The 265104-nt window shown below is 46.7% G+C and overlaps 4 protein-coding genes, 1 long non-coding RNA gene and 1 pseudogene across 18 annotated transcripts; 2 read left to right on the top strand and 4 right to left on the bottom strand.

Annotated features, from left to right (window-relative positions):
- Positions 1 to 13162: 13162 nt before the first annotated feature.
- Positions 13163 to 16675, top strand: LOC129488825 (HIG1 domain family member 2A-like). The gene is made up of 2 exons (XM_063645420.1): positions 13163 to 13243; positions 16244 to 16675. The coding sequence occupies exons 1-2, from the start codon at positions 13163 to 13165 to the stop codon at positions 16610 to 16612; spliced, it is 450 nt and encodes a 149-aa protein (XP_063501490.1). The 3' UTR covers positions 16613 to 16675.
- Positions 16676 to 19317: 2642 nt separating this feature from the next.
- Positions 19318 to 20860, top strand: LOC129488572 (protein archease-like). Its single transcript, XM_055290965.2, has 2 exons — positions 19318 to 19647; positions 20278 to 20860. The coding sequence occupies exons 1-2, from the start codon at positions 19318 to 19320 to the stop codon at positions 20383 to 20385; spliced, it is 438 nt and encodes a 145-aa protein (XP_055146940.1). The 3' UTR covers positions 20386 to 20860.
- Positions 20861 to 37074: 16214 nt separating this feature from the next.
- Positions 37075 to 43249, bottom strand: LOC134737415 (uncharacterized). The gene is made up of 2 exons (XR_010122317.1): positions 42186 to 43249; positions 37075 to 37140 (listed from the first exon to the last, which is right to left on the bottom strand). It is a non-coding gene; the product is annotated as an uncharacterized lncRNA (long non-coding RNA).
- Positions 43250 to 47570: 4321 nt separating this feature from the next.
- On the bottom strand, positions 47571 to 50127 carry LOC129488571 (endogenous retrovirus group 3 member 1 Env polyprotein-like; annotated as a pseudogene).
- Positions 50128 to 55555: 5428 nt separating this feature from the next.
- B3GNT7 (UDP-GlcNAc:betaGal beta-1,3-N-acetylglucosaminyltransferase 7) lies at positions 55556 to 61059 on the bottom strand. The gene is made up of 2 exons (XM_055290962.2): positions 60877 to 61059; positions 55556 to 58971 (listed from the first exon to the last, which is right to left on the bottom strand). The coding sequence occupies exons 1-2, from the start codon at positions 60885 to 60887 to the stop codon at positions 57777 to 57779; spliced, it is 1206 nt and encodes a 401-aa protein (XP_055146937.1). The 5' UTR covers positions 60888 to 61059; the 3' UTR covers positions 55556 to 57776.
- On the bottom strand, positions 60876 to 264334 carry ARMC9 (armadillo repeat containing 9). 14 transcript variants are annotated; one of them, XM_063645291.1, is made up of 26 exons: positions 264223 to 264334; positions 256525 to 256616; positions 254550 to 254675; positions 247780 to 247950; positions 245995 to 246150; positions 238850 to 238942; positions 234911 to 234932; positions 226317 to 226474; positions 221344 to 221442; positions 205236 to 205270; positions 202763 to 202874; positions 199475 to 199567; positions 187424 to 187514; positions 185441 to 185564; positions 181755 to 181894; positions 180082 to 180158; positions 176482 to 176556; positions 167258 to 167348; positions 162447 to 162502; positions 126732 to 126836; positions 113367 to 113482; positions 101674 to 101810; positions 96769 to 96898; positions 86867 to 87039; positions 65564 to 65738; positions 60876 to 61913 (listed from the first exon to the last, which is right to left on the bottom strand). In XM_063645291.1, the coding sequence occupies exons 2-26, from the start codon at positions 256573 to 256575 to the stop codon at positions 61856 to 61858; spliced, it is 2664 nt and encodes an 887-aa protein (XP_063501361.1). In that variant the 5' UTR covers positions 256576 to 256616; positions 264223 to 264334; the 3' UTR covers positions 60876 to 61855. The 14 variants fall into 14 exon arrangements, 12 of the variants coding, with proteins under 12 accessions (XP_063501361.1, XP_063501362.1, XP_063501360.1 ...); XM_063645290.1 differs by lacking the exon at positions 60876 to 61913 and adding an exon at positions 64459 to 64610 and having other exon boundaries at positions 96769 to 96895; XM_063645289.1 differs by lacking the exon at positions 60876 to 61913 and adding an exon at positions 64460 to 64610 and having other exon boundaries at positions 256525 to 256614; positions 264223 to 264285.
- Between the last annotated feature and the right edge of the window lie 770 nt (positions 264335 to 265104).

The raw sequence follows: 265104 nt of genomic DNA, 5'->3' as shown, positions 1-265104 counted from the left end.
CCTGATTCTTTTTCTTTTCCATTCTTTAAGAGAAGGAAAGCAGAGATGGTCCAGTCCTGTGATTTCTCAGTGCTTGTTCTAATCATATGTGCTGATTTCCTGTTGAATGAAGATAAGGGCTGGGCGCGGTGGCTCAGGCCTGTAAGCCCAGCACTTTGGGAGGCCAAGGCAGGCAGATCACCTGAGGTCAAGAGTTCGAGACCAGCCTGGCCAACATGGTGAAACCCACCCCCCCTACTAAAAATACAAAAATTAGCTGGGCATGGTAAGCGGGCGCCTGTAATCCCAGCTACTTGAGGGGCTGAGGCAGGAGAATTGCTTGAACCTGGGAGGCAGAGGCTGCAGTGAGCAGAGATCACGCCATTGCACTACAGCCTGGGCGACAAGGACGACAACAGTGTCTCAAAAAAAAAAAAAAAAAGATGAGGATGGAAGGTGGGTTACCCTGCAGGGCCAGAAAGAGACACTGGGGCTTGCAATTAGGGACTGAAGTCAAATTCACAGTCTTCCCTAGTGCCTGTCTCTAGTTTCTGATTTGGTGGCGTTTGGAGCCATTTTAGAAAAGTGATAGTTTTCTTCTGCAAATGGTTGTCGCCACATTTGTCATGCTTCCAGCAGGTGGCAGCATAAGTCCACAAGGATCTGGAAACTCCTGCTGGAGGGAGGCCTGGTGATGAGCTGATTGCAGGCCTTCTAACTCCAAACTCACCCTCAGATTCGAGACCAGCGGATAGGCCCAGGGAGTCTCTCACCTTGAGTGATGCTGCACAACCCCTGCAAAAGGGGTTTCCAATTGGATCCTACAGCTAAGATTATTTGGAAGCATGTCCTGTGCCCTTTCTCTGAGAGTTACCCCGTTATCTTTGTGTGTCTGTCTCCCCTCAGCCTAAAAAAAAAATACCAAAGCTTTTCTCACCCCAAAAGACTCCCCGACCCTGCCACCTCACACCTCAAAGTGTGGCTTCTGTCCCCTTTCCCCCATTGTGTTCATTAAGGTGCCAAAGCCAGGGGTCAGTCTTCCCTAGGTTCACCTACTTCCCTGTAGCATCTGACAGACTATCCCTCCTTCCTGCTGAAACTCTTCCTCCACCGCTAATAATTTAGGCAGTAGGGCCAGGCACAGTGGCTCAGACCTGTAATCTCAGCACTTTGGGAGGCCAAGGCGGGTGGGTGACCTGAAGTCTGGAGTTCGAGACCAGCCTGACCAACATGGCAAAACCCTGTCTCTACTAAAAATACAAAAATTAGCCGGGTGTGGTGGCAGGCACCAATAATCCCAGCTACTCCAGAGGCTGAGGCATGAGAATCACTTGAACCTAGGAGGTGGAGGTTGAAGTGAGCCGAGATTGTGCCACTGCACTCCAGCCTGGGCAACAGAGCGAGACTCTGTCTCAAACAAACAAAAAAAAGGTGCCGGGTGCGGTGGCTCACGCCTGTAATCCCAGCACTTTGGGAGTCCGAGGTGGGAGGATAACGAGGTCAGGAGATGGAGACCATCCTGGCTAACACGGTGAAACCCCATCTCTACTAAAAATTAAAAAAATTAGCCGGGCGTGGTGGTGGGCGCCTGTAGTCCCAGCTGCTTGGGAGGCTGAGGCAGGAGAATGGTGTGAATCCAGGAGGCGGGGCTTGCAGTGAGCTGAGATCGTGCCACTGCACTCTAGCCTGGACGACAGAGCGAGACTCCGTCTCAAAAAAAAAAAAAAAAAGGGAATTTACGCAGTGACCTAGCACTGTGGGAGGCTGAGGTGGGAAGACAGGATGAGCTCAGGAGTTAGAGACCAGTCTGAGCAACATAGCGGGACACATGTCTCTACCAAAAAAAGAAAAAAAGAACTTAGACACACTAAGGGTTGAAGTGGAGAGGAAGGAAAAGAACAAATCCTCAAGGATTGCAGCCATTCAAAAGCCCAATTCCATCCAATTCATAGATGGGAGCCAATGGCTGTCCCCACTGATCAGGTCACCAAGCCAGTAATGGGGGGAGTAAGAGGCCAGGAGGGTTACCCTATTTCTGATCCCTGTACATGGAAACATGAAAAGAAATGCATGCTCCCTCTGACAGGGGGGACTTGGTTTTGTTCACTTTGCTGTTCTGAGCCTAGAAGAGAGGCTAACACATAGTAGGTGCTCAGCAAGTTTCCCAGGGGAAACACCTTCCCCCCAACTTACCGTAGGGTCAGGTAGCAACAGGAAGGGATCATTAGGCCAGGAGTTTTATTTTTAAAGATACTTTTGTTCTTAAAATTTTTTATTTTTTTACACATAAGGTCTCACTCTGTGGCCCAGGCTGGAGTGCAGTGGCACAATCATGGCTCACTACAGCCTTGGCCTCCCGAGCTCAATCAATCCTCCTACCTCAGTCTCTCGAGTAGCTTAGTGGTGGGGATTACACGTGTGCACCACCACGCCTGGCTAATTAAAAAAAAAAAAAAAAAAAAGTTTTTATAGAGACAGTGTCTCACTGCATTGCCCAGGCTGGTCTCAAACTCCTGGGCTCAAGCAGTCCTCCCGTCTTGGCCTCCCCAAGTGTTAGGATTACAGGTGTGAGCCACTGCACCTGGCCAACATATTTTCAAAGTTATTTTTACTTTAGTTTATTATTTTTTAAAATGAGATGAGGTCTCACTTTGTTGCCCAGGCTAGAGTACAAACGTGTTATCATAGCACAGTACGGCTTTGAACTCCTGGGCTCAAGTGATCCTACTTTAGCCTCCCCAGTAGCTGACTACAGGCACATACCACTGCGTCCAGTTTAAATTCTTAATGTTTTTGTACCAAGGATTCTTTTGGGAGTCTGGTGAAGCCTTTGAACCCTTTTCAGAATGTTTTCTTTTTTTTTTTTTTTTTTTTTTTTTTGAGACGGAGTCTCGCTCTGTTGCCCAGGCTGGAGTGCAGTGGCGCAATCTCGGCTCACTGCAAGCTCCGCCTCCCGGGTTCACGCCATTCTCCTGCCTCAGCCTCTCCGAGTAGCTGGGACTACAGGCGCCCGCCACCATGCCCGGCTAATTTTTTGTATTTTTAGTAGAGACGAGGTTTCACCGTGGTCTCGATCTCCTGACCTCGTGATCCACCCGCCTCGGCCTCCCAAAGTGCTGGGATTACAAGCGTGAGCCACCGCGCCCGGCCCAGAATGTTTTCTAAATCACTTTAAAATATAAAAGGAATATAAGAGAGACCAATTATATTGAAATTAGTTATTAAAATATTTGAGCACAACTTATGTGATAGAATTATAGACATGTTCATTAATGGATTAGGTAAGATTTATTAACATTGAAAACACAGGTAGTTTGGTTCTGGTAGTGATGAAGTGGCTTATAACAGACTAATCCTTCTGTTTATGGCAATTATAAACTCTGGTTAGGCCAGAGAGGTGGCTCACACCTGTAATCCTAGCACTTTGGGAGGCCAAGATCTGTGGATTGCTTGAGCCCCCGAGTTTGATACCAGCCTAGGTAACATGGTGAAACTCTGTCTCTACAAAAAATACAAAAATTAGCCAGGCGGGCCTGGTGCAGTGGCTCACACCTGTAATCCCAGCACTTTGGGAGGCCAAGGTGGGCGGATTACCTGAGGTCAGGAGTTCAAGACGAACCTGGTCAACATGGTGAAACCTCGTCTCTACTAAAAATACAAAAATTAACCGGGCGTGGTGGCGTATGCTTGTAGGCCCAGTTACTCGGGAGGCGGAGGCAGGAGAATCGCTGGAACCTGGGAGGCAGAGGTTGCAGTGAGCCTAGATTGCACCACTGTACTCCAGCCTGGGCAACAGAGCAAGACCTTATATCAAAAAAAAAAAAAAAAAAAAAAAATTAGCCAGGCATGGTGTCACGCGCTTGTAGTCCTAGCTACTAGGGAGACTGAGGTGGAAGGATCAACTGAGCCACTGGGGAGGTTGAGGCTGCAGTGAGCTGTGATTGCACCACTATGCTCCAGCCTGGGCAATAGAGGGAGGCCTATTTCAAAAACAAAACAAAACAAAAAAACTCTGGGTAAACTAGTTATTTATTTTATTTTTAGTTTTTAATTTTTTAATTTTTATTTTTGAAGATGGAGTCTCTCTCTGTCACTCAGGTTGAAGTGCAGTGGCACAATCTCAGCTCACAGCAACCTCTACCGCCCAGGTTCAAGCAATTCTCCTGCCTCAGGCTCCTGAGTAGCTGGGACTACAGGCATGTGCCACCACGCCCGGCTAATTTTTTGTACTTTTAGTAGAGACAGGGTCTCATCATGTTGGCGAGTCTGTCTCAACTCCTGACCTCAGATGATTCGCCTGCCTCAGCCTCCCAAAATGCTGGGATTACAGGCATGAGCCATCGCAGCAGGCCCTGGGCAAAATATTTAAAGATCAACTTCTAAAGTTGATTTGTCTTCCAATAATACCAGATAGAAAACTGGAGCAACCCAGGGAAGATGGTATCGATCCTGGAAAGAAGGGAAGCACACTGGATGAGACCCATGTTTAACCAGCTTTTCCCCTGAGAGCATCACCCAACTTGCATGACTCCAGGGGAATAGAGGAGAAAGTGGATGTCTTACTGTGCTGAGGAATCAGGTTGGAGTGTGAGTCTGGAAATTTTGGGAAATAATGAAAATGAGGGAGACACAGAGGAGGAAACTATAAAATCTGCATAGAAATTGCCTTCAAATTCCTTTTTTCTTTTAATTTTTTCTTTAATAGAGACAGGGTCTTGCTATGTTGCCCAGGCTGGTCTCCAATGCCTGGGCTCAAATGATCTCCCGCCTCAGCCTCCCAAAGTGCTGGGATTATAGGTGTGAGCCACCACACCTGGCCAGAGCAACCTTTCTTTTTGAGACAGAGTCTCGCTCTGTCACCCAGGCTGGAGTGCAGTGGCTCACTGCAACCTCCATCTCCCAGGTTCAAGTGATTCTCCTGTCTCAGCCTCCTGAGTAGCTGGGACTACAGGTGCCTGCCACCACACCCAGTTAATTTTTTGTATTTTTAGTACAGACGGGTTTTCACCATGTTAGCCAGGATGGTCTCAATCTCCTGACTTCGTGATCCGCCTGCCTCGGCTTCCCAAAGTGCTAGGATTACAAGCGTGAGCTACTGCGCCCAGCCCAGACCAACATTTCATAATGAAAAAAAGGTAAATTTACTAGAAAGACATAGCAATCTTAAATGTGCATGCAAACAATACCAAAGTTTTATAACCTGTGAAGCAAAAATCGATAAAGAGAGAAATGGACAAATTTTCAATCACAGTTGGAGATTTTAACACCCCTCGTTTAGTAAGAGATAACGTAAATAGACAAACATCAATAATGACATAGAGAATTGAAAACTGTTGGTCATTTAGGCCTAGCTACTGAAAAACACATCTTCTTTTCAAGTGCACATAAAACATTCACCAAAATATTCTAGGCTCCAAAACAAATCTCAAGAAATTTCAAAGGATTGGAAAATATACAATCTGACATAATAGAAATAAATTAGAAATGAATAACAGTAAGATACCTAGAATACTCCTAAACATTTGTATATTAAGTACATTTCTGAAAAACACTTCTGAATGGATCAAAGTAGAAATCACAAGAGAAATTAGATACTATTTCAAAACGAATGACAATATGCCAGGCGTGGTGGCTCACGCCTGTAATCCCAGCACTTTGGGAGGCTGAGGCAGGCGGATCACGAGGTCAGGAGATCGAGACCATCCTGGCTAACACAATGAAACCCCGTCTCTATTAAAAAATACAAAAAATTAGCCGGGTGAGGTGGCGGGTGCCTGTAGTCCCAGCTACGCGGGAGGCTGAGGCAGGAGAATGGGGTGAGCCCCCGGGGGGCGGAGCCTGCAGTGAGCCGAGATCGCGCCACTGCACTCCAGCCTGGGTGAAAGAGCGAGACTCCGTCTCACACACACAAAAAACAAACAAACAAACAAAAAATGAATGACAATAAAAACACATTTTGGGATGCAGCTAAAGCAGTTCTTAGATGGAAATTTATAACTTAAAATACTTTAGAAAAGAAAAAGAATTTTAAAGTTAACTGTTTCCAGCTTAAGCATGTAAAAAAGAAAGAAGAAATACATAGGAAAAGGAAATAATAAAAATAAGAATAACAATTAATGATGTAGAAAAATCAAGACAAAAATTGGTTCACTGAAAGGATAAATAAGATAAAATTGATAGTCCTCTAGCAAGACTGATCAAGAAAATAAGAAGACAAAACACAAATAGCCATTATTGGGAATGAAAGAAGGGGTATCATCACATTACAGATTGTACAGATTATTATTATTTTTTTTTTTTTTTTAAGAGACAGGGTCTTGCTCTGTTGCCCATTGCCCAGGCTGGAGTGCAGTGGCACGACTATAGCTGGCTGCAGCCTGGAACTCCAGGGCTCAAGCGATCCTCCTGCCTCAGCCTCTCAAGTGGCTGAAACCACAGGTGCATGCCACCATGCCTGGCTAATTAAGAAAAAAAAAAATTTTATTTTTGTAGAAATGGAGCCTTGTTACGTTGCCAGGCTGGTCTTGAACTTCTAGCCTCAAGTAATCCTCCCTCCTTATCCTCTCAAAGTACTGGGATTACAGGTGTGAGCCACCATACCCCATCCAGATATTCAATATAATGAAGGAATATTGTGAATAGCTTTACTTCACAAAATTTAACAACTTAGATAAAATGAGCAAATTCTTTGAAAACATAAGTTTCCAAAACGTACACAAGAAGAAATGGAAAATATGAATAATCCTACATGTACTGATGAAATTGAATTAATCATTTAAACTTTCCACAGAGAAAACTCCAGGCCCAGATGGCTTTATGAGTAAATTCTATAAAATATTTAAAGAAGAAATAATACCAATCTTACACAAACTATATTTCAGAAAGTAGAAGAAAAGAAAACTTTTTCCAATTTGTTTTATGAGTGCTGATACCAAAATATGACAAGGATATTACAAAAAAAGACCAATATTCCTCATGAAACATAAACATAAAAATTTAAAAAATATATTAGCAAGCTGGGGCTGGGCGCAGTGGCTCATGCCTGTAATCCCAGTAGTTTGGGAGGCCGAGGTGGGCAGATCATGAAGCTAGGACTTCGAGACCAGCCTGACCAATATGGTGAAACCACATCTCTACTAAATATACAAAAATTAGCCGGGTACGGTGGTACACACCTGTAATTCCAGCTACTCAGGAGGCTGAGGCAGGAGAATCGCTTGAACCCGGGAGGCAGAGGTTGCAGTGAGCCAAGATCGTGTCACTGCCCTCCAGCCTGGGCCACAGAGCAAGACTCCATCTCAAAAAGTAAATAAAATAAAATATTAGCAGGTTGGGCATGGTGGCAATAAATAAAATAAAATATTAACAGGCTAGGCATGGTGGCTCATGCCTGTAATCCTAGCACTTTAGGAGGCCGAAGCAGGAGGATTGCTTAAGTCTAGCAGTTTGAGACCAGCGTTGGCAACATAGCAAGACCCCCGTCTCCACAAAAGAAATTTTAAAAAATTAGCCAGATGTGGTCGGGTGCAGTGACTCATGTCTGTAATCCCAGCACTTTGGGAGGCTGAGGTAAGCAGATCACCTGAGGTCAGGAGTTCGAGGCCAGCCTGGCCAACATGGTGAAACCTCATCTCTACTTAAAATACAAAAATTAGCCAGGTGTGGTGGCGGGTGCCTGTAATCCCAGCTACTTGGGAGGCTGAGGCAGAAGAATCATTTGAACCCAGGAGGTGGAGGTTGCAGTGAGCCGAGATTGCACCATTGCACTCCAGCCTGGGGGACAAGAGTGAGACGTCTCAAAAAAAAAAAAAAAAAAAAAAAGAAAAAAAATTAGCCAGATGTGGTGATGCACCTGTAGTCCCGGCTACTCTGGAGGCTGAGGTGGGAGGATTGTTTTTTTTTTTTTTTTTTTTGAGACGGAGTCTCGCTCTTTCACCCAGGCTGGAGTGCAGTGGTGCTATCTCGGCTCACTGCAGGCTCCGCCCCCCGGGGTTCACGCCATTCTCCTGCCTCAGCCTCCCGAGTAACTGGGACTACAGGCGCCCACCACCTCGCCCGGCTAATTTTTTGTATTTTTAGTAGAGACGGGGTTTCACTGTGTTAGCCAGGATGGTCTCAATCTCCTGACCTCGTGATCCGCCCGCCTCGGCCTCCCAAAGTGCTGGGATTACAGGCGTGAGCCACCGCGCCCGGCCGGGAGGATTGTTTGAGCCTCGCAGGTTGAGGCTGCAGTAAGTGATGATCGTGTCACTGCACTGCAGCCTGGGCAACAGAGCAAAACCCCATCTCTAAAAAAAAAAAAATTACCAGCCGGGTACAGTGGCTCGTGCCTGTAATCCCAGCACTTTGGGAGGCTGAGGTGGGCAGGTCGCCTAAGGTCAGGAGTTCAAGACCAGCCTGGCCAACATGGTGAAACTCCATCTCTACTAAAAATACAAAAATTAGCCGGGCGTGGTGGCAGGTGCCCGTTAATCCCAGCTACTCAGGAGGCTGAGGCAACAGAATTGCTTGAACCTGGGAGGCGGAGGTTGCAGTGAGCAGAGACTGAGCCATTACACTCCAGACTGGGCGACAAGAGCAAGACTTTGTCTCAAAAAAAAAAAAAAAAAAAAAAAAAAAAAAAAAAAAAAAATTAAACTGAATCAAGACATATATAAAAATGATGATCATCCTGATCAAGTAGGGTATAGTCTCAAGTTTGGTTAACATTTGAAAAATCAATGTATTATGTAATTGCAGTTTTTGCAGTTTTTCATTGGCAAAACAGCAATTGCTTTTGCACCAACCTAATAATTCACCATATTATAGAATTAAAGGACAAAAATAATACAATTGTCCAAATAAAAGTAGAGAAAGCATTTGTCAAACTTCAACAATTAACAGTTGTGATAAACAAAACTCAACAAAATTTTAACAGACTGATAAAGAACACCTATGAAAAACCTAAGGCTAATATCACACTTAATAGTAAAATATGGAACAGTCTCCCCCTAAGATCATGAACAAGGCAGGGGTGAACAAGGCAGGGGTGTCTGTTTTCACTATTTCCACGTAACACTCTATTGAAAGTCCAGTACAATAAGGCAAGGAAAAGAAATAAAAAGTGTAAAGATTGGGAAGAAAGAACTAAAACAGTCATTATTCATAGAAAACATGATTACATATTTAGAAAAATCATTGAGAATCTACAAAAAACTGTCATAATAAGCAAAAGTACCAAGGTTTCAAGGACATAAAATCAATATGTAAAAATCGGTTTCACATATATACCAAACAGCAAAGGACTGGAAAATAGAAAATTTTTAAATTATTATAATTTCACTAAGAAAAACAAAATACTGAGGAATAGATTTAATACAAGGTGAGCAGGGCATTGTCGAGGGAAATTGACTAAATAACTGGAGAGATACACCATGTTTGTAAATTAAAAGACTTAATATTGTTAACGTGTCAGTTCTCTCCAAGCTTATTTACAGATTCAACCCAATCATCATAATCTCAGAAAAGTTTTGAATAGAAATTGACAAGATGGGCCGGGCACGGTGGCTCACACCTGTAATCCCAGCACTTTCAGAGGCCAAGGTGGGTGGATCACAAGGTCTGGAGTTCGAGACCAGCTTGGCCAATATGGTGAAACCCCGTCTTTACTAAAAATACAAAAATTAGCCGGGCATGGTGGTGGGTGCCTGTAGTCCCAGCTACTCGGGAGCTGAGGCAGGAGAATCGCTTGAACCCAGGAGGGAGAGGTTGCAGTGAGCCAAGATCCTGCCACTGCACTCCAGCCTAGGCGATAGAGTAAGACTCCGTCTCAAAAAAACAAAAACAAAAAGAACTTGACAAGATGATTTGAAAACTTATATGGAAATGCAAAACACTAGAATAGCCAAAACAATCTTTTTTGTTTTGAGACAGGGCCTTGCTTGGTTACCCAGGCTGGAGTACAGTGGCATGATCTTGGCTCACTGCAACCTCGACCTCTTTAGACTCAAGTGATCCTCCTGCCTCAGCCTCCCAAGTTGCTGGGAATGCAGGCACACACCACCACACCTGGCTAATTTTTGTATTTTTTTGTAGAGACAGGGTTTTGCCAAGGTGCCCCGGCTGGTCTCAAACTCCTGGGCTCAAGTGATCTGCTCACCTCGGCCTCCCAAAATGCTGGGATTACAGGTGTGAGCCACTGTGCCTGGCTCAAAACAATCTTAAAAAGTAAAAGAAACAAAGTTGGAGGACTTATACTAAATGATTTTAAGGTTTAATATAAAGTTACAGTAATAAAAAATAGTGTGGTATTGTTATAGGGAAAATATACATCAGTGACACAGACTAGAAAGTCCGTAAACCATTCCTCATATATATAGTTAATTTATTTTTGATTAAGGTGCTCAGGTCCTCAATGGGAAAAGAGTCTTTTCATCAAATGTTTTGAAAACTGGATATTCATATGGGCTGAGTGCGGTGGCTCCTACCTATAATCCTGTCACTTTGTTAGGCTTGAGCCCAGGAGTTTGAGACCAGCCTGGGCAACATAGGGAGACTCCATCTCTACAAAAACTAAAATTAGTAGGGCATAGTGGCATACACCTAAAGTCCTAGCTACTCAGGAAGCTGAGGCAGGAGGACTGCTTGAACCCAAGAAGTCGAGGCTGCAGTGAGCTAGGATCACACCACTGCACTCCAGCCTGGGTGACAGAGACTGAAAAAAAAAAAAAAAAAAAAAAGATATTCTTGGCCGGCCACAGTGGCTCACACCTGTAATCCCAGCACTTTAGAAGGCCGAGGCAGGTGGATCACTTGAGGTCAGGAGTTCGAGACCAATCTGGCCAATATGGTGAAACCTTATCTCTACTAAAAATACAAAAATTAGCTGGGCATGGTGGGGCATGCCTGTAATCCAAGCTACTCAGGAGGCTGAGGCAGGAGAATTGCTTGAACCTGGGAGGCAGAGGTTGCAGTGAGCAGAGATCGAGCCATTGCACTCCAGCCTGGGTGACAGAGTGAGACTCTATCTCAAAAAAAATAAAAAAAAAAAGAAAAAAAAGAACTTTGTCTTTCACTTCATATTATATACAAAAATTAATTTGAGACAGGTTATAGATATAAATACAAAGCCTAAAATCATAAAGCTTTTAGAAGCAAAGAAGAATATCTTTATGATTAAGGGTAGGGAAAGATGTCTTAGAGAGGATACAAAAGGCATTAACCATAAATGGGACAAAAAAGATAAATTGGACTCATCAGAACTAAAATGTCTGCTCATTAGAAGACACTGTCAAGAAAATAAAGAGACAAGCCACAGGTTGGGAGAAAATCTACAATGCAATGCAATACTTTTTTTTTTTTTTCTTTTGAGACAGAGTCTCTTTCTCTCAGGATAGAGTGCAGTGGCACGATCTCACTACAACCTCTGCCTCCTGGGTTCAAGCGATTCTCCTGCCTCAGCCTCCCCAATAGCTGGGATTACAGCCCACGCCCGGCTAATTTTTTTTGTATTTTTAGTAGAGAGGGGGTTTTACTGTGTTGGCCAGGCTGGTCTCAAACTCCTGACCTCAAGTGATCTGCCTGCCTCAGCCTCCCAAAGTGCTGGGATTACAGGCATGAGCCACCTCGGCCGGCCCAATACCTATTTTTGACAAAGCATTTGTATCATAATATATAAAGAATTACTAACCCATAATAAAAAGACAATTGATAACAAAATGGACTAAAGGCTTGAACAGATACTTTATAAAAGAAGATATCTGGACAGCAAAAAAAAGCACAGAAGGCCAGGTACAGTGGCCCACGCCTGTAATCCCAGCACTTGGGGAGGAGGCTGAGGCAGGACGATTGCTTGAGCCCAGGAGTTCAAGACCAGCTTGGACAACAGAGCAAGACCTCATCTCTTTTTAAAAAATTAATTAATCAATTAAAAAAGAGGCCAGGTGCGGTGGCTCACACCTGTAATCCCAGCAGTTTGGGAGGCCAAGGCAGATGGAACACAAGGTCAGGAGTTTGAGACCAGCCTGGCCAACATAGTGAAACCCCATCTCTACTAAAAATACAAAAATTAGACCGGGCACGGTGGCTCATGCCTGTAATCCCAGCACTTTGGGAGCCGAGGTGGGCAGATCACCTGAGGTTGGGAGTTCGAGATCAGCCTGATCAACACGGTAAAATCCCATCTCTACTAAAAATACAAAATAAGCCGGGTATGGTGGTGCATGCCTGTAATCCCAGCTACTCGGGAGGCTGAGGCAGGAGAATTGCTTGAACCTGGGGGGTGGAGGTTGCGGTGAGCTGAGATCACACCATTGCACTCCAGCCTGGGCAACAAGAGTGAAACTCCATCTCAATAAATAAATAAATAAATAAATAAACAAGAGTGAAACTCCATCTCAATAAATAAATAAATAAATAAATAAATAAATAAAATAAAAAATAAAAATACAAGCTGGGTGTGGTAGCTCACGTCTGTAATCCCAGCACTTTGGGAGGCCAGGCAGGCAGATCACCTAAGGTTAGGAGCTCGACACCAGCCTGGCCAACATGGTGAAACCCCATCTCTACTAAAAATACAAAAATTAGCTGGGCATGGTGGTGCACACCTGTAATCTCAGCTACTTGGGAGGCTGAGGCAGGAGAATCACTTGAACCTGGAAGGTGGAGGTTGTGGTGAGCTGAGATCACGCCACTTCACTCCAGTCTGGGCAACAGAGTGAGACTCCATCAAAAAAAAAAAAAGAGAGAAATAAAAGAAACAAAAGAAAAGAAAAAAGAAAAGAGCACATGAAAAGGCATTCAACGACCAGGTGTGGTGGCTCATGCCTGTAATCCCAGCACTTTGGGAGGCTGAGGTGGGCAGATTGCCTGAGGTCAGGAGTTTGAGACTAGCCTGGCTAACATGGTGAAACCCTGTCTGTACTAAAAATACAAAAAAATTAGTCTGGCGTGGTGGCGTGTGCCTGTAATCCCAGCTACCTGGGAGGCTGAGGCAGGGGAATTGCTTGAACCAGGGAGGTGGAGGTTGCAAGGAGCCAAGATGGCGCCACTGCACTCCAGCCTCGGTGACAGAGTGAGACTTTGTCTCAAAAAAGAAAAAAAGAAAAGGCATTCAACATCATTAGTCACCAGAGAAATACAAATTAAAGCCACAATGAGATACCAACATGCACCCACCAAATAGTTCAAATTAACAACACTGACAATGCCGAATGTTGACAAGGGTGTAAACAACGAGAACGCTCATATATTGCTGTTAGAATATGAAATGGCACTGTTAGTGGTGGTAGTTACCTGTATGAGTCTGCGGCAACCTCCATTCTTGCCTTCTCAGAAGAAAGAATTCGACTGAGGGCCGTAAGACATAAGGAGAGAGATCAAGGCAAGTTTTAGAACAGGAGTGAGTTATTAAAAAGCTTTAGAGCAGTAAGGAAAGGAAGGAAAGTACACTTGGAAGAGGGCCAAGTGGGCGACTCGAGAGACCCTAGTGCACAGCTCGACGTCTTGACTTGGGGTTTTGCACGTTGGCCTACTTCCGGGGCCTTGAGTTATATCTCCCCATTCCTTGGATCTTAATGGAAAGCTGCCGCTCACCAATTTCAGGTGTTTTCCATCTATTAAGAGACGGCCTTTCCCTGCACTGGCTGTGATCAATTATTACTTTAGAGAGACAGTTAACAACCACCTGACCATCACCTGATGGTTGCCCAACACTCCTAGTGTGTGTGTGGGGAGCCTTCCCCTGGCCTGCTCATACCTGACTAGCTACCTACTGTAGCGGCACAGCCATTTTGGAAAAGTGACCATTTGTTATAAAGTTAAACACACACCAACTATGACAGTTTATAAGAGTATAAAGTTAAATGTATACCTACTCTTATGACTCAATTCCACTCCTAAATATTTTCTCAAGAGAAATGAAAACATATGTCCACAAAAAGACTTGTATAACGATGTTTGCAGCAGCTTTATTCATGATAGCCCAAAACTGGAAAGAACTCAAATGTCCGTCAGGAGGAGAATGGATAAACAAGCTGTAGTATATTAAGGCAATGGAATATCACTTAGCACATTTTTTTTTTTTTTGAGACAGGGTCTCCCTCTGTTGCCAAGGCTGGAGTGCAGTGGTGCGATATCAGCTCACTGCAGCATCTACCTCCTGGGCTCAAGCAATCCTCCCACCTCAGCCTCCCAAGTAGCCAGGAACACAGGTGCACGCCACCACACCCAGCTAATTTTTAAATTTTTTTAGAGATGGAGTCTCCCTATGCTGCCCGGGCTGGTTTCAAACTCCTGGTGCTCAAGCGATCCTCCTGCTTTGGCCTTCCAAAGTGCTGGAATTACAGGCATGAGCCCCTGCACCCAGCCTACTTAACAATTTTTAAAAGCCTACTTATTCACTCAACAATGTGGATGACTCAAAAATCTTATATAGAGTGACAAAAGCTAGAACTAACAAGCAACACTAATCACTGGTCATAGAAATCAGAAAAGTGGCTGTCAGAGTAAACAGACAACCTACAGAATGGGAGAAAATATTTGCAAACCATGCACTCGACAAAGATCTAATATCCGGAATCTATAAGGAATTTAAAGAATTCAACAAACAAAAAACAAATAACTCCATTTAAAAGTGGACAAATACACAAACAGACACTTCTCAAAATAAGACAAGAGTGGCCAGGCGCAGTGGCTCATGCCTGTAATCCCAGCACTTTGGGAGGCTGAGGCGGGTGGATCACCTGAGGTTGGGAGTTCGAGACCAGCCTGAACAACATGGAGAAACCCGTCTCTACTAAAAATACAAAAATTAGCCAGGTGTGGTGGCACATGCCTGTAATCCCAGCTACTTGGGAGGCTGAGGCAGGAGAATCGCTTGAATCCGGGAGGTGGAGGTTTCGGTGAGCCAAGATCACGCCATTGTACTCCAGCCTAAGCAACAAGAACATAACTCCCTCTCAATAAATAAATAAATAAATAAATAAATAAATAAATAAATAAGACAACAGTGGCCAAAAAACATGAAGAAATGCTCAACATCACCAATCATCAGAGAAATGCAAATCAAAACCACAATCAGGGGCTGGGCCAGGTGCAGTGGGTCACACCTGTAATCCCAGCACTTTGGGAGGCCGAGGTGGGTGGATCACTTGAGGTCAGGAGTTTGAGACCAGCCTGGCCAACATGGCACAATGCCATCTCTACTAAAAATACAAAATTAGCCAGGTGTGGTGTCTCATACCTGTAATCCCAGCTACATGGGAGGCTGAGGCATGAGAATCACTTGAACCCGGGAGGCGGAGGTTGCAGTGAGCTGAGATGGCACCACTGCACTCCAGCCTGGACAACAAAGCGAGACCCTCAAAACAAAAACAAAAACAAACCACAATGAGATACCATCTCCCACCAGTCAAAATGGCTATTCCTAAAAAGTCAAAAAACAACAGATGCTGTCAAGGCTGCGGAGAAAAGAAAACACTTGGCCGGGCGCGGTGGCTCAAGCCTGTAATCCCAGCACTTTGGGAGGCCGAGGCGGGCGGATCACGAGGTCAGGAGATCGAGACCATCCTGGCTAACACGGTGAAACCCTGTCTCTACTAAAAATACAAAAAATTAGCCGGGCGTGTTGGCGGGCGCCTGTAGTCCCAGCTCCTCGGGAGGCTGAGGCAGGAGAATGGCCTGAACCCGGGAGGCGGAGCTTGCAGTGAGCCGAGATCGCGCCACTGCACTCCAGCCTGGGTGACATAGCAAGACTCCGTCTAAAAAAAAAAAAAAAAAAGAAAACACTTATATACTGTTGGTGGGAATGTAAACTAGTCCAGCCACTGTGGAAAGCAGTTTGGAGATTTCTTTTTTTTTTTTTTTTGAGATGGAGTTTCACTCTTGTTGCCCAGGCTGGAGTGCAGTGGCTTGATCTCGGCTCACTGCAGCCTCTGCCTCCTGGGTTCAGGCAATTCTCCTGCCTCAGCCTCCCGAGTAGCTGGGATTACAGGTGCACACCACCACGTCCGGCTAATTTTTAGTAGAGATGCGGTTTTGCAATGTTGCCCAGGCTGGTCTCGAACTCCTGACCTCATGTGATCCCCCTGCCTCAGCCTCCCAAAGTGTTGGGTTTACAGGCATGAGCCACTGTGCCAGGCCGGTTTGGAGATTTCTGAAAGTGCTTAAAACAGAACTACCATTCGATCCAGCAATCCATTCCTGGGTATATATATTATTGAAAGAAATATATATTATATATACATATATATATATAATATATTTTTCTTTTTCTGACCTTCACCAGGAGGTGGAGCTTGGAGTCCCGATTTTCTCCTGTAGCTGTGGCCTGGACATAGCGGCTCCTGGCCCTGTGACTCCAGAGGTCCCCTTTGAACCATGGAAGCCCCCAGTCATTGAGGGGTTTAGCCCCACTGTTTACAGCAATCCAGAGGGTTTCAAGGAAAAGTTCCTTCACAAGACCCGTGAGAACCACATGGCACCCATAGGTTGCCTGGGCACGGTGACTGCCCTCACCTATGGCCTCTACTGCTTCCACCAGGGCCACCGCCCTCGCTCTCAGCTCATGATGAGCACCCGGATGGCTGCCCAGGGCTTCATGGTCGCAGCCATCTTGCTGGGTCTAGTCGCAGCTGCTATGAAGTCTCAATCCTGAGCCCACGGTCTGGCCTTGAAAGCTCTGCAGAGATCATTCCAAAACCCAGGAGCCACCACTGGCCCTACCGTGGGACTTATTCTTTCCTCCCCTTTGAGAGGCCCCAGTGTCGTCGGGGGTGGAAGTGATCCTTTGTGTAACCGTAATTAAAATAGTTTTTCAAAAATCCCAGATTCTGTTGTTTGAATGTTACATACCTTTATTTGTGCCACATCTCTTCCACTCCCCTGCTTAATAAACTCGATTCCACTTATAAAATATATATAAAGTTATTATTTTTGAGACAGAGTCACTCTGTCACCCAGGCTGGAGTGCAGTGGTGTGATCTCAGCTCACTGCAACCTCCACCTCCCGGGTTCAAGCTATTTTCACGCCTCAGCCTCCCAAGTAGCTGGGATTATAGGTGGCCCCCACCACGCCCAGCTAATTTTTTGTATTTTTAGTAGATATGGGGTTTCACCATATCTGGTTTGGCCAGGCTGGTCTGGAACTGCTGATCTCAAGTGATCCACCTGCCTTGGCCTCCCAAAGCACTGGGATGACAGGAATAAGCCACCTTGTCTGGCCTATATAAATATACATATATATAATATATTAAATTATTATTATTTGAAATGGAGTCTCGCTCTGTCACCCAGGCTGTAGTGCAATGGCACGATCTTGGCTCACTGCAACCTCTGCCTTCCAGGTTCAAGCGATTCTCCTGCTTCAGCCTCCCAAGTACCTGGGATTACAGGCCACCATGTCTGGATCATTTTTTTTTGTATTTTTAGTAGAGACAGGGTTTCACCATGTTGGCCAGGCTGGTCTTGAACTCTTGGCCTCAAGTGATCTGCCCTCCTCGGCCTCTCAAAGTGCTGGGATAACAGGCATGAGCCACTGTGCCCGGTCATGTTAAATTGTGTGTGTGTGTGTGTGTGTGTATATATTTTTTTCGAGATGGAGTTTTGCTCTTGTTGCCCAGGCTGGAGTGCAATGGTGCCATCTCGGCTCACCGCAACCTCCACCTCCCGAATTCTAGTGATTCTCCTACCTCAGCCTCCCGAGTAGCTGAGATTACAGGCATGTGCCACCACGCCCGGCTAATTTTTTGTATTTTTAGTAGAGACAGGGTTTCTCCATGTTGATTAGGCTGGTCTCGAACTCCCGACCTCAGGTGATCCACCTGCCTCGGCCTCCCAAAGTGTTAGGATTACAGGCGTGAGCCACCGTAAATTATATATTAAGTATATAATATATTACACATATTAAAATAAAATAAATCATTCTACCAAAAAGACACATACACTTGTATGTTTATCATACCACTATTTACAATAGCAAAGACATGGAATCAACCTCAGTGTCCATCAGTGGTGGACTGGATAAAGAAAATGTGGTACATATACACCACGAAATACCATATAGCCATAAAAAAAAAAAAAATGAAATCATGTCCTTTACAGCAACATGGATGCAGCTGGAGGCATTATTCTAAGCAAAGTAACTCAGGAACAGAAAACCAAATACCGCATGTTCTTACTTATAAGTGGGAACTAAACATTGGGTACTCAGGGACATAAAGACAGCAACAATAGACACTGGGGACTACTAGGTGGGGAGGGAAGGAGGAAAAGGGTTGAAAAACCAACTATTGGCGGGGCACAGTGGCTCATGCTTGTAATCCCAGCACTTTGGGAGGCCAAGGCAGGCAGATCACAAGGTCAGGAGTTCCAGACCAGCCTGGCCAACATGGTGAAACCTCATCTCTACTAAAAATACAAAAACTAGCCGGGTGTGGTGGCGGGCGCCTGCAATCCCAGCTACTTGGGAGGCTGAGGCAGGAGAATTGCTTGAACTCGGGAGGCAGAGGTTGCAGTGAGTCAAGATTGCAGCACTGCACTACAGCCTGGGTGACAGAGCAAGACTCCGTCTTGGAAAAAAAAAAAAAAGAAAAACCAACTATTGGGTATTATGCTCACTATCTGGGTAATGGCATCAATTGTACCCCAAACCTCAGCATCACACAACGTATCCATGTAACAAACCTGCACATATACCCCCTGAATATAAAATAAAAGTTGAATTAAAAAAAATTTCTATTTATTTATTTTGAGATGGCGTCTCACCCTGTTGCCCAGGCTGGAGTGCAATGGGACAATCTCGGCTCACTGCAACCTCTGCCTCTCGGGTTCAAGTGATTCTCCTGATTCAGCCTCCCGAGTAGCTGGGATTACAGGTGGGCGCCACCACACCCAGCTAATTTTTTGTATCTTTAGTAGAGACAGGGTTTCGCCATGTTGGCCAGGCTGGTCTCGAACTCCCGACCTCATGGTCTGCACACCTCGGCCTCCCAAAGTGCTGGGATTACAGGTGTCAGCCACTGTGCCCGGCCACTAAATTTTTTTTTTTTTTTTTGAGATGGAGTCTGCTCTGTTGCCCAGGCCGGAGTGCAGTGGCTCAATCTCGGCTCACTGCAACCCCTGCCTCCTGGGTTCAAGCAATTCTCCTGCTCAGCCTCCTCAGTAGCTGGGGTTACAGGCGCCCATGACCACGCCTGGCTAATTTTTATATTTTTGGTAGAGACAGGGTTTCGCCATGTTGGCCAGGCTACTCTGGAGCTCCTGATCTCAGGTGATCTGCCTGCCTCAGCCTCCCAAAGTGCTGGGTTTACAGGTATGAGCCACCACAGCCGGCCTAAAAATGGAAATTATTAATAAAGAGTCATGGCGCAGGAAGAGGACGATGTTAGAGATTACAATTTGACTGAGGAACAGAAGGCAATCAAGGCCAAGTATCTGCCAGTCAATAGGAAGTGCGAGTATTTGGATCATACAGCGGATGTCCAGTTACACGCATGGGGAGATACTCTGGAGGAAGCATTCGAGCAATGTGCAATGGCCATGTTTGGTTACACGACAGATACTGGGACAGTGGAGCCCCTCCAAACAGTAGAAGTAGAAACCCAAGGAGATGACTTAAAGTTTCTTCTGTTTCACTTTTTGGATGAATGGCTTTATAAGTTCAGTGCTGATGAATTCTTCATACCCCGGGAAGTGAAAGTACTTAGTATTTTTTTTTTTTTTTTGAGACGGAGTCTCGCTCTGTCGCCCAGGCTGGAGTGCAGTGGCGCAATCTCGGCTCACTGCAACTCCGCCTCCCGGGTTCACGCCATTCTCCTGCCTCAGCATCTCCGAGTAGCTGGGACTACAGGCGCCCGCCACCACGCCCGGCTAATTTTTTGTATTTTTAGTAGAGACGGGGTTTCACCGTGGTCTCGATCTCCTGACCTCGTGATCCGCCCGCCTCGGCCTCCCAAAGTGCTGGGATTACAAGCGTGAGCCACCGCGCCCAGCCCCCTTTTTTTTTTTTTTTTTTTGAGATGGAGTCTTGCTCTGTAGCCCAGGCTGGAGTGCAGTGGCGCAATCTCGGCTCACTGCAAGCTCTGCCTCCCGGGTTCAGGCCATTCTCCTGCCTCAGCCTCCCGAGTAGCTGGGACTACAGGCGCCCGCCACCACGCCCGGCTCATTTTTTTTTTGTACTTTTAGTAGAAACGGGGTTTCACCGTGTTAGCCAGGATGGTCTCGATCTCCTGACCTCATGATCCGCCCGCCTCGGCCTCTGAAAGTGCTAGGATTACAGGCGTGAGCCACCGCGCCCGGCCACGTACTTAGTATTGATCAAAGAAATTTCAAATTACGATCAATTGGGTGGGGAGAAGAATTTTCACTGTCCAAGCACCCTCAGGGAACAGAAGTCAAAGCAACAACATATTCAGCAATGCAGGTCTATAATGAAGAGAAGCCAGAAGTTTTTGTGATCATTGACATTTAAGACACCAAAAAGGAAAAGACTCCTATGAAGAACTGCTTTTTTTTTCCCTCTTCCTTTTGAGAAGACACTATGAATTAAATTCTACAGCATCTTTTGATACATGGAAATTTGTAGAACAGAAATGCTTTAGTTAAAGTGTGACTTTCAGAAAGGGAAAATCAGGGCACAGCCTTGGTCTGTGTTCCCCAAATATTCAGACTTTAAAGAATTCTTCAACCCCCAAGAGACAGTTATGGTCCTTTGATTCTCTGCTATGGCAGTAGGTGCCTCATGCCCTTCCAGTGCAATGCAAGCCCTCCAGCCTCGCCCCGGAGAGGAGCACTGATGTCAGCAGCAGCCTGAGGCTGAATCCAGGTTGAAAAAAGAATAACTTGAAAACATATATTTCCATACACAGAATTTTATTTTTCTTCCAAGTTGGTTAAGACATATATTTTCTGTCTTTTTTTTTTTTTTTTTGAGACGGAGTGTCGCTCTGTAGCCCAGGCTGAAGCACAGTGGCGGGAGCTCGACTTACCGCAAGCTCCCCAGGTTCACGCCATTCTCCTGCCTCAGCCTCCTGAGTAGCTGGGACTATAGGCACCCATCACCACGCCCGGCTAATTTTTGTATTTTTAGTAGAGACGGGGTTTCACCATGTTAGCTAGGATGGTCTTGATCTCCTGACCTTGTGATCCGCCCGCCTTGGCCTCCCAAAGTACTGGGATTACAGGCATGAGCCACCACGCCCGGCCGCAAGACATATATTTTCTATATGTACATCAAGGGAGGTTGTGTTTTAGGTTGCTGTAGGACAGAGCTATCCTGTATTCCAGTTGGTTTTCGTAGAGAAACAATTAGACTTCTCTAGATAGAGCCCTGATTTTTCTCTCATGCTTTCACTTTTTTAAAAGCACTGATGATATTTCCTGTTTTCTCATAAGAAAAAGTCAGTCCTACACCTTACAAAGAGACCTTTCCTTCTAATATAGAATTGTATTTGAAAGTGAGTATGTGTGTATAACTAGAGAATAAAAGAATTTTTGAAAAATTAAAAAAAAGAAATGATTAATAAATAAATAATAATGAGAAAAAAATTTTGGAAGTGAAAAAAGAGAAAAGTGGGTGTCTCCAGGGGTAGGGTAGAGATTGAATGGAAAGGCACCCAGGGAATTTTCTGGGATATTGAAAATATTCTATATCTTGAAAGGGGTGGTGATTACACAAGATGTACACAATTGTCAAAACTAATCAAACTGTATGCTTAGGATTTGTGCATTTTATTGGATGTAAATTATACATTAATTTAAAAAAAAGTAGGCTGGGCATGGTGGCTCATGCCTGTAATCCCAGCACTTTGGGAGGCCGAAGTGGGCAGATCATTTGAGCTCAGGAGTTCAAGACCAGCCTGGGCAACATGGCAAAACCCCATTTCTACAAAAAATACAAAAAATGGCCCAATGTGGTGGTGCATGCCTATAGTCCCAGCTATTAGGGAGGCTGAGGTGGGAGGACTGCTTGAGCCCAGGAGGCAGAGGCTGCAGTGAGCTGAGATCACGCCACTGCACTCCAGCCTGGGCGACAAGACAACTTGACCTTACTGTTTTAGGCTGGCCCTCATGTCTGCATGCGGCGGCTGCCGCCACTCTAATACTTTTATAAAGGGCTTCAAAATCACAAACTATGCTCAACTCAATCTCTACAGTTCTCATAACTTTCAAAATCTATTTTCTTCCTCACACCTGACACATATACTTTCTGTCCCCCAGCTGCTTCAGCTATACTCACTCTTTGTTAAGTCCCACAATTACCATTGTTCCTGGCCCAGACTTCAATCCAGCCTCCCACATTATTCCTGATACCACACCTGACCCCCATGACTGTATCTCTCTGATCCACCTGACATTCACTTCATTTCCCCATATTTCCTTCTTTCCTGTTCCTCACCCTGATCACACTTGGTTTATTGATGGCTGTTCCACCAGGCCTAATCGCCACTCACCAGCAAAGGCAGGCTATGCTATAGTATCTTCCACATCTATCATTGAGGCTACCGCGCTGCCCCCCTCCACTACCTCTCAGCAAGCTGAACTCATTGCCTTAAATGGGACCCTCACTCTTGCAAAGGGACTGTGTGTCAATATTTATACTGACTCTAAATATGCCTTCCATATCCTGGACCAACATGCTGTTATATGGGCAGAAAGAGGTTTCCTCACTACACAAGGGTCCTCCATTATTAATGCCTCTTTAATAAAGACTCTTCTTAAGGCCGCTTTACTTCCAAAAGAAGCTGGAGTCATTCACTGCAAAGGCCATCAAAGGGCCTCAGACCCCATTGCTCAAGGCAACAATTATGCTGATAAGACAGCTAAACGAGCAGCCTGTATTCCTATTTCTGTCCCTCGCAGTCAGTTTTTCTCCTTCTCATCAGTCACTCCTACTTACTCTCCCACTGAAGTTTCCACCTATCAATCCCTCCCCACTCAAGACAAATGGTTCTTAGACCCAGGAAAATATCTCCTTCCAGCCTCACAGGATTAGGTCTCTTCTTCCTTACTCTACTCTTTACAACAAGGCTTTACGCAGTCACCCCCTCTTTCTTGGCGTCACCCCCTCCTTCTTGGACTGCACCTCACAAACTTTCTCATCCCTGCTATTTTCCTCTTCACCATTCTCACCTACTCATAAATGCCCTGCTCTTGTTTACACTGACAGTTTACACCTTTTCTCCAAACCATCACAGCTGGTATCTCCTGGTGCTCTTCCCCAAACCGCCACTCTTGACTCCCTTTTGGAGTGGATAGAAGATCTTTGCTGGCAGGGCACACTCCAATACTTTCACCCTGATGAAGTCCTATTCTTTACTTTTATACTCACTTTCAACCTCATTCCCGTTCTTATGCTGCCCTCTACCCTTAAATTTTCTTTAAGGTGTCCACACAGTCCTGGTCACACTTGAAGCAGTCCTGGAAACATCACCCCTATGCCAATAATCCCCAGAAGAAACTTACTTTTTCTTTATCTTTTCTTATAACTGTATATTTTATAAATAAAAAGACAGGAATGTCAGGCCTCTGAGCCAAAGCTCAGTGTCACGCGTGTCCATGTGAAAAGAGTCCACCAACAGGCTTTGTGTGAGCAACGAGGCTGTTTATTTCACCTGGGTGCAGGCGGGCTGAGTCCAAAAAAGGAGTCAGCAAAGAGTGGTGGGATTATCATTAGTTCTTATAGGTTTGGGATAGGCGGTGGAGTTAGGAGCAATTTTTTGTGGGCAGGAGGTGGCTTTCACAAAGTACCTTCTCAAGGGCAGGGAAAATATCACAAAGTACCTTCTTAGAGGTGGAGGAGGATATTACAAAGTACATGATCGCAAGGGCGGGGAGGGTGTATTAGCATAAGGTCAACTGATCAGTTAGGGTGGGGCAGGAACAGATCACAATGGTGGAATGTCATCTTTTGTGGTTCTTCAGTTGCTTCAGGCCATCTGGATGTACACGTGCAGGTCACAGGGGATATGATGGCTTAGCTTGGGCTCAGAGGCCTGACACTCAGCCATTATAACCCCTGTGACCTGCACATATAAGTCCAGATGGCCTGCAGGAGCCAAGAAGTCTGGAGCGGATAAAAATTAAGAAGAAGTGAAACAGCCAGTTCCTGCCTTAACTAATTAATCCACCTTATGACATTCTACCATTATGACTTGTTCCTGTCCTGCCCCAGCTGATCAATCAACCCTGTGACATTCTTCTCCTGGACAATGAGTCCCATGATCTCTCCACCATGCACCTTGGGACCCCCTCCCCTGCTAACAATAGATAACCACCTTTAACTGTAACTTTCCACTGCCTACCCAAACCTTATAAAGCTGCCCCTCTCTTATCTCCCTTCACTGACTGCTTTTTCGGACTCAGTCCGCCTGCACCCAGGTGATTAAAAAGCTTTATTGCTCACACAAAGTCTGCTTGCTGGTCTCTTCACACGGACGTGCTTGACAAAAATCAAGTGCTCCAGCTGTCTCTCTTTTTTTTAAAGAGATAGGGTCTTGCTATGTTGCCCAGGTAGGTCTCGAACTCCTGGCCTCGAGCTATCCTCCCACCTTGGCACTCCAAAACACACACAAAAAAACCCCCTGCATCTTTAAATGCATTTTCAGAAGGGATCCTTTTTGTTTTGCTGGTTTCATTCTTCCATTCACAAGAATTTTTCAGCATAAAAAACATGGTGGCTTTTGTGGACTGTCATGTTCATTGCCAAAAGTGAAACTGGATAATACGTATTTATCATATGTCTCTTTCTTCAATACTACAACTGTAATGTGGTATGATAGTGTTGTAGGAGTTATTAAGAAATTATTTTAGGCAGATAAGAGAGGAAAAGGGGTCCCTGGGAAGTTTTCGTTTTTAAAGCAGCTCTTAGAGCCAGGCTGGCAAGCTTTGATATGCAAATGAAGGCCATTAGAAACTGGGTCCACCCAAACATGGCGATTTCTGCGACCTTCTTGCCCTTGCCCCACATGTTCCTGGCAACATGGCCACCCCCACCTATCCCCATGTGTGTAGAACATCATGGCACCCTGCGTTTGCATATTAAAAGGCTAGGGTGGGAGGGTCAGCTTTTTCACGGGCTTCGTGAATGACATGCCTGGTCAAACCAATCCCGAGCCCTGTGCAAATCAAACACTGCTTCCTCCAGCCTCTACATATATCTGGCCGGTATCCACCACACTTGGGGTTCCCTCTTTGGACTTTGGAGCCCCCCTCCTTCTGTCTCTGTATGGGGGAGCTTCTTCTGTCTTCTTCCTTTCTTCTTGCCTATTAAACTCTCTGCTCCTTAAAACTACTCCATATGTGTCCATGTCATTCTTTTTTTTTTTTTTTTTTTTTTGAGATGGAGTCTCACTCTTTTGCTCAGGCTGGAGTGCAATGGCACCATCGCAACTCACTGCAACCTTTGCCTCCCTGGCTCAAGCAATTCTCCTGCCTCAGCCTCACGAGTAGCTGGGATTACAGGCATGAGCCACCACGCCCAACTAACTTTTGTATTTTTAGTAGAGACAGAGTTTGACCATCTTGGCCAGGCTGGTCTGGAACTCCTGTGATCCACCTGCCTCAAAGTGCTGGGATTATAGGCATGAACCACTGGGCCCAGCCGAGCCTGCCTTCTTGTTTCAGCTCTCACACTGTAAACACGTGTCCTTTTGGTGGTCTATTTAGTGCCACTTTTTTTTTTTTTTTTTTTTGAGACAGAGTCTTGCTCCGTCACCCAGGCTAGAATGCAGTGGCGTGATCTTGGCTCACTGCAATCTCTGCCTCCCAGGTTCAAACAATTCTTCTGCCTCAGCCTCCCAAGTAGCTGAGATTACAGGTGCGTGTCACCACACCAGGCTAATTTTTGTATTTTTAGTAGAGATGGGGTTTCACCATGTTGGCCAGGTTGGTCTTGAACTCCTGACCTTGTGATCTGCCCGCCTCGGCCTCCCAAAGGGCAGGGATTACAGGCGTGAGCCACCACGCCCAGCCAGTGCCACTTTTTTTGTATTTTGTGCTTTTTGTTGCTGGTTTTCTTGTTTCGTGTGGTCCCCAAGTGAACTGCTGATGAGCTTGTGGTGCTCCTAAGAGCAAGAAGGATGTGATGTGCTATAGGGAGAAAATCTGTGCGTTGGAGAAGCTTCATTCAGGTGTGAGTTATGGTGTGGTGAGTCCAATATTAATGAATCAGGCTAGCTGTGGTGGCTTACGCCTATAATTCTGGCTCTTTAGGAGGCCGAGGCAGGAGGATCACCTGAGGTCAGGAGTTAGACCAGCCTGGCCAACATGGTGAAACCCCATCTCTACTAAAAACTACAAAAAATTAGCTGGGCGTGGTGGTGCATGCCTGTAATCCCAGCTATTCGGGAGGCTGAGGCAGGAGAATGGCTTGAACCTGGGAGGCGGAGGTTGTAGTGAGCCGAGATCATGTCATTGTATTCCAACCTGGGCAACAAGAGTAAAACTGCGTCTAAAAAAAAAAAAATTAATGAATCAACTGTATATTAAGTTACGTGTCTTTTAACAGAAACAAACATAAAAAAGGTTATGTGTTGGTCAACTGATGAAAATATTGTGACTAGGCTGGGCACGGTGACTCAAGCTTATAATTCCAGCACTTTGGGAGGCTGAGGTGAGAGGATCACTTGAGGTCAGGAGTTTGAGACCAGCCTGGTCAACATGGTGAAACCCCATCTCTACTAAAAATAAAAAAAATTAGCCAGGCGTGGCAGCACACATCTGTAATCTCAGCTACTTGGGAGGCTGAGGCACGAGAATCACTTGAATCCAGGCAGTGGAGGTTGCAATGAGCTGAGAATGCACCATGCACTACTGCACTCCAGCCTGGGCAATAGAGTGAGACTCGGTCTCAAAAAAAAAAAAAAAAAGAAAAAGAAAAATAGAAAATATTGCCAGGCGTGGTGGCTCACGCTTGTAATCCCAGCACTTTGGGAGGCCGAGGCGGGCGGATCACGAGGTCAGGAGATCGAGACTACGGTGAAACCCCGTCTCTACTAAAAATACAAAAAATTAGCCAGGCGTGGTGGTGGGCACCTGTAGTCCCAGCTACTTGGAGAGGCTGAGGCAGGAGAATGGTGTGAACCCGGGAGGCGGAGCTTGCAGTGAGCTGAGATTGCGCCACTGCAATCCAGCCTGGGTGACAGAGCGAGACTCCGTCTCAAAAAAAAAAAAAAAAAATAGAAAATATTGTGACCAGACCCTCACAGGAACCTAACCCTGTATTTCTCCTAGGAGCAAAGCTTCACTATTCACTAATCCAGTGTTAGTGGTGATTTTATAGAACACAACCACCACAAATCAGGAATGTGGGCCATACCTCCTGCTGGTTGTGTTTCTCTGGTGGCACTCTGATACAGTGACAAAGTCACAGAACTGCTAATACTATTGTGGTTTTTTGCCTACCTTAACAAATTTTGAAGAAAAGTTAAGGGTTGTTGAAAGCAAAGATGTCGATTTATTCCCATCCATGCATATGAGTCCCCTGAATGCTCTCTGTGGACCCTGGGGGCATTCGTGGACCCCAGGTTAAGATCACCTGCAGGTTAACAGAGGATAATGCAAAGGCCCACACCAGTCATGATGAAGGGTGGAGGTAGCAATGTTCCCACAGGTTCTGAGGAAGCAGTGAAGCTGGAAGGCCCAGCCAGGGAACTGGAGGCTGGGGGCTCAGCAGGCCTGTGGGCTCTGCTCCCCAGCTGAAGACACGGTACCCCTAGTTCTTCCTCAAGCTGTGGTTGCCCCAAGCTAGATCCATCCAAAAAAACCATGGCTGCCTACAGGTGTTGAGGAAGCGTTGTTTGCAAGGGCTGGGGTTTGGCCCCACTGGCTCTGAGGCTTCTCCCTCTCCTTGCACTAAACTCAGACAATTCTGTTTTCTCCTATTATTCTACCTGTGATTTTAAGTGCTCCTCATGTCTGCACAAACTTACCCCCATCTCTTTTTATTTAAAAAGCAAACTGAACCCCTGATTGTTTGGGTCTGGGATGATACTTTGGCTGTCTATCTGTGCCCTCCACCCACTACACCCTCCCAGAAAATGAAATTAATCTACTTAGGTTCATCACAAAGGTGGGCTTGTCGTCCCAGTGGCAGAATCTACCGTCCCGCCCATGTCACCATACCAAGCGCCCTTCTGCTTCAGGTCCTGGGAGGTCAGGACTTCCTGGTGTCATCCTCAGACAGCGGGACAAGGCTGGGGCTGGATTCTTCCTGTCTGGGTTCACCTCCAATTGCTGGTACTTCCTTAAGCACAGCACTGATGCCCCTATGTTTATGATCGGGAAAGGATTCTAATTAGAACCAGCCAAAGGAAGAGACACAGGGCAGAGTCCAGGGAGGGTCCTGATGAGGAGCTGGCGGCCACGTGTGTGGCATCACCTCCTTCTTGCTGTGATGTGTGACAATTCGCAGAGTACCGCCAACCACGGAAGCTTCCCTGGGCTTTGATGTCAGAATTTGTATTGCAGTTTCCCTCTGTGGGCAGGGTCGATGGAATCATTGCCTGTGAGGTTGAACTGGGTCTCTAGCTTGTTTCTTCGCCCCGGGGGTTGCTCTGACAGCTCTTGCCCTAAGGGGCCCATCACGAGTCACCTCATTAGGGTTACAGTAAACCATCAGGTGTGGTCTTCCAGGAGCCAGGACAAAGGGACAAAGGCCAGATCTCTCTGGGGAGAGGGAGGTGTGAATTGCTTAGTACACAGCTCCCGACTTTAGCCTCCTGCCCCCAAGCTGGTGTTTCCCCAGCTCTGACTGCACATTCTGCTTTGTGAATGATCTTACAAGTCTCACTCGGCCTGGAACTGGCAATGGGGAAATTGCTGAGGCAGGTGGCTGGCTCCAGGGCCTGGCTTGAAGATGGGCAGGAAGGCACTTACGCTGCCCTCTCATGAGCCCCCCGGTACCTCTTTACAGCCCCAGACCGCAGTGATGTTCAGGCTTTTGGAGCAAGCCTTGTTGCTTTCTGCAACATCTGTGGGTGGACTCGGACTCCTGACTGGTCACTTGCGGAAGAGAAGACCAGCGGCTCCTCTCACTCCCTCTCGCAGGAGACTGAAGGCTGCCACCTCTGAGACCTCCTACCCTTTGGCTCCCCTTCTGGGAATCATGTGAAAGTGGCTGTCATGAGCCACATCCTGTCCAGCTGAAGTCCTGCTTGATGTTGGCAGAGGATGTGGTCGTTCAGAGCTGGGAGGACAGACCAGACACCAAGCAAGACCAAGAGCTCTCCACTCCTTCTGCCTCTGGATGAGTGGGGTGTAGGGTCTTGAGGAGTGACTGGGGAACGGGACTGCAGAGACTGCAGAGACTACAATTCCCTCAGGGAATGTGGCTGTGGGATGACAGTAGGGACACAGCTGAAGAGGTTCGTGGGGTTGAAGGAGTTTCTTGTTTTTGTTTGTTTTCAACATGTAAAAGACTTAAGCCCATTTAAAGGGCCATGGAGCTAGGTGCCGTGGCTCAGGCCTGCAATCCCAGCACTTTGGGGGGCTGAGGTGGGCGGATCACATAAGGTCAGGAGTTCGAAACCAGCCTGGCCAGCATGGTGAAACCCCGTCTCCACTAAAAATACAAAAACTAGCCGGGCGTGTTGGCGGGCGCCTGTAATCACAGCTACTTGGGAGGCTGAGGTATGAGAATCACTTGAACCTGGGAGGCGAAGGTTGCAGTGAGCTGAGATGACACCACTGCACTCCATCCTGGGCAACAGAGACCCCGTCTCAAAAAAGAAAAAGAAAGGAAGGAAGGAAGGAAGGAAAGGAAGGAAGGAAAGGAAAGAAGGAAGGAAGGAAGGAAGGAAGGAAGGAAGGAAAGAAAGAAAGAAAGAAAGAAAGAAAGAAAGAAAGAAAGAAAGAAAGAAAGAAAGGGCTATGGAGAAGGATTAATGGAGCAATGGATGTTGACCACAGAAGAGAGACAGTGGTCCTAAGGGCTTGGGAAAGGTGGGCTCTGAGACTCAGGTGGAGGCAAGCAGGGGATGGGTCTTTTGTTTTTAAACTGGAGGTGTTCTTCCCGCGAGTCCTTCCACGTGCTCTTTGAATTAAAAGGCAAGGTCAGCTGAGAAACAGAGGGGAGATGTCAGAGTCCGAGGTGTGAGAAGTGCAGAGGTCTCAAATGTGCCCAGGAAACATGGAATTAGACCCAAGTCCACACGAGAATTCAGTACGTAAAAAATTTGGCACTTCCACTTGGTGTTGGCGCAACTGGATTACCATCTGCCTAGAGGAAAAATTATATTAATATCTTTTTTTTCTTTGAGACAGGGTCTCACTCTGTCACCCAGGCTGGAGTGCAGTGGTGTGATCATGGCTCACTGCTCCCAGGTTCAGGTGATACTCCTGTCAGTCTCTGAGTAGCTAGGACCACAGGCACACACCACCATGCCTGGCTAATATTTTTAGATTATTATTTGTAGAAATGGGGTCTCACTATGTTGCTCAGGCTGATCTTGTGCTCCTGGAATCAAGTGATCATCCTGCCTTGGCCTCCAAAAGTGCTGAGATTACAGGCATGAGCCACCACACCCAGCAATACCTCATGTCTTATATTAAAATAAATTTCAGGTGGAGCAAATATGTTAGTGTAAAAAGTGAAATATGAGAGAGTACTAGAAGAAAATATGGAAAATTTATTTTATAACTCAAAGTTGGAAAGAGCTTTTTTAATTTAATTTTTATTTATTTATTTTTTTTTCTGAGGCAGAGTCTTGCTCTGTCACCCAGAGCTGGAGTGCAATGGCGTGATCTCGGCTCACTGCAACCTCTGCCTCCCAGGATCAAGCAATTCTCCTGCCTCAGCCTCCCTAGTAGCTGAGATTACAGGCACACATCACCAGGCCCGGCTAATTTTTGTATTTTTAGTAGAGAGGGGGTTTCACCATGTTGGCCAGGCTGAACTCAAACTCCTGACCTCGTGACCCACCCGCCTCGGCCTCGGCCTCGGCCTCCCAAAGTGCTGGGATTACAGGTGTGAGCCACCACATCCAGTCTTATTTTTAATTTTTAAATTTTCAGTGCTTTTTGGGTAGGAGAGAACTTTCTAAGAATAACGACATAGTACCTAGAAGCCATTAAGGAAAAGATGGAAAATTTACATTAAAATATCACTGTATCATAGATAAATTATGAACAAAGTCAAAAGATAGATGACAAATGGAAAAACATTTTCAATGCATATCAGATAAATGTCTTTAATGAACCCCTTCTACAAATCAATAAGTAAAAGTCAATCCCATTTTAGTAGGTGTAGCAATGGAAAAAAAGACAAAAGACTAAGACAAATAAGCCAATAGAAAAATAGACAAAGGATATGAACCAACCTTGAAGCAGGCTCACCGTGCGCTGCTTACCAACTTGTCGGCATCCGGTGAGATGGAACACACTCACGTGCACCTAGTTACACGATGAGGATTTATTACAGATTGGCAGCAAACGGCAATAGAGGCCTAGGATTCATTCAGAGCCAGTTCCCCAGGCTCAGGCCAGCTGCCCAGGGCTGATGGAATCTTGACTTCATGCGTCCCACCTGCACCATGGCTGAAGAACCCTGAAAAGCAGCCTTCCCTGAGCTGTATGCTCTGTGAGTGGCTGAGCTGCAGTGTTGAAGGACACCCTGTTTCTTTTCTTTTCTTTTTTTTTTTTTTTTTTTTGAGACAGAGTCTCGCTCTTGTTGCCCAGGCTGGAGTGCAGTGGTGCGATCTTGGGTCACTACAACCTCCGCCTCCTGGGTTTAAGCGATTCTTCTGCCTCAGCCTCCTGAGTAGTTGGGATTACAGGCACCTGCCACCATGCCTGGCTAATTTTTTGTATTTTTGGTAGAGATGGGGTTTCACCATGTTGGCTAGACTAGTCTTAAACTCCTGACCTCAGGTGATCTGCCTGCCTTGGCCTCCCAAAGTGCTGGGATTACAGGCATGAGCCACTGCGTCTGGCCAGGACACCCTATTTCTAAGGGGGAACTGGAACAGAGCCTGAGCAGTTCTGGCCAGCTCCCCCTTATCTCAAAATGTTGCATTTCTAGCACATTCTACAGTTATTTTTCAGAACTACAAGCAAGAAAGATGGGAGAACCGGGTTGGTTTAAGGTCACCTGGAGAATCGTCCTGTACAAATCTTTCTCAGGAAAGGAAATATGAATTATTCAAACACATGAAAAGATGTTAATGTCACTCAGAGTAGGAGAAATGCAAATTAAAACAACACTATGTGCATTTTCTTACCTGTTAGATTGATGATGATCACTAGGTTTGCTGACACGTTTCATATACCTGCTGTTTGGGACAATTTCTAGGGAGGGTGAGTTGGAAATAGCTAGTTTATCTGTTATGTACTGAGTTGCGTTCCCTCAAAATTCACATGCTGAAGTCCTAACCTCCAGTACCTCAGAATGTGACTGTATTTGGAGACAAGGTCTTTAAAGAGGGAATTAAGTTAAAATGAGATTGTTAGGGTGGGGCCCTAATCCAATATGACAGATGTCTTTGTAAGAAGAGGAAATTTGGACACATACAGGCATAGAGTGAAACCAACTCTGCCAACATCTTAATCTCAGACTTCAGCCTCAGACTGTGAGGAAATACATTTTCTGTTGTTTAAGCCACCCAGTCTGTGGTTCTCTGTTATGGCAGCCCTAGCAAACTAATACACCATCAACCTTGAAACTGACCTGGAAATTTGACTTCTAGTAACTTATACTACAGATAGACTGGCATGTGTTCCTGGCATGTGCAGGATATGCAAGGGTATTGTTTGTAGCAGTCAGGGTTCAATTAAGAAAACAGAAGCCACTCTAGGTATTTGGAGTAGAAAGAGAATCACTGGAAGGGCTGGGAGAGGAAAGGCCAGGAAGGTTCTAGAAGTTAGGAGATGGCAGGGAAGTCATCACCAGTGATCCTCAGTGCTCGCAGGGCCAAAGCACACAACGCCCAGGGGGACACCTGGAGCTGCTGGAAGCTGTCACCAAGGATCTCAGGCTGGTCTCGAACTCCTGACCTCAAGTGATCTGCCAGCCTCGGCCTCCCAAAGTGCTGGGATTATAGGTGTGAGCCACTGTGCCTGGCCGGATCTCAGCTGCTTATAGCACTGTAGTGGGGGTCATGCAGGGTGATGCCTGGAAGCCGAGGAAAGGAGTCTGCCATGAGTTTTGCTGCCTACCCATAGCAGCTGCTGGAGACCAATGGCTTCTGCTTCCTTCATGGGCAGAATTCAGCCTAGGACATACTGGAAAGGGGCTCTGGAAAGGCAGGGAGATGTAGAAGGTGACAGGAGTGATGTTACATTAACAAGGATTGATCTGGCACTGTCCATCCACAGGAGCTGGTGAAATACACCATGGTTGGTTCAGACGGAACACCAAGCAGCTTCAAGGGGAATGCAGAAGCTCCATGTGTGCGGGTGCAGAAGGATCTTTCAGAGTCACTTTTAAGTGAAAAAGCAAAATGCAGCAAGCCTGGCATGCTTCATTTTGTGTAAAATATAAAAAGAGGGCCACGGCTCCATCTGTGCTCACATGCCCACGGACCAGCCTGTGGAGCATCCAGAAAGACAGGTGGCAGCAGATGGCACTGTGGTGGCTGGTGGGGCAGGGAGTTGGGGGAAAGAAAAACTTGCCTTCACTATGTTCTCTTTTGTAATTTCATACGACGTGTGTATTACTCTGTTTTCACACTGCTGATAAAGACATACCTGAGACTGGGCAATTTATAAAAGAGAGAGGTTTAATGGACTTACAGTTCCACGTGGCTGGGGAGGCCTCACAATCATGGTGGAAGGTGAAGGGCACATCTCACATGGTGGCAGACAAGAGAGCTTGTGCAGGGAAACTCCCCTTTATAAAACCATCAGATTACGTGAGACTTATTCACTATCACGAGAACAGAATGGGAAAGACCCATCCCCACGATTCAATTACCTCCCATTAAGTCTCTCCCACAACACGTGGGAATTGTGGGAGCTACAATTCAAGATGAGATTTGGGTAGGGGCACAGACAAACTATATTAATGTGCATGTACACATTCAAAAAGTTAAGTAAAATAGTTAAAAAGCAAAGACCAAAAAAAAAAAAAAAAAAAAAAACAAATGAACCTAACCAAAGAGGTAGCGTGGAAACTGGAGGGCACCTCTGTGCACAGAAAAGGGTTTCTGGGCAGGAGGGGGCGCAGCTTGGCTGGAGCCCAGGGATTTCATGGTGACCCCTTCTACAGGGTGTGAATTTTGCTACCTATCCATAGTAGCTGCTGGAGACCAATGGCTTCTGCTTCCTTCATGGGCAGAATTCAGCCTAGGACATACTGGAAAGGGGCTCTGGAAATGCAGGCAGATGTAGAAGGGGATGGGAATGACGTTACATTAACAAGGATTGATCTAGCACTGTCCATTCACAGGGGCTGGTTAAATACACCATGGTTTGTTCAGATGGAACACCAAACAGCTTCAAATGGAATACAGAAGCTCTGCGTTTTCTGCCCGGTGACTCTCAGCAGTGTGGGTGGCCAAATGGGTGGCCCACAGACTCTGAGAAGTTGTGAGGACAGAGCCCTGACCGAGGGACAAAGCAGTCCCTGTCAACCTGGATAACAGCATCCGCCCTCCTAGTTCCCAGAGTGAGAGGAGTGGGGCCAAGAAACAAGCACTTTCAGCAACACCAAGGGCTTCAAAAGTTCTGTCTGGAGCAAGAACAAGAGCCAGCCTGGGACTGGGGTCTCTGTAGGCCACTGCTTTTCCTCCAGCGCCAGTGAGGTGAGGCTGGCACTCAGGCTGGTCAAGGAATGCAGAGGAGGACAAGTCCCCCATTCATCCCCTGAAAAGGGGGCTGTACCTCGCACAGGAGCGTGTCCAGGCTGCTGGGTTGCTGGGGCCCTGTCCTTTCCTTCACCCCCAGATTTCAGTCCAGACGACCCCTTATGAGCTCATGCTCTTTGTCTGCTACCTTTTTTTTTTTTTTTTTTTTTTTTGAGACAAGGTCTTGCTCTATTGCTCAGGCTGGAGTGCAGTGGCACGATTATAGCTCACTATAACTTTGAACTCCTGGGCTCAAGTGATCCTTCCACCTCAACTTGCTGAGTAGCTAGGGCTACAGGGGTGCACCACCGCGCTGGCTAATTTTTGAATTTTCTGTAGAGATGGGGTCTCACGATGTTGCCCAGGCTTGTCTGGAACTCCTGGGCTCAAGGCAGCCTCCCAAAGTGCTGGGATTACAGGGTGAGCCACCGCACCCAACTGCCTGCGACTTCTTGTTTTATGGAGGTCCTTTTGGTTTTTCTTTTTTCCTTTTTGAGACAGGGTCTTGCTCTGTCGTCCAGGCTGGAGTGCAGTGGTGCAAACATGGCTCACTGCAGCCTCCACATCCTGGGCTCAAGCAATCCTCCTGCCTCAGCTTCCCTGATAGCTGGAACCACAGGTGTGCACCACCACGCAGGGCTAATCTTTTAAATTTTTTGTAAAGACGGGTCTCCCAAGCTGGTCTTGAACTCCCAGGTCCAAACAATCCTCCCACCTGGGCCTCCCAAAGTGTTGGGATTACAGGTGTGAGCCATTGTGCCCAGCTACTTCTTGTTTTTTAATTTTAAAACACATAGGTGGAAATTGTTTTGTTTGTGTGTGACTTTAGACACACATTGTTCAATCTAGTACACCTACCATTCTGAGTTACCTGGCTCCTCCTGGCTTTTCTGTTTAAGTTGGCTTATCTTTTCCTGGCTATCTCATTCCTTTATTATTTCACTTCTGTATCTTTTTTTTTTTTTTTTTTTTTTTTTTTGAGACGGAGTCTCTCTCTGTCGCCGAGGCTGGAGTGCAGTGGCGCGATCTTGGCACACTGCAAGCTCTGCCTCCCGGGTTCACGCCATTCTCCTGCCTCAGTCTCCCGAGTAGCTGGGACTACAGGCGCCCAGACCACGCCTAGCTAATTTTTTTTGTATTTTTTTAGTAGAGACGTGGTTTCACCATGTTAGCCAAGACGGTCTCGATCTCCTGACTCATGATCCACCCGCCTCGGCCTCCCAAAGTGCTGGGATTACAGGTGTGAGCCACCGCGCCCGGCCCACTTTCGTATCTTTTTTTTCCTTGAATTTTGCAGGTCCTTTGGCAATTTCAACCCTTGGGTATTTGAGCTGAGTTATGGTTTATCCTTTTAATTTTTGTGCATCTGGTCTCCTCTGTGCCAAATTACTTACTTCGGTGGAGGATCCTGGGGTGGAGGGAACATGAAGCTTCTCCCTCTGACTCTGCTGCAAGGTTCCCAACCCCAACATCAGAGGGAAGGGCCTGACCCCACAGGTCTTGGGCAGCAGCCACAGTTAGCCCTACCACGCAGCAGGTGCCCTAAGGGAGCCTTCTGGTCCACGGTTGGTCAGCAATGCCCCTGAGCTACTCGGGGGAACCCAGGTGGTCCTAGAAGGGTCAGAGGCACCGGTGGTGGGTGAGCAACAGTAACCTGTGTGCAGAGTCAATGACACTGACGAGAAGGTAGTGGGTGAGGCTCAGCCGTGGAGGGAATCACCCAGGAGACAAACCCCATGGATATTATCACCCAGGATAATTTGAGAAGAGAAGGCCGGATCTGCCCCTGACAGGGAGACCACTGATCAATAGTGAAGCAGGATAGTTCCTTGACCCCTTCTCAGGACTTTGGACAGGGGTGCCTCGTTTACTCAGCCCACTGCTCTCAACTCCTCGTGGGAGGGAGCACACAGCAAACGAGGCGGGAACTGGAGTGCAGGAGTGCTGGAACCAGCCAGCTGTTTCAGTGCGGGCGGGATTCAGACTCCAGTCTCTCAGATCCACCTCATTCCTCCCCTCGTGAATCGGAGCACACAGGTGAGCGGGTGCAGGGGCTGGAGCGAGCGCTTTTGGGCGCCGACAGCAGTGAACTTCGTTCAGGTCCCACGACAGTGTCCAGGCAGGGTGCCTGCGACTCCCGGGGCCCCAGAGGCCATGTTAGAGTGCTCTTTAGCTCTGCTGTCCATGGACGGCTTAAGTGTTAACATCTCTCAGTGGGCCCATGGCTGCCCTCTGCTAGTGAGGGCAAAGGGCCAGTGTGACAGCCTTTTGTTTCCACACTTGTGGCTCCCAAGCTCTTGTCTGTCATCCAGGAAAAATGAGGTCACACGAACGAATTGAAGGAGAGCAAATGTGGGAGATTTTATTGTCAATGAAAATGGCTTGGTTGGGGCACCGTGGCTCACACCTGTGGAAAAAAAAAAGAAACCCCATCTCCACTAAAAATACAAAAATTAGCTGGGTGTGGTGGCGTGTGCCTGTAGTCCTAGCTACTCGGGAGGCTGAGGCAGGAGAATTGCTTAAACCCGGGAGACAGAGGTTGCAGTGAGCCAAAAATACAAAAATTAGCTGGGCCTGGAGGGCATGTGTCACTGCACCCCAGCCTGGGCGACAGAGTGAAATTCTGTCTCAAAAAAAAAAAAAGGCTTTCAGCGGGAAGGAGAGCTGTTAAGGGGATGGAAGGTAGATAATCTTCCCCTGAAGTCCAGCCATCTTTGGCAGATTCTTTCTTTTTTTTTTTTTTTTTTTTTTTTTCCTGCCTCATGTCCCTATCAGTAGGATTTAGGAACAAATGAGGAGCCAAGTACCTGAAAGCTATGAAACCAGGATAGCAAGGCGGCTTCTGGCTACAATGCAGTTTGTGGGAATCAGGGGTAATTTAGCTGTGCTCTATTTGCTGGGTTTGGGATTAGTGTTATATTAATTTCATACAATGAATTGGAGAGCTTGTCATTTTTTGCCATGGCAAAAATGGGCTCATAGGCTAGAACTAGTTGTTTCTTGGGAGTGTGAAAGAACTTACTGCCTGAAAGAACTTACTGCCCAAATGGTCTCTAGAGACGCTGGGAAGGTGATTGATAACTCTTTCCAATTGTTCCTGGATTATGGGAGCATATGGGTTTTCTTTATTTTTAAAGACAGGGTCTGGCTCTGTTGCACAGGCTGGAGTGCAGTGGGACGGTCACAGCTTACTGCAGCTTTGAATGCCTGGGCTCCAGTGAGCCTCCTACCTTAGCCTCCCTAATAGATGGGAGTACACCATGTGCCACACCTGGCTTCCTTTCTTTTTGACTCTATTCCTTTTGTTTATTTGAACCATACTTTTCCTTTTTTTTGAGACAGAGTCTCACTATGTCACCCAGGCTGGAGTACAGTGGCACAATCTCGGCTCACTGCAACCTCCACCTCCTGGGTTTAAGCAATTCTCCTGCCTCAGCCTCCCAGGTAGCTGAGACTACAGGTGCATCCTACAATGCCTGGCTAATATTTGTATTTTTAGTAGAGATGGGGTTTTTCCATGTTGCCCAGGCTGCATACTTTTCAATAAGATTTAAAATCTACTCATGGCAAGGTGTGGTATCACATGCCTGTAGTCCTAGCTTCTCAGGAGGCTGAGGCAAGAGGATTGCTTGAGCCCAGGAGGTCAAGGCTACAGTGTGCTATGATCGCTCCTCTGCCCTCCAGCCTGGTTGACAGAGCAGGACTCTGTCTGTAAAAGAAAAATTAATTTAAAAAATAAAAAATTAAAAATCTATTCATATATGAATTATAATTCTTATACTTTTACACTTTAAATTGCATTTAATTAACTTGTTAATTACATTTGTCTTTCATTAAATTTGGCATAGGTTTAGCTATTTTAATGCTTTTTTAAAAAAATAATCGAGGCCGAGCGTGGTAGCTCACGCCTGTAATCCCAGCACTTTGGGAGGCCGAGGTGGGCGGATCACGAGGTCAGGAGATCAAGACCATCCTAGCTAACACGGTGAAACCCCATCTCTACTAAAAATACAAAAAAAATTAGCCGGGTGCGGTGGCGGGTGCCTGTAGTCCCAGCTACTCAGGAGGCTGAGGGAGGAGATAGGCATGAACCCGGGAGGTGGAGCTTGCAGTGAGCCGAGATAGCACCATTGCACTCCAGCCTGGGCGACAGAGCAAGACTCCGCCTCAAAAAAAACCAAAAAAACAAAAAAAAAAACAAAAAACAAAACAAAAAAAACAAAAAAAACAAAAAAAACCAAAAAAATAATCGACTTGGATTTATTTATCTACTCCTTTCAAATTCATTAAGTTAGACTCACATCTCTCTTATGTCTTTATTTCTTTTCCGGGCTGGGTGCGGTGGCTCACACCTGTAATCCTAGCACTTTGGGAGGCTGAGGTGGGCAGATCACCTGAGGTCAGGAGTACAAGACCAGCCTGGCCAACACGGCAAAACCTCGTCTCTACTAAAAATACAAAAATTGGCTGAGTGTGTTGGCAGGTGCCTGTAATCCCAGCTACTCAGGAGGCTGAGACAGGGGAATCACTTGAACCCAGGAGGTGGAGGACGTTGCAGTGAGCCAAGATCACACCACTGCACTCCAGCTTGGGCGACAGAGCAAGACTCTGTCTCAAAATAAATAAATAAATAAAGTTCTTTTCTGGCCCAGCATGCTGGCTCGTATCTGTAGTCTCAGCACTTTGGGAGGCTGAGGTGGAAGGATGCATTGAGCCCAGGAGATTGAGACCAGCCTGGGCAACATCGCGAAACCCTATCTCTACCAACAATACAAAAATTAGCTGGGCCTGGAGGGCATGCCTATAGTCCCAGCTACTTGGGAGGCTGAGGTGGGAGGATCACTTGAGCCTGGAAGGCAGAGGCTGCAGTGAGCCAAGATGGAGCCACTGCACTCCAGCCTGGGCAACAGAGCAAGACCCTGTTTCAAAAAAATAAATAAATAAAAATAAAATTCTTTTCATGCAATGTTGAGTTGAAACATTATTTCACTTGTTTTTACTTTTTTTTTTTTTTTTTTTACAATAATGAATGCATTTATAGTTGTTAAGTTGGGCAATGTTCAGTAGCTACAGCCTTAAGCCCAAGGCCTGACAAGTAACACCCTTTGAAGTCAAAATGAGATAAACTGACATTATTCCCTTAAATATAATTATGTGGTATTCCCAATTTCAAAACAATGAACCATTATAGTTTTTACTTTCTCTTTGACTCAACAGTTATTTAAGAAACAGGCTAGGATTTTTGTCATTGTTCTCGTTTGGTTTACTTTTGTGGGTAATTTCTGATTTACCATATATTATGGACATAGAGTTTGGCCTGTTTAATTTCTGCCTTGGGGGATACTTGATGTTGTCTTTCCTTCTAATACACATATATGGTAAAGGTTTCATATGCAAAAAGAAGATACAAGCTGTGTGTGGTACAGAATTTGATACAGATCTTTGATTCAAACTACTCATGGTATTGTTTGGGTCTTTGGTGTCTTTGATTTATTTTCATTTTTATTTATTTTTTTTTTTTGAGGGAGTCTTGCTCTGTTGTCCAGGCCAGGCTGGAGTGCAGTGGTGGAATCTTGGCTCACTGCAAACTCTGCCTCCCGGGTTCGAGAGATTCTTCTGCCTTAGCCTCCCAAGGAGCTGGGATTACAGGCGCATGCCACCACACCCGGATAACTTTTGTATTTTCAGTAGAGATGGGGTTTCACCATGTTGGTCAGGTTTGTCTTGAACTCCTGGCCTTAAGTGATCCACCCACTTGGCTTCCCAAAGTACTGGAATTACAGGCGTGAGTCACCCTGCCTGGCCTGATGTCTCTGATTTTGGTAAATTAAATCTCTTCTAGGGCGCGGTGGCTCATGCTTGTAATCCCAGCACTTTGGGAGGCCGAGGCGGGTGGATCACGAGGTCAGGAGATCGAGACCACGGTGAAACCCCGTCTCTACTAAAAATACAAAAAATTAGCCGGGCGTGGTGGCGGGCGCCTGTAGTCCCAGCTACTCGGAGAGGCTGAGGCAGGAGAATGGCATGAACCCGGGAGGCGGAGCTTGCAGTGAGCCGAGATTGCGCCACTGCACTCTAGCCTGGGTGACAGAGCAAGACTCCGTCTCAAAAAAAAAAAAAAAAAAAAAAAAAAAAATCTGTTCTAGGTTGTTAAATAGTATGTTAAAGACTCACTATATTTGTGTTTCTGGCAATATCTCTTTGTACTGCCAACATTTTTCTTTTTTTCTGAATGTTTAGGTGTTTTTCTTTTTAACACAACATCCATTTATTTTGCCATAGTCCCATAGGTCAGGAGACCAGTACTGCATGGCTACGTTCTCTGTCCAAGCTGAAATCAGGGTGTTGGCCGGCTGCATCCCTCCCCTGGAATTTAGGGTCCTCTTCTAAGCTCATTTCTATTACTGGCAGAATTCAGTATGAAGTTCCCATTTCCTTGCTGGCTGCCAGCCAGGGGCTGCTGTTAGCTTCTAGAATTTGCTATGATTCCTTATCACCTTGTCCCTCCATCTTCAGGTCAGCAATGGCATGTGAATTCTGCTTCTAGTCTGACTTCTTCTGCCGCCAGTGGGAGAAAGCTCTCTGCTTTTAAGGTCTCATGGGATTAGATGTGGCTCACCCAGAATATCTCCCTATTTTAAGGCTAATTGTGCCATGTAACCTAAGCTAATTACAGAGGTGACATCTCATCGTGTGCACAGACGGGTTCCAGGGAGCTGGGCAGGACATCTCTGGGGTGCTGGATTTACTGTGCTGCACACTACAGAAGGTACATTTTATCAGACACCCTCTCTTTTCTTTTTCTTTTCTTTTTTTTTTGAGACGGAGTCTCACTCTGTGGCCCAGGCTGGAGTGCAGTGGTGTGATCTCGGCTCACTGCAACCTCCACCTCCCATATTCAAGCAATTCTCATACCTCAGCCTCCCGAGTAACTGGGATTACAGGGATGTGCCACCATGCTGGGCTCATTTTTTCTATTTTTAGTAGAGACAGGGTTTCACCAAGTTGGCCAGATTGGTCTTGAATTCCTGACCTCAAGTGGTCCACCCGCCTCGGCCTCCCAAAATGCTGGGATTACAGGCGTGAGCCACCGCGCCCAGACCCACCTCTATTTTCTAAGTGCTAAACAATATGGCTCCAGAGCATAACTAAAAAGCAGGTTAGTTGCTCATCGCATGCAGAGTCCAACGAACAAGCGCGAGGTCTGGTGTAAGAAAAGTGAATGTATTCCAAAGGTAGCTTGGGGAAGGGACACAACGTGTCCTGCCTTTAAATGTGCTGCTTCACCTTTGGAGCAGAACATGGACACTTTTATAAGGTGGGGGGTGAGGAAGTATGCAAGGCAGGGGTCCCCCTGTTGCCCTGTGTCTTATCTACTGGATAATTGAGTTGGTGCCTTCCCAGGCAGAAATAAATTGTAAAAGTGGCCAAGCGGGAATGCTTTCGACATACCCTCCTGGAGGATGAAGGTCACTTCCAGCTTGCAGAGCAGAAGTTCCAAGGCCACCCCATGGAGGTAAAAGTTCCGTGGCAGGTACGCTTCGGTCTGCAAATCAACTGTCAGCAAATCGACTGTCAGCTCTCAAGGAAAGCTCTGTCTTGGAGCCGTTGAAGAAATTGCCCTGAAGGGAATGTCTAGGGGGAGATGAACGGTTACATTTGCATTTCTGAAGGGCTGAGTAGGAAACAGGAAGGAGGGAAAGGGGAGAGAATAGAAAATGATAATAAAAAAAAGTAATTCATTCCGTTTTTCTTAGAAAAAATGGGAGCATTTGGTTACAAAAGTACATAAAACAAAATCTAGCAAGAAACATTCGACTAGGTCTGCAGGAGCTGAGCTCTCTGAGCTGAGCCTGGCCTCCCTATCAGCGCTTAGCAAATTGCAGGTGGTCTTAGCAAATTGCAGGCAGTCATGGTGGACAGGCAGCTGTTTCCAGATTTGCCTCCGTCCTCTAGACCCTAGCACGTGTTCTGAGTGGTGGCTAATATGCAGCTTTTGCCTTCAGGCCACCTGAGAGCAATCTCAACCTGCCCCTTTCCAGCTAGGCAGCTCCAGTATGGGGAGTGGCTGTTCTATGTTTCTGTCCTGCATCAGCCCCGAGGCAGGCATCCCTGTACTTTCACTTCTGTGAGCCCACAAATCTCCTTGCTGGTTGCAATCAGTTCGAGCAGACCTTCTTTTTTCCTTTTCTTTCTTTTCTTTTTTTTTTTTTTTTTTGAGACAGGGTCTCATTCTGTCACCCAGGCTGGAGTGCATGGGCACTGCAACCTCAACCTCCCAGGATCCTCCCATCTCAGCTCCCCCTGCAACCCTCAGTAGGTGGGACTACAGGTGCTCATGCCACTATGCCTGGCTAATTTTTGTACTTTTTTGTAGAGATGGGGTTTCACCATGTTGCCAGGCTGGTCTCAAACTCCTGAGCTCAAGCGATCCGCCCATCTAGGCCTCTTAAAGTGCTGGGGTTACAGGTGTGAGCCACCAAGCCCAACTAAGCAGAATCTCATGTCACTTGAAACCAAACATATCCTTGCCATCGTTGGCTTTATATATTAAGATTTTATGAAAAATCGGTTATTGTATCATTTGTCTATGAGATCAGATACTAAACAATTAGAACAGCAAACTGTATCCTGCTATCCAAGGCCTTAGTTCTGACCTCACCAGGCCTCTGAGGATGGGCCCCCCGTAGGGATTTCTGAGGTCCTGAAGGGGCTGCACTCACCTCCCTGGCCGGTGAAACAAGACCATTTCTCCTTCCCTGGTAGAGGCCCCTAAGGTGGCCCTGAGGGTCTCGAAGCCCCCTCACTCCCTCCGAGGCTGTCGGGATCTCGCACATTCCTCCTAAGCCTCAGGCCTGAGCTTGGTGGAAAGGCTCGCGGAGGAAAGTCTTCCTTACACAGATGAGCCAGAGAAAGGAACGAGCAGCCCCTGGAATCTCAGTGCCAGGAAGCAATTCCTGTTAACAGCTTGGTGTGGCGCTTTCCAGCATAAATCCGCATAAAAAAGATGCCTTGGGGTACAAGTAATGGAGTTCCAGATTTCACACAACCTGCTCAAATCGTGCAGTCTCCCATCCACCTCAGCGTCACGATGCCCACGGCGGTCAGTTGGGGGCGCTCCCTGCCCTCTCCTGGGATTGCCAGGGCCGGGACTCACCCAGCCCTCCAGCCCGGCCCGCCCCTTGCTCCTCGCGGGGCCCCGCCCCGACCCGCGGCCCTGCAGCCGGCACTGGGGGGTCTACGCCGCCTTACCCCACGCTTCGCCCAGCCCCGCCGGCTGGTCCCGAGGGGAGATGCCCTCGCTCGGGGCGCGCACCGGGTGGCGCCGAGATCCCCACCTCCTCCGCAGGCCCCCGGGATCCAACGATGCCACCCCCACCACACACACAGGGCTCACCCACCCTCGACGGCCGAACGCGTTGTCCCCTGCACAGCCCAGGCGGGTTCCGCGAGGGGCTCTGGGTCTCACTGCGCCCTGGGACGCCCGCGCCCATCCGGCAGCTCCTGGCTGCCCGGCGACGAGGAGCCGCGGGGGGCAGGCGGAGCCCGAGGGGGGCAGCTTCGCCATGGGTGAGGGTAGGGATTCCGTGCATTCCTGTGGGATTCGGCCACCCCGAGGAAAAACAAAGCCAAGGTGATTTGTGATAGGTCACAGGCTGTACGGCAGGGTCAGTCAATCCCAGCCCGGGCCGGTAGTTCCCAACCCGGGTGCTCGCCGGAGTCACCTGGGAGAGATAAAAAATGCCTGGGCTCGCGCCGCACCCACTCACTCATTCGGTTTCATTCTGTCTGGTTGCGATCTGGACTAGATATTTTCTCAAATTCCCGGGGGGCAAAAGCCTCTAAAAGGATTGAGCTCTAAGCTTTGGCTCACTTTGGAAGGGTCTATAGTGAGTATACAATGTATTCCAAGATTCAAGTTTTGTTTTAGAAATATAAGCAAAAATTACATTCTGTTCGATAATGTACCTGTGTTCATTTTCACATAAAGGCAATTGGTAAAAGACAATTTTCAGAAAAAGGTAAATTCATGCCCCTTGTTCAGAAATAAAAAATGAGCATGTGTTAAAGATTTATTTTACTCCTAAGAAGGACAAGGTAGATGTTATATCTGGTTCAAAGGAGACATCAAAAAGCACAAATTTATACGGAGTGAAGGAATTGAATTGCAAACAGCGGCAAACTGGTTTTTCCACCGTGGGGGTGTTGGTGGGGGTGGAAGAGAAGTCAATGGAAGCTTCACCTGACAAGACAGTTTGCAAAGCCCTCAGTACTTGCAACTTAAAAAGAGGTGCAAAATAGCTCAAAGACCATGAATGGGGCTGGAAGCAGACAGGTCTGGCTGTGCTTTAGATAATGTATAGTGTTTCATTGGAACAGAAAAGTTTTTCTTCACAATAGCTTAAATAACCATCTGGAAACATTTATTTCTTACAGCCCTAATAACGCTGGGCTCCCCCAAACACAATTTCAATCGCTCATTGGACATAACATTTTCCTCCTTTTAGACAGAAACAACAAACACAGATTTATGACTAAGTTACTAAGGAAAAAGGATGGGAGGCTGGAGGCTCTTGGGAGACAGTAGGGTATGGGGGTTAGGTGTGCAGGGCACAGAGTTCAAATCGTGCCTGTCACACAATAGCAGTGGGATCCTTCTCTTAAAGCCTTCCATTTCTTACTTTGGACATGGTGTATAACAGGATTCCAGAAGCTTCCCCCTGCTCCTTCCCAGTTTAGGTGCACAGAATAAGTCACCTAGGAACAGGCTTTCTTTGTTAAGAGTAGGATTCTTTGAGTGGTCTCCTTTAGTTATGTAAATGTGACTGACTAGGCACCCATTACCCTGGGGGAAGAGTGGAACTGGACTTTTTGAGGCCTGACAAAGGCTACCCCTTTTCAAGGCCCCTTGGAATGCAGAGCCGGTTGCTGGGGAGGAGGGAACCATTTGCAAAGCCAGGGCCTTTGAGGAGGAAAGAGTTAAGACCCTGGGACTAACTAAAATCTACCGTCTAAAAAGTTGCTTCACCAGGCCAGAGAGAACCTGAGTATGTCTGTGGGATTCCCCCACAGACTGTGTAGCTGACTGGGGGCCATAGGACCCAGCACCCCTGGCATGCTGCTGCTCTTTGGAGAAAGGTCGTTGAGCTTGTGAGGGTGACTGAGAGAAGGGTAACTTTGTTTTGGAAGCATAGGCCCCACCGCAGCCTGTGCAGTGAAGGTAGCCAAGCCTCAGAAGCCACAGGACTGTGCTGGCCCGCTGTTCCACAGCGCCCCTGTGTGGAGAGAGAGGGAATAACTGGAGATGACTGCTCAGACTTTCCAGAGAACCCTCTCTTTGGAGGAGGGAAACCCCTGAGGTTCTTGGACAATTTGAGAGTGGGTTCCAAGTGGTTGATATTGGATTTTTCTGCCGGTAATGGTACATGAGTGATTTGAGCAATCAATGAGAAAAATTAAAAAGTAACCATATTTGTACCCTGAGTTAAAGTCATACTGACTACACGTTAAATGTTTACCAGGGTGCCAGGCATATGAAATGTGCTCCATAAAATGTCAGTTGTTATCATTACCAGGAAGCAAAACTAAATGCCTGATTTTTCCAGAGTGGGGCCCCACTGGAGATGACCAGAATGGGCCAGAGTGCGCCAGAGAGAGGGGCGGAGGTGCCTCAAAACTGCCCTCTGCTCCCTCAGGCTGCCGTGAACCTTTGCTCCTTGTCCCTCTGTGCTCAGGATAAAGTACTCCAGAATCTAGAAGACCTGAGAACCTGCCCTGCCTGCCTCCCAGCCTCCTACCCCTTCTCTCACCCCAGGTCCAGCCCTGAGAGGAGCTCCTTTCCGCTTCAGAATGCATCCATCCCGCTCCCAGCAGCCCTTGGTATATGTGGTTCCCTCTACCTGATCCTTCAGGGAAAGCTGAACCTATAACTGCCTCTGGGCCTCCACCTGGGGCTGGGTCCTGTGGCCCGTCCACCTCCATTTTCTGGGTGTCCCTGGGCTACCCTCTCCCATGCTGAACTGTGAGCCCCAATCCCCTCTCTGCAGCCCAGAGCAGGACCTGGCTTCTGAGGGTGAGGAGGGACAAACAGGGCTGGCATCACAGTCGCAGGCCTCCCTCAGAAGCTCCCGGCACTTGGTTTAATGCTCAATGCTCTGCTGTGGCAATCTTAAATTCTTTTTTTTTTTTTTTTTTGAGACAGTGTCTCGCTCTGTCACCCAGGCTGGAGTGCAGTGATGCGATCACAGCTCACTGTAGCCTCGACCTCCTGGGCTCAAGGGATCCTCCCACCTCAGCCTCCCGAGGCAATCTCTGGCAACCTTGGCCTCAGACAGGTGCATGCCACCACTCTGAGGTAATTTTAAAATTTTTTGTACAAAAAAATTAGCCAGGTGTGGTGGCGGGCACCTGTAGTCCCGGCTACTTGGGAGGCTGAGGCAGGAGAATGACGTGAACCTGGGAGGCAGAGCTTGCAGTGAGCTGAGATTGCACCACTGCACTCCAGCCTGGGCGACAGAGCAAGACTCCATCTCAAAAAAAAAAAAATTTTTTTTTGTAGAGACAGGGGTCTATGGTGCCCAGGCTGGTCCCAAATTCCTGGGCTCAAGCCATCCTCCCACCTCAGCCTCCCAAAGTGTTGGGATTACAGGCGTGAGCCCGGCCTGTAACATTCTTAATACCTTTTTAGAACCAGGGTCCTGTAATTTCATTTTGCACCTGGCTCTGCAAATTATGCAGCCAGCTAGCCAAGACAGAACTGTAGGAAGACCTGTGCTGAGGAGGGAGAAACAGCAGTGTAGCAGGATGAGTCACAGACAAAACTCCTCAGACACTGGATTAAAGAAGGAAGAGGTTTTTATTCAGCTGGGAGCGTCAGCAGGCTCACGTCTTAAGAGCCGAGCTCCCCGAAAAAGAAATTCCTAGCCCTTTTAAGGGCTTACAACTCTAAGGGGTCCACGTGAAAGGGTCATAATAGATCAAGTAAGCGTGAGGAACGTGACTGGGGGCTACACACATCAGCAAACAGAACAAAAAGTTTTACAGTGCTTTCTCATCCAATGTCTGCAATTTACAGATAACACCAGTAGTTTTAGTCAGGGGTTAATATTATTATTATTATTTTAACCACCAGGGCCAGGTGGTGGCGCCAAGGTTGTCTAGCTATTTATCTTACTTCTGTTTCTTTCCAACTTTTTGCTTTCTCCCTTTTCTCCTGTCTTATAAACTAGAGAAAAGGGGAGGTTGGGAGAAGCTGGGAAGGACAACAGGAGAAGTGGTGGTCTCATTCCATATTTCCCCCCTTTGAGAATTTTCAGTTTTTAGTGGGAGTTCTCACTCTTAGCCTCACTTTTTGAGTCTCTTTGTGAGATAGAGTGATAGTGATTCATATAATACACGTGTGCTGAAGTTTTCTGATGAACAAAAGTAGCAACAAAACCTTTTATCCTTTGAAAAAGCAAGGGTAATACACAGGGGAGCAGCAAGCAAGTTCTTATTACTAGTGATACACCTACAGTGAGGGTTTTAAATCCTCCTATAGCTGGAAACCATTTTCCAAATAAAGACTCAGGATCAAACTTGTGCCAAACCTGTACAGGCGTATGTGCCAACTTTGTCATGTCCCCGACTATGTTTTCAACCATCTGTCCTTGATCATCTATTTGTAGGCAGCAATTGGTTAAGTTAAATTTTCCACAAACTCCTCCTTCAGCTGCCAGCAAGTAGTCCAAGGCCAGTCTATTCTGATAGACAGCATTCCTCATTTGGGTTTCCTGCTGAGCTAAAACAGTCAAAGCTCTGTCAGTTTCATTAGTAATTATTTCTAAGACGGCCTGCAACCGTATGATCTGATTGAGCATGTAGATGGGGGTTCGGCATCCCCATGAGCCGTCTTGTGCCCATGTGGCAGGCCCATAATACTGTATGATCCTTTCAGGGGGCCACTCATTGTCTTTCCAGTTTCCTATAACTATGCCTCTCTTTTCTCGAGAGGCGTAGACAGGGAAACCTAGGAGCTCACCCGTTTTTATGGGTAATAAGAAAAAAGATGGCTTAATAGTGCCGATAACACAACTGCCTGCCCATTGATTAGGTAACCGAATGTAGGCTCTGTGCCCACATATTCAGTATAGTCCGGCAGGAGCCGTCCAGTCCTGATGAGATTCTGGATGAGCCCAGCCAGTTTTTAATTTAGAAAATTTACTAAATGGGTTCTTTTCAGTGTGGTTTAGGCCCCACCAAGTAATTGTGTTTGTTGTGCTGTTGTATAACTTCTGTCCTATACACTTAAGCTTTTCTACAGGGATGATAAAGTCTTTCCCTTCTCTAGCTATACAGTATTGTCCAATAATTGAGGTTTTAGGACCCAGAAGTTGCTAGCTTGGGCCTTCTGAACTGGAATTATATCAGGAGCTGGGTCAGTAGGCGCTGACTCTCGGGCTTCCCAAGGCCATCGGTCTCCGATAGCGGTTCCCCCGCATACATAACAAGAAGTAACATAAAGGGAATGAGCTACATTTTCTGCTAATTGGAGAAACAAATTTTTTGTCTTTTTCGTAAGTTCTGGTGCTGGCAGATTCAGCTCCTCATAAAAGGTTTGAAACACCGGTTTGGGAGAGCGCTTGTGGACCTCCCCTCTAACTAAAATGGCAACTTGGGGGTTTAACCCTGTCCCATCGATCCCCAGGGTTACACATTCTCCCTTTTTCCAATGGGGATCTAGGGGATTGGTAATTATTAGTTCTAGTGAGTTACAGTGACCGGCAGCACAGGAGGGGTTGGCTTCCCCCCTCTGAAGATGAACCAGTCCTTTTTGTTCTTTTTCCAAGTAGCCCAAATACATAACACATGGCCAAAAGACACAATTTTCACAAACCCCTGACTCATGACAAACATATTTATTTTCTACTCTGTAGCCCCTTTCCCAGTTAAGAGAACCATATTCTGTTCCTGGCTTGTTACTATTAATGGCTGCACAAGCATCAAATCTTAAAGTTACTTGTTTGGGGGTTCCTTTTTCTTTTGTTCTAGTTATTATTTTACTTGTATCACCTAGGAAAAGGCCAGTTCTAAATCTTATTTCAAAAACAGTGGTTACAGGGGGCTCAGATGGGTTATAACACACATCAGGTTGGTCATTTCCCGGGCTACGTACCTTGTACTGAGTGGCATTATACAATCAAGTTTCTTTTAATGTTCCCATACATTCATAATAACTATAGAACAGAAAGATTGTTTTAATTTGCTGTCTTACCTCAGTGACCTGGTGAATACACTGGGAACAGTCCCCAGTTTGAGTCAGGTCAGTTGAAGCCCTTACTGTATAAGTCCAAAATTTAAGCAAAATGAATCCCACGATGAGCTTCCTCATGCTTTGGCCGTGCGTGAACCAGTCAGCTTCCGGGTGTGACTGGAGCAGGGCTTGTCATCTTCTTTAGGGTCACTCTGCAGGGGTTGTCCGGGCTTGGTCTTGCCTCCCAGGTTTCAGGCGCTGCAGGTTTTACATGGCTGTGGTGGATCCAGGCTGGGATTCCCTCAACCTTCACAGAGGTGGGAGTGGTCAGGATGACAGTCTGGGGTCCTTTCCACCGTGGGCACAAAGAGGCTACATTCCAGTTCTTGATCCTCACCCAATCACCTGGGGAGAAAGGGTGAACTGGGGAGAATAAGCTAACACGGCATCTCTCATTTACCCAGGCTAAGATTGTTTGTGTAATTTTTCCTAAAGCCTGTAGCTGTCGCTGTAACTCAATTTCACCTAACTCTCGGGGAGTGCCTGGAAGTCCCCGCAATATGGGAGGGGGCCTATGATATAATATTTCATAAGGGGACTATCCTGTTCGTTTAGGAGGGGTACATCTAATTTTAAATAATACCATAGGGAGAGCCTCTATCCATTTTAATCCTGTTTCCTGACATACTTTCTCTTAACTATTTTTGATAGTCCGATTCATCCGCTCTACCTTTCCAGAACTCTGAGTCAGCACGGGAATTCCCCAAACCCACCAAGGTGGAAGCTCGCTGGTGTCCTCTGCAATGCATAACTGCCACCTTGTGGGGTTTCCATACTGCTTCTAATAATTGCAAGATTTCTTGTTGATATTTTATGTCCTTTCCCCCAGAGTTCAATAGGCCCTTTTCTTTATATGATGCTTCATGCACTTGAAGGGTTAAAAAGGCATACCGAAAGTCAGTGTAAATGTTTACAGTCTTACCTTCACCGAGTTCTAAGGCCCAAATTAAAGCAATGAGTTCAGCTTTCTGGGCTGAAGTGCCCTGGGGCAACGATCTGGCTTCAACTACAGTGTCCAGGGTTACCGCTGCATACCCTGCACATCTCTCTCCTTGTGGGTTGATGAAGCTGCTCCCGTCCACGTATAGTTCCCAGTCTACTGATGCCCAAGGCTGGTCCCGGAGGTCAGGTCTGCTAGAGTAAACTGAGTCCAACACTTCTACACAGTCATCCTCGACAGGGCTCTCTGATACCGGGAGCAAGGTAGCGGGGTTCAGGGTGTTACAAACTTCAATGGTTATACGGGGATTTTCACAGAGCAAACTTTGGTACTTGATGAGTCTAGCATTTGTTAGCCAATGATGTCCTTTAGTATTTATTAAAGTCACCACAGCATGGGGGGCCTTTATGTTCAGGTTTTGCCCAAGAGTCAGCTTATCTGCTTCTTGTACTAGCAGGGCAGTTGCTGCCAAGGCCCTCAAACACGGGGGCCATCCTTTAGAAACCCCGTCTAGTTGTTTAGAGAGGTAGGCCACCGGCCTTGGCCAGGGCCCCACAGTTTGGGTTAAAACTCTAACTGCCATCTTTTCTCTCTCTGACACATACAATGTAAAAGGCTTCGTCAGATCGGGTAGCCCCAGGGCTGGGGCTGACATAAGTTTTTCCTTTAACTCATGAAAGGCTTGCTGTTGTTGGGATCCCCATTCAAAAGGTTCCCGGTCCCCCCACTTTGTGACCTCATACAAACGCTTGGCTAATACTGCAAAGTTTGGGATCCGCAGTCTGCAAAACCCCACAGCTCCTAAGAATTTTCTCACCTGCCTTCCGGTCTTAGGCTCCGGTAGATTGCAAATGACCTGCTTTTTTCCTGATCCCAGGCTGCACTCCCCGTGTCGGATAGTAAATCCCAAGTAACGTACCTGCCGTCCGCAGATCCGAGCTTTTTTCTTGGACACCTTATATCCACAGTCCTCCAGGTGCTGGAGTAGAGCATCTGTTCCCTTGGCGCACCCCACTGCCGTGGGCTGTCCCAGCAAAATGTCATCAACATACTGGAGCAACACGCAGCCTAGGTCCGTGGTGGGAAACTTCTGGCGGTCTCGAGCCAACGCCTCCCCGAAGATGGTGGGGGAGTTCTTGAACCCCTGGGGAAGCCGGGTCCAAGTGTACTGAGTAGTGACACCTGACTCCGGATCTTCCCACTGAAAGGCAAACAGCTTCTGGCTCTCAGGGGCTAATCTGATGCTAAAGAAAGCATCTTTCAGGTCCAAGCAGGTGAACCAGCTGTCCTCAGCTGGCAGCAACCCCAACAATGTGGACAGGTTAGGTACTGTTGGATGTAAAGTCACTGTAGCCTGATTAACCAAGCGCAAATCCTGTATCGGCCTGTAGTCCTTGGTCCCTGGCTTGGGAACAGGCAGGAGGGGAGTGTTCCATGGAGACTGACAAGGAACTATCATTCCAAAGGTTCTTAGGCACCTGAGATGGACCTGGATACCTTCAAGAGCTTCTCTGGGGACCGGGTACTGTTTTTGCCTAACTGGCTGGGCCCCAGGCTTAACTTCTATAAGTACGGGGGCTTGGTTGACTGCCAACCCTGGAGGGTTGTCTTCCACCCACACTCTTGGCCACCGCTTAGCCAGAGCTGGTCTTATCTCTTGGCCCGACTCAGTTAAGAAAAGTCTCCATTCCTCCTCTCAGGGGACCGTAAGGGTCATAATGACTCCCGTTCCAGGTAACTTTAGCAGCAAAGAGCCATGCTCTGTAAAAGAGATAGTGGCTCTCAGCTTGCTAAGCAAGTCCCTTCCCAACAAGGGCAAGGGACAGCCAGGCATATACAAAAACTGATGAATCACTTTATGTCCTCCTACATTACAAGTCCGGGGCAAGCAGAAAGCTTGTTTTGCTGAAACTCCCGTGGCTCCGATTATGTCAATAGTCTTTTCGGATAAGGGGGCGACCGGGGCAGTTACTACCGAATGTTCAGCACCAGTATCTACAAGAAAATCAATGTCTTTATCCCTGACTGTCATCCTGACCATAGGCTCTTTGTGGGCCCTTGAGCCCGGTCCCCCTCAGTCCAGTAACTCTTTTTTTTTTTTTTTTTTGAGATGGAGTCTCTCGCCGTGTCCCCCAGGTTGGAGTGCAGTGGCGCGATCTCAGCTCACTGCAAGCTCCGCCTCCTGGGTTCACGCCATTCTCCTGCCTCAGCCTCCCGAGTAGCTGGGACTACAGGCGCCCGCCAACATGCCCGGCTAATTTTTTGTATTTTTAGTAGAAATAGGGTTTCACCGTGTTAGCCAAGATGGTCTCGATCTCCTGACCTCGTGATCCGCCCGTCTCGGCCTCTCAAAGTGCTGGGATTACAGGCGTGAGCCACCGCGCCCGGCCCCAATAACTCTTCTGCCAGGTTGAGCAGGGCCCCTTCCTCCTTGTCGGGAGCCTCCTGCTCTGAGTCACCTTGTTTTCCTTTTAGCTGGGGGCATTTGTTCTTCCAATGTCCTATTTCTTTACAATAAGCACACTGGTTACACTGCAAGCTCTGACAGCCAGGCTGAGTTTCTTTCCCGGGGCCCCCCTTCCCTTGCCTCTTTGAGGGGACCCCTCTGATTGCTGCAGCTAACAGGTCAGCTTTTCGCCGGCCCTGACGTTCATTCTCTCTGCAGTTTTCCTTACGACTTACTGCATCCCTGTTTACAAACACCTGGTTAGCTATTTCTAATAACTGTGATGTGTTCATCCCTGCAAACCCAGCCTGTTTCTGCAGTTTTCTTCTAATGTCTTCTGTGCTTTGACTAACTAAAGCCATGGTAATCATGCACTGATTTTCAGGGCTATCGGGATCAAAGGGAGTGTACATACGATGGGCCTCACGGTCTCTCGCAGAATTGTGCTGGACTTTCTTCTTTTCCCTGACTGACCTCAGAGACCTTGTTAACGTTTGTGGCCTTCTGGGCTCCCCTCTTTAATCCTTCCAAGTGAGCTTCCCTGTTATCGGTTTAGCCTTTGCATATCCTCTCCTTCATTTGGGTCCCACTGGGGATCGGTTCCTGGTAACTGGGTCCTTCTATACTCTTGGGGGTTTTGGTAATCAGCCGGTGCATGTTCCTCTAGCCACTTAGTTGCTGCTTGGAGCACTCTCCGCCTTTCATCTGTGTTAAAGAGGAACATGAGCAACTGGTGGCAATCAGCCCAAGTGGGGTTATGGGTCTGGATAATAGTTTGGAGCAAATCAATTAGAGCTTGTGGTTTTTCAGTATAGGATGGGGTATTGTTTTTCCAGTTGAGAAGGTCGGCAGAGGTGAAGGGCTGGTACACAAAAACACGCCTCTCTACCATTGGCCATCTTCATCTATCCCAGTATACCGCTGCTGTCTCAGGGGCATTTGTATCCCCGTTGTGGGTCTTAAACGAGCTGCCAAGGGAGGGGTTTCTCCCGAGGCTTCACCTCCTCTCTCGTCTACTCTGGGTGGCCTAGGGATATGTTTGTCTTATGGAGGCACAAGCACTGTGGGGTCAAGAGTGGGGAGCCTCTCTCCCTGGTAAGGGGAGGGCACCACTGGGATCACTGGTGCCATCTCCTGCAATGGATCTTCTGATGTTGGGTCGAACAGAACTTCAGGAGTTGATTTCCCTCGGCGGGTGGAGGGGGATCCTTCCTTGGCTATCTGTCCCTTTGCTACTAGCACTGCTGCTGCCTGCCCTCTTAGCCACTGTGGGGGGTCTAGCACCAGCTGTAACCAAGTGTCTATGTATGGGAACTGGTCCGAGTGTCCTGACTTACCAGTTACCTTGTGCCATACCTTAGAAACAAGGGACCTGTCCAGGCTTCCTTCTGATGGCCAATCCACTTCTAATGTTGGCCAATCTATTTCACACAAAGTTCTAAGTTTCCCTGGTATCATAGTAACCCCACAGTCTCCATTAAATCCCTTCTTAAAATTTTTCAACACAGTTCCTAGCGGAGTAGGCTTACTTTGTGTCTGACCCATGGTTCCTTGAGACAAAACACCAAGCTCACACCACACGCACACCACAGAACAAAGAACAGGTAAAAAGGGCACACACATACTTTTTCAGTTTACACCAAACCAGAGTGAAAACCAAACTCAGAGTATCCAGAAATCCAAGACAGGTCAAAACCAAAACCAAAACCAAAGTATCAAGCAATTCAAGTCAAGTCAAAAACAAAAACCAAAGTGCCGGTACAGGCACACGGTGGGTGATCAGGCCACGCTTCCACTCAAATGGAGTGGGTAAGTTCCAAAGACCAGTCTTACCAAGTTTCAGATGTCTGGACTCCAAGTGCCTGTTCCTTCCCGGTGTTCAGCCACTGCGCTGATCCTCCACGGGGGCCTGCCACGCACTGCTCTGACGAGGCATTCCACCTGTGAGAGCATCGCCTACCCGGGAGCGCTCTGAGGATCCGCGTCGCTCAAGCTGGCCGCAGTCCCCCACGGGGATGCTCCACAGAGCAGGCCTAAGCCGCCTAAGGGGCCGCCTCGACCTTCCGTCAATTACCTCGCTTCCCAGTCAGGGAACCAAGAAATGTAGCAGGATGAGTCGCAGACAAAACTCCTCAGACACTGGATTAAAGAAGGAAGAGGTTTTTATTCAGCTGGGAGCGTCAGCAGGCTCACGTCTTAAGAGCCGAGCTCCCCGAAAAAGAAATTCCTAGCCCTTTTAAGGGCTTACAACTCTAAGGGGTCCACGTGAAAGGGTCATAATAGATCAAGTAAGCGTGAGGAACGTGACTGGGGGCTACACACATCAGCAAACAGAACAAAAAGTTTTACAGTGCTTTCTCATCCAATGTCTGCAATTTACAGATAACACCAGTAGTTTTGGTCAGGAGTTAATATTATTATTATTATTTTAACCACCAGGGCCAGGTGGTGGCGCCAAGGTCATCTAGCCATTTATCTTACTTCTGCTTCTTTCTAACTTTTTGCTTTCTCCCTTTTCTCCTGTCTTATAAACTAGGGAAAAGGGGAGGTTTGGGAGAAGCTGGGAAGGACAACAGGAGAAGTGGTGGTCTGATTCCATAGCAGCAGCGCTGTCCCCTTTTCCTTCCTGGGCATCTGACCCCCCTGGGATTGCCCTGAGCTGGGGGCAGGCAGCGAGCTGCTGGCTGCCTTGCTCATACCGCTGCCTGAGTGACTCTTTTCTTGGGGGCAGCTCCCTCCCCACCCTGGAGGTCAGCAGCTTGGGCCAAGGTCCCTGGCACAGGGCCATAAGCTATTTAAGTGCTTTCAGGTTGCCTGGAAGGGACCTCAGGGAGCCCACTAGCCTCTGTACCCGACCTAATCCCACCCACTGAAACATTAGCCTCGGGGCCAACTCTGGCCTCACCCTTGGCAGGGACAGGAAGGCACTGGCTCACGCTTGAGCCACAGCTCGGCTGTCCACCAGCGCACGGTCAAGGGCCGGGTGCATTGCTAGCTCCCAGTTTTTCTGTTGCCGTACTCCCATCCCCACTTTAATCCTACCACTCAGCCCCATCTAAATCCCTTCCAGAAGTCCTTGTGCGCCCACCAGCCAAGAACAAGGAACAAGCTGTGTCTTCAGAAATCTCTGGCAACCTTGGCCCCAGACGGGCTCTCTGATGGAGCTGGGAACAGGAAGTTTCACACCAAAAAAAAAAAGTCCCATTTTATTGAGAAAATAGTGTCAATCCCTCCATCTTTCCTAGGTGACCCCCGCTGAGGTAGGAGGTGGCAACCTTCTGCACCCACCCCCACGGCTGATCCATCCCTTCACCAGGGCAGATGCTGGTCTGCTAGGCCCTGGAAAAGCAGGGTGCGGTGGGGCAGGGGTCTGGAGGGGGCTGGGCTGTGAGGGGCCTGGGGGTGCTGAGGGCAGGCAGCTGGAATGAGCGAAGGGAAGGGAGGAGGGCCAGGGAGGACACCACCCCCTCCTGAAGCCTGGAGCCTTCTCCCTCCAAATTCTTCATAAATAAAACTTCACAGTAATAGAGGAATGTCCACTTCTAGGGCCAAACCGGCTGCTTTACAGCCAAGGAGCCAGGCCTGGGGGTGTGGGGGCTGCGGGAGGGACTTGCCTTGGGCGGGGGTCAGCAGCTCTGGGACTTTGGGGGGCCAGGAGCGCTGCTCTTCTGCCCTGTGTCGGGGTGGGGTAGGGCTGCAGCCCCAGGGAGATTCTGAGGGGCGCTGAGGTAGTCAGAGTGGTCGCCCTTCCAGACCTTACAGGACACAGCCAGGAGCGAAGGCCCTGTTGCAGAGGTGGCCTGTCTCCAGGCAGGCCTGGGGCTGCGGACAGCCTGCTGGGCCCTCTCTCCCAGGAGACCAGGGCGTGGACTAGGGGTTGCCTGTGAGCCTGCACAGGGTTGAGTTTCTCCTGCCAGGGCCGCCTGGCCTCTGGGGAGACTGAGGCATTTCACAGAAGACTCTTCCCTGTGAAGACAGGGGGCGGCCACAGACCCATCAGGCCAGGCCTAGCCCAGGTACCTGAGCACAGCGTTCCTCCAACGGTCACCAGGACCTCCCACCACATCTGAGGGGGCCAGCAACGGACCCAGGTCAGGAGGGCTGCCAGGGCCTGGCGCCTCGCTCCTCAGAGAGGGCCTCCAGACTGGACAGCTCGAACCGTTCCTGGGCCTCAGTTTCCTAGAATTATCCACATAGGGAGGTCCCTTTCTGGCTACCTGCACCCCACCACACCCAGTGGCACGTAGGCCTCAACCCTCCACCCCTTGGGGACCAATGGCTAGGCCTGGGCACTGTGGCTCCAGCCCCAATACCATGGGGGCTCAGGAGCACGTGCCCTGGCCTGTCCTAGTGGCCCGGCCAGGGTCAGAGCACCTGGAGCTTGCGGGAGCAGGTGAGATTGCTGTGCACCAGGCCCCACATGGCCAGCAGCTCAGGGGGCAGCAGCTTGTGCACCACGAGCATGGCGCGGAAAAAGCACGGCTCCTTGTTCATGCGGCTGTTGCGGTTCCGGGAGATGCCGAAAGTCTTGAAGCCCTCGTGGGCCATGGGCTGCACGCCCAGCACCTCCAGGCACATGCCCAGAAAGACGTCGTCGATTGGGTAGAGCTCCAGGGTGTCGCAGGCATGGTGCAGGCGCCGGGCCAGGCTGCCGGCCATAAGGAAGCCACCGCCGCCTGCATAAGGCGGATAGCTGGCCTTGCTGTATAGGGCCCCTGGGATGTAGTATTTGTTGTCTTTCCTGCGAATGGGCCGAGCATGCTGCAGGACATCGCCCACGAACAGGTTTTCCTGTGGCTGTCGGTCAGCAAGAAATTCTAGCAGGTTGGTGGGGTTGACGAAGACGTCATCATCGCCTTTGAAAATGAAGGGGACGTGGGGACAGTAAATGTCCAGCCACTTGAGGAAGTGGATCTCCTTGAGGGTCAGGTTGAAGAAGGTGTCGAGAAAGTCCCACTGCAGGATGTCGCCATAGAGGCGGTCTTCGTAGGCCAGCAGCTGCTGGTAGTGCGTGCGCTCCTCCTGCTTGGAGGCTGTGCCCAGCAGGAAGAGGGTGCGCACGGCGCCTCGGCCCCCACCTGCGGACTGCCGCTCGCGGCCCCAGGTCTGGCGGATGGCCTCGCGGCGGTCGTGCTGCGTGATGACCGACTTGACAACCACCAGCAGGTAGACATCGCCCCTGCACTTCTCCGGGTGGTTCAGCAGCATGGGGAAGTAGCGGCAGTGGCGGTAGAAGAGAAACTGCCGGAACTGCGGCTCCAGGCCCTGGAACCAGGGCTGGTGGGTCAAGTTGATATTGGCTGAGCAGTTAGTGGTGGTCACATCCCAGGCCTGGGGCCCCTGAGAGGCCATGGGCCTGGGCGCAGCCACATCTTTCAGGTTCTTCCAGAAGTTGTTGGGGTTCACCAGCTGTCCATTTGGCTTCTGGGCCTTCTGTGGTTCCAGGGTGGGTGGCGGAGGCTCCTGTAGAAACTGACCAGGGGTGAGACTGCGCTGGAACACCGTCACCGCCACGAGCAGGGCCAGGGCCAGGCACAGACTCCGGTAGACGGTTTTCTTCCTGTGGGAGAGAGCGGACCGTACAGAGGAGAGAGAAAAGATGAGCCCAGGACTCTCGTGGCACCCCCTTTGGGAGGCTGGGTGGTCCCAGATGGGCAAGTGGACCTGGGCACAGGCTGAGTCCCGGAGTCCCTAAGCGGTCAGGGTAGGGTCCCGCTTCCTCTCCCACCCTGCCCTCTTTCTCCCACTCTGCCCTCTCCTCAAGGAGCACTGTGGAATCAGGCCCCGACGCTTACAAGCTGAGTGAGTGGTTTTCAACCTCTCTGAGCCACGATTTCTTTTTCCCCCAAATGGGGCTAAAACACAGGATTGGAGTGCTATATAAAGTACCAGGCAGCGGGTGCACAGTTGGGGGAATGCTGTCACCTTATCAGGAGGGCCTCAGGTGGAAACCTCTGCCCTGTTCCCCACCCCGGAACCCCAGTGACTTTCATTTCCCTGTGCAACCCCCACAGCAGTAGGTATCGGTATCATTAGGTAACTCAGAGCCAGAGTCATTGCGAGGGCACCCTCTGACCCTCTGTGCCGCCCGGGAGCTCCATCACATGTGGGGCACACTGGAAAGCGGCTGGAGCTTGGGACCTGAGGAAGACTGGCCCTCTTCCCCCTTCTCCAGTCTGTCTCACCCCACAAAGAGCAGCCCTCATGGTTGATGGAGGCCCAAGGATGCAGTGAGCACCTCTAGCATGGCACTGCCCCCACCCCTACCTTAACATCCCCAGCTCATAACACCCCATTAGAAGTCATGAGGCTCCAGCTCTACTCCCTGGGAGGGGGCACATTCGCAGCCCCAGCCCTTGAAGGACCCTTCTTGCCTAGAGACGCCCCCCCGCCCCCCGTCCCGGTCACACCCATTTCAGAAGCAGAAATTAGAGCTCTCTGCCAGGAGTGCAGGTCGTCCCAAGCCCCGGGGCCTGAGTCCCTGCCCTGAAGGACCTTCTCTCTTCATCTCACCCTTCAGGGGCTGCCAGGACACCTGCCCGACCCTCCCCAGTGGAGACCTGGGGGCTGAGAGCTCTGGGGACAGCAGAGTGGCCTTCCAGGGCTAGCCTAGCAGAGAGATGCTGCTGACCTCGAAGGGGGAGGAGCAGGGTGCCAGGAGAAACAGGGAGCCCGTGGAGACGCCTGGGTTGCCCTGAGGGCTGGTCCGGTTGCAAGTCCAGGCACCAGGGTGAATGCAGGCTGAGCCCCATAGAGCGACATTTTCCCCATAGGGTCCCCAGGTTGCTGGGGCATGTGGTTGGAGGAAGACAGGGGCACCTTAGGTGCAGGCTGGGGGGTGTGACCCAAGGTCCAGCTCTCCGGGGAGGAAACGGAGGGCTCCAGTCCTGCCCTGCCAGCCCTAGGGGTTCCAGGGAAGCCGCCCACCGAGGCCGGGATGGGGGAGGTCGGGGGGTGCACCGGGAAGGCGGCGAGGCCCTGGGCTGCGGGCGCTCCACCTGCCGGGTCCGCTCCATTCGTAGGGAAAGCCTGGGAGGGGAGGAGAGGGGCCGGGCGGGCGGCGGTCCGAGGTCCCGCGGAAGGAAGCCCCCAGAGGAGGAGAGTGGCCCGGGCGCAGGGGGCCCTCGGGGGTCTGGAAGGGCGAGGGGACCCAGCTGCCGGCAAGACCTGGGGTCCCAGCCGCCGGGGTCCTGGAGCGGTGTCCAGGGCCGCGGGGCCGGGGAGCTGAGCGCGGCGCCCGGAGACCCCCCGCCGACCCCCACGGGTCCGGGGACGCGTACCGCGAACATCTCCCGCCGCCGCCGGCGCGCCCGCCCATCCGCCCCGGGGAAACTGAGGCCGGCGCGGCGCGCGCGGGGGCATCTCCCATCTCGGGAGTCCTGGCGCCCGTCTGTGGCCACGGAGGAGGGGGAGCCCTGGGCCCGCGCCACCGCCCAGGCCCCCGACGGTCCCCCGCCCCACTCACCACAACGACATGGCGGCCCGGGCCGGAGCGGCGGAGGGGCGAGCGGCTCGCAAGCTCTGGGCGCCGCGGCTCGGGCCGGCGGGACGGCAGGCGCGGGAGGGGACGGAGGCCGGGCCGCGCCCCCGCCGCGACTTTCCTCTTCCCGGCCGCGGGAGGAGGGGCCGGCAGGGGCGGTGGCCCAGGTGCCTTAACCCCTTCGGCGCCCCGGGCCCGCCCCGCCGCCGCCTGGCGGGGACCACCCCATTTCTCCGAGACGGCCCCTAGGCTCCCCAAGAGCGCCTAGCAGACAGTGCATGGCCGAGGCGGGGCTTCGGAGCCTACGGGGGGTCACCTCCAATCCCAGGGACGCCTGTCCCTGGCGGACCCTCCCGGGGCGGGGTTAGGGGGGGTCGCCGGCCCCTCCTGAACTTGTGCGAAACCTGAACACCCGGTCCCCTCCAAGACCCTGGGGCACCCCAAGGCTCAGCCATTTCCCTCTGGCCCCATTCGGACTTGTCTTTGGGGCTAGAGGCAGACAGGGTGTCCTTTTCTCCCTCTGCTACCTTCTGCCCCTGCACCTTTCCCCTGCCCAGGCAGACCCCTTGCCCAGCTGTTGGGCTACCTAAGGCCAGGAGCAAAGCCAACCACTAGGGAAAGAGGCCGTATGAGGCTGGGCTCCATGTCAGGATTCGCCCAGGCTGTGGCTCTGGAAGCCTTTTTTGTGCCCCCACCATGTCCCTCTCTTCGCCTCTGGGGTTCCTCCCATCTCTGAGGGCTCCCACCAACAAGGGAAGGTCTGTTGGCCCAGCCCTATCTCCTTTCTTTTTTCACCTATCACTCAAAACCCTTTTTGTCCTCAAGCCTTTATTAGTCTGCTTGTGCACATCAGGCCTAGCTGCTCTGGGGAGTGGGCTCACAGAGAACACGAAAGGGGCTTGGTCGAGCCAGGTGACTTCCGGAATCCTCCAGCAGGGAGAGCCATCGCTGGTCCTGCTGTTGTTCAGGTTGTTCTGGTCTTGTTCCGGGTTGAGGTTTCGGTGCTTAGCATCCAGCAGGACCTCCAAAATGCCCGTAGAATTGAAACGGAAGCACGTTGTGGTCCAATCATAACAGCTAACGCACTGAGCAGCTACAATATGCCAAACCTGGTTCTCAGCCCATGCGTGACTGGTTCACTTAATCCTAGAGGCACGCACTATTATTCCCACCTTACAGGGGAGGAAACTGGGGTGCAGAGGGGAACTCCCAGCCAGCTCACAGAGCAGCTAGCCCAGAGTTAGTAAGCACATCCAGGAGGCCTGCCTGGTCTGAAGGCTGGCTCTGAACCCTTCCTGCCTGGTCTGAAGGCTGGCTCTGAGCCGTTCTTCAACCTTTTTTCCTTTCCCAGGGACAGCAGTGACAAGGAGCTACTTTCCTGCCCAGCACACAGGGAGGCTGGGGTCCCCAGCTGGATCCTAAGCCCTCGAGGCCAGGGTGAGGAGCCCCTTCTGCCCTATCCTTAAGGTTCAAGGGCCCCTTGGAGGGGGAGGAGAAACTTAAGGTACCATAGAATGTTCTTGAATGTTGTAAGTGCCAATTAGGGAATGTGAAGGGCCTTTCAGGCAGAATTCCAGAGGAGTATCTTGGGGCTGATGCCCTTTGTAATGGCCCTCCAAAAGTTCCAGAGCAGGGGAGGGGCTGACGGGCAGCCCAAAGCCCCTGTTGGCCTGGCTGCCTGCCACTGAGGGCCACCCACAGTTCCTGCAGCTCCACGGCTGCCTTCATCCCAGTGTCACCTTGGCCACTCATTCCCGCAGGGCACCAAGCATTTTGCTCCACTGCACAGCCTTCCGGGTTCCCCACTTCACCCTGCAAGTGTGGCCCTGGCTTCCCTGGCTCCACACAGGTGCCCTGCTGAGAACTGCCTCCCTGGCTTCAGCACTGACCTCTCACCCGGTGCTGTGGGGTCTCCTCCTCCTGCTGAGGGGTGGACACAGCCATCCCGGGGAAGGGGTTTTGAGCCCATGTTTGGGGATGTCAGGCATGGGGGTTGGGTCAGAGTCTTGCACTTCCTGGTTGTCACTGGGGGCAGGTGGCTTTTCCCCTTGAGACCTCAATTTCCTGCTAGCTCAGGGCCTTGTGAGATGACGCCAATGAAGCACAGACATAGGCGTCACCTATGTAAAGAGCTTGGTGGCAGGCCGGCTACTGTTAGTGTTATCATTGATGTCCAGCCTACTCCACAAAGTCCCGGAAGCACAAGGGCCCGAGGAGATGGGAGCAGAGGGAGCTGCCCAAGGTCAGCGTAGTGTTTGCCACTGGAATCTGGTCAGTTGAGACAGGCAGTTTGTCATCATGGAATCATTTGATCTGTGCCTAGTTTGAACTCAGAGAGGGGAAATGAATGACAATTAAATGCGAGTCCCTGATATTGGGGTGGGGGTGGGGAGCGTGGAGCCGGGCCAGGCTCGGGTCAGCCTCCCCTGTTACTCCGATGTTCTCCCCTGTGGGGCAGCTGGGCCAGTCCCCATGGCAAGCACAGTGGTCCCCCCACCGCCAATCTGGCCAGTCCCACCTGCCCCAGCAGATTCCTGTGGATTTAAGCGAGGCCCTGAGGAAGGCAGGCCTGTCTGCGATGGGATCTGTCTTCCTGCTGTCCCCAACCCTGGCTGAAGGCAAAGCCCAGAGATAGAGGGAAGTTCCAGAGTGGTGGATCCCAGGAGAAGAGGGTGGGTGACGGATGAGCTGGCTGCATAGGCTGCAGGAGTCCCAAGCCAAGGTTGAGGTGGGTTCTGTGTCCTTGTCACAAGGCCACTCTGTGCACCTCAGGTTGCTCTCTTGGAGGGGGAAGCTCATGAGCTGGGACGTTGGAGGACCCCAAGAAATGCCCCCTTCCCCAGTACATCTTTTGGCCCCTCAGCCCATCCCCACCTCCACCTCCACTTTCTTTTATATCCCACCCCTTCGACCTTCCAGAATAGGTTGGAATCTGACCCTGCCGGTGACCCCAGCACAGGCCTTTGCTCAGAGGCGAGGGCTACAGAGACCCAAGGGTGGGAGTATCTGGCTGGCCAGAAAACACACTGAGTCAGTGGCTTGACTGGACAAGGTGGGGGCCAACTTGGGTCAGAGGGACCCCCAAAGCCAAAGGTGAGGAGTCTTGCATGCCTTGCAAAGAGGTGGCCATCGTGGGGCAGAGCGCAGAGCCCAGCAGGGGCCACGGGCAGGCAGCTATGCGGGGGCTGTAATCACCTCAGTGCTGCTGTGATTTTGTGAGCGTGTGAGTTAATCTTAGTTGGTGTTTTTGAAAGACGCTGAGCAGCAGTCTACACTCCAGGGGCAGCCACAGCCAGCACTTCAAATGTGGTTGTCTACTGTCACAGCAGAGGGTCTGTACATTAACAGGGGAGGGTCGGAAATCATTGTTCTGTAGTAAAAAAAGTGTTGCTGAAGATGTGTGCCTGGGAAGAGGCACCACAAGTCCCCTCTGCCTGTGCCTGGACGAGCCCAGCCACCAGCAGGGCAGTGCCCCGGGTCTAGAACTTTCTCTGAGTGGTTCTGGGCCCCCACAGGTGGTGCTCTGACTGGAGATTAGCTAGTCATTGGTGAGTGTGCCCTTGAATTCGCCCTGACAAAAGCTGTTGTGACAGGACAGGGTGCGACTTCCCTGAGCTCGTGGGCAGAGGCAGGGTATCTGTTTCTGTGCTTCGTGCTAACAGATGTTTCCAGTAGGGTAGCCGTTGGGTCTGAATGTTGATTTCATTGTAACATGCCACCTGATGGGGAAGGGTGGGGTGAGACCTACACTTTCTCAACTACCTCTGGTCCTTGAAGGCCACCAATATCCGCTGCAGAGAACCAGATCCATCCTGCAGGGCAGTGCAGGAGGGATCTCAAGGCTGCTGAGTCAAGGGGGTCATTGCCCAGACAAGCACTGGGGGAGTGCCCCCAGGTAAACTGGTGTCTCCCAGAAATGGCTCCCCTGTGAAGCCAAGGCAGTGTGTGGATCTAGGGTGGGAAGGGAAGTAGGGATGGAAAATGAAAAGGGAGAACACATTTTCCTGGGGGACAGGTCTTCCTTTGAAGGGGTGGGAGGAGGAGGAGGCCAGGATGAGACAAGCACAGAGGTAGGAGGAGATGACTATGTCTTCAAGGCATGGGTGGTCTGGAGTCTGGGAAGTCCCCTTGCCCAAGGGAAGACTGGGCCAGAAAGAAGCCCAGATCACAAGGCGTTGAACTGTAAGAGGAAGAAGTTTAAAGAGGCTGCATGTGGCCGGGCGTGGTGGCTCAGGCCTGTAATCCCAGCACTTTGGGAGGCCGAGGCGGGTAGATCACTTGAGGTCAGGAGTTCGAGACGAGCCTGACCAACATGGTGAAACTCCATTTCTACTAAAATACAAAAATTAGCTGGGCGTGGTGGTGGGCGCCTGTAATCCCAGCTACTTGGGAGGCTGAGGCAGGAGAATCACTTGAACCCGGGAGGCGGAGGTTGCAGTAAGCCGAAATTGTGCCACTGCACTCCAGCCTGGGCAGCAGAGTAAGACTCCATCTTAAAGAAAAGAAAAGAAAAGAAAAAGGCTGCAAGCAGGGCCCTCATAGAAACAGCATGCCAGGCAGCATCATGCTGTGGGGAACCCTGAGGTGTCCTTCCATGGCCCAGTCCTGCCCAATAAAGCCAAGCCCAACAACCAGGAAGCCACCTTGCACTCCCAGAGGAGCTGCTTCTTACCAATTCCAGAGCCTGCACGCAGAGATGCTGCCTAGGAGACTGTCATTCCCCAGAGATTCCCGGTGAGTCTCAAACTGTAGGCAGGTTTGGGAACCACCGGTTTTGAGCCCTCCAATCCCTGCTGTCTTGGTTGGCCTTGAGCCAGGGCCAGAGGAGGGCCACTGCTTCATTGAACCTGGGCAGGAGGAGGACAGAATGGGGAAGCCGCAATGGAAGAAATTGGGGCCAGAAAGGAACGAGTTAAGGAAGTTAAACTTTCCCACTGAAATAGGTGGCAGCTGAGGAAGCAGAAGTGGGTTTAGGAGCTTGAGGAGTGGAAGAGGGTGTCCACAGCCTCTGTGCAGGATCTGAGAAGGCCAGGGAGGAACGATGAGGCATGTCGAGGGCCAGGCAAAGGTGCTCCCTGGAAACCCAGCTGTGTGGTTCCAGGCAGGGATCGCCCAGGGCCCCTCTGGTTGTGAGAGACAGCAGCCCGACCCAAGGTAGCTCCAGCCAGAGGGATTTGTTGGCTCATATAACAGGATCCCCTCTCCCTCCGCAGCCTCTCTCTCTGGACAGTTGCCCAGCCCCTAGCTCTTCCTTAAGGTCCGCAGGCTTCTTCATGAAGAGCAGGAGAAACACAGGCTCGCAGATGGGCTGAGGCATTTGTCACCTCATTTCAGGGACCTCAGAGAAAAGAGAGGTTTTTCCCTGTCTCGGCCTCTGTATACGGATGTCCAGGGAAGGACTCTCACTAGTCTCGCTTCAGTCATGTCCCCAACCTAGGTCAATGATCACGTCGGGGGGGCGGGGGTATGACAGTTGGCCAGGCCTGGGTTATGCATTCCCTTCTGTGGTTGGGACAAGTCCTAAGATTTGCAGCCCCATGAGAACAGCCTGGAGTGGGCAGCTCCGTCAAAGGAAGCTGCTGTTATCAAGAAAACTTGGTTCCAGAGGCTCACTCAGCAGCCGCAGAGATGCCCAGCCCCGGTCTCCCACTCATGCCAAGCCCCTGGGACTCTCAGGTCATCCAAAACAAAGCCCTAGACGAGAGTCCCAGAAGGCTGGAGAACCAGGTGGGAGGTGCTGGGAAATGCCTGCACACGTGCTCCTGATCAGCCCTGCTTTCTTGGGTGGGGAGGAGCCGCAGGCTGGCCAGTGGAGGGAGGACGCAGCTCCTTCTGGGGCTGGGCAGCTCTCTGGACCCTTTCCTGTGCCCAGGCACCCATTGGCTGCTCTGGGCTTTTTGAGTGTGGGATCCAGGCAAGTCAGGGTGGAGCTGGGCAGCCAGAGAGAGAAGCTGGAGTTCAAAGATGGCGAGGAACTGGAAGCCCAGCAAAGAGGGCTCAGAAGGCAAAGAAGGAGTGGAGCAGCGTGCCCCGGACACAGGGCGGCGGGGCTGCACCTAGGCTGCTATCAGCAGGGGCGTTGGTGGGCACACATAGACACACACTCTCACAAACACACACACAGAAACACGCAGGCATATGTGTGAACCCAGACGCATGAACACACACACCCAGGGACATGCATACACACACAGACACACATGCATATTTGGAGAGACACAAACCATGCCTATACACATACAGGTCAGATACACAGGCGTGCACGTAACCCTCACATGTACACACTCACACACCTGAGATACATGCACACTTGGTAAACACACACACACACCCATCCACACACACATAGGCAGAGGCGTACACACACACACACCATGCCCATGGCCTTTCCCAGGTGGAAGAGGCCTCCCCGAGCCAGCTCTTCTGCTACCAGTGAGACTCTGCCTGGTAGGCCCTTGGGAAGGGGCTCAGGACCAGGCAGGGCCCTGTTACTTCCGTGAGCAGCCCTTGTGATCCTTGCCCAAGTTCTCAAGTCTGTGCCTCCCATGACCTTCAGGGCCCTCTGGGCACTGTCCACAAACCCTTACCACCACCCGCATCTGCCCCCAATCTCAATCCAGCAACCCTGGTCTCCGTTCACTCAGATCCCAGCCTTCCTTCTGCTCAAATGTGCTCTCCCCACCTGTCTTTTAGAATCCAGTGAGTTCCTGCTCATCTTTCAAAACCCACCTCAAATGCCCCCTCCCTTGGAGCAGGCGCTCCCTCCTTGGCTGGCGTTCCCTTGCACGAGCCTCGTCTGTCTGTCCCTCCTCCACTTGTCCCACCACACAGGGCACCACTAAGAGCAGGGACCGACCGGCCTTTCCGTTTTCCTGGTGGGCAGCACGCAGGAGGGCGGGACTGATGCCCACTGGCTGAGCAACTGCAGGACCACATCGCCAGTGTGGCCGCCTGGAGGAGACCCGGGCAGGGAGGAGGGGCAGCCATATTCAGAGGGCAATGGGGTGTGCCCACCCCAGGGAGCCTGGGGCGGCCTGGGCAGATGTGCAGAGCCTCAGCCCCACCCCCAGCACACACTGCCACACATTCACCCACGGTGGGCATTGTGCCCCTTGCCCTGGACAGCTGAGCCCAGGCAGCACCCTCCCCCAGGCCACCATGACTCACATCCCGCCCGCCCGGGCGGCCCGCCTGGGTACACACAGCCTCCTTTCAGCCCCTCGGCCCCAAACACTAGCTTAGTCTTCCCTCTCGGGCGCCTCCCCTCCCGAGCTGGCAGCTCTGCCCCACGCTGAGGCCACGCGGAGGCCTGCTTCCTCTCTGGAGCACAGGGCTCCCTGTCTCTCGTCACCCGGCCGCCATCCAAGCTGGCCCTGAATGGCTGCCTTTTCATGGAGCAGAGCCTGGCCAGGTGCAGGCTAGGCAGCCCTGTTCCCACTAGGCCCGCCAGATCTCTCTGCCCGTGGCTCTGCTGCCCTGGGAGAGAGGTGGGCTGGACAGCTGGAGGGCTCCAGAAGTCCTTCCCAGGCTCTGGCTAAAGGCCTCCTCACACACACGAAGGCTCCTCGTCACACACACCCTCCTCTCTGCTTCCCCAGCAGCCCTACAGCCTGGCCAGGCACAGATTCTTATTAGTCCCATTTTACAAAGCAGGAAACTCAGGCGGGTGGGTGGTGGGGCTGGGACTTGGTGCCATTAGAGTAGCGTTAATAATGCAACCCGGCTAGGCGTGGTGGCCCACGCCTGTAATCCCAGCACTTTGGGAGACTTGAGGCAGGAGGATCGCTTGAACTCAGGAGCTCAAGACCAGCCTGGGCAACACAGTGAGAGCCCCATCTCTACAAAAATTTAAAAATTGGCAGGGCGCGGTGGCTCAAGCCTGTAATCCTAGCACTTTGGGAGGCCGAGGTGGGCGGATCACGAGGTCAGGAGTTCAAGACCACCCTGGCCAACATCATGAAACCCTGTCTCTACTAAAAATACAAAAAAATTAGCAGGGCGTGGTGGCAGGCGCCTGTAGTCCCAGCTACTCGGGAGGCTGAGGCAGGAGAATGGCGTGAACCTGGGAGGCAGAGCTTGCAGTGAGCCGAGATGGTGCCACTGCACTCCAGCCTGGGGGACAGAGCCAGACTCTGTCTCAAAAAAAAAAAAAAAAAAATTTTTTTTAAATTAGCAGGGTGTGGTGGTGTGTGCCTGTGGTTTCAGGAGGCTGAGGTGAGAGGAGGCTGAGGCTGAGGTGAGCTTGGGAAATTGAGGCTGCAGTGAGCCATGACTGCACCACTGCTTTCCAGCATAAATGACAATAAATAATATTATTATTATATATTTTCTCAAAAAAAAATAATAGTGTGACCTCACCGGGTTGCAGTGAAGCACTAAGGCAGCAGCCTCCCGGAGCCCCTCTAGCAGGGTCCACAGGTGGCCCCCTATGATGATAATCACAACATCATTTCTGGGTTTGTAGCTGGCACCTCTCTCCATCTTTTAGTAGAGACCTCACTCCTCTAGCCTCAGGGATGGCCTCTTGGCCAGGTTGGACCAGTCATGGTACCTTATATCCCTTGCACCCCAACAGTGCGCTTGGTCCAAGGGATGGGCCTGTGACCTGAGCTGGGTCAATCAAGGCCCTTCCCTGGGGATTTTCAAAGGGCACTGGTCTCTGATCATCAGGGATTTTAGGGTGTGACTCTGAATATATTGGGGAAATATTGTGCTGTGCACCCCAGGCCCCTTCACTGCAGGGAAAAGACTAAAACAACACGCAAAGCAAAACAGAGAAATCAGAGTCTGAACAGGGCTGGAATCCTGGTTTTGAGGCCCTGCAGTGGGCAAATGAATGCTCTTTCCCCAAAGATGTCCATACCCTTGTCCCTGGAACCTGGGACTATGTTAGGTCACAGGGAAAAAAGGGCCTTTGCAGATGTAATTAAGGTCATGGACCTTAAAATAGAAAAATTATCTTGGGCCGGGCGCGGTGGCTCAAGCCTGTAATCCCAGCACTTTGGGAGGCCGAGGCGGGCGGATCACGAGGTCAGGAGATCGAGACCATCCTGGCTAATACAGTGAAACCCCATCTCTACTAAAAATACAAAAAATTAGCCGGACGTGTTGGCAGGCGCCTGTAGTCCCAGCTACTCGGGAGGCTGAGGCAGGAGAATGGCGTGAACCCGGGAGGCGGAGCTTGCAGTGAGCCGAGATCGCGCCATTGCACTCCCGCCTGGGAGACAGAGCAAGACTCCGTCTCAAAAAAAAAAAAAAAAAAAAAAAAAAAAAAAAAAAAAAAAGAAAAATTATCTTGGATTATCTGGGGTGGTCCAATCTAATCACACAAGTCCTTAAAAGCAAGGAACTTCTGCTGGCTGGAAGCAGAGGTGATGCAGCAGAAGAGAAAGTTAGAGATTCTGGGCATGAGAAGGCTTTGGCCTCCTTTACTGGACCCATATTATGTCCAGAGACTCCAGAGGGGTCCTTGAGGAGCCAAGGGTGGCCCTGGCTGACACCTGCCAGGAAACAGGAACCTCAGTCCCACACCCTTGAGGAACTGGATTCTGCCCATGCTCTGATGAGCCTAGACCCAAGATCTTCCTGAGCCTCCCAGTAAAGCCCCGGTGACTGACAGACACCTTGATTCCAACCTTATAAAATCCTGAGCTGAGAACTAACTGAGCCGGCCTGGACTTCTGACCTGCAGAAACTGTGAGATGGTCAATGTGAGCTGTTTTAAGCCACTATGTTTGTGTGGCAGTTTAGGTGCCACCCTGCCTCCCCTGGTTTGGTTACAGGAGCCAATAATTTTTCATTTGTGGTTTTGGTCACTCATGACTAAAGATTCCAGACTGATGCTGTTATTGTGATCTGTCTCCCACAAACGGCTTGCCCTAGCAGATGGGGAGGAGACAGGGGCACCAGAACATGGGGAAACTTCTGGTGGGGGCAGCAAAGGCTGTGAGAATGACAAGTCTTCTTGAGCATCAGAGCTTGCTTTCTTTTTTTTTCTTTTTGAGACATGGTCTCACTCTGTTGCCCAGGCTGGAGTGCAGTGGCACAATCTTGGCTTACTGCAGCCTTGACCTCCTAGGCTCAAGTGATCCACCCACCTCAGCCTCCCAAGTAGCTTGTACTACAGGCATGTGCCACCACACCTGGCTACAGAGCTTTCAAAGGTTCTTCTAGAAGACCCAGATCTACCTCTTCCTCACCTAAATAGATGGACCCCTCCCTCCACCTCAGCAGGTCTGGGGTCACTGGGGAGAGACAGCACACCTGGGAGCCCGAGAGAAGTGACTTGTCTGAGAATGTTCTATGGTGGTTCGGTCAAAGCCTGCAAAGGTTGGCAGGGTCAAAAGACAGAAAATCATGATTCTGAGGAAGATTGGGAGCAATAGGAAAGAAAAGGTTGGTGCCTTTACTACATGCAGAGGTCCCCTACATGGATAGACAAGAAGACCCCAGGAGAGAGATAGGGCAAAGAGTTCACGAAAGAGATGTAAAGCCAGCTCACAAACAAGCAAGCAAGAAATAAAAAGGTAGAAATAAAGAAAGAAGCAAGGACAGGAGGAGAGAAGGCAGAGAAAGGAAAGGAGAGAGATGCCATTTGCCACCATTGGCAGGAGAACACAGCATCCAAGCTCCCAAGTTCCACCTCCCTGCCCCAGTCCTCCCTCCCCAGCTGCAGCCTGCCCTGCTCACCTCCTGGGACATCTCAAGGTACCACCAGTGTTTCTTCAGCCCTCTGGAGCCATGTCTCCTAGCACCTCTAGTGTTCCTTCATCTATAGCCACAGTCCCCTGGCCAGCCTGCCTCAACCTTTGCTCTGCTGGACACAAGCACTGATTGAGCAACAAGGGCATACACGCCTAGCGCCAGGCGCTGAAATGGAAACCAACATTTCTTAGATACAACACCAAAAGCATGATTCATAAAAGAAAAAAATTGATAAATTGGACTTCATCAAAATTAAGAACTTCTGCTCTTTGAAAGACATTTGGAAAACCATGAAAAGACAAACCATAGACTGGGTGAAACTGTTTGCAAAGCACATGTCTGATAAAGGGCTTGTATCAAGAATATGTAAAGAACTCTCAAATGTGATAAATAAGAAATAAACAACCCAATCAAAACATTAGCAAAAGATTTGAACAGACGCCTCACCAAAGAAGACATTTGGATGACAAATATTCCCATGAAAAGTTGCTCAACATCATTAGTCATTAGGGAGACATGAATTAAAACCACAATGAGAAAGCACTACACACCCATTAGAATGTTTGAATTAGAAAGACTGACCATACCAAGTGTTGGTGAGGATGTGGAGCAACTGGAAGGAACTCTCATACACTTCTGGTGGGAATATAAATTGGTATAGCTTTGGAAAACAGTTAGATGGTTTCTTTCTTTCTCTTTTCTTTTTTTGTAGAGACAGGGTGTCAGTATGTTGCCCAGGCTGGTCTCAAACTTCTGGCCTCAAATGATCCTCCCATCTTGGCCTCTCAAAGTGTTGGAATTATAGGCATGAGCAACTGCACCCTGCCAAGATGGCTTCTTAATAAGTTAAACGTATACTTTTATACGTTTCGAAGAGAAACAAAATGTGTGTCCATACCAAGATGTGTACATGAACGTTCACAGCAACTTTATTTGTAGTAGGCACATATACCAATTGCGACATATCTGTACAATGGACTACTACTAATAATAAAAAGGTCTAGGCCAGGCGCGGTGGTTCACGCCTGTAATTCCAGCACTTTGGGAGGCCGAGACGGGTGGGTCACAAGGTCAGGAGATCAAGACCATCCTGGCTAACATGGTGAAACCCCGTCTCTACTAAAAATACAAAAAAATTAGACGGGCGAGGTGGCGGGCGCCTGTAGTCCCAGCTACTCGGGAGGCTGAGGCAGGAGAATGGCGTGAATCCAGGAGGCAGAGCTGGCAGTGAGCTGAGATTGCGCCATTGCACTCCAGCCTGGGTGACAGAGCGAGACTCTGTCTCAAAAAAAAATAAATAAAAATAATAAAAAATAAATAAATAAAAAGGACTAAATTATTGGTCCACACCACAACAGGGATGAATCTCAAAATAATTATTCTGAATGAAAGAATCCAGTCAAAAAAAGAATGTATCTTGTGTGATGAGGTGTCCTCGCTGTGGATGAGGGCAGAGAGGCAGGGGCACGGCCAGGGCAGGGTGATGCAGGGTCTTGGGTCTGGAGACAGGGCTGCCAGGCCAGAGCCCCCTGGGTGGGGTATGAACCTCAGCCAAGGCTTTGCAGCTCCTGCCTGTCCCCACCCACCTATCTTGCCTTACCTTGTATGTATAAAATTCTAGAAAGTGCAAACTAATCTATCATGACAAGCAATGTCAGTTGCCTAAACATGGGGTGAGGTGGGAGGAATTACAGGGGGCCCAGAGGAAACTGTTGGGAGTGACGTTTACTGTGTTGATCTTGATTGTGGCAATGATTTTATGGTTGTTTACATACGTCAAAATTCACCACATTGTATACTTTAAACACATAGAGTTGATTGTTGTCAATTATACCTCAATAAAGCTGTTAGAAAGACGTCTGTGACACATGTGCTGCCCTGGGGAGTTTGTGGTTTTTGGAGGAGGCAGAATCGAGGCCCAGCGGTAGCCACAGCCCGGAGTGAACCCAGCGTGTGGTGAGCTCAGGAAGGGAGCCCCTGCATTGCGACCAGAAGCTGAGCAACATCGACAGCACCTGGGCTCCTTAGAGTGCAAGCTCCCAGGCCTGCGAGGCACTGCCTGGGTGACCCATATGCACATTCAAGTTTGAGCTTGTGCCTGGCCCTGACAGGACACCGTGGGAACAGTCCCAGGCCCTCCCTGCCCTCTCAAAGCAAGGAGCTCACATTGTGTTCAGTGACAGGGAGGGGAAAAGTCTGAGAGCTGGAGGCGGAGAGGGGCAGGAAGCTGAGGAGCTGAGGTCCCAGCAGAGCCCGAAGGTGGCATGCGGTGGCATTGGGAGGAGCAGGCAGGGACCAAGGCATGCAGGGGCCGTGGGCCAGGGGGAACAGAGGCAGGAGCCAGAGCTAGGAAAACCCAACTCCACATCCCATGGGGTCAAGACCTCCCAGAGGGTCCCTCACACACTTCAGCTTAGCACCTACCTCCAGGGCCCTCCCTGGCCCTAGTCCAATGCCCCTCTCGGCTCCCACAGCCCCCACTCCCAGCCCGCTGCCTGGCCCTGGTCTTCCTTCCCCGCCTCTGTGCTGAGTTAGGGGAGAGTCTTGGCTTTGCTGCCACTGCGTCCGGAGCCCTTGGCCCCGGCACAGGGCAGGCACTCAGAAATGAAGATCATCTGCCGAGGAAAGTGATAATGCCATTTTGGCCCAATCACGGACTAAAATTCGGAACAGCAGTTTGGTCTTGCCTCTGAAATCATATTGGTTTAATGCCAGCTTTAGGCCTATGGCGCCATCTTGCTTCTGGGAATTTATGGAGCCAGAGGCACCAGAACAAGGGGAGGAGCAGAGGCTGGGCCCCTCCTCTCATCTCTGCTTAGACCCTCTTGTCACTGGGTGGAACTCCTGTGCCCTGTTCTTCTTGGGCTGTCATCCCGCAGGAGTCAGGGCTGGAAGGTTAACAGGAGCCCTGGGTATATGAGGGAGCGGCTGGCAGGAAGAGGGTCATTGATGGGCTGACATGAGGGTGGGAGAGATTCAGGGCATTTTCAGAGCCAGAGGACCCAAGATTCTGGAGAGTGGAACTAGGATCTGTCCTTAACATGGGAGGGTGACATCAGGAGCAGGGGTGGCTACTGAAGGTAGACATTGGAGAACCAACAGAGGAGAAGAGAAAAGCTCAGTGCTGGGTTTGCTGCTGTAAGAGCAGAAGGCTGCTGTAACAGGGACTCAGGGCTTTTGGTGACAGGCCTCAGTGACAGAACTGGAGCCTGATTCACAGGTGACAGGCATCAGCTTTTGCTGTGTCTCCATCACTTTGCAAGGCTATGAGGTTTGATGCCACGTCTGTCTGGCTTAGGGGACCTGCTTTGCTGTCTGACCCCTGAGACCAGCCAGAGAGTGGGTGAGGGCAGAGGGGCAGGGCCAGTGCAGCGTGCTGCAGGGTCCTGGGCCTGGAGACAGTGCTGCGAGGCCAGAGCCCCTAGGTGGGGCATGAAGCCCAGTCAAGGCATTGCAGTGTCTGCCTGTCCCCACCCACGACCACTGGTCATGGAGCCTCATAGTCCAGCAGTAAACTTTTCATTAGCCAAACCACTGTGTGGGAAAAACTGTGGTGTATTTCACCCCTGGGCCAGATTGAGTTTCTGAGTTTTATTTAACTACAATTATGACCTTGAACTTTTCAGTCCAGTTTGCTGGGCCCACTGCTGCCTGTGCCTGATGGAGACCTTAAAATCCTCAGCACGAACCTTGGGCCTCAAGGACGAGGCTGTGGCCCAGGTCTCATCCACCAAAAGAGCCCAGAGCTGAGTCTGGACCTCAAGCCAGGCACTGCCACTGTCACCGTCTGTCCCACCTTTAATCCCTGTGCTGAATTCCTTAATCACAGGCCACATCATCCCCTCTTTTGTCCCTTCATCATCTTGCATTTATACACGACACCAAGAGAACCCTCACGATTTTGAAATAAAAGTGAAGGTGGAAACTTGTTTTCCTGAGTGGAGCAGAGAGTGGAAGATGGAGTGGAGAAGAGTGGAGGAGACAGTGAAGGCAGGAGTGGAGGATGGAGTGGAGGAGAGAGTGGAGGAGGGAGTGGAGGAGGGAGTGGAGGATAGAGTGGAGGATGGAGTGGAGGATGGAGTGGAGGATGGAGTTCAGGATGGAGTGGAGGATGGAGTGGAGGAGGGAGTGGAGGATGGAGTGGAGGATAGAGTGGAGGATGGAGTGGAGGATGGAGTGGAGGATAGAGTGGAGGATGGAGTGGAGGATGGAGTGGAGGAGGGAGTGGAGGAGGGAGTGGAGGAGGGAGTGGAGGATAGAGTGGAGGATGGAGTGGAGGATGGAGTGGAGGATAGAGTGGAGGATGGAGTGGAGGATGGAGTGGAGGAGGGAGTGGAGGATGGAGTGGAGGATGGAGTGGAGGATGGAGTGGAGGATGGAGTGGAGGAGGGAGTGGAGGATGGAGTGGAGGAGGGAGTGGAGGATGGAGTGGAGGATGGAGTGGAGGATGGAGTGGAGGAGGGAGTGGAGGATGGAGTGGAGGAGGGAGTGGAGGATGGAGTGGAGGAGGGAGTGGAGGGAGTGGAGGATGGAGTTCAGGATGGAGTGGACAAGAGTGGAGGATGGAGTGGAGCCTGAAGTGGTTTTGAACTCAAAGAAAGAGGTGTTTGCTCCTAAGCAAACCGAAGGGGCCCAGCCAAATGCTGATTTCCCTGGAAGGACTGGAGCCCTGGGCATCCATCGCCGCCTCCCGATGGAAGGGTAAAGGGCCTGTGGAGCGTTGGAGGTGGTTTCACAGCTAAAAACTTAAGGACCGGAGTGACACCGGGCTCGAAGGTGGGTTTTGAAGGAAGATGGGAGCAATGTGGCACACAAAACTCAAGCAGCAATCCCAAGTCTGAGTGACCAAGGTCAGTGTTTTGGTTATAAACCTTTAGATTGCTAGCGACACCCAACCTGAAGTCTCTTTTTTATTTTAAAGGCAGGGATTTATTGGCTCAGATAAGCTGAGCAGGGCCGGGTATTGCTGGAAACAACCAGATTCCACCGGGCGATCCGCCCCTCTGCCTCTTCCTGAATAGCGGCTCTGTCTCTCCTCCTGTACCATGGCTTCCTCCAGAGAATGGAGGCCCAGCCACCGGCAGCTATCTCAGCTTTGTCTTTGAAAGGGAAAGTGGAGGGTCCCATCTGCTCCCGACCAGGGCAGTTGGGCAGTTCCCATGTGGACCACATGGCGAGAGTGGGGAGGGGAGGCCTCCGCCTGGAGGGAGGCCCGCTCACCCCTCACCCTGGCCCAGCAGCACCGCAGCTGCTGATGGCTCTGGGATCCCAGGCCACACCAGAGGACCCCCAAGGATGAGTTCAGCAGAGCACCAGGACGCCCTGAAGCCCGACTTGCAGGGGTTGTGTGATGCCACTCTCCACCCATCCTCTCCACATCACGGCCTCAGCCTCGCTGGCCTCTGGAAGCGCCATTGTTGATTGTGGCCCCCTCTTACTGGCTCTAGTCGGCCTGACTCATGAACTGATTCTCCTTGAGATCTTTGTATTGACAATGGCCACTCCCTCCATTCTTCCTCTCAGCCATGGGAACAACAAATATCCAGTTGCCTGGGCCTTGGCCTCACCCCAGAGGATGGCCTCGCCCTGCCTGACTCTGCTTCGTTTCCTAGGATGGGGGCATTGGTCCTGGGGTCTCCTAGTACCCCAGCAACCTTGCCCACTCATGAGCACTCATGCGGCACAGCAATAGCAGTGAGTCAGAGAGCGAGGTCTCCTCCCTATCACTATTTCCAGGGTCCCCGGGGGAGGGGGGTTTCACAAAATCTGAAACTTCTCTCCTCTTTGGCCTGGTTTTTGCATTTTTCCACCTGACCACTATTTCATGCCCTTTGTGGAGTCTTGGCTGCTGCTGGGGTCTCCCAGGGATGCTGATTCCCCGTCCCTGCCTCCCTCCCCCTTCCCCAGCCTCCCTGTCTCTACGGCAGCCTCCTGGGCCTTGTCCAGGGCGCTCAGCACACAGCAGCCACCTCCTTGCTGGTTTGCCACACAGCCCCAGGGCAGTCATCCCAACAGGGCCCAGGTGGGATGCCTGAGGCCAGGCAGGGCCATGGGCCTATCCTCAGACCCTGGGGCCAAGGGCCTCCCTGGAGGCTGTGCACACGTTCTTTTTTCTGTCGCCTGGGCTGGTGTGCAGCGGCACAATCTCGGCTCACTGCAACCTCCACTTCCTGGGTTCAAGCAATTCTCCTGCCTGAAGCCTCCTGAGTAGCTGGGGTTGCAGGTGTACGCCACCATGCCCGGCTAATTTTTGTATTTTTGATAGAGACAGGGCTTCACCATGTTGGCCAGGCTGGTCTCGAATTCCTGACCTCGTGATCCGCCCACCTCGGCCTCCCAAAGTGCTGGGATTACAGGCGTGAGCCGCCGCGCCCGGCCAGCTGTGCACACATTCTAATCATGCTGTTCCCCTTTGAGGCCCTGAAAGACTGGCCTCCGGCTGGGCTTGGTGGCACGTGCCTTTAATTCCAGCACTTTGGGAAGCCTCACAGGAAGATCAATTAAGGATAGCCTGGGCAACATAGCAAGACTGTCTCAAAAAAAAAAAAAAGACTGGCGTTTGGCTGGGAATGGCAATGGTAATGGCGTCCCGACTCCAGGCCCCAGCCCTTCAGCCCCACTCTTCTTGCCTTTGGCTGAGGTACTTTATCCAGCCTCTACCCCACCTTCCCTCAGTAAACCTGGGGTCCCTGGTCCTGCCCCTCAGGGCCTATAAGCCACTGGGACCCTCTGCCTGGCTTCTCCCTTGAAGACAGTGCTGCCTGAGCTGAGGTCTGGCTTGGCATAACGTGGAAACTTGCTGGTCAGAGGGCGGCACCCTGTACCCCCCTCCCTTCCAGCCTGGTCAGTGCTCCCCACTCTGGGCTGTTTGAGACCCAGGCCACACTATCAGGTATCCAGTGAACTCTTCACTCCCAGGAACTGGTGACTCATCACTAAGACTCCTGACAAAGAGCAGCTCCACAGCTGTGCACACTTGGGGCAGGTGTGTTTCCAGAGGCCCAGAGGGACAGCAAAAGTGTGAGCAGCAACACTGTGCCAAGCAGGAAGGTGTCTAAGTGACACCCAGGGCAACTGGAAGAAGCCCTCGGTGATCACAGAAATGGGGAGAGGCTCTGAGCCAGGTGCTGGAAGGTGAGCTGACACAAGTGCTTTGGGCCAGTGTGATCCCTGAGGACCTGTAGAAAGAGATTTGGGCAGAGTCAGCCACTACCTCTCCATCGCGCATGCCACACCCTTGGCTTTGCCATTTCAGGGACGCACACTGCCTTGCTTCCTCTAACTCTCCCTGACATAGTTCCTGGTCCACCCAACATCCTGCCTCTGAGGCTGCACCGTCTTGCACTGCTTCTGCCAGTGGTGTGCTGGTAAACATTTAATAACCGGCTCTTGGGGGTGGGGGTAAAGCTCTGGTTTGTGGTGCTTGCCAATTTCTGTGGTATAAATACCCCCACCATGGCCAGTTTCAAGCTACCAAAATGATGTCACTGAACACAGAGTTGGGAAGAGATGTCTAGCAGCCTTTGTTAATTCTGTCATATTTCCACCATACAGATGCAACAGATGTGAATAACCTCCAGGACTGAGGACAGTGGATGCAGGAAAATCCTTAGGAAAGGATGTTTTGAGTATTTATTCCCTTTGTTTTTAATGGAATTTATTTTACTGTAAGTTTATATAACTTAAGTTTTGGCAATGGCTACGTTTAAAAGCAGCTCATAGAATTCCCCCAAACTGGGCCGGGCACGGTGGCTAATGCCTGTAATCCCAGCACTTTGGAAGGCCAAGGTGGGCGGATTACCTGAGGTCAGGAGTTCGAGACCAGCCTGACCAACATGGTGAAACTGCGTCTCTACTAAAAATCCAAAAATTAGCCAGGCATGGTGGCACGTGCCTGTAATCCCAGCTACTTGGGAGCCTGAGGCAGGAGAATTGCTTGAACCCGGGAGGCGGAGCTTGCAGTGAGCCGAGATCGCACCATTGCACTCCAGCCTGGGCAACAGAGCGATACTCCGTCTAAAAAAAAAAAAAAAAAAAAAGAATTCCCCCCAAACTTAGTAATCAGCTCTGTGAGCTGTCCCAAACTGGCCACACACCACTGCCTCCTGCCCAGGGGCCAGAGGAGGGCTTGGTGGACTCCTTGTTCTTCAGCACCCCTCAAGATCACAGCTTTGAGGCCTTTGCTCCAGCCTCCCTTCTTAGAGCTCATGCCATCCACTTCCCCGTCTTCTCTGGGTCTCCCCTCTGACCTCAATGCCTTTGGCATCCAGCTCACTGCCTCGACGGGTACTGGTGCAGGCTGACCTCTGGCCAGTGCTCTAAGGAAACTGCTCTCAAGCTGGCCTCAGCCTGTTACCTTCTTCCCCACCTTCTCTACAGCTCGACCATGGCGACCACCCTCCATCCCCTGCCTTCCTCCCTGGGTTCCAGAGCTTGCATCCTTGGTCCTCCCCCTGCACTCCCAGTCCTCCTTTCTGCATCCCTAGTCCTCCTCCTCCTCCTTCCTTGAAACTCCTGCACCTGCCTATCAGGGAACCTGCCCCAATAATCACGTAGGTTCTTTTCTATTTTTCCTAAGCGTTGGCCGGCTTGAGAAATAAAGGGACAGAGTACAAAAGAGAGAAATTTTAAAGCTGGGCATCCGGGGGAGACATCACACGTTGGTAGGATCCCTGACGCCCCACAAGCCACAAAACCCAGCAAGTTTTTATTAGGGATTTTCAAAAAGGGAGGGAGTGTGCGAATAGGTGTGGGTGACAGACATCAAGTACTTAACAGGGTAATAGACTATCACAAGGCAAGTGGAGGCAGGGCGAGATCACAGGACCACAGGACGGAGGCGAAATTAAAATTGCTAATGAAGTTTCAGGCACCATTGTCATTGATAACATCTTATCAGGAGACAGGGTTTTGAGATCAACTGGTCTGACCAAAATTTATTAGGCAGGAATTTCCTCTTCCTAATAAGCCTGGGAGCGCTATGGGAGACTGGAGTTTATTTAATCTCTGCAGCCTCGACCATAAGAGACGACCACACCCCTGGGGGGGCCAGTTCAGAGACCCACCCCCAGGTGCGCATTCTCTTTCTCAGGGACGTTCCATGCTGAGAAAAAGAATTCAGTGATATTTCTCCCATTTGCTTTTGAAAGAAGAGAAATATGGCTCTGTTCCGCCCGGCTCACCAGCGGTCAGAGTTTAAGGTTATCTCCCCTATTCCCTGAACAATTGCTGTTATCCTGTTCTTTTTTCAAGGTGCCCACATTTCATATTGCTCAAACACACATGCTGTACAATTTGTGCAGTTAATGCAATTATTACAGGGTCCTGAGGCGACATACATCCTCCTCGGCTAACAGGATTGAGAGATTAAAGACAGGCATAGGAAATCACAAGGGTATTGATTGGGGAGGTGATAAGTGTCCATGAAATCTTCACAACTTAGTTTAGAGATTGCAGTAAAGACAGGCATAAGAAATTACAAAAGTATTAATTTGGGAACTAATAAATGTCCATAAAATCATCACAATCCACGTTCTTCTGTCATGGCTTCAGCCGGTCCCTCTGTTTGGGGTCCCTGACTTCCCGCAACACCTGCCCTCTTCTTTCTCACCCCCTGATTCTATCCCCAGTTTCCTATTTCTGTAGTCCCCCTTCTGAGATCCCATCCACCCCCAGGCTTTAGTAGACACCTTAAGGAGATGACTCTGGATAGAGCTCTGTAGGCCTGACTTTTTGCTAATTTTGTAACCATTTCCTAGAAACCTGCCTGACGCTTCAACCTGGGGCTGGTGCTCCGGCCTGGACTGTGGCCATCCGAAAAGGCCAGAAATTCTCCCTAGAAGATGGATGGCAACTTGAAAGCCAGTGGGACTGTGTCTCCACATCTGACACACTGCAGCCCCAAAGAATATATTTGTTCAACTGAATCTAAATGGAGAGGGTATACCACAATGGAAAAACAGCCCTAAAAGATTTGGTTCTGCAAAGTTCTGAACAGCATCTATGTGGTAGCTTGCAGCAGTATTGCCCCTGCTTCATTCATGGTCCCTGTATCCATGTCCTTTCACAGACACTTGGGCCTTGGCCATGCAGTCTGCTTTGGACAATGGGAGAATAGTGAACGTGACATGAGACTTGGGCTTGATCTCTGCCATGGGAGCCCCGAGGCCACCATGGGAACAAGCCTAAGCCGGAGAAGAACCAAGGGCTCAGCCAACAGCCAACTACCAGACATGAGTGAAGCCCCTGACTGCCCTCTGACCACAAGACACAGTTGAGTTCAGCCAAGCCCAGCAGAAGAATCGCCTGTCTGTGCCCAGCCCCCAACACTGATCCACATCATTATAAAGCTAATAAATCTGTTGGTTTAAGCTACTAAGTTTCAGAGGTAGTTTGTTAATATGCAAAAGCTAACCTAATCACTTCTTAGAACAGCACACCCCAAACAATATGTGGAGAGAGAAATATAGGCAAACAGGCACACCACCAGCCACAGGCTGTGCTATCAGGCACTGTGGGAGGGTCAGGGGCATCCCCCAGATTCTAGGCCAGGAGAGAGGGGGGAGGTATTCACCTTGCATACAAAATTTAAAGGGCTACCCCAAAACTCAGTAATGAAGACACATGATGTAATATTTTAATGTAATATTTTAAAAAAATCAAATTGGTATCTCTGGTCCACGTCTCAGCTGCCTATTTTGTAAATACAGTTTTATTAAAACTGGGGCTGGGATTAGGGTTAGACCAGCCAGGTGGGGTCATCCAAGTACAGGGCCAGACTTGTTTTTACTAAAAAGTTTGATATTTTATCACGGCTTTCTTTTCTTTTTCTTTCTTTCTTTTTTTTTTTCATGAACCTTATTTGTTCATCTATTTTTTTATTTTTATTTTATTATTATTTTTTAGCTCTTTTGATTTGGGCCAAATCTTTCCTCACCTATTGACTAATCTCTGGCATCTAACTGGATCTCAAACCTCCACCTGCCTATTAAAGTCCCTACCACAGGTCCTAATTTAAGCTCTTGCCAGACAGTTGCACCTTGCTGTGAATGCAGAAATGAGATCAAGTCCCACTCAGAAGAAACCAGAAGATGTGAGGTAACCAGAGGGGCGACTTAGCCTCCAGGGCAGAGGAGTCATAATCTACCTGGGGCCTTACCATTTTCCAGAAGGTCCAAAGATCCCTCTCTGTGGCTTCCCTTGGTGGTTTTCATGGGCAAATCTTAGGAGCCATCTGTTTGGATCTCCATCTGGAGATCTGACTTTTAAACAGGTTTACTTGTGTTTTAGATTTTTTCCCCTTACACTGGGGTCATACCATCCTCAGCAAGCTCATTGGAGCCGGTAGATAGTTGGAATATTTGTGAATAAGTTGTTGGTATTTTACAAAGTATATTTCTAGCTGTCAGCCTTGGAATGCAGAGGCGTGAGCCCAGGAGTGTACTCTCCCAGGGTGTGGTGCAGAGGCCTGGATGATATTTTCAGCACTTTCCTGGAAGAACCACACATACCTCACCTGGTAATCTCAATGTATTTTTTTTTGACAGAGTCTCTGTCGCCCAGGCTGGAGGGCAGGGGCGTGATCTTGGCTCACTGCATCCTCCATCTCCCGGGTTCAAGCGATTCTTGTGCCTCAGCCTCCTTGAGTAGCTGGGATTACAGGCACCCACTACCACGTCCAGCTAATTTTTTGTATTTTAGTAGAGACCGGGTTTCGCCATGTTGGCCAGGCTGGTCTCGAACTCCTGGAGGCCTCAAGTGATCTGCCCCCCTCGGCCTCCCAAAGTGCTGGGATTACAGGTGTGAGCCACTGTGCCTGGCCTAATCTCAGTGTATTTTGACCCTAAGTTGGATACTCCCCACTTCTCTAAAAGACTATCTTTTCTTCTCCTCAAACCATCAGACATCTACAGATCAGACTTTAGCTCTTTGATAGGCTTGAGGGAAAAGTAGTGGTTGACTTCATATGAGGGAGACACTGACCTGACCCCGATGATTCTCCCACCCCCCTGGATTTCTGCTGCTCCCACACCAAGGGCGAGAAAGGCTGTGCCAGCCAGTGGCATCTGAGGAATCCGTAGGGGAGTGGACTTCTTGTGGGGAGCGAGAGAGATTTTTCCATTCCACTCCTTTGCTGTTTGTCTGCAACCACTCTACACCTTTTCAAAGTCTCACCACAGAGGACTTGCATTCTGCGGACCCTCTACTTTTCCTCTGTCTGCACCACTGACACCAGGGGCGAGCTTTGTGTTTGTTCCCGATGCCTCCAGGTCAAGCGAGGAGTTCAGAGATGGCCTGGTGGCTGACAGGTCAGGACGGCAGCCTTCTTCCCTGAGCACAGAGTGGACACATTTCTAGAGAACCAAGAGGTGGCCACCAGGCCAGTCAAATGACAGCATCTAATGTGCCCAGCCTGGAGCCACTGCCAAGAATTCACGAGATTAACCAGGGTCCCGGCCCTGGATGAGCTTCTGGTTATCTCATGGGTAACCTGGCCTCCTGTTTACCTCCTCTGCCTGAGCTCCTGAGGAGTCAGGGGGCCGTGGAAAAATCCAGTGCTTAGCCTTTATTTATGACCATTGGGACCACAGAGATGTCCCCATTGAAGGGTCTGTGGGCAGATCAGGTGCCTGGCGGAGGGCATGCGACTTTTATCTGCTTTCCATTTCCCTTCACACACACACACACACACACACACACAGCAGTAAATACTAATGGGTTTTATTTGATTTTTGAGCTTGGGTAACATCCAGGACACCTGTGACTTGCTGGTCTTGAAGGCAAACATCCTTCCTCTGTCCTACGACTGGATTCTGATGACAGCCCTGGTGAGGGGCGCGCACAGGCCTCCCCTTCGGGACGGGTCACTTTGCTGATAGAGCTGTTTATGGTCCCAGTGCAGGGAGGGAGGCAGAGGGTGCTCCCTGGTCATACTGGTGGCCTTTTTAAGGCCTTCAAAAAACGTGTGCAGAAGAGCAGAGCTTTGAAGAGGCTGGAACACACCATATTCTTTCTCAGAATTTTTTTTTTGGGACGGAGTCTCGCTCTGTCGCCCAGGCTGGAGTGCAGTGGCACCATCTCGGCTCACTGCAAGCTCCACCTCCTGGGTTCACGCCATTCTCCTGCCTCAGCCTCCCGAGTAGCTGGGACTACAGGCACCCGCCACCACGACCGGCTAATTTTTTTGTATTTTTTTAATAGAGATGGGGTTTCACCATGTTAGCCAGGACGGTCTCGATCTCCTGACCTCGTGATCTGCCCGCCTTGGCCTTCCAAAGTGCTTGAATTACAGGCGTAAGCCACCGCACCTGGCCTTCTTTCTCATCTTTTAACAGAGGAAGAAAACACCAAGTTTGCTGCTGAGATGCAGGCTTGAGAATAAAATGAGCTTCACCCTAAGTTCCTTCTGGGTCCTGGTAGTCAGTCCAAGTGAGGAGAGCTGGCTTCAGCAGCCTTGGAAAAGCCCTGCTCCAGGCTGGCCCCACACTGTCGCCCTGCTGGGGCCTGGAGGGCCAGGGCTGCAAATCCAGCACCTGCTGTTTCTGGGGCCAGAAGGTCTCCTGCGGGCAAAAGCCACCCCTCTCCTCTGTGTGTGAAGGGTGAGCAGGAAATTCCCCTCTCCAGGAGGGCAGTGCCAGGCTCTCCCCAGCCCTCCTTGGTGGCTCTGCCCCGGGAGAAAGTGACCCGGCCGGCAGGGCTGCGATGGCCTTGCTCTGGTGCTGCCTGGAGAGCCGACCTCCCCTCAGCTCCCAGAGTCTTGTGGACAACTGTCCCTTCACATCCATCACCAGCAGCTGCTGCCAGCTGAGAGCGGGAAGCTGGCTGGTCCTCCGGCAGTGATGGGGACACCCGGGGACATCCTTACTTCCTGTGAGACTGGCTGCCTGGAGAGAAAAGCCAGAGCAAGATGCCAGCGCTGTGCGGTCTCCGCACAGAAGCCCCTCTGTCCCACTCAGTCCCTCTTTCAGCCGGCTCAGAAGCGAGGGAACCTTCCCTGTCCCAGGTCACCTGTTCTGTGGCCTGGGCTCGACTGGCGGGCTGGCTCTTTCCTCACAGGAAGCAGGCTGCTTGGTGCAGGTCACTCAGCCAGCTTTGCTGGCAACAGCTCATGTGTTTGTTGAGCCCACAGGACACACAACACCCATGGCTGGCTGAGCCGTCCACACCGCAGCCATGCTATGCTGCTAGATGTGGGGCCAGGGCAGCCACCAGCTGCTGGTGTCACTGTTGCTATGAACTGGGGATCCCTGCCCCAGTGGCGACTTCCTCCTGGCCGAGCCTCCCGTGGATTGGCTGCACTTCCTCTGCGCCTGACCTGGGCTGCGACTGGCTGGGCTGGGGTTTTGGGTGTGTTTCCCAGTGGGAAGTGGGAGGGGTCCCAACCTGGCTCCCCAGCCATGGCCATTACCCCCACTTCCAACCCAGCGTGTCCCTAGCTGACCAGAGCACCCAGGGCCCAGCCAGGAAGGTAGTTGGGTGGGGCGGGCTGGGGGCCGCCACAGAAATGCGCATATCCTAAGCGGGACTCCTTTCGTCCTGCCTGACCTTCTTTTGTTCTGTCCTTTTGTTTTCCCTGAGTTTTGGTGAAGCCCTCTAGAAAGGTTCAGCTCGGCTGGGGCATGGAGGTGGAGGGGCTGTCAACTGGCAGAGGCTGGAAGGGGACAGAGAAACACAGAGAAGTGGTCCTTACAGTGAGCCTCAGGTGAGAGGGTGAGAGGGAGGCCCCAGGGAGAGAGTGGGGGCCCTTGGGCCCATCCCATCTTCAGGCCCTTCTGGTGGCCCGTCCATCCAGCCTGCGAGCAGACACCCGCTTCTGTTTGACCTGGGGGTGGCCTGACTGAGGCTGGGCCAGGCAGGGACACAGCGGCTGAACCAGGGGCTGGACCACCTCCCACCAGGGCAGGTCCGAGTTCCAGGGCCAACCCCGGGCAGCAGGGCCAGCTCAGGGCCAACTCTGTGAGCTCCACAGAGGGAAGTGGGGCGGGGCTTCTCTTTCAGTGACCTGCCTGGAGGTCTCACTGCTCAGCTTGAGTTTGAGTCACTGAGGCCAAAGGGAATTTAATAGGAAGGAAGATTCATGCAGAACCAGTCCCTGGAGGAAAGAAGCCACCTGCTGGGGCCTGGTTGTGTGGGGAAGGGAAGCAGGCCTTCTCCCCTCTGGCCTGGCCTGGCACACACAGGAGCACGGGGCCAAATATAGCAGCAAAATGCCCTTCCCTCCAGGTTGGCGGGTGGCGAGGCTCCCACGCCAGTGGGGCCCAGGCTGACTTACTTGGCAGGCGCCTTGTGGAGGACGCTGTGGAGCCGGGGCGGCTGGCCTGCTGGGGGCCACACGGAGAGAACAGAGGGGCCAGAACTGATGCCTTTGCCTTGAGTGGGTTCCAGTCCAGCATCTCTGGAGTGCAGGGGGCCTGGGGCTTGTAGGTGAAGGCTGATGCACATTCCCTAGAACAAAACGTGCAACCTGGAGTCCCAGCTACTACAGCCTTAGAAACCACAGGAGGGGCCGGGTGTGGTGGCTCCCACCTGTAATCCCAGCACTCTGGGAGGCCAAGGCGGACAAATCACCTGAGGTCAGGAGTTCGAGACCAGCCTGGCCAACATGGTGAAACCCCGTCATTACTAAAAATACAAAAATTAGCTGGGCAGGGTGGCGGCGCCTGTAATTCCAGCTCCTCAGGAGGCTGAGGCAGGAGAACTGCTTGAACCTGGCAGGAGGTTGCAGTGAGCCAAGACTGCACCGTTGCACTCCAGCCTGGGTGACAAGAGCAAAATTCTGCCTCAAAAAAAAAAAAAAAAAAAGAAAAGAAAAAAAGAAACTGGTCAAGCACGGTGGCTCACACCTGTAATCGAACATTTTGGGAGGCCGAGGCAGGCAGATCACCTGAGGTCAGGGGTTCGAGACCAGCCTGACCAATATGGTGAGATCCTCGTCTCTACTAAAAATACAAAAATTACCCGGGCATGGTGGCGGACGCCTGTAGTCCCAGCTAGTCAGGAGGCTGAGACAGGAGAATTGCTTGAACCTGGGAGGCGGAGGCTGCAGTGGGCCAAGATCATGCCACTGCACTCCAGCCTGGGCAACAGAGTGAAACTCCGTCTCAAAAAAATAAATAAAAATAAAAATAAGAAACCACAGGAGGAAGGAGACGATGGGCATAAGGTGGGGAAATGCAGGCACCAATGGGCAAGAATCCCTGTGCCATGGAGCCTTGGGTCCAGCCCCACCGCTCTCCAGATGGTGACTGCACGGGAGTTCCCGGACACCTTCAGAGCCTCAGCTTCCCTGCCCGTAAAATGTCTAAGGAACAGCTGTGAGAATTCAGTGAGGTCATATCCTGGGCCCAGTTGTTAGCACCCCTTAGATGGAAGTATAGTTCTGGGGAGTAGGACTTGGGAGGAGATTGTGGGATTCTTTTGGTTTGATTTGTTTCTATATGCCTTTTTTTTTACATTGATAATATATCACTTTAATAATTAGAAAAATAGGCCGGGCACAGTGGCTCACGCCTGTAATCCCAGCAATTTGGGAGGCCGAGGCGGGCAGATCACAAGGTCAGGAGCTCGAGACCAGCCTGGCCAGCATGGTGAAACCCCATCTCTACTAAAAATACAAAAAATTAGCCGGGCATGCTGGTGCACACTTGTAGTCCCAGCTACTCGGGAGGCTGAGGCAGGAGAATCACTTGAACCCGGGAGGTGGAGGTTACAGTGAGCTGAGATTGCGCCACTGCACTACAGTCTGGGTGATAGAGTGAGACTCTGCCTCAAAAAAAAAAAAAGTGTATATATATACATATATATACATATATACACATATATACACATATACACATATATATACGTATATACATATATATACATATATACATATATATACATATATACACATATATATACACACACATATATAATAATTAGAAAAATAATACTTACATCTGAAAAGTCTCCAAATTCAAATTAGGAAAACAATGGTATACAAACTGCTCATACTTTAGGTAAGAAGTCTTCAAACTAGGTTCAAAAGGAGAGCAAGGATTTAGCCCTACTATTATCCTTTTTTTTTTTAATTGCAACATGGCCAGGTAATGGTGGCTCATGCGTGTAATCCCGGCACTTTAGGAGGCTGAGACAGGTGGATCACTTGAGCTCAGGTTGTTGGAGACTAGACTGGGCAACATGGCGAAATCCCATCTCTACAAAAAAAGTACAAAAATTAGCTGGGCATGGTGGCACGTGCCTGTAGTCCCAGCTACTTGGGAGGCTGAGGCAGGAAGATCACTTGTGCCTGGGAGGTCAAGGCTGCAGTGAGCTTTGTTCATGCCAGGGCCCTCCAGCCTGGGCAACAAAGTGTGACCCTGTCTCAAAAAATAAAATTTTTCTATCACTCATAACACTATTCCCCCAAATATTTTCCACATTCTACCTTTTGCCTATGTGACATTGTTGCTTACTTGTAGGTACAGTTACAGGCTCCTGTTACCACTCTGCTTTTATGAGTCTCACCCCACCCTCTCCACACGTCCATGCAGCCTGTCGTTAGCATTTACAAGAGTTAGGTATTATTTCTTCTGATTGATATACTCGGATTTATTTAATAAATGGATGTTCTGCTTTTCTTTCATTCACTGATCGAGCTCATGCGTGCTGAGAATTCTGCTAGGGGCTAGGGATCAGAGATCAGGATGCATTTCCTGATGGGATGAGTTCACAGATGCGCGGGGCTATCTGACCAGGGAACTGGGTTGTAAAATCATTACATGAAAGCTTTGCTGATGCTTTTTTTACACATACAAAGGAGCTTTGTACATGGTCTAGTGAGGTGGTTTCTTTCTTTTTTAAACTGATACATAATTGTACATATTTATGGGATACAGTGTGATATTCTGATGCAGGTACAACATGTGTAACCATCAAATGAGGTGTTTTAAAATTATTTGGTTCAAATTTTTATGTTTTACTATTCATGTTTTGATATTTTGTGTCATTATTATAATAGTTAACTTATCTTAATTTATCTTTTTTTTTTTTTTTGAAATGGAGTTTTGCTCTTGTTGCCCAGGCTGTAGTGCAACGGTGCGATCTCAGCTCGCTGCAACCTCTGCCTCCTGGGTTCAAGTTCTCCTGCCTCAGCCTCGCGAGTAGCTATGATTACAGGCGCCCGCCACCACGCCCGGCTAATTTTTGTGTTTTTAGAAAAGACGATATTTCACAATGTTGGCCAGGCTGGTCTCAAACTCCTGACCTCAGGTGATCCACCCACCTCTGCTTCCCAAAGTGCTGGGATTATAGGTACGAACCACCGCACCTGGCCAGTTAACTTATTTTAAATTGTAGCAAAATATCCATAATATTTACCATCTTTATCATTTTTAAGTGTAGCCCTGCCATATTTTAAGAAGGAACAACAGAAAACCTAGTAAAAACGACTCACATGAACAGCGGTACTATTCCCGGCACTGGTAAGGGCAGGGGTTAGTGCTGGGTTAGCCCTAGGACCATCGCATGGTCTTGGGGACAGGGCGGCCAGCACCAGCTAGCCTGGGAGGCAGCCCTCAAAGGTAGCCAGGGTCCCCCAGGGTTGGAGGAACTGGCTGTGCAATTCTAGGAGGGATAGCTGGCTTCCATATGGCGCCTTAAAGCCGATGGGCAGCAAGGTCAAGTTGAAGGGTCAGGGTCAGCTGAGGCGAGTCAACAAGGAGCCCAAGGAGAGAAAGCCTGGGCAGCAGGGCCCAGGAATCCGTACCTCCCACCCCAAGGATAACCGGAAGAGGACACCATCTTTTTGGAGGGCAATTTGCCACTGGGTATCAAAGTCCTTATGTGATGGTTATTAAAAATAATTTTTTAAAATTTGTTTTGTTGGCCGGGCGCAGTGGCTCACGCCTGTAATCCCAGCACTTTGGGAGGCCGAGGCGGGTGGATCACAAGGTCAGGAGATCGAGACCATCCTGGCTAACATGGTGAAACACCATCTCTGCTAAAAATACAAAAAATTAGCCGGGCGTGGTGGCGGGCGCCTGTAGTCCCAGCTACTCGGGAGGCTGAGGCAGGAGAATGGCGTGAACCCGGGAGGTAGAGGTTGCAATGAGCCGAGATCACGCCACTGCACTCTAGCCTGGGCGACAGAGCGAGACTCCGTTTCAAAAAAAAAAAAAATTTGTTTTGTTTTGTTTTGAGACGGAGTCTCGCTCTGTCACCAGGCTGGAGTGCAGTGGCGTGATTTCGACTCACTGCAACCTCTGCCTCCTGGGTTCAAGTGATTCTCCTGCCTCAGCCTCCCGAGTAGCTGGGACTACAGGCACCCGCCACCACGCCCGGCTAATTTTTGTTATTTTTAGTAGAGATGGGTTTTCACCATGTTGGCCAGGATGGTCTCGATCTCCTGACCTCGTGATCCACCCGCCTCGGCCTCCCAAAGTGCTGGGATTACAGGCGTGAGCCACCGCGGCTGGCCGAATTTTTAAAATTTTATTTTTTTTTAGAGGTGGGGTTTTGCTAATGTTGCCCAGGCTGGCCTCACAGTCCTGGCCTCAACAGATCCTCCCACCTTGGCCTCCCACAGTGCCAGGATTATAGGCATGAGCCACCGTGCCTGGCCTATAATGGTTATTTTTATGTGTCAATTTGGCTGGGCCATGGTGCCCAGATATTCGGTCAAATATTATTCTAGATGTTTCTGTGAAGTTCTTTTTAGGACAAGATGAACATTTAAATCAGTGGACTATGAGTGAGGCAGATCACCCTCCATAACATGAGTGCCCCCATCCAGTCAGCTGAAGGCCATAATAGAAAAAGACTGATATTCCCTGAGCAAGAAGGTGTTCTGCCAACTGATGGCCTTTGGACTTGAACTGCAACTCTCCCCTGACTCTCCAGTCTGCTGGCCTACCCCATCAGATTTTGCACTTGCCAAGCCTCTCCAATCACATGAGCCAATTCCCTAAAATCAGCCTCTCTGTTTCCCTGGAGAGTCCTAACTAATACACCTTAAGCCTGTCCCCCTCTCCCTAGGACATGACTGTGAGGGGTGGGAAATGAGCCTCTCAGACTGGGGCTCCCTCTGGCTGGCCCCTCCCACTGGCACTGGAGAAAATAGCCCTCGTGGCCGGGTGCAGTGGCTCAGGCCTATAATCCCAGCACTTTGGGAGGCCGAGGTGGGTGGATCACCTGAGGGCAGGAGTTCGAGACCAGCCTGGCCAACATGGTGAAACCCTGTCTCTACTAAAAATACAAAAATTAGCTGGGTGTGGTGGTGCATGCCTGTAATCCCAGCTACTCGGGAGGCTGAGGCAGGAGAATAGCTTGAACCCATGAGGCAGAGGTTGCAGTGAGCCAAGATCACACCATTGCACTCCAGCCTGGAAAACAGGGCGAGATTTTGTCTCAAAAAAAAAAAAAAAAGAAAGAAAGTGGCCCTCGGCAGAGCATCAGGGAGCTGCCCCTTGGCCTGGCAGAGCCCACCTCGTGAGGCACCCTGACCACCTTGGGGGCTGCTGCAGGCGGTGCCTGTGTTGACCTAGGAGGCTGGGCCCCTGTCATTGGACGCTCCAGCTGCTCTAGGAAGGATGCAGTGGGAGGTGGGGTGGATGGCTGTTGGTGTCAGCTGAGCCCCCGGTGGCCTCAGGGCCCTCCATCCCCCCAGCATGGTGAGCTCAGCAGCCTGGAGGCAGCCAGGAGCCAGGGCCAGGAAATGGCGCTGGTCTGGCCTGAGATGAGGCCAGATTAGGGCAGAGCAGAGAAACCATGTAGAAAGGAAGTCCAGGACGGCAGTCACCTATGACATAGGGGAAGTCATGTGCCGCAGAAACGCATGGGACTGGGTCCTGGAAAAAATGTAAAGGGTGATATATGGGAAACTTGGGAGGTGCTCTGCAAGGTAGGTGATTGTTTATTAGAGCAGCCTGGCCCTTATATGATCTCAGCGTATCAATAGGAACATTGTGTTGAGAGGGAAGAACCATAAAATGCCTCGGGAGATGCTGAATCTTCCCTGTGTTTGGAATGCTGCTGAGTCATAATCCCGCTGCTAAGCATCACGCAGCGGAGGATCCTGTGTCCCTTCTGTTTGCATTAAGGCCAAACAAAAGCATTCAGGGCCCCTAGGCGACTCTGCCCAGAGGGTTCATAACCGGCTCTCAGTTATTGCTGCAGACATTTCATCTGGATTATGAGAAAACCCAGAAAGGGGCAGAGGTGGGGAAACTGGCCAGAACAGAATACACCAGATAAAGGCAGATAGGAACCAGACGCACACACAGCTCCCGTGCCATGGGCACACACCGGGCTACATGTCTCAAGCTCCTCGGCCTCCTGGGGCTTCATGTGTCGTTTCTTTTTCTTTTTTTTGAGACACAGTCTCGCTCTGTCACCCAGGCTGGAGTGCAGTGGCACAATCTTGGCTCACTGCAACCTCTGCCTCATGGGTTCAAGCTATTCTCCTGCCTCAGCCTCCCGAGTAGCTGGGATTACAGGCATGCACCACCACGCCTGGCTAATTTTTGTATTTTTAGTAGAGACAGGGTTTCACCATGTTGGTCAGGCTGGTCTCAAACTCCTGGACCTCAGGTGATCTGCCTGCCTCGGCCTCCCAAAGTGCTGGGATTACAGGCACGAGCATGTGTTGTTTCTTTAGCTGGATGCATGAATGTGTCATTGGGAGCTGCTGTCCATCCTCAGGGACAAACATGAGGGGAAAGGCATACATGTAGACATACGTACAATCTCTTCTCATTTTAAAAAAGTCACAGCACTTGCAAAAGAATCACTTGCCATCTGTGGCAGGACAAGATCTTTGACATTTGCTTCTGATCCTGTCCTGCGCCTGGGTGCGAGGAGCTCCTCAGACAGAGCCCCCCGCCCCACCTGTCCTCAGGCCACGTGGAGGTGAACTTCCAGGCACAAGCACCCCGCACCTGGCTGGGGCTGCTCTTCTGGAGTGGCAGGGCCATGCTGAGAAGGACTGACAGGTAACAGTCAAGGCAGCCCTGCCATCACCTTCCTGCACATTCCGGGGTGCAACTCAGCCTCTGTGGTCTGGACTGACATATTTCATGGGGAGCACTACGGCTCTTTGCAGGATAAATGCATTTGTTTCTTAATAAATACATCTTTAAAGCCTGGTCAACATTAGTTTTCTCCTGCTACTTAATCTAAGGAGTCTAAGAAGATGACAAAAGAAAAGGAAAAGGAAAATTTCACCATGGGGGTTGGGGGAAGGCACCATGATTGTAGGGTCTGGGCTTTTTTTTTTTTTTTTTGAGACAGAGTCTCACTCTGTCGTCCAGGCTGGAGTGCAGTGGTGCGATCTCGGCTCACTGCAACCTCTGCTTCCCAGTTCAAGCGATTCTCCTGCCTCAGCCTCCCAAGTAGCTGGGACTACAAGCATGTGCCACCACGCCCAGCTAATTTTTGTATTTTTAGTAGAGACGGGGTTTCTCCATATTGGCCAGGATGATCTTGATCTCTTGACCTCATTGTCCACCCACCTTGGCCTCTCAAAGTGCTGGGATTACAGGCGTGAGCCACTGTGCCAGGCAGGTCTAGACTTTTATTCCCCAGCCTCCGAGAAAGTAATTTTACAGCAAGACAGTTGCTGGAAGTCACTGGCACAGAGCTTGAGTAGCCATTATCCTTAAAACACCTGAAAGCCGGGCTAAGTAAACGGTGCCATCATTCAATCTACCACTGACCCAGACCTCTGCCCCAAGGGCTTCCTGCCCATCCACCAATTCTTCTTCTGGGTGTGATACCTCACCTGAAAGAGCAAGAGAACAGAGCTCAGGGAAGGTGAGGGGACAAACGTTCCCCACCAAAGCCACATAGAGAACCACTCTTTCTCCCTTTCTCCTACTTGTTCATCAACAAGTACTCCAACCGCCTAGGCCAGGCGCAGAAGCACAGCACAGACGCCCTGCGCTCCTGGCACTCTGTGCACACTCCTGCATGCCCTGCATTCCCCACACTCCTTGAGCACTCCCTGCAGCCCTGCACTTCCTGAATACCTTGCACACTGTGCACACTCCCTGCAGCCTTGCATTCCCCGTACACCCAGCAGGCCCTGCACACTCTCTGTGCCCTGCATACTGTGCTTGTCTCTGAGGCAGTGAGAGGCAGCCACATGACAACACAGTGGGGTCTTCGCCCCGTGGAGGGACTGTGGCTCCTGTGAGCCTGGCAGAAGGGCGTGACCTGCACTTTGGGGTCAGGCAGGAGGAAGGGATGCTTCGCTGAGACCTGAATTGGGGCTGAAGTCAGCCTGACAAGAGATGGCCACTTGTGATTTAGAATATTATGGCATTCTAGATGAGGTATACCATCTACATATGAGGTATATATATCTCTCACATCTAGAATGCCATAATATTCTAGATGACATTGCCAGTGAGGGAAGAAGGGGGAGATGGAACAACTTGTACTTCTCCCTCCTTCCATCCTCTTCTTCCTCACACTGAACCCCCAGACTTAAAATAAGAGCTGGCTTCAGTGACTGATACCAAGGGGAGGGCACCTCTGGGCTGGACCCTGAGGGGTCTTTGTGCCCAATAGAATCTTGAAGGGCCAGCTAGGCAACCCTGCTTGATGTAATGAGGTCCCTCAGGGTCAGCTGCCTACCTACTGTGAAAACAGTTATTTCTGGGGAGAGAGGGCTGTCCCCAGTGGAGAGCCTCAAAACTGAACTCAGCATTTGCAGGAAGTAAAAAGAAGTGGGCTATACCGGAAGCGTAGTTTTGGCCTGGCTGAACCGCAGGGGAGGATCCAGTCTGGACTGGGGGCATGAGATAGCTCTGGCCCACTCCTCAGAGGTCTCTCATTTTGAGTCCCTATTTCAGGGGGATGCTGAGAGCCTGAGAACCCCTGGTCTGGCTGACAAGCTCCTCTTCAGCCACAGAAAGAGGGGAGGAGGCCCAGGTAGGGGAGGTAGGTCCCTGGGTCCCCAGGCAGGTTGGCAGTGGAACTGGAGGAGTCCAGAGGCTTGGCCCCTCCCCCAATAATGCGGCCACCTTTGACCCCTGGGCTTCTTAAAGATAGCTGGGACTGCCCCCACCCTTCCCTAGCCCAGGTCCTGAAGTCCTTCCCATCCTTCCCACAGTTCCGATTTCGGCTTCTAGCCCATCCCCACCCAAGGAAGCTCAGCACACTCGTCTGCGCCCCCTTTCTCTTACATCCTCCTCCTGTCTGCCATTCTCCATTGATTTCTCTTCCTGCCTCTTTCTCGATTTTCTCCACCAGTGGGTGCAGGTTCTGCTCGGTCTTCCTGCCTGTCCTCTCCTGGGGCCCCAAGAACTAAGCTGAGCCTGCTCCAGCCCCGTATTTTACCGCAAGAGGTTGGCTTCCTTCATGGCCAGGAGAAAGTGGTGAGGGGCAGCTGGCGTGCCTGCTAGTCAGGGACAGGCAGGGTCTGAGACCCAGGCCAGGCCCCTCTCCCTGAGCAGTTTTCTCCAGATCCAAAAGAAAGAGCTGGCGAGATTGGAAAGGTCCTTTCTAGACCCTAAAGAACCCCTAATAACCCACAGGGCCAGTCTGTGCTCACGTGCTACAGTGGAAGACAGGACATCATTTTTTTTTTTTCTTCTGCTCAGGGGTCCAGTTTCTTCTTTTTTCGTTTTCTTTTTTTAGTTTTTTGCTTTTTTTTTTTGAAACAGGGTCTCACTATGTTGCCAGGCTAGTTTCAAACTCCTGGGCTCAAGCAATCCTCCTGCCTCAGCTTCCCAAAGTGCTGGGATTACAGGCGTGCGTCACCATGCCCCGGCCTGGAGGCCCAGTTTCTGTTTCAGGAAATGACCTCTGAGCCAAACCATTTGCTCACCTCCTTCTCCATCTTTCTGCCCTACAGCCCACTTCCTCCAAATGCAAAAAGCTGACAGGACACTATCCCTAAGTCACCCCATCACCCAGCCCCGGCAGTTTTGAAAACTAGTCCCGTGGGCATGCTTCTGAGTGCCGTGTCCTTCCCATCTGACCGTTGGCTCTCAGGCAGGACAGCCCTTCGAGGTGGCCAGGAGTGGCAGCTGCAGTCTGCCGGGAATCTTGACACTGCTCCTTAGCTTCCCCTGTCAGAGGCTGGGCCTCAGAGGAGCCTTCCAGGTCTCCTGGGTGCTCTGCATCCGGCATGGGGCGCCCACTCCCAGAGCTCTGAGAGTAAGGTTCGAGGCCTTGTGACATCCCCCTTACCTGGTGGTCTCTCCACTGCCTGGGTCCTGGGGCGCCTCCCTTGGCTGGCGGGGAGTCCCCGTGGGGGCCGGGTGAGGCTCTTCCTGGCATCCTCTTGGGAGCCACTCTCCTGGCTTGGTGATGATGGCTGCTGGGGAGGAGGAGAGAAAGTTCAGTCCACATCTGCTCTGGAACCCCTCTAAGGATGCCCTCTTTTGGGCTGGGCTGGAAAGCCAAGAAAAGCACGCACCCCAGGCCAGGCCCTGCGGGCTCCCTGGCGCCTGTGGCTTGGGATACTTGTTTACTCTTGCAGCCCGGGAACTTGCCAGGCAGCGGGGGATGGCAGGCACACTGCTGGCGGCGACAGGCACAGTCTAGGGAGGTTCAGATCACCCTGGCCGCTCAGCCTTCCTGGCACCCCTCAGCCTCTGGAAAGCCCTCAGAACAACGAATTGTCTCCCTGGGCCACGGCTAGGCGCCTCCAGATGGAACGTGGAGGCACATTTGCTTATCTGAAACTCAAATGTAACTGGGTGGTGTGTAGTTTTATTTGCTAAAACCAACAACCTGAGAGGTAGGGTGCTCCTCACTGAGCAGCCCAAGGCTCCTTAATGCTGAAGCCCTCGGTACACCGAGGGTGGCCAGGAAGTGCCCTCACTCCCAATGACTGGTGCCGTAGCCGATGCCCACCCAGAACCAGGCCACCTGGGACACGCGGGAGCCCTTCACGGGGAAGCAGATGGAGAATCCCAGATAGCATCATAGCATACGGAGGGCTCCCCAAGGGCCTGGGAACAGATGTTCCTGCATCTCAGATGCCACGCACTCCTTCCCCCACCCCGCCTCTCCTCTTCTCCTACAGCTGAAGGGGTCCATGTCACTGCTGCAGCGACACTGTGACAGAGGCTGCATCTGTGACTCCCTTAGGCCAAGCTCCTCTCAGCTCTTTATTTTAGCAGCACCTCTGCGGCTTTGCAATGTGATCTGTTTAATCTTAAATATAAAGAGATCTTCCCTGCAGGTTTTCCTGTAGCAACGGGCTTTGACTTCCAGATAATTCTCTTTTGACCCAAACGAGAATCTATTTTTGATACCAGAACCCAGCGGGTGGCACTGGGCGGTCTCCACCTGGATCTGGGTCTAGAAATAGAGCTTCAGGACAGGTGGCACCTGCTCAATGTGCTTAGAATAAGGCCAGGAGACAAAGCGTAGGTGTGTACAAGAGAATACTCGAGTGAAGTCACACCGAATCGCTGGGCTACACGCAGGGGAACCCCATTACAATGTGTGGAGACACAAAGCTGTGCCCATGGCAGGCAAGTCCTCCAGGACCAGGACCAGGAGCTTCCCAGGGCGTGTGAGGGTAGGGGACGGGGAGGTCATCAAAAAGGAGGAACTGAGCTGGAGTGCCCCGAGACCATGAGGTGGCCTTGGTTCAACTGTCTCCTTCTCCTCTCCTACTTCCTTCAGCACAGGCCACACTGAAGACTTTCAGAGGTCACACCAAGAACAAGAGACCAGCTGAGCACGGTGGCTCACACCTGTAATCCCAGCATTTTGGGAGACTGGGGCAGGCAGATCACTTGAGGCCAGGAGTTCGAGACCAGCCTGGTCAACATGGTAAAACCGTCTCTACTGAAAATACAAAAATTAGCCGGGTGTGGTAACACATGCCTGTAATCCCAGCTACTCAGGAGGCTGAGGCAGGAGAATCACTTGAACCCGGGAGGCGGAGTTTGCAGTGAGCCAAGATTGCACCACTGTACTCCAGCCTGGGCGAGAGAGAGAGAGACTCCATCTCAAAAAAAAAAAAAAAAAAAAGAACAAGAGACCCCCTAACTAAGAGTGCCAGGAGCTAGGAGATGCGGCAGCCATGGGTGTGCACTGGGGGCTTCCTGGGACAGTAGTATCTCTTGCCTGCTGGTCCATTTCAGACAGGGCTGGGCATTTTAACTCCCAGGGCTATGAAGTCCCAAGGCATGTGATTTTGATATTGAAGTTAGTCCCAGTTGGTGGGGAAATGAGAATAGCTTTCCTCAGGCCAATGTTCTGCAAAATGCTAAGTCATATTATTGGCCTTTTCCCTTGGGAACTATTTCCTGTTGGCATTTGGGGCTGTCTTTTGCCTAGAATGTACTTTCTGGCCCCGCATTCAACCGATCAAGCAGTTTGAGGGTCCAACAGGTTCCTCCTCATGAGTTTTCCCTGCGGTGCTGACTGAACGCAAAGTGCAAATGCTTTTCCTCAAGAAACTCAACGTGAAGGTGGGGGTTTCCACGGGGTCTCTGGGTGGGGCGTTAGTTCCCAGCACAGGCCAGACTCAGCAGCGAGCTGTGTGCAAGGAGACCTGTGGGGAGCGCTGCCTGGGGCCAGGATGGGCCTGGGGCAAGGTGAGCGAGAGAAGGGAAGTGGAGGGGGCCCCATGCCTGTAATCCCAGCACTTTGGGAGGCCGAGGCGGGAGGATCGCTTGAGCCCAAGGGTTCTAGACCAGCCTGGGCAGCACAGAGAGACACCACTCTCTACAATCAATCAGTCAATCAATCAATCAATTGAAATGGAGGGGAGGGATGGAGAAGCAGGACTGTCTGCAGGAAGTCAGAGCAAGCTCCTGAGCAGGGACAGAATGAAGCAGAAGGCAACATGGCGCAGGTGTGCCCACACCCAGCCCAGCACTGCCCGCTCCCTGCTGTCCCTGCTGCTCATCCTCCTCCCCCTCACTCATCCTCTGGCTTAATGGACTTAACCACAGTCCCCTTATCTGCAGAGCCCAGATGGAGCACAGAAGCGGAGGGCTGTTTGCCATCCATCCCTTAGGCAGAGGTAGGTGACAGGACAGGGAGAAGGGCAGGGAGGCCAACTGGGGAGACGCAGCAGGCTACGGGCAGGCCTGTCTGAAAGAAGGTAAGTCAGAATGGAATCTACTCCAGGCGTGGCAAAGGCTTACTCATGACCCAGAGGAAACTGCACTTGGGGCTTGGTTTTTCCAAAGGAAGAACTTTTTGTCAAGTAAAAGGATTTTAAAGGAGACTAAGAGGGCCAGGCCTGATGGCTCACGCCTGTAATCCCAGTGCTTTGGGAGGCTCAGGCAGGAGGATTACTTGAGACTAGGAGTTCAAGACCAGCCCAGGCAACAGCAAAACTCCTTCTTTACAAAAAAATAGAAAAACACTTTGCCTGGTATGGTGGTGCATCTGTAGTGCCAGCTACTCAGGAAGCTGATGCGGGAGGATCACTTAGGAATGTGAGGCTGCAGTGAGCTATGATTGGCCACTGCACTCCAGCCTGGGGGACAGAGTGAGACCTTGTCTCAAAATAAAATAAAATAAAATAAAGTAAAATAAAATAAAATAAAAGGAGGACTAGGGGTGTTGGCCTGAGGCTCAGAGCGGGCCTGGCAGGGCCAGGGAGGGCCTGGTCTCTGGCAGGTGGAGAAGGGCAGGGCTGCGGGTCCGTGTCCTGGGTCCCAGCCAGGCTGAGCCAATAGGAACAGGCTTAAGGAAGGGACACTCAGAACACGGTCTCAGCAGGATTTGGGAAAAGCACTGCTCTGGCTCCAGCTGGTCCATCTGGGGGGCTGGCGGGCAGCTGCTGCCTCCCTAAGAAGCAGCACTGGCAACCGCCCATGGCCACCAAGGCTGAGTGTCCCGGCGGGTGCCCACCCTGTTCACGCGAGAACCCGGAGCGTGCCTGGGCCCAGACTTTGTCAGGGCTGAAGTAAACTGTTCGTGAAAACAACAATAACATCGACATCGCAGCAGCTGCTCCTTGGCCATTTCCATCCACGCCAACCTCAAGTGCCTCCGCCCTGCAGGTAACAGCATGACAGCTTCCCAAAGGCATGTCCAATCAGTGCAAAAATAAAGAGCCTCTTAGTGGTCATTTTGGTAAAGCAAGGATGTTACCGCTTCGTTACCCTGAATGTACTGTGGAGCCTTTAGGAAGTCCGGCCTAAGAACTTGAAATGTTTTAACTCAATGACATTCAGTCAAATTGGTCAATTCAGACCCCCCCTAAGACCTCCACCCTGGCAGCAGAATTCTCTGGATAAATTACCAAGCTGCTCACCTTTGGAGAGCATATTAATATTTACAGCTTTAGTAACGCACAGGTAAAATAACTGATGATCAGTGCTGGCAAAACCTCTGAAACTGCTCATCACCAAGAGACCCAGGGGTTGCAAATAACCCAGCCATTGCTGACTCGTCACTGGCTACCGCTCTGCACCTGGGCCTGGAAGCGTCTGAATCCAATTGTGAGCAGATGCAAGTTCTCAGATGTTTCTCAGACAGGAATCCAACCGTTCCTCTGTTGTTTTTCCTACTCAAATGGAAATTAGAGTCTTATCTGAACTACTCATAATCCTTTTAATTTCCTTTCAAAAATCAAAAAAATACTTTGTACATTTCTGATTCAAAGTATATATATTTTTTCTGGCATCTAAAAAATACTTTTATCTCCCATCAGCCTCTGGTTAACTCAGCTGGAAGTTTCAAAGGCGTTTGGATCCCAGAGTTGTTTGTGCTCTTAGTTGCACATTTCTGCCTCCGTCCAGCCTTCCAGCAGGCGGCTGGCCTCCTCTGCACCAGAATCTGAGCTATCAGAATCAGAGTCACAGATCTACATCAGCCCGGGATTCCTCCTCCGAAGTTTCACATTAAAGCCGGCTTTCACCAGTCAGAAATCTTGCCCCAGGAGCTCCCAGACGGGACAACAGGCAGTGCTCCGAGAAGGGGACGCAGAGGACCAGCCCAGTGTGGGTCTGGCTGTGGGCTGGGAATCCCATGAGCCTCTGTGACACAGGGCTGTGGCTGAGACCAGAGGGCTTCCCAGGAGCAGGCGTGCGTCTGCCACTCCTGCTGCTGTTTTGCGTAGGTTCTAGACATCACAATCCTAGAAATGACCCAGCGTGCTGCCCATGTTCTTACATGAAGAGGAGACGCGGGACTCCGGGGTGCTGGGCTTGCCCTCCCTGTAGACAGCCTCGTGAGCGTTTGGCAGGGCCTGCGGGTGGCCGTTTCTGGCGTGCTGGGCTGTCTGGGGAGGTGTGTGATGGTCTTCCAGCCTGGAGAAAAACATGAAAAACGGCAGTAAGTACAGCCAGCCAGGAGATTCGGACTGCCGACTGCCGTGCAGCATCACAAATACAGAAGGGGGCGGTGCCTCAAAGTCCTGTTAGACCATCATTAGCATATCAGACCTTTTAAAGGGTCTTGGCAGGAGCCAGGAGGCTGACCCTGTGAGGCAGTAGCCTCCCCTTGCTCCTGTTAGCCCCCTTCTGTATTCACAGTGATACATGGCGTGGTGTATTCCTAACACACAATTACGTCTTACGACCCTGGGTGACATGGGACCATGACATTTCAAGCAAACAACGTAAGGCACGGATCTGTTGGTTTCTCCAAGGATGATGCAGATGAACGAAGGGATGAATCCAACCAGAGAAGAGATAACATGTCATGTCAGCTGTGGCAAGTGTTGGCCAAGAACAAGACGGCAGAACTTTCTTTTTCTTTTTTTCTTAGAGACAGGGTCTCACTCTGTCGCCCAGGCTGGAGTGCCAGGGTGCAACCACAGCTCACTGCAGCTTTGACCTCCCAGGCTCAAGTGATCCTCCCATCTCAGCCTCTGGAGTAGCTGGGACTACAGATGGGCACCTCCACACTCAACTGATTTTTAAATTTTTTGTAGAGACAAGGTCTCTCTATGTTGCCAGGACTGGTCTCGAACTCCTGGGCTCAAGCAATCCTCTCACCTTGGCCTCCCAAAGTGCTGGGATTACAGGCGTGAGCCACTGTGACTGGCCTAGAACTTACTTTCTTATAACACTACCTAAAGGATGTGTGCAGAACAGCTCCTTTGCAGTGCCTAATGTCGGCACCCAAGCTGGGGGAGACACCCTCGCCCAGCAGACAAGCGCTGAGAGCATCATTGCACCAGATCCAGCCAGGTGCGAGGGCCAGCTGGCTGGGACAGCCTCATCGGGTCAACGTTGACCACAGATCCCCGAGGAAGGCCTCCAGTTATCTGTAAGGCAACGAAGCACTTGCCCCCCCTTCAACAAGGAGATATGGGCCACCTACTCCAACAAGAGCTCAGTGAGGGACACACGACAAGCTCGTGCCTGCCTAGGGCTGGACCCTGCAAATGGCTGTTCTTGAATGTCAATTTCATTATGTCTGGCCAGGCGTGGTGACTCATGCCTGTAATCCCAGCACTTTGGGAGGCCAAGGCAGGCAGATCACTTGAGGTCAGGAGTTTGAGACCAGCTTGGCCAACATGGTGAAACCCCGTCTCTACTAAAAATATAAAAATTAGCGGGACGTGGTGATATATGCCTGTAGTCCCAGCTACTCAAGAGGCTGAGGCAGGAGAATCGCTTGAGCCAGGGAGGTGGAGGTTGCAGTGGGCCAAGATTGCGCCATTGCACTCCAGCCTGGGCAACAGAGTGAGACTCTGTCTCAAAAAAAAAAAAAAAAAAAAGAAATTCACATGGCTCAACCCAACGCCAAAGATAAGGAGACATGTAACCACCCTGAGGGGGGCAGGAAAGTCTTCCTAAGGTGGGCAATCAGTCTTTTTTTTTTAATAGAGATGAGGTCTGTGTTGACTTGGCTGGTTTTGAACTGAGCTCGTGATCCTACCACCTTGGCCTCCCAAAGTCCTAGGATTATAGGCGTGAGCCACCACACTCCTAGCCAACTCAGTTTTGAACTCTTGAGTTGGGGTCTGCCAGGTGCCAGAAGAGGGAAGGTCTTCCAGCAGAAGTAACATCATGAGCAAGGTGAAGAGGGGAAAAAAATCTATATATCTACATACGGTGTGTGTGTGTGTGTGTGTATGTATATATATATATGTGTGTGTATATATATATGTGTGTGTGTATATATATATATATATGCTGCATTTTTACAGAAAGATTTAAAACATCACAAAATATGGATGCCCCCTACCTCCCTCTCCTGAAAAGACCTGTGCGACAGTAGCGTGGAGTGGGCAGGGTGTCCTGGGGGGCTCTGATGCTTGATGCAGGGGTGTCAATTGAGAAGCACTCTGTAAGGCCGGGATTTAAACTTGATCCCTAAGTAATGAAGAACCAAAGGAATGACATTTCCTGCTAGAAAGATCATTCCATCCATGGTCATGGAAGGTGGACGGTGGCAGGGAACACCGTTAGGAGGACCTCCCTGAGCCGTGAAGGCCGGTGGAGGGCAGGACGGGGTGGGAGGAGCGTGCAAACCTGCTGGACTCTGGCTTGGCTGTTTGTGGACACTCATGCCATGCCCGGAAGCAGGGGACTCAGATGGCAGCTGTGTCGTTCTAGGAAACGCTGAATTGGGGTGCTGTAGGGACATATCTGGGTATCTGGGCTGAGTGTGGGTATCATCAGTGAGTAGTGGAAACTAGGGAACAGGCAGGATGGAGTGAGGGCCTTCGCTGGGGCCTCCGGGGAGGAAGGGGGTGAGAGGCCGAGGCCAGCACATGGGGACTGGGGTGGAATGATTCCCAGGAGGGGTCAGCAGCTGGCAACTGAGAGTGGGAACAATGTGCCCTGAGTGTCCTCCGGGGTTGGAAACTGGAAGGTCACCTGTGATCTTGGCAGAAATACCCTCTGGAAGTCATCGCCTGGCCATCGCTGAATGGAGAGGAAGATGGGGCAGGGACACAGCCAGACAGGGCCTGAGAGGGAGGGAGGCAGAGCCCCAGAGCCTGTCAAGAGGCCCGAGGAAGGCAGTGGGAGGGGAGGATGAAGACAGAGCAAAGGATGTGTCCAGGGATTGCACAGAGATCGGGGAGACAGAAGGATCTGGAACCAACGAAGGGGGCAGAGTTAGGTGGGAAGAAAATGGCCAGGGAGGTGCAGCTGATGCTAGGCTGAGGTGGGGTGGGAGAGCCCCATTGCACATGGCAAATGTGTTTATCTGCAACCTTTTTTTTCCTTGATTATAAAACCACTAAGTGTTTTTCATGAAAAATTAGGTAAATATATAGAATATATAAATGACCTGCCCTCCCAATATCTAAGCACAACCACTTAACATTTGATTTTTAAAAAAATCTTTAAAAAATATGCAAATATACGCTTAAAAATACTAGCTTGGGTGCACTCTGAATGGCTCACATGCTATATTCACACCGTTCTATAATTTGCTTTCTCACTTAGCAATATATTGTGAGGCTCTTCCCATGTCAGTCCATATTTTTCTAAAATATCATCTTTAGTACTCTTTTGTGTGAATATATCATAATTTATATAACCAGCCTCCTATTTTGGGAATGTAATTTCTTTCTTTTTTTTTTTTTTGAGATGAAGTCTCACTCTGTTGCCTAGGCTAGAGTGCAGTGGCATGATCTCGGCTCACTGCAACCTCCGCCTCCTGGGTTCAAGCGATTCTCCTGCCTCAGACTCCCAAATAGCTGGGACTACAGGTGCCTACCACCGTGCCTGGCTAATTTTTGTATTTTATTTATTTATTTATTTATTTATTATTTATTTATTTATTTATTTATTTATTTATTTTTGAGACCGAGTCTCGCTCTGTCGCCCAGGCTGGGGTGCAGTGGCGTGATCTCGGCTCACTGCAAGCTCCGCCTCCTGGGTTCACGCCATTCTCCTGCCTCAGCTGGGACTACCCGCCACTACACCCGGCTAATTTGTTTTGTATTTTTAGTAGAGACCGGGTTTCATCATGTTAGCCAGGATGGCTCGTTCTCCTGACCTCGTGATCTGCCCATCTCAGCCTCCCAAAGTGCTGGGATTACAGGCGTCAGCACCGGCGCCCGGCCAAATTTTTGTATTTTTAGTAGAGATGGGGATTTCACCATCTTGGCCAGGCAGGTCTGGAACTCCTGACCTTGTGATCCACCCGCCTTGGCCTCCCAAACTGCTGGGATTACAGGTGTGAGCCACTGCACCTGGCCTGGGAATGTAATTTCTAATTTTATGAATAATATTGCAACAAATAACCTTGTGTGTGTGTATATATGGATATCTATGTATCTATATCTATCTATCTGTCTACCTACCTACCTACCTATCATCTATCTACCTACCTGTCATCTATCTATCTATCTACCTATCCTGTGAACATCTGATTATTTCTCAGTATAAAATCCTAGCAGTGGGTGTGGCGGCTCACGCCTGTAATCCCAGCACTTTGGGAAGCCGAGGTGGGTGGACCACTTGAGGTCAGGAGTTCCAGATCAGCCTGGCCAACATGGTGAAAACCCATCTCTACTAAAAAAAAAAAAAAAAATTACCTGGACGTGGTGGCAGGTGCCTGTAATCCCAGCTACTTGGGAGGCTGAGACAGGAGAAAGGAGAATGGCTTGAACCCAGGAGACCCAGGTTGCAGTGAGCTGAGATCGTGCCATTGCACTCCAGCCTGGGTGACAGAGCAACACTCTGTTAAAAAAAAAAAAAATCCTAGCAGTGGAATTACTGGCTCCAAAAGTACTAGTGGCTGGGCTAGGCATAGTGGCTCACACCTGTAATCCCAGCACTTTGGAAGGTTGAGGTAGGAGGATTGCTTGAACTCAGGAGTTCAAGACTAGGCAACATAGTGAGACCCTGTCTCTACAAAAACTTAAAAATTCAGCCAGATGTGGTGGCGCATGCCTGTGGTCCCAGCTACTTGGGAGGCTGAGGTGGGAGGATGGTTTGAGCCCAGGAGGTCAAGGCTGCAGTGAGCTGTGATTGTGCCGCTATACTCCAGCCGGGGTGACAGTGCGAGATGCTGTCTTAAAACAAAACAAAACCAAAAAAGTCCTGGTATTCTGAATATGTGCAATACATACTGTCGTAGTGTCCTCAAGAGGACTAAGATTCTAGATTTATTCACTCTCCTGGCAACGGGATACCAGAGGGTGCTGGTGGTGAAGGGAGGGTCATAATTTTTTTTTGTTTTAGTTAGGAATATTTAGGTACTTAGTGGTTCACCAAGCATATAATAACTCCAAATCAGTACAAACGAATGTCAGAAATGGCAGCATGGCTAAATAAATTATAGTATGTAAATATAATATAAATCATTAAATCATCTTTTACAGGATGTTCAACAATGCAAAAGAAAACAAACAAAAATCAAACTGCAAACAAACCATGTATACATGTAGACACATACACAAACACTAAAAGGTTTCTCGTTTGCTAAAAATATATGTAGGAAAAAACTACACTAAATGTAATACCCTAAAATGATGATCATAATTCTCTCTGGCTGCTGGAATAATTTTTATTTTCTTTATATTTACTTGTTCCATACATGTTTTGGACTACAAGTAACAAAAGTTCAACACCACTGGTTTAAACGGTAAGGGAAATGTAATATTCAACATAAACAGAATTCCAGAGGTAGCGAGTACAGGGTGGGGAATGCGAAGCTGAGTGACTTTGCTGCAGATCCAGGTTCTCTCTGCTGGGTTTCCCTGGCCTTCCTAGTGTGGTTTTGCTTTTGTTCTTAGAATTGTCATTTTGTGGCTGGGTGTGGTGGCTCATACCTGTAATCCCAGCACTTTGGGAGGCCAAGACGGGCGGATCACGAGGTCAGGAGATCAAGACCATCCTGGCTAACACAGTGAAACCCTGTCTCTACTAAAAATAGCCGGGCGTGGTGGCGGGCGCCTGTAGTCCCAATTACTCGGGAGGCTGAGGCAGGAGAATGGTGTGAACTGGGAGACGGAGCTTGCAGTGAGCAGAGATCGCGCCACTGCACTCCAGCCTGGCGAAAGAGTGAGGCTCCGTCTCAAAAAAAAAAAAAAAAAAAAAAAAAAATTGTCACTTCGTGCAAATAAGATGGCTGCAGGACCTCCAAGCATAGCATCTCAAGCAACAGTCAAAGACTAAAAGAAGAAAAGAAAGTACAGAGTTTCTCAAGCCCTTCATAAAAGTTGGAAAATCTTAGATCCCATGGCTGGACTGGATTGCATGCCCATTGAAATCATCATTGACAAGGGTAGTTAAATTTAAAAAACTGAGCTAAATTAATCAAATCCAACCTCCAGGGCTGAGAAGGGTCCTAACCTTCCCTGAAGAACATGCCCACCCATTGCCTTGAACATACGAAGTTTTTTTTTTTTTTTTTTTTGAGACGAGGGTCTCACTTTGTTGTCCAGGCTGGAGAGCAGTGGCACAATCACAGCTCACTGCAGCCACGACTTCTGGGACTGAAGCAATGCTCCTGCCTCAACCTCCCAAAGTGCTGGGATTGCAGGTGTGAGCCACCACGGGCCTCAGGTTTCTCCTAGCAAGGAAATGTATCAAACAAGACCTAAAGAACTGGAGAGTCATGCTGTACTTGCACACAGGATGGCTGTATTCATTTTTACTGTTGTTCTAACAAAGTACCATAATTTTTTTGTTTTAATTTTTAATTTTTAAGGCCGGGCACAGTGGCTCACACCTGTAATCCCAGCATTTTGGGAGGCTGAGGCAGGCGGATCGCCTGAGGTGAGGAGTTCAAGACCAGCCTGGCCAACATGGTGAAATCCCTTCTCTACAAAAAATTTAAAAATTAGCCAGGTGTGGTGGCGGGTGCCTGTAATCCCAGCTACTTGGGAGGCTGAGGCAGCAGAATCACTTGCATCTGGGAGGCGGAGGTTGCAGTTGCCAAGACTGTGCCACTGCACTCCAGCCTGGGCAACAGAGCAAGGCTTCCTCTCAATTTTTTTTTTTTTTTAGATGTTTGTGGGTACAGTAGGTGTATATATGTATAGTATACATGAATTGTTTTGATACAGGCATGCAATGTGTAAGAATCACGTCATGGAGAATGGAGTACCCTCTCCATTCATAATCCATTGATGAATACCCTCAAGTATTCATCCTGTGTGTAAAAAAATATTCCAATCATACTCTTTATTTTAAAATGTACAATTAAATTATTATTGACTATAGTCACTCTGTTGTGCTATCAAATACTAGGTCTTACTCATTTTTTTTTTTTAAGTTGGGGGTCTCTGTTACCTAGGCTGGAGTGCAGTGGTGTGATCTCGGCTCACTGCAGCCTCCGCCTCCCAGGTGCAAGCGATTCTCCTGCCTCAGCCTCCTGAGTAGCTGGATTACAAGCACTTGCTACCACACCTGGTTGATATTTGTATTTTTAGTAGAGACAGGGTTTTACCATGTTGGCCAGGTTGGTCTCGAACTCCTGACCTCAAGTGATGTACCCGCCTCAGCCTCCCAAAGTGTTTAGATTACAGGCGTGAGCCACCACACCTGGCCCATTATGTATGTGTTTTTTTGGTAACTATTAACCTTCTCCATCTCCCCCAGCCACCACCCCCAACAAACTACCCTTCCCGGTCTCTAGTAACCATCCTTCTACTCTCTATCTCCATGAGCTCAATTGTTTAGATTGTTTAAGTAAGTGGGAACGTGTCATGTTTGACTTTCTGTGCCTGGCTTATTTCATGTAGCATAAGATCTCCAGTTCCATCCATGTTTTGCAAATGACTGGATCTCATTCTTTTGCACTGAATAGTACTCCATTGTGTATATGTACCACATTTTCTTTGTCCATTCATCTGCTGATGGACACTGAGGCTACTTCCAAATCTTGGCTCCTGTGAACGGTGCTGCGGCAAGCATGGGGTGCAGAGCTATCTTTGATACTTGGACTTCCTTTCTGTTGGGTATATACCCAGCAGTGGGACTGCTGGATCATGTGGTAGCTCTATTTTCAGTTCTTTGAGGAATCTCCAAACTGTTCTCCATAGTGGGTGTACTAATTTACATTCTCACCAACAGTGTATGAGGGTTCCCTTTTCTCCACATCCTTGCCAGCATTTGTTATTGCCTGACTTTTGGAGATAAGCCGTTTTAACTGGGGTGAGAGGGTATCTCAGTGCAGTGTTGATTTGCATCTCTGATGATCAATGATGCCGAGCACCCTTTTATAAGCCTGTTTGTCATCTGTGTGTCTTCTTTTGAGAAATGTCTATTCAAATCTTTTGCCCATTTTTTTAATCCAACTATTAGACTTTTTCCTATAGAGTTGTTTGAGCTTCTTTTTAATTCTGATTATTAATCCTTTGTCAGATGGGTAGTTTGCAAATATTTTCTCCCATTCTGTGGGCTGTCTCTTCACTTTGTTGATTGTTTCCTTTGCTATAGAAGCTTTTTAACTTGATGTGATCCCATTTGTTCATTTTTGCTTTGGTTGCCTGTGCTTGTCAGGTATTACTCAAGAAATGTTTGCCCAGAACAATGTCCTGCAGACATTCCCCAATGTTTTCCTGTAGTTGTTTCATAATTTGCAGTCTTACCACAATCTTAGTGACTGAAAACAACACAAACTTGTCTCACAATTATGGAGGTCAAGAGTTTACAATGGGTCAACAGGGGTGCATTCTTTCTGGAGGCTCTAGGGGAGAATTTATTTCCTTGCCTTTTCCAGTTTCTAGAGGGTGTCTGCATTCCTCGGCTCATGGCCTTGCATCACTCAGACTTCTGACACAGTTGTCACATGTCCTTTTGTTTCTGACACTCCTGCTTCCCTTCAGTAAGGCCCCTTGTGATTACATTGGGCCCACCCAGATTATCCAGAATCATCTATCTCTAGATCCTTAACTTAATCATATCAGCAAAGTCTTTTTTGCCATGTAATGTCATTTAGTCACAGGTTGTGGGGATTGGGATGTGGACATCTTTGAGGGACCATTATTCTGTCTTAACATATAAAATTAATATGATGTAATGCTGCACAGTGACTTAACATTGCAAAGATTTCAATTATCTCCAAAACATTACATAAATTTAATGTGATACTAATCAAAATCCTAAAAGGATTTTTTAAGGAAGTTGCCAGACTTATTTTTAAATGCTTATGGAAAAATAAAGGTCTTTACATAGTTAAATCAACTCTGAAAGAGAAAGCCAAAGGCAGGTGGGGAGAGAGGATTTTTCTATGCAATATTTAGATATGCTAAGAACTTTTGCAATAAACACTTGGTGTGGCAACAGGCAACCGGACAATGTGTCAAAATAGAGAGCCAGGGTGACTGGAGGGGATATAGAATTAAAGTGGTACCTTGAATCAGTGGAGAAATAGTGAGCTGTTTATAGGTGATGTAGAGAAGAGTAGCTCTCTACATGGAGAAAAATAAGCCAGGATGCCTATCTTACATCACATACAGTAGTCTCTTGTCTGTAGCGGTTGATGTCCAAGATCCCCAGCATTCAAACTTTTTAGAGGTGAGCTCGAGATGGAAAGGCAGAACTACAAATCTTGCACATCAGCATCGTGTAGCCCATCTGGAGTACCCATGTGCTGGGGACAGTGCCCACTGCGTTCCACTGACCACCTCTTTCCCTACCACACAGCTTGGTCTGTGTGCTTCTGAGGGCAGGGAGTCACATCTTACTGATTTCTGCAACCCCAGCAATGAGAACACCATATGGCAGAGAAGTGATAAAAATGTTTGTTGAGACCTGATAAGGGAAGCTGGTGACGTGGCGACTGCATCATTATAGTGGGAAGGTCCGTGGTTTCAGGAAAATGAGCTGCCCTCATTACCTGGCAGCGTGCCACAGCCAAAGATCTTGATGGGACCACCCCTACATATCAGGGGAGAGACAGATGTGCTCCCAGGCATGGAAAACGTCCTCAAATTTCTCTACAAAGAAGAACACCTGACCCAAGAATTAACTGTGCCCACTGGTTAGCCCCACATTCATTAGATTCCCTATCCTTATCTCTGATTAAAATAGCCTTATGTCATTTGTTGCCTCTCATGAAAGCAGGGTTTTAATTATTTTAAAAAATAATTGAAAAATACTTTAAAGACAATGATTCAGTGTCCTCTTTCCCATGTCAAGCAAGAGGAATTTTATTAGTTCCTGTTACTACTTCCATTTAAAAAGGTATTATATTTATCAACTAGATTTACTAGTAATTGATAACTGGCTGTATTCTGGATGAAAACCAAATGACCCAAAACCGCTCAGATATATAGAACCTTTAGGGGACAATTAAGGAATACTCTAATACTATATCCATATTATTACTGTTAAATTTCTTAGCTGTGATAATGGGGTTATCACAAAAGTCTTCAATCTTCTCTCAGATAGTTCAGCAAAAAAAGTATACGCATGTAAATTATGTATTATACACATAGAAGGAGAGCACGAGAGAGAGATAGGGCACATAAATGTTAACTGAAAGCTCTTCAGTGTAATATTCTTTTTTTTTATTTTTTGAGACGGAGTGTCGCTCTACCACCCAGGCTGAGTGCGGTGGCGTGATCTCAGCTCACTGCAAGCTCCGCCTCCTGGGTTCACGCATTCTCCTGCCTCAGCCTCCCCAGTAGCTGGGACTACAGGCGCCCACCACCACACCCGGCTAATTTTTTGTATTTTTAGTAGAGACGGGGTTTCACCGTGTTAGCCAGGATGGTCTTGATCTCCTGACTTCGTGATTCGCCCGCCTCAGCCTCCCAAACTGCTGGGATTCCAGGCGTGAGCCACCGCGCCCGGCCATCTGCAGTGTAATATTCTTTCAACTTTTCTGTAGGTTAAAAACACTGATTGTAAGTTTAAGAGAGAAAAGGGCATGTACTAGCTTATATATCAGTAACTAAAAATAAACACCTAGAAATATAAGCATATCATACCTAATTATGAAATCAAACCAAACAGATCTCAGAGCACTCATCTATGGCACAGGCCCTGAAATATTTATAGGACAAATCCCAGATGGAACTCATCAAGGAGCTGAGTCTGTCTTGCCTGGTGTCCCCGGTATCCGTGGCAGCACAGAGCTCCATGAGGGCAGGCATTTCTGAGTTTTGTTGCTCAGTTCTGTTGCCTGGTTGTTCATTACAAAATTGCAATAGAGTGAGACTGGAAAAAATAAAGTGCCCAGTTTCAGGGGATAACTAAGTAAAACACGGTATATTCTTTTAAATATTACATGGCCATTATTTGTTGAATGAATATATTGAGGTTTTTAGCCTGCTGTCTGTAGTATTTTGCTGTAATATTCTCTCTAGACAGGAAAAGAGAGGCCACCCAGACCACAGAAGTGGCTTCTCTACTGCCCACTGGACTGTCTGATCTGGGGCTCCTTAGCCCACGAGGGGTCTAGGCCCCCAGGGAGACCAGAGGCTCTATGTAACGAGACTAAAATTTTATTTATATAAATGGGGTACGAGCAAGGCTATGGAAAATGAATAAGGCTCGGCAGCTAAAACAGCATCCAGTTGTTCCAAAAAGTCATCTAAAATAAACTGATTTCGAGTCTTAAACTGTAACATTCCAATCCCAACAAAGGGCTTGGTGCTACGACCAGAGGCCACAGAAAAGGCATGACAGGAGTCCTGGAGAGAGCCCGGTTCCTTTCAGGTCCCTTCTTTTGAAATTACTCTGGCCAACATTTGTCTTCTGAAGTGGTCCTAGAGATCCTGTAATCCAACCACTTCTCTTTCTGGAACAAAAAAATCCTGGGGGAAGGGAGAAGGACTCAACCTCTTTCCCTCCAAAAATCCCCCAAAAATAAAGAGATAAATGCTTTTCAAAATGAATGCTTTATTTTGAATTTTAAAAATACATACATCTTACACTGTAGTTAATCAAAACAAAGCTTAAGAAAGTCAATTCCCGCTTCCTTTAGCCCTGACTTACACTGGGTACCCGTTTCTGTGGCCGCTGGGGGTGACGGGCCTTTGCAGGGGCTCATCCCCGCTCCACTGCACATTAGCCAGCCCCTTCCGCCTTGTCTTCCCGGTGTTGGTCATGATCTGGTGGAAGGAAAGAGAAAAAAGGGCTAGAGAAATACCTGCTAGTGAGCTGACCTAGAAGTCAAGCAGAATACTCTGAATAAACTGCTCTATAATGATAAGAAGCTTTGCAAATAAATGAGGAAGGATCATGTCACAAATTATTCAGGTAAACAGAAATTGCGGGGAAAACCCCTTTTTTTGCTAACGGGTTTGCATATCATACCATTTAGCAGTATAAATTAAAACAAAGTCAAACCCTAGGAAAAGGAAGAAAGTGGTTGACCTACTGTAACTCATCACATCTCTGAAAAGGACTGGGTTTGTAAAAATGAGAAGGGAAAAAAAGATGGACATTTGATTTCATAAAAATACGAACATTTCCACTTTTGCAGTATGTTAAAAATAAACCAAATCAACAGGCAAACAACAAACTTGGAAGAAGTATTTGAAGCAAATTTAACAGATTAAAGGTTAACATTTTCATAGCTAAGGAGCTCCTACAAATCAGTAAGTAAAACACTAAATTGATAATTGGGCAAAGAATTCAAACCACCATGTCACAAAATAGAAAGTATTACTAGTAAGTAGAAGAAACAAAAAAGACAAACTTTACTAGAAATTAGAAACTACAACTTTACAAAACAAGGTAGCATTCTTCAGCTATTATAAGAATGACAGAAAAACGATCCCGTCCACTGCTCCCAATAGTTTAAAACACTAGTTTAACTAATTAACACTAATTAGGGAGATTGAAATTTGAGACAACTCTTGTAAAACAATTTGGCATTTTATCAAGAGTTGTAAAAATGTTCACACATCCTTGAGTGTAAACACTAGTGAATGAATCCAAAACATGGAAAGTGTAAGATAAACAAGGTTGTTCATTATAAAATTATTATACAGTAAAACTGAAACGATCTAATGTCTAGTAACAGGGGAATAAATAAGTAAAATATGGCATATTCACTTGATATATAGCCATGTACAATGATAAAGAACAGGTTATGGAGAAATATGTTTATTTAAAACATTAAATAAAAATCAGGTTATAATAATGTACATAAAGAATGCTTTTTTTTTTTTTTTTTCCTTGAGACGAGGTCTTGTTATGTTGCCCAGGCTGGAGTGCAGTGGAGTGATCTTAGCTTTCAATTATGCTAAAAGTGCACAAAAAGACCTTGGAAAGAAATGAAACTTAACATGATTAGGGTGGCTCTATAGGACAGTAGAACTAAGAATATTTTTCTCTGCCATAATTTTTTGTAATATGGTTACTATTATGTTAATACTTAAGAAAAATTGTTTAAAAAGGAAATCACTGTAAAACTAGTGAAATGTGAATAAAGTCTGTGGATGATACCAATGTCAACTTCCTGGTTTTGCTATTATTATGCTATACATTACATAAGATATTAGCACCAGGGGAAATTATGCGAAGGGCGCCTGGGAACTGTCTGTGTTACTTTTGAAGCTTCCTATCAATCTATAATTATTTCAAAACAAAAACAAAACAAAAAGTAAATAAAACAAACAACAAACTTCTTGAACACTGGAATTTCATCTTTGATTTCTTGATTTCTGCTGAAAATTCCTTTGGGTTTATCTAGTATCTTAGCTAGGGAGAGGAAGAAAAAAAGGGCCAGTGCCTACGGGATTCGGTGAGCCTCACCTGGACCCTGGGAAAGGTCTCAGCCAGGGAAGTGACAGGTGGGGTCAAAACCTGCCCTGGCCCGGGTGCAGTGGCTCACACCTGTAATCCCAGCACTTTGGGAGGCCGAGGCAGGTGGATCACCTGAGGTTGGGAGTTCGAGACCAGCCTGACTAACATGGAGAAATCCCATCTCTACTAAAAATACAAAATTAGCTAGGCATGGTGGTGCATGCCTGTAATCCCAGCGACTCAGGAGGCTGAGGCAGGAGAATCGCTTGAACCCGGGAGGTGGAGGTTGCAGTGAGCCGAGATGGCGCCATTGCACTCCAGCCTGGGCAACAAGAGCATCTCAGACAAAAACAAAAACAAAAAAAACCTGCCCTGACTAGCAGGTCGGGAGGGATGGGAAGGAGAGTGAAAGGCAAAGAGCCTGGGAGAGTGAGAAAGTGGGAGGCGCCCAGCTTCTTGGGGGAAATGGAATGTAACTAAGCCATGTAAATAAAAACTAAAATGCAGTTGCGTCGCCTTTTCTGTCTCTAAAGAAATCTACCAAGGCAGGATATTTTCACTGCAACCACTTAACACTGCTGTCCGCTTCCACTGTGACTTCCCTTCCATCCCACTTCCCCGATCCAGGATCTAGGGTCGGCTTTACACGCTCTCATCACGGTGCTCCAGGGTGACTCTTGCCTTCTCTTCTTCCTGTCCCTCATGCCAGAGGACCCCTGAGCCCTCCCACAGAGAAACACTAAGAAGGCAACTGGAAAAGGGGAAACAGTCAACATGCGGGTTTTCTCGAGCCTGTGACTAGTCCTCTGCCTGCACTTCCCCACTGTCAACGGTCATCTGAGCTTGCTCCTCCCAATGTCTTCCTAGAAATGACAGAACATGTTACGTATTCGAGAATATTTTAGACTCTGCCAGTTATTTCACCTCCTTAAACTACAGAAACCTGGAAAATAATTTAAAGTGGGTGGTATTTTTCCTCTCCAGTAGATGGGGAAACTGCGTCTGGCCTGTGGGCCAGCACTGCCTGGTCTGTTGCAAAAATGCGTGAAGAAAGGCCCTCAGTGGAGTGGCTTCAGTGTGCAGAGCCCGGCAGTGCAGCCGCTTCCCAGCCTGTTCTTGCTGGCCTGGGCTTCCCCTCCCCTTGCTTGCGGTGTGAGCCACCCAGCCTACTCTCGGGCCCCTCAGTTGCAAAGAAGCCTTTGTGGGCTGAAGGATCTTAGAGGGTATCTTGTCCAACAACCTGCTAAGACAGAGCTGTTTATACTGAGTTCCGCAGAAATGCTTTGGGGTCTAGGGAGAGAGGAGAGCAAGGGCTCCTGACATCCACCTATACTCATCCAGAGAACTCGGCTTTCATCAGTGTTACAGACAGAGATTTTATTTGAAAGAAGGTTCTGCTACTATAAAATGCAGCATATTTAAGCACAATAAAAAAAGATAGCATATTATTTAGCTGAATGCAATTTATTCAGTAGTAAAAGTTGGTCAACATGTCAATTTAGGTAAAAAAAATTTCTCATTAATTGGTTTTGAGTATTTGTGAATCATTTAAAGACATTATAAAGCAGTATGAATTTCTGTAAAAAATACAGGTATACTCTATCTATCAATCTATCAATCATCTATATCTATCTCTGTACACACAGAAAATAATCTGAAAGGGGAAGCAGACACTGTTAGCAGTCTACACAATATTCACCCTCTCCTTCCTGACCAACAGAACTGATTTTGTCGGCACAGCAATGTGTCTACTTAAAAATACTCACCTCCCAGACTCCCGTGCAGCTAGGGGCCATAGGACCCAGTTTTTACTAGTTAGTATGTGGAGGTCACCAAGTGGAGCTTCAGGAAAGCACTGAAGGGGGCAGATTTGGCTGGCCTGCACATTTGGCCTTCTTCCTGAGTTTATCACAGATTTGTGCCAGGAAATGTACCCGTCATCATATGATCAAGAGGCAACAGGCATGTGAATGAAGATAGCAAGGCAGAATTTCCAGAGGTAATGAAACTTAATGTGTCACATGGCCATTTTATGTATGTGTGGGTTTTTGAGACAAGGTCTTGCTCTGCCACCCAAGCTGGAGTGCAGTGGGGCAATCATAGGTCACTGAAGCCTTGAACTCCTAGGCTCAAGTGATCCTCCTGTCTCAGCCTCCCAAGTAGCTGGGACTACAGGCGTGCGTCACCATAGCTAATTAATTTGTAGAGATGGCCTTCCTACGTTGCTGAGGTTGGTCTTGATCTCCTGGCCTCAAGTGATCCTCATTCCTCAGCCTCCCAAAGCACTGGGATTACACACATGAGCCACCATGCCCAGCCCTACACTTGTTTTTTTTTTTTTTTTTTTTTTTTTTGAGACGGAGCTTGCTCTGTTGCCCAGGCTGCAGTACAGTGGCGTGATCTCGGCTCACTGCAACTTCTGTCTCCCAGGTTCAAGCGATTCTCCTGCCTCAGCCTCCCAAGGAGCTGGGACTACAGGCATGCGCCACCATGCCTGGCTAATTTTTTGTATTTTTGGTAGAGACGGGGTTTCACCATGCTGGCCAGGCTGGTCTTGGACTCCTGACCTCAGGTGATCCACTTGCCTCAGAAAGTGCTGGGATTACAGGAGTGAGCCACTCAGCCTGGCCTTAATTTAGATTTGGTGGGAAAAATTTCCATGATTCACAGTACCTTCCATGCATGGTCAAATGTTTGCTATCTGTCCTGGTGTAGGAATGGTCTCTAGTAATTCTCTATGTTGTTAGAGTATTTGTGAACAATCAGTGTGCAAGAAAACTTCAAATGCCCCCAGTTACAGTTAAGGGGTGGCAGAATATGCCATTCCAAAATATGCCACTTTGGCTTAGGATTATTTTGAGGTAAAGGCACTTGATGCAAGATCTTTTCTTCCTGAAAACAAGAGATAAAAACTCCCATGTGAAAGATGCTCTCCGGGTATCGGGAGAAAAAAACCACATGTTGTCAGAGCTGAGAGAATTCTGTACAAACAGACCCGGGTAACATGATTCTTATCTTCCTTTAGCCTCTCCATATAATTTGGTAACTTTTCTACAATTGCCTCTCTTTGTTCAACCTAGTTTAAAAGCATTTAGGTTCTGCCAGTTCTTTTCCCTTTCGTTTCTGCAGGAGAGCTCCCACGTCACATAAAACTTATAGATGTATATGCTTTTCTCCTGTGTATCTGCTTTACATCACTTTAATTCTCAGGCCCAGCCAAAAATCCTAACTGATAAAGGTAAAATTTTGCCTCCCCTATATAGTGTTTTTTGTTGTTGTTGTTGTTGAGACGGAGTTTCACTCTTGTCACCCAGGCTGGAGTGCGATGTCGCGATTTTGGCCCACTGCAACCTCTGCCTCCTGGGTTCAAGCGATTACTCCTGCCTTAGCCTTCCGAGCAGCTGGGATTACAAGCATGCGCTACCACGCCCGAATAATTTTTGTATTTTAAGTAGAGATAGGGTTTCACCATGTTGGCCAGGCTGGTCTTGAACTCAGGTGATCTGCACACCTTAGCCTCCCAAGGTGTTGGGATTACAGGCGTGAGCCACTGCTCCTGGCCTAGTGTTTTTTTTTTTTTTTTTTTGAGACGGAGTCTCGCTCTGTCGCCCAGGCTGGAGTGCAGTGGCGCAATCTCGGCTCACTGCAAGCTCCGCCTCCCAGGTTCACGCCATTCTCCTGCCTCAGCCTCTCCGAGTAGCTGGGACTACAGGCGCCCACCACCACGCCCGGCTAATTTTTTGTATTTTTAGTAGAGACGGGGTTTCACCGTGGTCTCGATCTCCTGACCTCGTGATCCGCCCGCCTTGGCCTCCCAAAGTGCTGGGATTACAAGCGTGAGCCACTGCGCCCAGCCTGGCCTAGTGTTTTTATGGAAGAAACTTGAGGATGGTTTTCTCAAATTTAATAACAAAACGGGTCACACACAGTGGCTTACGCCTGTTATCCCAGCACTTTGGGGGGCTGAGGCAGGAGGATCGCTTAATGCCACCCAGGAGTTTGAGGCGGCAGTGAGCTATGATTGCACAACTGCACGCCAGCCTGGGTGACAGAGTGACATCATATCTCTAAAACAAAACAAAACAAAAATTTACATAAACATTTTCTTTTGTATTTTTTTTATTATTTTCTACAGGTGTTGATTTAAATTTTTGTCTTTTAAAAATACATATAATTTTTTTTTTTTTTTTGCAAGATGGAGTCTCACTCTGTCGCCCAGAGCTAGAGTACAATGGTGTGATCTCGGCTCACTGCAACCTCTGCCTCCCAGGTTCAAGCAATTCTCCTGCCTCAGCCTCCTGAGTAGCTGGGATTACAGGTGCACACCACCATGCCTGGCTAACTTTTGTATTTTTAGTAGAGACGGGGTTTCACCATGTTGGCCAGGCTGGTCTTGAACTCCTGACCTCGTGATCCGCCCGCCTTGGCCTCCCAAAGTGCTGGGATTACAGGCGTGAGCCACCGCGCCCAGCCTATAAACACAATTTTTTAAGTAAAAAGATTTACAGGGCATTACCAAGAACTAAATATGAGGCCAAAACAAAGTTTTTTAATCAATCAATATTAAGAAAATTTGATCAAATATGTTACAGGAAAGGCTGACTAATCTTTTTTTCTTTCTCGGTAGAAAACATTAAAAACATCTTCATATATGTAGACAAAAACATTACATTTTTATGTTTATGCTTGTAAAACATTACTAATTTGCCATATACAGAAGCAATCAAAGGGCATAAAACAGAAGATACATGAATAAAAACTACGAGGTGTTTGCCAAGCAGCTAGTTAATATAAACATTATTTTTCTAGATTTTATAATGTTTGTGTTATCTGTCAATTTTTAAAATTTGAATTTGTACTTGGGGGGCTGAGGTGGGAAGATCGTTTAAGCCTAGGAGGTTGAAGCCACAGTGAGCCATGTTTGCTCCATCGCATTCCAGCCTGTGTGACAGAGCAAGCCACTGTCACAAAAAAAAAAAAAAAAAAAAAAGTGAATTGGGGCCAGGCAAGGTGGTTCATGCTTGTAATCCCAACACTTTGAGAGGCTGAGGCAGGTGGATCACTTGAGGCCAGGAGTTCGAGACTACCCTGGCCAACATGGTGAAACCCCGTCTCTACTAATACCAAAATTAGCCAGGCGTAGTGGCACATATGCCTGTAGTCCCAGCTTCTTGGGAGGCTGAGGCACGAGAATTGCATGAACCTGGGAGGTGGAGGCTACAGTAAGCCGAGATTGTGCCACTGCACTCTAGCCTGGGCAATAGAGCAAGACTGTTTAAAAAAAAAAAAAAGTGAATTTCACTGTGATTTATTTTCTAATTCTCATTCCACATAAGCACTCATTTTTATACCTAATTTTGCATTCCGTTATTTTAGAGGAGGTCTCCCAAGCCCTTGTAAGCTGGAGGACCCACAAAGCCTAAATCTGCCCTTCTGGCAGGCAGGGTCATGGTAAGAGATGAAAAGAGCCTGGGATCTGACAGCCTCCACCCACCAGGAATTTTTAGCTGGACTGATAAGGTAGGACTCTCTGCTATTTGCAGCTCAGCCCAATCCTAACTGATAAGGAAAGATAACAAGAGATAGTGATTACCTCTGGTTGGGTAGACTTATGGTTGGTCTTTATGTTCTGTTACTTTGACTTTTTAGAATAAGCATATATTTCTTTTGTAATTAGAAAAAAGAATAAGAAACAAATGGCAAATGAAAAGGACTCAGGATATTTTGGGGTTTGGGATTTTTCCCTGCTTATTTGGTTGTGTTTTCATGTACAAGAATATAGACGTTGAGGCCGGGTGCGGTGGCTTACGAGGTCAGGAGTTCGAGACCAGCCTGATCGACATGGTGAAACCACGTATCTACTAAAAATACAAAAATTAGCCAGCGTGGTGGCGCGCGCCTGTAATCCCAGCTACTCAGAAGGCTGAGCAGGAGAATCCTTGAACCCGAGAAGTGGAGGTTGCAATGAGCCAAGATTGCGCCACTGCACTCCAGCTGGGGCGACAAAGCGAGACTCCGTCTCAAAAAAAAAAAAAAAAAAAAAAAAAATATATATATATATATATATATATATATATGTATGTATATATATATATGTATGTATATATATATGTATGTGTGTATATATATATATATATATATATGTATAGACATTGAGTCAGTTCTAATAAGCAGAGGCAATGGCTCTTCAACCATTACAGTCACGCAGGGCAGGAACAATAGACTGAAAAGGGATTAGGAAATGCCCCAAAGTGGAGACTCATGTGAAAAAAAAAAAAAAAAAAACTAAAAGTAATATTTGGAAACAGAGGCCTTTTTTCCTCTAGTTTTGTTTTTTGTTGTGAGCAGAGAGGAGCAGGAGATCTCAGGGCCCGCTGCAAGCCACCTCATGCTTCTGCCCCTCTAGGCACAGCAGGACAGGGGACAGCAGGATCCCAGGGCCCTCTCCTGTCTGTGCTCGCCCAGGCCTGTGCCCAGCGTAGGAGGGCCTCAGCTCTGCACGGTGCCATGCTGCAGAAGACAGGCAGCTCCATGAACACCCTGAGTTCTGCTCAAATGGGCCAAGTCTCCAGGGCCCAAGCTCCTGCTTCAGAACCACTTTAGGGGAAAATAAAAATGCACACTCCTGGGGCACTGCCACAGCCTCAGATTTTCTGGAGGTGGGGCCAGGAACCTGCACTTTAACCAGCCCTTTCGGGGATTCTTAGGAAAACTAAGTGAATGTGGGTTCTCACTTGATGGAGGGGAAAGGAAGTGTGGAAAGGGAGCAATTAGCATTCACTATAGGCATTCCCCCAAAAACTGAGTCTGGGACGAAAACATAGATCAGATAGTTATGACGAACATGTCACACAGGTTGGAGCTCTCTCAACTCGCAAGTACAGAATCCACTCACCTGACAACAGCCAGTGCTGCTGCAAGGCGGCCCGGCTGAGTGGTAAAAGGCAGGTGGGCTCAGGTAACACCTGGAAGCGACTCAGCCTTTCTCAGCCTCAGTGCCCTCCTCTATAAAATGCAGATACTAGTGGAAGATGCCCCGTAAGTTTGCTGGGAGGATTCAGTCAAATGGAGTCGTGTGAAGCAGTCAGTACAGGGCTTGGCCCATGGCACGTACTGAATTAATCTGAGATCTGCCTATTACGGTTAAAGGTCACTTTGAAATAAAAACAAAAAAAACCCTGGGATTCTATGATTCTGTCATAAATGTCTATATCCTTTAACCCAGGTGATGGAGCTATTTAGTGCCATGCATACTGTGCTGAGTAATCAACAATGCCTCTGGCCAGGCGCGGTGGCTGACGCGTGTGATCGCAACACTTTGAAAGATGAGGTGGGAGGATCACTTGAGCTCAGGAGGCAAGCTTCTTAGGAAGAATTGTTTTCTATTCGTATTTGTATTTATTTAGTTTTACAATAATAATTTATTTATTTATTTTTGCACTCCAAGGCTGGAGCGTAGTGGTGCAATCACAGTTCCCTGCAGCCTCTGTCTCCTGGGCTCAGGTGATCCTCCCACCTCAGCCTCCTGAGTAGCTGGGACCACAGGTGCATGCCACCATACCTGGCTAATTTTTAAAAAAATTTTAGTAAAGACAAGGTTTCCCTACATTACCCAGGCTGGTCCTGAACTCCTGAGCTCAAGTGATCCTCCTAACTCGTCTCTCAAAGTGTTGGGATCACACCTGTCAGCCACCGCGCCCAGCCAGAGGCATTGTTGATTACTCAGCACAGTATGCATGGCACTAAAAATTTCACAAATACTAGAGGCAGGAGAAGCAGGAGGAAAGTCAGCAGTCTTGAACTCTGACGTTCACAGCCTGTAGGAGAACACAGCACATGGCTTCACTAGAATTATGAGTAAGCACCACATCTCACGGGGCCATCGCTACTCTCCCGCAAGCCTCGGAAGCGTGACCTGTTCTCTATCACTAGCTTTCTGTGATCGCCGTGCTCTTCAGCATTTTGCATAGCCTGTGCTCTGCAGAGCAGAGGAGCTGTGGGTAGACTTGGAGGGTGGGGACTAGCAGTGTGGCCCTGCAGGGAAGGGGTGGGCTACTGGTCCAGGATCCTGGGAATAGCTTCCTCCCATCCCCGAACACTCTGGTGGATGCCCCAGTCGCACCTCCACCCTCACTCCCAAGCTGCTGGTTGGTTTTTAAATTACTGACGTGCACCATGATTGGTTCCTGGGATTACGGTCAGGAGGTATAGGGTAGGGCCTAGACTCTATCCTTAACCCAGATTCAGTGGTCTGGGACTAGCTCTCACCCTGCAGGATCACACCTGCCCGCCACTGACCACTCCTAGCTGTTATCTACACCACTCAGCAAGAGCACTTTTATCTGTTTGGTGCCTTCTGTAAACTTCTTGATGGTAACAGCTGTGTCTTAAGCCTCTTCGGCATTCCGCTGTGTTGGGCAGATGGCACAGGTTCACTCAAAGCTTTTTGAATATAATTTTCTGACAGAATGTTTCAAAAAGCCAACACCTTTAGACTCATCTTGAAAAATCTGCAGTGTACCCAGTGCATCAGAACAAGGGGCCTGGATCATGACTTTCAGGCACATATTTCCCAGTGAAACGCCTTCTATCTTGGTCAGAGCTCCTCAGCTTGGCACACACACAAAACGCAACAAAAATGTGAATTTAAAGGCCTTTCACGCACCACAAGAGCAAGGGTGTGGCAAGGTGGGACCCCATCTTCTGAGATCCCCAACCCAGCACACAGAGGCTGGCAGGCTGGCAATGTCAGATCACAAGACCGGGTGACAGGGCGGTGGGGGCTGACTCACGAACAGGGGCAGTGCTGGGAGCACACATCCGGCCTCAGGGCTTACTGCTCCACGTTAAATTTTCTAATCAAAATATTCATGAGATCCTATGGTGACCTGGTGCGGTCAGCTGAATGGTGGCCCCCAAAAGCTATGCCCATGTCCTGACCCCTGGAAACTGTGAATGAGTTTATTTGGAAAAAAGACCCTTGTAGATGTAATAAGGACCCTTGAGATGAAGAACTTATCCTGGGTCACCCGGGGGATAAGTGTCCTTACAAAAGACAGAAGAGGGGAAGGCCATGTAAAGGCAGGCCAGGGATTGGCATGTCGCAGCCACAAGCCAAGGATGGCCTGGGGCCACCAGAAGCTGGAAGAGGCAAGAAGGATCCTCCCATATAGTCCTTGACGGGAGCTGAGCCCTAAGGATACCTTGATTTTGGATTTCTGCCTTTCAAAACGAAGACGGAATACATTTCTGCTGTTTTAAGTCTGCAGTTAGTGGTGCTTTGTTACTGCAGCCACGGGAAATACCAAATTGTACTGGGTCTTCCCATCTACACAGTGGATTCTTTCTGTGTTTCTCAGTACTCACATCTCCACCCATGGTTTCCTTCTAGTAAAAGGATCATCCATAAACATTTAGGGTTTAGAACTGCATATTATGGTAAGATGGTACCATTTCCAGATGCCATTAAACTGGGGTTACTGATTGATTTGAAAGCTCTGTGCCTTTGCACCTCGCCAATCTGCATGATTAAACTAGCAGTCTCACCACGTTCTGCACCTTGCTTTTTTGTTGTTGCTGAAGATGTTTACCATATCAACAGAAGATCTCCCCCATGGCATTTCGCCAGGGAGAGGTCCTCTAAATTATTAACTGAGCGCCGTATTCAAGCTTCTGTCTGACCTGGCTGCAAATGGCCATCCTTGCTCATGTTTACGTGCCTGCGTGTCTGTCTGTGCGGCAGTGTGGTCAGGGGTACGTGCACCGCGGTCTCAACAGGTATCAACCACGTGCCCTCTGAGGAAGCCCCACCAATTTGCCTCCTCTGTTTTCCTCACCGCCTGCCTGTGAAACCTATCACACGAAGCCGCGTCTCTGAAAAAACCAGCGTTCTTCCAAAGGGAGACACAGGTCTAGTCAAGCCTTAGGCTTCCATCAACAACTTGGAACCTTGATGGCTGCACTTCTGACCTTTCCTGAGCACCTCCCTGCTCGACCTAATGTAAACAGCTCCACAGCCAATTAGACTACTCTAATCCTTGAGATGTTCTAAGGAATGGCAGATACTGCCCAGCAACCCCTATCCCTGAAGGGAGTGGCAGTGGTTCCCTGCCCCCCAGCCTCCATCAGTCACCTCCCTGCCTTCACAAAGCAGCAGAGTGAAAATACAGTGGATATGTTAGAACACGAGTCAAACCGAGTCACTTCCTTGCTCTCACCTCCAGTGGTGTCCTAGCTCTTGTAAATAAAATCCAAAACCCTTGCCATGACCTACAAAGCCACGTGCTCTGGACTGTGGCTCTCTCTCCAACCTGAAGTCCCACCACCACGCACTGCACTCCAGCCTAGAATCCCTGAAGTTCCACAGATGATGAGGAAGAGATGAGGGCCAGGTGACCAGGGGGCCCAGTGTCCTGGGGAGGTACTGAGGGTCTGGGTTGGGGGTGGCAACGGGACCTGGCAGGCACTTTCTGCTTCCACCTGCTCCCATAAAGGCTCAGGCCACCTGCATGCATCGTCTTTCTCCTTCCCAAGGCTCTGGCTGTGCCAGTCAATTGTTGAGACACTGTCTCCACCCTTCTTCTCCAACACCAACCTGCTGGCTGTGAGGAGACTTTGGGGTCCAAACAACTGACCAAAGCAACCGCCAGCTTCAAAGTTCTAGGAGCCTCTTTTAGGGACTCTTCTACCCTATGTGCTCAGCCATCCCACAAAGGGTTTCAGTCTGAATTGGTCCTGGTTCCTGGCAATTGCTCCTCCCTTCCAGACCCTTACACTCCAGCATCCCACCTGGCTCCCCCACCTGCTCTCTGAGATACCTGCGGGCCCTGGCACTGCTATCCTCTCCTGAGGAGTGGCTGCTTCCTCCTGACTCACACCCTGCCCTATTTAGCTGGTGGGTCGTAAGCCAGTGGTTCTGGAGCTGGCTGAGCATCCAAGCCAACGGGAGCTCTCACAGGTCAGCTTAAGGACCCATCCCAGATGGTGATTCCACAGGCCTCTTGGATGCTTGCACTGACCACTGGCTTCATCCTGAAACACCTCTCCCTTCTGTTTCCATGACCCTCTTCAGTTCTCCTGAGGACACGGTGACTACTCACTTTCTGGCCCTCTTGGGTCCTCTCCTTTCTCCCACTCCTGACTGCTGGAATGCCCCTCCTTGCTCAGCCCCCACTCTCTCTCCACACTGTGCTTCAGTGGGTAACCTCATGGGCTATGATGGTTTCAGCCAACACCTCTGCACCAAGGACTTCCAAGTCTACCTCAGCATTCCCTTCCAATACATAAGGCACACAGAAATTAAAAAGTGGGATGGTAGGTGATTGCTACTGGGGCCAGGCATATCTTCTGATGTTCCAAAGGCCCCTGGTATGTGCCTTCTATTTATATCTTTCCCCACTCCGTACACCTGTCTACTTGTGACAGGTAGCTAGGGCCACAGTGCATTTCAGGGCCACTGAGAGCAGACTGGCTAACATGGACCTTCTCATAAACACAGTATGGTAACAAGCCAAACTAAGCCCTTTGTGTCACTGAAAACATGAAATCCATCAACGTCCATCTGGCCTTTCTGTTTCAGGATCCCCACCCTTTGTGTGTGGCACTTACCCCCAGGTACTCCGTGGTCAGAAGCTTCTCTCCCGAGAGTTCTCCGAGCTGGGGCTGGATCAGTTCATCTTTGTCCAGATCGGCTTCCATGATGTCATGGTCCTCCTGTTTCAGGAGACATGGGGGGAATGTTGTGGACACCCTGCCACAAGCTCCTAAGGGGTGGCTCCCCAGAATGTGTAGCTGTCATGAAGGCCTCGGCCAACCACAGCAACTTGCAGGCTTATATTCCAAGGGGGCTCAGGGGCAGTCTGCCTCTGCTTCCAACTTCTCCATGAAGACCAGACGGACAAGGCCAACCAGCCTCTTCAGGAAGCTGGGGACCTAGGGAGGCTCCGTTGCTTAGGTGTGTGGAGGTTCTAGAAGGCTCTTTAAAGTCTCTCCTAATCACAGTTCTCAGAACTTCTCTCTCTGTGAAGTCAAGGCGCCATATGAACAGCCAGTCAGTCATACACAGGCCTTGAGGGGGATAGGGAACTCTAGAACAGGTTTGCTCATCTCAAGAACGTTTACAGCCAATAAGTAACAAGACTCAGCAAAAAGGGCAGCACTGTCCTGCTTCTGGGAAGACGGAGTGGATGTTCCTTTCCATATTCCTCCCACTACGTACAACCAAAAACACTGGACACTACCAATAAAAGAAACATAAGGTGACCCTGAAAGATGGAGAGACAAAGGCAGACTGCCTAGGGGCTGTGAGACCCAAGGATGACAGCTGGTGACTTCCCTGGGTTTTCTTTTTTGAGATAGGGCCTCGCTCTGTCATCCAGGCTGCAGTGCAGTGGCATGATCACAGGTCATTGTGCCCTTGACCTCCTGGGCTCAAGCGATCCTCCCTTCTCAGCCTCTCAAGTAGCTGGAACTACAGGTGTATGCCACCACACCCAGCTAATTTTTGTATTTTTTTGTACAGACGAGGTTTTGCCAGGTTACTCAGGCTGCCTGGGTTTTCTTTTTGTTTCATATATGCCACACTTGGACCCCAAGAAACCAACAACCCAGAAATGTCAATGGTGAAAACAAAAAAAGCCCCCCAAAGCCTGCTTCCTTTAGCCAAAGGACCTGACAGAGGAAGGTTGGCATGACAGGAAAATTTTAGGAAATAAACACTGGAGAAAACATGGTAGCTCCACTCCCACCTGCACCAGCAAGGGCCTCAGGAGCCCCAGCTGTACCCTCACCAGGCTGGGCCGCACACCCCAACACCCCTGGTGGTGATACCAGAGAAGGCTGGGTAGGCAGCAGTTTCATCCCTGCTGGGCGGTAAGGAGGCCCCACCCCACAATGTAAGTGAAGACCAGGTGGGAGCCCAGACTTCTACCCACGCTTGGCAGTGACCAGATGCCCCTCACACCCTTCCTGGGGTGGTGTCGGAGGAGCCATGTGGGGCGCAGTGAGTGACGGGGCACTCTCGTCTCTTCTAGGCAGGGAGGCATTAGTGGAGGCGTAGTGGGTTTCCAGGACCCCCTTAATCTTGTGTCAACCAGGCCCAGCGTGGAACCTGGAATTCTACTCAAACCTGGCAGTAATTAGAAGGAGTCCCTGCAAGGAGTCCCAACAAGGCAAAAAAAGCAAATAAAAGCCATACAGATGAGAAAAGGAAGAAAAACCATCCCTGTTTGCACATAATATGACTGTCTGTGTAGAAATAAGGAATCTACAAAGAAACCACATAAACACACAAAAAACCCTTCTAGAAGTAATGAATTCAAAAAGCTCACAGGATATAAGAAAAACATATAAAATCAATTTCTATATACTAGTAAGGAACACATGAACATTGAAATTAAAAATACAATGCCATTTACAATTGCTCAAAAAAAGAGAAATAGGCATAAATCTAACAAAACATATACAACATTTGTATGCTGAGAACTACAAAACTCTAGTGAGAGAAATCTGCCGGGCGCGGTGGCTCACGCCTGTAATCCCAGCACTTCGGGAGGCTGAGGTGGGCGGATCACCTGAGGTCAGTAGTTCAAGACTAGCCTGACCGACACGGTGAAAACCTGTCTCTACTAAAAATACAAAATTAGCCGGGTGTGGTGGCACATGCCTGTAATCCCAGCTACTCAGAGGCTGAGGCAGGAAGATCACTTGAACCCGGGAGGCGGAGGTTGAAGTGAGCCGAGATCACGCCACTGCACTCCAGCTTGGGCAAAAACAGCAAAATTCTGTCTCAAAAAAGAAAGGAAAAAAGAAATAAAAAATTCAAATAAATACAGAACCACACCTCGTTCATGAATCAAGAAGACTCAACATAGTTTTCCCCATATTGATTTACAGGTGTAATGGAATTTCTATCAAAATCCCAGCAAGATATTTTGTAGTCATAAGTAAGATTATTCTAAAATCTATGTGGAAAGGGCAAAGAAAATTAAACATGTTGGCCGGGCACGGTGGCTCATGCCTGTAATCCCAGCACTTTGGGAGGCCGAGGCGGGTGGATCACGAGGTCAGGAGATCAAGACCATCCTGGCTAACATGGTGAAACCCTGTCTCTACTAAAAAAATACAAAAAAATTAGCCCAGCGTGGTGGCGGGTTCCTGTAGTCCCAGCTACTTGGGAGGCTGAGGAGGAGGAATGGTGTGAACCTGGGAGGCGGAGCTTGCAGTGAGCTGAGATTGCGCCATTGCACTCCAGCCTGGGCGACAGAGCGAGACTCCATCTCAAAAAAAAAAAAAAAAAGAAAATTGAACATGCTAAGACAATTTTGAAAAAGAAGAACAATATGGGAAGAATCAATCTACATGATTTCAAGCTTAGTAGTCCAGATTGTATGCTACTGGCAGAGGGACAGACACATAGATCAATGGAATGGAACAGAGAACTCCAAAATGGACTTACACAAATATGCCCAGTGGATTTTAGACTAAGGTACAAAAGAAATTCAATGAGAAAGGATAGTTCTTTCAATAAATAGTGCTGGAAAAATTGAACATTTGTAGGAAAAAAACTGAACCTCAATCTAATTCTCATATCTTATATAAAAATCAACTCAAAATGAATCATGGACTTAAATGTAAAACTAACACATTTTTAGAACAAGCCATAAAAGGAAAAAATTGATAAACTGAATTTCATCAAAAAATTTAAAACCTTGATCAGTGAAAAGACCCTGTTAAGAAGATGAAAAGGAAAGCTATAGACAGGGAGAAAGTATTTGGAAACCACATATTCAGCAGAAGACTAGTAACTAAAATAAAGAACTCTCAAAACTCAACATTCAAAATACCCAAACAATCTAATTAGAAAATGGGCAAAAGACATGAAGAGACATTTCACCAGGGAGAATATACAGATGGCAATAAGCACATGAAAAGATGTTCAATATCATTAGCCATTAAGGAAATGCAAATTAAAACCACAATGAGATATCACTACATGCCTATTAGAATGGTAAAAACAGGCCAGGTGCAGTGGGTTATGCCTGTAATCCCTGCACTTTGGAAAGCTGAGGTGAGCGAATCACTTGAATCAGGAGTTTGAGACCAGCCTGGGCAACATGGCGAAACACCGTCTCTACGAAAAAAAACAAAAATTAGCCAGGCCTGGTGGCGTGTGCCTGTAATCCCAACTACTTTGGAGGTTGAAGCAGGAGAATCACTTGAGCCCGGGAGAAAGAGGTTGCAGTGAGCCGAGACTGCACCGCTGCACTCCAGCTTGGGTGACCGAGTGAGACCCTGTCTCAAAAAAAAAAAAAAAAAAGAAAAGGAAAAAAAAGGCAAAAATAAAACACAGTGGCAATACCAATTGCTGGCAAGGATGCAGAGAAACTAGATCACTCATACATTGCTGGTGGAAATGTAAAATAATACAGGCCCTCTGGAAAACATTTTGGCAATTTCTTAAAAAGCTAAACATGCTGGGGCCGGGCGCGGTGGCTTACGCTTGTAATCCCAACACTTTGGGAGGCCGAAGTGGGTAGATCATGAGGTCAGGAGTTCAAGACCAGCCTGGCCAACATGGTGAAACTCCATCTCTACTAAAAATACTAAAATTAGCTGGGCGTGGTGGCGGGCGTCTGTAATCCCAGTTACTTGGGAGGCTGAGGCAGGAGAGTTGCTTGAACCCGGGAGGCGGAGGTTGCAGTGAGCTGAGATCATGCCACTGCACTCCAGCCTGGGTGACAGAGCAAGACTCAGTGTCAAAAAAAAAAAAAAAAAAAAAAGCTAAACATGCAACTACATTTCGGCAATTTCTTAAAGAGGTAAACATGCAACTATATAGAACCAGCAATTATACTCCTGGGCATTTATCCCAGAGAAATAAAAACTTGTTGGCATACAAAAATCTGTATATGAATGTTTCATGGCAGCTTTATTCATAATAGCCCCAAACTGGAAACAATAGATGCCCTTCAACAAGAGAACAGGTAAACAAATGTGGTACATACACACCACAGAATACTACTCAGAAAGAAAAGGAACTATTGATGTACACAAGCCTGGATGGATCTCCAGAGAATAACGTTGGTGAAAAAAGCCAGTCCTCAATGGCTGCATACTATATGATTCCATTTCTGTAACATTCTGGAAATGATAAAATTATAGAAATGGAGAACAGATTAGTGGTTGCCAGGTGTTAAGGAGGAAATGGCGGTGGCTGTAAAAGGATCCTTCTATGAGGGATCCTTGAGTGATGGAAACGTTCTGATCTTGAATTAAAAACAGAAGAGTTAAAAATAAAAAAACGAGCATATGTGAGATGTCTCAAGGCTCTATATACTCGAATGCCGACTGAACGGCACACACAGTCATGGGGGAGTGTGCACTGCCCCTTCCTCGTCCCTGCCAAAGCTTCCGGCTGACCTTAGACTGTCCTTTGCAGGTTAAATTACAAAGAGCAATACAAATATTAACTCAGAAAGAGGGAAGCTGCTGGCTATGGAGGGAAAAAGGGGAAGGAGGGGCCCTGGAGGAAGGTGGCAGCCAAGTGCTGGAGTGGTCTAGGGATGCAGGGGGAGGGCAGGCCATCATCTCCTGGTGACAGTGTTCCCTAAGATCATCTAGCCAGTCCTTCCCTTTGACTCCTGGCCCACCCAACAATCTAATGACTATAATTGGCTCCTTGACACTTGCCAACAGGAAGAGAAAGCTCTATTCTGCAAAAATGAGTACTCTGTCTTCATTTCCGACTAATTTCTAGTTATTCAGGATGTTCTGGTCTTTGGTGAGTTTGATTTGCCCCAGTCAGTTTCCAAGGAATATGAAGGCTCAACCTCCTGGGCCTGGAAGGCGGGGCGTGGCTGGGAACTGGGCCTTGAAATGTGATGCTGCCTGTCCTAGGGCTGCCCCTGGGTAGGGCTGTGCTGGGGGAAGCTGCCCTGTCTCTCCAGTCTCTCAACCACATAGTCAGTGCCACCTGCCATCACTAGACGGTGTCACCTTGGGATGGGCTGTCCTAAGAAAAGGGGATTCCACTTACTCTAGGCTGTCCCCAAAGACAGGCCTGAACCAGCAGAATAAGAGGCAGGCCCCAGATCAATCCAGAGCCTTTTCTAACAATCAGCACCATCTTACTCAGGGAAGGGGCTACTGAGGAGAAGCTACTCCTGCTAGCTTGTATTTGGGGGCATTTATTTGATGTCCCTTGTCACAGAATGATTAAGGAACCCACCTTATATTTCCATAGCACTTTACATCTTAACTTTCACAATGGCTTGGTGTGGATTTTCCTGGTGTGGTGATAGAGGCCCAGAGAAGTGACAGTAGCCCAGCTCTGAGTCTAGGAGTCTGGACTTTAAGCTTGGGGCAGCCCTTTTCTGCCCAGGTCTTTCTGACTTGGCCTCTTGGGGCCCCGCAGAAGAAGCCTGTTTCTGAGGAGGTACAGGCTGGACAGCTTGGGTACCTGCTGCCTGGCTGAGACTGAGCTCAACAGGACACAGAGAGTAATGGGAGGGAGGGCTGTAGTGGCATCTGAAGTTCGGGGTCTCATCCCTCTCTCTCCCCTTCTCTTGTCTAATCACAAATGGAGAATCCACTCTTGCACCACCCAGGGCCCAGGCTCACAGTTACCACTGCGATTTAAGCTCTAGTTGGGACTCATGCCCTATGGTGAGGGCAGCCACCTTCTCCTGCTGCTGCACCTGAGTTGGCAGCTCTGCCAAGTGCTAGCTGACCTGCCGTCCTGAAATTTCCTTAAAGGTAATCCTGTATGTGAGGCCCTACCCCAAGTCAACTCTGGGACGGTTACGGAAGATTGAGGTTGTTGCCTTGACTTAGAGTACTTCACCAGAATAGCAACATCTCAGTGATCAAAGGGTGTGTGTACATTTTATGATGAATTTTAGGAAAATGAGTACTCCTTGTGAACCAAAGCAGCAGCTCTGTGGTCTGAGTGAGTGGCAGGGAGCTCTGGGCATGGAGTAGTGTTTCATCTCTTCTCCAGGGGACGCAGCCTCAGAGGCCCCAGCTGGAAATGGGCATTGGAATCACAGTTTCACCAAGGTATTGGTGAGACACCACTTCCCTGCCAGGAAGGAATACGAAACATTAAGAAACAAAACAAACGTCCACATTCCATTTCAATGAGAAACACACAGTCAATGGCTAACTTCAGTCAATGCCAGCAAAAGTATTTCTTTATCCTGGACAAGTACATATGTAAGACCCATTTACTTGCAAGTCAACTTATATATACACAAACTAGCAAACAACCCATCTCAATCACAAGTTAAAGTTATTTATTCCATTTTATTTTATTTATTGTTATTTTTTGAGAGAGGGTCTCTTGCTCTGTCTCCCAGGCTGGAGAGCAGTGGCGTAATCAAGGGCCCCATTGCAGCCTCAACTTCCCAGGCTCCAGCAATCCTCCTACCTCAGCCTCCCAAGTAGTGGGACCACAGGTGTGTACCAGTACGCCTGGCTAATTTTTGTATTTTTGGTAGAGACGGGGTTTTTCCATGTTGCCCAGGCTGGTCTCAAACTCTTGAGCTCAAGTGATTCACCCATCTCGGACTCTCAAAGTGCTGGGATTACAGGCATGAGCCACTGTGCCCAGCTCGTTTTGTTTTACTTTAATTAAACAAAAAAAAATTTTTTTTTTTTTTTTGAGATGGGGCTTTACTATGTTGCTCAGGCTGGACTTGAACTCCTGGGCTCAAGTGATCTTCTGCCTCAGCCTCCGAGTAGCTAGGGTTATAGGGGTGAGTCACTGTACCTGGCTTCATTTTGGTTTTACTTATTTATTTATTTTGAGATGGAGTTTTGCTCTTGTTGCCCAGGCTGAGTGCCATGGTACGATCTCCGCTCACCACAACCTCCGCCTCCTGGGTTCAAGCGATTCTCTTGCCTCAGCCTCCCGAGTAGCTGGGATTACAGGCATGCGCCACTACTAATTTTGTATTTTTAGTAGAGACGGGGTTTCTCCATGTTGGTCAGGCTGGTCTCGAACTCCAAACCTCAGGTGATCGGCCCACCTCGGCCTCCCAAAGTGCTGGGATTACAGGTGTGAGCCACTGTGCCTGGCCTGTTTTTTTTTTTTTTTTTTTTTTTTTAAATTAAAACAAAGCTGTTTTTTAATTAAACGTACTTTATAGGCCAGGCCGCCTATAATCCCAGCACTTTGGGAGGCCAAGGTGGGCGGATTACGAGGTCAGACCTTCAAGACCAGCCTGACCAATACGGTGAAACTCTGTCTTTACTAAAAATACAAAAATTAGCTGGGCGTGGTGGCGCGTGCCTGTAGTCCCAGCTACCCGAGAGGCTGAGGCAGAAGAATCGCTTGAACCTGGGAGGCGGAGGTTGCAGTGAGCCGAGATCGCACCACTGCACTCCAGCCTGGGCAACAGAGCAACTATATCTCAAAAAAAAAAAAAAAAAGTACTTTACAATTAAATTTGTTGAGAATTGATAGGCCCTCCCTAACCTCCAGAAACACAGGACAGTTTCTGCATTTGGTCCTAATATTTGCTACCCATTAATAAAAGTTAACTTGAATTGCAGCTTAGTAGTGTGAGCAGGGGGCCTGGGGCAGAACCAGGGCCCGCAGCTGACCTGCTCACAACAGGGACAGTTGGCTTCTGCTGCCTGTTTCTCTAGTGCAACATGCAGGCAAACGCTATTGTTACTTCAATGTAAAATGCACAGATGTAAGAAAACTGAGGTGGAAATCATCACCAAATTGATGGTTCTTGGTTTAAAAAGTTTTGTACCAAGGTTCTAATTCAGAAAAACATGATTCTTCTCAGTGCCTCATTTTCTCTAGCTAGTAAATGGGATCACTTGGCTGCCTCCTTTAAAATCATGACTTACTGATGGAAGAAATTTCTTAAATTCTCTGCTTTTGGAGCGGCATGATAATGTGTAGATATAAACAAGTCACTGCCATGGTTTCTGAGAAACACTGATACTGGCGAAAAGGGAACGGAGGCATCCTTAGGGCTCGGGAGGGGAGAGAGCGGAAGCAAACTGAGCTGCGCTAGTTGAGGTGGGAAGGGCAGCTTAACAAAGAAGCCAGAGCTTCATTCAACCATTCCCAGCAACACCTGCAGGCAGAGGAGCCCACTACCTGCAGTGGGAAATGTAAGCAGAGAGCCTCCAAGAAATGAAGCTTGCTGATAGCAGGCGCTTGCTCCACTTTCTCAGTCAGTGCCAGGCAGATGAAAACAACTCTGAGGACGTATCCGGACTTTTAATAATAGGCAAACCCAGAGGTGAGGCCAAGAGGCACCCTCTGAGAATGCCCGCTCATGCCTTCCAGCTGGGAGGGGAGCCACTGCTGCCATCAGTTCTCCCTTCATTTTTTTTTTTTTTTAAGAGACAGGTTCTTGTTCTGTAGCTCACGCTGGAGTGCAGTGGTACGATCACAGCTCACTATAGCCTCTAACTCCTGGCCTCAAGCAATCCTCCCACCTTAGCCTCCTAAAGTGCTGGGATTACAGGCGTGAGCCACCGTGCCCCGCTCAGAAAGAATTCTGCTAGCCTCTCTCAATGCAAGCAGCTGAGCCTGGCAAGGTGCTGGGTGCACTGGGCGACAAGGGCACCAGCCACTGTGCTAACTTGTCTGAGCTGCTTGTGAATTCCAAACAAAACGACATATTTTAAAATCTACTTTGTGAAGTAAGGGAGTGATGGATAAAGAAATACTCAAGAATAAATGCCTCATTAGGTTGGGTCTTAAATACTATTGTTGGGGAATTTGACTAAAATTACTGGTCTTTATGTACTAGAGCAGAATGCATCAGATTACTAATGTTAGAGCTCAGTGATAACTGATTACTTCAAGAAATTAAGAATGCCTCATAAAAAAGGCGCTTGAGCTGAGATGAATTTAGATGTCCTAATGCGAAGCTTCCCCATGGCAGCTTGGTGACCTTATGACATTACAAGATGCTTAACTGGAGGCTTTCGATACATAATACTCCAGACAAACCAGATTCTAAGCAACTGGCCTGAAAACAAAACTAAGTGTGACCACTAAATGCATTTGAAAACTCAGATTCTTACAGATAGAATGCAGAGCAGAAGGTGTTCAGGTGGTTTTACACATGACAAGTGAAAGTATCCAGTGTGCTTTCCACTTGAAATAATTATAAGACTTCTATAAGTAGTTTAAATTTGAGACACCTTCTCAGAACGCTGAATTGTAAATCTCACTCTTTGTGAAAATAAGGGAAAAACACTCCACATGAGAGAGCGAGGGTGGACTGAGGTGACCAGGCCGGGCAGCGTGAGGCGCTGACTTCCCCAGTGGAATGGGCCCCGGCCATGTGTGCAGCTTTCCTCCCGAGCACGTGCCCAGGACTGCAGATGGAAGCAGGTCCGGGATCCTTGAGGGCTCACCGTGACGCGGAAAAGTCTCCCTCTACATTCACTTCCCCATTCACAAAAATGCAGCCCAGGGTGTGACAGTTGGTTTCACAACCAGACCAGTTCATTAAATAACGATATGACAGAAACTGAAGAACCCGAACAACCTTTACTCCCCTAATTCTCCCAGTCTCTTGCTTTTGCCGCTCAATTTACTTGCTTAAACTTTTTCTGTACTCTAAGCCAAAACAGCAAGAAATGTGGAGATGATGGCAAAGTTGCCCTAGGAAAAGCAGGGCTTATCGAAATATTTAATACACCCAATAAGAGAAGACCTGGAGGCTCAGCGGGACAGGAAGTGAAAGACAGCAGAAAGCTTCCATGAGGTTAGAGGGAGAGGGACCCAGTATCACAGCAGCACCACAGCCACTGCGCTTCACATGGAGAAGGAAGAGGGTAACCGAAATCAGGGCCCCTTCCAATCAGAGGATCCTATGAGCGTGCTCAGGACACAAGGGGCAAAGGGGAACAAAAGACCTAGGGACCAAGGCAGGGTATGTCCCTGCCCCAACCTGGAGCGAGTGAGGATGGGCTAGTTAAGGAGAAACCACCACTCCAGGACTGTACACACCCCTGACCCAATGAAGGGATTTTCTTACATGTCAGCAGGAATGTCATAAAGAAAAAAAAACTATTATTCAATATAATGTCTATGTTCTGAAATACTGTTTAGATGAATCTTAAAGTTCTCACAGAAAAAACCTCAGGAAAAACTCCCAGGCTGCTGCTACCCAAAGTGTGGCCTGGGACCAGCCTCCTCCCACCCCTCCTTTCCCCACTGGGGGTGCTCTACTTCTCCACCAGCTGCTTTCCATCCCCGCTCCATCCCGGCCAGCCCTGGCCTTGGCTCTCTCTAATTCTGGCCAGGCAACACATGAGGAACCTCCATTCCAGCAGACTTCGGCTTGCCTCTAGACTAGTCAGGCCAGTCTGCCTCTAGACCGCAAGGGCGGTGTTAAAAACAGCTGACAGGCATTGAGTCTGCCTGGCACTTGACATGGATTGTTTCATTTGATCCTCAGAAGCACCTAATGAAAAGGGTATTAATATTCTCGCTTTACAGATGAGAACACTGGGGCTCGGTGAGGTTCACCAGCTTGCCCAAAGCCACACACAGCTGGTAAGCTGTCGGGCAGGACTCAAACACAGGGAGTTAGCTACTGAACCCTTTCTTGGTGTTCAGATTCTGCCAGTCACTGACTCGACATTCAGCAAGTATTAACCATGCATCTGTCATTTCCACGGGTCTCTGGCAGGAATAAGAGAGGATTCCATGCTTGGCCCCACCTGTTCCCTGTTGCCTTGGACTTGGAATAAGGACAGGAAGAGCATGCTGATCAAATGCACACATGACACAAGACAAAGGATGTGATCCAATACCTCAGTGAGCTGTAACCATCAGTTCACCTGCCAATAAGACACCTAGCAGGGATCAAGACAGGTCCCAGCCTTGGCTTTAATGCCACCCCCTGCCACTGCCTTTTCTGGATTAGGCTTATTCTATATAGCTCCAGAAGAAAGACCAGCGAGTGGACACTATATGGAAAAAAAGGAAGGAAAGGACCCTATCATTTTTTTTTTTTTGTCCATGAGGGGCCACAGATGAACTCGCTATTCACATCTCTGTCATGATTATTTATCCCTATTTTTACAGATGAAAAAACACAAACATAAATAAAAATATAAAGGTAGACAGGGTCTTAATGAGTGAGGCTTTGAATACTACCATTAGCAACTTGAGATTGTACCAAGTGATGGGGAGCAAGAAAGTGTTTTAAAAGGCATCATGTGAATGTGCAAATGGGTCAGCCCTTTGGGGAGCAATTTGGCAGGATTTAGTAAAGATGAGACCCTCATCCCCCTGCATCAGCAACTCAACATCTAGGTGTGAGCTGCAGAGAAGCACTCAAGGGCGTATAAGGACACGAGGATGAGGAAGCTCTTTGCTGCACTGTGAAAAACACAGGAAAGGAAGGAGAAACACACAGGGGCTTATTCTGACAATGAAATACTACATACAGCAGCTAAGTGGGTGAACTGGGTATTGGGATGAGTAAACCTCTAACACATAATGTTGAATGAAAAAAGTAAGCCAGCAAACAATTCAGGTAATACTAGCCACTTACATAAAATTAAAAACCATCACAGGGCCTATTATGAAAGTACAGAATCGTCTGTGGAATTTATATACCAACTTCAAGATAGTGGTTGATTCTGGGAAGAGAAGGAGGGGAGGGAGATGAAGGGATACAGCCACAGCTGTCTGTTATATTATTTTCAGTTCTTTCTGAAAAGTTTAAAATGTTCCCTAATTTAAAAATTAAGTGATCATGTCACCGTGTGGTCCAAGCTCTGCTTTAAGAAGATGGTCTGGTGGCCACATGCAGGACAAGCTGTGAGGGCCAGAGACCGAAGGCTGGGAAGTTAGTACAGAGAGGGGTATGAGGCTTAAGCCAGGATGTGGAGCAGAAAGGAAATGAAGGGGGAGATGAAAGTGACTTCCAGAACAATGAGCCACAGTGTGTAGACACCATCTGGAAGATGACAGCAAAGTGTAAGGGAGAGGAAGAGTCCCCAGTCACTTAGCAGTTTAAGGAGCATGGGCGCCTGGGGCCGCCAGGTGATTTATGAGCCTCAGGTGTTTGTTATGCCCACATCTGGGTTAGAACCCCTTACTAGTGCCTAGCATGGGGGTGAGATGCTGGGCTGAGCACTGCTCAGGTTCGTGGCAGTTAGTTTTAGCCCATTCAGAGAAACTAAGGTTTGTACACGGCAGAATCAGGACCCGAACAGGGCTCCTGATCCTAGGACGGGGGACACTTGGCTGAGACCAACGGCCACTTCCACCTGGATGTTCATGAGCTCTACAAGGCTACCTGGTCCCAGCACCTTTGGGCTCAGTTCAAGTCCGAGGAATAGCCCAGCCCAGTCAATGACTTACTGACCTCACTCAGGCAGTTTTATTTCTCACTGTAAATTAGTAAACTAGCACTTTGATCACTTAAAAATGAAAGAGGAGTGATAATGTCACTCCTCACTAACACCTTCTAACAGCTTCCCTCCTCTCTCAGGATAGAAGCCAAGGTCCTTCCCCAGGCCCTAGGTGATCTGACCTCATATCCAACTCCCTCCCTGCTTCTTCCTGTTCCCGGAAGGCCCCCAATATGCTTCTGCCTCAGGACCTTGCCACTTGCTCTTCCCTCTGCCCCACTGCTCTTCAAAGCACTCATGGTCACCTGGCTATGATCTCTGCTTATTTGTTGAAGGCTTGCTTTCTCCAAATAGGATGTCTACTTTGCTTTTACCGCTATATCCCTAGGACCTAACGACTTCTGGCCCTAGGGATATACTCCTGTTCTAGGAACAGGAGTAAGTCAGGCAATTCCTCTCTACAGTTATCAAGTGCAAAATGTGACACATCTACTAAAAATAATCATTCCAGGACACTGGAAAATGACCAATGGCAGGCAACACCTTGAGCAGTACTTGCTCAGTGGGGAAGTGCTAGGGCACTGGGTGAGAACGGTGTGTTCATGGCCTTCCTGCCTGGAGGCATTCCCATCTGTAGGCAGTGACACCCCAGGGCCTGGAGGTGTGAACATGGTAGAGGGCAAGTGGCAGGCACAGCTGCTAGAAATGGAAGGGGGACAGCTGGAAGCAATAGAGCTACAGAGGCTAAGAGATGTTACAATCTCCACACATCTCTGACTGCTAAACTACAGGTACATGCAGAAAACCCAAGGAACCCAGAGGAAACTAACAGTGTGGGAAAACTTGCAGATAATTTTTTGTGCTTGCAAATGTATTCCTCAATCCACACACAGCTCAAGCAGCAGAAGGTGGAAACCTTACTGGCTTCAGGCATCTGAGCACAATTTCCATCCTGATCAACAGTTAAATTATGCAGGGGAGACCCCTGGGATTGCAGAAAATGATAGAGACACTCGTGGCTGCATTCTACAGGGGAGACACATTTCTCAGTTTAAGAGCAGGCAAGTTAACTGCTTACCAAACAAATGAAAGCAACAGCCCTCAGGAGAGCAAAACATAATCTAGAATCACGACAACACGTTATCTATAATGTCTGGTTGTCAACCAAATGCATTACTAGATACAGCAGAAACAAAGTGTGACCTGTCCTTGGGGGAAAAATAGATAAGAGAAACTAACTTGGAGTGGGCCCAGATGTTAGATTTAGTAGAAAAAGACTTCAAAGCAGCTATTATAAATATGCTCAAAGAATTAAAGGAAAATGTGCTCAGAAGTTTTTTAAAAAAATACTGAAAATCAGTGAAAAACGGGAAATGTCAACAGAAAAATAGACACTATAAAAAGGAACCAAATGGGAATTTTAGAGCTGAAAAGTACAATAACTGAAATGAAGAATTCAATAGATGAGCTCAATAGCAGATAAAAAAGGGTAAAAGAATCAGTTAACTGGAAGGACGATCAAGAGAAAGTATCCAGCTCAAAGAAGAGAACAAACACTGGATAAAAATGAAGAAAGCCTCAGAAATCTGTTAGACAATATCAGCATTCTAACATATGTGCAACTGGATTTTCAGGAGGAGAGGAAAGGGGCAGAAAAAAACACGAGTAAATAATGGTTATGCACTACTCAAATCTGATTAAAAAAAAAAAACCCAAACAAACACGCAAAAAAACACTGTAACTTATAGATCCAAGAAGTTCCAGGCCAGGTGCAGTGGCTCATATCTGTAATCCTAGCACTTAGGGAGGCCAAGACGGGCAGATTGCCTGAGGTCGGGAGTTCGAGACCAGTCTGGCCAGCATGGTGAAACCCCGTCTCAACTAAAAATATAAAAATCAGCCGGTCATGTTGGCAGGTGCCTGCAATCCCAGCTACTCAGGAAGCTGAGGCAGGAGAATCGCTTGAACCCAGGAGGTTGCAGTGAGCCACGATCACGCCATTGAGCTCCAGCCTGGGCGACAGAATGAGACTCCGTCTCAAAAAAAAAAAAAGTTCCATGAACCCTAAAAAAGATTAACACAGAAAAACCCACACCTAGGTACATCATAGACAAATTGCTAAGAACCAAAGAAAAAAATATTCAAAAGTAAGGGGAAAACAACCGATTACATACAGGGGAGCAATGATAAAATATGCAATTAACAGCTGGCTTCTTATCAGAAACAATGGGGCTCGGCGCAGTTTGAGACCAGCCTGGCCAACATGGTGAAACCCCATCTCTACCAAAAATACAAAAGTCAGCCAGGTGTGGTGGTGCATGCCTGTAATCCCAGGTACTCAGGAGGCTGAGGCATAAGAATTGCTTGAACCTGGGAGGCAGAGGTTGCAGTGAGCCAAGGTCAAGCCACTGCACTCCAGCTTGGGTAACACAGTGAGACTCTGTCACAAACAAACAAACAAACAAAACAAAACAATGGAAGCCAGAAGACAAAAGAATGACATATTAAAAGTGCCGGGGAAAAAATACCTGTTGACTAAGAATTCTTTTTTTTTCTTTCTTTTTTTTTTTGAGATGGAGTCTTGCTCTGTCACCCAGGCTGGAGTGCAGTGGTATGATCTCGGCTCATTGCAACCTCCGCCTCAATTCAAGCGATTCTCCTGGGTTCAAGCGATTCTCCCACCTCAGCCTCCCAAGTAGCTGGGACTACAGTCATGTGCCACCACACTTGGCTAATTTTTTATATTTTTAGTAGAGATGGGGTTTCACCATGTTGGCCAGGCGGTCTTGAACTCCTGACCTCAGGTGATCCACCTGCCTCGGCCTCCCAAGGTGCTGGGATTACAGGCATGAGCCACTGCGCCCTGCCAACTAAGAATTCTATATGCAGTGAAACTATGCTTCAAAAATGAAGGTGTTTTGACCAAATCAAGTAGCAATTAAAAAAAAAGAAGGTGAACTAAAGAAAATTCCAGATTAAAAAAAAAAACAGAATTTGTTGTTAAGAGACCAGCATTACAGAGCACTGGAAATGGTAAATATGTAGGTGGAGATACACACACACACACACACACACACACACACACACACATTCCTTCTTTAAATGATATACGACTATTTATAGCACCTGGTTGATAATAAATACAAATGTAGCAAATATGGCAACAAGAGCACAAAAGAGGAACAGAAATTGAGCCATACTGATGCAAAGTTCTTCTATTTTACCAGTAATAAATCAGTATTAACTCGAAGTAGTTTGTGATAAGTAAAAAATGCATACTGAATCCCTAGAACCAACTTAAAAACAAAAAGGCAAATATGGCTAAAAAGTTAAGAGTTATTAAAATGGTATACTAAAAAATATTTGCTTAATACAAAGGGCAGCAGTACATATATTACTTAATACAAAAGAAGGCAGGAAAGACAGAGTAACAAAGAGATAAATAGAATACTGATAGCAAATGGCAGAATTAAACCCAACCGTATCAATTATTACATTAAATATGAATATTAAACAATTTTGAAAAAGAAAACAAAGTTGAAGAACTCATATTTTGAAACCTACTATAAAGCTATAGTAATTAACATCATGTGGTACTAGCATAGAGCTAGACATATGAATCAAGTGAACAAAACTGAGAGTCCAGAAATAAATTCTTATATTTGTGGTCAATTTATTTATTTATTTATTTATGAGACAGAGCCTCGCTCTGTCGCCCAGGCTGGAGTGCAGTGGCGCAATCTTGGCTCACTGTAACCTCTGCCTGCAGGGTTCAAGCAGCTCTCCTGCCTCAGCCTCCTGAGTAGCTGGGACTACAGATACGCACCACCACGCCTGGCTAATTTTTTTGTATTTTTAGTAGAGATGGGGTTTCACCATGCTGGCCAGGCTGGTCTTGAACTCTTGACTTTGTGATCTGCCCACCTTGGCCTCCCAAAGTGCCGGGATTACAAGCATGAGCTACTGCGCCCAGCTTCTTTTTTTTTTTTTTTTCGAGATAGAGTCTTGCTCTGTCACCCAGGCTAGAGTGCAGTGGCATGATCTTGGCTTACTGCAACTTCTGCCTCCCAGGTTCAAGTGATTCTCCTGCCTCAGCCTCCCAAGTAACTGGGACTACAAGCATGCACCACCACACCCGGCTAATTTTTGTATGCTTAACAGAGATGGGGTTTCACCATATTGGTCAGGCTGGTCTTGAACTCCTGACCTCATGATCCGCCTGCCTCGGCCTCCCAAAGTGCTGGGATTATGGCCACCGCACCTGGCCAATTTATTTTTTACAAAGATGCTATTTGACAAAGCAATGCAATGGGTTGAATAATAGTCTTTTCAACAAATGATACTGGGGCAACTGGATATTCATATGCAGAAGGATGAATTTAGATCTTTATCTCACATCACGCACAAAAATTAACTAAAAATGGTCCTATACCCAAACATAGGAGTTAAAACAATAAAGCCCTTAGAAGGAAACGTAAGAGAAAATCTTTGCAATGTTGGCCTAGGCCAATGGTTTCCAACTAGGAGTAATTTTGCCTCCTAGGGGACATTTAGCAATGTCTAGAAACATTTTTGGTTGTGACAACTGGGAAGAGGAGTGGATTAATACCAGCATCTAATGGGCAGAGGCCATGGATGCTACTAAACACCCAATAACGCATAGCACAGCCCCCCCAACAAAGAATTATCTGGCCCAAAATGTCAGTAGTGCTAAGGTTGAGAAAGTCTGGGTTGGGCAAAAAGTTCTTAGATACAACAACAAAAGCATAGACCATAAATGAAAAAATGAAAAAGATAAACTAGACCTCATCAAAATAAAAAACTTTTACAAATCAAAAGATACTATTAGGAAAATGACCTGGCGCAGTGGCTCACGCCTGTAATCCCAGCACTTTGGGAGGCCGAGGCGGGTGGATCAGCTGAGGTCGGGAGTTCGAGACCAGCCTGACCAACATGGTGAAACCCCATCTCTACTAAAAATACAAAATTAGCCGGGCGTGGTGGCGCATGCCTGTAATCCCAGCTACTTGGGAGGGTGAGGCAGGAGAATTGCTTGAACCTGCGAGGCGGAGGTTGTAGTGAGCCGAGATTGCACCATCACACTCCAGCCTGGTCAATAAGAGTGAAACTCCGTCTCAAAAACAACAACAAAAAAAAGAAAAGATGGCCGGTGTGGTGGCTCATGCCTGTAATCCCAGTACTTTGGGAGGCCAAGGTGGGAAGACCACTCGAGCCCAGAAGTTTAAGACCACCCTGGGCAACACAGTAGGATCCCGTCCTACCAAAAAAAAAAAAAAAAAAAAAAATAGGCAGAAGTGGTGGTACACACCTGCAGTTCCAGCTGCTCAAGGAGGCTGAGGTGGTAGGATCCCTTGAGCCCAGGAGGTGGAGGTTGCAGTGAGCCATGATTGCACCACTGCACTCCAGCCTGGGTGACAAGAGTGATGCCCTGTCTCAAACAAACAAAAAAGGAAAATGAAAACACTAGCCACATGCATACGATATAAAATGTCCAGAAAAGGCAAATATCTAGAGACAGAAGCAGATTAATGGTTACCTGGGGTTTGCGGGGGTGGGGGACCCAGGCAAGGGTTGACTACAAATGTGTACAAGGGAGCTTTGCGGGGTGATAAAAATGTTTTAAAATTGAATTGTGGGGATGGTAGCACAACTCTATAAATCTACTAAGATTCATGGAATTACACATTTACTTAAAACAGATGAATTTTATGGTATATAAATTATATCCTCAATAAAACTGTCAAAAATGTGAACACACTAAATAAATACTCCAATCAAAGGCAGATTGTCAGGCTGGATTAAAAAAGCAAAAGCCAACTATATCTTGTCTACAAGAGAAGTACTTTATATTAAAAGACACGAATAGGTTGAAAGTAAAAGAATAAAACATGTCACGCAAACAACAAGCATGAGAGGGGTGAAGTGGCTATATTAATATCGGACAGACCAAATATTCTAGAGACATTATTAGAGACAAAGGACATTTCATGGTGATAAAGGGTCAACACTGTTGGACGACAGAATTACAAACACATATGCTTAAAGCAAACAAATTCCACAATAGATGAACCCAAAACTGACAGAATTGAAAGGGAAAATAGGCAAATTCACAATTTAGTTGGAGATTTCTATACTCCTCTCTTAGTAACTGGTAGAATGAGTAGACAGAAAAAACCACTAAGGATATAGAATAGACCTGGGCATATAACAGGTGCTTGATACATATTTGTTAAATAGATGAATTCTAGCCAAGTCAGTTTTTACAACATTCTCAGAGCTTGATCCACTCGGGTGAACTAGGAGGAAACAAAAAAACAAGCCTGAACCGAATGTATACTATACACCCAAGGCACTCTGTTCAGGATAATATACAGATTAGTTCATTGAGTTCTTACAATACTACTTTTTTGTTGTTAGAAAAAGAATGGTAACGTTTCTGAAATTAAGAACTGAGGATAGAGCGTGGTTAAGGCCAGGGTAGTATAAGACTGAAATAGCCAGCTGGCTTTCCCCACCTAGTAAGGTCCAACATAAATGTCAGTTTTGATCACCAAAACTCTAACTTCAGTTGGAAAAAAAATCTTAGATTTTGGAAAAAAAAAAAAAAAGTGTGCGAAACTGTAAAAGGCTGTTTTGCACACAAAGACTATCTTCAAATGGTTTGTTCGGAGAAGAGTCTCCCTGTAGCAGACTGTTTAACAGCCACAAACTCCTGCCATCTTGGCAAGGACATCCTTTTGCTATGTGGCTTTGCCACTCGTCCCATGCAGGGAAGGGTCTATTTTTCTAATCCTTTGAGTCTGGGCTGGCCTTGTGACTTTGACAGTAGAATTTGGCAGAAATGAGGCCCTGAGAATTCTGGAGCCTCAGCCTCAAGAGGACTGGAAGCTTCCAACTTCAACCTGTTGGAACTCAGAGATGCCCAGTTCCAGCTCACTGGAGGAGTGAAGCCACGTGGCGGAGAACTGAGGCACACTGCACTGGCAGCCTGCACCAACTGCCAAAGCACCTCGAACCTTCCGGCCCAGCTGACAGCCAGCTGAACGCAGCCACATGAGTAAGTCCAGGTGAAACCAGCAGAGGACCTGCCAAGCCAACCCACAGAATTGGGAGGAAAATATTATTGTTTTTTAAGCCGCTAAGATTAGGGCTAGTTTTTTGGGGGTTAGCAGACATAACATTGATTAAATGAGCCAGACACATGAGTATATTATACTGAATAACTCCATTTATATAAATTTCAAGAAGAGGGCAAGAACTTGAGGGGGTGGGTGGTGTCTGAATTACACAGGTATATGCACTTTGTGAAAATTCTCCAGGCTGGGATTGGGTGAATCTGCCTTCTTACATTACTCTGAAGGGATTCTCTGCGGAAAGGAACCATCAGAACTCCTGCACAATATTCTTTTTTTTTTTTTTGAGATGGAGTCTTACTTTGTTGCCCAGGCTAGAGTGTAGTGGCACGATCTCGGCTCACTGCAACCTCCACCTCCCGGATTCAAGCGATTCTCACACCTCAGCCTCCAGAGTAGCTGAGATTACAGGCGCATGCCACCACACCTGGCTAATTTTTGTATTTTTAGTAGAGACGGTGTTTCACCATGTTGGCCAGGCTGGTCTTGAACTCCTGACCTCAAGTGATCCGCCTGCCTTGGCCTCCCAAAGTGCTGGGATTATAGGCGTGAGCAACTGCATCCAGCAGAACCCCCGCACAGTGTTCTATACGGGGCACATGCTCAGTCAGCAAATACCTACCCCACCACTGGTATGTGCCAAGTGCTGTGCCAGGTAGTGAGGAGCCTCTGGAGAACCACACTGATACGGCCCTGTCCCAGCAGCACTTACAATTCACTAACACAGAATAAAAGGCAGTGTGAATAGCAGCAAAAGAAAAAAAAAATGACTCCACCAGGAAAGAGGATATGAAAATAAATGTCAGAAAGTAGCACACAGCCGGCTGCAAAGTGAGCTGCATAGCAAATTCTCTGCAGTGTCCCTCCCCACACAGCAACATTAAATTTCACTATGCTTCTGTCTTTTTCTATTTTTATTTTTATTTTTTTGAGACATGGTCTCGCTCTGTCACCCAGGCTGGGGCGCAGTGGCGCAAATTTCAGCTCTCTGCAGTCTCAACCTCTTGGGCTCAAGTGATCTTTCCATCTCAGCCTCCCGAGTAGCTGGGACTACAGTTACACACCAGCACACTTGGCTAATTTTTAAATTTTTTGTAGAGATGAGGTCTTACCATGTTGCCCAGGCTGGTCTCAAACTCCTGGGCTCAAGCGATCCTCCCACCTCAGCCTTGCAAAGTGCTGGGATTACAAGCATGAGTCACTGTGCCTGGCCTGCTTTTCTGTCTTTCTATTTTAAGTGAACTTACTCTGCTTTTCCCCTTAAAGATTGGACTGCCCCTAGCAGCAGATCACAGCTTAACCTTTTTTTTTTAATCTTTTGAGACGGAGTTTCGCTCTTGTTGCCCAGGCAGGAGTGCAATGGCACAATCTTGGCTCACTGGAACCTCCGTTCCCCCCTACCCCAGGTTCAAGCGATTCTCCTGCCTCAGCCTCCCAAGTAGCTGGGATTACAGGTGTGCACCACCGCACCTGGCTAATTTTTGTATTTTTAGTCGAGATGGGGTTTCTCCATGTTGGTCAGGCTGGTCGCGAACTCCTGACTTCAGGTGATCCGCCCACCTCGGCCTCCCAAAGTGCTAGGATTACAGGCGTGAGCCATTGCACCCAGCCCACAGCTTAACTTTACCTTTTTTTTTGAGATGGAGTTTCACTCTTGTTGCCCAGGCTGGAGTGCAATGGCACGATCTCGGCTTACTGCAACCTCACCTCCCGGGTTCAAGCAATTCAATTCTCCTGCCTCAGCCTCCTGGGTAGCTGGGATTACAGGCATGCGCCACCACGCCCGGCTAATTTTGTAGTTTTAGTAGAGATGGGGTTTCTCCATGTTGGTCAGGCTGGTTGCGAACTGCTGACCTCAGGTGATCCGCCCACCTCAGCCTCCCAAAGTGCTGGGATTACAGGGGTGAGCCACCGTGCCCGGCCCCATAGCTTAACTTTAATACACCATGCCTAACAAATGCTTAATGAATGACTATCAGTTATGTAGTCCTCATCATTCCACTAAACCCAGTATGGTGCATTGCTCATTTGCTCACGATTAATAGAAAATTGCTTCTATTTCTATGTTTTCTATAACAGACATGCTCCATATTTTACATAACATGGATGGCACACAGAATTTAGATAGAAAATGGCTCAATTTGAGTAAACAGACCCTGAGCTCTTAAAACCAAGCAGCAATGCAAGCCCAGAACCTTGGTCAGGATAGTATAAGACTGAAATAATTAGTTGGCTTTTCCCACTTGCTAAGGTTCAGCATAAACATCAGTTTTGATCACTTAAACTCTAACTTCAATTGGAAAAAAATCTTAGATTTTGCAAAAAAAAAAAAAATTGTAAAAAGTGGTATATGGCCTGTTGTCCTTCCAACTTCAGAATTTGAGACATCTATGCCCTAGATGCCTCAAATTCTGAAGTTGCAAGGAACAGCAGGCCATACGCATTTTTTCTCCAGTCATATTTCTAGACCCAGATGCTAAGCATTTCATCTTTGAATACCAAGTGACAGTGATTTGATCAAATGGATAGAAACATATTTATTTATTAAATAAATCTTGTAAAATGAAATAATGCAGAATGCATTTATCAAATAATGGAAAACTAGAAATATGCTTCACCACACAAAATGTACTATTATTCCCAAATTCCGTGATAACAGGAAAAACTCAAACACTGCTTTGGTAAAATTTTTAAAAAATCAGATAAGAGAGAAAACCTTTTCTGCACCTGTTTCCAAGGCAACCGATGTTGGACAAATAGGGTTTATAAATGCCTAGGAATCATGAGGTGTCTACAAGCCCTCACCTTGTTTTGAGCCATCGGATGTCTATTTCCATAGAAACCAGAGTGGAAATGAGGGCAGGAGCCATGAGTCAGCCTGCTGGGTGGTGCATCCCAGCCAGGGTCTGAGAGCACAGGAGCAGTGTTGCAGAAATAAACGAATTTAGAAGCTGAAAAGGTACCAGAAAAAAGCAAAAGCCTTAATTGGGAAACACTAGTTTCTTTATTGACTTGGTTAAATAATGGAAAGGTCCTGCAAGTAACACAGACATAAGACAGACGCTTCTTTACTCATTAGGTAACGGGGATTAGAAGCATAGCCTGTGCCACGCCAAGCGAGCTGGCCACGATGGGTGACCCATCAGAGGTGACTGATTCATGGAGAGCAGCTAGCCTCTGGCTCTCTGGACATGCACCCGGAAGCAGCTTCAAGTGGGTCCACAATCTCACAGGTCACGTATGAAGGTGGCCGAAGAGAAAGGAGGCCCCAAACCTTCAACAGTATGTCTCTGCGTATGGAATGCAAGGTCACCTGGAGGAAAGCTGGTCAGGAACTGTCTGGTTCTATGCCCCATCATTTTCTGTTCTAGCCACATCATCTTGTTGTGCCTCCTGACACGTGCAAAATCTAGTTTTGCCCTACACATGATCTGCTCCCACCCCCAGCCTGTGTTCCCCATATTGTTAATGGCATCACCATCCTCCCAGCTACCTAGGGTCCAAAGTTACCAGCCTTCGGTTGCTCATGTCATGCCCTGTGAGTTCCCAACTCCTGCAGGTCCCACCTCCAGGAGCACCCTCTGCCATCAGCCAAGCTCAGCCCCACTCCCGCTGCAGCCTGCAGGCTCTCATGCCAGCCTGGGTTTAAATCTCTGTCCCACCAGCTACTGCCTTGGGACCCTAGACAAGTTTCTGAACCTCTCTGAACTTTGGTTTTCTTATCCATAAAATGGGGCTAAGAATAGCACACACCTGGCAGAAGCGTGAGGGGAATACACCGGAGAAAGCCAGGGAAGCTCTTGGCCCATGCCTGCACACGGAAGTGCTGGGAAAATACTGGCTGTGTTGTCACACTAAGCTCTTCGGGTCCCCAGTGAACTTGAACACTGATGCCAGAGTAGTCTTCTGAAGGCACGGCTCTGCTCACGTCTCTTGGGCTCACATATCTTCAGTGAGTGTCCACTCTTTACTGTCTGGCTCCAATTCACCCTTCCAGCTTTGTCTCCCACCCTTGCCCTCCACACTCCCTGAGCTGTAGCCAAAGTGAACCCCCCTTGGTTAGCATCAGGCCAGTGCCTTGGCTCCTGCTGCTCCTCAGCTGGGATGTCACCTGCTCTGCAATTTCAATCTGGAACCTATGCTTGAACATCTCTCTTATTTGCTAAGTTTCTTTCTTTAGTTTTAAATAAAAGTTCCTTTTGAAAGACTTCAGCTTCTGTCAATCAGGCTGAATAACAAGGGGAGCAATGTTAACGTTATGGCCAGATGCCTGGTGGCAGTCAACTGTCCCTGCTCTGGAACCTGGTTGACAGCAATGATGGGATAAAGGAAGTGGGAAAACCAAGAAGGGGGGTTTGGGGCCATGTAAGGTCCCTGGAACTCCTTCAGGCCCAGAGTCCATTTCTGAGAGGAGAGGGAGATGAGACTAGAATATTCAGTGAGGCCAGGCTGTGGAGGTCTCATGTTTTAGCCAGGTCTTCCATTCCCTCTATGCTGATGCTTTGATGTCTGGAGCCTGCCTGGCCCTGGAGGGACTGCCCCTTCCAGAACTAGTCAGCTCTTAGGAATATTAAAACATTTGCCCCCAAGTGTGCTTTCCAAATACAAATCAACCAATCCAGAGCTCACACCCCAACCATCTCCTTTATTGGGCTCTCACACGCCTGGCCACTATCCACCTGCCCTAATCACCCCAGGGCTAGGTGTCAGACAAGTAGGGAAAGCCCCTTTGCTCGAGAGCCCACTGAAATTCATCCAAATGAAACAATCCTCAGCATGCTTATGCCACCTCGCCTATACTTACCCCCTCTCTCGGCCTCTTGCTCCACCCCAGTGCTTCCTTGTGTGGCTCCCTGTGGTGTGGCATGCCCCTGCCTCTGGGGCACTGTGAGCAGCAAACTGTCTTTTCCATGGAGCAGAGCTGTTCCCAGGCAAAATCGAGATGGAGAGGGGAGAACACTAGGGCAAGGGAAAGGAAAACCAGGGGCACCTTGAGGTTTGCACTGGAGCCCTCTGGAGAGGCACTCTCAGAGGAACTCGATGATCCAGCCCTGAGCACCATCCTTGGACCAGACACCCTAGAGCTCCACATCCGTGCTAAGGCCACCTGTGGCTCTGGTCAAGAAGGGAAGGAAGAATAAGATTATAAAAATCTTGCTTTGTGTTAAGCTTCACTGTCTCTTCCCCTGTTGTTCAAGACTCACTGCCCAGATCCTCTGTGTGGATTACGAGTCCTGTGTTGTTTCTTATTGTCTCCTTGCCTGAGTTCTTTTTTTTTTTTTTTCTCCTTGCCTGAGTTCTTAGGACTCACTTGGAAGATCTTGTTACTCTTGACTGCTTGGACAATTAGCTTGTTCCTATCTTGTTTAGCCCATCTTCTTGAATTTAACTTCTTGCTCTCGAGATGTATACAAGTTCCATGCCCCGGTCTAGCTAGTTCTGATTGCACTTTGTTGGATCTGTCATGCCGTGTTTCATTACAATTCCATTACAGCACTAATGTGACCAACAGCCACATTTTTCTATTTCTTGTCTCAAATTCTAAGAAAAGTATTAATTTGGCCATTGTACTGTTCTAACTCTACCAATTAGCTTCTTCAAATGATTCACATTTGAATTTATTCACATTGGATTATTCTCCAAATGATTCTGGATATAAAAAAAAAGGTGGCAATGACTCAAGTCTTTATGTATCAGATATTTAAATTAGATTTGAAGCACAGTATAAAAAGGCCTCAAAACAATGGAGACATACTATGCTTATGGAATAAAACACTCAAATTGATTTATAGATTTAATGTAGTCCCAATCAAAATCCCAACTAGTGGCAAGAAGGAGGGAAGTAATAAGGGAGGGAAAGTTCTCTGACTCATGGAAGGGACGAATCTATTCCAAAGAAACTGGATGAAACTGCCAACAAAAAATAAATATGATGAAAGCTGTCTTTCCCTCAGTTTTACAGATGTCAATAATTTACCTTATTGTAACTTATGTAACAGAATATATTTGACTATGTCAGTTAAGTTGGAGTGTAAATGTCAGTTAACTTGGAGTGCAATTTTGAGACCAACCATTTGGAGTTTAATGAAAAAGAATTTGACTATTTAAACAAGATGAGTTTGTTTAAATATTGATGAGTGATGAGTTTATTTAAATCGTGATGAGTTCTTTAAAAGTGAGAAATTGAACATTTGTTTTTTATCACTTTTCAAACTAGAAATTAAAAAGCCACTGCAGCTGTATGATGAGTAAACAGGAATCCTCTCTACTATTTTTTTTCTGTAAATCTAAAATTATTCTCCCCCCACCACCCCAAATTTTAAAACACAGCCAGTAAAGGACCTTACAGGGTAGGTAAGTTATATTGCCTTCGCTAGAGAAGCACACACAATAGCCTTGTACAGCTGCCACTGCTGAATGCCTGCTGGATGGAAAGTTACAAAAGAAATCACAGTAGTGTCACTTTCCAATGAAACAATAGCCCGTCGAATTAAAGATTAAGCTGCAAACGTGAATGCTGAGTTAATATCTCATCTGCAGAACTACACCTGGATTTGTTATTTTGCTTGTAATCTTCCAGTATCAACAGTCACTAATCACGAAGATCTCTTATGTAAATACTTGGCAACGAAGCACAAGTAATACTGGCTGAAATATTTAGTGTTGGATGCTTTATTGACTTTCATGGTTTATCCTGGAACAAATGCATTGACATTTGCACTCATGATACAAAAGCAATGATGGGTAAAACCACTAGTGCCTTAGCACAAACCAAGGCAGCGATCTCAAACTCTAGTAGCAGTCACTATGTTTCACCATAGATAAATACGGGGATGATGACAGATGACAGATGACAGGTAGACAGAGTTTCATTTAAGGCTATCCTTGATGAAGTGGTAGGAATTAATTTTATTAACTCTCAACCCTTATGGCCCATCTTTTGGAATGTACAGGCAGATAAAGCAGTTCTGCTATACTAAAGCAGGATGGCTATCTTCAGGAATAGGACTTGTGAGATTAAGTTGCAAGCCACTTTTTTCAAGGAACACCTTGATGTATTTGATATATTTTCATTTGAAAGAGTAACTGACAGACTATGGTTATTTAGACTTAAGTATACAGCAGATGTTTTCTCAAAAATTAATGAAGTGAGCCTGTCACTTTAAGGAAAACAACCAATAGCATTTGTTAGCAATAATACAATTTAAACTTTCAAGAAAAAATGAGAATTTTGAGAAACCTATATCTGCCATTGTGAGCTCAATAGCTTCCCAATACCTAAAGGCTTTTCTGATGCTATTGGTGTTGATATTAACTAATACACAATTTCTGATGTTATATAATAAAATGTATCAACTTTGGGGCTGGGCGCAGTGGCTCACACCTGTAATCCCAGCACTTTGGGAGGACGAGGTGGGCAGATCACCTGAGGTCAGGAGTTCAAGACCAGCCTGGCCAACATAGTGAAGCCCTGTCTCTACTAAAAATACAAAAAATTAGCCAGGCGTGGTGGCACATGCCTGTAACCCCAGCTACTTGGGAGGCTGAGGCAAAAGAATCGCTTGAACCTAGGAGGCGGAGGTTGCAGTGGGCCGAGACATTGCACCATTGCACTCCAGCCTGGGTGACAGAGCAAGACTTCGTCTCAAACAAACAAAAAATTTGGAAAAACTGTAAAACTTCGTAAGCCAATATTTTCCAAATGATCAATGAATTATAATACAAAATCCTGCATGGGTAAAAGAGCTATTGAAAATATGAAACAGGCAGGATGCCAGTAGAAACTGGGAAGTATGAAAAGCAATATGATAATAATAATGATGATGATGATGATGATTATTATTGAGATGCAGTCTCTCTCTGTTGCCAGGCTGGAGTGCAGTGGCGCGATCTCGGCTCACTGCAACCTCTGCCTCCTGGGCTCAAGCAATTCTCCCGCCTTTGCCTCCCGAGTAGCTGGGACTACAGGCGTGCGCCACCACACCCAGCTAACTTTTCTATTTTCAGTAGAGATGGGGTTTCACCATGTTGGCCAGGATGGTCTTGATCTCTTGACCTGGTGATCTGTCCACCTTGGCCTCCCAAAGTGCTGGGATTACAGGCGAGAGCCACCACGCCTGGCCATAATTATTTTTTTGAGACAGAGTCTCGCTCTGTTGCCCAGTCTGGAGTGCAGTGGCGCAATCTCGGCTCACTGCAACCTCCACCTCCCAGGTTCAAGCAATTCTTATGCCTCAGCCTCTGAGTAGCTAGGATTACAAGCGTGCACCATCACACCTGGCTAATTTTTGTATTTTAGTAGAGATGGGGTTTCATCATGTTGGCCAGGCTGGTCTTGAACTCCTGGCCTCAGGTGATCCACCGGCCTTGGCCTCCCAAAATGCTGGGATTACAGGCATGAGCCACTGCACCTGGCCTGAAAGTCAATATAAATAAATACACCATATCAATAGTAGGAAAGGGAAAAAACCAAAGAATGATCATCTCATATGACGAAGAAAAAGCATTTAACAAAACCCAACACTCAGCAAACTAGGAACAGAGGGAAACTTTCTTAATCTTATAATGAGATCTATGACAAAATCCCAGCTAACATTGTACTAGATGGAGAAAGACTGAAAACGTTCACTGTAAGATCAGGAACAAGCAAAAGATGCCCGCTGTCTCCACTTCTATTTGGCATTGTACTAGAGACTCTAGCCAGGGCAATTAGGCAAGGCAAGAAAATAAAGGATAGCTAGATTGAAAAGGAAGTAAAATGATCTCTATTCACAGATGACACAATCTTGTTATACAGAAAATCCTAAGGAATCCAAAACAAAACAAAACAAAACAAAACAACCCAAACAAACCCAAAACCCACAACAAACAAAAAACTCTTTGAGCTAATAAATTCAGCAAGGTTGTAGGATACAAGTTCAATATTCTAAAATCAATTGTATTTCTATACATTAGCACATCTGATTGTTAGGGAACAATCAGAAAATCAAATTAACAAAATGCAAAATAGATCAACAAATTTTAATTAACAAGATAAAAATGATTATTTATTTATTTATTTATTTATTTTTTTGAGACAGAGTCTCGCTCCGTCACCCAGGCTGGAGTGCAGTGGCATGATCTTGGCTCACTGCAATCTCCACATCCCGGGTTCAAGTGATTCTCCCACCTCAGCCTCCAGAGTAGCTGAGATTACAGGCACACACCACGATGCCCAGCTAATTTTTGTATTTTTGATAGAGATGGGGTTTCACCGTGTTGGCCAGGCTGGTCTCAAAACTCCTGACCTCAGGTGATCCGCCCACCTGGGGCTCCGAAAGTGCTGAGATTATAGGCGTGAGCCACTGCACCCAGCCAATAAAAATGATATTTAAAATTGGTTTCTAATTCCACATTGCAACTAACTTTTAATAAACTATTACCTGTCTGGTTTTAAAGTAATATTGAGCAAAAATATCTCTCTGAAAAGTCTTTGAAAATACTTCACCCCTTTCCAACTACACAGGTGTGTGAGGCTAGATTTTCTTTATGTCCTTCAATCAAAACAACATATGACAACAGATACAGCCCAGATCAAATTGTGTTTTTCTGATCCAGACATTAAAGTGATTGGCAAAAAAAAAAAAAAAAAAAACCCCACAATGCTACACTTTTTAATAAAATTTTGTTTTGAAAAATAATTCTTTTTCATAAGAATATCTTATTTATATTAATGTAATGGATTTATTATTGCCATTTTAAGTTATTTAATATTTTAATATTTAACATTTTATCATATTTAAGTTCTCATTTAAAAAATTTTGATAGACAAAATACTCATTAACTCTTCAGAATCTTCAGTAATTTTTAAGAATGTAAATGGGTCCTGAAACCAAAAATTGGAGAACGGTTACTTCAAACCTTATATAAATGTATATGTTTTTCTTTCCTACGTATAACATATTTAATAACTAAAACTTACATGAAAAAATTAAAATCTTAAAAGAAAACCTAGGAGACTACATGTAAAATTTAGGGTTAGGGAAGACCTTAACCAAGACAGGAAACCCAGGAGCTATAAAAGAAAAGCCAATATATTTAACTTTTTTTTTTTTTGAGACAGAGTCTTGCTCTGCCCAGGCTGGAGTGCAGTGGCATGATGTTGGCTCACTGCAACCTCCCCCTCCCGGGTTCAAATGATTCTTGCGCCTCAGACTACCGAGTAGCTCAGATTACAGGTGCGCACCACCACGCCCAGCTGATTTTTGTATTTTTAGTAGAAACAGGGTTTCACCATGTTGGCCAGGGTGGTCTTGAACTCCTGGCCTCAGGTGATGTGCCTGCTTTGGCCTCTCAAATTGCTGGGATTCAGGCATGAGCCACCACATCCCGCCTCAATCTTTAACTTAAAAAATTTTTTTAAAAAGATTTGTAGCAAAAGACATTCAAAAAAATATATCTTTAAAACATTTGTAATGATGGTGAAAAGGGTTTGGAAAGAAGCACAACTGAAAAAAACAGAAAGGATATGAAATTGGAAATGTACAATGCAGCAAATCCAAATCCAGATTGGCAAAAACATTAAAAAAAATATAGAGTAACAGCACCTATTGCTAGTGGAGATGGAGGGAAGAGGCTCCTTCATGTTCTCCTAGTGAAATCTGAATTATTAACAGCCTTTGAAAAGAGCAATCTGGAAAAATCTATTATAAAAAAATACTTTTTCATCCAGCAGCAAAAGCCCATATAAATAAAAGCCCTGGTAAATAAGGATATTTTTACAAAGATTTTACTACAGCATTGTTTGAAATAGCAAAAAATCTAGAAAATTATACATTCATAGCATTAAAAAGTATCAACTTGCTACACTGCCTAACTCAGAAGGACTTTCAAGAAACATTAACAAGAGAAAAAGGCAACATGGTGTAGAAGTATGTGCATTTCTATCTCTGTGTTATCTCATTTTGAAAAACAAATACTGACAAAAGTATATATGGATCTGTGTATAGTACATACCTCCGTGTACTCTGCGTGTGCATCTTTTAAGTATGAAAGCAAGTGCACACACTAGATCACTAACATGGGTTTCTTGGGGGGGTTGATGTGAGTGCAGTGGAGAGGCAAAGGATAAAGCTTATGCTTGTGCTGTCTCCCCTAGAGGATGCCACCCCTGCTGGCCACACCCTTCCCTTCCTCAACACATCTCACTTCCTTTTCACTCCAGGCCAGCCATCTCCCAGTATTCCTGGAGTACTTGGAATTTCTGCAGCACTTCCTGTATCTATCACCTTTATGAATCTGTAATCACATACTTATTTTCTGTTACTTGCTGTTTTGCATTCGTGTATGTCTCACAAGAAGGCAATATAGGGCAGTGGTTAGGAGCATGGACCACTGAGTCAGACCACCTGGATTTGAATCCCAGCCCCATCAGTTACTTATTAGCTGTGTGAACTTGGCAAGTGACCTATTTTCTCTCTGTCTCCTCATCTGTGAAACGTGAATAAAAATAGCACCTACCACAGGGCTGCTAAGAAGAGGAGATGACTAAACACCCATAAGGCACCTAGAACAGTGCCTGGCACCCGGCACTACTGCTGTTGTCAGAATCACTGTGATCTTCCCTATCTAGGCTGGAAACTCTTGGAGGTATTTTAAACCACAGATACTCTTTTAGATTTCTTTTGCATCCCTTCCCCATTAGTTCCTACAATAGTGTTATTTCGAGGCCCTCAAATATTTGTTGAGTAAATATATGAGCAACTCTTAGATTTGAGCACTTTGTATAGAAGGAAATTGCTGAGCATACGATTGTCACTTACATGGCAACCAGCAAGTCAATGTCCACGGCTGACCTCACCTGGCACTTAAACCTATTTTGTCAAGAGGGGAAAATATTTGTCTTAAAATCAGTCTTCTAGAATAGCACAGAAAGGCCTTGCATTTCTACTTAAGGAAGCCATACAAGGAAACTGGCTGTGATATATAGTAAGGAAACCTGAGTCACTGGGGGTGAGAACAATGGAACCAGGCTCCTAAGCTTAGTGATTTACCATCAGCCCTTTTGTAACATATTACGTCTGTTTCATATAAAATAAATGCATCAGGTAACACATTTCTCCAAAGTGCTAAATGAGATGCATTTGAACCCTTAAATAACAGCTGTCATTGTCCCTTCCCTGGGGTGTATTGTCCAAGCAGATCCAATGATGGTTTTGTTTCTCTGGAGGTTTAAATGGGTCTGGGGCTTTGTGGGCCAAGAAAGTATAAGTGATTTAGAAAACAATGAAAACACCCATTTTTCGTTGCCATCCTGTAGACTCTTCCTGCCTTGAATGTTCAAGCTCTTCCTCTCTGCTGGAGCTATTCCATCAGCATTTTAACATGCTCAGGTTTCTCTCATCTTAAAACAAACAAAAATGCCCCCTTCAGTCCCTATTGCTCTTCTGTGCACAGCCAGACTGGGCGAGGAGCAGCATACACTTCTTAAGCCATTTTCTCACTTCCCACCTGGTCCTCAATCCATTCATTTCGCTTTTGTTCCATCAATCCACAAAAATGCACAGCAACTGACTTCCACACCACTAAACCCCGTGTCCTATTCTCACTTCTCTCTTGAGGAGCCTCAGGGCCTCTCTGCATTTCTCACCCAAACTTCCTTATTCCTACTCCCCCCTTGCAGTTTATAATGTCAGCAAAGAGGGTGTAAATGTCCACACCTTTCCGCTACATAGGCACATATACAATCCATAGCCATGTGTGTTTATACATTTGCTTTTTCCGAAATTATTGGTCAAATTACTTTATGATTTCCTTTTTTTATTTGACATTATATCCTAGACAGTCTATAAATCAGAAGATGCATTTCTAGCTCTACCTTTTTTTTTTTTTTTTAGTTTTAGTGTATAAATGTATGTATATTCAGACATAACTTTGTTAGGTTAGCACATTAGATCAAGTCATTATAAATTACAGAGAAAAACTAGACTTTGCATCGGGGGTTCTCTTGAGAGTTTCCAGTGGAGCAGGGATAGTAGTGGTGGAAGTTTTGAGTGCACAGATTTCAGCTCAATGTGATTTAGAGTGAGCATAGTTTACCCTGGTCTCAGGCCCCATCCCACTAGAGCCCCCCCTTTTTTTTTGAGATGGGGTCTTGCTTTGTTGCCTAGGCTGGAGTGCACTGGCAGGATCTTAGCTCACTGCAGCCTCCGCCTCCCAGGTTCAGGTGATTCTCATGCCTCAGCTTCCCCATAGCTGGGATTACAGGTGCACACCACCATGAACCAGCTAATTTTTGTATTTTTAGTAGAGATGGGGTTTCACCATGTGGGCCAGGCTGGTCTCAAGTGATCTGCCCACCTCGGCCTCCCAAAGGAGGTTATAACCTCACCTTGCTGAGATTGCAGGTGTGAGCCACCGTGCCTGGCCCCATTAGAACCATTTTATCTTTAGGGTCACTAAGCAGCTAACTGCAAACAGTGGTTTCATTTTTCTGTGTTTTGGGTCTAAATATTAAATGAAAGAACATTTACACTGCTAAGCAAGATAAGGTATGACTCCAACACCTTGCAAATAATTTTGCTGTCTCCTTCAGAGCTGTCACCTTGGGAAGTGATAACCACATTCCAACAACAGTGCTACTTCTCAAAGGATTCTTAGAAATTTTCTTTTAGCCTAAGATCTGTCACTCTCTTTTTTCCCTCCAACTTTGAAAGACAGTTATAAATGTAATGCTAGCCTCCGGTGAAAGCTGAGTAAAATCCAGGCAAGACTGGCTGTACCCGGATTGCCCCTGCTGACACTGGTGATGCGCAGTGAGGCTTACCTGGGAGAAGGAGACCCCATCTGCCGCCCGGCGTTCATCACAAAGTCCCATTTGGCCTAAATGACAGATCTTTTCCTTATAATTTTCCAACTAAACCTCTTCTAGGAATCTTCTGAAAATTCTAGTTATCACAAGTATTTTCAAACATCAACCTCTTAAAAGAGTAGCAAAAGTCCAGAAAATTATAAGACTTCTGTATTTGTTCATTTATAGTAGACAATTGCTTTCAGAAGTAAATTGCCAGAAATTGAGTTCTCATCATTAACTAGAACAGTTGAACAAAATGAATTTTCCCTTATAAGATAAAAACAGGATTCATAGCAAAAACAAAGCAAAACGAAAAACCAAAGCAAACCGAAAAACCCATAGGGATGATACAGGAAGGGAAGAAAACAGATCTCGAGTCGAACTTTTGGACACAATGAAAAAAAGCTGTTAAAAACAAACAATTAAACATTAATTTAAACTATCATTTAGAATGATATTGAACGGCCAGGCACAAAGGTGGTGACTCATTATAATCCAGAGAAGGCTGCCCGAGTCCGGGAACTGCCTAGGGGCTGGCAAACAATGGCCCACGTGTCAGGTGCCTGCTTTCCTACGCCCGCCAGCTAAGAATGATTTTTGTGTTTTTAAGTATTTGAAAAAATATTTAATGACATGCAAAAATTGTATGAAATTCAAATTTTTAGCGTCCATAAACAGTTTTGCAGGAACACAGCCATGTTCAGCCACTTATGTACTGCTGACAGCCACTGTGTTACAATGGCAGAATTGACTGGTTGGAACAGAGACTGTGTGACCTGCAAGCCCTAAAACGGTTCCTATCTTTTCCTTTACACGAAGTGTCTGCCGACTCCTGTTCTAAACCCAATTTTACCACCATCAAATCTCTATGTGAGCTCAAGCTGGTGTTTTTCCCTCTGGCTCCACCTTTGTAAACAAAGGGGCCTGGAGAAGATGATAGGGGCCAGGACCCCTATCTGGAGGTCAAGCTCTGCACTGCTGGACAAGGCAGGAAGAGCCAGCAGGAGCATGCGCCCGCTGATGCCACCTGCAGCCCATGAAGAAAATGGCAGGCACAGAGGCCACCTGCTGAGGAAGCATCTCCTAGCAGATCTTAGCACATCCTCTCTGGCAGGGGCTCTTAAATACCTCTTTCCCAACTGATGCCATCAGTGATCAAAAACCTGGCTTTTACACATTTTACAAACTGATAGGCCATGACTCCAAACAAAAAAACATCCTCTGACATCCACTTTTTCAGTGAATGCTCCCCCCAAAATAGATGAAAATGTTCCAGCATTCACTGCAGGAGTAACTGCTCCCTGCAAATGAAGGCAGGCAAATCAAGGATGACCAGAGGGGACAACAGGTCTTTTCTTCCTAGGTCTCTGAAGGAAAATCATGTAAAATCTTGTCATCTGAAAATCTGACTACAGTCCCCGAGTCACCACTCTTTACATCATTTCAGAGACTCACATACATTAACTTCTAAACCTTCATGCTCTAAAACACCAGGCAAGTAGATTTTTCACAGCTGAGGAAACACAAGTCAAAAGAATGCAAATAACAGAGAAAACTGGTCAGTTCCATTAGCTCTGAACTAAACCCAGGACCCCTCACGCCAGAGACTCTCGCCAGGCGCCTACACGCCCAGCACTCCCACCGGTGAGGAAGACAGGCCGAGGCTCGTGCCCCTTCAGAGCAAAAGCTCACACAGGAGAATGGTTATTGTTCAGCTTCCCATGAAACTCGAATGACATGCAATGCTGCGCCTCTGCTGTGAACCCAATGAGTGTGGGAGTCTTCAAACATAGCCACTGGGCTCTCCACGTGAGACCCCAAGTGAGACCCGAACCACCACCCAGCTGAGCTTTAGCCAACCCTCAGAATTGTGAGAAATAGTGTAGCAGGAATGAAAAATCTCCATTTCTGGACTAACTTGTCAAGGCAGGAAAGAGAATAGTTTGGTATGGGTTTTCTATGTGGTGTCAAGAACCTCCAACTTACTTCATCATCTTCATCTTCATCATCATCAGATTCAAGAATACCATCTGGTAGCTCTTCTATAAAGAAAAAAAGAATCAATGAATAATGGATAAACAGTGGGAGCCTTGGTCCACGGAATCTGTCAGCCTCTGCAGAGACATAAACACCTTAATGAGAATGAGGTTACATCAAAGGCCATCATGCTCCTAACCATCCTAATCACAACCATTTCAGTCACTGTCTGAGATCATCCTAAGCAATTTTAAATGGTAAATCTCTCCATTTTTACCAGAACATGGTTACAGGAGCATGGGGAAAATTAAAAGCCAGCATATAATTTTAGGGGAATTTAGGGGAAGGAAAGTAAATATTTATTTCAAGGCATCATGCTAGATCCTGCCACACCCGTTATTTCACTTAATCCTTACAAATATTTTGTTGACTATTATCCCCCATTTTACAGAGAGGCACAGAGAGGACAGAGACTTCTTGGTCTCACTTCCAGTAAGTGGCAGACAGCTGAGATTCAAGCCGAGACTATCTCTAAACTCCATGATTTTTCCACGGGCGGTATGGGTGGTGGGCATGGCAGGTAGGGTTCCTGAAGGCTCTGTGGTTCATTGCTAGGTCTTCTTAAGAATTTACAAAAGAGCAGTAAGTTAGTAGCACAAAGGAGTTACAGAAAGAAAGAGCCCTGGCTTCCTCCTCTGTAAAATGGGGGTCGTACCAGCCACTTCTCAGGGTTGTCGGGAGGACCTCACAATACACCACAAGGGAAGCGCCTGGCCTAGGGCCAGGTATGAAGCAGGCACTGCAGAGGTGTTGGTACTTTCTCCTCCATGAGTCTTCCCTGATCCCCTTGCTCAGCAGCCATCTCTTCCTCCCCTGAACACACTCAGTGTTTTATCTAGAACTCCTGACAGTTCATGCCACTTCTGGAAGATTGCTGCTTACTAACGAATGAATGCCTGCTGACTTGTCTCTCACCCACTGCACTGAACTGTGAGTCCCTGGGGACAGAGCAGCTGACTTACTCCTCCCTCTATCCCTACTACATCTTTCTTATTATCATTTGTTTCTTGAACAAATGACATGAAGGTAAAGAAAGTCTGAAAGAAGAAAGGAAGTCAAACGGGAAGTAGGAGAAAAGAAGGAACCAAAGCCATACTTGAGGAGAGCACCCAGCTTGTAAAGTGGCAGGCAGGATGCACCCACATTTGATCAAACAACAAACCATCCCCAGGAGGGACGATGTAGAAACCCATGTTCTCAACCCAACGCTCATTCTAAGGGGAAGGACTCCACTGACTTCACTGGACCGAGGCCAGCGGGACACCAAAGTGTCCCCCGCTCACTGAGGCTTGCATGCCCCACGGGTTGCAGCATTGTTGTGGAATGCCATTTAGTCTAGAAAGCTACTGTGCAGGCATGAAGATGCGATGCCACTCTGCTTTCTGGCTGAAGTTTAATGACTAACTTCCCTATCCACCAACAGCATACACCATTCCACCTTCAGGAAGTGCTGCTGTACTCATCAGTTATAAACCGCTCATTTTCGAATACAGAAATGCCTTTTTTAAGACTCTTGGCTATTTTGTAAGGCCACAGACAGCCCAGCCACACTTCTCCTTCTCTGCCTCCCCCTGCCTAGCTCCCCTTCTCCTGACCCCATGACCTCATGGCCTGCTGGCTCAGACTTATCCCACCACCCAGAATAATCCTGTCCTGAGAAGTGAAGTGCCTTGTAGACCTCAGCTCCTCTCTGGGATGACTGTCTCCCATCCTGTTCCCTGAGTTGGTGCACACTCCACGAGGTGCCCGCACTCTGATAACTAACACACGTGGGGCTAGAATGGCCATATCATTCCTTTCCCGGGGGCTCTGCCTTGCTCCTGCCCAGTGATCTGGCTGGTGCCTCTGTCGTCTCTCTGGTGCTGGTTCCCCTCACTGAGGGCTGGCATTGTGGTCCAGGCCCAAGCCAGGGGACAAATCTCCCTGCTGTTGCTGTTGGCAGCTCACTAGGCATTGTCAATGTCACCAGCTGGAATTTTCCTTTAGGCTTTGCCAGAATAGTCCTTCCCCACCTGTGCGGTTAGGTTGCTGAAGTATACTTGAATTTTAATACTTGAAGACCTTAAAACTTTACTGGAAAAATTGTGCTAGAAGACTGTGATTGGACTTGGACGTGTGAAAACTGAAAACCCACAGAGATGTTTTCAAGTTTACTGAAATAGAACAAGGAAACCAATAATCTCAATAAAGATGGTGGCAACGCCATTTCACACTTCTTAAGAACTGGTACACTAGCAACAATCTGTACTCTGCTATTAATTTCCACTTGAGGATGAAGACAGGATGGGGGCTCTCCTCCTGGGTTTCACTTTGATTTGATGCTAGTGATGGGTGTCCTGAGGTACTTGTGTGTCTGGTCTTCCATCTGAATGTTCAATCACTATCAAATTTTGTTTCAAAGTGGCGGGCTCCTGCCGCTGTCCTATGGATACAGAATAACTTAGGTGCTTGAGATAGAAAGATAAACACTTTAGGCCCTCTTTATCTAAACAATAACTTACTGAACTAAGTAGGTATTTCCCAAGCCTTCCAGAACGCCCAGGGTTAGAAAGTTTAGCTCTGCCCAAGACAATTTCTTCCAGAGACATCCCTTACAAAAGTGTAAATTGTCCCCTTATCCCACTCTAGCAGGCTGGTCCAAGGGCCAGGCTTAAAAAAGAGAAAAAGATGTTTCTTGGGCCAGAGAGTAAAGGGGGCCTGCATCCTGCTTCTTGGCTGCCAGGAAGGAGGGAAGACAAGGAGACAGATGTATCTCAGTGGACTAAAACACACAGGTGGCCTTGAAGAAGATTCTCAGCCTGAATGCAGAGAACTCCTGGCCTGGGAGGGCTGGGCACAGCTGAGGACTATGGTGCGGATGTGCAACAATCCTCCGCCCCCACACTGTGGCCTACCCAGAGAAGGCGGGAGAGCAACCTCAGGCAGCACTGAGGTTCAGGTCTTATTTTTATTTTTTTCAATATGCCAGAATGAGGGTTGAGAATCAGAAATGAAGTTACTGCAGAAAATAAAGTTCTAATTTTTGCCCACCTGAATTTGGGATGAATTATAGCTGTTCCATACAACCCAAAGAACAGATATTCAATGCAAATGGGCACCCAGCCTAAAAAGGACAAAGGTTTCAAAGCTCCCTGGCTGGTCTCCTCAGCTGCCTCCTTTTGATCGGGAGCCCCTTGGACACCCTTGTTCCTGCGACCCAGGCAGTGAGGCTCTGCCCTTGGCTGCACATGGGACCCCCAATGGGAGCTTGAAATCCCCTCCCTGAGAGGTTCTGATTTAATTTGTGTGGGGTACAGTCTTAAAGATTTAAACATCTCCCCAGGTGACCGCCCTGTACAGCCAGACTGTGAACCCCGAGCTAGAAGAAAGGCCACCTGGGGGCTTCTGGCCTTGGCCGAGCAGCTCTCTTGAGACTCACTCTTCACTTCCTGCTCGTGTGCAGAAGGGATTCATGCATGTGACTTGCAGGGATGGGGACTGCTGGGTGTCAGGGAAGGGCATGGAGAAAGACTCGGTGACAAACCTGGCCCCGGATTCCAGCAGTGCTTGGTACCTCTGGCAGGTGAATGATGTCAGGAGTCCACAGAAAGAGCTGAAGAGCTTTCCCTACCACCTCTGCCCCATCCCGGGCTTCCTGGCCTTCCTCTCTCCTGCTTACTATGGGATGTGGGTTGTTATGGTAATGGAGGAGGCTGGATAAAAAGAGGACCACATTGTCTCCTTCCACACTGCAGTTGGCAACATCCGTTTTTCCAGAGTGAATGAATAAAAGTGGGAAAATGATGAAGTTTCCTACAGTGGCATTTGCTTTCATTATCTGACCCCAGGACCCTAGGGAAGCCACCTTAATAGTGGGGCAGGATTTAGGAGGGGAAAGGGAGAGGCCACATAAAGAGAACTTACAAGGTTAGGGGAGGGTTTCTGTAATTGCTTTTAAGTTCTTTTTGTTGACTATATGCCTAGAGTATGATAAGAGATTGTTAATCTTTGGACAATCTGGCCTTGACTACCTGGCGGAACTTTTTTTTTTTTGAGACAGAGTTTCGCTCTGTTGCCCAGGCTGGAGTGCAATGGTGCGATCTCGGCTCACTGCAACCTCCGCCTCCCAGGTTCAAGTGATTCTCCTGCCTCAGCCTCCTGAGTAGCTGGGACTACAGGCATGCGCCACCACGCCCGGCTAATTTTGTATTTTTAGTAGAGACAGGGTTTCACCATGTTGGTAAGGCTGGTCTCGAACTCCTGGCCTCAGATGATCCACCCGCCTTGGCCTCTCAAAGTGCTCGGATTATAGGTGTGAGCCACCGTGCTCAGCCTACCTGGCTGAACTTTTGTCTATGGGTTCACTTGGGTCTCCCCATCTCCCTAAAGGCCTCTTTTTTTTTTTTTTTTGAGATGGAGTCTCGCTCTGTCACCCAGGCTGGAGTGCAGTGGTGCAATCTCGGCTCACTGCAACTTCTGCCTCGTGGGTTCAAGCGATTCTCCTGTCTCAGCCTCCTGAGTAGCTGGGACTACAGGCCAAGCCACCACACCTGGCTAATTTTTGTATTTTTAGTAGAGACAGGGTTTCACCATATTGGCCAGACTGGTCTCGAACTCCTGACCTCGTGATCCACCCACCTCAGCCTCCTAAAGTGCCGGGATTACAAGCACAAGCCACCATGCCCGGCTTCCTAAAGGCCTCTTGAATGAAACGCCATGTGTGTTTCTGGCAAATGTGAACAATTCAAAAGATAGATCAAAGATTCTTGCATCAAACTGACCGGAATTTAGCTGCTTGATGATGAATTCTATCTGGCGGATCATTTCGGCATTGCCTTCTTTGATGAAGCAGCGTAGGATGTCTTCCATTCCCTAGAAGTATTGGCGAAAGTAACAGTTAACATTTCAGTGTTTGGGGGGAAACTACTTTTCAATGAGGTCATCTCATCTAATCCAAAAAATAATATTTTGGGGAGAGGAAGAGGATACCTTGGGTGGGGGATGGAGAAGACGAGACAGATATGTTTATGAGATAGACACAAAAATTCAGCTCTCCCAGCAGGGCAGGGCCAAGGCAGTCATTGGTTGGTAACTATCTCTTCGGCAAGACAAACCTGGCCAGGTGTCCAACTGGTCCCACAAGGGCAGAAAGAAAAATCCTTGGCTTATACTAAACATTCATTTTTGTCCTTTTTATAATTCATAGTGAAATAATTTTCTTCTTATTGACTCTCTGGCTGAATTATAACACATTCAGCAAAAAAAAAAAAAAAAAAATTGTAAAATTTTACTGCACAATATTGCCTTAAGTTTTGGCAATATGTTTGTCTGGGAGCTGGTTTTTTTTTTCCTGTGTTTTCCCTAAATTTATAAACTGTCTTCTGGATTTTAGGGTCAAATATGATCACTGAGAAGTGAAACCATATGCTTAGAGAAGTAAATAAACAAATAGAACCTCTCTTTAAACAGATTTCATTCTTTTTCTATTAAAAGAATTATAAAGTCACTACACTATACATTGTTTATTATAATACCCTGACACCAGAATTTTCAATATTGGGTAAAAGAATTCCAGGGAAAAGTAGGGATAAGATATTGACTTAAGCACGTTGTCTAATTCCCCTTCCTCCTCTTCCCTGGCAGGATTTGAATGAATCCGTACAGCTTGAGCTGATGAGGACTCTAACCATTGTGAGGGGAAAGTGCTTCTAATAATGACCTCAAAACAGAGGAAGTGGAGTCCAGAAGTACTGTCAGAGAAACAGATCTAGTGGCATGTGAGCCCCTGACCAAACTGTGCCTGAACATTTTCCCGGACTTTTCAGTTACATGAGCCAATACGTTCCCTTTTTATGTAGGCCAGTTTGGAATCAATAGCTCTAACTGAATTAAAGAAATGCCAAGTGCAGCTTTGAACATGCTGAGTTCTTATCATCCAAAACAGAGCACTACCTTCTAGAAAAGTTAAATCAGTATTGTAATTGCAATTAGCTCCCCCATGAATTTAATGTGTGACCTCACTCAAATCACTCAACTTCATCTAGCCTGTTTCTTCAACTATAAATATAAGGATAACAATTTGAGTTGACTTGAAATTTTTAAAAGACAAAGTATATAACTGGGTGTTGGTATGCAGATACACACATTCATCAAGATGCACTAAACTCCCCAATGTAAGGCCTGTGCTTTTCACTGTTCGTAAATTATACCTGAAGAAATAGCCTCTAGTCCAATGGCTGGCACAGAGTGGATGCTTGATAAATGGTCAAGATTGTGCTTGCTGTGTCCAGTAGGGGTTCGTGGCTCAGGAGAGAGATCTGGTAGCTGAAGCAAAGGGAAGAAACAAGGTTCCCCAGTGACGGCAGTGAGAGAAGAGCAGAGGGTTAGGATAGAACCTTAGGGAACAGTAACACTGGGCTGGAAGGCAGAGACGGGTAAGCTCACAGAGGAGGAGGTGACAGTCTGGAAGGGAGGAAGAACTCTGGAAAGTTGTCCATGAGTTGAGGGACCAGTTGGACACCTGGCCAGGCTTGTCGTACCAGAGAGACAGTTACCAACCAATGACTGCCTTGGCCCTGCACTGCTGGGAGAGCTGAATTTTATATCTATCTCACAAACGTGTCTCTCCTCTCTTCTCCCCACTCAATGTAAGGGCCACAGGAAGGAGAAAGTTATCAAGCAAAAGCAGTGTGATAAGCCCCTTTTAAAAATTTTTACTTATTTATTTTTTGAGATGGAGTCTTGCTCTATCACCCAGGCTGGAGTGCAGTGGCACGATCTCGGATCACTGCAACCTCCAACTCCAAGGCTCAAGTGACTCTCCTACCTTAGCCTCCCAAGTAGCTGGGACTACAGGCATGTGCCACCATGCCTGGCTAATTTTTGTATTTTTTGTAGAGATGGGGTTTCACCATATCGCCCAGGCTGGTCTTGAACTCCTGGGCTCAAGTAGTCTTCCTACCTTAGCCTCCCAAAGTGGTGGGATTACAGGTGTGAGTTGTGTGCACAGCCAAAATATCATGTATTTTTAAAAAATCCACATACATTAGATAATATTTAATCTAAATTATAGAAAGAAGTCATAAAACAACCACATCTTATCCTGAAAGTAGTAACTTGTCATTTCAGATAATTTAGGTCAAGTAACAACGCCCAGGTAGACAGAAGGATAATAAAAGGTCCTAGTGAATAATCCAGATGCATAAAAATGGGAACACAAGCAGTGTGCAAAAAGCAAATAAGGAACTCCTGCTCCTTCCAGCTAGCTATCATTAAAGACTACCATAAAGATAATCATAGAGAAGCCTGTATTTGTATATACAGTGTTTAAGAAAACAATTTGTCACGTGCAGGTGTCTGACTAGGTGAAAGTCCCAAGTCTGGAGGGATACTGCAGCACAGGTGCAGAGGGCTCTGGAGTCACACCACGGTGCGTAGCCCCTAGCCGGCCGTGTGGCCCTGGGCAGAGGATTTCACCTTTCAGCCTTGAGGTTGTCAGCAGCAAAATGGGCACAACTGCAGTCACTCCTTCAGGGGAACTTTGAGGGATTAAATGAGAGAAAGCATCTCTTCCAGAGCCTGACAACACGCACTGAACACTACACAGAACAAGTAACTTCGAACTCACTTCTCCTTTTACTCAACAACTGAACTCTCTAGCACATTCTATCGTTCCAGCTTCACAGTCTAATCCTCTATCACTAAAGGTCTTCAAGGGAAATTTTCCCCTGAGAAATTCAAATATCTATTTCAGGTAGATATAAATATTTTCCTCTAGTTATGAAAGTGACACAAGTTCTGTATAGAAAACTTGCAAACAACATAAAAGAAAGAATAAAAATGACTCACAGGCCCCCCACCCAGAGATAATTGGGAACATTTTGAAGTATTTCCTTCCTTTTATGTGCATTGTTTTACGTAACTCAGAACATACTGATAATATGTTGCTTCTTATTTAACTTTATGATCATTTTCATGTTCAATAAAAATCTTATAAATTACATTTTCATAGCTATAATAATAATAATAGCAGCTAACATCACTCAATGCTTACTGCGTGCTAGGCATTATTCTAAATACATTATGAGCTCCTTTAATGCTTACAATCCTATGAGTTTGGTACTGCAATAATCCTCATCTTACAGCTGGAAAAACGATCACACTGAGAGCTTCACTTGTCACCAGCCAACTAGGAAGTGGCGGAACATGATTCAAAGCCAGCCTCAGGCTCAGGAGTAGCCACTCCCAACTACTTTACCTTCCAGCCTCTGTTCTTAGTCACTCCCTCATGTTAGGTCTTGTCATTGTTTCCGTCTTCCGCTATGATCAATAAAGCTCGAGTGAACATTCTGATAGATACATCTTTGCTCATGTCTTGTGTGGAGCTTCAGAAGTAGAATTATGGGGCCAAGAATATGAAAACTTCTACATTAATTTTGAAAGGCCCATACTTAGGCCAGGCATGGTGACTCATGTCTGTAATCTCAACACTTTGGGAGGCTGAGGCAGGAGAATGGCTTGAGCCCAGGAGTTCGAGACCAGCCTGGTGACATAGTGAGACCCCATCGAAAGGAAGGAAGGAAAAGCAAAGCAAAGCAAAGCCCGTACCTAGTGAGCATCATGGAATACAGTGACTCGGCTGACCAACTGTAATGGACAACTGTGACACCTGTGGCTGAAGAATGCCTTATAACCAGGTTCTCTACACTGTTAATTTCCCAAGGCAACAGACAGAATACTCACATTCCAAGCCTCCCTTGCAGCTAGGGTGCAGGCACATCACCTAGATTCTGCCAAGCAAATGACTTTGATTGAGAAGTGGGCAATGTGGAGGATCAGGTGCGTGGGGAATACACATCATTCTGTTGGGTGGGGAGCAGCAGCACCTAGCCCTCTGGAGAGAGCAGAGGCAGTTTCTGGCATCATGGGCCTGTGCTGTGGGCCACAGGGTCACTGGAGCAGAGCAGCCCCATGGTGTGCTTGGGCATTCCTCTGGGCTGAGTGGCTTCTAAGCCCAGCTCCCTGGCCCTCCCAGATTCTGGGAGCCTTTATAACCCACAGAGCCTCTGATCGGCTCCAGCCCCGGGCAGGATGTTTGTTGGGGTCCCCAGGGCAGAGGCCCATGGCTGACTATGACTCCAGCCCTAGTCGCAGGAGGCCTGTGGAGTGGGTATTAGGGCAGCTCCACTTAACTGATCTCTTCTCCAGCCCCAGGCCTTGGCAGGCTCTTAAAGTTCAAATGGGCCTCAGGGGATTCATTTATTTTGTTCTCCTTTTTCCCTTTAGGTATTCTTGTAAGACTACTATAATAGCATTTGGTACTAATGTTAATTTTTATGTATATTGTGTCATTTTCCATGAGCACATACATTCTTATAATGAGATATTCTGCTTTTATCTCTCATTATACAGTAAAATAAAATTTTCCATACTGCTTCATACTGCTTTTCCTAATTATCATCTTCAATAGATATTAATATTTTGAGAAAAGAATCACAATTTCATTAGCAATTCCTGTATTACTAGATATTTATGTTGCTTCCAGCTTTTCACTCACAAAAATGTTGAAATGAGCATTGTCATGCATAGAGCTCTTCTTCTGTGCATCAACAACCAGAAGAAAATGAATGAGTCAAAAAGATAGATCCTTAGTGATTTTTCATGTAACTGCCAAACTGCTTTCCAGAAGGACTGTGCTGACACACGTACAAATACCAGCAGGCACCGGGCGCGGTGGCTCACGCCTGTAATCCCAGCACTTTGGGCGGCTGAGGCGGTTGGATCACCTGAGGTCAGAAGTTTGAGACCAGCCTGGCCAACATGGTGAAACCCTGTCTCTACTAAAAATACAAACATTAGCCGGGCATGGTGGTGGGCACCTGTAATCCCAGCTACTCTGGAGGCTGAGGCAGGAGAATTGCTTGAACTCGGGAGGTGGAGGTTGCAGAAAGCCGAGATCGCACCACTGCACTCCAGCCTGGGTGACAGAGCGAGACTCTGTCTCAAAAAAATAAACAAATAAAAACCAAATGCCAGCAGGGCTGAGGACATCAATTTTGCCTCCACTTCCCTAGCACCGTGTATGATCAGATGCCAAGGTAGAGGGATTATGGGAAACGTTTTCCTTGTTGTCTTATTTCCTTCATTATTCAGCATTTCTAGCCTCCCTTTCAGCTAGGGTGCAGGCATACAACCTAGACTCTGCCAAGCAAATGCACCCATGTGAGACCTACATGCAAAGAGAATATAATGGTCTTATTAATCTAAAAACTTCCTCAAGGATAAACGTGAAAGGAGGGAAATCTCAGGGTTTTAGAAAAACCTTATTGTGGGCATGATCATCCCTTAGAGGTCACTCTTACAAATAATTAAGTAGGCAACTGCCTAGGTGATGTGTTCTCAAGCTAAATTCCTCCCTGGCTTATATCTTTAATCTCTGTTAAATGCCAGAGGGAAGCTTATTCTACTTACATCTTCTTTTTTTTTTGAGACGGAGTCTCTCTGTTGCCCAGGGTGGAGTCCAGTGGCATGATCTCGGCTCACTACAACCTCTGTCTCCTGGGTTCAAGAGATTCTCCTGCCTCAGCCTCCTGAGTAGCTGGGATTATCGGCGCCCACCACCACACCTGGCTAATTATTGTATTTTTAGTAGCGACAGGGTTTCTCCATGTTGGCCAGGCTGGTCTCGAACTCCTGACCTCAGGTGATCCGCCCACCTCAGCCTCCCAAAGTGCTAGGATTACAGGCATGAGCCACTGTGCCCCGTCATCTACCTACATCTTTATGTAAGTAATCCACATTTCCTTTTCAAAGGCCAAAACTCACAGCCTATCTAGAAACCTATATAGAAGCCATTAAGGAAAATATTAACAGATTTGGCTATCATTAAAGCTAATGGTTGACCAAGACCACCATAATTTTTTTTTTTTTTTTTTTTTTTTTGAGACAGAGTCTTGCTCTGTCACCCAGGCTGGAGTGCAATGGCATGATTTTGGCTCACTGCAACCTCTGCCTCCTGGGTTCAAGTAATTTTCCTGTCTCAGCCTCCTGAGTAGCTGGAATTACAGGCACATGCCACCACATGCAGCTAATTTTTGTATTTTTAGTAGAGATGGGGTTTCACCAAGTTGGCCAGGCTGGTCTCAAACTCCTGACCTCGTGATCTGCCCACCTTGGCTTCCAAAAGTGCTGAGATTACAGGCATGAGCCACCGCTTCTGACTAACTACCATAATTTAAAAAGACAAACCAAAATTGAGAAAATATTTGTAATATTTTTCAAAAGAATAATAGCCCCTCACTTCTCTTGTGCTTTTTTCTTTGACCCACAGTTACTTAGGAGTGTGTGGCAGCCAGCCCCAAGGTGGCCCCAGTGATTCCACCTCCTGGTAGTCACACCCTTGTTCCATCTCCTCCACACTGTACCAGGGTGGGTCTGTGTAACCAAGAGAATAAATGCGATGGTATCTCATTTCTGAGAGTAGGTTTTTCTAAAAGACACTGGGGCTTCTGTCTTGCTTACTTTCTCTCTCAAATCATTCATTCTAGGGGAAGCCAACTGCCATGTCAAGAGAAGCCTTATGGAGAGGCCCAAGGGGGAAGAAAATGAGGTCCCCAGTCAATAGCCAGAAGAAAACTGAGGCCTCCTGCTGACATCCAGGTGAGTGAGCTTGGAAGCAGAGGCTGAAGTCTCAACCATAAACTGAGCAACTCTTAGTTAGGACTACTCCGCTATCTGCTCTTGAATGTTTGTCCCACAGAAACAGTCATTGGTAGCTTAGTGATAGGGATATGTTCCGAGAAATGTGTTGTGAGATGATGTCATTACTGTATAAATATCACAGAGTAAGTGACAAACCTAGATGGTGTAGCCTACTACACACCTAGGCTATATGGCATAGCCAATAAGATCCTAGGGTACCAACCTGTTCAGCACATGACTGTGTTGAATACTGTAGGCAACTGTAACAAGGTTGTATTTGTGTATCTAAGCATCTCTAAACATAGGTAAGGTACAGTAAAAATAGGGTATTATAATCTTATTGGACCATTATCACATATGCAGTCTTTTGTTGACCGAAATGTCGTTACATGGTACATGACTGTAATTTAAAAATTCAAGGGCCAGGCTCAGCGGCTCATGCATGTAATCCCTGCATGGAGGCCAAGATGGGAGGATCACATGAGCCTAGTAGTTTGAGACCAGCCTGGGCAACATGGCAAGACCCTGTCTCTTAAAAAAAAATTAGCTAGGTGTGATGACGCACACCTACAGTGCCAGCTACTGGATAAGCTGAGGCAGGAGGATGGCTTCAGCCTAGGAAATGGAGGCTGCAGTGTGCACTATGATCAGGCCACTGCACTCCAGCCTGGGCAAAAGAGCAAGACCCTGTCTCAAAAACTAAAACAAAAATTGGCTGGGACGGTGGTTCACATCTGTAATCTCAGCACTTTGGGAGGCTGAGGCAGGTGGATCACTTGAGGTTAGGAGCTTGAGACCAGGCTGGCCAAGATGGTGAAACCCCATCTCTACTAAAAATACAAAAATCAGCTGGATGTGGTGGTGCACACCTGTAGTCCCAGCTACTTAGGAGGCTGAGACAGGAGAATCGCTTGAACCCAGGAGGCAGAGGTTGCAGTGAGTCGAGATCGTGCCACTGTACTCCAGTCTGGGTGACAGAGCCAGACTCTGTCTCAAAAACAAAAACAAAAAACTTGTTTAAGTCACTAAGCTTTGGGGTAAATTGTTATGCAGTAATAGATAACTAATACCAGTGTGCTGTTTATTTTCCAAACATTTAGGGGTTTCCTAGACACCCTACTGTTACGTTTCTATTTTTCACCATGTCTTCATTATTTATCCAATCATTTTTCCGCCCCATTTGCTCACATTCCTCTCCTTCTGGAACTCCTATCGCGTATCTGTCAGACCTGATGTTGTCACATAGGTCTCGGAAGCTGTCCCTCTCTTCCGTCTTTTTTCTCCCTGCTCTGGGATCTCTAAGGGCAGTCCTGCTCTCACAACCTGCAACTGTGACTCTTCCTCACATGGCCCCTGTCCTCAGCTTCACTCCCGCCCCCTCCATCCCTTTGCCCTGGTGTCTTTCCTCGATGCCGCATTTCGCACTTTGATTGAATGTTACCTCCATTTTCTCTTCAGCCTACATGTTTTTTCCTCTTCTTTGCCTTGGTTGACAATCCCTTTCTTTCAACTAAATGACCATAACGCAGAATTTAAGCAAGTTTATTTTCCCCTGTTCTCTAGTGAAATTTAAAAGCAGTAGGCAATTAACGTCCATTGTTTAGTGTGATCACATAGAATGGTTCTTAAATAAGTTTAGTCTCTGGTGTAACTGTTGATGTAATTTTAAAGGATCAATGAGAAGATTTAGCAATTCTTCTAAGTAAGCACAACCAATTAGAGAATGTTTTGTTGGTCTCAATGAGAATTTTGCCTGTGTTTTGAAGGTGGGAATATATTTAATCCTTTCGCCACAGCATTTAATACACTGTTAACCTGGTTTCACATGGTAGAAAGAAAAAGGACAAAACTCTAGTTGTTCTGCTGATTAGATCTAGAAACATTTGTCCTTTCAAAATAATATACTAATCACCTGAGGTTTGTTTTTTACTTCACATACAGGCGTTAACGTACACATTAAATACTGAGTTTACTATTTACCAACCAAACCAAGTCCTAGACAGTTTTATAATCTTTTCCATTTGGTTGCCATCAGAATGTCTATAACTTTGCAAAAGTCAGCCTGCTGGGAACTTTCTAACGCATTAATTTTTAACCATTTAGGAGTTAGGGATCCCCTTGAAGATCTGATAAAAGCTACAGACTCTCTCCCCAGGAAATGGCAAATATACATTTTGCATACAATTTCAAGGAGTTTGTAACGGATGTGAGCCTTTCTATGGAGCCCAATCAAGGAGGTCTTGCTCTAAAAGCTCTGAACTGGCACTGAAGGAAGCTCACTTGTTTCTCAGGCATGCTTTCTTACCATTGCTCTTGCTTCCTCACGAATGGATGGAACAGAAAGGATGCTGTACAGAGCTCCATTCACATATGGCTGTATCTTTAAGGGGAGGAAAAAAAACAGTTATTTGCAAGTTTTCAAATACTGCACAACTCTGTATCAAACACCACACCTCAGAACAATCTGGCAAATGGGGACAGTGGGTGTTCCCGTCCTCGCAGCTCTCCTGGGCTCCAGGATGTATGTTTCCAAGTGACAGACATCTCCATCTGCATGCCCAGGTGACAGCTACCACTGAGTCTAAAACCAAATTCGTCACTCCCTCCCAAAGCTTACTCCTGCCGCATTTCATTGCTTCATTAAAGTTACCTTTAACTTCCTGATCACTCAGGCTAGAAACTCTGGAGTCATTGTTGATTTTTTGTTGTTGTTGTTCAGTTTCCAATGCTTAGTCTTCAAGCCTCTTCAGTAGGAACCCCTCTTTTCCATATCCACTGCTACTGCCCTTGTTCAGACATCATCGTCCATGACCCAGGCTACATCAAATCTCCAAACCAGTCTCTCTACCTTCAATATTCACCCTTTAATGTAACCATCGATCACTACCAACATTCTACAGCGTGGGCCAAATCATCCCTCTCTCTATCTCAGAAACCTTCCATAGAGCCCAGCTGGAAAGGTGGAACTCCTTGGTGTGGCACACAGGGTCTTCAAGGGGTGGCCTCTATCTCGTGCCCTCTGCTTCTTCCTCCCTGCCACCATAAAGTGTACATACTACCTAAGGGATGCCCCCCACCAGGCTGTTCCATGTCTCAGCCAGGTTCTGGCAGTTCACCTTGCCAGGAATCGTCTTCACACATACAATGAACCTTGAAAACTAAGCCCAGACATGTCTCCTGGGAAGGCTCTCCTGAACCCACCCCCGCCCTACTGCCCCCAGACAGGGCACTCACTTCCGCTTCTTGTACATCCCTCCACTACAGCACTGGAGGCAGTATCCTTTTAAATTCACACTATGTCCCCTCTATTATGAGCTTTTTGAAGACAGGACCCATGTTTTACTTGCACACACGGGATGTGGAGTATGGCAGGTGCTGATAAGCAAGTTCCCTTTTCAGCAGGCTGTACACTGTGCCCGCCACAGCAATGGAGGAGGGCTCATTTCCCACCGCCCTCCTTTGGCACTGGACTTCATTAGCACTTTCAATGCTTGCCAAGCTGATGGGTAAAAAAAGGCATCCTACAGTTGTTTTTATTTTCAGTTCCCGATTGAACTAGCATGACTCAACATCTTTTCATGTTTCTGGGGCAGCACAATTCTGTGAACTATCTAGTCATATCCTTTATCCTTTTTTTCGATTGGATTGCTTGACTTTTACTTACCAATTTATACCAGCTCTTCATCTATTAGGAATGCAACTTTTCCTGGGGGTTTCATTCATCTTTTGACTTTGATTATGGCATCTTTTTCCAATCAAAAAATGTAATGTTCATATAGTCAGTTATGTGCATCTTTTTCTTTATTTCGGTTTTGTCTTTCAAGATCATGACTACTACAGTGTAGCAAACACATTACTTGGCTCTAAAGTATATATGTGTATATATATATGTCGTTTTTCAAGCTCATTTTCTTTTTCTTACTTTTTTTTTTTTTTTTTTGAGACAGAGTCTTGCTCTGTCATCCATGCTGGAGTGCAATGGCACAATCTCAGCTCACTACAACCTCCACCTCCCAGGTTCAAGTGATTCTCATGCCTCAGCCTCCTGAGTAGCTAGGATTACAGGCACATGCCACCATGCCTGGCTAATTTTTGTATTTTCAGTAGAGATGGGGTTTCACCATGTTGGCCAGGCTGGTCTCGAACTCCTGCCTTCAAGTGATCCTCCCGCCTCGGTCTCCCAAAATTGCTGGGATTACAGGCGTAAGCCACCGCGCCCGGCCTATCCAGCTCATTTTCAAAGCCAATGCATTGGTAACAGTAATGATGTGATGAATCCTTTGGTCTATTAAGTTTTCAGAGCAGACATATTGGTTCCAGTACTTGAAACCAAACTTTATTATGAGATGGAAGAATATGTTTCCCACTGGTTTCACCTGCCTGAGTTGAATAAAGTGAGGAACAGAGTTCATTCAGGCCTAGAAGTAGTTAAGAGCTCACTAGTTTTAAAATATAAAATGAACGTCACAAAGACACCAAACATCCATTTGCTCAAGAAGTCACCCCAATCAGTGGATAGGGCTGGTGTAAAATGTGAATGGAATGACCAGAATGGGAGCTGTCTGCTTGAAATGGAAATAGACAGGCCAGGCGTGTGGCTCACACTTGTAATCCCAGCATTTTGGGAGGCCGAGGTGGGTGAATCACAAGGTCAGGAGTTCAAGACCAGCCTGGCCAACATGGTGAAACACCGTCTCTACTAAAAATACAAAAAATTAGCCAGACGTGGTGGCGGGCACCTGTAATCCCACCTACTTGGGAGGCTGAGGCAGGAGAATTGCTTGAACCCGGGAGGTGGAGGTTGCAGTGAGCTGAGATCACACCACTGCACTCCAGCCTGGATGACAGAGTGAGACTCTGTCTCAAAAAAAAAAAAAAAAAAAGAAAAAAGAAATGGGAACAGACGTGTGGAAACCAAGTGGTACTCAATCGTATCCTGCTCAGATATACCCCTGGGTCTCATCTGTCTAAAGTGGTCAGATTTTTGCCATAGTTTCTGCAATGGCGTTTGTAGAAGGCAAGTGAGAGAATAATCATATTTGATTATTTGTTTTTGTTAATTTGTTTACCCATACATACCTCTACTTATTTAAAAAGTGCTTGAGGCCCATAGGTTAAAAACTTAGAAAATAACACCAGGTGTTTGGGGGACGCTGGTGAGAGCAAACGCTAGTATAGCCATTCTGGAGGACAATTTGGCAGGACTCAGTGACCTGAAACTGATGTATGCTGGCAGCCAGTAGTGATGAGTGTCTACACATCCCTGGAAGCTCTGGCACAGGCTCCCGTGGGGCAGGTGCGGCCATGCCCACTGAGGACTGCTGTGGCAACAAAGAGTGGATGGCACTCAAAGTGTACAGGCTGGATAAGTAAAATGGCAGGGGCACAAACAAGGGGCTATTTTGCAGTAGTGACACTTAATGAACTAAACGTATGTAAAGCAACATAGAAAGGTCCTAAAAACACAAGGGAAAAGCCATAAACAGAATGAGACCTAGAGGGTAATCTATTTCTGTAAATTCAATACACACATACACAGTATCATATCTCTTTTAAGGCTCCATCTACATCCACAGAGAGACATTGAACATACCAAGGGAGTGGCATGTGGGGGAAGAATGTTGGGGGCTAGATGATGAGAAAAAGCAATGCTGGAGGGGCCTGGCACAGGCCAGTGGGCCAAGCAGACAGGGACGGAAAGAACAACATCCTGCTTCTGACTTCCAAAATTCTAAAAATTGTAAAAGATTTCCGGTTGCTTATGAAAATCCCGGGAGGATGGAGAACATGTACAGTTTTCAAATACAGCAACCATCCTGGGCCAGCTGTGTGCCTGTGGGGTCACAAGCATTGGGTCCCCAGTGCAGCCTCCCCGAGCCCAGGGTCAGCAGTGCTGAATGAGTACCTCATGGTTTTCATGGCCAAGAAGATCCGAAAGGACTTTGAGCACGAGGCCTGCCACCTTGGCACACATGTTCTTCCCTATGGGAAACAAATCAAAGCTAAACATGACATGTCTAAACCCAGAAGCACAACTGTAGGTCAGGCAGACTTGGAGACAAATCTTGGCTCCTCTGCTCATGAGCTGTACGACCTCGGGTGAATCATGTAACCAATCTGGGCCTCAGTTTTCTCTTCTTTACAACAGGGATTACTATTCATACCTACCTCAAAAGGTGATGCAAAATTAAGTAAACTAATGTATGTAAAGGACTCGGTGTAGCATAGAACCTCGGTGCTCAGTAAACCATCCCAAGTGGTGGCTATTACTCCGGTCAGAGCACAGAGCGAGTCATTACAGTGAAAGCACAACACATTATAGAGCAATGTTCTCCCTCCCACGCACGGACACCACCATCACGAAGACCATATAGGCATTTTAGTAGTTATAAACATTATCAGAAAAATCACTGCAAATATGGTGATGATGATGAAGAAAAGCTAATTCTAATCTGATAAACGTATTAGAAGTTAGGACTTTTGGCTGGGTGCGGTGGTTCATGCCTGTAATCCCAGCACTTTGGGAGGGCGAGGCGGGTGGATCACTTGAAGTCAGGAGTTCAATATCAGCCTTCCCAACATGGTAAAACTCCCTCTCTACTAAAAATACAAAAATTCGCCAGGTGTGGTGGTGGGCACCTGTAATCCCAGCTACTTGGGTGGCTGAGGCAGGAGAATCGCTTGAACCTGGGAGGCAGAAGTTGCAGTGAGCCAAGATCACGCCACTGCCTCTAGGCTGGGCAATGGAGCGTGACTTCATCTCAAAAAAAAAAAAAAAAAAAGGCTAGGACTTTTTGCACATGCTGTTTTTTTAAATGACTGAAATAACAGTCATTTACTCAGTCAACAACACACAGTTACATGGTTCAGTCTACAAAGTATATAAAGGTGAAGATGCTCCAACAAGTACTCCTGAGCCAGCTATTTATCCAGGGAGTCTTTCTCTCCTAACATTGGATGCTCAGGCTGGGGAAAGCCACAGCCTGGAGTTGGCACCTCTTCTAAAGAAGCTTCTTTCATCCCAGGTAACAATTTAAATGAGACAGTACCTGTACCTGGAAAAGCTAAAATCACTACCTTCAGTGATCAAGTATATAAATGACTGATCAAGTATATAAATGACTTGTGCCCACAGGAGAACCTCCACCTCCAGGGCTGGGGCAGGGAAAAGAGTGTGATTCAGGGCAGGAAGTGTGGTTTGGTGTCACTGCTACTGCGGCCAGCTTAATCCTATAGGATCTTGGGAACACACTTCTTTGTCTTCAGAAAAGGGGATCATATTCTTAATTTCCTACCTTTGAATAATGCAATAAAGAAAAAGGTAAATGAACTTAGTCTCCTCTTAATGCAGGCACTACATATATACAAGACATTTTTTCCAGGGCAAGAATGGATTTTGCCTTCAGGGACTCAACAGCTTGATACCTAGTTGGAAATGCTTTCTACTCTTTTTTCTGTTTTTAGTTTTCTATGAGACTAAAAGCAAACCATATCAGGCTCACTAGAAACCCAGCTTCAAGGGTCAAGATCTCTTCCCCTTCTTGCACTAGAATCTAGAATGAGGGTTGGGGCTGAGACCTGTGCTGCGGAGGCAGAGGTTCATGAGCAAAGCCACCGAGTACTCCAGCGTGTAGTCAGACAGGCAGTCAGGGTCCTTCAGAACATCAACCAGCCAGAAGATGAGGCCGTCTTGAATCATCACTGTCTGCAGCGGGCGCCTGGGAAGAAACAGCCTACGGTAAATACAAACTGCCAAGAAACTTTTCATATAAGAGGAAACAGTAGGCTGGGCACAGTGGCTCATGCCTGTAATCCCAGCACTTTGGGAGGCCAAAGCGGATGGATCACCTGAGGTCAGGAGTTGGAGACAAGCCTGGCCAACATGGTGAAACCCCGTCTCTACTAAAAATACAAAAATTAGCCAGGTGTGGTGGCGGTGCCTGTAATCCCAGCTACTTGGGAGGCTGAGGCATGAGAATTGCTTGAACCCGGGAGGCAGAGGTTGCAGTGAGCTGAGATCGTACCACTGCACTCCAGCCTGGGCGATAGAGCAAGACTCTGTCTCAAAAAAAAGAAAAAGAAACAGTAATGTGAATGCATATCAGAAAAGACAAACTTACAGAAGACATAGACTCTGAGGAATATTTTTGTTAAACCCATACAATTGAAATAACAAAAATTCTTCACATTTCAGGGATATTTATTACGGATTTAAATAAAGAAAAGGTGGTAAGGAGGCCTCCTACTTGGAAAGTTTCCTTTTCAATATTTAAAATTAGCAGAGCATTGCTTCAAATATCTAATAAATATTTATTAGTAGCTTTTGGTTTACTTAACCCAGGAAACAGGACCATAGAAATATTTCTTTGACAAATAGGTTTTTTTTTTTTTTCCTGAGATGGAGTTTTGCTCTTATTGCCCAGGCTGGAGTACGATGGCACGATCTCAGCTCATCGCAACCTCCGCCTCCTGGGTTCAAGTGATTCTCCTGCCTCAGCCTCCCAAGTAGGTGGGATTATAGGCATGCGCCATCACACCCGGCTAATTTTGTATTTTTAGTAGAGCCAGGGTTTCTTCATGTTTGCCAGGCTGGTCTCGAACTCCCAACCTCAGCTGATCTGCCCGCCTCAACCTTCCAAAGTGCTGGGATTACAGGCGTGAGCCACCGTGCCTGGCTGACAAATACATTTTTACCTAAACTCTCTATAATCCAGCTCTAGGCACTCTGAGCTGTATAAAAGTAAAGAAAAAAAGGAGGAGCAAAAGCCTAGCTTAACATCATTTTGATTCACATTTCTATAGAGTAAGGGTAGTTTAATGACCCGGTTAATGCAAATTATAAGGAATGATTTTCCACCCAAAGTCCAGGTGTAGAATCTTACAAAATCCAATACCCCATCAAAATGTGTGATGGTGAATGTCATCAGGTTAGCCTTAAGAATTGCTGAGACTAAGTGTGGTATCATTATGAGATGCCATCTGGATTAGTAGAAAACTGACATGCCACTGAGAAGCCAGCTCTGCACATCTCCAGATGAGCAGGTTATGGTGAAACCACCACTCAGGACAGAACAGCAGAGCCAGTTATCCATTCATCCTGTTCTTAAACACTACACTGACCCAATCGGGGTGGCTTATCAGAATACAGTGAAGACTGCGCTCTCTTGGTAACTAGCTACCTTCTTCATTTATTGCAGAGACTCTGGAAAACTGCAAAAAGGTTAAGCACATTTACAGAACAAAAAAGCTTAAACTATCATTTGGAGGAAAAGACAAACAGGCAGTAAACATTTGCATTACCAGGAGGAAGTATTTTTTTCACCATATCTTATATCTGTTACTTATAGTTATTGAATTTCTAAAAACTTCCCCAAAGTGATCAACATTGAGCAAAGTTCTCTCTATAAACAAACAGAAATGAAGTGTTTGTATGCTCTGAGGAAGTAATGACTCTGCAGCACTTACAGTTCTTTTCGATTCATATAGTTAGAACAAACAATTTTCATTGGCAGAGAGTTGGCAAATGGTAGATACAAATACCTATCCCTTCCCCCACTAAACGCACACATGCTTAGACCATTTCATTTTGCAGGCTTCTGGTTATTTGTGAGTCAGTCAAATGTAAACCACATTTGATGGGAAGAAAGTGTGTTCAGAAGAGGACTGACAGAAAAAAGTTGAAGACTCCAGGGACTAGAGTTCTCAAGAAAGTCAAACAGAACTTGAGGTGATCATGAGAGAATAAGAACCCTAAAAAAATTACCATATGTCCCAAAAATTCCTCTCCTAGATGCCGATCCACGAGAAAAGGAAACATATGTCCACACGAAGACTTGTGCTGAAACGTTCACGGCAGCATTATGCATATTGGCCAAAAATGCAAACAACTCAAATGCCGATCAACTGAAGGACAAACAAAATGTGGTGTAGGCTAGGCGCAGTGGCTCATACCTGTAATCCCAGCACTTTGGGAGGCCGAGGCAGGTGGATCATGAGGTTAGGAGTTCGAGACCAGGCTGACCAACATGGTGAAACCCCATCTCTACTAAAAATACAAAAATTAGCCGGGTGTGGTGGTGTGTGACTGTAATCCCAGCTACCCCGGAGTTTGAGGCAGGAGAACTGGTTGAACCCAGGAGGTGGAGGTTGCAGTGAGCCAAGATTGTGCCACTGCACTCCAGTCTGGGTGACAGTGAGACTCCACCTCAAAAACAAACAAACAATATGATGTAGCCATAATGGAGTACGTATTCAGCCACAAAAGGAATGAGGCCCTGACACATGCTGCTACATGGACGAACCTTGCAAACGCGATGCTAAGTGAGAGAAGCCAGTTACCAAAGAGCACACACTACATGATTCCATTTATATGAAACATCCAGTACAAGTCAATTGACAGAAAGCAGATTTGTGGCTACCAGGGACTGGGGGTAGGAATGAGGAGTGATTGTAAATGGGTATGAGGTTTCTTTTTGTGGTGATGGAAATGTCCTAAACCTGGATTGCGGTGATGACTGCACAACTCTGTAAATACACTAAAAATTCTTCAATTGCATGCTTAATATGGGGGAATATTATGGTGTGTAAATACATCTCAACAAAGCTGTAAACTGAAAAGGAACCTATGGGGCCAGGTGCGATGACTCACAGCTGTAATTCCAGCACTTTGGGGGGCTGAGGTGGGCGGATCACCTGAGGTCAGGAGTTCGAGACCAGACTGGCCAACATGGTAAAATCCCGTCTCTACTAAAAATACAGAAATTAGCCCCGCCTCATTGGTTCCAAGTCATGATGGTCTAGGCTGAGCCCTTGGGGTGGGCTGCTGGCATCATGGACAAGATCAGGAGGCCCTAACCCTGACTTCCACAGGACTGCCTCTGACACTCTGCTGGGATGTGCATTCATGTGTGCGGCTCCCACAGGGGACTGGAAGTAACTTGAGGGCTGAGGCTCTATCAGGTCTGATTCATGTGTCTGTCTCTAAGCCCTGCACATGCCCTGAGACACAATCCTGCATGGCTGGCACTCGATGATGTCCATTAGGAAAATCCAGTGATGCTTTGAAAATGGCTTCCTCCATCCCCAGCAGCCTCGAGCAGGATAGTTTAGTGAGTTAGAGATAAGCTTTCTAGCTCTGTCTTAGTAAGTCATCCAACCTCTCCAAAGTGTAGTGGAAAAATACCATCTGCCTCCTGGGTTGCCATGGGAATTTTAACTCAATCTGATCTCACAGGAGACACTGTGACCTACTGCACAGTTGTTACCTGAGGCTGAACTTCTGCAGGGCCCCAAGAACATTCTCCCTGGTGATGATATCCTTGTCCTCCTCCTTCAGCCTTCCCTCCAGCATCCGCAGCACCTTTGTGTTCTGAGCAAGGTAGAGGCGACCTGATAATACACCAGAGATGAAACAGGTGAAAGACAGAAATAATTTATCTGGTATGCTACAAAACCACTTTCCATGAAAACTTACTTTGCATATAACACAGTAGAGTTTGGGTAATTTTATGTTCTAAAAAACTTACTGGGCAGGGCGCGGTGGCTCACGCTTGTAATCCTAGCAGTTTGGGAGGCCAAGGCAGGCAGATCACCTGAGGTCAGGAGTTCGAGACGAGCCTGGCCAACATGGTGAAATCCCATCTGTACTAAAAATACAAAAATTAGCTGGGTGTGGTGGCAGATGCCTGTAATCCCAGCTACTCGGGAGGCTGAGGCAGGAGAATCGCTTGAACCCAGGAGGCAGGTTGCAGTGAGCCTGAGATCGTACCACTGCACTCCAGCCTGAATGACAGAGTGAGATTCCATCTCAAAACAAACAAACAAACAAACAAAAACTTACTGGTTGTGCAAGGTGGCTCATGCCTGTAATCCTAGCACTTTGGGAGGCTGAGGCAGGTGGATTGTTTGAGCCGAGGCACTGGAGACCAGCCTGGGCAACAGGGCGTAACCTCATCTCTATAAAAACTAAGGAACATTAGCCAGGTATGATGATGCACACCTGTTGATCCCGCTAATTGGGGGGCCGAGGCGGGAGGAGTATTGCTTGAGCCTGGGCGGTTGAGGCTACAGTGAGCCGAGATCATGCCACTGTACTCCAGCCTGGGTGACAGAGTGAGACTTTGTTTCAAAAAAAAAAAAAAAAAACACACACACACACACACAAAACCCCCACAAAACTTATTAAAACTTATTAAAAGATATTTCTTCTAAACATTGGTTTTATTCAATGAAATATCTGATGACTAGAAAAACTACTCTTCTTGTGAGCTGAACATAATTCATTGCTGTGTTCTTGTGGGGAGCATTGTCCTTTTTTTTCCATGAAATCCTGAACCCAACAGTCAGATCTACAAAGAGAAAAGAGGGGTAATGTGTGTGTTATGAGCCCTTAAGTCTTCACAACAGAGGCAGCCAAGGAATGCTTCCATACACACTCTCTGTACAAGGCCTGGAGAAGAAGCAGGAAGCCATACCTGGGACCCTGTAATAAGCCCAGAATGGTCACTAGCCTGTTGTGGACTTCTGAATAGATATGGAAGATGTTAATTTCAGACATAAGTTTCAACAGTATTATTATATGAATGGTCCTCAGTAACATATCCTGGCTTATCATAAATGTCTGCCAAATGGATGGAAGAACGAATGAACAAATGAACAAAGTTTTGGGGTATCATATATTCATAATTTGAAAACTCCCTTTACTCACATTATAAAGAGCTCAAATAAATAAGAACTTATGGAAGATAATGGCACTTTGAAAAATCATTTTAAATTCAGTTATGGGGGCATGCTATTTTCAGAGTTTTCAAATCCTTTGATTTAAGAGGTCATAGTCTTCTGAAGGAAATGGTGTAGTGTTTATTGGAGTCTGTTTTGTTTCACTAAGCTTATTTTGCCGTAATTGTTTCACTTATTTTGCCTTAAGTAGAAAATTATAGAAAATACATTCATTACCTGTGACATACTTGAAAGCAATATAAAATGTTACTATGTTACAAAACCAGAAAGCTTTATAAAATAAAACCGGAGGTTTACAAAATAAACCCCAAAACTGTCCAAATGTGCTCTGACATAAACTAAAGCAACATGACAACAATTAATTTTCACAAAAGACCTTAGATGAATTAAACAGTAACCAACTGAGGAAGCGTCATCTCTAAGAAACTTGGGAGGAATGCTCATTTTCAAAGGAGAAAACACATCAATACGACCTAGCTCTTCTCTTTGAAGCAAAGCTGATGTCTCACCTTCTGCCAGTGACGCGAAAGCATTGATGAGCCTGGCCATGTACTGCCGCACCACGTCGCTCTTGGAGTGCAGCAACTGAAGCACACTCCTCTGGGGGAAAAAGTCAAGAGGAAAAACAAGGTTAAGAACAGGGAGAGATAAACATATGTCTCCTCTTCGGGTCTGGTAGTTCTCTTCCTCTGCCTGAATTTATTAGAGATGAAATAAACAGACTAAAGCCAAACATTTTATCTGGAAGCCTTGATTTCCAACTGAAATTTGATGAGACTTGGCAAAAATAAGTTAGTCAGACTTCCAAATTAAATGAATCAATTACACGAAGCCCTCAGAACAGTGACTGGCGCAAAGGAAGCAGTCCTGTTTGCTGTTACCGTTGCTGTTGTTTTCCAGGTTAGAATGGCAGATCCAAGACACATGCCTAATTTGGCTCCCTCTAAGCCACAGTAAAACTACAATAAATGGACTGTTAAAAAAGATAATTCCCAAGGACAGAGAGAACAGCACGAGAAATGATAACGCCACAATTCTGGAAGCGAGAATGCAGCACGGCAAGAGGCATAGCAGGTCCAAGAAGGCCAATCTCAAGGCAGCAACGGGCACTGTGGGATTACCCAACTTCCATTACTCACTCCTCAAACGGCTTAAGAGCTGAAGAAAAATAAAGACGAATGAATTAAAGTTGTTTAAGAAGCACTTGGATCCCACTCATGTGACTCCTGCGCACCTCTCAGCACAGGGCTGGGGAGAGGGTGTTCCCTTGTGAGGGAGACACAAAGAGTCTGTGGATCCGGGACACCAGGCAGAGGACAGCAAGGATTGCAAGGGTTCTAGAACAAAATGGAGAGGGGGGTTAGTGTCTAAATGCAGAATGAATGTGGAACAGAGCGCCACCCCTAAACTTGGCTCCCAGGACCCTGGCAACCAGACCCTTGCCCTCTAGGCCCAAGATTAGAAGACTATTCTCACAGTGAAATGACCAGCCCACAGGGGAAGAACTAGAGACTGTGAAATCAGAGGTTCCCAGCAAACGGCCCACTCAGATCCCCCTGGGTGGAGCTATCCATCGACAGGCCCCACCATCACACTCAATGGCTTTGCGGTCCCCTTCACTCCAAATCTCTCATTAGGAGATCATCAAGGACTACCAGACATCTGAGAAAAGTTTCTACCAGGAGGCCAAAACAAATGGGGGGGTGGGGGGGGTCTTGAAGTAAATGAGACTGTGCAGGGAGAAGAAAACTAAAAATTAAATAAAAATTCATCACCAATATCCTCAAAGATATAAGAAACTCTATTATATCCATGAAACAAGAGAATGCTATCAAAAAGGAAATACAGGTTTCAACAGAAGGGTCAGAAAATAACGATGAAGAAATCTGCTAGGGAGGCTGGACAGGGTGGCTCATGCCTATAATCCCAGGACTTTGGGAGGCCAAGGTGGGCAGAGAGGTCAGGAGTTTGAGACCAGCCTGGCCAACATGGTGAAACCCCATCTCTACAAAAATACAAAAATTAGGCGGGTGTGGTGGCACACACCTGTAATCCCAGCTACTCAGGAGGCTGAGGCAGGAGGACTGCTTGAACCCAGGAGGCAGAGGCTGCAGTGAGCTGAGATCATGCCAGGGCAGCAGAGAGAGACTGTCTCAAAAAAATAAATAAATAAATAAAATAAAAGAAGAAAAGAAATCTCCTAAAGAGTGGAACAAAAGGTAGAAAAGATGAGAGAAAACTATAATAGAAAACCAGTTCAGGAGGTTCAACATTCAGAGAGAGAACACAGAAAACAGAGGGAAGAAATCATCAACAAAATAACTCAAGAAAAAGTTCGCAGAATGAAAGTTGTCAGATTGAAAGGGCCCACAAAGTGCTCAATAAAAGGGATTAAAATATACCTCATGAAGGACGTCAGTGGGAAACTGGGAAGATTCAATATGTTTCTAGAGAGAGAAACACAGGTCACATACAAAAGATAAAGAATTGGAATGGCTTTGGATTTCTTTTTTTAGATTTTTTGAGTCAAGCTCTCACTTTGTTGCCCAGGATGGAGTGCAGTGGTGTGATCACAGCTCACAGCCTCAACCTCTTGGGCTCAAGCAACCCTCTCGCCTCAGCCTTCTGAGTTAGCTGGGACTACAGGCACACGCCAACATGCCTGGTTAATTTAAAAGAATTCTTTTTTTTTTTTTTTTTTTGTTTTTTTAGAGAATGGGGTCTATGTTGCTTAGGCTGCTCACAAACTCCTGGGCTCAAGCGATCCTCCTGCCTTGGCCTCCCAAAGTGCTAGAACTATGGGCACTGTGCCCAGCTGGCTTTGGATTTCTGTACAGCAAAACTGGAACCTAAAAGACAATGGAGCAATGTCTTCAAAATTCTGAAGGAAAATTATTTACAATTCAGGATTCTATACAAAGAATGAAGACATTTCTTGACCATACATGATCTCAAAAAATTTACTTCCTGTGTACTTTTTGTTTAGACACTATTAACTAAAGGACGTGTTCCACCAACCGAGAGAACAAGTCAAGAAATAAGATAATATGGGACACTGGAAACAGAGATCCAATTCAGGAGAGAGGTGAAAGGAATCAACAAAAGTTTGGTGAAGAGACTCCTGGACAGCAGCTATGCACCAGAATGTTTTCCAGACTAAACCCGGCTGATTCAAGAGGGCAACATGTCAAAAGCTGTTGTCCCCAAGATGCCTATTACCATTACACCAATTTAGGTTGAATTTTTGCTGAAGTATAGCATCTACACAGGACATTGCACAGATCACATGTACAGCCTGATGAGTGTTCACAAAGTGAACATGTGGCTAACTAGTAACCAGGTCAAGAAACAGAACATGACCATAGTTCCAGATGCCCTGCCAGAACCCCATTCCAAACCAAGGGTGACCTCTCTCCTGGCTTCTAACATCATAGATTCATGTTGCTTGGCTTTAAATTTTTTTAATAAATGTAACCATATATTATATATTCTCTTATGTTTGACTTTTTCATTCAACAATATGTCTGTGATATTCACCCAGGGTCTCTGCTGTCTTCCTTCTCATTGCTGAAGGTATCCCATTTTACAAATACATCACAGGTATTCATTCTACTGCTGATGGACATTTGGGTTGCAGCCAGTGTTTTGGTTCTAGAAGTGCAGCTATGAATATTCTTGCATGTTTTTTAGTGAACATATGGGCACGTTTTGGTTGGGGCTTACCTAGGAGTGGTTTTGCTAGGACATAAGGTATTCAATTTTAGTAAATGCTGCCCGTGTTCCAAAGTAGTGAACGAGGTCCCAATTTTTAAACAGAGTACAAAATGACTGATGAGACGAGCCCAGACTCTTATCTGCATTTGGATAACCCTAAACATGTGCTAGTGAAGTTCTAGCTCCCCCTTTCATGCCCTGCTGTGTGGATCAGCTGTGAACAGTTTTTTTACCCCCACAGAAGTATTGTCAAGTGATCAACCCCTGAGAACTAGAAGTAGATCAAGTGAGCTTAAAGCCAAAATACAGAGCAGCTCACCATTGCCCTTGGGCATAAATATTGCCGCCGGGCCAGGTGCAGTGGCTCACGCCTGTAATCCCAGCACTTTGGGAGGCTGAGGCGGGCGGATTACCTGAGGTCAGGAATTTGAGACCAGGCTGGCCAACATGGCGAAACCCCATCTCTAATAAAAATACAAAAATTAGCTGGGCATGGTGACGTGCACCTGTAGTCCCAGCTACTCAGGAGGCTGAGGTGGGAGAACTGCTTGAACCCAGGAGATGGAGGTTGAAGTGAGCCGAGATCGTGCCACTGCACTCCAGCCTGGGTGACAGAGTGAGACTGTCTCAAAAAATAAAAATAAATAAATAAATATTGCTGCTGGACAACTGGTACCTGGCCCATCTTTCAATTCTGCCAGATGCTCTATGTTTCCCAGGACTTTCTCCCACCTTTGATTACCAGTGTCCCCAGAGGGGATCAATAAATGCTCAGGGAGGCTATGTCCAACTGTCATCTCAAACTTTGGTTTATGCCATCTTCTCCTAGCTAACTTCATCTAACACGGGCACAGTCCTGTTTCCTTGCAGAGCAAGGCTGGTGCTTGCTACTCAGCACAAAAGCAAACATTGTATTATGCAGGATATACATAGATGGGAAAACTATAAAGAAAAGCAAGGAGCGGATTAACACAACAGTCAGGATGCGCACGCACACTTCACAGCAGCACTATTCACAGTAGCCAAAAGGTGGAGGCAACCCAGTGTCTACTGACAGAGGAACAGATAGATACGCAAATTATGGTCCATCCATATGATGAAATATTAGCCTTAAAAAGGAAAGAAATTCTGACATATGCTACGTGGATGAACCTGAGGACATTAGCTAAGTGAAATAAGCCAGTCACAAAAAGAAAAATACTGCACAATTCTACTTATATGAGGTATTTGGAGTAGTCACAATCATGGAGACAGATAGTAGAATGGGAATTTGCCAGGGGCCTGGAGTAGGGGGAAATGGAGAATTATTGCTTAATGGGTACACAGTTTCAGTTTTACTAGATGAAAAAAGTTATTTATGGAGATGGATGGCACGTGATGGTTGCACATTATGAATGTGTTTAATACCACTGAACTGTACACCTAAAAATGGGTGAGATGCTTAGAGATATGAAGAGAGAGATTTATGAAGTCTAGAAACTAATAATTCAGCTAAAAATGAAAAATCCAGTTCTCTACAATTTCATTAAATTTGGCTCCATTCAAGTTTTTGGTCTCAAGCTGTAATTCTCAAAGCACACTGGACCAGCAGTATTAGCATCACTGGAAACCTTGTTGGAAATGCAAATCCTTGGGCCCCACCGTAGACCTATTGAATGGAAACTGTTGGTGGGACCCAGTGATCTGTTTTAATGAGAACTCCAGGAGATAACGATGCATGTTAAACTTTGAGAACCACTATGGGAGAGGAATGAACCAACGAGTTCAATTTCCTGTCTGTACAGGCCAGTTTACCTTGGTCCCATAGTGACACAGCATCCATGTTGGACAAGGAGTCTTTCTGCCCTGCAGATTCTCTGACATCTTAAGAGAACTTCAACTCATTTCTTCTTCTTCTTTTTTTTTTTTTTTTTTTTTTGAGATGGAGTCTCAGTCTGCTGCCCAGGCTAGAGTCCAGTGGCGCAATCTCAGCTTACTGCAACTTCTGTCTCCCGGGTTCAAGCACTCAGCTTCCCAAGTAGCTGGGATTACAGGTGCACACCACTACACCTGGCTAATTTTTGCATTTTTAGTAGAGACAGGGTTTCACCATGTTGGCCAGGCTGGTCTCAAAACACCTGACCTCAAGTGATCTGCCCAACTCGGGCCTCCCAAAGTGCTGGGATTACAGGCATGAACCACCACACCTGGCCTATTTCTTCTTTTTTTTTTTTTTTTTTTTTTTTTTTAAAGTTTTATTTCAAGTTTCTGGGTTACAGGTGGTTTTTAATTACAGGGATAAGTTATTTAGTGACTTCTGAGACTTCAGTGCACCCACTGAATACAGTGAACACCGTCACCTGTGCAAGGTCCATTATAACATTTTTGTTTGCATCCTCATATCTTAGCTCCCACTTACAAGTGAGAACGTATGATACTTGGTTTTCCATTCCTGAGTTACTTCACTTAGAATAAGGCCTCCAGCTCCATCCAAGTTGCAGCAAAAGACACTATTTCATTCGTTTTTATGGCTGGGTAGTATCCCATGTTGTATATATACTACATTTTCTTTATCCACTCTTTGGTTGATGGGCACTTAGGTTGGTTCCAAATCTTTGTAATTGCAGATTGAAAACGTGTGTGTGCATGCGTCTTTTTCATATAATGACTTCTTTTCCTTTGGGTAGATGGCCACTAGTGGGATTGTTGGACTAAATGGTAGTTCTACATTGAGTTCTTTAAGGAATCTCTGTACCGTTTTCCATAGTGGTTGTACTAATTTACATTGCCACCAGCAGTGTAAAAGGGTTCAAGGGTTCAGCTCATTTCTTCTTCTTTTTTTTTTTTTTTTTATTATACTTTAGGGTTTTAGGGTACATGTGCACAATGTGCAGGTTTGTTACATATGTATCCATGTGCCATGTTGATTTCCTGCACCCATTAACTCGTCATTTAGCATTAGGTGTATCTCCTAATGCTGTCCCTCCCCCCTCCCTCCACCCCACAACAGTCCCCGGAGCGTGATGTTCCCCTTCCTGTGTCCATGAGTTCTCATTGTTCAATTCCCACCTATGAGTGAGAACATGCGATGTTTGGTTTTTTGTCCTTGCGATAGTTTACTGAGAATGATGTTTTCCAGTTTCATCCATGTCCCTACAAAGGACACAAACTCATCATTTTTATGGCTGCATAGTATTCCATGGTGTATATGTGCCACATTTTCTTAATCCAGTCTATCGTTGTTGGACATTTGGGTTGGTTCCAACTCTTTGCTATTGTGAATAGTGCCGCAATAAACATACATGTGCATGTGTCTTTATGGCAGCATGATTTATAGTCCTTTGGGTATATACCCAGTAATGGGATGGCTGGGTCAAATGGTATTTCTAGTTCTAGATCCCTGAGGAATCGCCACACTGACTTCCACAATGGTTGAACTAGTTTACAGTCCCACCAACAGTGTAAAAGTGTTCCTATTTCTCCACATCCTCTCCAGCACCTGTTGTTTCCTGATTTTTTAATGATGGCCATTCTAACTGGTGTGAGATGGTATCTCACTGTGGTTTTGATTTGCATTTCTCTGATGGCCAGTGATGAGGAGCATTTCTTCATGTGTTTTTTGGCTGCATAAATGTCTTCTTTTGAGAAGTGTCTGTTCATGTCCTCTGCCCACTTTTTGATGGGGTTGTTTGTTTTTTTCTTGTAAATTTGTTTGAGTTCATTGTAGATTCTGGATATTAGCCCTTTGTCAGATGAGTAGGTTGCAAAAATTTTCTCCCATTGTGTAGGTTGCCTGTTCACTCTGATGATAGTTTCTTTTGCTGTGCAGAAGCTCTTTAGTTTAATGAGATCCCATTTGTCGATTTTGGCTTTTGTTGCCATTGCTTTTGGTGTTTTAGACATGAAGTCCTTGCCCACGCCTATGTCCTGAATGGTATTGCCTAGGTTTTCTTGTAGGATTTTAATGGTTTTAGGTCTAACATATAAGTCTTTAATCCATCTTGAATTAACTTTTGTATAAGGTGTAAGGAAGGGATCCAGTTGCAGCTTTCTACATATGGCTAGCCAGTTTTCCCAGCACCATTTATTAAATAGGGAAGCCTTTCCCCATTTCTTGTTTTTGTCAGGTTTGTCAAAGATCAGATAGTTGTAGCTATGCGGCATCATTTCTGAGGGCTCTGTTCTGTTCCATTGATCTATGTCTCTGTTGTGGTACCAGTACCATGCTGTTTTGGTTACTGTAGCCTTGTAGTATAGTTTAAAGTCAGGTAGCGTGATGCCTCCAGCTTTGTTCTTTTGGCTTAGGATTGACTTGGCGATGCGGGCTCTTTTTGGGTTCCATATGAACTTTAAAGTAGTCTTTTCCAATTCTGTGAAGAAAGTCATTGGTAGCTTGATGGGGATGGCATTGAATCTATAAATTACCTTGGGCAGTATGGCCATTTTCACGATATTGATTCTTCCAACCCATGAGCATGGAATGTTCTTCCATTTGTTTGTATCCTCTTTTATTTCATTGAGCAGTGGTTTGTAGTTCTCCTTGAAGAGGTCCTTCACATCCCTTGTAAGTTGGATTCCTAGGTATTTTATTCTCTTTGAAGCAATTGTGAATGGGAGTTCACTCATGATTTGGCTCTCTGTTTGTCTGTTATTGGTGTACAAGAATGCTTGTGATTTTTGTACATTAATTTTGTATCCTGAGACTTTGCTGAAGTTGCTAATCAGCTTAAGGAGATTTTGGGCTGAGACAATGGGGTTTTCTAGATATACAATCATGTCATCTGCAAACAGGGACAATTTGACTTCCTCTTTTCCTAATTGAATACCCTTTATTTCCTTCTCCTGCCTGATTGCTCTGGCCAGAACTTCCAACACTATGTTGAATAGGAGCGGTGAGAGAGGGCATCCCTGTCTTGTGCCAGTTTTCAGAGGGAATGCTTCCAGTTTTTGCCCATTCAGTATGATATTGGCTGTGGGTTTGTTGTAGATAGCTCTTATTATTTTGAGATACGTCCCATCAATACCTAATTTATTGAGAGTTTTTAGCATGAAGGGTTGTTGAATTTTGTCAAAGGCCTTTTCTGCATCTATTGAGATAATCATGTGGTTTTTGTCTTTGGTTCTGTTTATATGCTGGATTACATTTATTGATTTGCGTATGTTGAACCAGCCTTGCATCCCAGGGATGAAGCCCACTTGATCATGGTGGATAAGCTTTTTGATGTGCTGCTGGATTCGGTTTGCCAGTATTTTATTGAGGATTTTTGCATCAATGTTCATCAAGGATATTGGTCTGAAATTCTCTTTTTTGGTTATGTCTCTGCCAGGTTTTGGTATCAGGACGATGCTGGCTTCGTAAAATGTGTTAGGGAGGATACCCTCTTTTTCTATCGATTGGAATAGTTTCAGAAGGAATGGTACCAGTTCCTCCTTGTACCTCTGGTAGAATTCAGCTGTGAATCCATCAGGTCCTGGACTCTTTTTGGTTGGTAAGCTATTGATTATTGCCACAATTTCAGAACCTGTTATTGGTCTATTCAGAGATTCAACTTCTTCCTGGTTTAGTCTTGGGAGGGTGTATTTGTCGAGGAATTTATCCATTTCTTCTAGATTTTCTAGTTTATTTGCATAGAGGTGTTTGTAGTATTCTCTGATGGTAGATTGTATTTCTGTGGGATCGGTGGTGATATCCCCTTTTTCATTTTTTATTGCATCTATTTGATTCTTCTCTCTTTTCTTCTTTATTAGTCTTGCTAGCGGTCCATCAATTTTGTTGATCTTTTCAAAAAACCAGCTCCTGGATTCATTAATTTTTTGAAGGGTTTTTTGTGTCTCTATTTCCTTCAGTTCTGCTCTGATTTTAGTTATTTCTAGCCTTCTGCTAGCTTTTGAATGTGTTTGCTCTTGCTTTTCTAGTTCTTTTAATTGTGATGTTAGGGTGTCAATTTTGGATCTTTCCTGCTTTCTCTTGTGGGCATTTAGTGCTATAAATTTCCCTCTACACACTGCTTTGAACGTGTCCCAGAGATTCTGGTATGTTGTGTCTTTGTTCTCGTTGGTTTCAAAGAACATCTTTATTTCTGCCTTCATTTCATTATGTACCCAATAGTCATTCAGGAGCAGGTTGTTCAGTTTCCATGTAGTTGAGCGGTTTTGACTGAGTTTCTTTCTTTTTTTTTTTGAGACGCAGTCTCACTCTGTCACCAGGCTGGAATGCAGTGGTGCCATCTCCGCTCACTGCAACCTCTGTCTCCTGGGTTCAAGTGATTCTCCTGCCTCAGCCTCCTGGGTAGCTGGGATTACAGGTGCGTGCCACCATGCCTAGCTAATTTTTTAGTAGAGACAGAGTTTCACTATGTTGGCCAGGCTGGTCTTGATCTCCTAACCTCCTGATCCACCCGCCTTGGCCTACCAAAGTGCTGGAATTACAGGTGTGAGCCACTGTGCCCAGCAGCTCATTTCTTCTTAAAAAAATAAACCAGGCTGGGCACAGTGGCTCAGGCCTGTAATCCCAGCACTTTGGGAGGCTGAGGTGGGCAGATCACCTGAGGTCAGGAGTTCAAGACCAGCCTGACCAACATGGAGAAACCCCATCTCTACTAAAAATACAAAATTAGCTGGGCGTGTGGCGCATGCCTGTAATCCTAGCTACTGGGGAGACTGAAGCAAGAGAATCGCTTGAACCCAGGAGGTGGAGGTCGCAGTGAGCCGAGATCGTGCCACTGCACTCCAGCCTGGGCGACAAGAGTGAAGCCCCATCTCAAAATAAATAAATGAATAAATAAATAAATAAACCATAGCTGGGCACAGCGGCTCACGCCTGTAATCCCAGCACTTTGGGAGGCTGAGGTGGGTGGATCACCTGAGGTCAGGAGTTCGAGACTAGCCTGGACAACACAGTGAAATCCCATCTCTACTAAAAATAAAAAAATTAGCTGGGTGTGGTGGCGGGCGCCTGTAATCTCAGCTACTTGGGAGGCTGAGGCAGGAGAATTGCTTGAACCCAGGAGGTGGAGGTTGCAGTGAGCTGAGACTGCGCTACTGCACTCCAGCCTGGGCGACAAGAGAGACTCCATCTCAAAAAATATATGTAAGTAAACAATAGCAATCACATATAATGATTTGAGGAAGAAATTACTCTCTTCAATGGCTATAGAGGTCACTGCCTTTTTGACAAAAACCACAGATGACAAAACCCAACACACCTTTCATCAGAGGACACATTATCATTTTATACATAATCAAGAAAGAAAAAAAACCTGCCAATTAAACTATAAAATGCCATTAACTGTCAGATACACCCTAATAGCAAAGATGTTAAAATGGGGGGAAAAGTGTATCTTCGACTCAATGAAATAATGTTAGAAATAATCACTATTGACTTTACTCTTTAATTTGAGTTTGGAAGTTAATACATTATTCAGCTGCTTCATGCCTTGTAGGCTGGATTCAATGCCATTATAAACCCAAACAGGAAAAAAAAAGCAAGAAAATAAGTCAAGAATATGAGAGACTATTTTCAAACTTAACTCATTCATGAGAACATTAAGACTACATTCACAGAGTAAACTGGCAACTCAAAACTCACATTGTATTGCCTGTATGCACAACAGATGAATGTGTAACTCATTTTCCCAGGGTCTGTTGCTATGGTTTGAATGTCCCCACCAAAACTCATATCGACATTTAATTGCCGATGTAGTAGTACAGGGAGGTGGGACCTTTAAGAGGATATTAGGCATTAATGGATTAATGCCATTATTGCTGGAGTGGGTTAGTTATTGTGTGAGTAGGCTCCTGATAAAAAGACGGCTTCGACCCCCATTCTCTGACTTGCATGCTCACTTCTGCCTTCTGCCTTTTGCTTTGGGATGACTCTTGCCAGATGCTGGCGCCATGCTCTTGGACTTCCTAGACTTCGGAACTATGAGCACAATACCCTTGGATTGTTTATAAATTACCCTATCTGTGGTATTCTGTTATAGCAGCAGGAAATGGCCTAAGACAGCTGTTTAATCAGTGAGTGTTCAGAGCATTTGATACTCCACTCAGTGCACACATTGTGAAGTTTAACAATAGCTTTACATTTTTACAGCACTCTGGATAAAAATTCAACTGAAATAATAAAACGTAGTACCCTCTTAACATGTGCCAAATTCAAAATCCTGATCCTCCTCCTGTCCAGTGAAGTTTGGTGCAGATACAGGTAGCAGGGGCAAGGACAGAAGAAAAAGACCAAGTGACTACTTGGTGCCAGGCCTGGGGCTAAGGATTTCCCACACCTGACTGTATGTAATCATCCCAACAACCTCCTGAGGCAAGCGCGCCTCCTTGCCCAGATGGGGAGGTGCCTGAGACTGACTAACTTGCTTACAGTGACCTGGCTAATGAGTGGTAGAGCAGAGGTTTGGAAGCCAGTTTATTTTACCCCAAATCTCACACTTTTCCCACAGGATCAGTAGACCTATCTGGTCCAAAACTATATGTAAGTACTGTGTTAAAGACATTTTTAGTCAGGCCCAGATGTAAACAACCTGAATGTGCTTACCTACCTTGTCCCTCCGAAGTCATACTCAGTTTTCAGGACTCATGGTAAGCAGTGAGGTGAGGTAAAGAGTAGGGAATTTGAGAAAAGGAAAAACGGCAGAAAAGAGCTCCAGAGATGATGAATCAGGCAGTTCTAACTTGTTTAGAACTCTTCACTAGAAGCAAAAAGTAAGCCAATGCCCAGGACCTCATGAGCTCAAGGCTGACATACAGTTACGAAGCTGAACATGTGCAGAGAAACTATAAGCTTCCCTCATCTGCTAAGATCATTCCCTAGAATTGAAGGCCCTGGCTGGGATCTGGCCCCACCTCTTACCAACCTGGTTGTGGCTATAACAGTCCAAGAGGTCATTGCTGATGTAGGCTTGCAGAACGGTCTCCCTCTGCTCTCCAGGATGGGATGTGGTCAAGCGCTGGAGCAAAGAAAAACAAAAGTAGTGAGACCTAAGTCTTATCATGGAGAAAAGTTTCTCATAGCAGGTGTGTTTTAAATGGCAGTATCAGTACCTACACATTTAACCAAACACAATAAGTAATATCCAGCTTGGGGAGTGGTGGCAAGTTAATCAGCCAACCAAAACGAGAACCTATGATGCGGGCCGGGCGCGGGGGCTCACGCCTGTAATCCCAGCACTTTGGGAGGCCGAGGCGGGTGGATCACGAGGTCAGGAGATCAAGACCATCCTGGCTAACATGGTGAAACCCTTTCTCTACTAAAAATACAAAAAAATTAGCCGGGCGTGGTGGCGGGTGCCTGTAGTCCCAGCTACTCGGGAGGCTGAGGCAGGAGAATGGCATGAACCCAGGAGTCGGAGGTTGCAGTGAGCCGAGATCACACCACTGCACTCCAGCCTGGGTGACAGAGTAAGACTCGGTCTCAAAAAAAAAAAAAAAAAAAAAAAAAAAAAGAACCTATGATGTCCTTCCTAATGAGTGACACAGGGAGCCAACTTATACATGTGAACTCTCCAGAGAAGAGAGGCAGCAAAATGCTCAGACTGTAAGTGTGCAGATAGGGAAGAGCTCATCCATGCCCAGAGAAGCATTTCTTGTATAAAGGGGCTCAGGAGCTGGCCCCTGCAGGATGGGCAGCCTGTTAACCAGCACAGGGGAGTGTGAGCACGGTGGGGGATAGGGAAGTGAGGTCTAGCTCAGGGAAGTACAATACAGGGCACGGTGGAGTGGGCTCAGTGGGAGGGGCCCAGGGCTGACTGTAGAGCACTCTGAATGCATGCCCTGCCAACAAATTCACTCTATCCTATCCTATTGGGAATGACAGAGTGATACAGCGCATGCATCAGTGTAGAGATAGCTGGCTAGAATTTTGTAGATTTTAGAAAGCCCTAAGTCTGTCATGTTGCTACAAGTAAAAATTTACACAATGTCCATAGGGCTAGAAGAAAACTTTCGTGTGGAGAGCATGTATAATGGGTATGTGCGTGTGCACATCGATGTGTACAGGTGTGAGGTGGGATACGAAAAAGCATGTCACAGAGTGAGCAAATATCCTTGCTTTTTCAGGAAAATCCTACTAGATAAAAATCCTGAGACTGCAAGCCCTGCTTGTAGCCAAAGAGAAGCTAGATGTGCAAGGAATACGCTAGTTCTTAGCGTGGGCAAGAGCACAGGCCAGAGCATCAGACGCCCTGGGCTGGAAGGAGAGCCGGGGAGGCCTCCAGAGCAGGCACTGCCAACAGACATGATGACCATGGCCAGGGTGTGCCTGGAATGTCACACTGGGGTGCTGCTACCCTTCCGTTGAGTTCACTGAGGTTGAAGCAGGGGCAAGAAGCCGGGTGGGGGCACTGGAGGGGGACACAGACAAAAACATTAGAAACCTGTTCACTTTTCCTGGTTATTCTGTGAAGATGTCACTCTCTCAGCAAAGGAATACCCTGTCTCAGCAAGAGGCTCAGGAGTAGCACGGACTGAGAGGAAGTGCAGCATCAGTAAACCAAGAGCCGCATAAAAGATGAGTTTGAGAGCTTGAGCAGAGACAGGCAAATGGCCAGGGAGGAAACGGCCACTGTGGATGACTCATGCTGCCCCACCCACTCTAGTCCCGACCCAAACAAAACCAGAGCAGACATCACTGCTTGTCCACAGGACTCTTCCTGTGGATCCTGGATATGTCTTCTGAGTCCTCAAGATGTATTTCAGGAAGCACTACCATAGAAGCATGCAAGTGAGAACTGTTTCTATCCACAGATGGGAAATTGCTAAGGACCCTGATGCCAAGATACCTTGAAATTCAGGGGTCCATGAAGGTGTCTGATGCTAATGAATTACAATGGACTGTTCAGTTAAAGAACTGCTGGCTCAACCAGTGTTGGCTTGAGTCGGCAGTTCTCAGTGTGGTCCAGGGAACCCTAAGAGGTCCCCCAAACCTTTTAGCAGGTCTGCAAGGTCATAATTTTTATAATACTAAGATATGACAATGCCTTTTTTATGATCAGTCTCTGGGAGGCTATATGAAGTGTGACACTGACAATCAAACACAAAGCAGATATGAGAATCCAGCTGTCTTCCATCAAGCCAGACATTAAAGACAACTGCAGAACAATGCTGCTCTTCTCACAATTTTATTGTTGTTTGGAAAGTAGTATTTGTCACAAAAAATATTATTTATGTTAACATGTCATTTATTATTGCTCATTTTAAATGAATTAATAAACATATATTTCAAATCTTCAGGTTTTTTTTTTGTTTTGTTTTGAGATGGGGTCTCGCTCTGTCACCAAGGCTGGAGTGCAGTGGTGTGATCTTGGCTCACTGCAACCTCTGCCTCCCAGGTTCAAGCAATTCTCCTGCCTCAGTCTCCTGAGTAGCTGGGACGACAGGCACCTGCCACCATGCCTGGCTAATTTTTTGTATTTTTAGTAGAGATGGGGTTTTGCCATGTTGGCCAGGATGGTCTTGAACTCCTGACCTCAGGTGATCCACCTGCCTCGGCCTCCCGGTGTGCTGGGATTACAGGCGTGAGCCACCATGCCCAGCCAAATCCTCTCAGTTTTAATTTCAAATGCTGTAAATATTGGTAGGTAAAAGTCACATAAATGAAAGCTCTCTGAGGTCCTCAGTAATTTTTGAGAGTGGAAAGGGGTCTGACACTAAAAAACTTGAGAACCAATTGCTGACTTCAACTGCACTCAATCTGAAGACTAGGCAGAAAAGTAACGATGAGGACCAGGACACTTCCCTTGGGCCCTGTGAACAGGAGTTCTTTCCTTGGCGCCTGTCCAGGGTGGCTGCATGGCAGTGCCTGAATACAGAACCTCTGTGGGACTGTAGGTAACCCTGACTCCACGCACTCACACAAGCAGAGTGGGGCTCATCGCCAGGAAAGGGCTACACGCAGGTGCAGTCTCCTGGGCCTTGAGATTCATTTATCTAACTCATGACATCACAATTGCCATAATATAGGATTTTCTAAAAGGAGGCCCAGGCTATCTTCAGAAGTGGCTTTTGACTTCCGTTCTTGATGTCAGTAGACAGCAGGGAAGAAAGATTTCTGGAAGATGGGTTAAAAGACAACGAGCAAGGTAGCCAGCCAAGAAAACCAGCACTGGTTTGGTTTTGTTTTCTAACTTTAAGACAAAGGTACCTACCCAGCGCAGAGCCTGCAACAAGAAGGCTTTCAAGCGGTCACTCCCCAAAATCAAATCCTTCTTCAGTTTCTCATAATCCAAGGAGGGCAGTAATGGGACATCCTTCAATTTCCTACTCAGCAACACAAGTTCAAAGAGAAACAAAAGGGCAAAAGGGCATGTTCGTTACCCCTCCTGAGCATCATGACACCCGAGCTAGAGCCTGCTGTTCCCCTGGGCTCCCAGCATGACCTCCCGAATTCCACTAGGAGGGCGGGCTGGGTTCTAGGCTCCTACCTCAGCTTCAACCAGCTCAGCTCTGCCTGTTCTGTTGGATGAACTTAGGTTCTGTTTAACGTTTTTCCTAAAACAAGGAGTCTTTGCCTGAACAGATTTAGAAACCCCTACATTCACCTTCAGCCAGACCTCCCTAGGATGGGGAAGAAATCACCTTGAGGGCATCATGACTTTCCACTGAAGTTCTGTTTAGAATTTTGGACATAGTTCAAAGACAATTAGCATCAGCAGGCCCCAAGAGTTCTACCTAAACACCTGAAGCCACTGTTCCTCTCAAGCCTGAGCTACTGGACCGGGGGAATATGAACGACAGTCAGGAAACAGGTGTGAAGAGTAGGTAGGTGGAGGCCGGGAGTGGGGGCTCACGCCTGTAATCCCAGCACTTTGGGAGGCCTAGGCAGGTGGATCACCTAAGGTCAGGAGTTCGAGACCAGCCTGGCCAACATGGTGAAACCCCATCTCTACTAAAAACACAAAATTAGCTGGGCATAGTGACATATGCCTGTAGTCCCAGCTACTCAGGAGGCTGAGACAGGAGAATCGCTTGAACCCGGGAGGTGGAGGCTGCGGTGAGCCGAGATCACACCACTCCGGCCTAGACAAGACACAGCAAGACTCCATCTCAAAAAAAAGAAAAAAAGGTAATTAGGTGGGTGGCTCAGCCCTCCGAGGAGGTAGAAGGCGTGGTCAGGAAGCAGCATGGGAACACAGGCAGGAGATGGGTTGTAGGACAATTTGCAGACCCTCCTCAGGGAGACCCCAAAGACTTCTGGGGAGCCAGGTTTCAGTGAGGAGAGACCTCGGATTTGAGATCCACACAGCTCCGACTGCCCCGCCACCCACCTTCGGTCAGCCAGAAACAAAAGAAATCACCTCAGCTTCCTTGTCGCTAAAAGAAGTGTCTTCATGTTTTGTTTTATTGTTGTTTTATTGTAGAAAAGGAGATGAGAGGGCATGGAAAAACTGGTGAAACTAAATGAGGTTTGCAGTCTAGTTCACAGTACTGTATCAATGAGAGCTTCCTCATTTTGGTGTAATACTACAGTATTAAGCTAAATGCTAAGTGTCGTATACGTATTAACTAATTTCGATCCTCACAACAATCCTATAATAGAACTACTATGATTCTCCTCATTTTGTAAGTGAGGAAACTGAGGCACAGAGAAATTAAATAAGTAATCCCCAGTCACAGGGAGGGTAGCAGGGGTGGGTTTTTAACCCTAGCAGTCTGTGCAGTGATACTACTGCCAAAGTGGTAGGAAAGAATAAAGCGTGGGGTCAAGGTCAGACTCAGGCAGGGCTAAGGGAGGAGGAATGCTGTGGGCATCTCAGGTGTGTGAGGAATCACACAGCACCCCTGTCCTCCCCTCCTCTCCCGCAAAGCTGGCTCAGAGGGTCCTAGAAGCCACCCTGGTCCTCATGCCCAAGTAAAAGGTTCTCAACTCCCTTGCCACCACAGCATCAGACACTCCCAAGGGGGACAGCCCAACTCATCAGGACAGGAGTGCTCAGGCATACAAAGGGCTGCCCATGGCCCTGATCACAGTGTGAACCAGCAGACAACATAAATTCAGACAGTGCAACACTCTGTGGATTGCACTATGATAGTAGATTAAATTCATTTCTATACAACACCATATGAACAATTCAACAGTTTTTTTCGTTTGAGGCTTCCTTACCAAAAGAATAGAATTAACAATATAAGCTGGCCAGGCGTGGTGGCTCACGCCTATATTCCCAGCACTTTGGGAGGCCAAAGCGGGTGGATCACTTGCGGTTGGGTGTTCGAGACCAGCCTGACCAACATGGAGAAAACCTGTCTCTATTAAAAATACAAAATTAGCCAGGAGTGGTGGCGTATGCCTGTAATTGGGAGGCTGAGGCAGGACAATCGCTTGAACCTGGGAGGTGGAGGTTCTGGTGAGCTGAGATTGCACCATTGTACTCCAGCCTGGGCAACAAGAGCGAAACTCTGTCTCAAAAAAAGAAAAAAAAAAATCACACATGCAATAAAAAATAATTCTAGTTTAACAATATTATTTATAAGTACTCGTATTTCCTTTAATATTCACATGTAGCTCTAGCTCAAAGGCATTCCTCTAACCTAGGCTGCTGAGTGTTTATTAAAGACACTTTGAATTCCCATTTTGCACATTGTTGTTCTCCTTAATAAAAATTCCTAAGAGCAGTTACTTACATGGGTGCCAAGGAGGCTCGTAACATGGTGGATGCCTGGGGTGAAGAGGACAGAAGAAAACAAACGGTGTTAAACACTGATAGCAATGCACGGATCCCAAATCACCCTAACAGCATGCAATCAACAGATGTGCAAGTTAGGTTTTTTTGTTTTTGTTTTTGTTTTTTTGAGACGGAGTCTTGCTCTGTTGCCCAGGCTGGAGTGCAGTGGTGCAATCTCGGCTCACTGCAACCTCCACCTACTGGGTTCACGCCATTCTCCTGCCTCAGCCTCCCGAGTAGCTGGGATTACAGGCGCCTGCCACCACGCCCAGCTAATTTTGTTTTGTATTTTTAGTAGAAACGAGGTTTCACCATGTTAGCCAGGATGGTCTCGATCTCCTGACCTCGTGATCCGCCCACTTTGGCCTCCCAAAGTGCTGGGATTACAGGCGTGAGCCACCATGCCCGGCCCAGATGTGCAAAGTTTTAATCCACCAGGATTCACCAACCAAAGTCACATATGATGTAAAAATCAACCCAAACTAAAGTTACACACCACTGATCCAGCTCACAGCCTACCCACCCCTGGTTTGATGTTACACCACTCCAAGCAAAACTCTAGAGGCTGCTCTGCCTATGGAGTAACCATTCTTTGATTCCTTTATTTTCTTTAGAAAAAAACAAAAACAAACAACCAAAAAAAAAAAAAAAAAAATCCTCTATAGAAAACGATGGGTTCTCCCTGACCAAACTCCCAGGGGCATTTCAAGCTGCCTAGTTAAATACATTATGAAGAACAAAAGCAATATGAATCATTATATTATTCTGGCTTTTTCTTTATTAAGATTTTCTCTTCAAGTATAAAAATGTGCACTTTGTACCAAGTCAAACACTCTACAAGTGTTTAAAAAACATTAACAACCCCTCTTCCACCCCACTCTCTTTTAATCCTGATCCTGTCTATAGGCAAAATCATCACCTACTTTACGGAGATTCTTGTCCCATTTATTGTGTGTGTGTGTGTGTGTGTGTGTGTGTGTGTCTTTTTGCCACTACAGGCAGTGCTGTATTAAGTATGTACTAAAATACATCTGAGAAACATATAAGCAGATACAGTGTGTGGTGCTTGTTTGAACTGACTCAGATAAACCAACTGTAAAAAGATATTTTGAGAAAATAAGGGAAATCTGAATATGGAGGGGACTAGTATTAGATACCAAGAACTGGTGTTAACTGTATTTGGTGTTGTGGCTATGTGTTTGTATATTAAAGCCTCTGATCAGTTAGAAATGTATATTGAATGATTTACAGGTGACATGACATGTTTGGAATTGGCTTTTAAAGAACTCCAGGGTGGAGGCAGGGAATAAGTAGAGAAGAAAGAAAGCAAGATTAGTGAAATGCCATTTATTGCTGAAGCTGGGTGAAGCTAGTCTCACTATATTGCCCAGACTGGTTTTGAACTCCTCGGCTCAGGCAATCCTCCTGCCTCAGCCTCCAGAGTAGCTGGGATTATGGGTGTGCGCCACCATGCTTGTACTTACTGATACTTTGTTTTGTGAGCTAAGCTAGACTTCCAAAATCTAGATCAAAGGGTATGTGATTTTTAATTCTGATAAACATTGCCAGACACCTGGCACTGAAGGAGGGCTTTCCTTTTTCGTTATCAGTACTGGAGCCTATCGCTCTAAAACTTCCATCAATTCAAAGGGTAGAAAACAGTTTACTTTCTTAAACTTTAGTGATATTGGCCATTATTTTTCAAAGACATTACCTGCTTTTTAACTTTGCCTTCATGCCTTATGTGATACCAGATTGTTTTCATGGATTTCAGTCTTGCTTAAGAAGGTCTACCCTACCTCAAGGTGATACACACATTCTCTCAATTCTTCTAACATTTTCATAGCTTTATTTTTTACATTTAGAGATTTCATCCTTCTGGAATTCATGCTACTGTATTTTCCTCTGTGGTGTGAGTGAGGCATGCAACTTTGTTTTCCTGTTCCCTGAGAGCCAGTTATGCTGCGCCATGTAAGTCCCACCCAAGCCATCCAATATCACCTCAAAATGCTTCCATCAGTAAGTCTTGCTTCCTCCCTATCTTTTTCTTCATCTCCTTTTTGTTCTTCCTTTTTAAATTAGAATGTGAACACTAAGGTGGAAGGAACATCATCTTCAGGCCCCAGAGCTCCCTACAGCCTGACACCAGCTGCTTTACACACTTCCTAGCCCTGGCAGCATCTCTGTGACCTATGAAATAAACCACCCGTTTCCTACCTCTGTTGTCTGCTAGGTATACATCTATCCTTAGGTTTATTTCTGGACTCTGCAGCCCCCTGCTACTCAAAGTGTGCTCCTCAGACAAGCAGCATCATCCAGCTCTCACTGGAAATGCAGAATTTTGGGTCCCATCCCAGACCTCCTGAACCAGAACCTGCACTTCAGCCAGGTCCCCAGTGGACATGCCTGCACAATAAACTTGGAGAAGCCCAACTCTGGTCCATAACAATTTTTTTTTCTTTTTTTTGAGACACAGTCTCGCTCTGTCACCCAGGCTGGAGTACAGTGGCACGACCTCAGCTCATTGCGACCTCCGCCTACTGGGTTCAACACAGCCAAACCACGCCCAGCCAAACACCACTTTTAAATGGCTCAGATCAGCCAGGCACAGTGGCCCCGGCCTGTAAACCCAGCACTTTGGGAGGCCGAGGCGGGCAAATCACTTGAGGCCAGGAGTTCAAGACCAGCCTGGCCAACATGGTGACACTCCATCTCTACTAAAAATACAAAAAATTAGCTGGGCGTGGTGGCACACACCTGTAGTCCCAGCTACTCGGGAGGTTGAGGCAGGAGAATCGCTTGAACCCAGGAGACGGAGGTTGTAGTGAGCTGCGATCACACCACTGCACTCCAGCCTGGGTGACAGAGCAAGACTCCATCTCAAAAAAAAAACAAAAACAAAAACAATGAAAATAAAAACTAAAATTAAAAAAGTGGCTCAGACTATGCATGTATATTTTTATACTTTTTAACCCTTGATTGTTTTAATAAAGAAATTACCTATTCCTGTTGTTGGCTTAAATAGTGAGTTTAGAAAATAAGTTTGAAATGTCATCTAAATTATTCATCTAGCTGGGCACAGCGGTTCACGCCTGTACTCCCAACACTTTGGGAGGCTGAGGCAGGAGGATCACTTGAGCCCAGGAGTTTGAGACCAGCCAGAGCAACATGATGAAACCCTATCTCTACAAAAAAAAAAAAAAAAATTTAGCGGGGCGTGATGGCGCATGCCTGTGGTCCCAGCTACTCAGGAGGCTGAGGTGGGAGGATTGCTTGAGCCTGGGAGGTTGAGGCTACAGTGAGCCAAGATCACACCATTGCACTCCAGCCTGGGCAACAGAGTGAGACCGTGTACCAAAAAAGAAAAAAAATATTCACTTAACACATTACAGAGACCAAGAAGCTAAGATAACAAGTCAGACTGGTCAAGTAAGGACATGGCCATACTAAAATATTAGCATGGCTGAGAGCGGTGGCTCATGCCTGTAATCCCAGTACTTTGGGAGGCTGAGGTGGGTGGATCACTTGGGGTCAGGAGTTTGAGACCAGCCTGACCAACAAGGTGAAACCCCATCTCCACTAAAAATACAAAATTTAGCTGGGCATGGTGGCGGGCGCCTGTAATCCCAGCTACTTGGGAGGCTGCAGAAGGATAATTGCTTGAATCAGTGAGGCGGAGGTTGCAGTGAGCTGAGATCGTGCCATTACATTCCAGCCTGGGTGACAAGAGCAAAGCTCTGTCTCAAAAATAAATAAAATATTAGCATAATATATAAAGAAAAATACTTGATAATTAGTGATATTGGCTGGTTATTTTCACAAATGAAATTTATCAACACTCTCCTTTTTCCGTAGCCAAAAAATGTTTTCTACCTTTTAAAACACTCTTTTGCTAAACTCTCTATCATTCTATTTGCCCTGTAAAGAAATTAGTTGAAAAGCAGTAATAATTGGCCCTTCCATGAGTACAGCCAGTCTGACAAACATTATTACAACTTTAGTATCTAATAGAATAAACAAAGCTGGAGATGGCTGTAGAAGGAGTGGCTCAGCATGCTCTCAATGAGAAAAGGCCAGCCAGGCAACACAGTGAGACTCATCTCAACAAAAAGTAAAAATTAGCCAGGTGTGGTGGTACACACCTGTAGTCCCAGCTACTCAGGAGGCTGAGGTGGAAGGATCACCTGAGCCCAGGACAGGAGGTTGAGGCTGCAGTGAGCTATGATTGTGCCACTGCATTGCAGCCTTGGTGACAGAGGAAGACCCTGTCTCAAAAAAAAAAAAAAAAAAAAAAAAAAAAAAAGGAGAGAAGGCTGCAGTATTTCATGCATTTGGCAAGCAAAGCATACCTACTGACTGCCCCCATCAGCCAGGTCTCTGCTAGGCGCTGGTGATATGCAGTGAAGAAAGCAAATGCCCTTCTCAGAGTGCTCACAATCCAATGAGGAGGATAAATGACTGAATAACTCCCCATGCCTCAGTTTCCTCATCTGCATAATGGTGGCACCAGCAGTACCTACCTCACAGGATTGTTAAGGAATTAAATTAGTTAAGAGTGGCCAGGCCAGGTGCAGTGGTTCACACCTGTAATCCCAGCACTTTGGGAGGCTGAGGCGGGTGAATCACAAGGTCAGGTGTTCGAGACTAACTTGGCAAATATGGTGAAACCCCATCTCTACTAAAAATACAAAAATTAGCTGGGCGTGGTGGCGGGCACCCATAGTCCCAGCTACTCGGGAGGCTGAAGCAAAAGAATCGCTTGAATGCGGGGGGCGAAGGTTGCAGTCAGCCAAGATCGCACCACTGCACTCCAGCCTGGGTGACAGAGCCAGACTCCATCTCAAAAGAAAGAGAAAAAGAAAAGAAAAAAGTGGCCTCTTCACTCTCTACATCCCCCAAAGTATCAGGTCCTACTGATTCCATCCCACAGCTGCTACCTTCTCTCCAATCCTTGTGCCAGGGGCTTCGTTCAAGACTTCTTCTCTCCTCTGAACTACCACGTTAGCTTAGTAAGGATGTACTCAACTGACATCTATTGAGGGCTCACTAGTCACCAGGCATGCCATTGTAGGAACTTTACACATATTAACTCATTTCATGCACTGTCATTTCCTTTCAGATTAGCAAACACAGGGACTGAGCAACTTCCCCTAGAACAAGAATCTAAGCAGGTAGTTGGGTCCCAAAGCCCACATTTGCTCTGCCCACTCCCCTGCTTCAGGTCTCTCCTCCAGCCCTCCTTCCACACTCAGCACAGGGGTCTTTGTAAAAATCGCATCTGCTCAGCCTCAACCCAGGCCCCCGCGAGGCTCTAGTCACCAGCTCCTCTCCCTGGCAGCCCCTTGCCCCCTTCAGCCTCCTTTACCCCCCATCCTCCAAGATAGCTCCGATCTTCCCTGGCCTTCCATGCTATCAGGAACCATTTCCAGCATCGCCGTCTACCATCCCCTCTGGGAGCATGGGCCGGCACTGATTTTCCTCAGCATCCCCTGCGTTCTCTGCAGCGTGCGCGGCAGCATTTTCCACACTGTGCACTAACCATGTTTTCTTTCCCTCTAGTGCTTCTCAGCTGGGAGTGGTTTTGCCCATAGGGAATATGTGGCAATGTCTGGAGACATTTTGGGTTAATAGCGGGAGTAGTGCTACTGGCATCTAATGGAGGACTGCCAAGAATGCTGCTAACCAACCCACAGTGCAACAGACAGCCCTACAACAAAGACATCAACAATCACAAGCCCCAAACCATCCAGCACAGTCAGAATCACCAATCACTAGTCAGAAAAATTTCCCTCACTGAGCTAATAATGAGTTCTGAACACAGGGTGGACTCCACCTGCTATGGAGGCTCTGACTCCAGCCCAAGTGAGTGCTGTCTGATTTCTAGGATTTCATGCTGAGAGCTCAGGGAAAGACCTGGCAGGCCTGGGGCATCAGAAAAAGGACTGTGCTCCCAATCACAGTGGTGTGCTCCCAATCACAGTGGTGGTCTCCCTCCCGTGGAGGTGTGCACGGGTGGGTGGTGGTCTCCCTCCCATGGAGGTGTGCACAGGTGGGTGGTATTCTCCCATCTGAAGAAGGCTGGGTCAAATGCAGGCGCACCCCTTTTTAGGATGCAGGTGAAGAACAGTGGAACAACTCATGTAGTAATCCATCAATTATTCACTGAGCACTTGCCCCGTGCTCCCTTTTAGGTTCTCTGGAACCTTTGGGTAGGAAAAATAAATGCCTACCTAAGCCAAGGGGAAACAGCTGCATTTCTGCCCCCATCCATCCCTTCTCAGCCACAGGAGGACCTGGGGCCTGCCTCTCAGAGTAGCTGCTCTCCCTGGCTGGTGTCATGATGTGGGGAGGTGGGCAGTGGGGCCACACCAAGCCTGGGACAGCTCTTGGTGACTAGCAGGATGGGGACTTCCTAAGACAAACCAGCAGGAGGTGTCAGGTAAAGAAAGCGTTCCTGGGTCCGATCTAACTGGAGACTGGATTCCGCAAGGGGAACAGTTCTTCCGTGGGACTTCTCGGGAGTCTCCTGTGTGCTGCTGTGCTGGGAATCTCACTGTACGGCAGTTCACAAGCTTATTAACTCCCAGGCTGTTTGGCTGTGGGGCAGGGAAATCCTGTGGGATGGGCATTTGTGGGCATAGGATGGGGCAGGGGTGTGCAGGCCAGTGAGGGGCAGAAAGTAAGTGTGGGGGCTAGACCCCAGCAGAGGCTGCCAGTGAGCCCCCGAAGATGAGGCTATTTCTGCCAACCCCTTCCTCTCTCCCTACTCACATGGACTAACAGAGCGTTGTGGCTGGGCAGGCTGTTCACGGTGCACGTGACTAATGAAGGTAGGGCCCCTTGATCTCAACAGAGGTTCAAATGCCCACAATGGAACCCTTGAGGCAATACCTCAGCCAGGGGACTGGAGAGGCGACGGAGGCCCAAGCCAGAGGCACATCCCCATCAGATGGGGAAGTGGCTGCTATGGCCAGCTTTTTTTTTTTTTTTTTTTGAGACAGAATCTCGTTCTGTTGCCCAGGCTGGAGTACAGTGGCATGATCTCGGCTCACTGCAACCTCCGCCTCCCGGGTTCAAGCAAATCTTCTGCCTCAGCCTCCTGAGTAGCTAGGATTATAGGTGTGTGCCACCACGCCTGGCTAATTTTTGTATTTTTAGTAGAGACGGGGTTTCACCATGTTGGTCAGGCTGGTCTCGAACTCCTGACCTCGTGATCCACCCGCCTCGGCCTCCCAAAGGCTGGGATTACAGGTGTAAGCCACCACGTCCGGCCTTGCCAGCTTTTTAACGAGAAGGGGCACTTGCACGAGATGAAAACCACTTCACCCTAAGGTGATAACGGTGTTGAAAAAGACAGTAATATGATCGGATGCCTGTAAGACACCTGAGTCCTTCCTGGAACATGAAGGGTACAAATAAACAAGACACAACCAGAAAGGCCACTTCAGATCCCATGTGACAAATGACCAGTAAGGTAAGAGCTTTAAGACCAGTTAGGAAATGTGACATTAAGCCAGGAGGGAACTATGGAGAGCCTGAACAAACACAAAAACAGCAGCAATGTGGGCAGGGAGGGAGGAAGCTCTTTCAGATCCCATTACCAGGCAAAGGACAGAGAAAAACCTCAGACGCTTCCCAGGTGTTCCCTGGAGTATCTTTCACTGAGATAGGAAATTCGGGAGGGGAGACCACCTGTGTGGAGGAAAAGTTGAGCCCGATTTGGACACAAATCTGGTGAAGCTGTCAGGCATTCATGGGGAGGCCAGAAGTCTGGGTTTGGAGCTTGAGAAAGGTCTCAGCTGATGGCTGGTCACAGCTCTACTCACTGGTTGAGATATTAATACAAAGGTGTTTTCTTTTTTGAGACAGAGTCTTGCTCTGTTGCCCAGGCTGGAGTGCAATGGCGTGATCTCAGTTCACTGCAACCTCTGCCCCCAGATTCAAGTGATTCTCATGCCTCAGTCTCCCAAGTAGCTGGGATTACAGGTGTGCACCACCACGCTTGGCTAATTTTTGTATTTTTAGTAGAGACGGGGTTTTGTCATGCTGGCCAGGCTGGTCTCAAACTCCCGACCTCAAGTAATCTGCCTGCCTCGGCCTCCCAAAGTGCTGGGATTACATGCCTGAGCCACTGCACCCGGCCTACAAAGGTGTTAAACCCTCTCATCACCAGGTTGGTCTGGGTATGCAACAGGCATTGGTATATGAGGTATAGCAGGGTCAGGGGTGCTGGTTGGGAGACTCCTCAGTACGCAGGGCATTGCACCAAGGAAGATGGCCTGGACACATGGCGGCAATGTGGGGAAAGCATAGGAATTTGCCAAGATGTAAGAAAATCACACTGGGGAGAAGGCAAGGGCTGAAGATGCTGAGCTTCAAGCCAGAGCCACAAGCCACACAACAGGAAGCTGCTGACAAAGATGGCTGAGGTGGAAGCAGGTGCCTTATAGGAGCCACATGTCTTGGGTCTTTTTACATTTAATGCTATAGCATCCATCACAAAATCAAAACCATTTTAATGCAAATTAAAATCACAAGGTTGGGCATGTTGGCTCACGTTTATAATCCCAGCACTTTGGGAGGCCGAGGCGGGAGGATCACGAGGTCAAGAGATCGAGACCATCCTGGCTAACACGGTGAAACCCCGTCTCTACTAAAAATACAAAAAATTAGCCGGGCGTGGTGGTGGGCACCTGTAGTCCCAGCTACTCAGGAGGCTGAGGCTGAGGCAGGAGAATGGCATGAACCCGGGAGGCAGAGCTGGCAGTGAGCCGAGACCGTGCCACTGCACTCCAGCCTGGGTGACGGAGCGAGACTCCATCTCAAAAAAAAAAAAAAAAAAAAAAATTAGCCAAGCGTGGTGACATGTATCTGTAGTCCCAGCTGCTTGGGAGACTGAGGTAGAAGGAACACCCGAGCCCAGGAGGTTGAAGCTGCAGTGAGCTTGGGCGACAAAGCAAGACCCTGTCTCAAAAACAAAAACAAAAAAAGCTTTGTATGTGTTTGTGGGAATGTAAGTTAGTTTAGCCACTGTGAAAAGCAGTTTGGAAGTTTCTCAAGAACTTCAAACAGAACTACCATTTGACCCAGCAATTCTATACCCAAAGGAAAATAAATCGTTCTGCCAAAAAGACACACGTACTCATATGTTCATGGCAGCACTATTCACAATAGCAAAGACATGGAATCAACGCAGGTGCCCATCAGCAGTGAACTGGATAAGGAAAATGTGGTACATATATACAATGGAATACTACGAAACCACAAAAAAGAACAAAAGCATGTCCTTTGTAGCGACATGGATGCAGCTGGAGGCCATCATCCTAAGCGAATTAACACAGGAAAAGAAAACCTAATACCGCACGCTCTTACTTCTAAGTGGAAGCTAAACACTGAGCACTAAAGGACGCAAAGATCAGAATAACAGATACCGGGAACTATTGGCAGGGGGAGGGTGGGAGGGGCAAGGTTTGAAAAACTAACTGTCAGGATTATGCTCACTACCTGGGTGATGAGATCATCTGTGCACCAAATCCCAGCGACATGTAATTTACTCATGTAACAAACCTGCACATGTACCTGCTGAGCCTAAAATAAAAGCCAAATAAATAAAGTGTTTTGACTTTTATTTCCAATGGGGCCTTAGCTGGAGTTGTTGAAGAAAAAGAGCATTAATTCTCAAATGGGCCATCTTTGTAAATAAGGATGCATTTAAATGGAAACCTCCCCATCCAAGGAATCCACAAACCCAGAGGTGCCACTAGGTCAGACTTGGGACTCATTAGGGGGCAGGAGCTCGAATTTCTACCTTAGGAGTTGGCACCAGATTCTGTCTCCTGGTCAGCCTGCTTTCTACCCACTCCTGCCCTTAGGGCAGAGGCTTGATGTGGGTGGAATGGCCCCCTCTCATGGCACATCTTTTCTCCAGCGTCTCTGCATTCACATTTGCCCAGGGGGAACAGGCGGTGAAGAAGAGAAAGACCGATGAAGGCACTTTCAACTGCTCTTGGCAGGCAAAATGTGTACTACACCATTAGAAACAGCAAAAAACAGAAAAGCCACCTAAATATCTCATAGAGGAATGCTGTTCTCAAATTAGAACTCTAAAAGATAAAGAAAATATACACATAAGTATTAATGATGTATACTTAAAGGCTCTAGAAGGATGCATATGAAACGCAGGCAACAGGTTCCCATGGGAGGGCAGGACGCGCTGAGTGAAGGGAGGGGATGGGTTTTCCTTCATTTACAGATAAAATGGTACACTTTCTAGCTAACACATTTGCGTAACACTAGCCCTAACCCTAACGCTAACCCCTTGTGCCCAGGGCTGACTTTCAATAGATCACAGCCAGGGAGCTGCTCTGCCACGGGTGAAACCCTGACAGCAGACCGTCATCCAGGAACAGCCTAGCACTGTGTTCCCTGCAAACAAACACGCCTATGTGACTTGCGTAATCTTAGAAAACAAAAAACTCAGCCTCTTGTGCCCTGAGGGATAACTTTCTCCCTTATTTCTTATGACTAAGTTGATGATAATATAAAATCTGATTTCTCTCATATCCCAGCAAGCCAAAGGCTCTGATAAGGTAAGGACTACAGAGAGACAAATGGGTTGGAGCAGCAATACGTGGAGTCAAAGTGAAAAGGCCACCTGGGACAGCTCTCGCCTCAAAGAAATGAATCCCGTCATTATAAACCCTCTGGGAGTGCCCAGATACCTGTGCCAGCTTCGATAACATGGGCAGCCTTCTGAATACAGCTAACCTGGGTGTGAACTAGGTGAGGGCAGAACCACACTTCTTTCCTCTTGTGGTGTTTCTACTGTGAGGTGCTCTGTCAGTGGGAGCCTTCCTCTCCAGAGAAGTGGTGACTAACAGGACTTGTGAGGCTGGGGGCAGACCTGGGCATCACTGCCCTGCCTGTCCTCTTCTGCTTTGGACAGAGCCTACCAGAGAAGACGTGTCAAGTCCGCTCCTCTGTGCCATCCCCATGGTGGCCCAGCAATGGCAGCAGGCTAGGCTTGGCCAGAGCTGTCCAGGACTGTGCAAGAATGCTTCTGTAATTCCCAGGCACAAGAGTAGGACCCCACCTGCCTACAAACAAAATCCACATTCTCAGCCAGGTGTGGTGGCTCACACCTGTAATCCCAGCATTTTGGGAGGCCAAAGTGGGAGGACTGCTTGAGCCCAGGAGTTTGAGACCAGCCTGGGCAACATAGTGAGCCCTCATCTCTACAAAAATAAAAAATAAAAATTAGCTGGGCATGGTGATGCAGGCCTATAGTCCCAGCTACTCAGGAAGCTGAGGTGGGAGGACCACTTGAGCCCAGGAGGTCAAGGCAGCAGTGGCCCCTGATTGTGCCAATGCACTCCAGCCTGGGTAACAGAGCGAGACCCTGTCTCGAAAAAAAAAAAAAAAAAAAGATCCACATTCTCCAATATAAGCTTTGTCAATACCAACAGTGATATTTTCATCTCCTTTTTCCTTTACTCTTTTGTCCTATTTTTCAATCAGTTCAGAACTCAGGGGGAAAGAAGGGCTCGATTTAATGGGCCCTTTTGAATTTTTAACAGTGAGTAAGTTGGTAGAAGCCCAGATTCTTGTTAACTGCCAGATATAAAAACCAGTATCAAGTGTACCAAATTTTATAGACATCAATGGTTTTGTGAAAGGGCCCAGCCAAGCTCCTTTACAGTATGTAATTAGCAGTAACATTCAAGCTCAACAGAGCACCTGACAGCGAGCTGACCCAAGACCGCTCTATGAAGAAAGCTGATCTATGCCACGTATTTATCTTGAAATTGATGGCCTTCTGTTGGGCCCTAGAGCAGAATTTATCCCTTTAAAAAATCAGCAAAAAAGCAAGCAATCTTCTTCTCCTTCCAAATCCTAAATCCTATCAGTCCAGTCACTGGACATTGCATCTAAACTGTTTCTTAACTTCCTTCTTCACACATTGTAAATCTGAACTCGAGACAGATATCGTAAATCAACTTTATATATGCATGCCTAGTCAACAACAATACTCTTTTATACTTTGACAATGACCCCCCATCCGCTTTTTATCATCTTGTTAGAGAAATCAGCTAGAAACAGTAAAAGGCTTTTGCAGCTTTTATTGCGTGTTCCTAAGCCAATGATTCAGTAGAAGAAGAATGGTTATCACTAAGCTAAACATAACTCATCCTCCCTCCCCTGGTTTCCAGTGGTTAGACAAAGTCTGTATTTTGCTGCTAACATAATAGTCAGGGGTGGTAGGACTGTCCCCTGACAGATGGCACTGATAACTTCTCGTGGGATAACCAGCTGTGTTGTACCCCTGCTCCCTTTTAAACCGTGCTTAATAACATGTCATCAGTTTTTTCTTTCTTTTGAGACAGGCTCTCATTCTGTCACCCAGGCTGGAGTGCAGTGGTGCAATCTCCTCTTGCTGTAGCCTCAACCTCCCAGGCTCAAGTGATCCTCCCACTTCACCTCCTGAGTAGCTGGGGCTACAGCCACGCACCACCAAGCCCAGCTAATTTTTTTTTTTTTTTTTTGAGACGGTGTCTTGCTCTGTCGCCCAGGCTGAAGTGCAGTGGCACGATCTCAGCTCACTGCAAGCTCCACCTCCCGGGTTCATGCCATTCTCCTGCCTCAGCCTCCCAAGTAGCTGGGGACTATAGGCACACGCAACCATGCCCAACTAATTTTTTTGTATTTTTAGTAGAGACGGGGTTTCACCATGTTAGCCAGGATGGTGTCGATCTCCTGACCTTGTCATCTGCCCGCCTCGGCCTCCCAAAGTGCTGGGATTACAGGCGTAAGCCACTGCGCCTGGCCTAATTTTTGTATTTTTTGGTGGAGACGGGTTTTCACCATGTTGCCCAGACTGGCCTCAAACTCCTAGGCTCAAGCAATCTGCCCGCCTTGGACTCCCAGTGTTGGGATTACAGGTGTGCACCACTGTGCCCGACCAACATCAGTTTTAAATAAACTGGGTACGTCACTCCTCCTATAGAAGATGGGAATATAAGGATGGCTTGTATATATAAGATATAATGGGATTTTATAAACTCAACCTAGAAAACACTAAGTCTTTGATGAATTAACAAATAAATGGGAAGGAGGAAGAAAGGAGTGCTCCTAGTAGACACAGATCCTGCCATGCTAATTGCTATGAGAAAGCCACAGTTTTCGGTAAGCACACTCTGCTTCCTAACTGTCCAAATGTTAACTGGACAGTGGACAGAGGGTCAGCCATATTCTCGGGGATGTGGCTTCAAGTCCTTCTTCTGAGGGGCTCATGAGGAAGTTACTTTTCTAAGACTTGCATATCCAATGGTGACTTTACCGACCTTTTAAAAATGGCTGATTCTCTAAGATTTTGGCACACTAAAATCACTGTGGCCACTGTCCCAAAGACTCCGCTTCTACCATTTGTCTGTCCACGTGTGTGGAACAGCTGACAGAGCCAGCCGTTCTGAGATATTTCTGTTAGGCTGAGAGGAAGTGGTCAAGGCCGCCTGCTCTTTGGCACATGACTATGTGCTTTCTATGAAGATCCATAGAAACTGCTGACCCAAGAGACTATCCCTGGGTCTTAGCACCAGGAATAACTGTGTGAAGCAGTTGTCTGACCATCCAGTTTAAAAAAAAAAAAAGCATTTAAATTTGTTTTTAAATTATGTAAGTAATACACCCACTTGGAAGAAGCCTGAAGGGTAGAAAACTTTAGCAGCACTGAAATGGTCTATTTCAGGCCACATGTGGCAGACTTGTGAGTGTTTGTTTTATTGTCATGGTTCCTAGCCTGCATATGCAGCACATATGTTGTTTTGGATGCAGGAAATATTACATAATAAAAGTTATGTAACTGCCCTCTCCTGCTTTATAAGCACTGGGAATCATGTAACTGCTCATGTTTCCCTTTTTGCACAGACTGCTAGAAAGCTCAGAGCCCAGTCTGCAGCCTACCTCTCTGGAGAGGCAACTCACAGCATGCATTTTTTGTACCAGCCTTAGCCCTTGCCTACTTTTATTTTTCCCACCCTTATTTTCCCTTAACCACAATTTCTTTACTTATTTTTATTTTCTACCTTCTTGTTTCTCATATTTATGTTTTCTCATATTATAATAAACTTCTTCAAATCTACTTGAGAATTAGGTAGGGTATACATTTTCTTTTAAATACTAAAAAAAAAGGCTTCTGTTTATTAAGACTCTAATATTACAGTAATGTGCAAACCCTTACTTAAAAGCTGTGGCTCTGACCCACAGGGGTGCCTCAGGATCACACAGGAGCCTCATTCCAAATCTACACAGCTGGCTTCATAGGGCTTCACCCACCCAGCCTGTGAATGGGGCAGCAGGTTGGTGTGAGCTCCTGGTCCGTGGGTTACTGTATTTTGAAGACTTCGAGAGACAATGGTGTCTCCCCTGGTTAAGAACGCCTGCCTCAAAACCATGGGCCTTCAGGTGTGCTAGTCTAAGGAGGACACACGATCACCGATGTCATATTTGGCCTAGGTGATTCAGGGATGCATAACCTGAATCTAATTATAAGGAAATATCAAACACAAAAGGAGAAATGTTCTATTTTTTTTTTTTTTTTTTTTTGAGACGAAGTCTTGCTGTTGTCCCCCAGGCTGTAGTGCAATGGCACGATCTCGGCTCACTGCAACCTCTGCCTCCCGGGTTCAAGCGATTCTCCTGCCTCAGCCTCCTGAGTAGCTGGGACTACAGGTGCCCACCACCATGCCTGGCTAATTTTTGTATTTTTAGTAGAGATGGGGTTTCACCATGTTGGCCAGGCTGGTCTCAAACTCCTGACATCAGGTGATCCACCCCCACTCTTGGCCTCCCAAAGTGCTGGGATTATAGGTGTGAGCCATTGCGCCCAGCAAAATGTTCTATTTTTTTTTTAAAGAGGGAAAATTATATTCTTCTAATATGTTAATGTCATGTAACTCAAAGAAAGGCTGAGGAAATATTCGAGATTAGAAGAGGCTAAGAGCTGTGCCAACTCAATGTGACAATTGACCCTAGATGACCAGAGGACGAGAAATGCAATGAAGGACATTGACTCAACTCCCAAAATCAGAAAATGGATGGTAGATAAGAAGGCTGTATCAATGTTAAATTTACTGAAGTTGGTAACTGTATAGTTATATGAGAGAATATTCCTAACCTTAAGAAATACACACTGAAGTATTTAGGAGTAAAGAGTCATAATATCTATAATTTATCCTCAAAAAGTTCAGAAAACAGATTTTGTGTGTATGTGTGCATGTTCACGTGTGTGTAGAGACACAAAAAAGGAAGAGGCCAATGCTAACAGCTGGTGACTCTGGGTAAAGGGTATACCAGTGTCCTTTGTGCTACTTTTGCAATTTTGCAATTATTCTAAGTAAAAAGTTAGGGAAAAAAAAAAAAGTGCCCCTGCTTTAGACCACACAACTTCCACTATGGCAGTGCTTTTAAAAAAGGAGAATAAAGTTTCCATCCACTCCTACTGATCCCCAACCCTGGGAGCCCCCACTGAATGGCTGCAACTGGTAGGCAGAACACGCCTCTCTCCTCACTCTCCCTAGGAGGCCAGCTTTCAGCTGTACCCTTTTCAAAAACAGATTTTTTTTTTTTTTTTTTGAGACGGAATCTCGCTCTGTCGCCCAGGCTAGAGTGCAGTGGCGCAATCTCGGCTCACTGCAAGCTCCGCCTCCCCGGTTCATGCCATTCTCCTGCCTCAACCTCTCCGAGTAGCTGGGATTACAGGCGCCTGCCACCACGCCCGGCTAATTTTTTTTTTTGTATTTTTAGTAGAGATGGGGTTTCACCGTGGTCTCGATCTCCTGACCTCGTGATCCGCCCACCTCGGCCTCCCAAAGTGCTGGGATTACAAGCGTGAGCCACCGCGCCCGGCCTCAAAAACAGATTTATTTTCCTTCTAGGAGTTTCTAGACTTCAAAAGCCAGCTTAGATGCAGCCTCTTCCATGTTATTTTTTCATGCTATTTTTAAAGTTACATTCTTTTTAAATTTGGGGGGATAGACCACGGGCACCCTGCCCTGAGCGCGGAGCCTCACCGTCCCAGGCCTCGTGAAGTCCACACTATGCGCCAGGCTCTGCCGCATCTGGTTACTGAACAGGCGGACACAGACGTTCTGGAGGTACTCAGGGGTAATCTGCAAGGAGGACACAAAGACATCTGGTGATGGCATGAAACTCACTGAGGGACACCTGAGGCACGCTGGCAATTATTAGAGTGGTCTCTCAACAGCTTTTTGTAAGGCATGATGATGAGGTATATAAGCCAGAAAAATAATCATTTGCTTTAACATCAGAGCTCTTGGGAGGAGTGAAAGCACCGGCCCTGACAGAACAAGGTGCTAACACACTGCAGGTGTGCCCATGAGACATCAGACTGCAAATTATCTGACTCCACTTCAGCTATCTCCACTGTCATGTAGAATAAACAGATCCTAAACCATTTTGGTAAATTCATGTAACAAAGTCACTGAACAACCATAATGTGGGGGAAAGAGAGCCAAGCTTCAAATCTGAAGATCAGGGCTTAAGTCCTGGACTCGAGAAGACCAACAGCTCTGCCTCTCGCTTTCCACACCTTTACTGTAACAGCCACAGTGAGCAGGTAAATGAGGTCACCGATATGCCTAGCACATGACAGGTGGCTTGGCCAGTGCTTGCTGAATGAGTGATGGAAACGCTTTTAATCAACTATGCAGTGCTCGACAACGTGCGGCTGAGCTGCTGTCGCCATCAACGCTGCTGGATCCTGCATTCTCCTTTAGCATCTCTTGTACCTCTCTCACCAGCTACGAGAATTCAGGATTGACATACAACATCGAAAGTGGTCATCTTGGAATTTTTTTCATCTATTTTCTTTTTAGAAAAATAATGTATGCACATTTCAATGTACAAGTACCACAACCTCTCCTGAATCCCACCCTTTCCCCACAAACCAATCCCTGCGAATAACGACTATTAAAAAGTGTACATCCTTCCACACTTTTTTCTAGGCATGATAATTGAAAAAGAGCCTCCTCTTCCGCAGCTTCATGATTCCACCTGGGGGAACTTCCACATGGCAGTAGAAGCGGCTGCTCTCCCACCCCTTGCTCATCCACTTGCATGGGAGGAAGGCCATCCCCTGGACTGCGTGGGAAGCAGGGCTACTCCACCCCTGGGGAGCTGGAAAGGGCTGGGCCCTTTTCTCTCCTCCTAGGCCTCCTGCCTATCTGCTAGAAACTTCTGGTCTGCTTCAGCCACATAAAAGACTCTGTCCATCCTGTGGCAGAGGTCTGTCATCCTTTGTTACATAGCTACATGTGAAGTGACTCAGAAAAAGGAACCCCATCCCAGGGCCAGACCTCCTATATTATCCTGAGTCCATTCCTTCTGAATTCCTACAGCAAATTTCTATAGTATCAAAATTTAAACATTCCTTTTTCAGGCCTGGCATAGTAGCTCATGCCTGTAATCCCAGCACTTTGGGAGGCTGAGGCAGGCAGATTACTTGAGCTCAGGAGTTTGAGACTTGCCTGGGTAACACAGTGAAATATCATCTTTAATAAAAGTAAAATAAAAATTAGCCAGGCATGGTGGCACACACCTGTAGTCCCAGCTACTCAGAAGGCTGAGGTGAAAGGATGGCTTGAGCCTGGGAGGTCGAGGCTGCAGTGAGCTGGGATTGCACCACTGCACTCCAGCTAGACAACAGAGTGAGACCCTGTCTCAAACAAACGAACAAAAAACATACCTTTTTCATCTTGTATTTTTAACCTTTCTTTCTATACTTATTCCTTCCCTACAACTAGAAACATGTTCACATATATTTCATATTAAAAACATACCTTCCCCGTCTTCTACCCTAGATTTTCTTCTTCTTTTCACCCTAGATCCTTATCTATCAATCACCCTCTCAACAGCTTCTCTTTACAGCCAAGGTCCTAGAAAAAACCGCTTGCGTTTACTGTCTCAACCTACCTTCAACTTTCAATACAATGTGACCAACTTTCCACCTGTGTTCCTCCATGGAAACTCATGTGGCAAAGCTCACAACCAGTGAACTTCTAAGTGTCAAAAACACTGGATACTTTTCAGGTCTCTTCTTCTGGAGTTTTCTGTGGCTTTTGAGACTTTGGATCAAACCCTCAGTTCTGAAACTGTTTCCTCCTTTAACTTCTGAAACTGCTAGCAGAACCATTTCTCTAACAAGCCAATCTGATCATGTCACTTTCTTGCTTAAAACAGGAGAATGAGGAAAGAAAATGGATGGCTGACCAAAACAAACAAAACAAAACAAAACAAAACAAAATATATATACATAGCCAAGAATAATACATGAAAATATACTCAGCCTCATACATAATTAAAGAAATCTAAATTAAAATATGCAGAATGCCAAGTTTTACTTACCAAACTGACAAAGATTTCAAAGTTTAATCCTATTTGGTGTTGCCATGTGTGGAGAAATAGGTACTGTCATACACTACTGGGGGAGTAGACATTGTTGACATTTTAGGACAAATAATTTGGCAACCTCTATCAAAATGCTCATGCCCATACCTTTGCCCTAGCAATTCCACTTTTAGAATTTTATCAAGATGTACAGTATACACAAGGATGTTCACTGCAACATTTTTTGTTATAGCAAACAAAAAAACAAAAAGTCTAAATGTTCATCACCAGAGATCTGATAATGATTCACCCTTATAATGCAATTGTGTATATGAATTAAAACAAATGAGGTGGATCTGGTCATATGGAAAGATCTCCAAGATATATCGAAAGAGAAATAGCAAGGTTCAGAAGAGTAATGAATCATATGATCCCAACTAAGGGTACAAATGCTGTATGCATGTGTGTACACACACACACACATACACACACACACACAAACGCTGTATGCATGTGTACACACACACACACACACACACGCATATGCAGAGAAATGTTCTAAAATAATACACAAGACAATGTCAGTCTTGAACATCAATAAGGAAATGAATCTACAGCATTGTGGTGAAGGAGCTTTTGCTCCTTACTACACGCTTCTCTGAATTGTTTCAATCTTTTACCGAGACAACGCGGTTCTTTTACATTAGGAAGGCTAGTAAACAGTCCAGCTTTCGGCCGGGCGCAGTGGCTTACGCTTGTAATCCCAGCACTTTGGGAGGCCGAGGCGGGCGGATCACGAGGTCAGGAGATCGAGACCACGGTGAAACCCCGTCTCTACTAAAAACACAAAAAATTAGCCGGGCGTGGTGGCGGGCGCCTGTAGTCCCAGCTACTCGGAGAGGCTGAGGCAGGAGAATGGCGTGAACCCGGGAGGCGGAGCTTGCAGTGAGCCGGGATTGCACCACTGCACTCCAGCCTGGGCGACAGAGCGAGACTCCGTCTCAAAAAAAAAAAAAAAAAAAAGAGTCCAGCTTTCCTCCTCTGACCCATCTTTTTTTAAATTAAATTAAATTTATTTATTTGAGACACAGTTTCACGCTGTTGCCCAGGCTGGAGTGCAATCTTGGCTCACTGCAGCCTCTGCCAGCCAGGTTCAAGAGATCCTCCCGCCTCAGCCTCCCGAGTAGCTGGGATTACAGATGTGCTCCACTACACCTGGCAAATTTTTGTATTTTTAGTAGAGATGGGGTTTCGCCATGTTGGCCAGGGCTCTGGTCTTGAACTCCTGACCTCAGCTGATCTGCCCACCTGAGCCTTCCAAAGTGCTGACATTACAGGTGTGAGACACCATGCCTGGCTAATTTTATTTTTAATTGTATAATATTTTTAGTGACAGAGGTCTCACCATATTGCCCAGAGTAGTTTCAAACTTCTGGCCTCAAGTGATCCTCCCGCCTCAGCCTTCCAAAGTGCTGGGATTACAGGTGTGAGCCACTGTGCCTGGCCTGAATTATTTTTTATAACTGCAGTGTGAATCTACAGTTACTTCAATTTTTAAAATATCTGTATGTCCACAAATAGATTTTATTGTACTTTATAAAAAGTCAGGAATGAGATAAAGATGCCCATGATGACATTATTCAACAATATCCCATAGGCCATAGCCAATGTACTAAGAAAAAAAGGTTAAGATAAATTTTAAAAGCAAAACACAAATATTATTTGATGATAACATGACTGTCAATCTAGAATACAGAAGAATCAATAAAAAAACCCAAGATTAATGGGATTCAGAAAGGTAGCTGGATACAAAACCAATATTAGAAAATCAGTGGCTTTCCTATATGACAGCAGGGCACGTCCCCCTCATTTTTTTGCTAGCACATGTTTTTCTGTTGCCAGACAATTTATCCTTTGCTAATATTAATAAGGTAGAGGCTGGGTGCGATGGCTCACACCTGTAATCCCCAGGACTTTGGGAGGCCAAGGTGGGAGGATCACTTGAGCCCAGGTGTTCAAAATCAACCTGGGCAACAAAGCAAGATCCTGTCTCAGTTTTTTGAAAAATATATTTTTTAAAAAGGGCCAGGCACAGTGGCTCACACTTGTAATACCAGCACTTTGGGAGGCCAAGGCTGGCGGATCACCTGAGGTCAGGAGTTTGAGAGCAGCCTGACCAACATGGAGAAACCCTGTCTCTACTAAAAATACAAAATTAGCTGGGTGTGGTGGCACATGCCTGTAATCCCAGCTACTTGGGAGGCTGAGGCAGGAGAATCACTTGAATCTGGGAGGCGGAGGTTGCAGTGAGCCAAGATCACGCCATTGCACTCCAACCCGGGCAACAAGAGCAAAACTCCGTCTCAAAAAAAAAAAAAAAGAATAAAGTAGAGAAATAAAGACATGGCAGATAGTATGTTAAGAAAAATGGATAAAACACTGCAAGCAGCTTGATAAAAACAGTAAAAAATATCAGCTTTATCTCCTTCATGCATGTTGGCTTTTGGAAATAGAGCAGCAGGCGCCACTGGCTTGGAATGGAGAGAGGCAGGCTCCATCTGCCATATCAACATAGTCCATGCCCATAAGCCTTCTTCATTGCCAAACAGACATACACACAACTGGGGATCTTCTTTACCATCTTGCCGCTGACTGTGGCCTCTAGAGAATCCACCAGCTCTGCTGTGACTCCAATGAGATTGTGGTAGTCGGCCTGGATCTTATTGTATCGTTTGAGGTATGTCATTGACCTACGTTCAGCTTCAACCAGCTGCTGGTGGAGCTGCTGCAACATTTCTAGGAAGACAGTTAAAACAAACAACATCAATAAAAATCCACAATATGAAAAATAATTGTATTATTCTCAAAGAACTACCATACTTATTGTCAGAATGTTTTGTTGTAACAATAAATTTGACACTATTTGTGTTTCACACTTACTTCCATTTTATGCCACATTTATTTACATAGTGCTTTGTAACCACTGACTTAAAATTTCCTTTTCGGGAAGTTCAACTCAATCCTCACTGGGTTTCCTAAGAAAATCTATTCCCTTGACTGAACTTCATGCAATTTCTTTTAGTTCTTCTAGGTCTAAGAAAATAAACATGTCTAGGGCTGGTGGTGGCTCACGCCTGTAATCCCAACACTTTGGGAGGCCGAGGCGGGCAGATCACTTGAGGCCAGGAGTTGGAGACCAGCCTGGGCAACATGGCGAAATCCCATCTCTACTAAAAAGATACAAAAATTTGCCAGGCATGGTGGTGCTTGCCTATAATCCCAGCTACTCAGGAGGCTGAGGCACAAGAATCGCTTGAACCTGGGAGGCAGCAGTTGCAGTGAGCCAAGATCGCACCACTGTCCTCCAGCCTGGGCAACTGGGCAACAGAGCGAGACTCTGTCTCAAAAAGAAAGAAAAGAATGTTTTATTCTATACTGAGCTCATAAAATGCCTGAGTCAAATCTGTGTCTCTGTTTTGTATTATGAAGTTGTCTGGGGGACAATTCATATCTGCAGGACACTTCTTTATTTTAAATAAAACTTTGGGCTGCTTGACTCATGCTAGGAAAAACAAGAATCCAGAAGGAGAAGAGATTCCATCATTCTGCCAGTTTGATAAGGCATAAAACCACTCCCACCAGGCCTTACAGCAAGTAGCTTAGAAAGCTCTAGGATTCTCTGCTTGGAATTCCCCCATGGGCAGCCCTAAAGACACTGAAGCCAAGCCACCCTGGTCTTGGCAGGAATAGGCAAATCCTCATCGGTGTTGGCACTTCTTTGCCCGTACCACCTTCCCTCTTTCTTGAAGGTCACACTTTGGAGAAAGGAGGTAACAGTGCCCCCAAACCCAGAGTAACTCACTATTGTCCTGATCCAAGTACTGTATAATATTTGAAGTCTTCATTGTAGAACAGGTTTCAAATTATAAAGACCTGGGCTCAAATCCCTACTCTATTACTTTTTTGCTGGGTAACCACAGATAAAATATTTAACTCTGTAATTCTCATTTCTTAACCTATAAAATGGAGACAATAATTGCCTTGATCGGTTATTGTGAAGATTAAATTTAAAAAAAGACACTCAACATGCCTAGCACAATGGCTGGCCTAGAGCAGGTTATATAGTGGTGGCTATTACCACTATTTCATTTCATGGAAAGGGGTGAAAGACTTTGTAAATACATTTCTATACAAGTAGATAACTTTTTTTTTTTTGAGATGGAGTTTTGCTCTGTTGCCCAGGCTGGAGTGCAATGGCGTGATCTCGGCTCACTGCAACCTCCGCCTCCCAGGTTCAAGTGATTCTCCTGATTCAGCCTCCCGAGTAGCTGGGATTAGAGGCATGTGCCACCATGCCCGGCTAATTTTTTATTTTTAGTACAGATGGGGTTTCTTCATGTTGGTCAGGCTGGTCTTGAACTCCTGACCTCAGGTGATCCACCTGCCTTGGCCCCCCAAAGTGCTGGGATTACAGGCATGAGCCACCGCGCCCGGCCACAAGTAGATAACTTTTAAAAGTGGCAGAAAGGTTCCATCCTAAAGCAGTGGCATGCAAGCTCTGAAATACATCAGAATCACCCACAAATAAAGATGACCAGGCCTCACTCCCAGAGATTCTGATTTTATAGACACTGAGTGGGGTCTGAGTGTCTATATAGTCAACAAACTCCTCAAATGGATCTGGTGCACATCACGGGTTCGAGATAACCTAAGTTAACCATTCTTCCTAATTTGTGTTCTAAAAACCTACATTCAAATTGTACTTCAAAAACCTTCATGTTTGATTACTGTTTATCTACAGAAGTAAAATATTTTTACTATTAAAACCCAAAATATCTTCAGCTGGGCGCGGTGGCTCAGGCCTGTAATCCCAGCACTTTGGGAGGCTAAGGCGAGTGGATCACTTGAGATCAGGAGTTCGAGACTAGCCTGGCCAACATGGTGAAACCCCGTCTCTACTAAAAATACAAAAATTAGCCAGGTGTGGTGGCACGCACCTGTAGTCCCAGCTACTCAGTAGACCGAGGCAAGAGAATTGCTTGAACCCGGCAGGTGGTGCTTACAGTGAGCTGAGATCACGCCACTGCACTCCAGCCTGGGTGACAGAGACTCTGTCTCAAAAATAAATAAATAAATAAATAAATAAATAAATAATTAAAAACGCAAAATATCAAAGATAATGAATTATTATTATTATTCAACATCCACAAATCTCAGTTTTGAAAGATAACTTTAAAAAGTCACCTGGCAAAGGCCAGGCACAGTGGCTTATACCTGTAATCCCAGCACTTTGGGAGGCCAAGGCAGGTGGATCACCTGAGGTCAGCAGTTCAAGACCAGCCTGGCCCATATGGTGAAACCCCATCTCCACTAAAAATACAAAATTAGCCAGCTGTGGTGGTACATGCTTGTAATCCCAGCTACTTGGGAGGCTGAGGCAGGAGAATTGCTTGAACCTGGGAGGCGGAGGTTGCAGTGAGCCAAGATCACGCCATTGTACTCCAGCCAGGGCAACAAGAGCGAAACTCCGTCTCAAAAAAAAAAAAGTCACCTGGCATGAATTTACATCCAGTATTTGAATCCTCTGAGAATGTCCCTGAAAATCATTTATCAAGATTCTCCTTAAACATTATTAGGCAAAGGGGGTCATAACCTTCTGCCTCTTAGAATGTGATAAATTTGGCCGGGCGCGGTGGCTCACTCCTGTAATCCCAGCACTTTGGGAGGCCAAGGTGGGTGGATCACGAGTTCAAGAGATCAAGACCATTCTGGCCAACATGGTGAAACCCCATCTATACAAAAAATACAAAAATTAGCAGGGCGTGGTGGTGCACACCTGTAGTCCCAGCTACTCGGGAGGCTGAGGCAGTAGAATCGCTTGAACCAGGGAGATGGAGGTTGTAGTGAGCCGAGATTGCACCACTGCACTCCAGCCTGGTGATAGAGCAAGACTCCGTCTCAAAAAAAAAAAAAAAAAAAGGAATGTGTTAAATTTGTGCTACTATTACAGTTTTTCAGCTGGGAACAGTGGCTCACGCCTGTAATCCCAGCATTTTGGGAGGCCAAGGCAGACAGATCACCTGAGGTCAGGAGTTCGACACAAGCCTGGCCAACATGGGGAAACCCTGTCTCTACTAAACATACAAAAATTAGCAGGGCGTGGTGGCGCACTCTTGTAATCCTAGCTACTCGGGAGGCTGAGGCAGGACAATTGCTTGAACCTGGGAGCAGGAGGTTGCAGCGAGCCAAGATCACGTCACTGCACTCCAGGCTGGGCGACCAAGCCAGACTTCATCTCAAAAAAAAAAAAAAATTTTTTTTCAGGTGGGGCATGGTGGCTCATATCTATAATCCCAGCATTTTGGGAAGCCGAGGCGGTCGAATTGCTTGAAGCCAGGATTTTGAGACCAGCCTGGCCAACGTGGTGAAATCCCGTCTCTACTAAAAGTACAAAAATTAGCCAGGCATGGTGGCACGCGCCTGTAATCCCAGCTACTCAGGTGGCTGAGGCACTAGAATCGCATGAACCCAGGAGGCAGAGGTTGCAGTGAGCCAAGATCATGCCACGGCACTCCAGCCTGGGCAACAGCGCTGTCTCAAAAAAATAAACAAATACAAATAAAGTTTTTCATATATATATATATATATATATATATATATATATATATAGTTCAAAATTAGATAAGCTAAAACTTCCAAAGATGCAAATTCTACAGAATACTATCCACAATCCCATATTGCAGTAGTAAGTATTGGAGAACATCTATGCAAACTTTCTCAACACAGACCAAGTGGTACATGATGAATCAAGTACCAAAACCCATTAGCTAGGCTCAATGACCTCCCAGATCACCAATGTGAATGTCCCCAAAGCAGTCCCTCTGGACTGCACAAAGGAACCCTTCCCCCCGGAATTTCATTCTGCAATTTACTAAACATAAGAGATTATCTGTGGAACTTTTGCCTTGGGAACCCAGAATCAGAATTTACGACAATTTCGAAGTGTGGCACATCTCCGGGATAAAAGGCCTAACTGCCTGCAGCCTATTGGAAAGAAGGAAGCAGGCAATAGGACTGAAATGTTTGTAATCATTTTCAAATACAGTCAGCACTCCATATCCATGGGTACTGCATCTGTGGATTCAACCACCTCAGGTTGAAAATAGTCGGGAAAAGAAGCACCTGTACTGAACACAGACAGACTTTTTTCCATATCATTTTCATGTCGTAAACAAAATGGTATAACAACAATATATACAGCATTTACACTGTATTAGGTATAGGTAATCCAGAGATGATTTAATGTATACGGGAGGATGTGTGTAGGTTGTATGCAAATACCATGCCATTTTATATAAAGGACTTGAGCATCTGTTGATTTTAGTTTTTTGTGGGGGTCCTGGAAGAAATCCCTATAGATACTGAAGGACAACTGTATACTCTTTAGGAGGAGAACCTGCTACCCAGAGACATCATCTTGCAGATACCTTAACTAGCTACAAACAAGACCTGTCCATGACTAGAAGCTATGTAGGTGACAGCTCAAACACATCAGCTTTATTTCAGAGCATTAAACAGGACTTTCTATTTTCCCCGTCAAAAGTTTTATGAGACAAGAACAACTAAGCCAAGATGCCTTGCAATGCAAGACCTCAATTTCTTTTTCTTATTTTTTATTTTTTGAGATGGAGTCTGGCTTTGCCACCTAGACTAGTGCAGTGGTGTGATCATAGCTCGCTGCAACTCCTGGGCTCAAACCATCCTTCCATCTCAGCCTCCTGAGTAGCTGGGACTTCAGATGTGTGTCGCCACGCTTGGTTAATTTTTTTTTAGTTTTTGTAGCAATAGGGTCTCACTATGTTGGCCAGGCTGGTCACAAACTCCTGGCCTCAAGCTATCCTCCCACTTCAGCCTCCCACAGTGCTGGGATTACGGGCATGAGCCACCGTGCCTAGTGGCAAGACCTCAGCTTTTAATGGAGATGTCTTATTATAACCTCCATGTTAGTTTAATAAAACCATCTTAGTCATGCCAGTGAAATTTATTGAGACTCCTCATATTCAAAACTACTGACATAACAGTGATGTAAATCTCTCCCCCGCCACTCAAGCTTTCTTTTTTAACCTTTCTACATCACTTAGGGCACTGCCCTTTTTTTTAAAGGGTAAATGAGATTTTAATTGGCTGCTCAAGACAAAATGATCAACTTTTAAATATGGAATTGTTTTTCTCACCCACTATGAAAAGCTAAAATTAACCACTCTTTTTATAATGATATACTGTTTCCTGTTTGTATTCAGATAAAAATTACCTCTTTGCTACTTTGCTAATCCACAGATACTGAAGAAAGTTATAATATAACTTAGAATATGAGTCATTTTTTAAAAATACTGTTTAAGGCTCCAAACTCCAGAAAAATGATCAACTGCTCATTTTCTGAAAGGGTTGAATCAATTCATGCTAGAAATGCCAAAAGATACTATTTCTATATCCTTTTTAAGAGACTAGGTGAAAATAATAATCCGATGTTACTATATTGTCAACCTGTTTTTATTCCACACAACATTTCAAATGTAATTCCTTTTGAGAGAAGTTTCTGTTGCAAGTACCTTTCCTGCCTTCTTTAAAAGCTTCTGGCAATCTCACTTAACCATGAAAACTTCCTATCAAGATACACAGAACAATGATATCACGCAACCACTTCATTTAAAACAATGCCTGAGTCTAGAATTAAATTAAACTGGGGACATGTCTGTGCCTTTGGTTACTGCAGCCTTAGCTGCAGGATGAGGGGACGAGGGGGTGACAAATGACTGTCATGCCTGGGCCCAAAATGCGAATCTCCAATCTCCATAGCAACACCACATTACAGAGTTCACTCCGCCACAGACGCACTTTGCTTGCTAGACTCAAATCCACAGCCATTCTGCTTGGCTTCCAGAAAACTCAGTTAAAACTGACCCTAAAGAAGACTTAAAAACTGGTCTCCTTACTGAAATTCCAACATTAAAAACCTGTAGAGAAACATACTTCTTTTATTTGCATTTCCCTTCCCGTGTTTATTTGATCTGCAAAACTGGGCCACTTATCAGATTGACATAATGCTCCCAGAAGAAAGCTATGCCCAAAAATGCAGTGTATGCCAGGCGGACATGAGCTGCAGAAACTCAGGAACCAGAGAGAAGTTTCTCACCACCTTCCCCCCCGCACTGCCTGGGGGTCCAAAGGCTAGTTCAGAACAGCGACTTGGCAGATTCAACTAACAACTAAGGCAGTTCTCTAGGGTCCAGAGATGCAGGGTATGGTGGTGGTTTTAAAATGCCTGTAGTCTTTAACACACCCTCCTTCCCATCAAGAAGAGGAATGTAATTTCCTTTCTCTGAAGGTGAGGGGGCCTTAGGAATTCACTTGCAAGAAACAGAATGCAGCAGAAATGACTGACTTACTTCAGAGGCTGGGGTTAGAAAAAGTGATAACAGCTTCCTCCTGGCTCTCTCTGGGGACATTCACCCTCGGAAACCAGGCAACATGCCTGGAGGAAGCCCAGGCCACAAGGAAAGGCCACACAGGTGTTCTCGTCAAGGGCCTCTGCTGAGACCCCATGTGACAGCCAGCACCGACCACCACTCTGCGTGTGAGTGCCTTGGAGTTGGCCCCACCCCGCTCCGCCTGACTGCACCTGAGAGACATGCTGAGGGAGAACAGCTTAACTGAGCCCAGAGCTCCCAGACCACGCAGGGTCATCAGCACCATTATAAGTGAATGTCGTTGTTTTGTGCCACCAAGTCGGGATGGTCTGTAAGGCAGCAATGGAACAGTGGGCTGAGGTGCATTTCCAGGAGCTGCAGGGCAAGATCCAAAGTCCCAGCCCAGTTGAAGATGCCAGCTGTGTTAGATGTGAGCAAACTGGCCCGGGACGCACCGTGGCCAAGGCCTGGGCCTAGGCTGGCACTGAGAGAGCGGGCCTGCAGAGCTGAGGATGCAGGCTGGGACTCTTCCTCCACATACTGTACTGGGGGCAGGGAAACCTTGGGGAGCTCCAAGACTCAGGGTGCTCCTGCGACCCTTGGAGCAGTCTGTGTTGATCCCATGGGGCCATATCTGTAGCCCTGCTCCTACATGAAGGGTCAGCAGGGCCTGTCCCCTCTGAGCGACAGAAGGGTCAGCATGGCTGGCAGAACCAGTCGCACACTTAGAACGGCTAAACTGGGGATGCTTGAGGCTACCAAGAGCAAAATCAAGCATCCGAAGCCTTCTCAAAGGCTGACGCTGCCAAAGCCATCTTGAGTGACAAACCCAAACCCAAGCTCTCCCTGAGGCTGACAAACCCCATTGCTCATCTGCCAACTCCCTGGTGAGCAAAGAGCTAAATAATTTACTAATTAATGCTTCCTTTCTTTAAAAGAGTTTCACTCCCTGAAAAGAAACAGGAAAAAGCAATGGCAGGAAGTTCTGAAATCCTCTCTGACATGACTCTGCTTTGAAAGGGCAAATGTACTGGCGCATGGAACAAGATCTCCTGTAGTCACACTCCACCTGCTGGGAACTGAGGGTTATGCCATCAATACTCACCAGAGAGATGACGCGCATCACAGGCCCTTTCCAGCATCATTATTTAAGCAGCTTTCGAAATGTAGTAACAAAGGCAAAACTGAGGCACAGTGCCCCACCTGGGGCCACCAACTTCATATTAACTACATTTTTTCTCACCTTATTCAAAAGTGAATAGTTGTGGCAAAAATGATTGACCATGGAAAAAAAACACTTCATGCTACAAACGGAAGACTGGAATTCCTACTTTGGAATGGAAAATGCTTGATAAGAACGGGTACTCCATATGTCTTTGAAGACCCCAGTTGACTAGTTCAAGGTAAAAGTTAAACATTAAAATAATTAAAATAAATTAAAAGAACTCTATCCTTACTCATGCTGCCCTACACCTTCTAGGGAAAATGTGCTGCTGCTGCAGTTACTTCCCTTTGGGATATTGTTAGATTCTCTTCATTTCTCCAAGGCTTAGCTATCTGACATGCAAGACGAAGCTGACAGTACCAGCCCTCCTGAAAATGGGCCTCAAGGAACTGCAGATCACTATGACTGCAAAGCCTTTCATAAATATCTAGACTCTTAAAGCCAAAATCACGAATTCTTTCCACCTTTGCGCTGATCTTACTACTTAAAATCTGAACTGGCAAAGTTGTTTTTAGACAAATTTAAATCTAGATGATTTACCTTTGTTACTTTGTCCATTCTCCTTCCGGGATGAAAAAGAAGTTCAGGAAAACAGGCATTCAGGGAACGGTACTTGGGGTATCGGACATCCTGTGGCCATTGTGAGAAAGCACCTCAGCATGGTGAAACAGAGTTCTCGGAGCTGGGAGGGCCAGCTCCAACTGTTGCTATAAATAGCTAAGCAACTTCTCCATACTTGCCTGACTCACTCCCAAATAAGTCCTCTTCTCCCCATCTCAATTATCAGTGTCTGAATTCAGGTCTTGCACTATTTCAATAGCCTCCTATCCCCTTCCTATCCCCTTCCAAAGGCCTTCCCCACTGCTACCAAGCCAACTAAAAATGCAAATCTGATTTTATACATAATTTAACTTCAATTCAAAGCTTTATCCTAAGGAAATTGATATTGAGGTGAAAACAGCATAGCATAGTGTTGCTAAGACCACGGACTCTGGAGCCAGACTGCCTGGGTTTCTATTGCAGTTCCCACACGTCTGGCTGCATGGCTGAAGGCAGTTACTTAACACGTTTCTTTTCCCTTAATTTGTCTTAAACTTTTCCTTAATATTTTGGTAATAGCTTTATTCACATACTGTATAATTTACCTATTTAAAGTATACCTTTCAGGCTGGTGTGGTGGCTCACGCCTGTAATCCCAGCAATTTGGGAGGCCGAGGTGGGTGGATTACCTGAGATCAGGAGTTTGAGACCAGCCTGGCCAACATGGCAAAACCCTGTCTCTGCTAAAAATGCAAAAATCAGCCGGGTATGGTAGCAGGTGCCTGTAATCCCAGTTACTCGGGAGGCTGAGGTAGCAGAATCGCTTGAACCTGGGAGGCGGAGGTTGCAGTGAGCCAAGATCATGCCATTTCACTCCAGCCTGGGTGACAAGAGTAAAATTCTGACTCAATCAATCAATCAATCAACAATCAATGTGTACATTTCAATGGTTTTCAGTATTTTCAGAGTTATGCAACCATCACTACAATCAATTTTAGAACATTTTCATCATCCTCCAAAAGAAACTCTGTACTCACTGGCAGTTACTCCCATTTTCCCTGCTCTCCCCAGCCCCTGGCAACCACTAATATACTTTCTGTCTCTCCAGATTTGCCTCTTTTGGACATTTTATGAATAGAGTCATATAATACCTGGTCCCTGCCACTGGCTTCTTTCAGTTAGCATAATGCTTTCAAGGATCATTCATGTTACGGCATGAATCAGTGCTTCATTCCTTTTTATGGCTGGATGATATCAAATGATATTCCATCATTTGGATAACACCACAGTTTGTTTATCCATTCATAAGATGATAGATATTTGGGTTGTTTGCATTTTTTTGGCTATTATGAATAATGTTACTATGAACATTCATGTACAGGTTGTTGTGTGGACATATGTCTGTTTTCATTTCTCTTGGGTATATGGCTAGGGTATATAGCTCTTGGGTGTACAGCCAGGACCAATTCTTGAGTCATGTGGTAACTCTATGTTTAAACCTATGAGGGAACTTAACCTGCTTTTGAAGGCTATTTAATGATATGGGAAGATGTTCTCTTCCTTTGATAAAAATGCATAGAAATATACACACACATACATGTACCTACATTTATTACAATTTGGGTATATGTCTGTATTAAACACCTTTCTGTACTTTCCAAATTTTCTATAAGGAATATAGTTGATTCTATAATCAGGAAGTAAAAAGTGATTTTTTGCAAATACAACTGTTATTCTCTTACTTAAAATGCTTCAAAGGCTCCTTATTCCTTATAGGACTTGCCATAAACCTTTATGACCTAGGCCCTGCCTAGTCTCTGAGTTTGTCTATGTCAATACTCTGCTCCAGTAATATTAAATTATTTCAGTTTCCCAGGCACTGTCTCAGTGCCTTTGCACAGGCTGTTCCCTCTACCTGTAATTCCCATCCCTCCTCTGTTTGCCTCACAGACTCCTATTTTATTGTTCAAAGCTCTGGTTTGGCTAAGAGAATTACATCTTGGCCTTTTCTTTATATCCCTAAATCCTAGAACAATATTTGACTCATAGTAGAAGCTTAATGTATTGAACTGAACTACAAGTATTTTCATGTAACAAGGAAAATATTCGAATGTAAATAGTTACCTGCTAAATTTCAGCACATGCTTCAAACCATGTGGAACAGGATGAAGGGTGACAAGTACTTAAAAACTCTAATGCCAACAGCTAACAGTTATCAAGCACTTACTATATACTGGACTGCTTCACACAAGTTATATGTACTAACTCTATCTTCATACTCTTCCTATAAAGTAGGTACTATGTTTTTTTTATTCTTTTTTGATACAGGGTCTCACTATGTTGCCCAGGCTGAAGTTCAATGGCAAAATACACAGCTCAATGCAGCCTCAACTTCCCAGGCTCAGGTGATTCGCCCACCTGTCTCCCCCAAATAGCTGGGACTATAGTCATATGGATGCTACCATGCCCAGCTAACTTTTTGTACTTTTTGCAGAGATGGGGTTTCGCCATGTTGCCCACACTGGGCTCAAATTCCTGGGCTCAAGTGATCCTCCCGCCTTAGCCTCCCAAAGTGCTAGGATTACAGGCGTGAGCCACAGGGCCCAATCAGGTACTGTTTTGAGTATACTAATATATTATTAATATAACTAACATAATTTACCATGTAAATCATTTTGATTAGATTCTTAACATATTGGCACCCATAATTATTAAGCTGAGCTACCCTGGGCACACTGCCTATGGGGTAGCCCTGTTCCACAAGGAGCAGTATCAAAAAAAAAAAATTAAGCTGATAAATACTTTTTTAAAGCGTGTTCAAATAATTATAAGTCAAGTTGGAAAAGTTCTAGTTTCATTGAAAATCACTGTATATGGAACTCTAGGAAGAAAAAGGTTTGGATATGCAAACATCGTGGTATGTAGGTAAAGAGAAGAATTTAAACAAAAGGCTTAAGGATATAAAGAGAGGGGAGAGCTGTAGATCAGTCTGTTTGGCTCAGGCCAGGCTAAGGAATTTAAATGCAGGCAACAGGGAAGGCTTAGGAAGCTCAAGTAGAAACGTGGCATGGAATCCTAGTGACAAATAAAACCTCAATTAGGTCAAGAAAGTCAAATGCTTTGGAGTTAGAAAGGAAGCAGAAGGTATTACGTGGCAAAGTAGCCTAAATTTTTCATGAAACTAAACAAAACAATGACCAATTTTACCATTCAAAACATTATGTTCTTGTTATGAAATAACTTTGGATACATTTTTATTCCAAATAAAAGGAGATACTTGTCTTTAAAAACTAATAACCTTTGGGAAATTAGTCTTCCATGGGTTGGGTGACCTAATGTTCTGCTCTTCCTGAAATAGGCTCTATTTACACCTGTCACCCTGGTACTTTGTCCAGTTAGTGACCCTTTTTACTCTCAAAAGTGTCCCAGTTTGAACCGGACTGTGGTGATACTGCACAGCTCTGTACGTTTGCCAAAAAGCATTAAATTGTACACTTACCATGGGTAGATTTTATGGTATGTAAATTTACACCTCAATAAAGTAATTTAAAAAGAAGTCCCAATTTGAATGACAAGTTAGATGGTCACCCGATCCATATGCCATGGCCTGAAGGCCTTAAAAGTGGTTAAGTGACATTCTGCAAAGGGACGATTATCCCAAGGAATTCTTTTACAAGAAGACAAACTTTCTTTTATACCAAGACAACTTCTAGCCACATGACATCAAAATAAGCCCCAGCCAAAAAGAAAGTCTCAGAGATCCAATGATATAGAAGTTGATCTCTATAGGCCCTGCCACTAATGATTCATTGACCTTGTAAGTATGAAAGCAACACTATTAATTATCCCGATTTAATGAGGCAACCTAAGCCAGTGTGCTACTCTAACTAAAATCTGCTCTAAAACCATACGTGGTCTCTATTTGCTTCAAAAGGATACATATATTGTTAAAAGCTTTGGCGTGTTGCTGGCTTTAAATATTAAAGCTAGAAACTTTTCCAACTTCAACTTTAACTCTGGAGTCCAGGAATCCTAAAGAAAAAAACAAGGGAACAAAAATACAAACATTAGATTACTAAGTACCAACAGTATCATCAAGTTGAGGTCATTAGGCTAAAAAACCCTGCACAGTGATTGAAACCAAAAGCAAAATGCCAGTGATGTGAGGCTGTGAAAAACAAGTTTTAGGACATCTGACCAACTCATTTATAGAAGATTCAAGTGCCCACAGTAGGAAGAAAAAATAGAGTTCTTTCATAAACAGGGAAAAAATAACCCTGAACATGATTTGAGTATTTCATGTGATTTAAACACAGTCGTGACAAGGAACCTTATTAGGCTGCATACCAAAAATAGTTCAGTACAGTCTAGGCATGCACAGCACTGGGAGGCGTAACATAAACAATTATCACTAAGTTACTGAGAGTCTCCCTGAGAAAGGGACTCATTTCCACAAACCTCGTCTAGATAAGAAAAAAGGACAGAAGCTATTTTCTGCCACAAATACCCCATCATGTCAAGAATTATGATATAGTCTTAGCATGATTTGTCCTTTAAAAATAAATTATTTATCTCAAATAATGCTCATTAAGAAGAAAAAATTAATGACTTAAATAAGAAAAAACATAACAAGTAACAATCTTTGTCTTAGGACAATTTTCCTTATACTCTTTATACAGAAATATCTTCCACCCAAACCAAGAAGTTCCACAAAAAAGCAGCTAAGCCACTAAAAATTCATACCCACCATCCTCTTGGATGCTGCCCCATGGCCCTCATCCTTCCCCACTGTCTCATCCTTCCCCACTGTCTCTGCCTCTCCAGCTCTGTATCCTCCTCCATGCCTCCCACCCCCACCCAATCATTCTAGCCAGTATGTCATCTGATTTCTGGAAAAAATACTGCCAGATGAGCAGAAAGTTCTTTTTTTTTTTTTTTTTTTTTTGAGACAGAGTCTTGCTTTGTCACCCAGGCTGGAGTGCAGTGGCTTGATCTATGCTTACTACAACCTCCACCGCCCAGGTTCAAGCGACTCTCCTGCCTCAGCCTGTTGAGTAGCTGGCATTACAGGCGAGGGTCACCAAGCCTGGCTAATTTTTTTTTTTTTTTTTTTGGTAGAGACAGGGTTTCACCATGTTGGCCAGGCTGGTCGTGAACTCCTGACCTCAAGTGATCCACCTGCCTTGGCCTTCCAAAGTGCTGGGATTACAGGCATGAGCCACCATACCCGATCAGAGAGTTCTTATATTTAAAAAAAATTGTGTAATTCCCTGATACTGCATGATAACTTTGTTTATAAGGTGTGTGTTATCATGGATTGAACTGTGTTCCCTCAAAATACACGCTGAAGTCCTAACTCCTGGTACCTCAGAGCATGAGGTCATTGGGATATTGCAGATGTAATTAAAGATAAGGTCACACTGGAGTAGGGTGGGTCCTTAATCCAATATGATCTTAATCCAATATGTCCTTACAAAAAGAAGAAAATTTAGACCCAGACACAGAAGGAAGACGGCCAAGTGACGATGGAGACAGAGACTGGAATGATGCTGCCACAGTCACAGAACACACGGGGCTACCAGAAGCTGGGAGCGGAAAGGAAGGCTCCTCCCCTAGGATTCAGGGACAGCATAGCCCTGCCAACACCTTGATTTCAGATTTGTAGCCTCCAGAACTGTAAGACAATGAATGTCGACTGTCTTAAGGCATCTGGCCTGTGGTACTTTGTTAGGGCAGCCCTAGGGAAACCACCCAGGTGCTACAACTCAAGGTGGTCTATGCTCAACCACACAGAAGAATCTCAGGAAAGGACTGCTATGTCTCAAAAAACAAACAAAACAAAATGCTTGGGACAGGCAGACTTCCAGTTAGATTGCTCTATTGTTGATTACTATTTTGTATAACCAACAAATATGTATTTTCAATGTAGTTACTTACTTTATGATGCTCTGCTAATGACAGGGATGAGACTGAAATAAAGCCTCTTTGGACATGAGTCACCTATTTTTTCTTGACCATTCTTATTTTTTCTGTGCTTTCAACTCTGAGAACAAGAACATTTCCAAGCTGGGCATGGTGGCTCGATTTGTTAAATGAACAGGAGGTCAGAGACAGGAGGAAAATTAGAGCAAGGAAGCCAAGGAATTTTTTTTTTTTTTTTTTTTTTTTTGAGACGGAGTCTTGCTCTGTCGCCCAGGCTGGAGTGCAGTGGTGTGATCTCGGCTCGCTCCAACCTCCGCCTCCCGCGTTCAAGAGATTTTCCTGCCCCAGCCTCCGGAGTAGCTAGGATTACAGGCATTAGCCACCATGCCTGGCTAATTTTTGTATTTTTAGTAGAGACAGGTTTTCATCATGTTGGCCAGGCTGGTCTGGAACTCCTGACCTCAAGTGATCCGCCCACCTTGGCCTTCCAAACTGCTAGGATTAGAGGTGTAAGCCACTGCACCTGGCCTAAAGTTTTAATGTATTAAAGAAATAAAAGACAGGAAGGAATGAGAGACTGTAAAAATGTCTCAGCAATTTCAATAAACAACAAAAAAATAAACTTCTAAAAAAAAGAGTTAACTGAAATTACAAATTCAATGAAAAGGTTAAAGAACAGATTAAACATAGGTGGAGGGTGAGTTTGTGAACTGGAAGGCAGATGTGAAGAGATCACCCAGAATACAGCCAGAGAGATTAAGAGAAGAAAAACGTAAGATGTTAAAAGGTATGGCGAGCACAATGATGTGCACGTTCTTAGCACTACTCAGCTGAACCCTCAGAAATGGTCAAAATGGTGGTGGCGCACGCCTATAGCTTAGCTACTCAGGAGGCTGAAGTGGGAGGATCACTTGAGACCAGGAGGTCAAGGCTGTAGTGAGCTATAATCATGCACTCCAGCCTGGGGGATAGAGTGAGACCCTATCTCTTTAATAAAAAAAAAAAAAAAAAAAAAATTCAAAATGGTAAATCTTATGTTATGTGTATTTTACAATTTTTTTAATGAAGAAAAAGACATGGAGAATATAATAAGTCTAATATACATTTAGTCAGATATCTAGGAGATAATAAAGAGAATGATAATATACAAAGAGATACTAATTGAGCATTTTTCAGAGTTGTTGAAAGACACAAAACTTCACATCCAGGAAAACCAACAAATCTCAAGTAAAAATAGAAATCTATCCCTAGAAACACTGTAGGGAAATGATACAAACCCAGAGGCCAGAGAAAAGAGATTGATCACCTTCAAAGGAATGGCAATTAGACTGACAGCCAACTTCAAAATAGCAGGAATGCGAGCTAGGAAATGATGCAATCCAGCTAGGATTTGTATCTTCAATGTAGTAAGAGACAATAACTGTAAACCCAGTATACTAATCCTATCTGAGAAAGCAATAAAGACACTGCAGTCAAACAAGAACTCAAAGAAGAGATCTTCAAGGAAAGGGGGTTTTAAAGACATGTACTTAAATAAGAGGAGACAACTATCCCAGATGGAAGGTCGTTAACACAAGATGGAATGATGAACAAAAATACTGGTAGCTATAAGGGAAAATCTACACACACTGATTGCATAAAATAGTAAAACTTCCTAATTTGTACATTTAAAATATATAACTAAGATACTTGACACACACACACAAAAAAACGACATAAATCGCGAAGGGGACGAATGAAGTTAATGCATTCTGAGTTCCTTGAATGTTCTGGAAGAAAATGAAGATTAAATTTAGACTTTATGGCTAGGCGTGATGGCTCATACGTGTAATCCTAGCACTTTGGGAGGCTGAGGCAGGCGGGTCACCTGATGTCAGGAGTTTGAGACCAGCCTGGCCAACATGGAGAAACCCCGTCTCTACTAAAAATACAAAAATTAGCCAGACACGGTGACGCGTGCCTATAATCCCAGCTACTCAGGAGCCTGAGGCAGGAGAATCGCTTGTACCCGGGAGGTGGTGGTTGCAGTGAGCCAAGATCAAGCCATTGCACTCCAGCCCGGGTGACAAGGGTGAAACTCCATCTCAAAACAAAAAACAAAAAACAAAAAACTGACTTTATTATGTATACATACATACTAAAATATCTGTGATTACCATTAAAAGAACATATGTAGACTAACAAAAGAAAAAAATGGAATAAAATGAATCTCCATGAATACGGAAGGTCATTAAATTCCTGAAACCACCAGAAGCTGAACTCCACCTTGGAACACCAAATCTGAGTGAGTCAAGCTGCCAGCTGCAGCCTCTGCTAGGCCCCATCCCCAATTCTGCCAGCTCTACTGCCACCTGGATCCAAGCTTTATCTATGCCACTATGCCAGAATATTCACGAACAGAATACTCAGGAACAGAAGTCTCACTGTGAGAAAATCTACCATACCCTTCCAAAAATATTTATTTTTAGAAATTTTTAAATTTAATTTTTAATTTTTTAAAATTTATTTTTATTATTTTCTTTGTTTTAATCCTCCAAGACATCTGAACCCTTCCAAATTTAATCACATTCTTAACTACTTTTTTCTTCAACCTTCTGGGAGAGGAAGTAGGTAAAACTAAATCTAGAATTATCAAGAAAAAACAGCAAAAATTTCAACTTGGGCTACTCTACAAAAGGCCTGCTTTAATGAAAGCAGTCAACTAAGTAACCTTCAGTTTAGCAGTTACTATTCAGGAGGGATGAAAGTTGTTTTTTTGTTTGTTTGTTTGTTTGTTTTTTATACTTTAGGTTTTAGGGTACATGTGCACAATGTGCAGGTTTGTTACATATGTATCCATGTGCCATGTTGGTTTGCTGCACCCATTAACTCGTCATTTAGCATTAGGTATATCTCCTAATGCTGTCCCTCCCCTCTCCCCCCACTCCACAACAGTCCCTGGAGTGTGATGTTCCCCTTCCTGTGTCCATGAGTTCTCATTGTTCAATTCCCACCTATGAGTGAGAACATGCGGTGTTTGGTTTCTTGTCCTTGAGATAGTTTACTGAGAATGATGTTTTCCAGTTTCATCCATGTCCCTAAAAAGGACATTAACTCATCATTTTTTTATGGCTGCATAGTATTCCATGGTGTATATGTGCCACATTTTCTTAATCCAGTCTATCGTTGTTGGACATTTGGGTTGGTTCCAAGTCTTTGCTATTGTGAATAGTGCCACAATAAACATACGTGTGCATGCGTCTTTATAGCAGCATGATTTATAGTCCTTTGGGTATATACCCAGTAATGGGATGGCTGGGTCAAATGGTATTTCTAGTTCTAGATCCCTGAGGAATCGCCACACTGACTTCCACAATGGTTGAACTAGTTTACAGTCCCACCAACAGTGTAAAAGCCTTCCTATTTCTCCACATCCTCTCCAGCACCTGTTGTTTCCTGACTTTTTAATGATGGCCATTCTAACTGGTGTGAGATGGTATCTCATTGTGGTTTTGATTTGCATTTCTCTGATGGCCAGTGATGATGAGCATTTTTGCATGTGTTTTTTGGCTGCATAAATGTCTTCTTTTGAGATGTGTCTGTTCATGTCCTTCGCCCACTTTTTGATGGGGTTGTTTGTTTTTTTCTTGTAAATTTGTTTGAGTTCATTGTAGATTCTGGATATTAGCCCTTTGTCAGATGAGTGGGTTGCAAAAATTTTCTCCCATTCTGTAGGTTGCCTGTTCACTCTGATGGTGGTTTCTTTTGCTGTGCAGAAGCTCTTTAGTTTAATTGGATCCCATTTGTCAATTTTGGCTTTTGTTGCCATTGAAAGTTGTTTTACAGAATTACAACTGAATGGGATGCTGAAATGTACTGGGATTTGGGAGAATTGCATCAGTTGCTGTTGAGTGACAGAGTGACCTGGGTGACAGAATGAGACTCTGTCTCCAAAAAACAAACAAACAAACAAACAAACAAGGCGCGGTGGCTCACGCCTGTAATCCTAGCACTTTGGGAAGCCGAGGCAGGTGGATCACCTGAGGTCAGGAGTTCAAGACCAGCCTGGCCAACATGGTGAAACCCCGTCTCTACTAAAAATACAACAGTGAGCCAGGTGTGGTGGTGCGCACCCGTCGCCCCAGCTAAACTGAGGAGGCTGAGGCAAGAGAATCGCTTGAACCCAGGAGGCAGAGGTTGCAGTGAGCCGAGATCGCGCCACTATACTCCAGCCTGGGCGACAAAACCAACCAAACAAATAAACAAAACATATGTGTGTTACAATTCATAGAACTATACATCCTGAAAAGTCAATTCTGTGTGTGATAATGTAAAAATTTTTAAGTTGCCATTCGAGCAGGTGAGAATCCTTGCTTTCTGTAATTTTTTTTTTTTTTTTTGAGACAAGGTCTCACTCTGTTGCCCAGGATGGAGTGCAGTGCCACTCTTGGTTCACTGCAACCTTCACCTCCCGGGTTTGAGCAACTCTTCTGCCTCAGCCTCCTGAGTAGCTGGAATTACAGGCACGTGCCACCACGCCTGGCTAATTTTTGTACTTTTAGTAGAGACAGGGTCTCCCCATGTTGGCCAGGCTGGTCTCGAACTCCTGGCCTCAAGTGATATACCCACCTCGGCCTCCCAAAGTGCTGGGATTACAGGCATGAGCCACTGTGCCCAGCCAACTTTCTGTAACATTTTAACACTGGTACACATATGCCTAAAAACTACTTTTGTTTGCTTTGATGTATATATAAAGGGAATCACATAACATGTCCTCTCTTGTATCTGGCTTAAGATTTCATCAATGTGTAATTTCGTTCATTCATTCTCATTGATGTACAATATTCCATTGTGTGAATATAACATTATGTATTTATGCATGCTCTTGTTGGTGTACAATTGGGTTGTTCCTAGTTTTTGCTATTACAAAGTGTTAATTACTGTAACTCTTCCAGATTTAATGTATGTACAAGTTGCAAACCACTGCTAGTATAGGATGGCAAAAACCAAACCTAACCATCCAATAGGAGACTGACTAAACAAATTATGGTTACAACTAAAAATAATAATAATGTAAGCAAATTTTAGTTTTTTAAAGCATCATTCAGAAGCCCCCAGCATATAGAAGGTAAAACCACAATGTCACCCAGGATCTGACACAAGAGTTAAAAGCTGACACTTACCTGGAAGAGTTCTTTAAATGAGGGGTGCACCATAGGGTTGGGAACAAAAGGAAGGGCATAGAAAGGAAGAAACTCTGTGGTCTGGCTCAAGGCTGCCCCTTTGGTCTCCAGGTAGGTTTTGAAGTAAGAAATCTTTTCATCCAGCTCCTCTTTGTCCTAGAAGAAGGGAAAACACTTGTTTGAGGTCTCCAGCTCAATGCCCAGTCTATCTGCTCACCCCATTTTCTCTCTGAGGCTCCTTCTGTCCCAATCGTGTCATTGGCATCCCCTATCTAGCCTGGCAGGTGCATTGTCTCTAGAATTCTACCATCCACTCTAAATTTCCCCCTTAATGAAACTATGTCAGGAAGATCAGAGAACTATATATACAGTTCAATATGCTGCTTTTTAACTTTATTATTGCCATTTTCTCATGTCCTTAAAATTCTTCGTAAACACTTTTAATGGCAGGACAAAACCTCATCTTGTCTATCACATTTATTTAACTAGTTTCCCCATTATTACATAGACACACTGCTTCTACTTTTCAGATATAGATAAGTATCTGTCTGCATTCCCATGCCTCCAGCAGGAGTGGTTTCTAAAGGTTAACAGGCATTTCTTTATGGTGTTGGAAACAGAAGCTTCCAAGTCACTCCTTTCCTTTCTTGTGCTAAGGCCTGGGCTCGCTCTGTGTCACTATTCCATGTATATCCCAGGCAAGTCAGTTCCCCTCTTATGGCTTCTATCTCCTCTTGGCCCTCAATGAGAAAACCAGAGGAGGTGAATGTGGGGCTTTGCTCCCACACTGGCTTTACCAATCATGGCCTTCACAGTCTCGTACATAGACTAAGCCTGTTCTTACAAACACATCTCAGTTGACCTATACCATGAGCCCTCTTTTGACCCCCAGACTTAAACAGAAATACAAACAGAAAATGAAAATCTCCTGTGATCTTCCCTGCAAGAGTGATAGCCTTCCAACAACAGCTACCACAATGTACGGTCCTGCTGCTCCCTCTGCCACTGTCCCCACCTTTGGTGTTCTGACATTCTCATGTGTTCACCTTGGTCCACAGGGCAGTAATTAATGCACGGGGTCAAATGCCAGCTTGCCTCTGCTGCCCTTCTGTCATTTACTCTGCACTCAAAGCTCAGCCACCGCAGCAGCTTCACATTTCAGCCCTCTCCTCTCTTCCCATCTCCAGCCCCATCTGGGAAAGGACTGCAGATGCTAAATTCAACCTATCACTCAAAAGGACTTTCCATAAAGAGACGTACTCTTTTCCACTACTTAAGTTTAAATGTGTGTTCTGGCCAGACACAGTGGCTCACACCTGTAATCCTAGCACTTTGGGAGGCCAAGGTGAGAGGACTGTTTGAGCCCAGGAGTTCAAAACCAGCCTGGGCAACACAGCAAGACCCTTTCTCTACAATAAATAAGTAAATAAATTTATGTTCTAATATAGGGTCTAATATGCAGCTGAAATATGTGTTCTCTTAGACATACACGCCTACATACTAAGTTGCCAAATAAACTTTATTTTGATGAGGTTTCAAAAACTTGAGGTATTTAGAAAAACAACATAGCTTTGATTACAGAAATTATTAAATCTCCATAGAAATTAGAATATAAACTGCTGGGAATACAGTAGAAAATCACTCACCAGGACAGAGGATGCCTGTACCTTGTAAGCATTATGACAGCACAGCCACATATGAAATCCACGCCCATGCAGACAATGACAGCAAACACTGTTCCTTAACACAGCACTCAGACCCACCCGCACCACCAGGTAAACCCACCGGCCTCCCCACAGAGTACTTCAAAAGATAGATGGCAAAATGGATGTGGAGATAGAATTCCAGCTTCTGGGCAAAGGAGTCCCCATCTCGGACGGAACTTGGAATGTGCTCCTCCCACAGATCGAAGAACACCTTCTGGTCTCCATTGTCAAATGCAGCGACAAGATCCTTCTGTGGAGAAGACATCAGACTATACCTCGTTGTAAATTTCAACACCCAAAATTCTCACAACCCACTCAACGCCACAGATCTCCCATATACTCCTTTTCAGAGGTAAAGGATAGAAAAATAGAGATCCCACAGGATTCAAGCTCCTGAGCCTGCGATTCCTGCAGACCAACCCTGGTTTCCCACACCTTTGCAATATCTAATCTGGGCAGTATAAAGAACACACAAAACATTTAAGGTCTTTGAAATGAAAGAATCAGGCACAGAACAAAGACTCGGGGCCAGAGAACTCTCGGACACGTAAATATACTGAAGTCACCCTTTGGACCTGCTGACCCACAGCGTGCAACTGACAAAAGCTATCCAGACCGAGTCTAGCCAGGCCTCCCAGGAGCAAACCTCACAGGCACGGAAGGTTGCTGATAGCACGGCTCCACATCCTGGAGTGGCTGGGAGCCCACACACACTGACCCAGTCAATCCTGGGCCTGGGAGATAGCGCTGCCACTTGCCCCATTGCTAGAAGCACACCAGGCTGAGATGGAGCTGAAGGAAGCCACCACAGACCCCAATATACCATAAGGTGACTGTCCATGCCTGCCAGCTGCAGCTGCAGCGACAGAGAATGCCGAAGATGGAGGAAGGAGCACCGGCTCAGTGCCGTTTGATCACAGAGCTGTATGAGTCTACCTGCGACAATGACAGCGTCATGATTTAGCATGCACTAGTTCAAAGAATTCTGGAGAAAGGAGGTGGCAATTATCATGCCACCTGTCTCACAAAGAAGATAACTCACCTGTCACAAATACCTGTGGCATAATTTTGTGGATTTAAGTATGAGGCAGAAGTCAAATAGCTTCTTAAGAGTCCAAAACAATGCAGCTGCTACTGTTCTTTTTGTATCAAATGCCCAAGATGTTTGTACTTACGTTTTATGCTCAACTGCAACAGTGTTTCTGAGATTGGATTTTCTACAGAATCCCCACTTCCCCACCCAATACCATTGTTATTTACCACCATTATTGGCCATTGTTATTTTATACTTTTAAAAATGAGTTTATGGGTGAGATGGCTCACACCTGTAATCCCAGCACTTTGGGAGGCCAAGGCAGGTGGTTCACAAGGTCAGGAGTTTGAGACCAGCCTGACCAACATGGTGAAACCCTTTCTCTACTAAAAATACAAAAATTAGCCAGGCATGGTGGTGCATGCCTATAATCCCAGCTACTCTGGAGGCTGAGGCAGGAGAATTGCTTGAACCCGGGAGGCGGAGGTTGGAGTGAGCCGAGATTGCACCACTGTACTCCAGCCTGGGCAACAGAGTGAGACGCCATCTCAAAAACAAAACAAAAAAGTGAGTTTACATGGCCGGGCGTGGTAGCTCACACCTGTAATCCCAGCACTTTGGAAGGCCAAAGTGGGCAGATCGTTTGAGCCCAGGAGTTCAAGACGAGCCTGGACAACATGGTGAAACCCTGTCTCTACAAAAAATACAAAAATTAGCTGGGTGTGGTGACATGTGCCTGTAGTCCCAGCTACCTGGGAGGCTGAGGTGGGAGGACCATCTGAGCCCTGGAGGTAGAGGCTACACTGAGCTAAGATTGCACCACTGTATTTCAGCCTAAGCAACAGAATGAGACCCTGTCTCAGAAAAAAAAAAAGAAAGAAAAAACGTTTACAGATAATTTTCCTGCATAATTGTCATTTTTTAAAATTACTTGTTTTATCTGTTTATAAGCAAATTTTCTAACATAAAATGGAAATGTATAGAGAACAAATAATGTAACACTGTTTGGTTACACATAAGTCAAAGATGTTGATTGGTAAGAATCCTCAAATCTGAATATTACAAAAATGTTCACTATGTCATGTGATCAAGAACTGTCTCTGAATACTGCCTTATGCTGGAAGGTGCCGGTTACATTTCAAGTAAACTTGGAATTTTTCAAATAAGCCCTACAATGAGCATCTACCTCCTCAAGGCTGGCTCTTCTGTTCCTCCCGGACACAGGTGAGGGACAGTCTGTTAACACCTGTGGGTGAGGGTTGCCAAAACAAAGCACAAGCAGCTGAATGCAGCCACTTCTTGGAAGAATTTGGGGAAGCTGACCAGAGACCTGCATGCTTGTTAATGACTGCCACAAAGGTGAAGGGATCCTCCCAGGGGAAGTGCTGTGGGGCCAGGCTCAGCCCCACGCTCGCCTCTACCAAGGTCCCAAGCAAGCCCTGTGCCCATTCCTGAGGGGGCCTTGCCATGAGAAGTGAGGTGACCAAGAGCTCCCTGACTGTGTGGATGAGGTGAGTGCAGACTCTTGTGAAATGTTATGGCTTAGAGAAAAGATATTTTAACAACGTGGCTTGGCAGAGTCCACAAGTCAAATGGCCCATCTACAGTTTGTTCTAAGGTCTGTATTTGTGGACCTGAAACCACAGACCTTTGCTATGTCATTATAATCACATCTATCATCCTTCCTAACTCATGAATCATATTCTGTACCTGGAAATGATCCCTGAGCTTAAAATAATACCCACACATAAAAGAATCCGCTATTATAACTTACAGTCACAAAATATTGGTGATGTTCTATAAACCATGATCAAAGCAGAATCAACAAGATGAGAAAATGTGTGCACCATCAATAGTAACTTGTAAACACACACGCTTCTTACACCTCACCACAATGTAAACATACTTAACACTACTGAACTATACACATAAAACTGCTTGGGGAAACTCACTATTTTTTGAGTTCCACTAACAATTAGCATATTTTGCTGAACCTCAGTTCTAGGTATATTTTTTTATTTTTCTTTCTGAAATTTTTTCCCCACTCTTCTTCATTCAAACCAGGCATTTTTCATTTGGGAAATCTACCACAGTGGGGGACACAGCTGTTGATTGGATGAGCAGAAAAGATGTGCTTGTGACAATCAGAAAGTTTCAAGGTCTTTCAAGTTATATAAAAATGGACCTGAAGACATCAGAGAAATACAAATCAAAACTATGACAAGATATCACTTCAAACCCATCAAAATGGCGAGCATTTTAAAAACACACACAGAAAATAACAAGCATTGGCAAGGATGTAGAGAAACTGGAACGCTTATGTACTGCTGGTGGGAATGGAAAATGGTATAACCACTTTGTAAAACAGCTTGGCAATTCCTCAAAAAATTAAAAATAGAACTACCATATGATCCAGCAATACTTCTGGGTATACATCCAAAAGAACAGAAAGCAAGGCCTTAAAGAGATACTTGCACACCCACGTTCACTGCAGCACTATTTTTTTTTTTTTTTTTTTGAGACGAAGTCTCACTCTTGTATCCCAGGCTGGAGTGCAATGGTGGGATCTTGGCTCACTGCAACCTCTGCCTCCCAGGTTCAAGTGATTCTCCTGCCTCAGCCTCCTAGGTAGCTGGGATTACAGGTGCCTGCCACTATGCCCCGCTAATTTTTGTATTTTATTATTTTTTTTTTTTAGTAGAGACGGGGTTTCACCATGTTGGCCAGGCTGGGCTTGAACCCCTGACCTCAGGTGATCTGCCCACCTCGGCCTCCCAAAGTGCTGGGATTACAGGCATGAGCCACCACACCCAGCCCCAACAGCACTATTCTTAATAGCCAAGAGGTGGAAGCGACCCAAGTGTCCATCAACAGAAGAATAGATAAACAAACTGTGGGGGTGTGTGTGTGTGTGTGTGTGTGTGTGTGTGAATATATGTCACAGAATATTATTCAGCCTTTAAAAGGAAAGGAAATCTTGTCATACATTGCAACATGAATGAACTTTGACGACATTATGCTGAGTGAAATAAGCCAATTACAGAAAGACGAATACTGCATAATTCCATTTATATGACATATCTAAAGTAGCCAATTCATAGACAGAAAGTAGAATAGTGGCTGCCAAGGCCTAGGGGGAGGATAAAGGCGGAATTATTAAATGGGGACAGAGTTTCAGGTTTGTAAAATGAAAAATTCTAGAGATGTTTCACAACAATGTGAACACATTTAACACTACTGAACTGTACACATAAGAATGGTTAAGATGATACATTTTATGTTATCTTTAATCACAATTTTTTAAAAAGACCTAAAGAGACATTTAAGTGTTCTCAGATGCAGCTGGAGCTGAAATGCGATGACAAACCAGTTGCGGAAAGTGTACAGCAGCCACCTCTGGAGGGACCCGATATGCAAAGAAGCTTCAAGACACAGGGCCTGTTGGCCTTACCCTGTATCATCACATCATCTGGTCATGTGTGAACTTCACAAAAGAGTCTCACTGTTCTGCAAGTTAGGTATTGAGGATTTGCCATATTCCTCTCAAATGGTAGCTTTAATTAAGAGATGCTCACATATACTTCCAACCTGTAGGGTTTCTTCATCCAGAAAGAACCAGGGAAGCCAGGTGCTGGGGAGTGAAGCTCATTTCCTGAGGAACACGCTTCACTCTAAGAACCTGTTTTCACCTCTAATAATGACTATATTCTTTTATGTTCTGAACATATCGCTTTAGGTGTGGGGGGTGCCAGGGAGGTCTGGCTGCTGTAGCATCCACAGAAGAGTCTGTGTTGACAGGAAGGCAGCAGCTCAGCATCCAGGGGTCAGAGGCCTGAAGGGGAGCAGGCAGAGGGTTCAGCCCTGCCTTGAGCTCCATGGGCCACTTCAAAAGTGCCCCTCTCTCAACAGCACCCATGCCAGGCCACTGGGGAGTCGAGGACTAGGAGAAAACAAGCAGTAGCTGCCACTTGAACTCCAGCTACTCAAGGGGCTTGCAAACCAAGCCTCAAATTTTTTCTGGAAGTAGGTATGTTAAAATTTAAAAATGTTAAAATAATAAGGCCAGGTGCAGTGGCTCATGCCTATAATCCCAGTGCTTTGGGAAGTTGCGGCAGGAGGATCACTTGAGATTGGGAGTTTGAGACCAGCCTGGCATGGTGGCTCACCCCTGTAACCCCAGCCTGGGAAACACAGCAAGACTCTTATCTCCACATAATTTTTTTTAAATTATAAAAATAAAATAGACCAGGGGTGGTGGCTCACATCTGTAATCCCAGCACTTTGGAAGGCTGAGGCAGAGGTCAGGAGTTTGAGACCAGCCTGGCCAACCTGGTGAAACCCTATCTCCACTAAAAATACTAAAACTAGCTGGGCATGATGGTGTGTGCCTGTAATCCCAGCTACTTGGGAGGCTGCGGCAGGAGAATCGCTTGGACCCAGGAGGCGGAGGTTCCAGTAAGCCGAGATCCTGCCACTGCACTCCAGCCTGGGCAACAGAGCACAACTCCGTCTCAAATAAATAAATAAATAATAAAATCATCCAAAGGTGAAACATGCTGTCTTAGGAAATGGTACAGTCTCTTGTCAATGGAAATATTCTAGGTGAACTGATTACTTACCTGGCATATTACAAATGAGATTGAGACATCAAATAATGCTTAAAATAATGACTTTTAATTTTTTTTGGAGACAGGGTCTCACTCTGTCACTACAGCTGGAGTGCAGCAGTATGATCATGGCTCAACGCAGCCTCGGTTTCCTGGGCTCAAGTGATCCTCCTACCTCAGCCACCTAAGTAGCTGGGACTGCAGGTGCATGTCACCATGCTTGGCCAATTTTTTACTGTTTATAGAAACGAGGTTCCGGCTGGGCGTGGTGGCTCACATTTGTAATCCCAGCACTTCTGGGAGGCCAAGGTGGGTGGATCACTTGAGGCCAGGAGTTCGAGACTAGCCTGGCCAACGTAGTGAAACCCCATCTCTACTAAAAATGCAAAAATTAGCCAGACGCAGTAGCATGTGCCTGTAATCCCAGCTACTAGGGAGGGTGAGGCAGGAGAATCGCTTGAATCCCGGAGGTGGAGGTGGCGATGAGCCGAGATCGTACCACTGCACTCCAGCCTGGGTGACAGAGCGAGAGACTCCATCTCAAAAAAAAAAAAGAAAAAGAAACAAGGTCCTACTGTATTGCACAGGCTGGTCTTAAATTCCTGGGCTTATGCGATCCCCCTGCCTCAGCCTACCAAAGTGCTGGGATTACAGGAGTCAGCCACCATGCCCAGCCAAGGATTTTTAAGACCCCTTCTAACCCTGAGAGTTGAGGTCTGTATAACCTCTGTGCCCCTGCAGCCCGCTGGTATTCACAGAGCTGCTCAGACTTCCTTTCACAGACCCGCCTTGTCAGTCTCATTCTTGCTCCCTGTTCTCTCCAACCTCCCCAAGCTAGAATGCAAATGCTGTGCTGGCAGGGGCTGGATTTTGTTTGTACAATGCTGGATCGCCAGTGCCTAGAATTAATAACCTGAAACTCCTCAGGAGGAAGGCTACAATTGTCTCAGTTCCTAAACACTGCATGGTTTCTTCTTTTCCTTCTTCCCAAGAAATGTTTGTGAAAGATCTTATATGGCCACACATTTCCTAGGGAGGGTACAGAGATTTAAAATGACATTATTAGTTCATCTATAAACACTTGTGCCATCTAAAGTAACTCTGAGCAAGTGCTCAAAAACTATTCCAGCACTATCCAACAGCAGCATTTTCCACAAGTTGGGAGCATCCTGAATTATCTACAGGGATGAAAAATAAGCAAAATGTTACCTGAATTGTCAGTGATTTGGAGTCTCTGAAAGATCCACCTACTGTTTTACACAATGGTTTTCCTTTTATTTTGCATTCTTTTGAAAATGTTTTCAAGGTGTCTTCAAATTCAGCAAAATCTAAATACTATAAAAAATAAATAATTCAATTCAACAGCAAAACAAACAAATAATCCAATTAAAAAACAGCCAAAGGATCTGAATAGATATTTATCCAAAGAAGACATTAAAAAGACCAACAGATACATGAAAAGGTGCTTAACATCACCAACAATCAGAAAAATGCAAATCAAAACCACAGAGATGTAATTACCTCACGCCTGTCAGAATGGCTATTACAAAAAAGACAAAAAAAGTCTTGGCAAGGATGTGGAGAAAAGGAAACACTTGTGCACTGTTGGTGAGATTGTAAATTGGTATAGCCATTACAGAAAACTGTATGGAGGTTCCTCAAGAAAATAAAAATAGAACTACCAGCCAGGAGCAGTGGCTTACGCCTGTAATCCCAGCACTTTGGGAGGCCGAGGGGAGTGGATCACGAGGTCAGGAATTTGAGACCAGCCTGGCCAACATGGTGAAACCCCATCTCTACTAAAAATACAAAAATTAGCCGGGCACGGTGGCACATGCCTGTAGTCCCAGCTACTCGGGAGGCTGAGGCAGGAGAATCGCTTGAACCCGGGAGGTGGAGGTTGCAGTGAGCAGAGATAGCGCCACTGCACTCGACAGAGTGAGACTCTCTCTCAAAAAAAAAAAAAAAAAAAAAGAAAAAGTGGTATAGTCCAGGTGACATGGCTCATGCCTGTAATCCCAACACTTTGGGAGGCTGAGGTAGGAGGATCGCTTGAGCCTAAGACTTTGAGACCAGCCTGGGCAACAAAGTGAGACCCCATCTCAAATAAATAAATTAAATAATAATAAAATAATAAATAATAAAAGAAAATGTGTTATATAGGCAGGGTGCAGTGGCTCATGCTTGCAATCCCAGAACTTTGGGAGGCTGAGGCAGGAGGACTGCTTGAAGCCAAGAGTTCAAGACCAGCTTGGACAACAGAGTGAGATCCTATCTCCACAAAAATTAAAATAAAACCTAGCTGAGCATGGTGGTGCACGCCTGTAGTCTCAGCTACCCAGGAGGCTGAGGCAGGAAGACTGCTTGAGCCCAGGAGTTCAAGGCTACATACAGTGAACCATGATGATGCCACTGCACTCCAGCCTAGGCAGCAGAACAAGACCTTGTCTCTAAAAAATTTTTTAAATGTAAATTTTTTAAAAAAGAATATATTCGCCATCACACCACCAAATTCCAAATCTGCACTTGCACGGTGGGTGCCTCATCCTCGCTCCAGGCCTGTGGCTCTCGCAACCTGCAGATGGTTACTCACACAGTTAAGCAGCAGCAAGCGCCAACCATTTCTTTAGCATCAGAAAGTTTGAGGCCTGGGCCCTACTTGTCAAAGCTTTTAGTGTAGGAAACCTAGGCCATTACCAGATAATGAGTTAAAAAAATTATGATGCAGCCACTCAATGAAATACTCTATGGCATTCAAACGTCTAGGGCAGATCATAGGCAGATGTTCATGCTATATTATTGTTGGCAGATAAAAAGCAAGCTACAGAACAATGTATCATCCCATTCTGTAAAACAAACTACAGGCATGTGAATATATTTTTACTATTCATAGAAAAAAGTCTGGGAGGGAAATTTCCTTTTTACACTTCTGTAGTGCTTGAAACTTTTACCATGGACATGTATTGCTTTTATAATTTTCTTTCAAGGGACTTTTTAAGTGGCTTTAAGATTTGTTTAGTTATAAAACCAAAATGTAAATACATGGAATATTATATAATAGAAAAATAGCTCCAACATAACAATAGAAGAAACATTACAAGGCACTAAATAGTTTGTTGCATTTTAAAACACAAGTTTGCAAGATCTGTTTCTCTGTGACCTCTGTTTTATATAATATACCTACCTCTTTCACTAGTCCAAGTAATTCAGATTCATGAGCCAGAATGTCCCCCATATTGAACTGTTACTGGTAATTAATTCTCAGAGCAAAAATCTCTAGAAGGCAAAAATACAAGACAAGAGCTTTCATTTCAGCTACCTATGAAACTACAAAAAGGTGGTTGTGGTGAGCAGAATAATGGCCCCCAAAGACATCCATGCCCCAATCCCCAGAACCTGTGAATACGTGAGGTTACACGGCAAGGGGGAATTAAGGTGCAAATGGAATTAAGGTTGCTCATCAGCTGACCTTTAAATTGGGGGATGATCCTGGATTACCCAGGTGGGCCCAAGGCAGTCACAGCAGAGGGAGGGGGGCAGACGGAGGCAAGAGGGTCAGTGTTAGCATGATGAAGTATGAGAAAGACTCAACAGCCACTGCAGGCTTTAAAGGGGGTAAAGTGGCATAAGCCAAGGAGGGTAAGTAGCCTCTAGAAACTGCATAAGGCAAGGAACAGATCCTCCCAGAGCATCCAGAAATGATCAAGCCCTGCAGACACCTTGACTTCAGCTCAGTGAGAGCCATTTCAGACCTCTGACCTCCAGAACTAGAAGATATTAAATCTTTGTTGCTTGACACCACTTAGTTTATGGTCATTTGTTCAGCGGCACTAGGAAATACAACGGCTAAAGTCAAAAGAAACTCTTCCTACTCTTTCTACCAGCCCTCAAGGTGTACCCAAAGCAGCCATTCCCCATGGCCCACACCCCAGGCTCAGCCCAAACCAGTTGCCCATAACCCCAGAGGAATTAAAAGGTCTGGGCTCTAATATTAACCATGCCATTCACTGGCACCTGATCTGAGACAACTCACTGAAATGCAGAGCCTTTTTTCATCTATAAAATTCAGAATGTATCAGAACTCATCCAATTTTTTTTTTGAGATGGGATCTCACTCCGTTGCCCAGGATGGAGTGCAATGGTGCGATCATCTCATTGCAAGCTAAAACTCCTGGGTTCAAGCGATCCTCCCTCCTCAGCCTCCCCAGTGGCTAGAACTATAGGTGCATGCCACCATACCCAGGTAATTTTTTTTTTTTTTTTTTTTAGTAGAGACAGGGAGACAGGGTCTTACTAAGCTGCCAAACTCCTGGGTAATGCAATCCTCCCACCTTGGCCTCCCAAAGTTCTGGGATTATAGGCGTGAGCCACCACACTCAGTCAGATCTCTTCTGAGTCTGTAACCTTACATTTTTCTGCCACTGCCTCCCCATCTCCTTTCTCTCCACTTCAAACCAATTTCTACACTTTTAACAAGTGAGTATTCCCCTCCTGCTTGGGACCCTCCTGTGGTTCCACCACCCTCCAGATGAAGGCCAGACTCCTTAGGCCCAACTCCCAAAGCCCTAGACAACTTGGCCTCTGACATACTCCCATTGGTTCTGTAAACTTGAGCCACACTGGCCACTGTGTGGTTCCTGTGGACACCCACTGAACACCCAAAGCACACGCCTGCCCTCGTGAACTCTGGCTCACTGCCCTTCCTTCAGATACTCACGTCTCAGGTCTCTGCTTAACTGTCACCTCCTCAGAGAGTCTTGCCCTGACCACCCTTTCTAAGAGGTCGGCCCATCACTTCTCAACCCTTTGTGCTGCTTGATTTTTCTCAACAGCACCTGACAGGGGTTCCCCTGTGCCTTGACCAGTGCCTGGCACACAGTACAGGCTCAAAAACATGGACAGAGTGGAAATTAATTCCAGACATGAAGAAAACAGCACAAGGAAAGGGACAGAACCTGAAGGAGACGGTTATGGGGTTATTTTAGATAGAGTGGTTGATGGCCTTACTGAGAATGTGACATTTCAGCAAAGATGGAGCACTTGGATCTGGGGAAGAGGGCTTTGCTAGTGCACAGGCCTCAGGCTGAAGAGCTCTGCAGTCTTGGCGTATTGGGATGTAGCTAGAGGTGAGGCAGACAGCAGCAGGCAATGGGGGGCCGGGGCCAGGTCAGGTGGGCCTTGCAGAGCTGGCAGGTGGCTTGGACATTAGGCTGAGAGTAACAGGAGGCTCAGAGAGAGTATGGAGGAGGGGACTGACACCACTGATGTCCTTTTTTTTTTTTTTTTTTTCCTGAGACAGAGTTTCCCTCTGTTGCCCAGGCTAGAGTGCAGTGATCATAGCTCACTGCAGCCTCAAACTCCTGGGCTCAAGCAATCCTCCCACCTCAGCCTCCCGAGTAGCTGGGCCTACAGAGTGTGCGTCTATGCCCCAAGTCATTTGTTTTCTGGTTTTTTCGTTTGTTTGGTTTTTGGTGAGGTTTTTTTTGTTTGTTTTTGTTTTTGAGACAGAGTCTCGCTGTTGTTGCCTGGGCTGGAGTAGAATGGCACAATCTCGGCTCACTGCAACCTCCGCCTCCGGAGTTCCAGCAATTCTCCATCCTCAGCCTCCCGAGTAGCTGGGATTACAGGCACCCGCCACCACGCCTAGCTAATTTTTGTATTTTTAGTAGAGACGGGGTTTCAACATGTTGGCCAGGCTGGTCTCGAACTCCTGACCTCGGGTGATCCACCTGCCTTGGCCTCCCAAAGTGCTGGGATTACAGGCATGAACCACTGCGCCCAGCCTTGGTTTTTTCAGAGACAGGATTTCACCATTGCCCAGGCTGGTCTTGAACTCCTGGGCTCAATCCTCCCTCCTCTGCCTCCCAAAGTGCTGGGATTACAGGGGTGAGCCATCATGCCCGGCTGCTGATGTCCATTTTTTAATATGCATGTTGCCTGCTCTGCACAGAAGACTGGAGGGGAGTGGGAAGAGGGAGATGAGTACTGCTCAGGCCATGCCAGCCATGAGCATCATTTGGATAAGCAAGAGGGGCCATGCGTGCTGTGAGTCCAGATAGAAAAGGCAGAAGAGGCACAATCTGCAGACCAGTTAGCTGTGGGACATGAGGGGAAGAAGGGAAGGAAGAACCCTGGGATCTGAATAGCTGGCCAAAGAGTATGTGATTTGCTGAGTCAACAAAAACCTGGGGAAGGACTGTTTTGAGGTCAAACCAAGATCTCTGTTTTGGCTGTAAGTCTGAGCTGCTTGTTAGACATTCCAGTGGAGGTTCCGAAATGGTCAGTGGGTATCGTAAGAACTAAAGAAAGAGGAGAGAGGAGAGAAACATGAAGGGTGGCTCGACAGTCAACAGGTTTATTTCAAACCTGGGAGGGACTTCCGACCGAGTTAGGTCAGAGCCACACTCTCTTACAGACTAAGAGTTTTTAAGGATTCAGGGTAGGAGAGTTTATCAGAGGCTTGGACTGCTTCTGTGTCTCTTTGTTGTGCTTATCTGGGAGGGAGAGTTGTGTGTCTGTTCCCATACATCTTTCTGCAGCTGTAGGCATACCCCCCAAGTCTGCTTTTAGCTTCCCTTAGAGCACCTGAAGAGAAGAGAATGTCCTTATTAAGGCTCACTGTTATACTGAGGCTCACTGTAAGAGGGGGAAGTTTGGCAGTTACCCAGGAAACAAACTTGTTGACTGTTGAGTCACCCTTCGTGTTTCTCTCCTCTTTCTTTAATTCTTACAGATATATGAGCCTAGAGCCTAAGGGAGAAGCAGGAACGGCATTCAGAGGGATAGCAGAGAATATGGGTGCTGAGCAAAGACACAGATTTAGTGATTAGAAGTGAAACAGGCTGGGTACAGTGACTCACACCTGTAATCCTAGCACTTTCGGACACCAAGGCAGGCAGATCACTTGAGCTCATGAGTTCGAGACCAGCCTGGGCAACGTGGTGAAACCTCATCTCTACAAAAATACAAAAATTAGCCGGGCGTGGTGGTGCATGCCTGTAATCCCAGCTACTGGGGAGGCTGAGACAGGAGGATCACTTGAACCAGGAAAGTCGAGGCTGTAGTGAGCCGGGGTCATGCCATGGCACTCCAGCCTAGGTGACAAAGTAAGACCCTGTCTCAAAAAAAAAAAAAAGTGAAACAAGAAAGAAGATCAGTTGGGCACGGTGGCTCACGCGTGTAATCCCAGCACTTTGGGAGGCCAAGGCAGGCAGATCGCCTGAGGTTGGGAGTTCGAGACCAGCCTGGCCAGCATGGTGAAACCCCGTCTCTACTAAAACTACAAAAATTAGCCGGGTGTGGTGGCAGGTGCCTGTAATCTCAGCTACTCTGGAAGCTGAGGCAGGAGAATCACTTGAAACCGGGAAGCGGAGGTTGCAATGAGCCAAGATCGTGCCATTGCACTCCAGCCTGGGCAACAGAGTGAGACTCCATCAAAAAAAAAAAAAAGAAAGAAAGAAAGAAAGAAACAAGGTCATCAGCTGCAAGTAAGAAGCATGGTGACAGTTTGAAGAGAAGGGAGGGTAGGAACCAAAGTGACTACAGCAACATGGCAGGGTTGCTGGTATTAGGGTCCATTTAAGATCTCTGGACTTGAATCTAAAATGGAATCAGTCTGCACAGTTTTGCAGCTCTTCTCCAGGTACTTTTAGCTCTCTGAGTTAGGTTAACCAACGTGAGAGGTTCTTCTAGAAGAGAGAGGAGAGGGAAAACAGTACAACCATGATGGGACACTGGAACTAATCAGGTTAAGAATGGGGGAGGGGAACACACATAAGGCGGCTGCAGGGCAATGAGGAAGCGGTGGGGTCCAAGACCTGCTGAAGGAGGCACATTCCAGTGAGCATGAGAGATGGAAAGGAGTGGGCAGAGAGTGGGATAGATGCCTGAAGGCAAGACTTTGAAGGTGACTAGTACTAAAAAGCTCCCGACCACAAGAGTGGGCGGATGAGGAGGATGGAGGAAAGAGATGCCTGCAAGTAAGGAGGATGAAGAAACTGGAGGGGCCAGGATGTGGAAACCCCCAAAAGTGAAGTAAAAGAGATGAAGGGATAGGCAGCCAGCCGGGTACTGGAGGCTCCAAGGGAACTGGAGAGACTTGCCCTGGGAAGTGGCTACCTCAGGGAGGGCTGGCAAGGGGTACAGCGTCTGCCATGTGCTTCAAAGGAGCTGGGGTTTGTGAAGGAGTGGGCAGTGATCTGGAAGCAGCAATGAGGAGCAGGGAGGACCCCTCCCCATGCACCACACCAGCCCTGCCAGATGCAAAAGGGGAGAGAAGAAAGGCACCTGCTCCTGGAGGACACCCACCTCTCCAGCCTTTTTCTGGACCCATGCCTCAAATCCATCCACCTTCCCCCTACCTTATCCCTCTCCTTGCTCCCTTCCACCAATCCCACATTGGCCCCTGCCAACAGCCAACTCCTGGCCATTCCCCCACACAACAAACTCGTCCAGGATCCTAAGCCTGTGGTTGATGTATGCTCTGCCCCCCAGGCAAACATGACTCATGATTCTAAGCCAAGCCAGATTTAACCTCCTTCAAGAAGTCTTCCATGAACAACCCCTCCCTTCTTTCCCTACCAAGGCTTTTTTTTTTTTTTTTTGAGACGGAGTTTAGCTCTGTTGACCAGGCTAGAGTATAGTGGTGGGATCTCGGCTCACTGCAACCTCCACCTCCTGGGTTCAAGTGATTCTCCCGCCTCAGCCTCCCAAGTAGCTGGGGTTACAGGCATGCGCCATGGCGCCCAGCTAATTTTGTTGTTGTTGTTGTTTTGAGATGGAGTTTCACTTTTGTCACCCAGGCTGGAGTGCAAAGGCGCAGTCTGGCTCACTGCAACCTCTGCCTCCCAGGTTCAAGTGATTCTCCTGCCTCAGCCCCCCGAGTATATGGGATTACAGGCGCCCGCCACCAACGCCCAGCTGATTTTTGTATTTTTAGTAGAGACAGGGTTTCACCATGTTGGCCAGGCTGGTCTCGAACTTCTGACCTCAGGTGATCCACCCGCCTCAGCCTCCCAAAGTGCTGGGATTACAGGTGTGAGCCATCACACCTGGCCTAATTTTTGTATTATTTTAGTAGTGACAGGGTTTCACCATGTTGGCCAGGCTGGTCTTGAACCCCTGACCTCAAGCGATTCGCCCACCCAAAGTGTTGGGATTATAGGCATGAGCCACTGCACCTGGCACTTCTTATAACCCTGTTCACAAAGACAGGGAGCTGTATTTCAATTTCGTATCCCCAGAACCTAACAGAGTGCCTCGTAAGCAAGAAAGGTACTCAAGGCCTATAATGAATAAATGAGGCCCGGGCTGAGGGGATGTCATTTTAAACGCCCTGGAACAGGAAAAGGGAGTTTCTGAGAATTTGAGCTCCTTCCAACCTCAAGGCCTTTGCGCATACTACTTTCTCCGCCTAGAACACTTTTTCCTCTCTTCACCTGGTTAACCACTGTGCCCAATAAACATCACCTCCTTAGAGTAGTCCTCTGTAAGCCGTTTAAATACTATCTGCTGTGATCAACTGTCATTGAATGTGAGTGCTGCTGGGTATCCTACTACTCTGACATTCTTAGAAATTACAGAATTGGCCGGGCGTAGTGGCTCACAGCTGTAATCCCAACACTTTGGGAGGCTGAGGCAGGCGGATCACCTGAGGTCAGGAGTTCGAGACCAGCCTGGTCAACATGGTGAAACCCCCATCTCTACTAAAAATACAAAAATTAGCCGGGCGTGGTGGCGTGTGCACCTGTAACCCCAGCTACCAGCGAGGCTGAGGCAAGAGAATCACTTGAACCCAGGAGGTGGAGGTTGCAGTGAGCCGAGATTGTGCCACTCCACTCCAGCCTGAGCGACAGGGAAAGACTCCGTCTCAAAAAAAAGAAAAGAAAAAGAAATTACAGAATTTTCTCTAAACTTTTTATATCATAATAGGTATCATTTATTGAGGGTATATGGTATGCCAGGCAATGTGCAAAATATTTTACATTTAACCTTCACAGTAAACCTGAGAGGTGAATAGAGTTTATATTTTCCCATTCCAGATGAGGCAATTTGAGGCCCAGGAAGTCTGACACACTCCCAACAGACACAGTAAGTGACTAAGCGGCTGAAAATAACCACTACACAGTATTTCCCAAAGTCCGGACCACCTAAAGCAGAATCAGCTGGCACTCTTGTGCAAATGAAAATTCCTGCCTCCACCCTGGTCTTACTGAACACCATGGCAGGCACCAAGCCCAGAAACCTGCCTTTTAAACAAGCTCCCTGGGTGACTTTCACACACTCTCAAGTTTGAGAACCACTGCTCTCCTTTATGCGGAAACTAAGAAAAACTTTTTCAGTCACATTTGGGGATTGCAGCGGCAGCTTTTGAATTCCTATATAAAATTTAGGGCCCACAAACGGGTGGGATTATGGGATTTGTATGGAAGCCGAATCTGCATAGCACGCATCCAGTTTTTCCTTAGATTAGGTGAAGTCTGGACTTCACCTGGGTGCCTGAGGAACGCGGCTAGCAGATGGAGATTATGAGGGGGATCTAAACCCCGGGTAACCCGCTCGCGCCGCCACCACCAGCTGGACGACTTGGGGGAGCCCCTCCAAGTTTGGCCCACTGCAGCAAAGATCAGGGACTACTTGCGGGAAGCAGCTGGGCCTGTCCTTTCTTGGGATGTCCAGGCGGCCGCCTCGGCCCTGGCCGGGGAAAGATCCCTGGACCACAGGCGAGAAGTGGTAGCATCCCGCGGTGGCGGAGCGGGCGCGTCGGGGTTTTCCTCAGAACAAGAGGTCCGCAGAGCCTCGGCCCTCCAACCCCACCGCTGCTCCTCCCAGCACCAGGACGGCGGGCTGAGGGTGGCCCGGCTGCATCCGGGGACGCGCTTACCTGCTGCTCGGCCGCGGACACTCGAGCTCACCCAGCCCGGCCGCCACCTCTGCAGCCGTCACCCGGGCAACCGCCGCCGCCACCCCGGCGTCACGTGGGGCGGCTCAGCCAATCGGGCGGGGCGCCGCCGGCGCGGAGCAGCCTGGGAGGGAAGGTGGACGACCCCGAAACTTCCTGGCGGCGGAAGTGAGGGTCCACAGTCCATCAGTGGCCGCGGTTCAGGCACTCGGTGTCCGCGTCTGCTGCTGTCCCCGCCACCACTCCACTTTCGTTCGTTCATTCATTCGTTCATTTCCCCTTAGTTGCGCCAGTCGCTGCGCCAGCTCTCGGGAGGAGCCGGAGCAGGCTCAACCCCTTGCCTCAAGGAGCTCGTGGTCGCGTAGAGAACACAAACTAGGACAGTGTGGTGTCCGTGGGAAAAGAGTCAGGCATGGTTATTCCCATCTTACAGGAGGGACCTGGGGCCACCTTAGAACCAAAAGTGACGCCCAAGATGTGCATTAAAGCTCCGGGCACCAGGGTCCCGCCCCACTGCAGCGGTTTCCAGGGATTTCAGAGAAACAGTTTTCCATGTAAAATGTGGGCTTTTAAAAATAAATCAGGAGCACACGTCTTCCCTCTCTTTGCACCTGATGCTTTTGAACTGAAGTTCATCAGCACTGAATGAGCACTTGCTGGTCGCCCAACTTTGTGCTGGAGGGTAAGGAGGTGGCCATGAATAGAAAATCCCTCCCCTCCAGGCGTTGAGGTTCCGTGGGAGTCTCCCATTGCCACCTCAGTGTTTCCACCTCCATGCTTCCACGAAGGAGGAGGCTACCAGGGCCAGAGACAGGGAATGGGGCACGGAGAAGGTAGGTCAGTTCGCGTTTGAAGAAGCCCTAA

The sequence above is a fragment of the Symphalangus syndactylus genome, chromosome 8 (assembly GCF_028878055.3).
Source record: "Symphalangus syndactylus isolate Jambi chromosome 8, NHGRI_mSymSyn1-v2.1_pri, whole genome shotgun sequence".
NCBI lineage: Eukaryota > Metazoa > Chordata > Mammalia > Primates > Hylobatidae > Symphalangus > Symphalangus syndactylus.
The sequence above is the reverse complement of the archived record's forward strand: the minus strand, read 5'-3'. Positions and strand labels throughout refer to the sequence as shown.

Coding starts and splice junctions, on each gene's coding strand:
- LOC129488825 (XM_063645420.1), top strand. CDS start 13,163: ATGCCGAATGTTGACAAGGGTGTAAACAACGAGAACGCTCATATATTG. Junction 13,244..16,243: donor AAATGGCACTGTTAGTGGTG/GTAGTTACCTGT, acceptor GACCTTCACCAG/GAGGTGGAGCTTGGAGTCCC.
- LOC129488572 (XM_055290965.2), top strand. CDS start 19,318: ATGGCGCAGGAAGAGGACGATGTTAGAGATTACAATTTGACTGAGGAA. Junction 19,648..20,277: donor AATTCTTCATACCCCGGGAA/GTGAAAGTACTT, acceptor TATTGATCAAAG/AAATTTCAAATTACGATCAA.
- ARMC9 (XM_063645289.1), bottom strand. CDS start 256,575: ATGGGGGACATTCTGGCTCATGAATCTGAATTACTTGGACTAGTGAAA. Junction 238,943..245,994: donor CATTTAAAGAACTCTTCCAG/GTAAGTGTCAGC, acceptor TTTTTTCTTTAG/GATTCCTGGACTCCAGAGTT. Junction 176,557..180,081: donor TTGGCCATGAAAACCATGAG/GTACTCATTCAG, acceptor CTCCCCTTAAAG/ATACAGCCATATGTGAATGG.